The 243793-nt window shown below is 42.1% G+C and overlaps 3 protein-coding genes across 5 annotated transcripts; 1 reads left to right on the top strand and 2 right to left on the bottom strand.

Moving 5' to 3' along the window:
• Positions 1-12168: 12168 nt before the first annotated feature.
• NPFFR2 (neuropeptide FF receptor 2) lies at positions 12169-27761 on the bottom strand. Its single transcript, XM_072335865.1, has 4 exons — positions 27617-27761; positions 15927-16266; positions 15098-15197; positions 12169-14550 (listed from the first exon to the last, which is right to left on the bottom strand). The coding sequence occupies exons 2-4, from the start codon at positions 16252-16254 to the stop codon at positions 13734-13736; spliced, it is 1245 nt and encodes a 414-aa protein (XP_072191966.1). The 5' UTR covers positions 16255-16266; positions 27617-27761; the 3' UTR covers positions 12169-13733.
• Positions 27762-37303: 9542 nt separating this feature from the next.
• GC (GC vitamin D binding protein) lies at positions 37304-43251 on the top strand. The gene is made up of 12 exons (XM_072336195.1): positions 37304-37423; positions 39006-39075; positions 39497-39629; positions 39733-39944; positions 40598-40730; positions 41217-41311; positions 41610-41739; positions 41827-42029; positions 42242-42374; positions 42520-42617; positions 42860-42992; positions 43082-43251. The coding sequence occupies exons 1-12, from the start codon at positions 37363-37365 to the stop codon at positions 43133-43135; spliced, it is 1455 nt and encodes a 484-aa protein (XP_072192296.1). The 5' UTR covers positions 37304-37362; the 3' UTR covers positions 43136-43251.
• A 19230-nt stretch (positions 43252-62481) lies between these two features.
• Positions 62482-241681, bottom strand: SLC4A4 (solute carrier family 4 member 4). Of its 3 annotated transcripts, none has more exons than XM_072336289.1 (26): positions 241544-241681; positions 222892-222965; positions 205195-205374; positions 159488-159623; positions 153156-153316; positions 150372-150524; positions 139840-139916; positions 121870-122027; positions 113003-113090; positions 112004-112158; positions 111447-111560; positions 109793-109967; positions 104813-104946; positions 100539-100810; positions 96734-96804; positions 93068-93256; positions 90642-90755; positions 89894-90055; positions 85504-85682; positions 84021-84093; positions 79910-79978; positions 78071-78244; positions 75395-75556; positions 70604-70700; positions 67325-67404; positions 62482-66325 (listed from the first exon to the last, which is right to left on the bottom strand). In XM_072336289.1, the coding sequence occupies exons 2-25, from the start codon at positions 222962-222964 to the stop codon at positions 67361-67363; spliced, it is 3210 nt and encodes a 1069-aa protein (XP_072192390.1). In that variant the 5' UTR covers position 222965; positions 241544-241681; the 3' UTR covers positions 62482-66325; positions 67325-67360. The 3 variants fall into 3 exon arrangements, with proteins under 3 accessions (XP_072192390.1, XP_072192389.1, XP_072192391.1); XM_072336288.1 differs by having other exon boundaries at positions 150345-150524; XM_072336290.1 differs by lacking the exons at positions 159488-159623; positions 205195-205374; positions 222892-222965; positions 241544-241681 and adding an exon at positions 158652-158729 and having other exon boundaries at positions 150345-150524.
• Between the last annotated feature and the right edge of the window lie 2112 nt (positions 241682-243793).

Raw genomic sequence — 243793 nt, forward strand, 5'->3', positions numbered from 1 at the left:
CCCCACTCTCATGTGCTGGTAGCATGATACTCTGTTGCCTCCCACCAGTGCAATGCATACAGCACCCTTTCCTGCCTGCACAGCAGGTTTTCCAAGGCTCATCTTGAAGAGGAGTGCTGTGGTGCAAGGTGACTTGAAAGCTAGTTTTAGAGTTGGGTGGCATCTCCTCTTACCTGAGAAGAACACCACTATGCTTTGCCCACTTGTGTCTTTTTATGTCCTTGTCCTTCTTTTTTCCATGTTGTTTGGCAGTACAGGGTTGTGCAACCACTGGTGAAACTGTAAAGCATTTTGAAGATCAATTGGAAACCATATCCAGCTTATCCATCTGTAAGTATACCAGTACATGAGGGCAGAAGGGCAGCATGTTTTTCTCCAGGTCTTAAAAGATACTGCCTTGCCAGGCTTATTTCCTGTGTTGCTTGCTTAAAAAAAATAAAAGGAATTTTCATGTGCTGAGTCATGTAATCCTGTCTGTTAGGAACTTTGCCATGTAACAGTAGAAACATAGGAATTGTAGCTCTTAGCAGAAAAATTTATCCTGATTTGCTAGGGAAGGATGTGTCTAAAACATGATTAAAAGCCTTTCCTAAAGCTCCATGTGGGAAGGCTTAACTGTTGGTTAGAAGCTTAGCATCTGCTGTTACATCTGGAGAGTAGCAAAGTGTGTTGTATTTTGTGATTATTATTTATTTTTTACATAAGAATGAAGGTTTTTTTTTAATCGGTGATTATGTGAATCTTCCAAACAACAATAAGGCAAAACTCCTTTTGCCACCTCTATTTTTGTCCTTGTGGGATGAACTGGTATTTCAACTTATGTAGTGGATACAGTCAAATGTACAACTGTTGTTAATTGTGTATTTCTAAGCTGTTTATGAAAGTAGAAAGCTTACTGCCTCCCAAAGGGAACTGGCCTGCTCTGCAATTCTCTTTCCAGATTGCTGCTGTATCAGAAATAGATGGACTTAATGTTAGGCTTCTAGATAACCTTAGCAACAAGGTGTTCCAACTCTTCAGAAGTCTGTGTGGAATCTGTTTCGTATCTTGCATGACTTTTCGTGTAGATTTAAGGCAGGCATTAGTTGGTCTCCAAGTGTTTTGAGAAGAAGGGCAGCAGAATGATGATAAATTAGACATTGATAAAGCATGCTAAAATATATTAATAGCTACAGTACATTCTTTTTTTTTTCCTGAAAAATACTTTTGTCTTTTCCACTTTATTTCATAGTGTTTCTGTTCCCTGGGTGTCAATAGCGCAGTGTGATATGGGCAGTGAAGTCACAAGCATACAGTTTCTGTGGAAGGAACTCGGATGCTTTACAGCCAGCTGGTAAGCTGCATGTATCCGGTCACAAGTCCAGCTTCATGCATTCCTTCCTTTGTGCCTGTACCAGGAGAAAAGCATAGGTCACATACAATTCTTTGTAATTGCATAAGGGTGTACAACACTATTGCCAAAGTATCTTTGAACATGTTAGTATGCAATGTCTGGTTACCCTCACTGATGCCATCAGGTCTGACTAGCTTGACCTACCGTGGATGATCTTCTAGCACTCTGGAAAGTCAGAGACAGAACAGTTCAAGTATTTTGTGCTTCAACAGTAGTTCAGAACAGGGGCAATGCTTGAATTTTGTGATGATCACTGCTCAAAATAAAGCTGCTTTTATTTTTGCTGCAAGTATGCAGCAGAACATTTAAACTCCCCGTTTGTCCACTTTAAAAGTGTGTGTAACTGTTGAGGCTTTACTGTCTTGTAAAGAATGTTTATGCTTGAAAGTGCTTATTTAAACAGAGATGTTATCTTAAGACTTCCTAGATAAAAAATACGTACCTTGCTTAGTTTTTCATTGCCTTGTGAATCTGAAATACCCAGACTACTTCCAGAGCTGCTTTTAACCTCTGAGGCGAATCAAGGTGGAAGAAAGATTCCCTTTTCCCAGTTCTGGATTATGAATTTAAGAAGCTGACAAGTTAATTGTCAAGTTAAATTATCATGGATTAAGTGGGTGTACTTTGTTCACAGCCATCTAGTTTGTTGCTCATACATACTTCTAAAAAGTGACGGCAATGCTGTGTTATGCCTAGATTAAAACCTTTCTAGTTATGAACAATGATGCTGATTTGTTACTAAAATGAAGCTGGTCATGGTGTAGAAATACAGCATGACTTCATTTGTAATTGGGGTCTACCTAGTGTTGTGCTAACAAAACTTGGAAAATATAGCACTTTATTTCACAAGGAATATCAAGGCATCTGTCTAGTGGTACCCATTTACTCAGATGAGGTTTTCTGTTTGCAAGTCTGGCTGTGGTTATAAAGAAGAGTAGCAGAAGAGTCCTGAATTCATCTGGGATCCTCTCCTTTGAGGATATGGTTCAGCATGACATTTAAGACCACAGGAAGCTTAAATGCTCTCTGTACTCTGTTCATGCTGCTTAATACTTTCTCATTCAGAGATGAACTGAGCCGCTGTCACTGTGAAGGCTGTGTCACATTTGGGCAATTGTTTACTTCTTGCAGCTATTTACAGCCTAAATTACAAGCCCGTGTTTATTTGTTTCTGTACAGTCTCTGAATGTTTTCTAAAAACATAAACATAGAATGCACCATCTGTGTGGGGAAAACCTTGTTTTTCCAGACAGGACTGAAGACTGTTGGAAGTTTAGTCTTGTTAGTCTAGAAGTCTGAATTGATGATCACTGGGGGGTAGAGGGGGGAAGAATTAGTTTGTCAAAATCTGGTGCTTTTGTGTACCACTCCAGCCTTTGCTTTCTGTTTAGAGTTCTCATCTGTAATGCAGAGCTTATATTTCTAAAATCAGCCCAACAGATCACAAAAACGAGTTCATGAGTATTTGTTCTCTTTCAATCATACTAGCTTAGTCTTCAAGCTGCCATTAGCTGTATCTTCATTTCTCTTTGGGAAAACCAAATGATACAGGCAGTTTGAAAAGGAGACCTTAGTTCTGTTTTGTGAAGTTAGTGCTGACAGATCAGCCTGTTTGCACGCTCTAAGTACTGCAATATTTGGATAGGTAACAAGAAGATCAATCAAATATGATTAGAGGTTGCAGTATTAATTCACTGAAAGAAATTTTCTGACTTAGAGATCAGTCACTGAATATCAGAGTTGAGCTTCAGGGCTTTTCAGTTTTCTGATGGTTGTTTGGACTATTCTGAAAATATAAATAGATGGTTTTGTGTGTGAACTGGTATTTTAAATTTTTTTGCCAAGTGGGAAAAGAGGGAGAACTTGGTTGTCATTGCAGATATTTTTTTTAAGATAATCAGATTGATAATGCAATCACAGATGAAACTGATTTGAGGATATTTTCCACTTAGTAACAGCTTCTGAATTTTTGTAATCTGCTTTTGAATTGTGTTAGAAGAAAAAATAATTTCAGTTTCTTAAGGTAGCATGTATGGATATCTGCCTTCACAGAAACTGGCCAGGCCAAACCACTCAGAAAATCAGCTTGACTGTCCCTGGAGAGCATCATTGAAAGCAGTGTTTTTAGTGAGATATCTCTTTCTTAAATGAAAACAAGCAAACAAAAAACCATGCACAGTGAGTTAGATCAAATAATTGCCCAGCTCTAGGAACAAAAAAGAATCTACTGAAGAATAAATCTGTGGAATTTGAGTTTACTTAGAGTATGAATATAAGCAACAGTGTTTTTCATTTTTCCCCTTTGTTCCGCTAATATCTTGGCAGATAAAGAAGCTCTCTTCCAAATGTGGCTATGCTTTTTTACCTGAGATGTTTCCTATTCATGTTGACACAGAAAATCAATTACATTAAGTAAATGTGGCACATTAGCATTCTACTTATACATGGTAAGCACATTAAAATCCGGATTTAGTTCATAATAAAACATCTTATCCAAAACTTCCCACACTTCTTATTTTGTTAAATACAATAGTTGCAAATACTAATGAATTTTTATGGTCATGGAAATGCTTTGGACCGTCCAGTCTGTCTTACTGTGGAAGTACACAGTCTGCATAACTTAATTCATATTTTAGCCTCAGTGGTATCTGAGTGGGATTGGACATGGCCTGCCAACTCTACAGTTGAAGCAGCCCCTCTGGAGCAGCTGTAGTAAGGCAGAGCAAACTTCTAAGGCTGTGTGTGATGCTGGGGATCTGGAGGCAATCAGGTACTGGGTAACATTCCCCAGTAACTCTACTCCAGGTGTGCGGCCATGGCTGTGCAGGTAGGCCTTTTGTCAGCTCCTTGTAAGAATTTTAGTCATCATATTGGCTGGAAATGTTTGTTAATCAGAGCAAAATTCTGATACTGAAATTCAGTATGGCCTGTGTCCACTAATCATCACTATAACAAAAATCAAAAAGCTTTGCGTGAAATTACTTGAAAAATTCTCCTTTTTTACTTCATTTATATAATGAATTTGCCCTTTTGCTTTCTAGAAGTGCCCTGTGTTCTTGCTGCAATTGGTTTTCAGTCTGCTCAGCTGAGTACTTAAAACTACCCTAGGATGCTGTGTCATCTTGGGTGTGAGATGAGTTGCAGCTAAGAAAATTAATTGATGGCAGAGTACGAGTGGGCTGCTCTATTTCTGATAATACGTTTCTCTCAGACATCTATTTGGGAAAGGAAAGGAGAGGAATTGCTGACTGCTTTCTATAATAGCTAGTACTAGATTGTTTTCAAGGGAAGGTTGTCTGTATGCAGTACTGTACATGAGCTTATTGATTTTGTCACAAGTATCTGATTTGATGTGTAAGGTATTTCAATGTCAAGGTTTAAAACCAGCTTAACTAATAGCCAAAGGGTAATTGAGATCTGGGGCTAATAGCTCCAGCATCTTCTGAGCAGCTTCCTTGCCACATACAGCTGTTTCTTCTTGCTGTGTGACAGAATGATGCACAGGACAGGTGACACAATGAGCTGGAGCCAGCTTTACCACCTCCATGCTGCTGAAAAAGACAAAGCATTGCAAAGAGGTGAGGACTGAAGCAGTAATGAATTCTTCTTGACCACTCAGGTGTCTGAGTAGCTGTTGGGTCAGTGCTAGCCAAAGGTATGTGAAGGTGTCTCTTACTGCATAGACCAGTCTCTTTTCTTTCCTTGGTGGTGCAAACAGTTCTCAGACTTCCTAGAACCATTAGAGCCATAAAATAGTAAGAACATAAAAATTACTTGAAAAGCAAGAGGAAAATAAAGTAGAATCAGGACCAAGGTAAGACCTGAACAAAATTGGCAGCCCTGGGCTTCATTTAAGGAGTAGATTTGCTGGCTAAGAGTGTGCCACAGAGATGTAGCTGAGCTAATTTAGAGAACAGTTTCTTGTAATGAGTTCAGAGTCTGTGCTGGAGCCTGTTGCTCTATCAGTCCCTTTTTAGCTGTTGCCTTCCCAACTCCAGCTGCCCACAGCATCGCTCCTCCTTCAAAGAGCTTTCTCAGGTACACTGTCCAAGCTGCTCAATTTCTGTGATGTGTAATCAAGCAGTGCCATTCTCAATTCAGAAAGTTTCACCTCTAAGACTCATTAATTTGAAGATCTGATACTTTATAAGGAAAGGTTTGCTAACTACCAGTTATTAACTTTCATTTGAAGACTGGAAAGAGTTTTTTGCATCCTCAATTGGAATGCTTGTTGAATATTTTCCCTTCTCATGACAGATCTTCTGTTCCTTCCTGGTATGGGACCTGGATCCTAGCTTAACTCTTATCCCCACTGCTTTTGAATTTGAAGGTGTTTCCTTGTGTTGTCTGACTTCTGGCCTGGATTTCCACAGCTCCTACCTTGTGGTTTACATTAGTTGCCTTTGTCTTTCTCTTATTTGTTTAGTACATGTTACAGCAAGCCAATTATTTTAAGCCAGTCTGACTTTCCTTAAAATGGATTCACATTTTTGGACAGCAAGATCAGTATTTAGGTGACATAACATTCCTGTTTTATTTTTGAAACATGTATAGTAAGAATTGTAGCATTTCTAGGCTGTCTGGACTTAGCATATAAAGCTCATTGCTGTTTTGTCATATCTGCATTTGGCAAAAATTTCTTCAAGTCAAATATGGGTTAATTTCTCTGATAGTGTATTATGTACCATGTGTTTATTAGTAACCCCATATCACAGACGTAAGGCTTGCTGATTTTTTGTTCTTTCTTTTTGAATGGCTCTGACTTACTGCTGCTTGGTATCTATTTGTTCCTATGGAAAAAGTCAGATCTTAAGGCAGCAAGCAAAATGAGTCAGAGCAGGTCTTAACAAACAGCTCATTAGTGTTTGGTTTTAGACCTACTCATACAGTATCAGGATATAGCTGATTTTCTGTCCTGCTGAGCCTTTGCTTGTTGGCTGCTGAAATTAAGTGGCTGCGGAGATGACTAGTACTGGTTAATGGGTTTTACTTGCAGTCAGAGCTCAAATGAGAAGATCAGTTTTGCATCAATGCAATGCTGTTTGCATGCACACAAGTGAGATCCTTTTCTGGCAGGACATCTGGATGTGAATTTGCACATGTTATAAGGCTGGTAACTGACTACAGAGAGTAACTACTTGGTATTTAGTTTTTTTAATAGATTGCGTTCTCTTTCCAGATACTTCATCACCCTAAATGAGAACGTGCTAGGTCTTTAAAAACTTATAAATATCATGTATTGATTGTAAGGGGAAAAACTTAAATCTAACTTAAGGCCTAAGATTTTCCACTATGTTGAATTCAAACAAGTCTGTACTGCAAATAGCAGTTTCGTTGTCTTTTAAGTATTTTCTCACTGCATCTTTGACTCGAATATTGTTTTGGTAGCTCAACTGCTGTAGCTCTTTGTCTTCTCTGCAGGAATTGCATGACAATTGCACAGTTGTTGGCTTTGAGAACTTCTTAGGTGTCTTTTAATAAAGGGTTTTTAAAAATCAGTAGAGGCGATTCATGAAGCCAGGCTTCCATGGAATGTGTTTCTCTGTAGAAGTTAGAACCTTGTGGTCTTTCAGTACTTGAAGGTAGCTTACAGGCAAGAGAACTGACTTCTTATGTTATCTTATAGTGATAGGACAAAAGGGGATAGCTTCAAACTAAAAGATGGGAAACCTTGTTAATATTTACAGGTTATGATTTTTGAATTATTTCATTATAAATGCCTGTTGAGAGATTTGTTTGTTTTAAATGAGACAAAGTGAAATATTCAATTTTTGAAGATGACAAGGTGAGTCAGTTGGTAATATTAACAGTACACCTATGGCATAAAATAATGGAGAGGACCTCTTTTTACTAGGTATCATGCAGATTGCCTACTGAGGAACAGCCCTTGCACCCAAAAGATAGCAATGGAGGGGCAACAGAAATGGTGAAGGAAGGACCGGAGATACAAAGCTCAAAGCAGCACTTTGGCATTGTCAGTCTTGAGTGTGCAGAAGGAAGGAGATCTATTGAGAAATCCTCAGTTCTTCTTGGGGGGGGGGGGGGGGGGGGAAAAAGAAACTTTTAGTTCTTTTTCTCCTGCCTTTTGGATTTGGAGTTCTTAAACATACATCCTCAACTAAACAGAGCTCTGGGACAAATGTAAAGAAAAATTCAGAGTTCTAGACATGCTGCATCATTCCTCAATCCTTAATGTGCTGTATCATGGATGATGTGATATTTGAGCTCAGATGACTTTGTTGTCAGCCTCTCTGTCCCGATCAAATTACCACTTCAGTTGTGGGTTTTTCCACAAGTAATTTTTTTTTTGTTTTTTTGACTGAATGTCCCAATCATGCTTGCTTGATATATGGGAAGTCTGCAGTGTTACAGTGTAGCAACCTCTGCTACTTGTTACAGATCTCATTCAGTTTAGAGAGAAGAGAGCATCTGTCCTCATGGAATTGTTTCCACTGTGGATTCTGCTTCAACACCTCACTAAAACTTCAGTGACATCTAGTTTGCACTTGGAAACTGTTTCTGTGTTTAGAATCATAGAATCTCAAGGTTGGAAAGGACCTACAAGATCAGCTAGTCCAACCATCCTCCCATTACCATTGCTACCATGAGCCACTAAACCATACCTTGTAGCTCCTCATCCAGATGCCTCTTGAACACCACCAGGGATGGCGATTCCACCACTTCCTTGGGTAGCCATTCCAGTGCCTGACCACTCTCTGAGAGAAAATGTTGTTCCTTGTGTCTAATCTAAACATCCTCTGGTGCAACTTGCAGCCATTTCTGTGGGTCCTGTTTGTTGCCTGGGAGAAGAGGCCAAGCCCCTCCTCATCACAGCCTCCCATCAGGAAGTTGTAGAGTACAATGAGGTCTCCCCTGAGCCTCCTCTTTTCCAGGCTAAACAGCTTCAGTAAAGAGAATCCAAGCACATCTCAGGGTCTAGGCTAGGTTGTTGACGTGAGGTGTGGTGGGGCTGTTGGTTTGGTTTTTTTGTTTGTTTTTTTTGTTTTTTTTTTTTGGACTAAATGAGATGTTTCATCAGGTTTTTTTCCTCTGTCCATCTAGTGGAAGGCAGACATAGTGTGGATGTTCAGAACTTGCTGATGGTCTGCTGTCTAATGTCTGTGTATGGAATGAGCCTCTATCTAGGTTGTTGCTCAGCACTTTTCAGTTGTCAGGCTGAACAGATAGCTCCTCCCTCTCTGGAGTGCACCTTTCAAGCTGTGTTGGTTTTTTGGTGTTTTTCTTTTTTGACTGATTGCTGATTCAAGTAGAACAAAAAGGGAGACAGAATTCAGAGACACCTTCTAGGATCTTCAGTCCTAAGTTGCAGCTGTTAAAAACTGTGAGGAACAATCAAAGAATCCAGGATTTCTGAAAGAGTTTACCTTTTATGAGCAGTTAGCAAGTCAATTCCTTTTCACTTTACTAAGTTTAGCCTCAAGTCATAAATGGTGGAACAATGATAGTGAGATTAATGTGTCAGAGGTTTTGATAGGCTTGAAAGGGCAGTATTTGATCCACACTTAAAGAGTACAGACAAATGCTGAATATCACTTCTATAACAAGGATTTAGATAGAAGAGGATACAAAGTGAATATAAGTCCTCAAAAGAGAGCTGCTGGTGAGAATGTGGAGAGGGAGAAGAACAATTTCAGGCAGCTGACATCAGTGTTATAGAAACAGCTCTGACCTAGAGATCTGCAGTGAGAGAATGGGTAGTTGTCCTGATGGTCACAGTAGTTTCTGAGGCCTGGAAGTCACAACAGACAGCAAAATCCTGAAATACAGTGTGTGTGTGTGTGTGTGTGTGTGTGAAAAAAAATTGGAGGGAGAGAGAAGAAAGCATTTAAGTACCATTGGAAAAATGCCTGCTGCAAGATGTAGGACGTTCATTGTTGTAGTTTTACTTTCTATCCCTCTGTAGACATGTCAGCTGTATGCTTGTTGCAAACAGTGCTTCTGTTTCTACTACCAAGAAAAAGCTTTACAAAGGACTGGAAATAATTTATCCTCCTGCAGATGTCCTGGTAGTTCCTTAAGGTCTGTAATCTGCCTTTCACATCTCTTAATGTTTTTTCACTTTTACTGTGGAACACTGACAGTGCTGCTGAGCAAACAGATAAGCTGGCATACATAAAACAAGTGGCAAAGAGTATGTGGATTACCACCTGTGGTGTCTGCTGATGTCTGATGCTCTGGCAGTCCCCTGGGTGAAAGCGGCAGTCACTCTATCAGCAGGATTCTGCCATCAATCTGAGTACAACTGAACCTCCTAAGTTAAAGAAAGCCATCAGTACCAGCTTTGTGGGATTTTGTTCATTAGTCCTTCCTAGAAGACTAGAAGAGCATTTCTAATACAGCATGAAACATTTACAGGTAAAAACTGATGAAAATAACAGGGGGGTAGGAGGAGATGCAATCTGCACCTTTGGCTGAGCTGTGGAGTCAGGGTGCTGAGAGCTTTGGAAGCATGTGCCCAAGGAGATGAAATATTCATTGTTTCCTCTGTGGGGGGGAAAAAAAACTGTGTGATACCCCTGTGTGATACTAAAAGGAAGATTAGAGACTTATCTATGTTTGGCATCTTCTAATCTAGTGTATGTGGTTGAAGATATGATTTCTTATTCTAGTAGCCAGAAATGATTGGTAGCAGGTGCTGGGTTCTGAATACCTGTCTTACAAGATAAGTGTAAAATTACTTTTCTGGAGGCTTTCCTCAATCCTTGGAAAAGGCAGGTCTTTAATCTTTTATAGGTCTTGTCCATGGCAGTCCCTATCTGATAATCTTGGAAGAGCACTTGTTATAGAGCAGCAATTTGGGAATAAGCCATGGGGAGGAGTTGCAAGCTGCTTGCTTCTCCACTAGTGAGCTCCCTGCTCCATCTGGTGATTGCAGAGCAGCCTACTTAAGAGGTGCAAACAATTTGACTTGAACAATTTAGGTAGAGTTTGCTATGTGACAGAGAGTCCTTGATGTTCTTGATGAAACTGAGTACCTCAGATCTGATTTATTCTGCAACAACAAACTGTGCCCTCTGATCTGTGAAATTAGCAAGTAGTGTTATTTTGAGTTAATGGATTATGAAGAATCAATTAGGTTTGAACTAGCAAGTACGGTTTGGTCTTACTTAGTTTTTACTAATCAAAGCTAGCAATTAATCTACCAGTTTTTCCTGAGGATGCTGAGGAACTCTAACAGCAAAATAAACCATTCTCAAAGATGTGGGGGAGAAAAGAAACGCTACAGATGGACTGATTTGAATCCTGAGTTCTTGAGATTCATCAGCACTGCTGAGGCTTTCATACTTGAATGGGAAACTAAAAAGATTTAGGCAGGATCTATTTTCTTTAAAAACACTTTTACTTGCATAGAGCTTTGAAAAATCTACCTGTTGTCTAGCTACCTTCATCTCCCCATTTGCCTGTAGAATTTTAGAAGTCTTTTCTGGCTTTTCCACTTTGTTTTTGTATCCAAACCACTATTTCATTGCATTAATGAGGGAGGCTGCAATGAGAGGCCCTATTACATATTTTTCATTACTTCAGTTTTCTTGATGCTTTCAGCTTCACCTGTTGTGCCTCTTTTGTATTTTCAAGCTGTTTGTTTTGCCTTCTGTAAATATTAACATCTGCTGAATGTCTTCCCTCTCCAAGAACGTTTTTCCCAGAAACAGTTCCTTTATGCTTAATGCCAGTCTCTTGGTGCTTGGTTACCTGTGTTATTTTCTGCATTATTTCTTGCTATTCATTCTTCACTCTGTCTTCATTTTTGCAGCTAATATCCCAGTAGAAGTGAGTCACTGCCAATAGGAGAGCTGTAATCTATCAGCTTCTCTCATTTTGGCAAAGCAGATTTGCCACCCTGTTCCTGCTTTCACCCAGATGGGCTGGCCATTAGAATTGAATGTAGTATCTGCATTTATTTAGGTTTATCTATGTTTTCTGCCTATTATTTATCTTATCAAAAATCTGCAAGATTTTCACAGATCTTAAAAGCTAAGATCTTTTTTTGATTGAGAGCTTCTCCTCTGTGAAAGACATTTAACATTTTGTCTATTCTTGTGGAGCGAGAAAAGCATCTAATGTCACTCACTTTGAGGGATGGAAGAGATGCAGGAGCTGTGGGATATCTAAGGATCCAAAAACTCTTTGTGATGGAGTTTTCAGCAGAGCACGGCAGGATCAGTCATCCTTATTTGATTATATCTTTAAAAATCCAAGCCTAGGTGCAGTGCTTATTTTAAAAGAAAACAAACCCATAACAAGCAAGCCAGAAGCCTGCAGAATCAGGTGTTACTGCAGTTTCCCCCACCCTGTTATTCTGTGAATGTTTTACTATTATTTTTTTTCTGGTAGCTCAAAAAGGTACAAAGTTTGAGGCAATACAGCTTGAAAAGTTTTCAGTGTTCCTTGATTCTCTAAATCTGAAGGTACTCCAGTTTACCTGCTTGAAGACTGCAATTTGATGAGTAAGGATGCCTCCTAATTACCAGGGAATGACCCTACCTGGTAACTGGTTCCCAGAGACTCTCACGGGACACGTGGTGATGCTCTGATCTTGTAGCAGATCTGTGAAGGCTGATCTTTGTGATAAATTGTGTGCCTTGTTAAATCTGGGAGCCTCTCTGAGATGCTTCCAGAATTGCTCTTTATAAGTGCTGAACGGGTCCTAAAGGTGTTATCTCTTGCTGCTATTAAGGTAGAGTCATCTTAGATGATCTAGACACCAAAAAAGAAACTATCTAAGAAACAAAAAGAGCCACACCCAAATTGTTGCCATAAGCCATTTTTTCATCCTTTATTTCACAAATATTCACTTTATTTTTTTGAACTCCGAGTACAATTGATAGCACAGAATTAACAGGAAGGGAACGACCAGAAAAGGAAATGAAGAGAACATTATGAACAATGCTTACTTTTACCATTTGATAGGAAGTGACTGGCATTCAGGATTACCTGGCAGAAGTACAACTACATGAAGAGCTACAGACTGGTGAGTTAAGTTCAGATGTTCAGACTGTATTTCCCATGTTTAAGAGGGTAACAGACTGATACATTCCAGGAGCAAACTTAAGCTTCACTTGAAACACCCAAAATTGTAGTCCCAAGAGCCCATTGCTGAGCAGAGAAGTGCAGTATGTTAATCATTAAATGAGTTTATTGGATTAGTCAGGCTTTTAGTAGAGGAATTTTATATAAATATCATTTGCAGATGTGTTGGTCTATAGATACATTTAGCTCTTAATGCAACGGAAAACTAAAATATCCAGACCAGATGATTCCCTTAGAATGCTGCAAGGGCTGGCTGCTCCCTATGAAAATGAGTGGTGTTGCAGGGCAAGCTCCTTACCAGTCAGGGCCCACCCTGCAGCCCCCAGTGAGGGAATAGAGCTGGATGTGAAACCAGATTTAGCTGTGGGTCTGTGACTGTAAGACTGTCTGAGCTCAGGCAAGGAAGTTGACCTGCTGATCAGACTTAGTGCTTGAAACCACAGGGCCTATGACCAGCCGAGGGAAGGATTGTGAGGCTGTAGGGACCCATCATTGGAGTATCATTGTAAAAGCAGCTGCAGGTATGTGCTGTGACATCCTCATACTGCTTTCTGGAATCCCTCTGGAATAACCAGTGGGAAGGGATGCCTTCAGCATCATGGCTCAGAGCTGCCCCGAGTCCTGGCAGTCAAACCCCCTAGGATGGGGCATGTGCACAGAGGGCCCTGGTGAATTTCGTGGTTCCCTTCTCTACCTGGCATGGTAGTCCAGATTGCCACTACGAACAGCTGTGTGACTTTTGTTGCCTGATATCAGAAGACTGTAGATGTTAGTAACAACTAGCCTTAAATGCTGAATTGATGCCATAATTATTGTACACACAGTCCTGTTCCAGCCACTCTGAGAAATTTAGAGAAGCAAATGCATGTTGTCTCTATCAGTGTCAGGTATCACTGTATCAAGGTATATAATCTTAGTCCCCTTTTTCTCTTAATTCAAAATGTAGGGAAGATAATATCATTTTAGTCAGGACTTTGCTCTAGACCAGAGCAAGAGCAGTGAGTCATCACTGACTGCAGAGTTTGTCCCTGGTTTAAGCTGGTGATAGAGAAGGAAGAATTTTGCTTCTTCCTCATGTCAAACACTTAAATATTATGTAAGTTACATATCATTTCCTAAACAGAAACATCTCGACATTATTTCTATTTCTAAGAATAGAAATACCTTACCGAGCTTGCATTCCACAACCCAGTAAAGAAATTCTGTTGGACAGAAGTCTTTTAGAGAGTTCATAACATGTTATGAACATGTTATAACATTACAACAACATTCTGTTGTTGTTGTAAGGCTATTCAAGATCCTCCATCATCAAATCCTGCTGGTTATTCATCCAATTTCCTTTCCTAACTGGCTTTCTCTCTGCTTTGACATTTTGACAAGCTTGATCCTGGGGTGTTTGGTAGTTGGCAGCTGGCAAAATGGCATTACTTTGGCCTCGCTGTGAGTAGACCTCCCTGTGAATGATGTCCTTAGAGCAGAGCTGAAGTTTAAAGGCTGCCTGAAAGCCTCTGCGAAAGTTTTCATTAAAGAAACCATAGATAATTGGGTTGATACTGCTGTTGAAAAAGGCCAGCCAGTGGGCAAAGGGGTAGATATAAATGTTGATGATCTGCAGCTGGATATCTGACAGGTTGGCGTAGTCTGAAAGCATCATCAGAGTCCACAGTGGAAGCCAGGACAGGGTGAAAAGCAAAGCCACAATAATGAGCATTTTGATGACTTTTTGTTTCTTCTTGGACACAGTGTGTCGCTGCTCCTGGCTGTGCTTTCCCACTGTAGGCACTGCTGTATTGAAGAGAGCAATGCCTATCCTAGCATACATAATAACAATGAGTGACAAGGGGGCAAGATAGATATTGGCAAACAGAACCGTTGTATAGATCTTTCTCATTCCTGGGTTAGGCCAGTTCTCCCGGCACCAATATACGGGGCGGGTTTCATTGCCATAGCCAAGGATTACTCTTATATGCTTCTCTTCTTCTACCTGCAACATGACTGCTGAAGGACACATGATTGCAATGGCCAGAATCCAGATGACTGTTATAATGATGACAGCAGTTGAAGTGGTCAGCTTCTGCTTAAATGGATAAACGATGCATCGAAACCTGCAGCAGAGGCGTCCAAGAATGTATGTGGAGAAGCCATTTAGAGAATGCTTAGAGAGGCAAACATAAACACATACACAGGTATAAAATTGTGTACTATTAAAATCGTGCCTTTTTCAAAGGTACAGATGGAATTGTCTCATCTTGCATACACCAGTGGAGCTGCATGTAATCACTCCATTTAAGAACTGTGCTGAGGAAAATAATCTAGAAGAAAGTTGTTTAGTGTAAGAAATCTTTATCATCTGTCTGTATCGACCTGCTGCTGCTTCAGTTAACTATGGCAGGCACCACTGTTTCTATCTAGCTTAACTGGGAATCTAATCAACTCTAGGCAGTCAGGTAAAGACCAGCTGTGTGATTTTTAAGAGATACTGATAGAAGAGCAATTACTGTGGATGCACTTCAGAGCTGGCTGTGTTTTAAGGGGGCAGCCTTATGAACTGTATCCATCTAATATGTTGTGGTGTGAATTAATCTGCCTCAGTGTGGTCAGGTGGCATGAGGGAGATGAAAGTGACAGTTTATCATCCCTGCAGCATCTTACCTGTCTACAGCAATTGCAACCAGAGTGAAAATGGAGGCAGAGACAGAGATTCCTTGGACCATCCCACTCATCTTGCAAACCATGCTCCCAAATGGCCATCCTGGAAGGAAAGAGGCAATTGAAATTTCTCCTGTCTCATGGCAGTGCTATGGTCATATGCATAAGAGGAAACACATACTTTCTTTTTGCTCTGGCAGGCCACTGTTGGGGTCAGGAATGCACAGGTTATGTAAATAAATGCACTGCCAGTTGCCTGGGTGAGTTTCTGATGTTCCAGAAAGTGGCAAAGCCAGCATTTGTGGTTTTACATAACATTGAAGTGAGACCTTGCTCTCTGCATGTTGCTCTAAGCGTACCCACTTAGTCTTCCTGGACATACAAAGTAGTACTGGGGTAATCCCTTGTTTAAGATGCCAGATGTAGAAGTCAGCAAAGACAGCCCTGGCAAGAAGGTAGTTTGGAGGCTTGTCTTCCTCATCTGTGACTTGCACTGACTGGAAATGCCTGCAGAACTCCCTCAGAAACAGCAGTGTGTAAACAGGACTATTGACCCAGTGCTCTATTAGGTGACTTTTGTGCACTGTCACATATGCGCTGTTAAGTGAACACAAACCCTTTCTGTCCAACATGCAAGATGAGGGTTCTGAATTTGCCCTCATCTTTCTCCCTGGAATTTGTATTCTGTATGCCAGTGACAGAGATTAAGAGTAGTATATGTGGGTCACTGTCAAGTGCAACCAACTCTCAGGTTCCCCAGGGAGACCAGTACTCAGAAATACAGGTGAATGCCCATCAAGCTTTTTTTGCTGTGCCGTGCGAACCAGCATACCTGCAATGATGTTGTCCAGGAGGGTGGTGGGCATGCAGAAGATTCCCACCAGTAGATCGCTGACAGCCAGGTTTAAGATGAAAAGGTTTGTGACTGTTCGCATATGCTTGCTCCTCAGAACAGTGTAGCAGACTACTCCATTGCCAACCATACAGAGCAGGAAGATGAGGAGGTAAGAGATGATGAAGACAGCTGCCACTGAAGGCTGATGATGGTAGAAGTCCACATAGGAGACATTGCCTTCTAAGTAGAGGTACTTGTACGTCCCATTATAACTTAGAAGATGAGACCAATCGAATGAAGAATTTGAGTCAGTTTCTTTACTCATGTTGTAATGTGCCTTAAAAGATATTTTTTAAAGGTCATTATAATGCAATTGAAATTCATTTGAAGAAATGTGACTAGTTTGGTTATGCGTTGTGCTGAGGTACATATGAGCTTGTGTATACTCATCCCTCTATGGCTTATTCTAGTGGTCCATATTCTGCCCTCCCCCCCCATAGTGGAAAAGCAACAAATATGATTAGTTTGATTCTACAACATGAGTATATATGAGTGACCAGTAAGACTGTTGAAGATTTTCTTCCTTCGGCAGTCTTTGCAAATGTTCTTCCCTTCCCAAATAAGAGGAAATCCAGACAGGATGTAAACAAATCTATTGTGATGTGTTACGTGAAGAAAACAACAACTGAATTTATTTTATTTTTTTATTTTTTTTTTGGGGGGGAAGGGGTGGAAATCAGAATTATTGAGAAATCTATTTACTCAACAGCTTGAGTAAACTCTTAGGCCACAGTGAGGTTGTTGAGCCATTAAAGGCAGTGGTGAAAATAATGCGTTCAGAAGGCACGGATCTTCACCTGAATGCATCCAAATCTACTCACATTCAACTGAAAAGGAAATATTTTTGTACAAATGATATCAGACAATGATTTATTTTACTTTCCTATGTACAAACTACATAAATGGAAAAAAAAAGTCAGGAAATGATGACCTCTATATTTAAAATGTCTGGAAGTACAAAATAGCTGTATGTATTTTTTTTTTTTCTAGCTCTTCTACTGATTCCTATGTGATTTGGGGGAGTTTGTAGTCTTTGCTACAATTTTCTTGTTATTAAGTGTGGGAAATACTTTTCCCACGTGTATTCACACTGTAAAGTAATGGATGTTTTCTTAATTACAGTATTTTATTATAGCTGGGAGAAATTGATAGGTTTTCTGTCTTTTATGTTGCAGTAGCAATGCTTTCAGTTGCTGCAGGGTTTGGGAAAAGAATCTTAAATGCTTGAGCATGTTAACTTCCATACTTAACTCATTGGGCTTAACTTTGTAGGCTACAAGCTGTTTTCTTGCCCTATAAAACCAATAGTTATAAATGGCTATAGATGGAAGTTTGCTATGGCACGCTTTTATCATGTGCATTAGATAAGGCATAGAAATTCCATCAGCCACCGTAACAGGTTACACTGGCATCTTAATGTTTACAGTGGACACTAGGTAACTTGGCAGGGAGCATTCGAATATGTTTTTCCATATTTATTTTATCTGCAAGATAGACTTTGAAACTTAAATGAAAGGAATAGGAAAAATGATTATATCTGTCTGCTGATGGCTTTTGGGTGGCAATAAAGTAAAATGGATTGATGAGGTTGTGAATGAGGGAAGGAAAGTGCTTTCTCAGTTTCTTTACTTATGAAGAGGAACTGACTCTGTGTGTGTGTGTGTGTGTGTGTGTGTGTAACTGCAGTTTCAGCTACCTCTTCAGATTCCTGATGAAGGTGTTTCCTATCTGTGAAATAATAGTGGAAGGTGTGATATTCTGCTGTCACCCTGCATAGGGTGCCCCTCTACTGAAAAAAAAAGGAGCATGAGGACACAGTGCCAAAAGAGCAGGTGTTTTTCTTCATTCTTCTTGCTGTTTTACCTAAAGGCTTGCTAATTAGTGAGCTTCTGTCTCTGCCTTTTTTTCCCTGATCTATTTACTCACATCTAATTCTCAGGAAAGCACTGCAGTTTTTTATATTTTGTTTGTTAATGAAATTCAGTAATGTCAAAAGCTTTGCAAGTGTTTTACTTCCAGGTAGTGCAGTGAAAATATGTTCTGGTATGCCCCAGGTTTGGAGCAAGAATAGTGGTGAAAATTATATAGATGTCTTTTACTTTCTGCTATGTTGGATGTCAGCAGCTATAGAGTGCTTGCAGTGTGTTTGTATTTCTGTGTTTTCTTTATGTATTTTAACATAGCAATATACTAACTACCGGTAATGGGTGTGCATTCTGTTTTCCTTTATGCTGAAAAACTGTATTGGTTTATTTCATTTTATTCAAAATATTTTCCAAATTATTGAATTGTTTTCATTCAAATGCTTTATGTGCCAAATGTTTTAATTATGCAGAGATCAGATTCTGTTATTGCAGAAGGTGTTTTAGTAGCAGCTTTATTATTCACTGAACCATACAGGTACTGATGAAGCTGTGTACAAACATGATGAACAGTGAGAGCAGTAGTCAAAAAAAGACATTTGTCAGTAGTAGCTTATGCCATTCCTTTAATCACAGATCTGGAGCTGTGTTTTGTAAATCCCAGAGAGTGCTTCATCACTTAAATCCCATCTAATGCTTAAAATCTCTTCTGCTTCCTTTTGGCCACTGTCAAGAAATTATTGCTCACTTGCCTTCTCTTCCCTCTGGCCAGCTTCTTGGGGTAGTTAAGAGCGAGAGGCCAAGCTTTCCCTGCCTGGGGAGATGATCATCTAGATGAGAATCAGTGCTTATTGTGAGAGCTTCCCCACAAAGAAAGGGCAGTGTCATGACCTTCCCACTTGACATAGTTATTCTAGGTGAGGAATGTAAAATCCCAGCAGTTGACCTGTAGCTCTGAGTCATTTATAATGCTGCCAATCCATGGGGTTAATCAAGTTAGAAATTGGAGTGTTCTTGAGTTCACACATCTCTTTCTAATAGCTAGTGCTGAAACCAAGTAGAGGTGACACAGAAGAAGTGTAGTAGTGAGGAGCAGAGTAGATAGAGCCAGTGATCTTTGTACTTGCTGTATGTTTGGAGCAAACAGAGCAACAGATGAAGTTTCCCTAGACAAATTGTTGCATTTTTCTTGCACAGTAACTTTTACTATCTAAATGAGAGTTCTGGTCTGCGCAGAGTAAGCAGAAGGCTAATTTACCTGGCAGGTCATTTCACACCTAGCTTTGAAAATTTTGGCCAAGAATGGTAGTACATCCAGTCCCAAACAAGCTTTGGGAATAAGTCAGGCCCTCTGACCTTTCTCATCTAACAAAAATAAGTGCATACTTGTCTCTTTAGGTTGTTGTTGCTTCCTCTGAGGTTCAATCCAAGTTCACGTTCTCTGCATTTGTGTGCAAGTAGGAGAGCCACAAGTGTTTCATTTTACTGTAAATAAACAATTTTCCTTCATAATCCCTTGCTTCCCAGAGATGGAGCTCTTATGACAGGTGTTCCAGACTAGAGAAGATTGCATTTACCTCACACTGTTGTGTGAAGTCAATGCAGCCCTGCAGGTAAGAGAGGTAAGTTGCCTTGCCTTTGTTTTTTGCTTGTTGTGTTTTTTTTTGTTTGTTTTGTTTTGTATTTTTTAAAGAGTTCTCTGGTATATTGAGGGGAAGCTGTTTGGTAGATGAGCACTGTTCTTCTGTACAAGAGTATAGAAGGAATACTTATGGTTCAGATGTCATTGATACTTTGCACCTTGTATATACAGTAGTTCATAGACTGCACAGGCTTTGCTGGATGTTTTATAAGAAGTTTTTGCTGGTATGAAGCTTTGGTTCCAGGGAGTACAAACCCTTGTGGGTCACTCCTGTGTAGTGTCTGTATTCTAATAAATTAATTAGAATTCTATTCATTAAGGCAACTGAAATTCTCTTATCATTCTATTATTGTTCTCCCCCTTAACTACTAATTATTCTCTAGGTGCTTATCTTGGATTTGGCCTCTTTTTCTGATGGTTTATTGTAAAGCTACCACTTTCATTCTTCTCTGTAAATAACTTTGAAATAGTTTCCATTTGTAACTGATGAGCAAGAAATTACAAATGGGAGCTGTCTGTCTTACAGCATCTGATCACACTTGCACTCATGTCATTTAGTACCAAATATGGTGAACTTGCTACATACTGTTGCTTACAGGAAATGGGAAAGTACACAAGTTTTTACTGTTTTGAGGTTAAGGGGGGTGGGATTGGCTGGAAGAAGAAACAAAGTGTAGTCCCTTGTGTTTTGATAAGTACAACAGACTGATAACTAATAGGGAGACACAGAGGACTAAAACATAACTCCTCTAAGAAAGAGGAAAGTAATATAATGCATAAATATTACTGGATGATAAATAAGAGTAATTTGCTTCCACTTAGTAATTTGATGAGGGCATGGCTGCACTGTGAAAAACTGCCTGCATGTTGTTTTTAAACACGGTAGATTGATGCACTAGTGAAGTATCTGTGACAGCATCCCTACACAAACAAGCAGCATTAAGTCTTACAGTGCAAGCAGGGTAATCTTGTGCCATTGAATATGAAAGATTAATTTACCTCCATAACAGTAACAGATCAAGGTAATTATGAAGTGAGTGCAGTTACTTTTATGTTGGCCACATGGAAGAATTCTGGCATTCACAGGAGCCAGACAGTACTACTTCATTCCTGTGCACTGTGATTTTTATCCATATTGTGTGTGTAAAATCGCATTGTGGAATCCTCTGAGGGCTTAGAAACAGAAACAAAGACAACAAACTGTCAGAGACGAAGAACAGAAGTGTCACTGGGGAAAAAGGAAATGTACTGCAGTAAGTGCTAAAAGAATCCTCCTTAGCTATACACTCAGTAATGGGTTAACTGCAGAAACTTCCTGGAGACTGTGGAAAATGGTAGCACCTCTGTTCCGCTCGGAAGTTAGAAAATTGTGCTAGCAAAATACAGCCACTGAGGGATGGAAAAACAGACAAAACCCCAAGCTGCTCTGCTTATGTAGTAAGAGGAAGACACTTACAGAAGCAATACCAGGGAACAAGTGCCAATTACCTACAAGGATGGTCTGCAAGTTAACATTTCCTGTGGAAAGCAGCCTAAAATAAAAAAGCTATTCAGCAAGAGCAGCTGGATGGCAGTGTTTGGAGAAGCAAGGGGGTAGGGGGAATGTGTCTGTGGCAGTGCTGTGGATGAGGATCTGAAATTCATACCAAGTTTCCAGCTGAAAGTGAAGAGCAGCATTGCACAGCAAAACAAGTACATAAGTAGGACAATGGCTGACAAAATGAACAAGATTAACTTCAAAATTAACTTCAATGTTAATTACTTACAGTTCATCTGGTATGTTGCATGCAGATTTGGACCAGATCAAAGAAGTCTAAAGGAAAGCTGCAGGAAATATGAGAAGGCTCAAAAGAATGGCTTACAGAGAAACAGTGGAAGTTACAGGATCGTTTCATTAAAAGAAAAAGTATGTTTTAAAGTATATTGCAATGTGTGCCTTCATTATATTCTAAGTTTCAGAAATACTTTATTTTACTATCATACATTTCAAAAGGTTGGCCAAAAAGGTTGGCAGTGCACTGTAAGAAGGACTCATTTCTTACTTTCAGTGGAAAGAAGACTTCAGGAACAGCCAAATGGGCTCCAGAAGTATGCAATAGGCAGAAGAACAGAAGCCATTCCTGATAAAAACAGAGCATTGAGGCTTGTCATGTTAAATGCTGTAAGTAAAACAGTGTTTCTGTCAAGAAAAAAGATTTAATTACAGAATATTGTTAAAATCTTGGAAGCATTTGTTAGGTGTGTTTTAACTTAGTTTTGTACTTAATCTTATCTTCCTGTATTAGCGGAAATGCTTGGTCTGTAGAAAACTTGAATTACAAGGTACAAACTCCAAGGATATTTAGGAATATGAACAGAGTACTCTGGAATTGAACATTTATCTTCTAATATATCATAATTTCATGGAATACTTCATGAACCACCTAGGAATGTCTTGTCTCACAGTAAATACTGAGTGTGTCACAGGTAAAGGACAGGCTTTCAGTTAAGAGGAAGCTGTAATAGAGACAATTAAGCGTATCAAGTTAAAATTGAAAATAATTTATTCTTATTGTTGTATACTTCCATGAACTTGAACTATACACTGAGAAGCCACTCATACATTAATAAATGGATAATATCAGGAGGACATACCATGCAAAACTAATGAACGGGCTTTGTGCTTTGGATATTTGTCTTCCCCTAAGTCATCTGAGAAATCTGAGCAGAGTGGTGAAATGCAGTATTTTTGTCTAAGACTTCTTTAGTTTTGTGGGTTTTTTCTTGTTTGTAAGGATCTTCCACTTTTCCTGTCTTATTTATAAAGAGCAGTGCTATCAGTAGGAATGCTGTAAGAGATGAAACAAGACTTAATTGTGGATTACTCATCCTCTTCAGGAAGAAATAAGACACCCTTTGCCATAAAGCTGAAATACAAATATTATTCATAAGATGCTATGGGATGAGGCTTTCACGGCATGTTTCTTATTTTTTTAGAATGTATAAAATTTTCACACTGCTTTATGTTTTTGACATTCAAATAATATCACAGCTTAAATCAAATAGCTTTTCTAGCTTTTATTCCCACACGGAGTAGAGAACCTTAATGCTGATAATTTATTGTAGCAAGGCTTTGCTAAAGCTATTTTCTGCCATTTGCTATGATTTGACCTTAAGGTGCCAATATGTTAGCACACTGATGTTTTTAGTCGTATTTGTGACTTCTGTCAATTTGCTGAGGATGTTTTCACATTTGAAGCTTCTTGCTTGGCTGTAGATTGAGCACATGGTGGAAAGCTGCTTTTCTATCCGTAGTGAAGATGTGTGACATGCCAGAGAGGAGACAACAAAAGAGGACTGAATAATCAGGTAGTGGTAGGGTTATAATAGTTAGCAAAGAGGGTACTTGGTTACACAGTAAATGAAGATTCTTCGGCAGCAAAGCCAATTAGAAAAAATATTTTCTGTGTACGTTATGTTTAGATGGCTTTTAACTATTGATTCAACAATAAAACCTGTTATAATACTGAGATTAACACTTAGCCTTTAAGCTTCTGAGTATAGTTTCTCTGATGTGTCACAGGCTACTTTATGTTTTAAGTAAAACCTCAGCCAATTGTTCCCTGAAATAAAAGTAATATTACACCACAGGTGGCCAGCCATTTTATTTAGAAACCTAGCAAATCATAGGATATGCATTAGCTCCCTTATACTTGCAAATGCCTTTTGTCATATTTCTCAACAACTCCCCCAAGATTGCTTGCATCCCAAGCCTCACAGTTTTGAAATTTCCTTGTGGCATTTTTGCAAATGAAATCAAAGGAGTCTTTTTACTCTTATTCCTGCCTGTCAGTAGCAGAATGAAAAACCAGGATGTTACTACCACTAATGCCAGCAGCACAGGAGGAGAGAAATTATCGGATAAGCACTCATTAAGTAAACTGCAGGGAAGTTATAGAACCCATTTGGTACAGAATTTAGCTTGCTTATGGCAAGAGAGCCTTTTGTCCATTCTGTAAATTAGTAGCACCTGAATTAGAAAACCCAGCACCTATGGGAGAGAATCTATTTAGAAGATTCACAATGGCTAATTGAAAGGTATCCATTTTTTATTGAGGCAAAATTAAGGCACTCACTTGACCTGGTGCTTGGTACACTTTTTGAGACATCTGTCACTTTGGGAGGTTACCCCTTCAGAGGGGTTCCCCACCAATCAATTGCCCTACTGTTACCAATCTAACACTGTCAGGAGGAGTGTTGAGCTTGCTATGGGATGAATGATACACAAGGCATGACTGTACAGAAAGCAAAGTATGTTCATTGCATACAGTCTTAGACTTGCGTTCAGTAGAGAAGTAATGAGATTGTTATTAAATTCAGTGAATCTTCAGGACTATTACCAGAAAGTGCTGCAGAAAATGACTAATACAGTGTTCTTCCTGATCACTAGTGCATGTATGATCACGAATGCAGCAAGCTTAGAAGTGTTTTGAAAGCAGCCTGTCAAGCCTTTCAGATTGCTCTCTTTTCTTTAGTTCAAGTTGGCTGATCAGAAAAATCTGCTGTTCCTGTGAGCCAGACACCAAGCATCACATGTTTGGAGCCCTCTGGTATTCCCTTGTATCTTGCTTGTATTTGCCTGTTCTTGAACTGTTAATTGAACTCAGAAAGGGGGGAAACAAGTTCCTCTAATGACTGATAGAGAAGCTTTAAAAAGAATTAAACTATTTGAATTAAGTCCTCCTGAGATAAAATCTTCAAGTAGTGTCTTTCCAGCCATGATGGGAAATTGACCAGGGACCTCAGTAAATGCAGTTTGAGCCTAGACAGCTGGAATAGTAGTTCAGGTCCTATAGCAGAGCAATTTGTAAAGAATGAGTGAGTGTGCCTTGGGTCAAGCACAGATAGAGCTGAATCATTATTTTTGTTTTGACAGTATTACTAAGAAATTGTTCCAATTTATGTTGTTTTGCGGTTAAGGTACAATCATACCTAAAAGTAACTACAGAAGCTTCTGTCACAGGTACCAGTGTATGAATTTAAGGATGACAAGGCATGCCAGCGAAGTAGTAACTGGAAATGCAAGCAGGGAGCAGAGATTACTGTAGCCATCTCTCCAAGTGGAGTTAAACATTAATCTTAGTGCGTGTAGTGGGATAAACAGTTACTGACTGAAAGCTAATTGAAAAGTTCTTGATTGGGAGAGAGCTTCAATCTGCTCTAGATCTTCACGCTTACCTCTTAAGCCCAGCCAGCTCTTAGTTTCCTTGCTCATATCAGAAAGCTGCTGTTGCAATTGAAAGACAAGGGTCTTGATTATGGAAATATGAAGTGTTCGTTCATGTTATTTCTGGTAACATGGGGCTTAATGTGCCAGCATGGAGCATTCTTCCCTGTTACCAAATGTACAGCTTGCTCTACTTGCCAGTATAGCTTATTAGGCTATATACTGGAGGAAAGTTTATTTTGCAGCAGAGTTTCATTAGTTTGTATGATGATATAGTACTCAGATGGAAGCCCTTAAGTAGTACAGATTTTAACTACCTCGTGTAGGAAGATCAAAGACAGTGTTCTACAGATTACTCAGCTGGTAATGTCCTGCACTGTCTTTTCCTGATGCACTTTTCTACTGACACATTCCAGTAGGAAAAGGGAAAGCTTATGTTTCATTTGAGGACTAAGTTCCTCTTGCTTATGTCAGATGGTGTGTTTAAAAAACAAAATGACAGCATCAAGTCAAAAGCCTTTATTTTGTGCAAAGGAAGGGGGGTGGGGGGGAATCTCAAGGATGTTTGTGACAGCTTTCTGAAGTACTGTCTTGAGTCCAGTCATCAAGATACTAGTGTTTAAGGGATAGTATTTAATGAACTTTAGTTTGGACAACAGAAGTTCTGGAATGTATTCCTTTTTCTGTAGCTGAAAGACTCATCTAATTTTAATACTCATGCAGACAGTTTAATTCATCTGCATACAACAGAACACAATTTGTTTACAAATTAAGGTGGAAAGAATATAGAAAAAGCAGTGGGAGCTACCTTATAAGCATGCATTTCTGGCAGAGTTATGAGACAGATGCTGTCTTTCCTGGTACTTGCTGTCATTTCACAGAAATATAGGTGTTAGCATGAGCTACCTTGCATTATTTTCCCCTCATCACCTAAGCCCACTCAAGCCACAAGTAGAAGCAAGTCATAGAGCAACAGCTGCTAACCCCCTGTGTTTTCAGTTGAGGCTTGAGCAAATGCTACTTTTAGGGTGAATTGCCGTCCCATGCAAAAAATTACTTACATTTAGTAGCTCAAGACTATCCTCTCCCCATCCTCTATTGTTATATGCTAGTTCAAACTCAGCCAGCTGCATTTTCAGTGTGTGACTTACAAAAGGTTCATCTATCTTGCATTTTACATCAGGGATAACTACTTAGGACTTATTATTATCAGAGATAGAGATTTTATGTGTTCACATCTTCAGTGCCCCTCAGCAATCTCAGAGACTCAAACCATTGAGTTTCATTTTTTTGTTGTAACATAAGCTATTCCTCACATACTCAATGTCCCTTGTGTTGTTCTGCAGGTGCATTGTGTCCTTAGAGATGGGACTGGCATGCAGCGCTAGTGAGAACACACCCGGCAGTTTAAGTGGCAAGGTAAGGTGTCCTGCTTTGTCATCACTGCTTTCCTCATTAAGTCTTATCACTGATTAGGGTAGCTTCAGCAAGTTACAACAACTTACGCTTCAATGAAAATAGCTGTCAGAAACCACCAGCATATTCATCTTAGCCAAGTTAATCGTGCAGGTGCCTTTGAGCTCTAAAAGTGTTTGTTTTGTAACTGTACTCTAAGGACTGTCAGAATTAACTTGAGCTCACATACTGGTCGAAGTCCTCTCCACCACTTAAAGCAATTCTGTTCAATGTGTGATAGTTGAAAGTGAAGTATGAAATATTGCTTCTGATTACACTTATTTCTGTATTCAGAGCAACTCATTCTGAGTAGTATTAGATTTGATGGACCATTAAACTGTCTTTATCTGATAGGTTGATTATGTACTTTAACTACCATAAACCTGTGTATCATATCATAATACTGTTGCAGCAACCTGGGCTTATCTGCTGGAAGGTAGCACTGAAAGAAGCACTTTCTAACTCTGTTGGCTAGAGTCACATAATGGCTTTCATTTAAATGAAAACCTCAGCATTCTAATCCTCAGTTTTGGGAAGTGTAGGAACCAAACCATCAAGTAACTATGCCCTTGAAAAAGGGGAGTTAATGGTATTTTTCCCCCCTAAAGACCATTTTCTGTACACCTGTGCACACTTGATATTCTGTCAGTGCAAGTATGCTGCCAGCATTAACAGCAGTGCAGCATGAACTATTGCAGCTGGAACAACTGTAAAACTTGCTTAAAAATATTATACCAGGCATACAGTAACTTTGTTCACACCCAGCAATACGGACCTCTGATTTCTGATGTATATTGATTCACTAGACTCAGAGCAACTGTTAGCTAGAGGCATTTGACAACTGCCCTGTGAAACAGCCATTTAAAATTGACAGCTACTTATAGTTAGCCAGGGAAAAAAAATAAACAGATCAAGGTACACAAAGGACTCCAGATGCGCTCTTAGTGGGAACAGTCTTTTCTCTGTAAAAACCTAGAGCTTTGTATAAAGATTAAATAGCTGTCACATTGAGAAGTGCACTTCCAGCAGCAGCTGTGCAGATGCTCCCCCCTGGCCCAGCAATTTCTGCTGACAGTGATGTCACTTGCATCACTTTTGAATCACAAAGCCATTTATAACAGATGTACTGTCACACTGTATTGCCCAGTATCCCAAAAGTGACCAGTACAAACTAGTCAGTAGTGCTGCATTATACTCCCTTGGACCAACTTAAGCAGCATACAGAGAGTTGCTTACCAGATACTTGACAGCACCAGGAGCCCCATGCAGGCAGTATTATCTACCCACCTCAGAGCAGCAGGATTAGCGTTCCCCTCACATATACATGCACAGACACAAAGACCTGTTGTCAACAAAACACTTGCAGTTTTACCTCAGCTCCCAGCTATAGCAGAGTGGGGAATAGCCCAGCCCAACTTAAAGCCAGTCTTCCCTGCTGCTTGCATAGGTTATCCCCACTTACAGTTAAGAGTGCTCCGCAGCAACCACTGGTTCAGTGCAGGGAGGAGGAAGGCTGCAGTCCTGAGTGTAGCAGAGAGGGAATGGACCTCACCAGTGCCTGACAGATGCAGGGAGGAGGGAGGGAGGGAGAGAGAGAAGGAGGGACTGGAGGGAACAGACCAAAGACACGATGCTGAACCCTGGGCTAGTGGGCTGTCACCTGCAGCCCTCCCTACCCTGGGATAGAAGGGAATGAACATCACAGCTGTATTTCTTGCCTGTATTTCTTTATAGACCCTCCTCTTTTTTTTTTTTCTTTTTTTTTTTTTCTTTTTTTTTTAAGCATCCTTTTGTCTTGGGAGGCTTGTTAGCAGAGTTGGAGTTAACACAGCTACAGCTACCTCCCCAGGTATCAGCCCTCTAACAGACTCCCACCCATGTGCTCCCAGTCATTACAACTGAGAGGGCAGCAGTCCGGAGACATCTCCAGTGTGCTGAGCGGTCCTCAGCACAGCATGCAATGCTCAGGCTCTTGTTCTACATGCTGTGCTCCAGCAATTAGATCAGACCTCTCCAGGGGTAAGGCATGGTAAGCTTTTAAATCAGAATCAGGAACCTAGGGGAAAAAAATAGTCTATACAGTCTTTATCAGAGTACTTGACACTTAGATTAAGGATTATAGTGTTTGTCTTGTCTCTTTTTGCATCCTCCCACCCCCCAAATGCAGAGCTTCCTTGTTTCTCAGGAGTTCAAAGGAGGTTGGAAAGACCAAGAAGTACTCCAGTCCAACTTTCTCTCTTCCATACAGAGGGAGACAACTAGATCCAGGGGTCTGCCCTGGGGTGAGAGCCCCTGCTCTGGTTCTAACTTTCAGGGAATTACTGGAGTGTCACTCCATGGAGGCAGGTAACAAAAGACACCTGTATTGCAGGCTAGGCTGAAACAGATAATAGAAATGTTGCTAGAAATCAGGAAAATGAGGAGTACTGCCACAAGCTCATTATCCAAAAATAGAGAATTTCTAAGAATGAGATGATAAGAATGATCAGACGTGCCTTGAAAAGGACGTGTTCCAGCCTTATTCGTATCAGCTGTCATAAGGAAAGAAGTATTCAGTGATATACTACAGCTAAATCAGATGGAGATAGAATACACCAAAGCTGGTTTGTAAGGGAAGAAGAGAGAGGGGATATATACATATGCATACAGGAAAGCAAAGCTTAAGGCTAAAGACAGATAGAAAACCACTCACGGGGACAGTCCAAGGGCTGAAGTCAGTCCAACAACATTGCCCAGATCGAGACAAGAAACAAACACAGCAAGAAACCAGAGCACTCATTGCATACTCTACACTGAAGTAAGAAACCAGCTCCTTTGCTAAAGCTTTAATACAATACTGAGGAGAAAAGAAGAGGCTGTGGAGACCCCAGGTGAGGCTATTAAGATGGGTACCTTAATCAGCAGCTGAAACCCAGCAGCTCTCACATCTCTACTGCGATCCTCACTGCTGGTATTCTGCAGGGCACAAGTGACATAAGTTGGCAGCATACTTCAGACTGAGAGATGAGACAGAAACAACATCCCAATTTAGGATGAGTCAAGCTGTACTTTTGTGAGATAATTGCTATAAATGACCTGGAAATGAAGGTACAGTATTGTTCACTGGAAATTAAGTATTAAGGTACAGCACTATTTACAGGGGTTCAATAGAAGAGTGCAGTTTGTACGCAAGGAATCCAGTCCATGGCAGTTCCCTAGGCAACCTTAGGTGTTGGTAACATAAGGAGAACTTGATTTGCTGATGCTAAGAGGAAACGTCATTGAGGATGGAGAAGAGTGGAGACTGTGGCCAGGTTCTAGGATAACATCACTTTGATGGGAGCTTGAGGGTACTATGGTAGTGATAAACTGCATACTTACTACCCAACAGTTTGTTATCTCTTGACAAAATGCCATCCTCTGGGTGAACTTAGCTTATTATACGCTCATTAAATGCTCATTATAATACCAAAACACACCTCTATCCCAAAGGCTACTTGCCTCCAAGGTGTGGCTTCTTGCCTCCAAGGTGCAACTGTTCCCCACTGAGCCTGTGCTCTGAATTTTTTTAGCTTATAACTTTAGGAGTGAGGCAAGAGATTTTTGCACAAATCATAAACAAAGGTACGTAAGGTATATATGATTAGAGTCACTCAAACTCCACCTGAAAAATAAGAAACAGTATTAAAATGATTTAACAGAGGGGAAATATCAGGGAATACACCATCACATGTCAGACATGAACAATCTGACTTCTGAGCTTTTCTTTCCCTGTTTTGGGACACCTATTAGGTAAGATTCACAGAGTCAGTTATACCAAGTGTTTCCTTGGGAAACTTAGAAGTCTCTGTGGAGTTGCTTATAATGTAATGCTTTTGTGGTTGGTGTTGTATTATTTACATTTTTTGTTAAATTCATGCTTTGCAGGCAGTGTTTTTATCACTGATAATTCAAAGAACCCGTAATCTGTTACTTTAATAAAATGCATTATTCATTAATCTAGCTGTGAGAGTTCTTAATCTGAGCATGGTCTAAGATCTTAAAGAGAGATCATGCAAGCTCATTTGCATGCCATTAGGTTAGTTGGACAATGCACTCAAATAGTGAATGCCACTGGAGTTATAGTGCCAGATTGGACATCACTCAGAATCTAAGCTCAGCCACATCCAGTCCTTCTACTGTCTGATGGCGAGCTGGAGCATAAGGGGGTGTATTTTCTGCCAAATTATGTTGCCCTTTAGTGTTTCACCTCTCTCAGTGATATGCAGAGAGGGTGAGTAGTGAGAGAAGTGTAATATGTGTGCTGAAACACCCTTTGCACAGTGGTCTTTCTGACTTACATCGTAAGATATATATTGTAAGTTCAGTCTTCTTTTATGATAGTAGGAAAGGGATTGATGGGCACAGACAGAACTGATTTGCCTAACTTTCCCTCAAAGCATCCAACAGTTAAAATTAGAAGGGACAAATTAAAGTAATAAATGTGGGGTCAAATAGGCAAGGAAGATACTTTTTCATCTTTCCTAAGATCTCAGATCCTCCCCAAGCCTGTTAATTGCAGGCTCTAGGCTGTTCTGATTTGCAGCCAGTGACACAGTTGGCTTCTGTAGACACAAGAAGGTCTCCATGGAGTCTGTGTGGAAATAGGAGCATCGGTCTCACGCTCAATTGTTCATCTTTCATTATACACCTCAGAATACATCATGAGGCTTGTAACTGTTGAGTCACATCTGGCCTGATGAAATAAATAATTCCCTTAAAATTTGGAACACCTCATTCAAAAGAAGCCTGTTCAGCCAGGAAGAAATAGAAGTGTCCCTGATCAACTGTAAACTGTTTTTCTGTGTGTGTGCATACACTCAGGTGTGCTGCTGTCAGATTTATGACGCAAATGAGTTTCTCACTTGTGATGGTGTGAATATTTGCTTACTTTTCTTCCAAGTGGTTCATAAAGAGCTGATGCGCTGGGGGCTACCTTGTGGTCTTGTCTCTTCTTTTAACTAGAAAGTCTTTTAGTTCTAAGAGGAGTAGTTGCCACGCAGGACACAAAGTATGCCCAGATCTGCTGTTACAGACATGGCTTTGTTCTTGTAGCTCCTAAAGCAGACTGTGATGTTGCTGTTGCATGACATGTGGCTGTAGATTCACATGGTATCCGGTGAAGATAATTATTCTCTCTTCTCTATATACTAGAGCAAGTATTCCCAAAATGTATCCTGCCCAGGGTAAGTACTTCTCTTTCTTTTGTTCTTTCTTTTCTCAAGTAAAGGTCAATGAGTATATGGGCTGCAGCTAGACTTCTTTCTGTCTGCCACTAGACACATTAGAGGGAGTTACCTGTCCTCTCCAGCATAGTGTCTCAGGCACATTTACAATCATGTGCTGTGTGAGGAATGCCTGAGAGCCCAGGATGTCACTGACAGATGAAATAGCAAAAATGGTTACAAACTTCATAGTAAGTGTAAAGCCATGATTTAAGTTACAACAATGATTTCTCACTTAAGTCTGGGAGTTCATCAGTAAGAAATGTCAGGGATTAAGGAAACTCTGAAATTATTAACCCAAGGAACATACGAGTGATTTTAATAACTCAGCAGGATCAGCACAACGTGGAGTGTTTCTGATGGAGGTGGTGGCTTTGAAAGTTTCCTGGGATATTTAGAAGACTTTACCTGGAACAGCCTTTGTTAGTTAAAGCCCATCCAGAAAGGTTGACTTAAAATAAAACAAATTAACAGAGGTAGTGCTGAAAGACTGAATGTGGGCACTCTTTGAAGGAGAGAAACTACAAAGAGCTCCCTGTTGGCACATGCTGAGACAAGATTTTATTTTCCTCTGTTCTGGTATCTCAAATAAATACTAGGAAATAAACCCAAAATATTCAGTGATGAGAAGGTTTTGGAAAAGTATGTGTTGGGTATAAGCTCGCAAAGTGCAAATTTAGGAAATTAGAAATCTTTTCCATGGTTTCCTATGGAAGCAGAAGCAAGAAAGTATTCTTAAGATGGCATTTTCACCTGGGGAAAAAGAGATGCTTCCTCATGAATTCTGAACTTGTGGTGAAGCCAGATTCTTAAGAGGCTATACTAGCATGGGGCTATTTACTGGGTGTCAGTGGGTACACTTTGACCAGGGCAGGCAAGGAAGAGTGAATATTGAAAAAGGATTACTTGTTATTTCAAAAGTTCAAATAACCGTAAACTTCAGGCTCTCCTTTCTGTATATTTATCCTTTTTCTCCATTTTCTATTAGATGAGAATTTAAAAGGAAACTCTTTTTTAGCTAAAGTAACATTCTGCAGCTGGTGGTGATATTTGTTTTCAGTCAGATGGATTGCTCAGGGCTTGAGGAAAATAAGACTAGGATGCCTTTGTTGGTGTTGGGGGAGTAAGGACTGTTCTAGGGGAGTAAGAAATGAAAGACATATTACATAGAAAAATGAGTTCAGAAGTTAAGGGAAGCTCAGAAATGTGTTCAAGATATAAGGTGTGCTTTTATTTCAAAATAGAAGAGCGTGATCCCAGAAACTTGAGACGTTCAGTATCTTATTTCATTGCCTTGCTGTGACGCTACACTGGATAGACTTGAAAACTGGATTTTGGCTGCAGACTACATGAGATGTGTGGGTAAGTCCTGGATGCTTCTAAGTGTATGTCAAAACAAAAACGTAACATACCCCCCAAAAAAAACAAAAAACAAACAAACAAAAAAACCATTTTTTTTCAACTGTAAACAATAGCTTGATTGGTGCTCCTCACAGGACAGAGAGATGTGGCTGTTGTTTGAGATGTATGTGCTTTATTTTTCTGCCTTCCTTGTTATTGGAAGAGAACTTCTGGGAAGACACCTGCTGAGGTATCAAGAAGGTTATACAGGGGAGGTTGCACGTAGAAAGGCCTGGAGGTACTCAGGAAAGCTGCTAGTTTTGGCTGGGTGCTTGTAGGGTTGCTTTTGAAAAGGAAGGAAAAGGGCAAGGAGAAAGGAAAGGAAGGAGAAAGGGGAGGAAAGAGGAAAAGGAGAAAAGGGCCAGGCAAGGCAAGAAGAAAAGGGGAAGGCAAAGGGAAATGGAAAGGCAAGGCAGTAGGTGAAAGGGAGAGGACAAGGAAAAAGCAGAGAAAAGCAAGAAATATGTGGGAAGAGGAATGTAGGAAGGAAAGGCAGGAAAGGGCATGTCTGTTGTTTTTGGGGTTTTTTGTTTGTTTTTTTCTTTGTAGTTTTTATTTGTTTGTTTCAATGAGCAAATGGAAAAGAAGAGGCTGGGGTTAGTGTTGCTGCAAGGGGGCTGCCCTGGAGCTGTTGAGTAAGGGATGATGTCTTCCCCAACCTGTGGGTCACTGGGGAGCCGTGCTTCATCTCTGCAATATCTCTGCCCTTCATATGCTGGCATAAAGACAGGTGCAGCTCCAGGTGATTCAAGGATAACTGCAGAAATCCAAGTTCAGGGAAATAGTAGGGGTTTCCTTCAGTCTCCAAGTGCGTGTGGTGTAGCACTGGCTTAAATTAATTAAAGAGTAGATAAGAAATGGAACTCATTTCAGTGAGTCTGCTCACATTTATCTTATGATGAGTAAATAGAAACCTTAAAAAAAGCACTGTCTGATCCACTTTGAGGAAATAAAAAAGACAAAAAATCAACCATGCAGTTCAGGTAATGGCTGCTGTACAAATTAAGTGAAACAATGCAGTAGGGATGAAGGTACCCAAAACATCCCCTGGGAAAACATTGTGGGTAATGGTTGATTTTTTTAGAATTCTTTTAATAATATCAGGAGCTGACTTAATGAATACTGAAGTTATTTCTTAATATATGTGATTATTTTTCTTCTTGTACCTTTTATATCTATTGTTTATACAAATTTAACTTGTAATAATGCCATGCTTTCATGTCTGCATATTAGGGGAAAGGGGATTTAATCTAAAAAATGAGGATTTTTGCCCTCTGGACTCCATCTGTGATTGAGATGTGGCATAGAGTGAGTGGTTTGGCTGGGGAGCCTTTTTTGTGGCTGCACATTGCTACAGTTGCATCCAATATCCCACATCCCATATCTCATGTCCCAAATCACATCACATTCTGTCTGCATCTTAGGGAGTTTATTGGGAGGTGGTGTTTGTTGAGGCTGAGTGGACAGGTGAGGAGCTGCAGATGATGTTGATCTTGGTGTTGCGATGGGTTCTGTTCTTATGATGATGTGAGGACTGGCTTGGTTTTTCCCAGCGGAGCATGGTGGTAGAAAGGCAGTCAGCGGCGTTCATCTCTTTGTCCGGTAGTAGTAGCTGGCACAGACACGTTTAAACCCTGCTTAGTGGGGAGCATTAAGCATGAAGATAATTATAATTACAATTTCACAGGTCAATATAATAAGCTCATTTACTGTCACCTTTTTTCCTGCACAGTGGTGTGTTGGTAAACCTACGATTCCTCCCATTCCTGCGGCTCGGGGGCACTCTGTCCCGCCTCTTGCGCTGTCTGCTGTGCCCCCGCCGGGCCCTCACCATCCTTGCGTCCACTCAGCCCCCCAGCTCCCTAGATACTGATGGGTCTGATGGTCTGAAAAAATACCTGGGAGAAGTTCCTTTGTTGAGCACATAGTGGGGACTCTGTTGCCCTAGTGATGGGGGGAGTCCTCCCTATGAGCTCACAAGGGCAGAGATGCTGGCAGCATCTCCCTCAGCATCCCAAGTAGTAGATCAGCCACCCAAACCCTTCCTATTCCCCCATTGTCACTCAGACCATGATCATGCCTTTCTTTATGCTTGGTGATGGAGAAGTACCTTTGGGATGAGTTTTTGGGAGAGGGAGCACTGAGACATCACATCCTGTCCAGTGGTAGCCGATGAGCATAGAAGCTGCCAGTGTACTGACAGCCAAATTACTGGCCTGACTTCTTACTTGGGGTTTTCTGCAGCGCATATTTTTGGCCTGCAGGACACAGCATTTCGAGCTTCCCTCGTTACTATGACCTCACTGCCACTGTTTCTCTGTTAGTAAACATCATGGAATCATCAAAGTTGGAAAAGACTTCTAAGATCATCTAGTCCAACCATCCCCTTACCATAAGTACTTCCCACTAAACTTATGTCCCCAGGTGCTACATCTACCCTTTACGTAAACACCTCCCAGGATGGTGACTCCACCACCACCCTCGACAGTCTGTTTCAATGCATTTGGAGAAGAAATTATTTCTAATATCCAACCTGGACCTCCCGTGGCACAACTTAGAGCTTTTATCTCTTGTTCTATTGATGTTACCTGGGAGAAGAGGCCAACCTCCACCTCAGCACAACCTCCTTTCAGGCAGTTGTTGAGAGTAATAACATCTTGCCTGAACCTTCTCCAGACTGAAAAATCCCAGTTCCCTCAGCCACTCACCATAAGATTTGTGCCCCAAACCCTTCAAAGCTTTATTGCCCTTCTCTGAACCCATTCCAGGACCTCAATGTCTTTCTTGTAGTGAGGGGCCCAAAACAACACAGTACTCAAGCTGCAGTCTCTGCAGAACTGAATTTAGGGAGATGATCACCTCTCTGGTTCTGCTGGCTACACAGTTTCTGGTACAAACCAGGGTGCCATTAGCTTTCTTAGCTACCTGTGCATCCTGCTGGTTCATAGTCAGTTGAGTTCCTACCAACACCCTCAGATCTTTCTCCTCCATGCAGCTTATCAGCACTTTTGCTTGTGTACCATGCTTTTACCTGGCCACCTTATTTTTGAGTCTGTCTTCTGCTGTGTTCCTTGAAGCAATTGAATTTCCACCCCACCACTGGTGGCCACACTTGGGTGGAAATCCGCTACCTCCACTTCTGCACTTTCTGAAGTGCACCCTCACTGTGCGCTTGTGTGACTGGTTCTAATGTGGTAGCATCAGGTAGTGATGCAGTGGGGTAGCTGTTGGTTTCCACTACTCATATGTCCCCAAGGAAGCAAAATGAGAGGGTTTGCCTTAGTGTGCCACCAAATAGCTCATCTCAATGCTTCACCCAGAGTTTTATGCAGTATTTCCTATCAATTTCCTTTTCAAAGCACATTTCTAAGCAAATAAATTACAAAAAATAAAATAAAATAAAAATAATAAATAAATAAATAAATCCGTTCAATAGAAACTTAATAGCTAGAATGTAGACGAGTTAGGAAAGTCTCTGGGTAATTTCCTAACTTTCTTTGGTTCCAAAAACAGTCTCCAAATGAGTGAACTGGAGCTACAGAGCCACTGGAATGCCCCTGCACCAGGCAGTGTACACGACTGTTACTGCTTGTTGGATTCATTTATGGCTTTTTATGGGCAGATGAATGTTCATCTTGCAGGTGTGGGGCTGGTTTAGGGTAGAGCTCAGCTGTTGACCACTTCTTCCCTGCTTAGCACCAGAGAGTAAACTGTGAAGCACCCCTGGTCAGCAGGGGTTCATGAGTAATTATTCTAAAGCTATTTTTAGCAGATTTCCATGTTTTTCTTATTTTTTTCTTGACAATTGAGAGAATAGGTGGCAATTCAACAGTGTGCCATGGGGAAATTACAGCCTGAATCACATAGGATAGTCACAGAAGAGACAGACTATCGGTGTTTATACCAAAATAGCCTATTATCCAGGTGTCTTCCACAGATAAATGGTAATCACAACACTGCTCAGCTCTCTAAAGGTCATGAGTCCTTTTGAGTATCCAAGCTACATCACGTTTTGTTATGTTACTATTCTGCACATCTGAAAAGATTGTCACCATCCTACATAATATGTCAGCTGGCATATTTGCTTCCATTGAACATCTTACAGGGAAAAACGCTTTGCATTTTGTTTCATTTCCCAGCCATGGTGCAAGCCATCTGTCTTCCCAGCGCTGACACCCACCAATCATGAATTTCCAGAAGAGCCACTTCTGTCCTCACAAAGACACTTACAGTGTGATCCCTAGTGCTTGTTAGGGTTCGTGGGATGTTTTTCCTATGCATCTCCTTCTGCACTGATGTAGGGCAGGAAAATCCTACGTGGGGTCCTATAGCAACATGCTACCATTTTCCCTTAGTTAATTATTAGAATCAATCCCAAATTGGATGTGCTGGCGCACTGGGCCAAGGGTGCTCACCCCCTGTTCTTCAGCCGGGATTAATAATTCAACCGGTGACACACAGAAGCTCCATATAAATGCTGGGCTGGATTTCCAACTGCTGCTGTTTTTGCACTGAGAGGAAAAGCAGTGGGGGTGACCACGCACTGCTGTGGCTCCACCACACCATGAAGGTGGCTGTTACCTTCCTGCTGCTGCTCTTTGTAGCAACTCATGCCGAACACCGAGGTAAGGGTGCTTACTCTCAAAATCCTTGTACTGCTGTGACTGAAATGGATTTACTGCCCTGTGCTACGTAGGGTCTGTGATACTGTACATATTTATGTATTAATGATTTTTGAGCTTCTAAAGAAGTTCAAAAATGAGGTTTATCATCCCCATTTATTTTTCTGTATGGAGCCAAGTGAATTGAACGTCTAGAATTGTTCTCTCTGCTCAGAAATGTAGGGAAGCATAGATCTGCCCCAAAAATCCTGTCCAAATGTATGTTTTCACTGCTGGATTCTGGAAATAAAAAGGAATTCAAGGCGCTCACACCTACAGCAGGACAGACTGGTGTTCATGTTAGGATAGCCTGTGGGTTTCCTTTCAGAGACCACTTCCCCAGTAACAACAGCAACAAAATTCTAAACCATCACAGCGGAATGTTGACTGCTCCTCTTCATCCCTCCCTGCTTCAGAGATGTGGTCTTCTCTGCAGAATTGCCAGGATTTGTAGCTCTTATGTTTAGCTGCACAGCTTTCTCTTGCTTTTCTGTTCCTGGAGCTTTGCTTGGTTGCCAGTAGATAACTCCCCCCAAATGGCCTCTGATTTCATGCTGGTTTACCTTCTTAAAAAACTTACCCTTTTTTTTCTCTTTCCATTGCAACCTTGTAAAATTACTTTTTTTTCCTTCCCTCTTTCTGAAGCAGTTTGACCTTTGGCTGATACATCAGTATATAACCCCACGGCTTGGGTAAAATGACCTTGCACCACACTGGTGGAGGCAGGGGCTAACAGACTGCAAAAACACAGAGATTTGCAGCAGCACAAGAGATACGGACAGGAGAATGCAGCTGTGACTGAAAGCCCTGGGGGAACAAGGGAGATCGTTCTGGTCCAAAAGCCCCATGAGAATCATGTTGAAGTTGCAGCAGAGAGGCCAGCAGGGTATCAGTGTTTACCCTGCTGGTATCAAAGTCTAAACGATGCCTTTTGCAGCAAAAAGTCAATACTATTTCCAAGGAATGCAAGAGTGTCTGGGGATGTGTTTGCTGCCACCTGCCTCTGACCTCTTCAGCTCCAGTTTAAAACCAACACTGCCTGCTTCACCCATACAGAGTGGGCAAGGGGCAAGTGTGCTTTTCCCACAGCTCTGCCAACTTCAGGGAGGATTTTTCCATGTCCCCTTTCTCTGGATGCAAACTGCAGCAGCAACCAGGGTACATCAGCTGCTTCCCTAATACATGGTAGGTCTGACATGAGGGGAGAAGCTGCTGCAAAAGAGAAGACAACCCTTGAGTAAGGAATAGAGCAAGATTTACATTCTTGAATACAACTGTTGAGAAAAGAAATGAGAAGTGAGAATAAAATACAGACATAGAATAAACTTCTCTGGGTAAGTTTATGGGACGAAGAGTAACACCATCACAACTCCTCATCATAAAGTATTTAATAATAGCTTTGCCTTGCAAAAAGAGAAGGACATAAGTTATTTTCTGCAGTAGATTCAGTGGAGCTGAGCAGTAAAAAAAGGTCACTGGGGAGGAGGCATCCGCTTAAGCAGAATCAGCGAACTGACCCCCGCTCTTCCTTTTTCCGTGTTTACAGGTAGACCATATGTTCGTGACAAAGTCTGCCAAGAGTTCAGGACCATGGGGAAGGATGACTACCGAACCATGTAAGCACCTCCTACAGTATTTACCCTCCTAATAAACTTAGCACATAGATCTCCTCATAATTAAACCTCAGAAACCTTAGAAACAGGCAAATTTATTTGCTCATTTATTTATTCCCTGCAAATGAGGGCTCCTATTGCTTTAATGTGCCTGTGTACTGGAGAAAGGCTTCCTTTGTGGTTGAACTCCACAAAACAGCTATGTGGTCAAACAGTGAAGAGCTAAAGCACACCCAAGGCCTGCTCTAGGCAAAGACCAGCCACCTCCAGCCTGGCAGTGCTTTTTCAGAATGTGCCATTGGTTTTTGAAGGACTAGTGCTGATGCTGTCCAGGTGGTTTTGTTAGACTGTGTTTCCTCAGGCTGATGTTGATGCAGGATTTTAGGAAATGCAGTGTTCATCCCCTTGTCATTTCTGCTCCCAGGGCCCTCATCATGAACAGCAGGAAGTTCTCCAATGCTACCTTTGAGGAGATCAGCCACCTTGTGAATGAGATTGTCTCACTGGCAGAGACCTGCTGTGCTGATGGTGTTGACCCTTCCTGCTATGATGCTGGGGTATGTTGACCACAACCAGCCAGTGGTCCCTAAAACTGTGGGTGCATTTGATTCAGGGGAGTGTTCTCCAGCGCTGGGCAAGCAGCATCCTCTCTTCCCACAGTCTTCAGCCCTATCAGCCAAGTCCTGCAGCCCTGACTCGCCTTTCCCTGCCCATCCGGGGACAGCTGCCTGCTGCCTCCACCAAGGCTTGGAACAGAAGCTGTGCCTGGCTGCCCTAGAGCACCCACCACGCCAGCTGCCTCACTATGTTGAGCCTTCCAATGAGGAACTCTGCCAGGCATTCAAAAAGGACCCACGGGACTTTGCTGACAGGTAAGGGCCAACAGGCTGAGCTGGGCTGGAAAAAGTGTTCATTCTTGCTTTGATGACAAGCCAGGGTGCACACAAGCTGGCCAAAGTCTGGGAAACAGTAGCTGAAAATTGGAAAGTAATCTGGAAGGGTTCTTGATGTTTATCTTAAAGCCTATCCTTTTATTTCTGGGATGGAGTGAGAAAGTGTGCATCTCCATCATTTAGGGCCACCAAGCTCTCTGCCAGGAGTAACCATGTCGCTTTGCAAAAGTGCTTTGATAATAAAAGCACTGTATTAATTGCTGCAGCTATCTACAGGGGCAAGGAGGTGATAATCCCTGTAGCTCACACCACTACACATCTCTCTCCATCTTGCCCCTGTGCCACTGTCCAAAGCAGTAGCAGCTGCCTTTGCCAACCCCTTTCTGGGTCTACTGGTACATCCAAACAAAATGTTGGTGTATTTTGCATTTGTGCAGGCCCCAAGGATAGGATTATACAAAATGAATGAGAGATGGGGGTGGCCATGCAAGTGGTTAGAGAGGGGCTATCAGGTGGGTTGATGGATTGATACATTAAGCCAGCAGCACCAGAGGGTTCCTGCAGGGCTGACATCCACACTATGTTATAACAGCACCTGGTCCTGGGGTATCTGAGGGTTTCCTCTGACACAGGTACCTGCACGAGTACGTTAGTAGCTATGGCCAGGCACCCTTCCCCGTGCTTTTGGGCTCTACCAGGAACTTCCTCTCCATGGTCTCCACCTGCTGCATATCCCCATCACCCACTGTCTGCTTCCTGAAGGAGGTGAGTCTGTCCCCCACGGCCTGCTTTTCTCTTTTGCTCACTTACCCTATGGATTCCCACAGCCAAAGGTGGCTCAGCCCTGGCCCCACTCATCCTCAGCCAAGCAGCATGAAGCTGCTGTTTATTTCCAGGAGGTTTTCTTTTACTTTTGTTCTCAGTATTGGGGATTTTCAAGTTAAATTGCTGGTCACCACGTTGAATTCCCAGATACATGTGAATTTGTTGGGAAATCCACACAGGTGGTGGTGGGACAATTTTCATGAAACGCTAATTAGCTTCAAAACCCAGCATGAGAAGAACCGTTGTTGCCTTTTACAACCAGTAGTAAAAGGAGGCTAAATTACAGGCCTTCTCAGAGCATACCCAAGCAGCAACTCACCAAGTACAGTATTTTTTACCTTGCCTTTGGAGAGGTATCCATTTTTCCTGAAGGATATCTGCACCCTGCCATCCACTCTCTACTGCTATGTACTCTTCTTTTTGCAGAAACTGCAAAGAAAAACTCTTTCCCTACTCACTTTGATGTCGAACAGAGCTTGCTCTCGCTTAGCAGGATACGGGAAGGACAAAATGAAGTTCAGGTAAAAAGGGATAAAGTGTTTTCTGCTTTTTAGATCAGGTTAGATGGGGAGTGCTTTTCTATTTCAGATGGTAGTTCCTTTCTGGTTTTCATCAAGATATATTCAGGCAAAGATGGAGGTTACCTCCACAAAATAAGGCTGGTTGTTCTGTGCTGCACTCGTGGATGGTATGCTCAGTGTGTGGAAAAGGCAAAAGTACAGATACAGAAGTACTAGACGTGCTTATGGTTTCTACTTAAGCTTGTGGAACAGATAGGCTGAAATTCTTCAGTTCCCTCTATGCTTTGTGTCTGCACAGCTACCTGACCATGCTTGCCCAGAAGGTACCAAGTGCTTCATTTGAGGACCTTTCTCCTCTGGCAGAGGATGCAGCTGAGGTGTTCTCCCAGTGCTGTGACTCGTTGGCTGAAGACTGCATTCAGCAGAAGGTAGAACAGTCCTGAGCCACCTTAGGTCTGGGAGGCTCCGTGAACAGGACACCAAACTTTGTATTTCCTCTCCTCCTCCCTCTGCAGTTGTCGGAACACACCACAAAGATCTGCACCACGCTGTCCGCCAAAGACGAAAGGTTTGCTGACTGCTGTGCAGGAAAAAACATTATGCAAAACTACTTCTGCATTTCTGCCTTGCAACCAGCTGTGGCCCCCAAACTGCCTGAGCTGCAGAAGCCAACCAACAAGCAATTGTGTGACGATAATGGGCCCCTCCAAACCAGAAGGTCCGTACTCCAGTTTCCACTGCATCTTGTTTCCTTACTCCTTCTCTTCATTACATAATTTAATTATTATTGGAATTTTTATCACAGTAGCCTAAAGAGAGGAGAAGAGTATGGAAGTGCATTCTGTACACTGCTGCTGCATTCAAGAGCAGGCAGCTTTGATGGGAACAGCCAGTGCTAAATATTAACTTGTTTTTCCTGCCATGCTGCAGGTACATGTTTGAGCTGGCACGGAGGCACACCAATGTCCCTGATGTCTTCCTTGGCAAGCTGTATGATGCCTCTGAAAATGTCATCAAGGAGTGCTGCTCTGCCAAGGATGCGTCCACCTGTCTTGACAGCAAGGTAGCTGGGAGGGGCACCTTTTGTTTTACACAACATAAACTTCCTTGACATTGTCCACTGCCTCCCTCTCCAGCTCCCATATCCCCCCAGAACCTATGTATGTACGGTCCTGTTTATAGAAATTGCCCTCTCTTGTGCCACACAGCGTCAGCAGATGGGAACGGAGCTGCCTGCCTTCCTGGAAAAAGCCAACCAGCTCTGTGGGCAGTACACTGAGCTGAATTTCCTTGACTTCAAGAAGAGGTAAAGGTTCCTCACCCTCTGCTGGTGCTCCTGGAAATGCATGCTTGATTTAGCCAAAATCTGGCACCTGAAATCTGTCTGCATGAACTTAATTTCTCCCATGGCATCATAGAAACGTTCCCCACAAACCACATCACCCAATTTTGGCGGTGCACTGTGGTTTGGACATTAAATGCACCAGGATCCTTACAAAAGCCCTCACCCCACACTGACATGTTCTCTTGTCTGGCCCCAAATTTCAGGCTGAGGGACAGCATCAGGCAAATGAGGCCAGATGCTAGCCCCGAGCTGCTGACACAGCTGACAGATCAGAGAGCTGATTTCGCCTCCACGTGTTGCCCAGCGAACTCGCCACCACTTTACTGTGCTGCGCAGGTAGGGCATCTCTCACCACCCAACACTATGCATGAGACAGTCACTTGCCCTGGGCTTGCCAAACTTTGGTTCTTTCTCCCCTCTTGCAGGTGACTGCAGAGCTGGCAAGTACGTGCAAGCAGGGCTCCTGCATGCTGGTCTAGGTGTGGGACAGTGAAAAACAAGGTGAGAGGTCCAGCTGGAGGATACAAAATGCTGCTGTTGTCTGGACCAGCTTGCAGCCCCCTAACTGATACTGCAGCCACAATAAACGTATTTTAAAAAACACTCTTGCCCTGGGGCGCACACAAACTTTGCTTTCTGTGTGGTTGCACTCTATGCCGGGTTGCAAAGGTACTGCTCCCAGACAGGCCGTAAAAGTTGTGAACATGTTCATGTTCTGAGCAGTTAGGCAGGAAAATCAAAATCACATGTCAAGTGCCCACAGAGGTGGGGTTGCTTTCTGACTGTTTGGATATTGTCACTGTGGAAGACGGCAGTAACATCACAAGTTGGGCTGTCTGTCCGAAATAAGGCAGCTCAAGTTTCAGCAGTTGCCAAGAGATGGCGCCTGTAACCCAGGGAAGTGAGGAACGTGCCGTGTCTGTAACATCTCCAGGCCTTGCTGCTTCCCAAAGTGGGCATGGCGATGCTGCTGCCAGTGCTCCCAAAAAGGGATCTGCACAAGGCTACCTTCACCACACTCCAAATAAATCTCCATGTCAGAAGACTGGGAAAAGTAATGCCACATCCCTGTTGCCTGTGTGGACTCTTAGAAGGAAGGGATTCATTTTGATCCTGTTTTTGGCTGATGGTACCCTTTGCCACCTGTAAGGAACTTCTAAAATGAGAATTGAGCTCCAAGTGCAGACCTTGGCTATGCTGGATAAGATCAAGCCTCACAAGATATTGTAACAGCATCACAGAGCTGAGATTACTTGTGAAAATGAACATCTTTCTTGACAAGACTTAGTGCTAGCAGATTTCCTGTGAATTCAGAAAAACAAACCACATTAATGGCAATCTTGTGGCAGCCATACATCAGGGTCACCAAGCTCTCCATACATGAAGATTATTCTCTTCTGCTGCACGCAAATCCTTGCACAAACCTTTACTGAACTGGGTTAAAAATGCATTGTCCCATCCTTGTCAGCTCCAGCTTAGCATTCCCTGGCTGCTATGGAGACTCTGACAAGTAAATCTCACTTCACAGCCCCTCATTTTTGGTGCCAAAAAGGGATTTTGACAGTAGGTGATGGGTCTTTTTTCAAATACTAATTTTAAAGGTTTTAAACACAGCCCTAAGCATCCAACTTTGCCAGACATTACATGAGCTCTGCTTACCGCTTCTCAGTCCTGTGTCTTCTTCATGAGACCAGGCACCATCCCAGCTCACACCACAAGGAGCAGGGTGAGGGAGCTGCTGTGGGACAGCAAGGAGCACCAGTGCCTGCCCTTGTGATGGCAACACTTTGCGTTGGCCAGCAGATACTGTTTTGGGTCTCGGGCTATCCAAAAGTGGGGATGAATGGGATGGTGGTCGTAAGTCACATTTTGTCCTCTCGCCCACAATTGTCCTCTCGTCACATCAGCCATGTTTCCTCATAGACCAAAGCCACCTTTCTGTGCTCTGTATTTGTGGACAGTTTGCAGGGTTGGGAAATATTATTGCTTTATTTTTCGGTGCTGCACGGATGCCATTTAAGAAATAAAACCATCCTTTCACACTGACCTATAGTGTCATTCAGGACCAACACTAACCCAGTGTGAGGTCAGCATTTCTTTTATGGTGTTTGAAAATGGACATTTCTGTTTAGCATGATCATCCCATGCCATGGTGGTCCCAGTCTGCCTTGTCTCCAGTGCCATGGAGTGTGTTTCCCCATGCAGCAGGAGGGGGCGAGACAGAGCAAAGTCATGCCAGAAAGGCTTTACCCCATTGCTTTCCCAAGCAAAATCACTTTTCTCCTCTGATTTATTTGTAGAAAAGCCACAACATTTGGTGTCCTGGAACCACCACAGGGCTCAGAGCAGAGCAGTAGGAGTGGACTTCACAGTGTGACCCCAGAGCAGTCCCAGGCATTGCCAAGGTATGTTCACATTTGGGCTTCATAAATACCATCTAGTCGAGGTCCCTCCAGCCTCTTTGGCATCTCGTGAGAGTCCTACCAGCACAGCAGCTGAAACCAGTGTACTTTTAGGTGCCTTTACATGTGGGAAATTTAATCTCCTTATTACCTTATTGTTGCTGCAGCACGTGCCTGTCTCTTTATTCTGACTGGAAATGTAAATAGCCTGACAAGTAAATAGCATGGTTTTAATTGTAGTGACTAAGCTCTGTGCAGTATTTCATATCCAAAATATATCTCTATAGATTAAACTTGTTTCTAGTATTGTTGCTTAGGAAAAAAGGGAAAAAAACAACAACACCTGTTGTTAATTGTAAGGAGAGCTAACATTTATTTCTGAGCAAGTGAAAGCTTTCCAAATGCCTTTTATTTTTTCAGTTAAAATCTGGATTAGCTGCCTTTCTGTCCCGAGGCATTAGCTGAAAGGGTGATTGTGGTAGAGAATTTTCTTTGCTTTTTTATTCCTTGTGGATATGGCAGAGTCAGATCCTACAGTAATTCTTTACTATTGCAAAGTGACACAGTATTATGGCATGAGGAATTAAAGTGAAGAAAACCAATGTCAGCCCCTACTTTTGCACCAGGTATTGTAAGCGGTGACCTTCACAGGGTGTGAACTGACATAGTCATGCATCTTTTATTGATGAGCTTTGGTTGGAAGGGAGCGTTTACATCAGAATCCAAATGCATATCAAACAGTCCTTGCAAAGAGCAGGGGCACTGTCTGCCGTTCCAGGAAGATAAAACTTTGCCAGTAACAAAACTCGCGTTTCCAGGGAATCTTTGGTCTCTTAATGTGAACTCGCCTTAAAAAATACTGTATGTGGGTCCTAATAGCCTCAGATTACAGAGACAGAAAGCTCACAACACTTCATCAGTCCCCAATACAAAGTACCCATCTAGACATATAAGTCAGGCTGTTTATTCCCTCCCAGTGACCTTGAAGCAATTCTATGACGTCTGCTGGGTCCTCTTGTTTTGTAGACATTGGGTAATCTCCCTTTGGCCTTTTCTGTTTAAAAGTCAAAAGAAGGCTTCAAAATATGAAGTGGCACACTTCAGCAGCACCGGAGGTCCTTCTGAACTCTCCCTGCAGGTATCCCTACCTAATTGTCCCTGAGTAAAAACAAGTAGTTGAAATTCCTTCTCCTTAAGCTGCAGTGCAGGGACCCTTCTGCACTTCCATGGAAGTGAAAGCTGAGCCATTTCATTTCCTTTAATGTATCATCTAGCTAAATTGGCTGTACGATAAATGGGCTGTGGTAAAGCCAGAAACTCCCTAACCATGAGGCTTTTCTCCTTCATGCAGAAGGGCATCTTGTTATGGAAAACCGTGCTGCACCCTCAGGTCGTGCTTGTATGTTCTCCATTGCTAACGTCACCTCTAATCCAACATAGGGAATGTGAGGAATAAATAAGCTTCCTGTGCCATATTTTCTTGTTCATGCTTACCTGTCTCTCCCCATTATTTTTATATGCATACATATGTATGTGTGTATGTTTTAAGTACTAATATAAAAGTCTGGGGGAAGTGCCAGTGGCGAACAGAGTGGGAAGGCAAAGGTGTCAGTGCTGGATCAAAGACCATAGTAATGTGTTGTAATTACAAAATACTGCAACAAACAAAATCAAATGTTCTAGGTCAGCATGACATTAGCAAAAAAAACCAAAAAACCAACCAAACAAAAAAAAACCCAAACAAACAATAAACCCCCCCCACACACACACTCATTGTGGTAAAAGGGATGTTCCTAAATGTGACAAGATTAAGCTGTCATCACTTTATTCTGTGCTGAGCCTAGAAAGGTTATGCTGACCCACTGGATGCGGTGCAGAAGCCAAGTGTTTGGAGGTGACCCCTCCAGCTTCAGGGATGTATATCTCCACAGTGGGGAAATGAGACACAAGATGTTTCTAATCCCATCATAGAAAGAAATCATTATATTCTCTCAGATGGCTGTAGTGGTGGCTGCTGGGACACCAGTCAATAAGCAGGCTTTTGATTTACAAGGTATAAAATATTCCCCTTCAGTATGGTATGGTAATACATGCCTATTGTGAAGAATTTCTTTTGCTCATGCAGGAGTTGATGTCTTGCCTCAATCCTCAATGAATACTATAGTTCAATAAAATCAGGCCTTCGCCTATTTTTACCTATAGATTTGACAACATGATACAAAATTGCTCCTGCTCTAAGTAGAGGTTTTCATTCATATTTGAATCAGCTCCATTAAAATAATCTGTGGTGCTTTCAACTGCTACTAAAATCTCTCCAAGGAGGAAAACATACTGTTGTCATTACTGTTTCTGCACTTCATACGAGTAAATCTGCTTGAAAAGAAAACAGAGGGCAAAAACAATGCTGACTTAATAAGAATCATATCACCTTTTTTTTTTTTTTTTTTTAATTTTACACAAGTGTTTTCATTCAGAAGTTAATTTATTACAAGCAGCAATAAAATTCTATAACTAATATTCCCAGAAAAAAAAGTTGTTACAAGTATTTTAACAAGTATCAAGGGCCTCCTGGTTAAATAGAGAAGATATGAGACAAGAGTTTCATTGAAGGACAGACAAACAAGTATGCTAATCCCAACTGTACAGCATGAAGAAGGACCAGCATGCAACATGAATAAAGGAGAGATAATCAGAAAACAACAAAGTCAGAGAGGAGCTACATGATTTACAGCAAAATGCCTGTTTTGAAACATGGTGGTCTGAAGTTGTGAAGTGGCCTTATACTCTTGAACAACTGAAAATGAGATCCTTAACAGTGGACAAATCTGTAGCCTGAGTGAAAATGAAAATCCCGATCTACCTGGAGGAAACTAAGAACAGAGATACACCTCCTTTTTTTCCTGAGAAAAGGCTGCCCCATATACATCCATGTGGTCTTGTACACACTTGTTACTGGCTGAGCAATGGCAATGCAGAAACAAACAGTTGTCTCTCACATCCACGATGGCTGAGCAATGGCAATGCAGAGACAAACAGTTGTCTCTCACATCCACAATGGTCAAACCCATTAGATCATTAACACAAGCTTAGTTGTGGGATATTGTACTTCACCAGAGATTTCTTATCCTTCGGAAACATGGAAACAACTTCACTTCCCATCTCCAGCATCTGTCATTCACATCTGTATTTCCTGAAGCCGCACCGCCATGTTAAAAACAGAAAAACCCAAAACCTTGTAATGCCTTTTTCCTGTTTTAGCAACAAAACAATAGACCCTGCAGAGTCAGTGCAGTCCTGGTGGGTGTCTAATTGCCATAATACCACAGAGCAGCTCTTACTCACTGACTGTGGGCTGACTGCTCCCCAAAGAGGCTCCATAAGGAGGCCTGCACTGACAGCTCAGCACAGGTATTGAGACAAACAGAAGCTCCAGAGAAGAGAGAGAAGGCTTTGAGCAGGAAAGGTTTGTAGAATTGGTACCTGTCAGCTGTGTCCTTTGAGCCATCACTGAGATCTCCTGTGCTGTGCTGAGGCCTTCTGGGCATCTCACTCATGAAACCTAATTTTTTCTGTTCAGGCTTTGACAACTCCTCTTATTTCATGTGTCTGCACTTCTGCTGAGTCACAAGAAACCATTCAAGCAAATTTCAAAGCTGTCCTTTTCAGCTGGTCATCAGCTGATTGTTTATGAACGCAGCAGAAAATGGAACAGAGTTCAGATGGATCACATGCTACTTGTATTGGATGTCTCTGTCATTTGTAGGATGCTGGGTTTTCAGCTGTGGGGCGTACATCAAAAGCGTTAAAAAGTAACCCACCAGAAGTACTTAGATGACAGGAAAGTACCTGTGGGAAGAAACCCATCTTAAAACAGAAGACAGCGCAATTACTAGCATTATCCCATAAGACTTTAGAGCAGATTATTTTACCGACTATTTAATGTCAAGTGTTACGAATTCTTTGGCAATTAACCAGCCTAGAGCTGTAAGATGTTAAGATACTAGGTAAGTAAGTGCGGCAGGAAAATGTTCTGTTTTCTTTATTCACGAGTAAGGAGCACAGTGGATCATAATGATCCATTCAGTGACCTCAGGAGGAATCTTACCAGTGAGACAAAACGCCCGACACAGTGAAAGCAGCTCTTAAGATAGATAAGCCTTTCAGAAGATACCAGGCCCTGTTTAAATACTTCAGACTTTTCTGATGCCAAGCCATGCAAGCTGGTCATGGCTTACTGTTAGTGTTGGTGAGCTGTATCTTACTCTTTTCACTCATGCACTTTCCACGTGGCATTGAGCATTGTCCTGGTTGCAAGGCCACTGTCACACAGCCAGAATGGCGACAAAAATGAAAATAAAAGGGTCACAGCAAGTGGCTTCAGGATGGAAGCAGCTGCAGGCCTTCACATGGGTTACAGCAGCCTGTACCTGCAAGCACAGTGACTGCTGGCTAAAGTAGAGCTGTTGCCACACTAACCTCAATGTACATGCCTTTTTCTTCTAGCCAATGGGAATTCCTGAAACGTTTTCCAGCCATTTATTGCAATACAAGTTAATGTTTAACAGGCTCAAGTCTAGCCTTCAGTGGGGCATTGAACTGGCTTCACAAGGGAAAAATAGTGCAAGGGCCAGACTTCCTAGATGTGCTGAAGTGGAATAGGATGTTTAAAGGTGGTGAGAAATTTCTTGAGCCTTCAGTTTAACATGAGCACTTTTCACAGAGAGAAAATATTGTCACTGTGACCAACTGTGAGTAGCCAGAGTAGTGCAAGCATGAGGAATGTATGAAGAAAGAGGAGAGCAAATCCCTTGGTGCCAGATACTGGACTTCTTTGCATGTTTTTTTTCCACATGGTTATTTGCTTTGTTTCCTTCACATGAAAGTCCCCACACAGTGGTTCTTCCATTACATGCCATCACAAAATATTGAAGACCTACTTGCCCATCTTTCCAAGTGAGTTTTCAGCTTGTGTAAAATAAGCTTACCTCTTTCTCTTTGGGGCTGTGCATGCAAGAGGACTGAAATTTTGTTGAAAATCTGAAATGTTGAAATCAGAAATTAACATCGCCGCCGGAACCAGACAGACTGGCAGACACATAGCTGTTATGAGCAAAAGAGGAGGAGAGTGCAAAGGAGACCGTCATACAATTGGTGCTGAAGATCAATTGTAAATTGCATTAGTGCGTTAGAGGCATGCACCTCATGCATGTATCTGAGCTGAAAGGGCAACATTTCCTCTTGAAGCACGCTGAAAGCTCTGTTTTCATCAAAGTTGTGTAGGAAAGGGTGTATTTTTTTTGTTCATTTGGTTGTTTATTTAAGCCAAACACATTTCAAATCCTCTGAAGTCTTTATAAAACAGAAGAGCAGTTAACCTAAGTAAATCATGCCTGCATAAACAAGACTTCCAGTGGAATAACAAGACATTAAAAAACAAACAAAAAAAGCCATAAAATCTGAGAAACACGGAAAAGATCCCTTCATGCAGCATTTCAGCATTTCACTGGCCAGCTGCTGGCAGAAAGCCATCATAGTACTTCTGCTGTTAGGAGAAGCAGAGTCTTAGCTCCATCTAGAGACTCAGGCCAGCAGCTGCCTGCTTGAACAGGCACCAAATTCACACTATATTCAACCTACTATGGGAAGCAAGTTTGAACATTCAGGTGCTCTTGCAGATTACATCGAGTACATCTCTGCTAGCGCACACTCTAGCATGCCCATGTCCTTCATGAGAAGATGTGCTCAGGTCAAATTAAAGATTCCACAAATTAATTCTTTCAATCCAGCAAAACACTCATCTTTGAGGCATTATGAATAGCATGTTGTGGGGACCTGTTCAGATATGTCCTCATCTCTGGTAATTGGTTGCCTAAGAAATCTTACACATGAGCCTGTTGGTAGAAAATAATTCAAGGTGCTTATCTACCAGACCTTTATATTATTCACTCTTTCTCTCCTTTTTTTTTTTTCTGATAGAGCACTTGATTTCAGTCCTTCTTCCTGCTGTGATGCTTCATCCTCTGCTCTTGTTTTTTTCCTGCTTATTCTTCCACTCCCAGATGTACATAGAAGAGGAAAGAGACCACTTTTTCATTATTTGAGTTTCTATTGGCTGATGGAAGGGCTAAGTAACTTCTGTTGCTCCTTCACTTCAGTTTTCCTTGAAGCAAAGAGAATTTATTTGCTGCTCAGAAAGAAAGCAAGAACAACAGCATTAAGCTCATATCCCCTACCTTAAACAAGTGCATTTTCCTTGTAGTCCTGCCCAGACAAGAAGTTTCCCACTGAAGTGTGAAACAGATGGACAAGCAAAATTCTGATTCACCATTTTAGGTATCTCACAGTCAGTGTGAGAGGAGATACCAAACAGTTCAGTTAACCTGTGCATCACCTAAGACCCTTATCTGTAAGGTGAAAGGCATCATATTTCTTTAGTATGTGGCTTTTCCTTTTTAATCCTCAGTGGTTTTTCTACTCTTCTAAACTTGCACATGACGATGTCAGCAGAGAGAAGAGGGATACTGTTAACCATTTTTCTGCAATTGCCTTTGCCTCTCTCCTGAGAAAGCCAGGTTAATTGGCAAAGGCTAATTAAAAAATCATAAACGCTGTATTTGCTTGTTATTTCCAGGGCCAGGTTTCTTAATGTCAGTACCAAATACTTGTCTCATTGTGATGTTACATCTTGGGTTTGTGCAGAAGTATGAAGATTCAGAATCACTCTGAGACTATTACTGCACATATAGCGTCCTCATTTGGTATGTAAAGCTTTTGTAGAGTAAAAGCTGGACAGCTTTGAGTCGTGTGACTAAAGCTAATGCTGCCTGCTCTCACACCTGGAAAACTGTGAGGCCAAGTGCATTTTATTTGTACAAAGAGATCCATATCCATCATAATAACAACTTGTAGGCTTGCCTACAGTATAAATAAAAAGGGTGGTCAGGCACTGGAATGGACTATCCAGGGAGGTCCAGGTTCTTGACCCCCCTCTTCCCCAGGTCAGTATGATGGTCTACACATCCTAAAAACCTTGGTTAACCTGAAACTGTACCAAGCAATTATAGGTAATGCTACTAATGTGTGGGATGGCGTAAAGCACCTCCAACACACATCCAGTCCTTGACTGAAAGGAGATGGTGAGGTATAGGGAGAAGAAACCACTGCTGAGGTACAAACAGATGCAGTAAGTTGCTCATGCCAAACATGCAGTTACTTCATAGCAAGGTTTCTGGCTCACATCTAGTTGTTGTAATGTTTCTGATTATTCAGACTAAGGCTTCAAGAACTCATGCATTTATAGGTTTTGTTTATTTGGTTGTAACTATATGCCTCTGGTAATCAGATTAATGCAAAGTTTGTTTTAACTAAGAGAGAACGTCCTCATAGTTTTAATTTAATTTCACTGGCCTGTCCTACAGTGATGGCATCACTCCTGTATTCATGGTTTTGGCTGGATTTGAGAAAACATTTTGATGCCATCTTCCAGGTGGCAGAACTCGGAGGATTCTTTCACGTGTTTGACAAACTTTTCAGCTGGGTCAGGCTGTGGACTGTGGAAACTATGACCATGATGCTACCTTTGATCCTGATTCAGGAGCTGTGAAACCAGAGAGTAAACACTGCTCTGGCTGGCTTGCCCATGCTAAAGGGGGTGTTGAAATGCTTGATTTGGGGAGAGGTATTAAGTGGTGAGGAAAGAAATTAAATGACAACAAAGTCATTTGCTCAATATCCTCTGCTTGCTGAGTGCTTTTTATGGGTGAGGAAAGTTCTGTAAAATCAATTAAATGAAAAGCATTTGGTGACTGACCATGAGGAGTGATCTCTCTTCAAGGATCAGGTTTGCGGTGACAAAGTGCAGTTATTAGCATTGGTACAACTTGCATCCTTTTAATCTGTTTTCAAAGGAGACAGTATACTTACAAGGACAAGTAAGTACCACTTATTAGTTATAATAAGTGGTTTGGGGTCACTCTGGGCTGTGCATGAAGCTGCTTTCCCCAGAGACTTGATGGTTTGCTCTGGGGAGGGCGAGCATGCTATGTACTACTGCGCCTTCTCTGTGTCCTGCTTTCAGCCCAGACAGTGCAGATTGGACATTACTGTGTGGTTATTGTGAGTGATGGCTGGGGGCAGATGAGAGAGGCAGAGCTGCTGCCCTGGTGGTACAGAGCAGGGAGCAGCCACACAACAGGCTCTGCTGTGCTGTATGTGGCCTGTGCATGGCTGTAGTAGCATAACATTGGTACTAAGTGATGGAAGCTGAATTCTGAGACCATCAAAGCTCTAGGGAAGACTGTATAAAATATTTTCTGTGTTGACCTTGCATTCTGATAACATTAGGAGACAGGCATTCTGGTAGGATGGAATCACTTGTAATTTGAGGTCATTTTTTGTTTTTATTTTTTTAATATCAGAGCTAACGGGTATTTGTACCCATGGTGAATTTTAGGTCAGTCTTCCCTTGTTTGGTTCTGTAGATCACAGCAGTGTAGGCTCCTGAATGTAGTGCTCAACAGCTGTTACTTTAGGGGTGTGTGAGCCATGTGCCAAGAAACGCCAAAACAAGAGGTTATCTTGCTCCAGAAAACATGTTATTTGGTGAATGTCTTTTTAGCTAGGAAATGAACTGCATGTGATCCATTAAAAAAAATGAGCCAGCACTGTACCCTCGCAGTGCAGAAAGCCAACTGTATCCTGGGCTGGGTACAGTGTGGCCAGCAGAGCCAGGGAGGTGATCCTGCCCCTCTACTCTGCACTGGTGAGGCTTCACATGGCCTACTGCATCCAGATATGGAGCTCTGAGTACAGGAGGGACAGACCATCCAGAGGAGGGCCACAAAAATGAACCCAGGGATGGCACCCTTCCCCTGTGAGGACAGACTGAGAGTGCTGGGGCTGTTCAGCATGGAGAAGAAAAGGCTCTGGGAAGACCTGAGAGCAGCCTTATCAGTGGACTGTATAAAACAAGGGGAAGACTCTTTAGTAGGGTCTGTTGTGAAAGGACAGGGGGAAGTGGTTTCAAACTAAGGAAGGAGAGACTGAGTTTGGATACAAGGGAGAAGTTTTTTACAATCAGGGTGGTGAGGCACTGGCACAGAGGCAGTAGATGCCCCATCCCTGGAGACATTCAAGGTCAGGCTGGGCAGGGCTCTCAGCAACCTGATGTAGCCGTAGCTGTCCCCGTTCACTGTGGAAGTAGTGATATTAAGCAGGACTGTGTCTCTCCACAAGCAGTGGAGCTTCTCCCATAACTTTGATGAAAGAAAAAAATAGATGAAAGGGCACCTAAAACCTGGAGAAGCTGTGCTGCAAGCTTTAGATACAGCCAACAAACACTGCTTTCAAGGAACTCAGGACCAAAAGCTAACCTGCATCTCTGTGCAGCTAGCATTACAACTGTGTAAGCAAAAGATGCTTACTTTCTGATTACAGTTCTCAGTTCAGAATTATGTCCACGCTGCACTAGGCACTGATTAAACATATGGAAAAGCCTTTTGCAACATGCACCATTTCAGGAGGAATTTTTAGCACTCCTGCATTTCATAAATCTGCAATCTAAGCAGGCTTGTCCAGGCTGCTAAGTTGTTAGTTGCAATTTATTTTACAGTGCAGTGCTCAGCACAGTTCTGCTGTCTGTGCTAGAGGCTGTAGAGCATACGAAGATACTCAAGAGCTGATATCATTTCTTAAGGGATTCCCCCTTCCCCCCCAGGAAAAAAAAAGCTTGGCCTCTTATGTTTACCATGATATTACTGCATAGCACAGCAACTTTATCTAAGGATTTTGCAATGCCAGCTCTTGCACCTGGAGCTGAAAACCTGAACTCCTGCTGACCTGCTTGCAGGGCCTTGTGCAGACAAGAGGTGTTTAATTGTTGGTGGTGGTAGCATTAATGTACTTCACTTAGGATACTGAGGACCAAAACATGTTCCTCAATCCAGGCTTTATTTTCAGCCTGAGCATCAGTGGGTCTTCTACTGAAACAGAAGGGAGTGCAGCCACTCCTTTCCCCTTCTCTTTGTTATATCTTACAGAAACAAATGCTCAGCAGCACAAGGACTGTTTCGACTTTGTGTTTTTCTGGTGTCCATTGCAACAAAGCTCTGGCCTGTCATTTGGTGCCTGAGCATGCTTGTCCAAATAAAGTGGCCTGCTGAGCTGCTGCCTTAGTAACCAGTTTGAGCTGCCACACCTCTCTTCCCTGTGCTTTAAATGGGACTGAGGCCATCACAAGTAGAGGGCAATGAGAACTGACCCCCCCCTCACTGACCCTTTGAAAGAGCCACAGGGCCCCAGCTGCCTAAGCTGACAGCACACCCACAGCCCTGCAAGCAAAATGACCTTTTGCCACAGCTTTCAGTGATTTCAGCATCACAATTGTATATGCTAAATTCAGGAGGTGATGTGGTGACAACTAAAGATTAGAGCAGCCTTCTGTGTTTCCAAGAAAAAAAAAACAAAACTGGAGAAATAAGATATAATAAGCAAATTACATTTCTTCTGCCTGTTTCAAGGAAACGTGCTGATTGATAGATTAAAAAGAATTATGATTGATGCTTATTATCATTGCAACTCTGAGGGTGAGAAGCGCACACTAGAATATCCCGAGGGAATTATGAACTCCTCAGCAAACTGGCAGAGAACAAAAAGCCAACTTCATAGTCTCCCTGGGTGAGGTTGCATCAGTGATCTTTTGTACCACAAAACTATTGGCAAGGGATTTACTTTGTACATGAACGAAGTGTTTTTGGTGTTGGTATTACCTGTATCGTTTCCTGCTGCGATGTTACATCTTTTTGGCTCACGGGAACTTCTGAAGTCTGGTGAGTAATTAGGAGGTTAAACCAAAGAGCACGGTTACATTTAGATGCTTGCTGTTCTCTCCAGAAAACATACCCATTCTATCCACCTCCTGAGCCAGCAGATTATCCATGTGACCAGCAGTGGTTGTGAGGCTGATGAGTCCCACAAGGTTGTGCTGATGGTATCACAGGGACATCCTGATAAGCCCGGCAGGGAAGGCAAGGTTTAAAAATAACTCCTGGCTACCTTCTGGGACCACGAGAATCCTCATTTCTATATGCTCTTCAGCACAGTGGCCAGTGTGGTCTTTTGGCCCTTATTTTCTCAAACTTGAAGACTTTCTGTAGTGTTTACCTGCAGAAACTCACCTAAGTTTGGTGTGTTTTCATTCATACAGAAAGTGCACAATTTAGGGAAACTAGGGCTGCTTTGCAGGTGAATGATACTAATTTGGGAGACCAACGGTTGGCATGAGGGGTTGCATTTAGCCCTGGAAGTTCTGCTGTTTCCTCAAGAGTGGCTGGGGCATTGGACAGGAGCATTGCTAACAGGCACAGAGGAAACTTCACTGGTGAGGCTGGACTAGTAATCCTTAAATACATCGACGCACACCACGCCCCAATATCTGACATGACAATGGGAACAAGAACTTTGGAGGGAAGCTCCTGTTTTTTAATATATGTAAGACAGGGCTCCTGATTCTGCAGCAAGACTGCTTTGCTGATTGTGGCCCACCACGTCCCCTGCTGCACAGAGTCATGATCAGACTTGCTCTGCTCCTATGATTCTCCCTTAGATACCCCAAATAAGACACTATGTAAAGACAGTTCTTTGAGATGGAGAACATGATGTACTCCTTTGGAGAAATAAATAAAACAGTCTGAGCACTCAACAGGACAATGGAGTTAGAATTACCAGCCCCAGAACAGAATTCAGACTCAAATGGGAATTTCTATCTGGAAAAACAAACCCACAAAACCAGACTTCTCAGTGCATCCGTGCCTGTTCAGCAAACAAGCTGCCTTATTTTGCCACTAAAATATGTGTGAGAAAACACTGCCCACTCTGGCACAAGGCTTTGTTGAAGAACACTTGTGCTCTGCCCTCTATATTTATTTACAGAGCACATTTATTTGCATTGGTGTTTGGGCTTCCATTAGCTTTAATTATGTATGGAAAAGGCTAATTCTGCTACATATTCCTCCCTGTGGACTAATTAGGCAAGTGATTGTGGAAAGCCATTAGAGAGGTTGCATCCATTATTAAGAATTTCATTTTAGAAATGGACCAATTATCTGAAATACCTCTCAGGACCTTCCCTGAACATTCATCCATGTACTTTGCCAGAGCTGGTAACAGTTTTTCCAACAAGATGAATGGAGAAGGAAAAGCTTCCTTACCTGCACAAAGCCAGCAGCAAGCTGACTCATGACAACAGTGAACACAAAATATCATTTTGCATCTCACAGAATCTCTGTCCCATTACAAACTTCTGTTGACTTTCCCAACTTCAGGACAGAGCCACGATCCTTCTGTGCCCCCAGGAGACCTTTCCTGCTCATTTGTGACATCTTCCTTCCTCTTTTGAAATGTGATAAAGCACCGATTTCTCTTAAAATCATTTCTCCCATCAGGTTTGCAACAAATGGATCCAAATCCAAATTTCCTGATTTGCTGAGCACAGAGCAGCAGTCTCCAGCCCTACACCACTGTTTCAAAAAGTAAACTGGTCCTTAATGTGCTACAACTCTGTACACACAGCCTATGAAATCCTGAGGACCCTGTGGGGTCCTGAGGATCCCCACCACAGTCTCAGTTCTCTCTGTAGAGTTTTGCAAGAAAGCAGCTTTTTCAGCATTAGCCCGTCCAGCACAATTCTTGCTCCCCAGACAAAGACCTGGGCTAGGGCTTGGCCCTGCCTCAAAAGAAATTCCAGTAGCTATTTGTAAGCCATATAGGTGTGCCTCGTGCAGGCTGTAATTGAGATCCATGTGATAAGTGGAAACGTTTTAATTAAGTGGCATAATCTCTTCCACCAGATAAAGAAGAGCTCAGGTAACTTCTCCAGCAGGAGGGATGCACATGACCCTGACACATGATCTGGTCTCCTCAAGATACCCCAAGTGCTACACAGCTGCCAGCGTCAACACGTTGCCCAGGACAACAGGTACAGCAGGAGCTATTGCGTAGAACACCTCCACCTCTGACACAAGATACATTTGAGCTGCAGATTGTGGCCAAGTGGGAAATTACATCAGCTAATCCTAGCAACAGATCTTTATGCTCTGCCCACATTTGCCAGCCTAACAGGTGAGAAAGAGCCTCACCTACCCGAGGCTGCTTTAATGTCCCTATTACTGTGTTCATGCGCCCACAGTGACAGCACTGATGTTGGCAAAGATGCTGAACTGCAGTATTTAGATGCTGGGAAGTTTCTTGCACTGGTCAGCGTTCTTGCAGCAGAGTCTCCTGTCCAGCCCTGTGTTATTGCCAAGTTTTTCTGGGATAATTAGTTATGTACTGTTCTCCATTCTACACTGTTGTGAAGCTGCTCACAGTTACATGGGAAACTTCCATCTACCAGTTTGTTGCTTGTTTTGTCTTTTGATAGAGGAACAACAGGTTGCACCACATCAGCAACAAGGTCTGAGCCATCTCCCAAGGAACATGTCACAGCCCCCAGGAGACTGGCTGGCTGGTAAAAAAAAAATAATCAGGAGATAAATAAATATCAGGGAAGCCCCAAATCCCTGCACCACCTGGGGAAAAGAAAATCTTTGCATGCAGCGGCCCCCAGAGCAACAGGCTGTATCCTAGGCCTGCTGCAGGGTGCCTGAGAAGGGCTCCTGGGAGGCACTGGCCTTGCACAAGGTGACCTCACTCTCCACAGCAGACCTCACTCTCCACAGCAAAGCCACTGCAGCCATCACTGCTTACGCAGGGGCCATCAGAGCTCTCACAGGAACTCCACTGCCTCCAGGCAGCCTCCTCCCTTCAAGTGGAGCAAGGCAAGCAGCAAGTGCTCTGAAACCAGGGCCAAGCCTGGCTCAGGCTTTTAAGGGGAAAAGAAAAAGAAGAATTGATGCTATTAAAAGAAGCAGGAAAAAGGAAAAAAAAGAAAAAAAGAAAAAAAGCTTCCTTAGTAAAACCAGTTGACTTCTGAGAAACCATGGGATGGTCAGTACATCCAGTAACAGCACCGGGCCTGCTGGCAGCTTGCTCTTCCACAAAATGACTTATCAGGGTTTATGCAAGCAGAGAGGATTTGCGTGGCCTGCTAAACACCCCTGAGATATTAGTGCTCAACCTTTTGCCAAAGAGAGCAGAAAACACTTCCATTTTCTGCTTTGAGTTGGGATGTTTGGTTGTTTTTGGTTTGTTTTTTTTTTGCTGTACAAACATGGAGAGATTTCGTTGTACAGCTGCTACAAGAGCAGCTCTTGTGGATGGGCCATGTGGGGAGGTGAATGCGTAGTTGTATGGGAGATTGGTAATCACAGCCTGAACCTCTGATTAATCAGCTGAGGCAAGTATGGGCTCAGCTGTGGGAGCACAGGTGAGAGTGATGTAGCTGTGCTCCCGGAAGGGGTGGAGCTCGACTCCATCCCCTCTGAGACCTCATTTAAGGGCTGAATCTCACTGAGGCAGCATCTCTTGGAGATTGCTCTCCAGTGAGGACTGCCCCAGCTTCTTCAGCCAAGGCACCACCACTGGTGAGTTTTCCTTTACTTATTCCTTTTTACTTTTACTTTTTACTTTGGAATTTACTTATTCCAAAGACTGGAAAACAAAACCAACTACTTGTGCAAGGTAAACACCAACCTTTACTCTTGAACCAGCACCTTTGAAAGAAATTGCTGGTACTCATCATGCTGATACACATCTCAGTGCAAAGGAGGCATTTCTGAGTAACACCTAAAACTCACCAGGAAATGATGCTGTAAACCACACTGATCACGATGAATGTAGTTCTTAGCATGGAGCTTTCTCGCACACCCACTGACTCAAAAAGTAAAGCTGACCAGCAGATACAGGGCTATTTGCATCATTGTGACTGTAGGTACAGAACTTACCAGGTGCAGAGAAGCAGGCACCATCCGAATCTGAAATTGCTCATTAGCTTGATAAGCTAAACAATCTCTAACTATAGAAGGGCTATTCACACTAATTACACTGCTGTTACAGAAGTAATTAAGCAGCAACTCATTGCAGGTGCAGTATCATGGTAGGAATAGCACTGCTAACAGGGGAAGAGCAGAGATGCAGTAGGAAAAGTCTGCTGTTAAGTTTGAGGGTGCTGAAAAACCTTACCAGATGGGCTACAGAAAGCCACTGTGGCCAGATTTCCATGATAGGAGTGCTCAGGTCCACTGCTGGGCAGACTGTGGGATACTGGTCTGATGCTTTGCTTTTTGCTTTGCTAATGACTAATTTTTCTAGTATTTAAGGCTGGAATTTGCTGTTCAGGCCAACTGCATCCTTGCTGTAGTGCCACTGGCTTCAAGTGAAAAAATAGCGAATAACTGGGCTCACAATTCCTTCTAATTTTTATTCTTTTTCTGTATTGTGTGCAGCGTTTGCCTAAAAGGAGCGGCGAATATTTTGGTTTGTGCAGTTTGTCTACAAAACCCATGCAAGGAAGGACTCATTGACAACTTCTGGCAGGCTGGCAAGAGGTGGAGACATTTTATGGAGATCAGCTCAACGCCACCCAGCCCCCACACAGGGAGTTCAGCAGGAGCAAGTAAATCATTTCCCTAGGCAGTAATTCCCTGCATGGGAAGCAGCTGGCTGTGACAGAGTCCTGAAGTGCCTGAACTGAGGTATGTTCACAAAGCGCTTTCCATAGTGACAGAATTAGAAGAACTCTGGGCAGTGCACAGCTTTTGGTCCCAGTCTGTGAAAAGGAAAAAGCTTGGTTGCTGCCTGGTCCAAGACTGCCAGATAAGATATGTTACAGCAGCAGCAGAAAGAGACTTGCAGTTTGTTTAAGCATCATTGTTGCGTAAACGAGGTGTTCCTTACCTATGAGTGTAGCTTAAAGCACACGTATATTTGTGTTTGAAGGCCAACACCTCTTTTTGTGGCAGAAATTTACATAGAAGTCAATGCTGCTTTACGGTTCCAGACCAGTGGAATGGCTGCTTAATTCAGGTGTCTCCTTGTGCAGAGAGGGAACCAAATTTGTTGTTTTTTTACCATTTCCACTGTTCAGCGTGTGACATAAGACTTGCCAAACCAGTAATTGTAATTCTAACACCCCAGCTGCTTTCATAAAAATATGCAGAATAATTCTGTACTCTCCCAGCCGTGTCAACTGCCTGCAAAGGCAGTGGTGAGGCAGAAGCAGCCCCATTGAGGCACTACAGGAGAGTGGCCATACTGGTAAGACTGTGAGAAGAAAGCGGGACACAAAAGGGATTGGGGTAGGACTACCACTGACATGTTTATTTAACCAATGGGGTAATTTGTGCTCTCTACATCTATAGTTCTTTCCTGGCAGACCAGCAGCATCCCTGCAGTATACATGTCCCAGCAACATGTGAGCAGTGCACTGTAAGCTACTTTAGCCCAAAGCCATTACAGCTTGAACCTGTGCAAGCTGTTTTCTATAAAAGGAACAAGTGGTATTTTTAGCAGGCTTTATGTAGTTGCTTGGCAAGGGGAAGAAACAGGAGATGCCTCAGTACCTGGAAAGGAGCCTCTGACACCATCAGCGACTGCGATTGCTGGGTTTGGGATGTGAGAGGGCAAATCCCTGCTACTGGACCTGTTCACAATCATCTTTCCTAATGACAGTTTCTATTCAGTTTCATGTGCCATTGAGCAGCTCTACGGCTTTTTCTGCATCCCTAAATGGCCTTAAGCAGAGAGCTCTACCTCCATCAGCACCTTGCTGACCATGCTCTGCATGTACCTCCTAGTAAGGAAGGACACCTCCCCTCCCACACACAAAAGGGAAAAAGAAAAACAACACAACAACTTGTATTGGGCTGGCATTTGTAGCTGTCTTCCTTTTTGTTACTACCTAGAGTGCATGCAGTTCTTGCCATTTTCCTAACAGGATCACTAGGCTGACTCCTGCCTAGAATGCTCATCTGGGTAAGTGCAAATTTCAAAAAGCTAAGACTCTGTAAAGTATACATGAACCTCTGTGAAGGGTGTGTGAAATTGACTGATGGGCGCCCTGGTTTGCTGGTTCCCATCCACTGCCTCCAGTCTCTGCTGAGAAGTGAGGCTGCTCCCGAGAGAAGACAAAAATGTCCATTTCAGATGGAGATGGGACTCAGGTCCATTCAACTTCCATTTCTAAACAGTTACTTATATTTCATTCCCCAAGAAGCTTTAGTGAATTATTTCAGGGGAGTACATCTGTTGTTAAAGTGTGCTTACAGAGCCATGTATCCCAAATCTCTTTGGGTTTATAAAGGCTGGTCCTGTGCTTCTCTGCATGAATCGGGACCTTTCTGAATATCCTCTCCACTCAGAGACCTGCCAGACATTTGGCCTTAGCAATGGCATCAATGACAGCAGTGATCCTGGAATCTTCATTCGGTCAAACCAAATGGAATACCTAAAATTAAAAAAACCAAAACAAAACCACACAACACTCCAATAAATGCATAAAGTTACTTTATTTTCAGTATACATTTAATTTTGAAAAATATAAATGCTAAAATATCTCATCATCTTCATCTTTTGATTCCATAAAAGTCACAATAGAAAGCTTCATAAAACTGTAAAATACTATGTTATAAGGAATTTCATGTTTTATATTAGTGGAAAAAAATTTAACATATTGAAATGTTTTCTGCTTTTGTCGGTTTTGTTCCACCATCTTGATCCGCTTCATTTTACGTTATTTCTTTATTCTTTCCTCCAAAGCAAATACAGACTTACTTAAGAGAATTAAAAACAATAAAAGTATCTGAAAGTGCGTATTGATTCCAAGGAAAAAAAACAAAAAGTAATGCATACAAATATATGTCAACCTTGACGACAAATAAGTAGCGGCTACAGAGGCAGACGGTCACCATTTTCATGGGCCTGGGACAAAGTCATCTGCAGTTGGCTTCTTTTCACTGGGTGACGGCAGGATTTCTGCCCTCAGTCAGTGCCTGTTTTTGTAGGACTTCTAAGAGAAACTGTTTGGGGAGGTTCTTTTTTTGTGTGTGTGTTTGGTTTTTTTTATGGCCTTTTCTGATTTCAGTAGCCAGAAGTGCTTCCTCTGGCTTTTCTCACCAAATGTCCAATTCTGAACCAAAATTGGTTTTATTGTCACGAGGCCTACAAAAGTGCAGTGCAACTCACCTTGTGGTGACATCGGCCCACCAAATGCTATTAGGCAGCTGCTTTTCGCTGCCTTCCATCTCTTGGTGCCAGCAGAGCTCTTGCTGTCTTTGTTTAATTTTGTTAAAGGAAACAAAATAGAAAGGGCAGACAACCTCCCACATAGGGCTGTTGTCAGGAAGCAAGAAATAAGACATTTCCAGCTCCTGTCTCCATCCAGAATTGTTTTTTGACATGGAAAACTACAGAAATCTTTGTCCCAGCCTTTAAACGACGCTGCCCTCTGTACAACAGCTCGCCTGTTAACATAAGAAATAAAAAAGAGACAGATCTAGATCAGCAGTCAATACAGTTCAAGTACATTTAACGCAGTTCAAAAGTGGAAGACCTCATTTTTGTGAAGACAAATCACCAGGTAAGAGCAGATGAAAGGATGCATTATGTGTGTGTGCGTATATGCATGTGTGCAGTATGCTGCGTTCTGAGCATACTGTGGGCGGGGGAGGGTTCTTTTGTCAGTGCTCTCTTAAGGAAATCTTCTTCTCTATATTAATCTACGCTGATCTTTCCTTATTTGGATTTCTACAAATAAAGTGTCTGGGCAAAACATAAAAGCTCACATGTACTGCGTACATGATGACACTTGAGTCTGTTTCCCCTTTGGTAGTCTGTGACTTACTTTCACCAAGGAATTAAAACAGTTTTCTACATGTTAGCATTGCACTTCCCAGGTTCTCTGTTTCTCTGTTCTCCAGCTAATCCTAGCAGGCAGCAGAAGGGATCACGCAGTGGCTGCTTTTCTGGCTGCCTTCAGATGGCTCCTCACCCTTTTTGAAACAGGTTTGGGCTGCGTTTAGGGGATGCTGATATCTCAGGGGCAGCAAAGAGGAACAGCTGCTCTCCCTCGTGCACTGCTTTCTCACAGTAAACAAAAATGTTAGGTAAGCAGAAATTCAGATTCCTTGGTAACCATTGGGGAATGTACGTGTGTGTGCATGTGTGTGTGCTGTGCCAATTCCTCTGCAACTCAATCATCTTTGTGCAGCAATGAGCACTAACACAAGATCGTGCAAATAATAATAAAAAAAACATAAAAAACAATAATATTATTACAGTCCGTACAATTGCATCTTTTAACCAGAACCAGTATCTGGGGAAAAAAGAGTCCTGGTTTGCAGCTCTGATTGTTGATGTGGTTGTTACTAGTTTGTGGGTGCTAGAATTTGGCATAAGATCTCTCAGCACCGTGATGAAATCCTATTTCCTTAATCAACATGGACTTTGGTTTCTTCACAAATGTGGAAGCCACTAAGCTCTACCTTCCTATTCAGTATCTTTGCTGCTTTAGGGAAAGAAAAAGAATGAAACGCAGCCATGTATTAGGCATTACAAAGCAGTTTCTGCAAGTGTTTTTTAATGCCCGGCACTGGGGGCTTATTAAGGACCATCTCCCCTCTCTCCTGCTGCTGGGCAGCTGCTCTCACAGCTGCTTCAGCCCCTGGTATGCTTCACTGCAGGGAGCTTCATTTTAAAGTGAAACCTTTGCAGCGTGTCATATGTAATCCTCACACTTGGAATAAATGTGCTGGGGAAGGCCAGTTTCCCAAATGCTATTTTATATATGTGTATTAAAGTTCACTGTATACCCACCGCAGAGAAAATAATGTGTCACAAGGTGATGCTTGCTGGGTTTAAAACCAGAGACCTGTGTCACTGTGCCTAGTTGGTGTGCTACCGATACATCATCGTGTATGGAAAGTTTGGTTTATCTGGTGGAGTGCCAAGCAGTCAAGGTGTGAAGAGGAAATTCTGCACGTGACAGAAAGCAGTGCCTGGGCACTGTCACTTCTCAAGGAGGATCTGGATCTTGTGTCTCAACCGCACGCGGGGTGTTCCCACTTGCACACATAGACACACGTGCACACACGGATGTTTCACATGGAAGAATTCTAACAATACTGCATAGGAAATCAACAAAATGAATACAATCAGCATCTGTCCACTGACGCCGTTAACCGGTCAGTATTTCACTTACCAACAACACACTTAAGACCCTTCCTAGATCACGAGAGATTTAAGTCATATCCCATCTCCTTCATAGTGAAGTTAGATCATTCGTAACAAATACAATAACCCTAAGTAAAACAGAAGCTTTAGAGCAGAAGGTGTTAATAAAACTGATCCAGCCCTATGCCACGTCCTGGAGATTGTGTAGGTTTTTTGTTGTTTTTTTTTTTCTCTTTTTTTGTAAAAATCACACGATATATGGTACAAGACATCTTTACAGAAAGCCTGGCATCTAGAAATAAGAGGTAGAACTACTCAAAACTATACGTTTCCTGCTGCAGGAAAAAATTCATTTCTCTTTACAGTAATTAAAAAAAGGTTAAAAAAAAAAATTGTCAAAAAAAAAAAAAAAAAGTCATAGGTTAGGCCCCCATAATTTAAACAAAATAATGTAGGAAAATAACACTCTTCAATGTACCTGACGGATTAAGTCCATTAAAGTGTTTCTTTAAAAAAAATTGCATAGGAAAGGGACGTTTGAAAACACATGCTACAACGATGGCAATAGTTTGTCTGTGCTGGGAGTGAAGTACCTTTCAGCTTTCCTTCCTGTGTTACTACGAGTACAGGCTTTAAGAGCAAGTTAGTATTAGCAGCACTTTCCAGCATCTTAGAGCAGTGTAATAAAGACATTGAATTAGCCTGGAGGTCAGTTTTGTTCTGCCAGACAACAAACAAACAAACAAACACTGATTCACAACTAAAGTAATGCCAGTTCCTCTGACATTTCACAAAAGTATTATATTATATCCTTAATACTTCTGCCCTCTGCTTGAAAATGAGATGCGTGCATGTCTAAGCAACTTAGAAGGCAAAATGAGTCTTGGTCGAAGTGGAAAAATTGGCTGAGGATAAATAAGAGGAAGTCTGCAGGGGGGATAAGGGCAGAGCGGGAGCGCAGAATGTCTCATTTACCTATGCAGGTGGGGAGCAGAGAGCATTGTAATATTTGGCTAGTGACAAAATAAATTCCATATAAGACTTAACAGACAGACAAGTTACAAAGTAGTTTCTGTTCCCTTGCTCCTCCAGAAATAACCATTGTCTTCAGGCTCAAGTTCTATTCTAATTTGAGGCACAACTTTTACTGGAGTTCGTGGAGGGCTGCGAAGAAAAAGAAGGCAGGGTAGGTAAGCATATGGATTAACGTCATGCATTTTAGTAATGCTAATTGCACTCTGCAGCACTCAGCTGAATTCTGAAGAGTACATTTTCTGAGGGATCAGTTCCTTTAAAACTGTACAACTCCAAGAAAAAAAAAAAAAGGTATTTATGAACAAAACAGAGGGGCAGCTGGTTCACACCTCAAAAACTGCACATCCTGCTATTTACTGGGCACAGAACCGTGTCACATCTAGAAATGGGAAAAAGGCTCAACTCCCAGCACCAAGTGTACCAGCACACACCAGTACAACACAGCTTTCTGAAAATGGCAGCTTACTGATACCAAATAAGTAATGGAGATGGGCACTCACAATATAAAGCCCTCTTTGGTACCACAACTTACTGATAGGCCCATGCATCGTGTAATATTATTGTAATGAATTGGTCCGAACACTGCTCGTGTCAGGGAGTAAGCCTATTGATTTTCTTAACAGAGGAGCTCCACATACCCAGTACTTGTGCTTCACACAACCAACTGCCTGTAGAACTTTATATATTTGTAATATATTTTTAAGTCATTTAATTTTTAAATGACGTGGTTTAGTGGAAGCTATTGGTAATAGGTGAACGGTTGGACTGGATGATCTTTTAGGTCTTTTCCAACCTTGGTGATTCTATGATTCTAAGATTCTGTGATTTTTTTCTCCTATAGGCATGTTTTTCTACACTTTTCTCAGTTGTTCCACAACTTTTTGCTGGCTTGGACCCCCAAACAGGCGTCAGTACAGTTTAACTGAGGCCAGCTGAGTACTTCTGCAAGTTCCTCACTCTCTCCACACTTGTAAGGCCATGCTGGGAACAAAGTTAGGGTGCAACAACTGCATGTTAGGAATTCTTTCAAGGTGTTTTCTAAGAGTTTCCTTTAGGCAGATAGGAAATTTGCCTTGTAGAATTTCAGTACACTGTGACAAACACAAATTGCATTTTACAAGTGCTTACCTTGGCATAGTGTGTGACCGAAGGAAAGGAATTTTATCAGCACGACGTATGGCGTTCAAGGAATGTTGGTGATTTTTCTTCTGTCAGGGAAGAGAGGAAAGATCTCTGTCATTGCATGCAGCATTGATGTTTTCATAAGCCCAGCAAACTCTCATGTATTTAGCAGTGTTTTTAACTACTGACTTTCTGCTATATTAATTTCACAGCTTGTAAATGAAAATAATTAAGTTGTCTCCTCCAAGATGCCAAACCTGAACTGCCAAAACAACCATGATTCATTTGCAGGGACTGCCCTGTGAGCTGCATTCTGCTGCATGCCTTTGCACATGCAGACACACAACTGCCTGTGCAGTTGTGGAGCCACAAGCAGTCAGTCACCCAGCTGCCACACAAGAGGCAGATTAGCTGCTCCAAGAAAACAGCCTATGGGAAAACTCACTTTGTGTCCACCAGGCCTGCACCACAGCCTGGCAAAGGGTCTCCAGCTCAAATTTGCTTCCCAGAGGGAAGCCATGAGACACTGCAAAGCTGGTCTCAGCCCATGTGAGGTGGGAGCGTTTCTGTGTCTGATGCCCAAAAAAAGGGGTTGGGAATCCCTCAATCAGGATTTGGGCACACATTGCCTAGTTGGCAAATACCCAAATTCCACCTCAGAAAAATTACTCCATTTTGTGGCCTCCTTTCAGCACCTTTACATCTTGATACTTACCTTCCATCTACAACTTTAGTTACCCTGTGTTCCTCACTGTAGCATCCAAACTCCTTGCGCAAAAACAGGTGGCTTGTTGCCTGTAACCACATTCATTTCCTGACCAGCGTGGTGAAATGTACTCTTTTTTAATAATAATCCTATTCTTGCTATTGCTGAAGGGAAGCTAAAGAGTAAAAAATGAATTCTGTGTTTGGATCAAGAAACAGCTGGAATCCACTTCTCTGCTTTAGGGGTTGAAGGGTAAATTTTCAAGCGCTCTGAACATGCACAGTATGCTCAAGTACTGAATGCTATTATTAGTATTATTAGTAATACACTTTGAGTCTCAGAGCACTGTTATATTCTAGGGTGAGTAGGGTGAGACCATGGTGTTGGTGGATTCCAGATACTTTTTCTAGTACAAAAGCCTGTTTGTTCAGTTTTTTGTTGGTGTAGTTTTTTTTTGTTTTGTTTTGTTGTTGTGGTTTTTTTTTAATTGTTTCTAAATAAATGCTGACAAATCAGTTTCAGAATGATAATACTGGACACAAACTGCTGCTTGGCCCATGGACATCTTATCTTGTGTTGTCTGAAAGGACATTCCAACAAACAGGTTTGTGGCAGAAATATTACCATTTCCCTAATTATTTCCGCCCTGATGATGCTGAGAACACTGTACCCAATCATAAGACCCTGTGCAACAACATTTAGGATGAACTTGCTTTAAGCATATCAGGGCATTTTCATAGAAAAGAGGAACTGTTGGGTTCAATGTTGATGCACTGAGAGTATACAAACAGTAAAGTAATTGTCTTTCTCTTTGGCTTTGTTTTAGAATGTTAATCTCTTGAGTGTTCATTTATCTAAAAACACAACACAATGCTTAGGATTGCCAAATGCCACCAAAAGCCATGATAGTTAGGGACTAGCTCCTAAACAGAGATCCTACTTAAGGATCTGAAGATCAGCATTTCTGGTTTTATTCCTAGAAATCTTATCAACAGTAACACAGCAGTACTGATCTGCTGTTATCATTTGTGCTTCTTTGCTCCCATCTTGTGACAAATAAGCATATTTATCTCAAGACTGAAGCCATTGCTCATAGTATTGACAGAAGTCGCTACAAAGGCAAAAAAGCTCATGTCAGTTGTCCTCTCTTAAAAGTCTACAACATGAAAAGTGACTGAAAATGAAGGCATAGTCTAGTTGAAGACCTCTAGCTAGCAGTGTTCCCCAGGTGCCGGTACTGCATCTAGTATTGTTCAACATCTTCATCAGTGTCCATCCTAGAGTCCATCCTCAGCAAGTTTGCTGATGATGCAATGCTGGGAGGAGTGGCTGACAGACCAGAAGGCTGTGATATCATTAGAGAGACCTGGGTGGGCTGGAGAGTTGGGTAGAGATGAATGTGATGAACATTCAACAAGGGCAAGCGTACAGTCCTACACATGGAGAGGAATAACTATATGCGCCAGTACAGGTTAGGGGCTGAACTGATGGAAAGGAGCTCTACAGAGGAGGACCTTGGTGTCCTGGTGGATTACAGGTTGACCATGAACCAGCAGCGTGCCCTTGTCATCAGAGGTTCTCCTCCCCCTCTACTCTGCCCTGATGAAGCAACATCTGCAGTACTGTGTCCATTTCTGGGCTCCCCAGTTCAAGAAAGACAGGGAACTTCTGGAGAGAGTCCAACAGAGGGCCACAAAGATGACTGGGGGCCTGGAGCATCTCCCCTATGAGAAAAGGCTGAGATACCTGAGACTTTTCATTCTGGAGGATACTGACAGGGAGATCATGAGAAAGAAATTCTTTGAGTGTGACAGAGCACCGGAATAGGTGGCCCAGAGAGCTGTGGTTCCTTCTCCGGAACCACAATATTCAAAACCCTCCTGGATGTTTTTTTTGTGCAACCTACTGTAAGGGAACATGCTACTGTAGGGAGGTTAGACTAGATGATCTCTAGAGGTCCCTTCCAAAGCCTACAATTCCTTGATTCCATGATATTAACCTAAGAAATGAAAAACACACAATAGCACAAAAGCAAGTCACCTAAGAAGGGAAATGTGTTAATGGTCAAATGATGCTGCCTTGTCAGCTTAATGCATAATGTGGATCAATGACATGCTAAATTATTCTTTCAAAGTGCTGAGTTTTGCAACTGCTTGGAACCTAAGGAAATAAACAGGCCAGAGATGCAGTTTAGACATGCTGCAAATCCAGAGCAATGGACTCAGGGACAATAAATGCAAACCATCAGCAAATTTAACACAAAATGGCAAAGGTCAGGAATGGACTGAGTGGATGGGGAAGTTACACAGTGGAGGAGAAAGGAAGATATCAAGAAACATAGCTGGACAAAAGCAGTTAAGCTGGAGGCACCAAAAGAAATAACATAGATTTTGGGAAGAAAAAAAGAACACATAAAAACAAAGCCAAATACTGTTGTAAGTCAGAGACCTGGAAATTAAAAACAAGCAAAAACCCCACACTTCTGAAATAACAGAAAAGCTCTAAAAAAAAATCAATTTATATATATATTGTACTGCACGTCAGAGTCACGCAGGCATGCAAGAGTTAGTTCTACTCACTGTCGGCAGGTTTGCTATCACTTAGGAAAGGTTCCTGCTCCATGATGTCCATTGGTATTTTAATACTTGGGACTTTTTCTGAGTAGGGGCAGTCAGACTGTGAAAGAAACGTGTAAAAGGTCTTAGAAAATTTTCACTGCTCTCTTATTGTCACCCATAAACTAATATCATCCTTCACATCATTTCTGTAGGAATGAGGAGGGAAAAAAATAAATAAATTAAAAAGGAATCCTGTAGCCCAGCTGGCAGCCTCCTGATTTTAAACTGGATCCCTCTTGCACCTCTTTTTCCCTCTTTCTTCACACTATGGAAATAAAGCAGACTGAAAGAATAATCTTTTCTAAGTAAGCGCTGTCTTTTCCTCTCTCCACTCCACCAGTTCCTATGCTACCAGTTCGTGAGACGCCATCTGAGTCAGCGCGGGGTTGGCTGCAGGAAATGAAAATGGATTAAGCACGCATTTGTTGGCAGAAATGACAGGGCACTGCCTTCTGAGAAATGTCACCAAAAAGGTTTATCCCATTGTGATTTCTGTTAATTATAGCAGGACAATCTCTGTGGTTTTTTTCCCCTTCCAAACTGCTCTACAAGGAAGCGTGTCAGACACAATACGGAAGATAATCTTTCACTTCCATTGTTTCAACTCCTCTTTTTATTTATTACTTAAATAAAGCCAGACCCAGTCCCAATTACTCCTCTGTTTACAATAAGATATTTCATCAAATCCAGGGTCCTTTAAGAATTTATGTAATCCCACCACACGAGAGATACGGCAGACTGTTCAAGAAGAGTTACAAGTGCAGAGAAAAACTGTACGTTAGCAAGCCTTTCTCCATGTTAGCTCTCTGCTGAAGTCAGCAAGCTTTTGCTCAGATTATCAGCACACTGTAACCACTGAGTCCCCTGGAGTTTGATGATTATGCCCCACTAGTTCCAGTAATAACCCACTTGCTTGTGCTTAGAAGGTACTGAATTACTTGGCTTTTAATTTTTCTATTTTTTATAAAACAGTTTAACGTAACCAAAGAAAGGCTGACACTGCTTGAGTTGGCAAAGAAATTAATGTGATAGATGCCAGGTGATACATGCCAGAAATGTTAATATATCTTTGTTCCTGGAGAGAACTAGACGCTGCATGAAGTATAACACTGCACTGGGGGGAGTCAGACCTAAAAGCCAGAGTAGGAAAACACTACAGAAGCCAGAAAATCTCTCTCCCTGGGTTTTCTTTTTCGTTTTCTGTTTTGAATGTACAGACACCCAGTGCAATACCGTGTGTACTCCACTAGCAAAACGTTCCCTCAGACATGTGCATATACATGTGCAGTATTTATTTTTTACAAAGCTATATAGAAGAATAGCTCAAATAAATTTTAAAAAGACATGGAGGCAATAAAGTCATACCAGAATTCCCAGCCATTTGGAGCTATGTTGTAAACGAGCTAAGAGTTGAGTAATCCATCCAACATAGCACTGCTCTGGTGCTAATAAATAAAAGATCTGTGGAATGGGAGCGCCGATGCTCCGTCTGCTTTAAACTTGACCATGTGAAATGAGCAAAGAGATAGAGAAGATGCCTGTGGTTGGCTAAAGTGCCCCAAAGGAGAGAAGAGGCCATCACACATGGCTTTTGGCCCTTAAACGGCATTATAATATCCCGGTGTATTTTTTAAACACTGGCTGGCCCTTCTTGGGTTGTGCATTTTGGACATCAAATCTGAGACGAAATTCAGCTTTCCACTATGCACAAGCTTAGGCAAATCCAGCAATTAGTGCTTGTAATTTTTACTTGCTAAAACCAAGTTGGTGAAGTTGCTGAAAAACTTTCTTTGTGGTTCCTTTCTTGTTGTCCCTGACTGCTAGCAAATCCCCAGCGAGAACTAACAGTAAGTCTTAATTCCTGCTAGAGAGTTGTCTCTGTTAATGCCAGGTTTTGATGTGCTTGTTTACAGAACACCACTTGAATTCACCATGTCCAGCAATTCTCTTCACCCAGCTTGTATCAGTAGAATGCCTGCAAAACCCCACAGTTCTAACTTTATGGAGGCATATTTCTGGAATGGAAAGGGTGAAAACAATCAAACCAATAACACCAAGTGCTTTACGTTCCGGAAGCTGGCAAAAGCAAGCACTGGAAAAGAAAATAAGAACGGTTAAGTAAGAACATTCTGCATAAATTCTGTTACCCACTTGATTGTGTACTCTATCTGAAAGCCTAGGAGGCTTAAAACACACCAGAGATACAGGAGACATGGCTCAGGATACTATGCTGCTGGATTCAGATCAGTCTTAATGAAGGAGTTGAGTCAAACCTTTGTTGACTGTTCAGTGCATACAGCAGAACATCTTCTTTCACTTGGAATCATACAAATCTATTTACTAAAGGAAACCCTTGACCTTGGTTTTCCACATGCTGGAGGAGTGACAGCCATTGAAATGAAAAGGGAGCCTGTGCAAGGAACTGCTTTCTACATACAGTAGTACGTAAATGCACATATCCTGGGGCGAGGTAGCTTGCAGATGAAGGCACACTATTGAAACATAAGGGTCAGAATTTTTACATCCTGCTTCACTGGTGAAGAAGAGAAAAAACATTTCGTATGTTGTCTCCCACAGCTGAGAGGAACAACGTGGGAATGCGCACATGTGGTTTCCTGTTGATGTGACACTGATAACATACAAGTCTTGGGTCTCATCAGCATGTTCTTAGGTGAGAGTTTTCCTGATGCTTGAAGCTTTTGTCTTCCCTATTAGCCATACAGACATGTGCTGAAAGTCTCAGCAAAACCTGTACTGCTAACAAATGTGTTCTCGGGACTTCTTGATAGAAGTGTGCAGGAACAGAGTAGTCTAGAGGTCAGTGCCTGCTAGGAAGGAAGGGAAAGGAGAGCTTGCTGTCTGAAATAAGGACCAATCTTCCCAGTTGGAATTCAGCCTGATGTAATGAGGAGTGGATCCAGGCTATCTCCTACATCGCTGCACCCTCACTACAAAATTCCTAGTTTTGACTGTTGTTGTGTGTATTTCCTGCATTATAGAGCATATATTCTCTGAAGAAAGGCCGTTGTATATTTTCTCATTGGAATAGCTGGTCTTTGTTACCTCTAACACAGCTGTCATGAAAGGGACTTGAGCTCTGGCATGTTCTCCACCTGGATCATGGTTGTGTTTTCTGTCCTGTCAACCTTGAGTAAGGCCAGGCATCAGAATGATCTGGAGGAACTCTTGGAGCTTCCATATTACAGTTGAAGACACTAAACTTATTATCTAACCCATATGATTGCATAAATAGGGCTAGTGTGGTGATTCTGCTCAGTACTGGAAGAATACAGATGACACACAGTAGAAACACAGTAGAAGTGCTGCACTACTGTGCTCTGCTGTACTGTCACCTTACAGCCTGGTGGCAGCAGTACTTCCCACAGCTGACCATGGCTTTCTTGCACTCTCCTTAAGGCTTCACTGCAAAAACACTTCCGGGAAATAACACTGACCCAGTAGCTACTTCTTCAGGAATTCCCTTTTCCTGAGGTTGCTGTTGCCCACTTTGCATCAACAAAAAAGGCCAGGGAGCAAGAAGGCAAACAACTGATGCTGCTGTTTCTCTGTCATACCTCACCAGACTTCAAAACTTGGGTATTCCTGGCTGCAGGTCAGTGAGCTAGGTGTGAATGTACAAGAGTGGGTCAGCTGATTTTCCTCCCAAAGCATGGTGCCTTCTCATTTAGTTCTCCTGCTCTGTATGGATGTGTTACTTTCCAGCTTCAGGTTATCTTAATTTTGTCTGAATCACATGAAAAGCCTTTCTCCATTAACTCTGGAAATCACACAAGCAGAACTATTGATGCTATGACAGTGTCCTCTGTGTAGCTCACAATTAATGAAGTTCAGCTCCCTCAGTACAGTCATCCAGCAAAAAATGATGCAGACTGAGGCAGCCAGCTCTGCAAAGGAAGATCACACTTTCGATATGAAGTGCTCTGTAATCAGTGTGTTTATCACTTCTGTTTACATTTATAGAATTTGAGTTTGTACGAAGTCTGGGTAGGAAAATGTTTGAAGGCACAAGTACTACATTTCATCCTACTACATCTACAATAAGAAACATCATTTTCTAAGGCACGTTTTTCTCGTCTAATCAGGTCACCACGCTTAGTATTGACGTTAGCAAGATAAGTTAAACTATTACAGTTTCTATAGATATATATATGCTGCAACCTGAGATAGAAGCAAAGAGTAGAATACAGTGCATAAAGGGTACATATGGTATTTGAATGTGTTAACAACAGACAACAAAGCCTTTTCTGAAACACGACAAGTCTTAACTTTTTGTGCTTTTAAAAAGAATTACTAGGAAATAGAACAAAGCATCAGAGTTGCTTGCAAAAACCGTTCTCCTCCTAAAACATAAGAGACAATCAGGGGATAAAGGCAAGGGAGGGAGGGGAAGATGAACATGACAGGATGATACAAGGTATTCTAGTAAAGGACATGACATGGAAACAGATACCTTGGGCTCTGGTGGAAAGTGCAATTGCATTTTTGGCAATGCAAGTTCCACCTACCACAGGCTGCTGATGCCTGGAAAAGGGAAGGCAGTGTTGAAAAGGTTTTGTTTGGAGCTCATTTGCTGCAACAGGCAAGGACTGTGCTGGTTTGCTTCAAGAGAGGATGGGGAAACCACCACCCCCAGAGCTGGGAAAGGCCACAGAGCCATCACCCAGGATTAGCCAGAAATAAGTAGTTTAAATAAATAAATAAATAAATAAAAAAGGCAGAGAATTTCCTTACATCCTCATTGTCACTGTCCAGACTGCCCTTCTTCTTTTTCTTCTTCTTCTCATCCTCTTTCTTTTTCTTGTCTTTTTCTGGAATGACGTCATCAAGAAAACTTAAGTCATGCTGGGAGAAGAGGTAGTCCATGGCTTTTCTGACTGCTACAAGTGCCAAGATCTGAAAAGGCAGAGAGAGAATTCTCACTCACACACATTTTAGTTTTGATTGGAAACACTCTGTGCATTACCTGTTCATGCTACTTCTTAATCCCAAACACTTGAATTCTGGTTGTAGAAGAACATATAGAGAGCAAGGTCATTAAGATATTCCAGTTGTTCAGCTTGAAAACCTAACAGCTGGAACTGAGTCAGGCCTCAAGCAGCAACATTTCACATCAGATTAAACAGAAGCAACATACAGAAACAGTAATGTAATCACTTACTGCTCTTGTAAAGACAAAAGTCATCTTTAACCTCTTGCAGACAAAGATATCAGGTCAAATAATGAACTAGAGAGGCCCCAGATGAGTATTTTAATCTATTTTGGGGATTCTATTACACATGCATGTTCACAAGGGCAACCTGAGTATTTTTCTTTGCTTTTTTTCTCTCACCATTTCTCCAGGTATAACAATACTTCAAAAATCAGGCAATGACCTAGGTGTGCCCTCAGATTTTACAGTATAACATTTGTTAAGATTATGTCTGCAAGAAACTGAAGGAAGGGCTTTTTTCTGAGTAAAACAGCACTGGGGGGGAAATAAGAGACATGTCTGAAATGGGTGTCTACATCCATCTGAAATTTAGCATCAGCAACAGATGCATACCAAGATTAAAGGCTGCACTGATTTTTAAGACAGTTTGCTCCAAGCGATGAAGAGCAATGGCAGAAATTATTCCTCAAAATGGATCTCAAACTTTGACTTCCATAATTTAAGTAGGATTACAGAAGTGAAAAATTACTCGGGGATTGGAAAGATGTCATGCAAACAGCCATGATTATTTCACTGTAAATTGCTTCTTTATTATAAGTACTTTCCCTACAAATAAGCAGGGGGCTGGCTGTTGGTGTTGGCTTCACAGTCAGACTGGAAGCTAGTTGTCTTGCTGTTCACAAGTGTAAAAACAGAGGTTCTATCATTAGATCCAGTGACATCTGTCAGTGCACCTTCACTGAGTTTGTGTCATTACAACAAAATTCAGCAAACTTAAAGGTTCTCTTATGGACAAAGAGTTAAGTCTTCAGATCTTGAGTTCAGCATTCAGTGGTACAACACAGCCATGAGAATGCAGTGGAACAGCATGCCATTAGGAACTCCTTTAATATCTTTATCTATTAGCATGTGTCCTAGCAAAAGTATTTGTAGGTTTTGCTTTTTTTCACTTGAATCAGCTTTTCTCATTTCACTAAGATCAGAGAATAAATGCCCTTGTTTTGTTTTCTGCTTTCCTTCATTTTGCTTTCTTTAATAAGCACTGCAGTTTCGTAACTGCACCCACAACTGAGATTTTACACATTAGTAAACCTGAAACCAGGGGAGATTGGGCCCACATGTAGCAAGGGAATGTCATACAGCGTTGACTTTACAGCATTCTGACCCATTTCCAAGAAAGACAGTCTCTGGGCATGCAGCTATGGTCACATTGGATCCATTTGTCTGTAAGATTACATTGCTCCCAGTTGCATTAGCTGAGCCACAGGAGGGGCATGGAGGCAGAGAAGGGTCTGTTCTGTGCTCCCATATTAGCGACATAAACCACTCCAGTGATCACTGGATCAGTGTAAATGGCTGCAAGTTTTGGAACTTGGTCTAGTTTGGAAGCCTCATGCCAAGTGTATGTGCAAATTCCCCTTACCACTTGTTTATTTCTTATTTGGCATGTGCACCTAACTGTGTCTCTAGGAATAGTAATAATCTAATTGCACAGACAGCTGTTTCACTGTTCCCTTCCTTGATGTAGAAACACCGTATCAGACTGACTGCACAGTGTGTATTTATGACATAATTGTGTGATGAATTATTTATAATTCAGCATCCCAAAAATGTTTTTAACATGACTCTGACATGCATCATTAGAAAGACAACATGCATCCTACGGATATTCTTAGCAATCTCAGATGTGAAACGTGAATCAACATCCTTGCCTTTTTACTCAAGTTCCAAGTATAAGAGAATCCCTTTCTCACTCTTGATTGTGCAAATCCTTCCCTCCACTTGGCATTTCTCTGAGCAGTGAAATCAGCCCTACCACTTCATTTCTGTTTGTCAATTTGTGTTACTGAAAAGTAAGGGAGACATTTTCTGTACATCAATTAGTGCTGACTGAAAAAGGAAAACTATGAACTCATTCATTCATGCAGTTCAAGGAGAAAACACAGCAAATCTAACCTTGGCAGCCAGGAGCGATCAAAACTAACTACACCTTTCTGGCAAAAAATTAACTTTCAAGGCTTGCTTTCCCCTCCAGAGGATTTATGTAAAGGCAGCCACAGCACTTGAGAGAATGTGGGGAACATTCACCCTGGGTAATCTTACATCAGCACAATGAATGGAGACTGGAGTTCTAAAATAGGGCTTTTACAGTGAGAGGATTTGATTTGCCTGTTTGTGGGAGCGTATGCCCATGCGTGGAAGGCCCAGGCTACAGAACAGAGAAGTGGCTGGAAAAGGCAAAGGAGAAGGTCACCTACCATGACAGGGAATATGATAGCGGCCACAGTTGACTTGAGAATCCAGAGAAGGGCTAAGCAAACCACCTGCAGAAATGTGAACAGATGGACCCTACGCAGTGGGACATGACGCAGATAGATAAAATCAGGCTGGTGCTTTAGAGGCATCAAGAGCAGCTTCAAACGATCCATGAACTGTATGGAAAATGGAAAAGCAACATACATATAAATGAAATGCAGGGTAAACAACCAAGGGAGACAATTGCATAATTAAACTATGAAGTGAGACCTTGAATCAACTTGCTTTCCTCTCATAAAGGAAGCACAGCAGAGAATGCAGCATGGTTCCCCTATCTTGACTAACTACTGCTTAATGCAGTGGGCAAAATATTTTAACTCAGTTATCTGAAATTAAGCTCCCACACCTACATTTGGCACCTACACAGATACAGGAATCAAGCATTTCTCAAAGCAAGGCCTTGAGGTGCCATTATTTTACTCCATGCAATCTGAAGATTAATATTTAAACCAAACAACGTAGGTGTCTGTGGAAACAACTCTGCTGGATTCAGAACAACTAGGCTGAACTGCTGCTGGAGACACAGGAAATTTTCTGTTGAAGAAAGCAGTTTATTACCCATGAGACAGAAAAAAGATGAATGTCCTGACTATGGTCAGCATCAGTGCTTGGGCTACTTCTGCTAGCTTCCCTGTTCTTGCCAGGGAGTGCTATAAAGACATCTGGCATTTAAAAGTAGTGCCTTTGTCAAATTAACTGCAAGCAGAGGTCAGCAGAGGTGAGGGCAGACATGATGTTAACAGAGAATAGAATGCACCTAACTGAAGAGCAAGGAAGATGGGCAGCTTTTCAGACAGTCTCTTGCCCATGCTGGACTGGGTGGACTTGGAGTTAAACCAAAATGGAGAGTTCTCACTGAGTGAAAAACATCCTTGATGGGAGAAAATAAATAAGTGCACAGTTCTGTGACCACCTGTGCCAGAAAGCAGGGGAAATCCCCTCCAGGAGAACCAGCCCAAGGGTGAATATTACAATCCCCCCGCTGTCTCTTGCCAGAACTTGGGCTTCTTGCCCACTTCTGAGACCACATTTATCTCAAACCAGTAAATAAAAGCCTGGGCCATTTTAAAGAATACCCAAATAAACTCTCATGGTGCTCACAGAACACAGAGTCTTTCCCCATTAGAGCACAACTAAGCACTAAAAAGAAAGGCTACAATTAATAGGGTGCCAGGAAGCAACAAAAACACTTACAGCTTCCTAGCACCAATTAAAGATAGTGCACTGTGAGAAAGGCTCCTTACGTAATATTTCCTCAGTGGCAAAGAAAGGGGGCTTGGCTTCCCTTCCACAGCAAACAGCAATGTTCCCACTTGTTAACACTGCAGAATAATGCCACCATCATAAATCATGTTCTCTTGTTTTTCTTCAGTCTGTAACAGATGTCCCAGCAGAGGACCCAAACTATCCCAGAAGTGAGCCTAGAGCCTTTGTAAGCACATGTCCTCTGTGTCAGTATGCTGGGGATGAAGAAGGATCCTGGGTCTTCACATAGGCCCCCCTTATTGCTTGTGGTGCCAAGACTTGGCTGCTCTCCTGCTGAACAAATTTCTTTCCTTTAGTGTCATTCTCAAGAACAGCCAGTGTGTGGCAATATTTGTAAACAGTTGCTGCCCTGCCTGGGTTTCTTTGGAAACAGAAATAAGGTGGTGGAGAAGAGGAAGGCCAGAAAGTCCTAAGAGAAGCCTTGTAGTAATTAATGATTACCATCTTCTGGGCAGGGTCCTGCAGGGAGTCTGCTCACAGCTGCCAGAGCAGCCCTGGGCACTGTGGAAACTTACCTGCACACCATTGAGGGATGCAACACCCATGTACAGGAAGACACCATAGAGTACAGGCATAGGAATGAACTGTGGGGAAAAAGAGCAGGAGAAACCAAGTTAATCGCCTCCATATGTGACACAACGTTAGTGCTCAGGGAGGCATAATCCCTGACTCATGACAGATCTGAATTGTACTTTTGAATGGGTAATGTACAGTAATAGACATGTTATCTTTCTGCTGTATTTTGAGAGTTGAATGAACATCTGGATAGCAGGGCAGAGGCTGAGTGAGCCCCATTCTCTCCCATTTCAGTGCAAGTTGGAAGTCTCCCCAAGAAACAAAGGAAACAAAGACAGACAGTGCCAGTTAGCAATCAGATTTACGAAGAGGTTGGATAAAATGTATTCCAGTAAACTCCAAACCACTTTTCACCTCACAGTTTCTAATGAGACTGGAAGCAGAAGGTAGAGAGGAAGAAAAGGCATCGCGGATCCTAATACACATCCAACTTAATGCACAATGGAAATATTTCCAGAAGGGCTGATCCCTTGAGTCCCAGATGAGCAATTATAGACATGCAAAGTAAATCTCTAACTGCTCAGTCTTTAACTCACGCTAATCTGCTACAATTACTAAATAACGGGTAACTAGTTACATTCGTCACTTCTAGAAAGTGGTTTTTCAAACAATTTCTGCTCTCTCAAGTGAGCTTTGTTGACCTCTCTCACTGCTCACATGCAGGTGGAGACAGCTTCCTTTGGAAATAAAGAAGGCTCAAAGGATGTGCAGGGGTGCAGCCCCATCCTCAGGTGCCTTTCAAGGTTTAATGCAAGAGCAGCCATCGCTAAATCCACCTTCCTGACTTTAAACTTCCCCTCCTGTGCCACAGGACCAGCCTAGCTACATCAGCCGATGTCTGCACTAATCCAGGCGGCTGCAGAGGAGAAACACTTTGCCTACAGCAGAATCTCGCACATGGTAACAACATACATGCCTCCCCCCAAAATACATCTGATCCTCCAACCCAAAGCACAGAGCCTTCCGCAAAGACAAAACCAAACGCACAGTGGCTAAAAAAGAGAGAGTGCTCTTTTTGCTGAACAACAAAATTGTGTGCAATGAGTGTGGCATGTGAATGGAAATAATTGGGCACAAATCAAACACAAGATCTGAATAAAGGCTATTGTGCCATTTATTTCAACCCAAAAAGAGCAGAAAGGGCTCTGCGGCTGTATGCTTAGGGCAAGGGAAGCCTTCTTGCAGTGACCGGCAGCTGCCACAGAACGGCAGACGCAGCACAACCAAAGTCTTCCTGCTCAGAGTGTCACCTGGACTAACATAACAGGAATGTTTGTTTTCCAACCTGTGTGTGTAACTCATTAAAGTGGCAAATAACCTCTGTTTATTGAATTCTCCACTACATCATTAATCGTTTACTAGGTAATAAACACAGCACCATGCAAATTTCTGTGGAGGCCTTGATCCTGAATGCATGCATTTCACTTAACCAAAGTCACCAGGGCTATGTGTACAATGTCCACAGAGATCAAAGCATCACTGTCTGTGTTCCTTCCTTGCTACCCATCTCCTGCAAACTCCTTGACTTCTTTATCTTACTTATTGCTGTTCTATTTGTCTCTCCTGGGGAGGGACGAGGAGTCAGTGTGGGGTTCACAGCGCTATAAGTACCCAAGGGATTCAACGTCCTCACTGGATCTGACAGATTACATAAGATGGCATCTCCTCCAGCAAGTCAAGCAGGTGGCTTTATGGGTTTGGCTTTCTAGTTCACTTACCTTGCTTTCTCTTCTCCCACTCTTTCTCCTTCTCTTTTTCAAAAAGAAAGAGAAAAATGTCTAAATATTATTTCACCATTCCATTATAATTAATCCTGTAAATCATTCAATCATGAAGTGAAACTTCAGCACATTATCCTGCAGAGTAGCAAGCAGTGCTTTCATTTTGGAAGATTATGTTTTGGCAAAGCATTCACTGGCTATGGGGTTGCTGGCATGAGCACTCGGAACAAACCTGCTGCTAGCCAACAGAATTAAGAATGTATTTGTAGGAAAGTGCCTGTCATTCTCCTAGCAGGGTAGAGGATGTTTTGGATGAGACCTGCCATAACTGAGCTGAAAGATGAGTGACATTCAAAAACAGCACAAACACAACACCCACAAAAAACAAGGATGGGATTATTCTGCGAATTCTCTGTTTTATTGAATTTGGGAGCAATAGCGTTCAATGTGCTGCTGGCGTGAGAAGACTCAAATGTTCTGCAATACGCTCTGCAAAGCGGTTCTTTGTAGCAGGAGACCCTACTGCTGGAGTTCATTGAAGGTCCTGAAACACTGCCAGCTAATTGTTACTGGCACGTGGGCAAGGAGCATGCCAGTCTATCCTCAGAGATCCTCCTGTGAGGATCTTACCCACATGCATTCTTTGGAGAAGCTCAGAAGAACAATGAGGGAAGCAAGAGCAGGGGAAATAATGGAGCCTGCACAATAGAGGAAGAGAGATCTTGCAAGGAAAGGTCACATGAACTAACAGTGTGCCTGCACTCGGCACCACTTAAACCATCCCAGGAACAGACAGTTATCCTGCACAAAGAAGAGATAGCACGTTTTCTAGTTTCATCCTATGACTTGATGCACCATAGATGCACTTCTTTGTGGTTCTGTGCCAATAAATCTCAGCTCTTGGAAAATAACTGCCTATCTGGATTAAATGGTACGTGAGCAGCACAAGTGTCCAAAGACTTTGATAAAATCACATGAAGAAAAGATCAGGAAATTAAGAAACCACATCTTATTGCACTGCTTCCTACAGAAACATGTTTTCTGTACTGCTGAGCTGGGCATTGCTTCTGAGCAAGAAGAAGAGTGCTATTTTAGGAGGATACAGCCTAAAAGAATGGAAATTTGTTGTGCTGGCTCTTCTTGAAAGCAAGGCAAGCTGCAGGAGCCTCACGCTGCTGAGGTGCATGCCTTGGCAGCCCTAACAGGTAGGGCAAAGTTCCTGCTCCACAAAGGCAGTGGCAACAGTCCCAAAGATTTCTGGCCAGAACTTTACCTGTGGAGTAATACTATCTGCTGTGGGCTATGCTCATTGCCATTTGTTCTGCATATTCCCTCTCATCAAAGTTACTTCCTTTCAATGGGCACACACGTGCCCCCCATAAGTAAGTACAAGACAAGGATTTTCATCATCCACATGTAGAAGATGCTGAAAATCTGGTTCTGACAACTCATACTACAGGACTTATTTTCTCCTCTAGGAACAGCTAGACTTCAGGGTGAATGAGAAAGTGAGAGGTATCTGCAGGCTGCTCCAAAAGTAGGAACTTCAGCCCAGTCCTTCCCTCTGACACACAGTGTAGAAGCAGACTTAATTCTGTACTTGACAGCTTCTTCTGGAGCTATAAAGCAAAACTGTTTTAGGCTGCTGGAGGCCTCCCGGGAGTAAATGTGTCCTGAAAGAACGTGCTGCATAGTTGTACTCCTGCACCTCACAGCAGCTCAGCACACAGAGCTCTATGCAAAGGGACAAAGCCAGTACATAAACGCCTTGGTTTGCACGCGTGTGTATGTTTTACCATGTGCACAAACATGCACATGCAAATGTACTTTTCTGGATTACATATTCATCTGTTAATCTGTCTTTCACACAGCAATTCTCCTTCACTGCCAACCATCCTTCCACGATGTCATCAGTAGGGTCTCAAAGTTCACCTGCAATATGCTTTCCATACAACACAACCACAGCAGGAGAATAACATCATTAAAGAAAGCTTTACCATGCACATACATACAGAAAAGAAATCCTAAATTAAAAATAAAATCACAGCCCTCAAAAGCAACAGCCCTGAACCTTGGTACTACCTATTTATCTATAGCACACCACAAAGACATCATTTTTTTCCTTCCAAAAATGCTCATCGTTGCATTTCATTTGCATTTCATTTTGTATTTTCATCAATGCAAAATTGCATCAGTGATTCTCTCTGCTTTTCCATACTTCAGCAATGAGCTTTTTCAGAAGCACAGCAATGGTGTGACAGTTGTGGTCCTGTTCTCTTGCTTGCACACTTGTGTTAGCAGAAAGAAGCAGAAAAGGTTATATGCTTACCTTCAAGATAGGAGCCATGAAGACAGACACGCCAGTCAGAATGAAAACAATGACTCCAGTGACTCTCTGCTCCCTGAAAGAAAAGTACCAGGTTAGCAGTATGGTTTCAGCTTTAATTCCACTTTTAGTCCCATCTAAGAGCATTCAAAACCTATGTAAAGTCTGGCAACTCATTTTTCGCAGCCACATTTTCCAAGCTGACTGACAATAACAAGCCAACACCTTCAGACAGGCATCTTTATCATGACCAAGGCTCATACAGATCTTTTTTCAAACACCAGATCAGTTTTTGTATGTTTGCTTGTTTCCCTAGCTCCACTGTTTGTGGATCAGCAGAGTACTGCTACCAAGTAATGAGGAATGCGTTTAAATGTTAAACATTAGAAACTGTTAACCAGCAAACCAGATTCTCTGCATGGCAGCTTTCACAACATGCAAATAGGTAATAAATCATTAGCTCTCCACTCTTAAATTAGCAGCGTATTTCAAAGCTTGGTCACAGTATTCCAACAGTTAGATAAATGCTGTTTCTCACCGTACTGTACACTGCACTGCACACCAGGTACAAAGGGAGTTCACAATCCCCTGGTCCAGGACTTCATGGGGTGCTGGACATTTGACTTAAGAGGCACCCACAACTGCTCCCTGCATCTGAAAATGCTTTTGCAAATAGTATTTCTGAGTACTTAAAGTTAGGCCATTAAGTTTCTATTATTTGCCTAACTAAGTGATTTCCAGGAGTGCTGCTGCTCCTGTTGAAAGCACTTCAGGCTACTTAATTAAGGCAACCAAATACAGAACAAATGGTTTGATTTAATAGAATAGATTGCTTTAGCCACAACAAGTTTAGGTCTTTTACCACTATGTTTGCTAGGAAACGCCTGCCTAGTTTCCATGGATAAAGAAATGTGAAGTAAATACATCTTCTTTCTCAAACACTGGAAAACTTTATCTGATCTGGCTAAATAAACTTTAGAAAATGAAGAGCTGCACTGCTGAATCTCATAGTCTGGTTGGGAAATACAAAGAAGGATGTAAGAGATTCTTCATGAAAACTCTGCAGTGCCCCGATGGCAGCAGACCGTGCATGTAAAGCCTTGTGTAGTTAGAGGTGACTTCAAGGTGCATGCCCAAAGTAGACAAAAATTCTCTCAACTCTGAAATTAAGTTCCCCTTTCTTCCTCCCTCCACTTGCCCTCACCCTGTACACAAACACACACATGGTAGAATGGTTTTCTTCCTTTTCAAGAAAGAGTATCTGCAGAAGGACTATGCCAGATAAGCTTCAAACTGGACATATCTTCTGAGGACAGGAAAAAGAAAAGCTGTAAGGAAGCACAGCTGATCTGAAGATTTACTGCAAAGCTAAGAGCTATTCCCCCTTGAACCTCTATACATGTTTTGTTCAAAGCACGACCATTTATAGTACAAACTGATCTCTGCAGGCAAACAAGGTAATAAAGGCCTATTTGGTTTGACATACCTCACCCCCAAAAACTTGGGTTGTTCTCCGGGGGCTGAAGTTTCAGTCTCCATCTTCAAGCTGTCAATATGAGCAATGGAGATCACAGTAGCAGCAACATACCAGGGCAGACCCATAAAGGAGCATATAATCATCAGAATGGCCACCCAGAACAAATCCAGATGATATCCAGCACCTTTCTGTGAAGGGAGACAGACAACCTTAGCTCTAATTATTCTAAATGCAGAAGGAATAGTCAAGGTTCTGACACGGGGCAGAGGCACACCAACCAAACAGCATTTCCTTCAACTGTATCTTTCATGAACTGCTTGGCTGTTCTAATTGACAGAAGTTTTCACAAGCAATTAGCAGAGTGGGTCACACTGCTACATAAAGGATGAACTACTGCCTCAGCAAGGGAGGCACGTATATGATACTTTTCTGGCAAAATATAACAGGGTTAAGCAGTAAGTATAAGAGAGCAGCAGACTCGCAAAAGACCAAACACTGTGCAGGTTGGGTTGGTGCAAGACAAGCCCTGCAGCCAGACAAGTAGCTCAGTACAGTGGTACTCCTTACACAGCAGACTATGAGTTAAACATGACTGTAGAGAGGTTGTGTTCGCTGAGAAGTATTAGGTGAGCTACATGTCTTATCTTGTAAACAGTATAAGCAAACTCTCAAAATATACATATATCTTGATTACAAAGTGCTTACAGTATCCTGAAGGAATTCTGTATTGCCTCTAAAATAAAAACACACACACACAAAAATGGAACTGCACTATATATGCTATGTTTACAATTTAAATTTTCCCAGATTTTTTTTTTACATGAAGTGACAAAGTGATGAGAAACCAAACACCCGACACTGCTCCAACTCCCTGCTGACTCCACAGTGTGTGTAAAACCAGCACAGCTCTTCAGAGCAGGAGACAGCTACAGCAACAAGACAGTTTGGACAGGGCAAGAATGCAGGAAGGTGGTCTGTAAACAAGTGAGCAGTTTGCATGGTGTGAGCTGTTACCCTGCGGATCCGCTCCAGGCACAGGACTTCTTTTGACATGGTGGAAAGCCAGAATTTTCACCAACTGTGCATTCATATGAGTCTAAATTTCCACACGAACATCACTGTGAGAGTGGAGCCTGAACAACTAGTGATGATGGACAGGGAGCAATGCTGACCCAGGTACTGGTGCTAGGAGAGGGACAAATCATTCCTGACTGTGCAAGGTGTGAAATCTCCATCCAGCTGCTTTTGCTTTGCTCACTTCATTTGGTTTCTCTCTTCTTTTGTATCCTGATTTGCAAAGACACGGCACACAGTGTTTGCTATCTTCAGTTGGACTTGAGGTCCGCTTCTGAAAGTCAGAGTACTCTTCTATATAACGGAGAACGAAGTTGTTCACAATCCCTTTCTCCAGGTCCCCTGTTTTCTTCCAAGTACAACAGCTCCTTCCATTTCAAGAGCTATTTCATTTGGCATCAGGAACTACAACAGCACTTTTGTGTGCCAAGTCATCTCACATTTGTGTGAGTGACAGCGTGGATATGTACAGAGCTTTAAACACCCAAACCAGCCCTTTCATAAAAGTAGACAGAAGCCTTATTTTATGAGTCAGCTGTTGTAAAATAACTCGATGCAATGACTTAATGAAGCCTACCTGGATGTAATTTTAGAGATACATGGTGTCTGCCAGAAAGATAGCGTTTACCATCTCCTATCGGAGCAAGATCTCAACTCCTATATTTAGGATACAAAGCAACTGCAGAAACTCAATCAGGACTTCACAGTCAGTCTGAGCACTGTTGATTTTGCTGGGTACTGGAGGTACCTTCCTGAAAGCCCAACTAAGCTTTCTGGGAGACAGTGACAAGAGTGACACGGGACACGTAACCCATCAGAAAGAGAAAGCTGACCTCATTCTTTGCTTCTTTTTAGAAACCTTTGCTCTTCAGACTGATCTGAAGAGGAACCCCAGTGGAAACTGATGTTGTAAACAGAAGTTTCTGTCAGAGGCAGACAGCAGCACTTGCTAGCAAAACACTGGGTGAACTCACCCCTAAAAGCTTTCTCCAAATCCAGTACACTCTTCCTATTATTAATCTGCGGGGTTTCTTTTTAATACTTTAGTGGACTAACACAGGAAATTCACCAGTCACAAATGCCAAGAGAAGAAGCAAAAAAAAAACAAACAAGACATCAATGAATAGGATCTTTAGAAAAACACCAAAGAATTCTGTACAGTTTTATGTTTTAAAGATTAACCTTTTTTTAAACTTGTTCAATTTGATTTTATTGGAAAGAACAAATGAGGCAGACCTACATGGTGACCTAAGAGGGAAAGCAACCCAGCTCCTCTTGAATAATAGTCATTGTTTTCCTAATACACTCACTGCTTACTTTGGCTGGCCAGCAGCACCCAGACGGTTACTCGGTGCCACCTTGCCAATACTTTAACAGGGCAGAAGCAGGAAAAAAAAGTCCTCCTTTGGTCCTGCAGTAGATGTGTACTGATGTATATTTTGATGCAGAGCAGCAGGAGAGGACTGGAGAACCCCCATTTAAACAAAAGCATGTTCTCACAACTGTAACAAAGGAAGCAGGAAACTAATTTTTATATTAAACAGTACCTTGTGGGAATGTTTATACTTTGTTACTAAAAAAGTACACCCAGTGCTGATGATAGCATAACCATGTTCAGCTAGTCAGAAGCTCACAGCAAGAAGGCTGGGTGCCTCTGCCCTAGAAAGTATTACCTGGGGGCTTTGGTCTTTTGTGGCCTTTTTCAGCTTTGTCGGGACTGGACTGGATATGCTTACATCTGTGTAAGAGCAAGAAGGCCAAATCATGACAGCTAAAGCATCCCAAAAACAGAGGCCACGTCAATAAGAATAAAGCCACCATCACACGAGGAAATCAGACACCAGCAGAAAGCAAGTCTGTGCCAACTGCCCTGTCTGACAGGCTGGCAGACAGCTGTGCTGTACCTTGCCTCCATAAGCACCTTCACCTGATGGTGTGCTTCAAGGACAGGGTAAAGATTAGCCATCCCATGAGGAAGATGTGGGCGCAGCATTACCTTTATCTGTCCAGCTCCAGATGGCAAGTAGCAATGTTCTGAGGTTTATTTCAAACCAGCCCTGTGAGACAGAAGCCAGCCACCATTCCTCACACTGCACAACAAACCTTTCCTGTGCCCTTCTGGTCTTCCAAGTCAGTGTTAAATCACACTGGTTGCCTAATGCCTATGAAGTGACCATATGGAACAGCCTCCTCTTTTTCAAGTAGGAGCTCAATGTACAGGAGAGCTACATTTCCAGCAGCTCTCAGTATAAACATTGAAGTGGCTATCAAAACTATAACCCAGAACTACCTGCATTTAGAGTGAGTCTTTGCTGTCATGGGTTAGAACACTTGAAATGTGTGCTGTTTGCAAAAAGGGAGAGATTTCTTTTACAGGAGTTTAATGTGTTTCAACAGAACCGACCATGCAGGGAAGGGAAAAACCCTACAGGCATGAAAACGTGCACAGCGCTGGTCTGGAAAGTTTATTTGAAAAACTACATCTTAGGCTGCTACATGTCAGCAGATATAAAGCTTTAAATAACATTCAATTGGGGTTATGCCTTTGACATACCTAAGACCTCTTCAGCTTATTTCTCATATTTTACTGTACCATAACACCAGTACAGCTGCCAAACGTAGACCATCCTTTGCCATATCCATTAAAGGTGGGTTCCTGCAGTTACCTTAGCACTAGAAGTTCTTCTCTGGAGTGGCTGACAGCCACACTGCTGTGCTGTGCCTGCCCAGGGAAAGCCATGACAGAGACTTTGTTCTGCTGACTGCTGGGAAAACTGACCTGCAATTGCCTTACAATAAGCACAGTAACAGGAGCTTATCACATCTAGGGAAACTTTGCCTATTTTGATTAGATCAGAGAAGTTCTGGCCTGGAGACAGTAACGCAGTGCTGTCCAAAGAAAAATCAGGTCATTGCTCAGGTTGAGAAGAGGACTTGTCAAGCACACGGGCTCTCCCAGTAGCAAACCTGAGCTGCCTACGACAAATGCACGCCAATTTATTTATCCTACAGTTAACTTTCGATCTCTTCCCACGTAATGTGGTGACATAAGCGGATACTCAAGGGTAAAAGAAGGGCAGGAAAATCCACCTGTCCAGCTTTTTCTACTTCTTCCAGTTATGGCTCATGCTGCACCGTCAATTAGGCTGTTCTATGAGTGAGATCTTTACCTGGTGCTGTGGTCGATCTGTTGTGGCCACCTTCTTTTCCTTGCATGCTAAACCACACTGTGTACTTAACACTGCCACAGGCCCTCCTCCATCTCTAGCACAGAAAAATCATGGGATAGCTCTTTGCACACATGCAGATCACAGAGCACACCCACCTTGAGCTTGTGTTCCTTCCTGTTGACAATGACGGCTGTGATTTGCTGGTCCATGAAGATGAGGATAGTCACCAGCAATGCAGGGATGGCTGCTGCCAGGTACACCCACCATGGGTTCCCTCCAAAAGGTGGGATAAACCAGCCCCTCTCGGGACTGGTTGGCTTTAAAGGGCAAGGAAAGGAAAGCATGTATTAGAGCAACAATATAGCACAGACGTCATCATGCCATAAATGCACAGGGCTTTTCCTTTCAACAAACAGCTAGAGACACTTAAGGTTTGTGCTAATTTAATTGTCCCTGTCAAAAGCAACAAAAAGTTGTTGAAAATTAAGCACTGCTTACTGGGGGCCAGCTTTTGCAAGCTGATTAGCAGCAAGGTTACAAGAGGAGCTATGAGGAATGTGCCAGTAATGTGCCAGCTGCTCTGAGCAGCTTCTCTGAAATGCCTCCAGGAACCCGAGTAAGGGGAATGTCTCTGAGGTGGCTGTGCACATAACACAAGCTTGTGAGTCCTGGATATGAGAAACTACACCCAAAGGAGGTAAGAGAAGCTAGGCTTGTGTTCCAAGTATGGAGGTAGGATTTAGGAGATCAGCCAACGAAAACAATGCTCATTAAAAGGATAACAGTGAAGTTAAATGGTGCTGATTGCTTTCCTGTTTTGAGGGCAAGTAATTTTACACAGGGCAGTTGGGTGTAAAAGAGAACCTATTCCAAAAGCCACAAAATGAGTTGACAATTACATACCTTGAATTCACTTGGCACAATTAGTTTTGGTGTGTCCACACCTACCAGGGCATCTATTCCACAGAAAATCAAAATGGATAAGATAATGGCAAAGTCACTGATGAGCTTCCTGGCCTGAAACAGAAGTTGACACAGTATGGTTAGTTACCACTATGAAACACCAATTTATCCATGTCTTAGATACCACACGATACTCTTAGGTAGGAACATAAAATAATCATTCCCTCTTCTGTAGAAACCAGGGTGTAGATTGTAATGTCTGACGCCATTTCCACCAAATGTGCCTTGCTGCTTTGCTTTTTTTTTGTCTGAGAGCAGAAGAATTAAGCCCAAATGGAAATATGAAAACAAGCCTGAGGAAGAAGATTGCCTGTTCATTGCTTTGACAAGTCAAACTGCCAAAGTAACGCTGAGAACTATTTAACATCTTGAGAAGAATTCTGAGACAATTCAGCTTTGTTTCTTTTTCAAATAATCTTATAAGTTTTCATTATGATCACCCTGATTACTGAGACTTTAAGGTCAGCTTCCAACATTAACAGATATTGAATATCTATAAATGAAACAAACAAACAAAAAAAATTAGTGACATTTTTACACATTACTTAATATTGCCTCCTATTTGCCTTCTGATTCTCATAATCATGTTTTTCTCTTCAGGGACAGAGGCTGTTTCTTTTATACAAGTTGAACTTCCCACATCATCTCAGGATTCCTAAGGTATGAAGGTTAGTATAAAATACTGTGCTATGCCCAGATACTATTCTTTTAATAGGACTGATTTTTTCAATACACATTTAGGGAAAAACAAAAAAGAGAAAGGGAAGAAAAAGATTAAATGGAAATGACAATGGAAATAGTCACGGATTTCCCTTTAGTAGATGAGAAAACAAATTTCCGTGACAGATGTGATGTTCTGTGTGAACTGCAGTTTGAAATGGCATTATCTTTTGTTCAAGTAGTAAATTTACCTAAAATTTACCCAAACAGACAAGAGAAATGGAGCATCTTGGTTAAGCCTCTGTATATTTTAAAGAATGCAAGTCTAATGAAAACAATGGAATACAGCAACATGAAGCTGCCGTGGCTGGGCCCTGAAACTAAACTAGACTGGCCCCACTGTCCTTGTCTGTAACTCTGTGTGATTTTTTTGTACATGTTCCTTCTAGGCCTCCCGGGTTCACATGGCTACAGATAAATTGAGCTGAATTCCAGGTTGGATGGAATTCATTTCTTTTTTATTAAAAATAATAGAGGTTCAATTGTAACACAGCAGAACAGTAAAATCCTTGCAAGATAAATCTCATTGTGTCAGAATGCCAAAAAGAGGGGACCAGTCTTACACAAACATATCATTTGGCCACAAGAGGAAACCCGCTGTCTTCTTTTAGAAGAAAACAGGTGAAACTGGAAAAGGCAGAATATCTTGGAGAGGGCAGAGCTGCTTGTCCACTATGTTTCAAGTGAACTCCTCACAGCTGAAAGGCCTGCTGTTTGTTTTTTATCCCCTCCGTGTTTAACAGCTGTCATGGTAAGTTCAGTTGCAGAGACAGAATAAGCAGATGTACCTGAGAGATGCACATAAGTTGGCTGGAATCACAGAATCACAAGGTTGGAAGGGACCTGCAAGATCGTCTAGTCCAAGGAAGTCTGAGCAAAACCACGTTTAAATCATTTCAAAGGTTATCCCTATTTTGCATCTGATCCTAAGAGAAGAAATGGAATTCCTGTTTCAAGTCCCTACCATATCAGGTACACTAGATGTGGGCTGTCACAGAGTTAAACATTTTTGCACTGATTTCTGACTATTTCAAAAGCTACTGGTAATGCAAAAGATGTGTCTGTTCTCCTGTTCAATGCAGACAACTAGCTTACCCATTTTTATTCAGTAACAAAGCAAACACTCCCTCCTCTAGCTGTAAGCAGGGAAACCTTTTGACGTTGATTAATTGTCCCATTTGGTTCTACGATTTCTGTAAAGCATCCATACATTCTATAACAAAATCATTATATACATTAAACTTTGTGTCTGGCACTGAAAATGGCCACTTGAAACCATGTAGGTCTAAATTACTATTGTGCGAGACTGATGAATCACATTATTGCACATCTTTTATTGGGCATCTTTGCTTGGAAGCGTTGTCTTCTATACTGTTAAAATCATTGTTACATTCCAGTGACAGACTGTAGTTCTAGATCTTCTCTTAACTTGCCTGTGTCCTCCAGAAACACTGAGAAAAAAAAAAGGCTAAGCAATTCCATGATATGCCTTGGTTAACCAATATAATGTTTTTATTGCAGCAAAAACAACCTGGTTTTCCTGGAAAGCATCTGCCCCCATGTGACAGCTATACCAAAAGGATGGCTCATCTTTGCACTCTGAAAGAGTAAAGAAGCCAACTGCTAGTGTGAAAGGAGAGACTTACAGTGGTTGGAAAATAGCGACTAGTCTTGAATTTCTTCAGGGCCATGGAGCAGGTATAAGTGCCAAAAAAGAGGATGAAAGACATAAGGGTGATATCAGGGACATATCCACAGTTGTTGCCCACGAGGTGTCCTCCATATTTCAAGCACTCCTTCTTTGTCAGAGATGACCAGTCAATGGTGGTGTTGTACTGCAGAAAAAAGAACATTTCCATGAAACCATGATCACTGAAACACTGCCTGTGTTAGAGCAGGCACAGAGATGGACCATCAGGAAGAAGGGAGGAAGAAAAAGGAAGCATGGAGCAGAACCTAAAAATCCCTGTGCTTATGGGCAAACAGGATGGATTTTAACCCAGAAAGAGGATGGTGCAACCTTTGAACTTCTTTCTACTACTTTCTACTGCTCTGTTTCTGCATGAAAACTCAGAGGAAGGAAATAACTGTCCCAGGAACCATAAGATAGAGAATTAATATTTAAATTAAAACAACAACAACAAAATACTTCCCTGTTTATTCACTGTGAGAAGACGGTCTTTCATTCCAAATTTTCAGCTAGGGAGTTGAGCAAAGTTACATTCTACCTCTTCAAATTAGCTAAGGTTCTTGCTGAAGACTAAAGCTTCATGGCCTCATGTCTAACCTATTCGCATCTTGTTCATATGGGTGTACTGAAAAAATACATCGTGTATACCTCCAAACATGGATGGTAATCAACCGTTCTGAAGCTACATGTAATCAACTACAAGTTCCTCAGCAGATTCTGTGAACTCAAGGGGCTTTAGCTAAACTGAGGCATAATTGTGCTGATGGTGATAGCAGCAGGAGGTGGAAGGGAGAAGAAAATAACAACAGAAAAAACAGCTATGCATTCTTATATTTAACAAAGTGATGATACATTTGCTCTCTCAGCATTGTGTCTCTCTGTGGCACAAAGCAGCAGCAACTTGTCCTACATCAGTGGGGTTTCCATAGGTCTGCCCTGACTGTTAGTTTCTGGACTGCAGCAAAGGGTAGAGATGAGAAAACCCAAAGTTTGGGGGGCAAATTTTGTACACCATGCATCTGCATACATACCTCCCACCGAGTTTGTATGGTAACTGTTGAGTCATGGCCTGAACCACTGATTGAGCACGTGGGAAAAGGACCCGATCAGCCCTAAGAGCACAGGTGGAAGCAATTTAGCTGCTCAACAAGAAGGGGAGGAGCCTGGCTGCACCTCTTTGAGACCCCGTTTAAGAGCTGACTGCCATTGCGGTAGGATCTCTTTCTGGAGATCCCTCCTTGGTGAAGCAAAGTTTTCCTTACAAACCTAGAATCTTATAATACAGGTGAGCAACGTTCTTCCCTTCCTTTATAGCACCTTTCTATTGTACCAGTCCTTCTGTCATCACACCTCTGCTATAATGTCTTTCCCATTACATTGATCTGTCCTATTGCTACAGAGTTAAAGCACTGTGACTTCTGCTTTTCATGATACAGAAATAAACCCCAAGGAGCATTCAATAGTCAAAATTACTGTTTGGAATACCAAAATGCAAAAAGAATAGGGTATCCCTTTTCCATCAAAGCTACTACATATATGCATCAGTGGTCCCTCGTGGAAGGGTTCATAGCCATTCAACCATTTGACTGGCAGCAGATTTGAGACTGCTGGCTGTACCAAAGGTAGAATGGAACAAAGGGCCAACTGGCAGATGTAAAATAGCTGGAAACTCCAGTACTACTTGGGGCTCACTTCCCCGACAGGGACTGGGGCTAAAGCAGGAGAGTTCAGCTGCTGTGGGTATAGCATGCCCCCAAAGCACTCTGCAACATCAGCCAAAGAGATACAATTGAGTCTGATGGGAGCTGCCCCTGGCCCTGCTGGGTGGCAGGAATGGTGTCACAAAACAGGGCTCTGGGGGAGAAGGGCTAAGATGCCAAGATCACTGTTTCAGAAGAGGACACTCTGAAAATGCAACTTGTTGAGTTCTTTTTTTGTCTCCAGGCCTGAGTTCAGTGCTTTGCCATCCTCTAATGCATGCCCCTCACCTCCTGAGACTGACAATCAAATGCTAAATGCATAAATAACGTGAACAGTTTTTCTTGCTAATGAAACACAAGTGGCAACCGGCACTCTCCTCTTGACAGGGCGATTTAGGCATCCTGACGGCTGGCATTGTGTCAGAGCTTGGGGCTGTTCATCACTTCCCCAAGTGTTATTTTGTGTGACGGGCAGCTGAACAATTAGGCCCTCACTTGCATCCCTTCTAGGAGCAGTGAACTCAGATGCTCAGGAAGCACAGCAAATTGACAGAGGTAGGGCAGTGAGGAAGGCAAGGAGCAGGAAAGGGCACATGAGGTGTAGCATGGCCATCAGAATGCTTCTGTTTCCTCACTCTGCTGCCAGCCTGTTAGAGACCTTGGGGGATGCCCTTCCCTTCATGTTTGTGCCTCACTTCTATTGTCTGGAGAGCCCTGTACAGCATGTCCAGATCAGAAAGCTGCCACCTCCTGCTGGGCCACCTGGTGCCACACAGAAAGAGCAATGTCCTACAAGAAATGCAGAAAGGAGAACCTGTGTTCTTCAGCACAAAGTTATTACTCTGCCTCTCAGCCTCCTATGCATAAAACACAGAGATATCTGAACCCATCAAGATCTGTTTCTTTCTCATCATCATCCAGAGTTTGCTACTTGAGGGAGATCTGGAAAAGCCAGAAAAATTACATTTTTAAAAAAAAAGGGGGGGGGGGGGGGGGGGGTTGGAAAACAGGGTCATCCTGGCTACAATTCTCCTGACACAGTCTGCACACAAGGATACTATGGAATCCCTAGGAGAGCCATTCACTTCCTGACAGCACACACAGCTCCATCAGCAAGGAAGAGGCTGCCATTTGCAAGGAACTGCTGATATCCAGTTATGCACATGGCATTCTGTATGCAATACTACAAGAAATCCCTGGAGGATGAAGTGCAGTGAACTTTATTTTACAGTGTTTGAGGCAAAGTGGGAGTTTTGGTGTGAGGATGCAATCAATCATTGCTCCATTTGTATGGCACAGCAGAAACACATGGCCCTTACAGCCTTTAAAAACTGCACTGTCCCTGTTCTTGCAAAGCTGTATTTTGAGGCAGAGAAGTACAATACAAAGTGGGGAAATGGAGTACATCAGGGAAACAGGCAACAAACTTTCAGCCAAACTACAGAGAAGCCCACAAACTGCACTTGCAAGCAATATCACTGGAAGGAATAACTGAAATAAAACCAAGGTGTAAACCGTTGGCTCTGTTGTACCACAGGGAGGAGAGCAGAGCTAGGAGCTGTCTGCAGTTTCAACTATGCAAGCTTTTATTTTTACGTCAGCACACTGGAAGGTCATGGTCACAAAGCAGCCAGGTTACAGGAGGACATGTTCCCATCTGAAGGTTGGAACAGCGCTGCTAGAATAAATACCTATTTTAATTTCCACCATTTTGGGATTAGTGGTTGATTCTGTTTAATTAAAAAAACAATAAATAGCAAAAGTTGCTTCTTTTGCTCTTGTGGCTGGCCTGCTGCTTAAATACTGTCGCTTTGTGGAGTGAAAGTATGAGCCGTGGAGGGATGCCAGCCCCCATTTCTTTCACATCCACCAAACCTCACACTGATGTTTTCAAAGCCTGCCTTCCTGGAAGCCTCACTTACCATCTCAGCAGAGGAATAGAATGGCCCCTCAACTGACGGCACAGTCGTTCTGTTAAAAAATGAGCTATTATCTGCAAAAGAGAACAGAAAGAATACTGAGAGCATGGTGCCAAAACAGCAATGAATAAAAACAAACTGGTTTGTCAGTTATGTCCCTCCTGTATTACTTAGGTTTCATAAGTATTTTTATGTCTGGTAACACTATAGAAGTTTCACTAAAATACCATACAGGGCACATTGATTTAACTGGAGAAAGAGTAAGTGCATGTGCCTTTTATACTTGAAATTGTAACCAGGCCTAGATAACTAGTAGAACACCACTAACTACAGGCAGCCTTTCTGGACCTCTGTAACATCTCATGATTCTTACCAGACCATCAGCATTGTCATGCCTGGAAGCATTACCAGAGATTTGCTGCTGGCATCTTCCTTGCAATGGCACCAACAAATTTCTGTACAGAAATGCCTGCACAGCCCAAGTGTTTTAACAGTGAGGTCAACACCTGAGAGTAGAAGCTGAACCGAACTGTAAGCCATGCTGCAAGAATGGAACTGAGCACAGAGATTGATGCACCCCTGTTCTGGAGACAGGAAGTCTGAGTAGAGGTAGTTGAGTCTTTTTTACAGTGTTTTGTTCTCTTTTTCTGACATCTCCAACTAAATCAAAACCCTCTCCATACAGTTCATAGATCAGGTAGAAAGCCTTTAGTATTGAGAAGCTCGTCTACTCTGAGCATATTCAAGAAGAGGAATTCAGTAAGAATCATTGTACTGAAGGAGCTATTGAGCCCCTTTTATGTTCAAGCACCCGGCCTTTACACTTTGCCAGATGCTCCAGCCTCAGAGGGCCTCCCTGCCTCATTTTCTGCTGTATTCCTGCCTGGTACCACAAGAACACTCCTCTTTTGTCCTCTCCACTACCTTTTCATCACCTTCTCCTTTTCCTCTCCCTCCACAGAATACATAAGAGTGCAGAGGATTTCTTTTGCTGTTTCTGACTTATCTGCTGGCACACAGAGAAAATTTCTATGCAGCTGTGAATCTTTCAACTCCAGTCTAAATAGCTGCTATGTGGATTATAATGAGAAAGTGAATGAAGTGTAGTTCTGCATTTGGGTTTTTCCACTTGCATTGTAAAACAGTGCATGTTACTCAAAGACACAGACTGGAGGTACAAGGATCACAGAGAAGTCTCTGTATGACACACTGTGTAATTATTTACATAAAAATCCCATCCGTGATTTCAAAGGCATTATAGTAAGGTCTTAATTGATTTCACACCCTAATTAAAGGCTATTCAGTCCTAAATGAATAAAGTTTTCTTCCCACCTTTATGGTGGAGCAACGCTGACTGCTGGTATGGCATCTTTGGTGCTGGTACATCCTGTGCTTACCCAAGCCTGGTCCCTGCTTGCAGCTTATTGCAGGCGTAAGGCTGGCAGCCTTCTCACCCCCTTAGCAGAACACATCTGTGTGAACACCTATGAGAGCTTCCATGTGAGCGGGCTGCCCAACCCAGAGCATGTGATGGGGCTGGGGTGATACTGCTCTGTGGGCTGAGGCCCCTGTGTGTGGGTGTGTGTAAAGTACAGTGCAGAAACTGAGCAACACAGACTGGGTACCAACGCAGACTATACAGCCAAATCTCAATAACAGAAATGAAAAACAACTTTAAAAGCCTAAATCAGTGCATGGGGGACTTTGCTGCTACCTGCTGCATGGCAGAAGAAAGAAATTCCTCTGCAGTTGTGACAAGCAGCTGATGTGGAAACCTGTTTTTTTAAAAGGAGTAAGAATCAAACCTATGCAAGATGCTCTCTGGGTTTGTGCAAAGACACAGCTACACAGACACGTGCATAATTGCAGGGGTGCCAAACTGTCACCAGCCAACAGATGAGAATACCAAAAGGGTCTGCCTACTGCCACAAACCCTGTATATAAATACCTTAAAAAAACACCTTAACCCTGGCAGTTGCACATGCATAGAACTCTTGTTTTCCAGCATGTTTCAGACTGAGTTTAAATACAGAATCATCTTGCTGTTCTCTTCCCAGGTAGTCTGCTGTTTCCAATCATCCTCAACTTCTGAGGATGATTCTGAAATGCAGACGTTACTCATACTGTGAAAGTCTCTGTGCCTGTTGTACCACACACCCACACAGGTCTATGCGTCTGAAATGAAGTTCCAGATGGTTGTCTGGACAGACTATTGACATTATATCCAGTATTCTGTGCTCACTCTGCCTATTCAAAGTTTATTCAGTGTTAGTTGAAAAACTAAGGAAGAAGTATATGAAGATGGTGACAACTTCCACCCTCCTGATAAAACCCCAAATGATGCAGCCAGTGGGATCCATCTACTGTCTCAAGACCATCAAAGCATTTACCGATCCCTCTCTACCTTCCATTTCAGGACACCTCTGCCTCAGTTCAACTACTGGCCCAGCCCTGCCTAAAGTAAGTAGGGCACACAGACATAAAGGTATGTGTTTACACGGGCACAGGTGCTCACAGAGTTGGACTTCCACAGTATGAAAACTCTGCTGGGACTGGAGTAGAAACATCAAGCAAGGCTTTGGGAATCATTTGATTTCAAATCATCTTTACCCTCTGAAGCTACCATTTGGCTAGGAGACAAAGAAGATGAAAAGAGAATCATGGCAGCAATGGTTTGTGAACCTTATCAAACAATGCATGCTAATCCTTCCCCCACTTGCTTATGAAGGTAGAGATTGGCATTGTATTTCTGGGCACAAATCTCTTACAAAATGAAACTACACACTCCAGCTCTACCACCACATTTGCCCTGTGCAGTGGGTCTGTGCCCTAAGCATTTATCTGGAAATTTGAGACTTATCCAGCATTGCATGGTTAGACAGAGACATAATTAGACTAACTGCTCAGCCACCAGGAGAGAAATCACTCTGCCATTCAAACAGAAGCAGAGTCAGACCAACACTGAAGTGCTTGCAGTGATCCTGCATTTAGTAGCTAATGCAAGTGTCCAGTTTCCAACATCTTTTGCAAAGAGGCAGCTAGCAGCAGCCAGATTATTTTCCTGTTTGACTGGTATGTTGAGATGATATTATGTTTACTTTGAGTACAAATCAAGTTGCTTACTCAGTTCTCATTGGTGGAAGAACAGTCAACATTACTTCTGTTTGGCATCTGTTTTGTAACCTTTTGTTCCTGGTTGTATTACCAGACCTATACATATTTTGGCTACACTTGCCTTGCAGCCCACACTCTAGTAATAGGCTGAACTGATAGATACACTTCCCTTCCACTCTGTTGAGGACTTCTTCATGCTTTTCCACTCATATGCACAGCCAGGAAGTGCAAAACCACCCATGTTTGGGCAGCACCCTGAATACATCCAGCTCCTGTCCTTTGTCAAGACCACACAGCAGATACCAGGATTGACTTCAGCACCACAGCAGTGCCCTTAACACCACTTCTGACTTTTCCCAGCCTTCTCAGAGAAAAGCCATTCAGAACTAATGGCCATATGTTTGTGAGGAGACAGGTATGCAGACAGCTTCTCCACTCGTAACAGCACTCACATGAGCGGAGCCAGAAAGGTTGGCTAGAAGGAAATTCCAGTTGGCACACAGGTAAAATATGTCCTTCTGCTTGAAAATTTTCAAGGCTAAGATAAGATATCAGAAGAAAACTGATAAAGAAGGATTAATCTACTGCTCTATTATCTGGGACACAGTGCAACTGATAAATAAATGAATGAATAAATAAAAGCAAATGAGATCTTGTGTTTGCAAATCAAAGGTTCAATAAAGTATTCTCTTACCTGGACCCAGTGGTTCACAGGCACAAGAGTAACGTGTGATATAGTCCACCTTGAACTCGGAGTTGATAGGGTAATAATCTGCCAGCTTGATCATCTTCTTGAAAGCATCATAAATGAAGATGAAGCTAATAAGTGAGGAGAAACCTTCTTCAGTGAAACGTGTGAAGTACTTGACCAGGAAGCTGGCATCAGTAGCAACAAGAATGAGACACTGGAAGGCTGACCAAAGGCCGATCCAGAGACGAAACTCCAGGTAGTCAAAATCATTGTCTCTGCAACAAGACAGAGGAGGCAGGGAGGGAAAATACCAGGGATTAGAAAAATCCATACAGAATTAGCACTTTCTAGTGAGAAGTGGTGAATGTAAACCCTCTGGGACCAGGGCTTATTTTAGATTAAGTGAAAGTGTGCCCAAGTGCTAAACTGTTTTCAGCCAGCCAACTCCATAAAAGTACACGATGCAGTTTAACAGCTGAGGTAGCAGAAAAGCTTGCAAAAGTGATCATTCTTGCTTCTGCTTCCATTAATAAATGCTACCAATGAATTTGAACTCTTTCTAGTCTTCAGAGTATAAATCCTCCCTTGGCAAACACAGAGTTGTAAAGGGCCAAGCATCCAGCCACCCAGACCAATAGCAGTTGGACAGCTTTCCACCAGCTGCAGATTTAACTACAGTTTACAAATCTCCTTTAGAAAAGCAATTTCCTGCCAAGCTTCTCACTCAGAAGCCCGCATTTCCATGTCTCATACCCTTCCGTTATCTGCAGAAAAGTAACAGCAGCAGATAAAGAAATGCAAAGCTGAAGATGACAAACTTAGGTGCCAGGATGTGGCAGCTGTGGAGGAATGATGCGGTGAATCATATCACTCCTCCCTGGGAAGTTTGTTTGCTGCGGGAGTCTGCTATGCCCTAACTGCACTGAGTTCAAAGGGAGGCTTTTAGGACCAAAGAAAAATCAAAGAAAGTCAAAAAGCAGAGAATGTAAGACTGCCAAGGAAAACTGTTGTCCATTCTGGGAAAGGGAGTAGGGGGCAGCAGGGTCCCAGCCCCAGCTATTTCTCCATGGAAGCAGGTAGCCCTGCCCTGCTGGGCTGTGATGATCAAGGAGGAGGAGCATTTTCTCTATAAAGACTCAGAGCAAGGTCTCTGACAGCATTCAAAAGCTATAAGGAGACCACAGAGTTCAGGAATCCCTTCATTGTTTCCCCCAACTAAATGAATGCTGCTCCCTGTGAATCTCCTTTAGAAAATTTTTTAGAAGCAAAAGTCCTCTTCAAGACACCTTAGGAATGCAGGCTGCACCAGATAACCACCCACAGCTCTGAAACATAACAGCACAAAAGGAACAAGACACTCTCAAAGGCATGAGGGAGCAGAAAATTGCTTAACTGCCCCGAAGACAGATCTGTTTGCATTGGGAAGTGCTGGTCAGCTCCAGGGAGCAGAACGTGCCTCAGGGATGGCTTAGCTCCTAGTATGAGGGGATGGTTTTAGATCAAACACCTGGCAGAGTAACCTGGCGAAACAGGATGTCCTCGGAGCTGGCAACAAGCTGGTCCCACCCTGTATTCAGGTCCCCACTGCGGGCAGACTCCCTCCAACTTGGTGTGACAGAGAATCCTGTTCACACGCCTCTGCTCTTGCTCGGCATTTGCCCAGAGGCAGCAAACCGCTGCAGCTCAGTGCCATGCTCCATGACTCCCCAAAGTACCTACCCTGCCACCAGGGGAATGCTGGCAGACAGAGGGGCTTGAAGACAGTCTTCTAGTGCACAGCACAAAACTGCAGAGATCCTGAACAGGAAGAATTACACTTAACCAGGGGAACTACAACCTCGCAGTTGTAAAATGGGAGAAAATGCTGAAAACTTGGCAAGGTCCCAGTTAAAGGCTTGCTACTGGGCAGTGCCATGCATTCCTGTGAGCCTCCTGGGCCAGTGTCTTGTAGACTCAGGCACTGTCACCCATCTGCATTCAAAACAAGCCTCTGCAATGCTTTTTCCACCTTAGCCCTCTGTAAAATGGGAGCAGCAGTCCCAGGCAACCCACCAGCTCAATACGGTGATTGCTGAAGGTTCATGAGTCCTCATAATTCTTTAATTTAATTAGTACCAAGTTTAGGATAAATTTACATTCAAGTGTTTTATTATATGCTGTCAACAAAATTCTTCAGAGCAGAGTTGTAATGTCTGATTTGCTACATCAGATGGAGGAAGGATGAAGAGAAAAAGGACCAGCACTGCAAAAGAGGCTGATACAGAACTGCACTGTGCTGCTAATGAAGACCCCAACCATGACGTATTTTGAATTTCTTTCGGGAAAGAAGCTGTCATTCAGTAGAAACTTTCTTAGGCATCTGCACAGATACAGACACACTCACTTTAAATGAATCAGTAGATGGCAAGGCTTTCTAATTTTGCTCCCAGCAGGGAACAGGGTGTTCTGAATATGAACAGCCACAAATGCATTATTGAAAATCACAGCACTTGATTCCAATTTCCTTGTGAGAAAGACTCCCACAAAAAATCCTGCCCTTCTGCCCAAGCAGGTTGTTAGGACAATTGCTTTTATAACCAAAATTTCCTCCTCTGGTTAAAAATAACCCCCTTCTTCCCAAAACCATAGAAAATGTTTTCCCATATTGTTATTTTTAACTTCAACATACAGCATCCAGGCTTAGACCTGTAAGCTAGATTCAAACAGCTCCTGATTTTATTCATTCTCTTCCTGATTTTATTCACTTATAGCCATCAAAGAAAGAAAAGAAAGGTGCTCTCCCTTCCTGACCCACTACAGATCTCACCAGCAGGCAGATTACAGTTTTCCTCTCCAGGCTTGTCTGATTATCCTTCCATTTTCTCATCCCTGCTCATCTCTGTACCAGCAAAGAGAAAAGAGAGGCTGCAAAGTCCATCTCCTCTGCTGCTGACTGGGAGAATCGTGCAAGCAGTGCCATGGAGAGCAGCAGCCCTAGGGAAGGCAGGAAGAAACTGTACACCACTTTAAGGTGCAGCAAGTCTCTCCATGGCATCTGCAACTTCAAGATGAACCTCTGCCTGTGTTGGCAGGCTCTGTTGAACAGGGATTGGAGAGCAGCGCAATGCCAACCTGGCTTTAAATCCTATAATACAGAAATAGTGCTACCTTTAACAATATGGGATGAGAATCAGACCTGATCTCATCCTGAGTTGCAGGACCTTAGCAGACAAGGACCACATTGATACAGGTATTATCAATTAAATTTGCTGAGCAAATGTTACCAAAGCAGTCCTGTGTGCATGTGGTGACATACAAATATACTTGTCTGCCTAGCAGAGGCTCTGTGCCTCAGAAGACTCCTCCTACACCTAGAGTACTCACAGGAAAGGCACGGTCATACTGCATCCGCTCAATTATTTCTGAGTAAGTACCTACACAGATTAAATGTAATGAAGGAGATACAATTAAAGAGACAAACATATACCATGTCTCCTGCCTTATTACAACCTGCAGCCATGTTTACCTTAATAATTCAATAGGGCTCTTCTAAAAATAACTGCAAATGGTAGAAAAGCTGTTCCATATCACAGGCAAGTGCTCTTGAAATAAAGCACAGCAATGCCTTAAAACCAAAAGCTCTCAATTTTTTTGTCCTGCCATAGAAATCTTGGCAATGCCGTCAACTCTCCTTATCTTCTTGATGTGGGGAATGAAGGCCACAAGAGATCTGGCAAGTTTTCTGTACAACTTAAAGTTATCAATTTCTTAAATGTCATTCAAAATATCAACAGTGCTGCATGTAAAACTGTCAATGAATGATATGCAGATTTCTTTGTGCACTCATTATATTTTGCCAGCTTTACTGACACTTCAAATGAATACTGACTTAGGAACAAAGGTTTGGTAATCTTGAGACCTGCAGCATTTTGTTATGTGATTTTGTTGCTTTCTTTGCTCCTTTGGGAAACACAGCAATCAGGAAAATATGCACAGCAGTCAGCAGGGAACAGTATGCTGAAAGCACTGCAGACTTCCCATTGAGCACAGCCTTGGCAAAGTATTTCCAAAAGGCTCAACCAAGACAGGCCCCCATACACCGGGCAGTGCTCTGGGAATGCGTGCCTATGAAAATCCCAGACATGATTGCACTGCAGTCTCAACAAGGAACAAATGGATGCTTCATTTCATACACTAAATCCCCTCCTTCCCCTCCACAAGCCATCTCATTCCCTAGCTAGCATTTTACTCGTGCAAGACATTCCTCCCCTCCTCCCTCTATCCACCCTTTCACTTACTTGCTGAAATTAAAGAGAAGCCGTTCAAAGACAAGGACAGGTCCCGTGCTGCTTAAAATAGTGAGTGGCTGGCCAGCAAAAAGGCAAAATATCGCTCCGGTGACTGCTGTGCCCAGAAAACTCTCCAACACACCCTGCGGTAGAGACAGAAGAGATGTTAGTTCTGCTAATAACCCTTTCTGGTAGCACTGTTGTGAGAAAATCAGTCACTTCAGTGGTGACTTGCAGGTTGCTGTATGCTGACACATCCAAGGTGGAGGGAAGAATATCCTCTGCCCTCTCCTGCAGCCACAAAGGAAGATTTATTCACCTGTCACGATTTACAGTTATTTGGGATAACCAGCAAACCCTACAGTTTGCTAAACTCTTAGGCAGAGTTTAGTCACACTATATTGTATTTTGTCATTGACAAAGTGAGGAAACTGTTTTCAGATACCACCTAAAGGATATAGTCTCTTAGATCATCTGTATCACACATCTGCAGAGCTCCCCAAACAGACAGGGCAGAGCATGGCTACACAATAGTCCTGACATCCTCTAGAACATCACAGATTTTATGGTTTGTTTTTCTTCACTCCTTCCTCCAACAGAGCAGATTCTCCTAGATAAACAAGATGCCAAGCTTTTACATTACTCTTAGTAAGTGAGACACAAACCAAACAAGGCTACTTCATCCAGCAGTCTTTTGCTGAAACCAAAGTTCAGCAGATGTCACCAGCAAGTCATAAATTTTGTATGTAATGGACTCTACAATTACCTTTGGCATGTGTGGCAAAACAGCTTCACTAGGGAATGATAAATGTATGTGCTTGATGTGTTCTTGGATTTTCATCAACACTATAGCTGGGCAAATCCTATTTTTAAAACTCAAGCTGTTTATGCAATATAAATAGCATTTTTTCTTGCTATTAATATGATTATTGACAGAGCATCCATCATTAGACAAAAATGGCAGAAATAGGTGGACCTTACCTCATTTGCTCTTATCCAGACTAATCTGTTTGTACACAGACCTGGACTCTTTATTTAAGATGTGTTTGTCACCCTTACCTGAACTGACAACCCTTGCTCAGCAATGAGGTGAAGATTTAAGCACAGACTTATGTGCCTTGTTGTGGCTGTGTCTGAATCAGCAGCCTGAGCACTGCTGAGCAGTCACAATTAAAGGCACACACAGATTCTTCTTCCATCCATGACAAGCTGCAGGGTCGGGCTGCCATTTTTCTGACTTATCTGTGGTAACAGAGAATTTGAGTTTTGTGCCTCCATTTCTTGGAGAGACCCAAGTTTCTGTTGACACTGTATGATGCTGTTACAAGTCAAACCAGTATGTCACAAAGTACAGAAGAAAAAAAATCATCTACTGAATTACTCACAAGCTTTCAAAGAAGCAAGGAGGAACTATTTTTCTAGTCACAAACATGATCTCAACATACCAGCATCAAGCTGGTGAAGTAAAGCTGCAGCAGGACAGCTGTGCAGAGAAGCAAAAGGCAAGGAAGATTTAAAAGTTGTCTAGTTCCTGCCACATGTTAATCACTTGTCAATCTAAGAAAACTATTGATGTGAAAGGATTGAACACAACCAACCTTGCCTCTGCACAAGATGCCATCTTTCCATCTTTAAATCCTACCTGGAATGCCTATCACTAACAGTCACAGCCCTTGCATAGATCGATGTAAGGGAAAACTCTCTGAGAAGCCCTACTCAGTGCGAAGCCCTGTAGTCTTCATACAAAGATTACGTAGTTTGTCTTACAGGGGATGCAGACAGGAGCCTATGAGCCTTCACTCGCTGCCTTTGGGGGGCTTGTGAGGATGAGACAGTTGCTCTTAACAAAAGGAATGGCATCTGCACAGCTGATCCCTCTTCATTCCTCCTGCACTATTCACAGAGAAGGCCCTTGTGGCCGGTGTGCGGGCTGCAGCGCATCTGGAATCTCTTTTCCCCAACATTCTTCCACGTGTCTGCAGCTAAGAATAGTGTCTTTTCTCAGAAACAGAAAACTGTGAAGTGAGCTGTAGTCTCTAGAACCCTGCTTTATATGAGGATAATACATCTGGGAGGAAAACCTTTGGTGGCTGCTCCTCAGTCATAGGAGCTGATGTAAACTAGGAGTTAATGTCAGTACAAAAACATCCTGGGAAGATGGCTTGTGATAAAGAGCTCTCTCACTCTCATTTCACAACACTGGAGCCTGTGGTGAGGGTCAGGTCTGGCCCTGTGCTAGTTTCCCTCCTCTATGTTTTTGAGAATGAAGATCTCATGCAGCTCACACTGTTGGTCGTCTTGCAAACCACACTTCTGAACTCTTTTCCACTACAGAAATACAGAGTGGTTTGGACAACACTTGACCTGAACCTGGAGTCTCATTCCTCTGAGCAGCTCCCTGCAGGAATAACTTGAATTGGTTGTCTTGGGAAGTTTCACTTAGATTGATGGGACAGGTACACTTGAGCACAAGGATCACACCATTTTCTCTTCTGTTGAAAAGCAGCAGTCAAAACCACTTCCAGGCTCCCACAGCAGTCTTTTATACCTAATGCCTTTTCAAAGAATGACAGTGAATGAAGGTTTGTTGAATGAAGATGATGAAAGAAAAGCTAGTTTGTGCCCGGGCTTGCTGAGCTTCTGATCCACCAGTGAACTGTTCAGAGAAACGAAGAGTGCTTCCATTTTAAATTATTACATAATTAAAAAACACCACATTTAATTGGTTGTTACGTGCACTTGTAAGCTGTACCACCTCCACCTGTTTTACTTTCCAAAGCCAGCAGCAACCTCAGCAGATATTTTCTTTCTCTGGTGAATCTCCCTGCTGTTCATACAGACACTACACCCCAAGAGGAACAATGCAGCCTGATTCTTAGGATTGCTACGAGTCTGTGGGAGTTCTCAACATTTCTGCACCTATAAGAACTGGGTTCAGGAGAGAAATCTTAACTGGGCCCCAAAAACACGTGAACAGGCCAATTTTAGCTCTGCAAATTGCTGTGTCAGAAGAGAAATATCTGAGAATCTATTTCCCTCCTCAGTCAAATATCTGAGAATCAATGAGCAAAGCGTTCAGCAGGAGTTGAGTGCTTGCTTCTTGCTTCCCCTTGAATTTGTGTCATAAATGGCTGTACTGCATTAAAATTTGCTCCAGGACTTCCCTGCTACCAAAGTAATATTTTTAACTACAGAGTATCAATGGCTTCCCTTTTCAACATGTAGAATAAAACACTGGGCTCAAAACAGGCTGTTCCTGCCTTTTTCTGAAGAGTGGGAAAATGTGTGCTGGGTTCTATCAGCTTCAAAGCAAGCTATGGGCCTAGCTGCAGAAATTCTCCCAAGGAAAGTGAAGCAGCTGCACTACCAAGGAAATCTGGCAGCACCACCAAGAGGATCCCTATGGAGAACATCTTTGCTTTTTACTTTGCTGCTGGAAAAACATGTGCCAAAGGTAGTGATTTCCTGCAGCTGCGGAACAAAAAGGAGTACATTTCTCTCTTCCATTGGTTCAGCAGCCAAAACAAAGGAGCAAAATGCACACGTACTATTTGAGCAGTATAACCAAGTGCAAGCTATAGGATTGTCTCTGCTTAATTCAGCAGTCATTTTACCATTTCTCAGATGAATGACATCTCCAGGTTCTTGAAATACAAGCTGTCTTGTTTTAATAATTAAATTGCTTGAGCTTTTTCTACGTGAGCATTAAGAAACTATACGTTTGTTTCAGTGCAAAAACAATTTTTGCCAACTTGATAAATATTCCTACTGAATACAAAGGTATCAAGAAGGATTTTTCTCACAAATGATGGAATTATATGCACTGAATTTGGAATCAGGTAACATTTTCTTTTCCTCCCCCTACTTTGAATATCGTTCCTTTTACAGGTTCAGAGCAGGCAGGCTTTTCTCTGCTGCTCAGTGATAGAAGAGTGATAATCCCTAGTGGATCCAGCATTCATTTGCTGTTATTACTTTTTAAGATTGGGTGTCGTGCATCTGTTTCTTGCAAAACTGCTGTAGATTTGAGTTTTGGAAGTAGAAAACCATATTTACCCAAGGGGAGGGATGTCTGGCATTCCATCAGCCTTTGAATCTTACTCTAGCCTGTAATTAACGATAGGGAAGTCAATAGCTCCGGATAGGTGTCCCCCTTTTCTGTTTGCTTAAATTAAATTTACATAATTGAATAATTCAGTCACTGTCAATATGAGCTTAACTATTATTAGGACATTCAACTTGCCTGTACTGAACCTATTTAAATAAAAATTCCTACATTTACTTCCTTGTTAAATGAACAAAAGAAATCCTAAGACACGTAACTCTGCCTCAATCAAACACAATCTAGAACAGTGCTGTAACAGAGTCCCTTTCTTCTACTCTTCATATGTAGCTAAGCCATGCCTTGAAGCCCCTACTTTTGTCTACTGCTGATCCAGTCGGTCTCTGGGAATACAGTACCCTCCCCGGAATCTGAAATTCCATTATCGTGGAATTCATCTTTCTAAAGAATTTTCAGTTTTTTCCTCTGCCACGTCACCTGATTCACTGCTTTCCTCTTAATCTCAGTGTTTTCTTCTTAGCAGAGAGGCAGAAGTCCAGAGATTGCTAAGAGCTGTACGAGTCATGCAGAGAATACAGCGCTATGCTCTGATGACATGGAAAGTTTGAATCAGACTTCGTAAACTTAATTTGACTGAAACAGTACAACCAAGACAAAACACAGAGAGTAATCCAAGGAACTTCTCTATATAGGAGCAAGGATCCTCACTAAGTTTTTCTCTGTTGCCTGGCCATCTTTCAAACTCCATTTAAGGTAATGGTACAATTTTTCAACGGACAGCCATCCAACAGCAGAGAAAGAAAGCCAGCTTCCAGTGAAAGCATACCATACCTCCATTAATTGTACTTAGAGTTCAGTTCTGACTGTAGATAGCAAAAGGCAAGTCAGCTCTGATTTATTCATTCTCCCTGAAAGCTATTGCTAACCTGCATGTTTTCCGTAGCATCACCAAGCAGTCCTCCAAAAGTGATAGCATTGGTCACTGTGGCCAGGTAGATGAAAAGAATGGCTGAAAGGGCTTGAATATTTAAAGCATCATAGAAGTCACTGGCGAAGAAGGGTGCTTTCCTCTTAATATCTTTGATTAAGCCACCACAGAATCTGAAAAGACAAGCAAGAGGAGACTTGTGTAAAATGTTTTACAGCAAAAGTCACTAAGATAAGTAATTGGAAACACTGCCAGAAATGAAGGATGATCTGAAAGGAATGAGGTCATCACATTACATAATAGTCTTATCACAGCTGCAATGGTCCAGGGATATCACTGACAGTGTCGTAAGAAAGATAATATCTTTCATGATGCGATGCTGCTGAAAAGAGATCGATTTCAGAAACACAAGCTCTACTTCTGCTGAAACAGACCACAAAAGCTTGCAGTTCAGGAAGCTCACGTGGCTTTTTCTTCCCCCTAGTTGTATTGGTTGAGCTAATAAAATCTATTAATTCCACTCTAAATCCTTGCCTAAATTTCTCCATGTGGCAAACACAATGAGTGGGTGAGCCAAACAATATACTAAATGGAAAAAATGCTTCAAACTATTAACCACAAAAAGAACTGGAAATAAAAATGCAAGCAAGTGAAATCATCTTGGAGAGCTCTGCTTGCAGACATATTCTTTTTGCACAGTCCAAACAAAACAATGTTTAACTCACAGGAGTTCCACATAGCTCTGATTCTATCAACACGAAAAAAATTTTGTTTTGCTCCTCATTCTCTTGCACGCAGTTTTCCACCAACAACTAACATCTATTTAATACATCACACTTCAGCTGCCTTCTGAGCTAAACAGCAACTGGGAAGCCCCTCATCAGTGTCTCTGCAAGACTGTTCAGACCTTACACAGAGATATGGGGCAGGCAGGCACACATTACATTTGGATTCAGAACCACAATTTATTAATTGTCCTGTACACACTAATGTGTAACTTCAGACTTGACTTTTCCCTCATAATTTAAATATTCTTAAAAAAAATATACAGGAGGGGGGTTACAACAGCAACACAAAAATCTACGTATTGTATTGATCCTGCAGTGCTGAACATGTTGTTTGACAGCCTCCTGAACTGCATTACCGCTCTAGTGGACTTTTATGCAGCATATAGAGCAATAAAAGAGAGAGAAAGCCCTCAGGCTCTGTTACCTTCTGTGTTTATACCCTATAAAAGCCTTTATCTGTTCAACTGTACTGTAACAGGAACGTCTTGAAAACAGAGCTTCTCCGCTTATGGCTAAAGCACTTCCAGCAATCTGAATGGAAAATGCACCTGTCACGTTTATACTCCTTACCAATTTGTCTATGTTCACAAGCATGCAGTGTGCCAGCAAGTACTTTTCACTTTTGAGTGCCTTGTTTAAGACACTTCATAATTTGTCAAGACTAGGTTCAGAACCTTTCAGATAGTCTCAAGATGGGTGCTCAAAACCACAGTGTACAATTCAGGGTTACAACTCAACCTGCATAAATTGAAACAGAATTCCAAGGTGGAAAGTTGAAAGGATGAGAATTTTTCTGAAAGGAAAACACTGTCATGCTGGATGGAACACACCAGCTAACAACACACTGAGCAGTGTATTACTGACCTGCCAGTTCTCTGCAGCTCTTCACAGTCCCCATGGCCCCCACCTCCATGTCCTCCATCATGAGGTGTGTCTCCATTCATCTGCACATTTTCTCCACCAGAGTACATGTTTTTCCTAGGCAAGAACACAAGCCAAACAGGCTCACTGCATTACCTAATGGCTCCACAAAACTGAATCCACATAGTGTTCCACTACAGAGGTATTAGCCTTTCCCGAAGCCACGCTGTATAAAGGAGGCTAGAAAGCTGACTACTGGAGCCAGTGTGAAACGCATCAAGTTAGAAAGTGGAAGAACATCAGAAGTGTCTGGATATCCACTATATATCATCATATCCATGCACCACCGCCCCAAAGGGCACAAAATTGCATGAACATCCATTTCCACAATCTATTAAGGTAGATGTGAAAATATCTCCCGTGTTTTCTAGAGAAAGAGATGCAGACACAGGTCCCCCTGCAGTTACTTGATAAACTTGGTGCACCCAAGCAACAGCAATTCCTCTCACTTTTTCAGAACCGACACACAGGGGTAACCCTGCCCTGTCACCTGATGTTACCTTTTATCTGAAGATGGAAGAGACTTGGGGGGCTCTATCCTAATAGCTGGATCCCATTCCCCAGGGGGGAGCACAATAACTTCATCCAGAAACTCATCAATGCCAGCAATCAGGTCCTGCCAGTCCTTGGCTTTATAGGCAATGTCGTGGAATACCTGCAAGGAAAGGAGAGACTCCATACAGCAAAACTTTGTATCTTCTATAACTCAAGTGCCAGAGGCAACTTCAAAGTTTTATTCTACCAAAATCAACTCATTCATTCTCAAAAACCTTTCAAATTTTTTTCAGGACACTCGGCTCAAGGGTGTGGGAACCTCAGGAAAGCCCTTTCCTTTGGTTATTTAATGACAAAGATACTTTCTTAAAGGCATTTGTGATTTTTTGCAAGCTGTGTTTTTATTTTTCAAAAATATTACCAATGCAATTGTCCATTTCTTTCATTTAAAAGAAGAATTATATATATCCAAGGAATATAGAGTTTCAATTATACTTTGAAAAGATACTTTAATAAAACAACAAAAGAGCATATCTTCTCATCAGCTTGACTCTATTAGAAAGGGGTTGTTTTCAATTCTGTGAAATAGAAATGAGGATAATATTTACTTAATAGTAAAGAGTAATACAAACCATTTTTACTGAAAGGCCTTGTGTTAGTACTAGGAGAGAGATGAGAGAAGAGAGAAAAAAAAAAACAGCAGCGATGTGGAATGTTACATAAATACTTTGGACTCCTTGGAGGGTAGGTAAGCCAGCACATCCGATAAGACTTGTGCAGCAATTACCTGGAGTGCATCTGTGGGTTACTACGATTGTGGAATGTGACACAAGATGTACATCACTGCACAAATTCATGAGTTAAGTCCAAATCTATTTGAATAAAATAACTGCTAAGGAAGTGAATCCCAGAAGAACCTATTTCACGGAGGATATTAATAGAATACAATAGATAAGTGTTCTGTTGGAAGGGACCAACAAAAATCTAGTCATAAGGGCACGTACCTCATCAGACATGAGGGTAGCAATGGCTCGGCCAATCTCATGATATGACTTTGCTTTGCCTTTAGGTCCGAGTAGTATGAAGAGAAACCTGTCCAAACACACCAATTGTTCCAATTTAGAATAGAAAAATTAACTGCTTATTCCTTACACCAGATCTACATAGAAAGTCAACGGACAAACAAAACAGACAAACAAAGCTTTTGCCCCTTGTTAGAGAGGTCTGGAAGCTGCCAGTGGCAGCTCAGCCAGTGGTCAGTCTCACTGACATGAAAGGTACAATTTCTATGACTCTAGACAATTTCTATCTGAGCCCATAAGACCATGTTTAGCTACACCACATGACACTTCAATATTTAATTTCCCAGCAAATCCCAGGGAAGAAGTACATGAAGCACCAGCAGTTGCAGGAGTGTCATTCATCACAGTAGTTTTCAGAGTTGTCACCTCCCTTAGGTAAGTAGGAGTTATGCAACTCCAATAATCAGGCCCTGCATGCATAGGAGGCACTGTGGACAGGACTTGTAAGGATTTCCCACTTTCACTCTAACAATGTAAGTACTTTAGGTAACTTGGATTACAGGTTGAACTCTACATCCTAATCATACCTGCTCTGGCAAGCAAGATACTACTCAGATTTTTCCTCCCAGAAAACATTAAAATCAGTCTTGAGAGCACTACAGCAGTCCTACACAGAAGTAGATATCATCCAACAGTGAATGTGCAGGAGGAAGAAAAGACATTCTTCTAATGCCCAGTATCCAGAAATTAACTGTGTGCAAGAGATGAAGTTCCAGTGCAGCATGGTTCAGACTGCATGCTCTACGCACCACAGAAAATCTATCCACTTCCTTAAGATTTATTCAATCATATGTTACAGCTCTTTAAAACTCGTATAAGGCATCTGCACTAAATATTTTCCTATTGCTATTCCAGAGTCACCTAATTGACGGTATCAGTGATGTAACTGCTGAAGAACAGGTAGGAGGGGACAGAAGATCTAAGGACTGCTTACTCTGCACAGCTCCACCCTGACCTGAGCATCCTCTCTGCACAAGAGATGGAACAAGCAGGGCAACACAGTTCCAGATAGAGAGGTAAGCGCTCAGGCCAGCAAAAAGAACAAAGCTGTGGCAACATGCTTTTAACTGTCCACATTGCTTACCATAAATTACATCTCTCCAAACACTTATTTCCCAGAGCTATCAGACAGCAACCTGTCTGCTTACTGGTGCTCTGCTGGGGCTGAGATCTCTGTATGGTTCAGCACTTAAAGTAGCTACTCGCATGTGAAGGAGAACCATCAGTCTAAATAGAGTATCAGCTATAAATAATGAAAGCTCAACTCGTATGCCTTGAATTTCCACTCAGAGCATACAACACATACCAAAGATCCATAAACCCATCTGGTGGGTTTGCAGTCACAGCTCAGTTCTTAAGGAGACAGCTTGATTTTTGAGGTGTAAGTCTACTCTTGGTGTAGGTAAAATATGAGTTGACCAGAAGTACAAAATACCAGGAGTTAATTTCTTACATGACAGCTATTAACTGATCCAACAGTTAGGCTGCATACCTCATGTTGGCTGTAGAAACACAGATTTCCTGAAATTTCCTTACTAGATTTGTTTCAGAAAAAGATTTGGATCATGGCTACGAGATGAAAAACCACGCATCTCTATTCTCACAGTTGTGCCAACTGGCTTATTCGGAAGGCCTTGCTACTTCTACTGGAAATTTCAGGCAATGGCCACCAATCAGTGGCCTACGGGACCCGAATGGAAACCAATCTGATTGTGTCATTTTCAGTGTACATCCTAAGCTGATCTGTTACTAGTAACCTTTAAAATAAAGTCACATCGACTCATCCTCGCAATTAGCAACAAAAGAAAGCACAGGGAGAAGACCAACCTTTCTGTTTCACCTAATTTAGCAAAAGCTGGAAATCACTGGGGCATTTTTTCAGAAAGCTCCGTGTTAGCCTTTTTCAAACAGAAACAACTAACAGCTGCTCAAGACACTTTTAAAGCTTCCTGAATTAAGAGCTTTTCCAAATACACCCATACCTTACCATCAGTAATGGAAAATGAATACACACATCATAACTTTTGCTAAGTTATCTCATATAAGCCCCTTTACATTACTTTCTGTTTGAATAGGGTTAGCTTCAACTTCTGGTCATGCATTTCCATTAGCACAGCTAGATTGAAGAACCTTTGATAATTAAATTCCTTTAAATATCCTCTCCAATTGATCCCTTCACCCGCAGCCATTTGGCATTTAGGTGAAGCAGTTTGAGGGTTTTCTCCTCTCTTTAGTCACATAAGTTTTTCTCTGAACCTCCTCTGAGGTACCAATGACTTCAACAGAGAAATAACCCAAGAGCTGGCAGTTCTGTCAATACGAACACGCAGATGAAATAACCTGTTGCTATTTGGAAACACCACGTTGGTGCTTTCCTGAGAAAATGAAACTGTGTGTTCACACCATCTACCCACCTTTCTGACCCAGGGATCAAGTTCAAACATCACACAGACCCAGAGATACCAAATACAGAGTTTCTACGAGCTTTTGAAGAGCCAGTGGCTGCAAAGGTAAGGAGACCCAAACGGTAAGAGAAATTCAGAACCAGGTTTCAGTGGTTCCAGCAGTGATGGAATTATCAGCTGTTCCCTGTAGTGGCCCCAGTCATTCCACCCACAGCATCATCTAGAAAAGCCTGGCACCGAGAGCACAGCTTTTCCACCTGCACTCTGTCTGCTGAAGTTGATATGGGGCCAAGTTACAGCCAAAGAGACCACTTTACTTTGGGCCACAGAGGTATCCTCTTCCTTATGAGTCAGCCTTTATTGACAATGTATATCCTTTCTCACAAAAATGCTAACAAATCATGAAACAGCAAGGCTGAGAGACACTTCACAAGAAATACTGTTGCCCTTAAAAGCATTGTAGTATCAGTTTTCTAAATCACTGTGAGGTGCTAAGTCAAATGTCTAATCAAGTGTATTATATCCTAACAGTCCTACAATAGGACATTAAGTTAGTATGAACGGATCCATAAATATATATAAATTGGCATTACTAACTGTAACACTTCCCATCAAGTCCTGCATGAGGCATTCAAGTGCTTAACTTAAGGGTCACCCAGAGATGAGTAACCCATACTCGCCTAGGTCACGTTCTTTGCTCTCCTCCCACCTCCTGGAACTTGCCCTGCATTTCAAGAGTTGTTATAAAACAATATTAAAGAGAAATTATTCCTCAGCCAACTCTTTAAAAAGTAAAAATCCTGAGATGCAGGTTATCCAAATATATTTATTTTTCTTAAAAAGTTCACAACTTCAGAAGTTGCTGCTCAGCATTCTACAGACTTTCCAAGGAACTAAGTATTTTCATAACCATCTCCTGAATTAATCACATCAGGCTCTCTGCCAATGCAGAAACGTACCACCTTGAAGTTCCTGCACTTTTGAAAATGTTCTTAAAAAGCCAGGTTGTGAGACTTCCTAATATTCTTCATCCTGACTGATTCAGCTCAGAATTGCCTTCAGCTCATAGAACAAGATCTTTTAAGCACATGTATACACATAAATACAAAAAACATTCATGTACTTTAGTGGCATGGACTAGCCTGTGTTTACATGCATTTATCACCATTTAGTTAAGAATACATCTAGCTAAAAAAGCCCTCACTTCTAATTGTGACATACTCCTTTATCAGTTGGGTTGAAAGTCAACACAGGAGTCTGCTGCACACAACAAATGCTGAGTTTTCAAATATTCACTTCAGATACCTTGTAACTCTAAGGATATTTCAGGGCTAGAAACATGAGATTTCACTGTGCATCACTTAGCTCAGTCCCTCTGAAGCTGTAAGAAAACTCAATTCCTTTCACAAGCTCTGAACAACAGCTCACAGAAATGGCAGATGGTCCTCACTCAGGAAACCTGTATTGAACTCTGTATGACAGCACACTCACAGCACTCTTTTGCTTCCAAGCAGATAATGAGTCAGAAACTCACTAATTTATTATTCCTTTCTTCCTCAGCCCCTGTTCCTCCTGCCACTTTGGACACGTCACCCTTAGCAGATAATGACCATTCATTGTATATGATTTACCTTTTAAGCATAGGATCCATGCCACCAAGCCCAATAAGAATAAATTTATTTTACAGATGAGCAAATTCTCTTCCAAGCAGACAAATGTGCACTGGCCACTGTATTGTACTCCTCACCTACACGCTGAATACATCTTAACAAAACTCTGCAGCGATACTGCAAACCCACTAACATGAGACTGTGGGCCATACAGCCTGGTACAAACGATAAGAACCATCCTGGATCCAGGTAGGAGATGACTCTGGAGACCACAAAGTGGAATCTCAATCCAGTTAGCTGAAGGAGGCAACAAAGTCTTATGTGCTGCGCTTGTGAGCAGTTTGGCTGGAAATCTCCAATAAATCACATGAAGGTAAGGAGAAATCAGTTAGGAGGGAAGGAGTAAATACTACACAGGCTCTAAAGTCAGCATAGCACTAACATTTTCTATTTGATACATAATTAGAAATCTGAGCTGCCCATGACTTCATCAAATTCCAGTATAGGATAAAAGGGTTGTGGTGAAAACTGGCCCAAGGCCAAGAAAGCTTCACCATGGCCTCTTAGCAAGCTGACCACCAGTGCAGGAGACAAAGTCCTTCAGCCACGTACAAAAAAGGAACAAGTAAAACAAGATCCAACTTTAGCCTGCTCACCTACATCCATTTCTCACATCTGGACAAAGAAAGAAATAACTGTAATTCCAGAAGTGCTAAAAGCACCTACACAAAGGAAACTCAGTAAGGTCCCACAGATTTTATCAATGATTTTATCAATGTTCTTCTGCTGTTGGACACCTTGTGAGATGCCTGCAAGTCACTAAGCATTCCCAATAGAGATGTGTGTTGATGGACACAAGGGCACTGGACTCACGATCATCTTCTCCACCAAAATCTGAGGCTTAGACCTCTGCATAATGAAGGGGGCACACCTTAAGATTACAGGAGGGAAAGGAGCTCAAATGTCCTTACGTTTTCATACAGGTGCTCCTTCAAGTTGCAGGCATCTCACATGGTATACAACACGTTAATGCAGACTAAAGTTTTATTTGTTTGCCAGAGCTCAGATGTCTCAAAGCAAGATCTTCTGTTGGAAGAGCTGCTGAAAGACACAGCCCTGAAGACTATTCCAGTGCTGCAATTAAGGAACAAGACAGATGCTTCATTCTTGCCTACCAAAAGAAAAGATGCCCTGGTAGTTAAAAGCTTAAGCTAGGAGACAAGGAGGATAATCTGACTCCTGGTTCTGCCACATGCTTTTTAAGCGACCTTGGGCAAGTTACTTCATTTCATTTCAGACTTGTAGACACAGGCAATTTCCCAGCACTACATATTAGACTGTGCAAGTCTGTGCAGCTTATCTCCAAAAAAATCTTTCCCTTGCTCATTCTTTATCTTTTGCCCTCATCATCATTACATTAATGGAACAGACCTGAACACATAATTGTACATCCCTTTTATGAAAATAAAAAGCTACATCTGGTGCACCATCAGAAGGTGAGGCAGCCACACCAAAGCAATGGGGAAAGTACAGTAACTAAGAGCTCACCAAAAAAAGAAGTTCACAGCACTGTAGAATTAAAATTGACAGGAGAAGATCAAAATCCATAAATGATTTTTGATCTGATCGGTAACGAGAAAATATTACAGAGAAAAAGGCAGGAAGTTCTCTACACCAAATTAAATTCCATGATTTTTATTACTAGGATTGACGAAAATGCCCTGCAGAGAAACCTTTCCTAGATAATTCATCAGGTCTTGGCAATTACTTTTAAGTAAGAATTTATTTTTAAGTAAAGGAAATAGTTAAAATACTTAGCAAGGAAGTGTGAAGGGAATCATACACAGAAAAATTATCCAGAGAAGAGCCATTTCTACATGGGAAATCTTATTTCTAGAAAACATACAGAACTTGGAAACTTTGAAGAAAAATCCAAGTTGAGGAATGTGTGGAGGAAAAATAAATACTGGAAATAAGTAATCTAATTAACTGGAAGTTTACATGGAAACAATACCTACACCTTAAGCATACAAAGAAATGTTTTCCTGTTCTATAGTATTAAGTTAATATGAATATACCATATCAGAGCAGGGACAGCCTTTCAGCTCCACAGGGCTTGGTGTCTCATTTGCTTCTACATCAGGAGATTTTCTCAGTTTCTTACATACCCAGCTAATAGTTGCAGCTTTATTATCAACTACTGCTGCCCCCTCCCTGCACACACTGCCGGCTAGTGCTACGAAAAGCAAAGCATTAAGATGACTTCATGCTTTTCTGAAAGCTGGATGACATGATGTTTCTACTTGGAATGCTGTCACCCTTCTTCCTGATCCTTCTGCCATTAAACCAATAAGCCCTGCAACTGTCATGGCTTTAGGATAGGGCACTTTGCAGGCTCCTGTGAAATATTCTTCTGCACATCTGTAGCTAAAAAGCATGACATTTCTTAACACAGTACACCAGAAACATGAACTGAGTATCAGTGCATTGTATGGCCCACTGTGGCAAGAAGAGACAGCCACAATAACATCGCGTCTACTGCACAATGCAGACTGGTGTGCCTAAAGCTGTGCACTGAAACCTGGGTGCTGAACTCCTGCCTGCGCCCTAGGGCCCCATATAAAAACAACCTGCATTCTAGAGACAGACAGATGCAGGTCACGCTGAGGTTATTCCTTGTATCTGCATCACAGCGCTCCTGTGAAGCAACCCACAGCACTGAAACGTTAACTCACATTTATTTAGAACAGCCCCTCCAACTCCACACGGTTGTACATGGGCTAATTTTGATGGCATGGTTTTGATAATTTTACCAGGAACTTCATCTTTTAGCAAAATATAAATAGAAGCCTTTTAGGGAAAGGAAGGAGGAATACCGAAGGCTCCAGCTGCAGCATCTTGCAGACACTGTGGGTTAAGTGCACATCTTCAACAGAAATGCCCGCTGTGTAGGATGGCTGTGTAAGGGCTGAGCAAGGAGACACTCGATCATAACTAGTCTGGGCCCTTATGGGATTTCCTTGATTGAATTTCACAGGATGCAGCCACTGCAAATGCCTCTTCATTACTCACAAAAACAATCTAATGAGCTTCCCTGCTTTGATTAGGGCTAACATTTGGTTTGGAGGACAGCTAATGGATAATACTATTTCCTGCAAAAAAAAAAAAATGTTGGCATGGAAGGACATCTTGTCTTGGTTAATGCTACTGAATAATGAGGTCATTCAGCAATCCTAGATCTAGCTTCCTGGCTCCCACTACCAAAACAAACAATTCCTGATTTTACTTCTGCTGAACAGCATTTTGAAAAGTACTTAAAAAGGAGCAAGTGGGTTAGACTTAGAAGTTGAAATACTGATGTATACGGGGCTCCATAATGCTGAGAAATAAGCAATTACCTTTTATAAAATTAAGCCATTTTCATTTCCCTATGCTCCCAAAAGAACATCCACTGTGAGCAAACAGATGTTGATGTGGTTATTCCACAGAGCTGCTGAAACAGACTCCGAGAGATACTCTGGAGTAATGCCTTGCATTAATACAAGGCAACTAAACAAAGGCCAAAACTACACCAATTCTCTCCTGTGTAGATGAAAAGAAGGTTCAGATTATAACCAACCACGTAACTTTCATTCCATTACAGTGGCTGTGATTCAAGTCAGTATTAGTAAGGCACCAGTGATGTGCTTCTGTAGTATTAAAATGTCCCTTCTCATGAAGCATTACTCAGTACAGCCCTCTAGACACTATTCAAAATAGAACTTGCACTCTGTATTAAAAGCCCCTGAAAACATTCACATAAAATATACATTTGCACATTAGTGATATGAAAGGTGCAACGTGAGCTTTGTAATTACAAGTAAAATGCAGGGCAAATCCTTTGTAAGTTGATACCGAAAGTGCACCAGAGCCCAGGTGCACAGCAGCAACAGGGTCCACACAATGCTGCCAAGTAACGAGGCACTGCAGGGACCTGCACAGGATTGAAATTGGACACTGCAAAACACCTGCAGTCTGTCCAGTTCAGCCTGTTGTCCTTCTCCCTGAAATACCCCTTTGGTTCATTCTTAGTTCATTTAATTATCTTTTAATGTCACTCAGTTTTATAGTTCTTACCTGCCTATATAACAAGCATATGCATTTAATTCAAACACCTAAGAAGATAAGTTATATTCATATCTGAGACCGCAGGTTAATTTGCAAAGTGAGTCACAATAAATAAAATATTTGTATGACATTTTTCTAAGCCACTGTGAAATACAAAGGAACATCTGTTGTGACGATCACGAGAGAGAATTTTATCCCCTAGTTTACCTGACATTTTTTCTTCCCCCCTCCAGCAGGGACAGAATGGAATCCTTTGTCTAATGTGGATTTTTACAATGAAAAACAAGCACTGCAAAAGCAGGCAAAAGGAATTTTAGGTATGCACAACGTGTGCATGTGGTAGGTATCAGGAGGGGTAAAAAGTATCCAATTGTCATATGTCACATGGATAGCGACCTTCACGATCAAGTTGTTAAGGTGACTGTTTACTGTTTGTGCACGACACACGATTTATATTATGCAATTGAATTTAGAACTCAGAAATGATTAGCAGCCATAGCAAGTTTTTGGTTCTTTTAAAAACAACAATCCTGAAAAAATACAATACCATATGCAAGTCCCGTGATGGAAACCAAAGGAGAACTTCATTTTGTCTGGTGCTATTATTTTAGAAGGTGCAAATGCAGTTTTCAATTCATGCCTACTGCTAAGGGCAGGATTCTCTTACCGGGTAGGGACGGGAACTTCTGTCAGAGCACCCAACATAACTGCCTGCTGCAGCCGGACGAAGGCAATGAAAGGACTGTCCAGGAAGTCTACCTCCCCAACCAGCACATTGGAGGCCTCAGCATCACGGGGTAATTTCTTCATAAATTTATTCTTCAGCTGCATTAGTAGAAGAGAAAGGAAAATAAAATGAAGGCTTGTTAGGCATGCAGACAGAAACGTGCAATGAAATTTATCCAACTTTCAGCCACATTTCCTCAGTGGCCAAAAATAGATTCAGGTCCTATGACCAATGTGTCATCCTCATTTGGTCTACTAAGATACAGGCTTTGCTGCTTATGATAGCCCTCTCCCTGTCATAAATATAAAATAGAAGTCAGGCCAGAGAAGCAGATGGCCATACTTGCATTCATACCACTCTTTAAAAGCTGAATATCTCAGCTATGAAAATCATCACCTGAAGAACAATCCCGCTACAAGTGCCTGTAGCCAAGCCAGCACTGAGAATATCAGGCTTCCTGAAGGTTGTTTATGGGTAGTATTAGTTTGGGCAGAAAAAGCTGTGCAGCACTGAGAAAGATGAGCAGATGCGGGTAGAGTTTCTGGAAAAAGCACTGCATCAACTTGTTGCCTGATCATCTGGGCAGAGGGCATGCACTTTCCACAAGTGAAAGTGCAGTATCAGGCTCTGCAGCTGCTGCTACAGAAATGACTGGCCTGACAAGAACGAAGCCTGAAGGGTGGACATCATTCCAGCTGACCATACCAGGAGCTGGGCACATGCATTTTGCTGCATACAAGTCTTTTCAAGTTCCAAGTGAAAGACTTAGTGCACACTTTTAGAAGCAAGTTTCCTATGTCTGTGGCTTCTGCCCCATAGGTTTCCCAAAGCTGCTGCTCCCATTGCTGGTGCAGGCCAGCACAAGAGTAGCCACTGAGCAAATGGAGCAAGTATGCTGGTTTTGAAACAACATTAACAACCTCAGTCAATGTCTAGGTGAGAAACTGGCTTGTTACTATTTCCCACATCATCACCTGAGCCCACAGCCTTCACCACAGGTTTCTGTGGTCAGAAGGGGTACAGAGGAGAATGCACTGCTGTTAGAGAACCCTGACCAGGAGAAACTCCTTTTTCCATCCTTGTAAGGTGAGATGCAGGACAGTTGCTACATCCCACATCTCCAGAAGGTCTGAAAGGAAACAAAAGCCTCGGGAAGAAACAAAGTGAGAAAGGGTATCCACAGAGAAAAGGAAAATCAGAATGAGTTTCAGAAAAAAAGAAAAGCACCGGGCCTGGAAGAAGGAGCCAGGGTAGATGGGAGAGAAATGAGAAGGAGGATTATTGCACACACAAAACTCAAATGTATATAGGCCCCAAACACTGAAAGGATTATGAAAAATTGAGAGTCACCGTGCAACTAAAAGACCTCTCACACTTCCACCATAAACCGAACACTCATTGCTTCACGATCAAGTTACTGCAGCTGTTATTTTATCCTGCTACAGCAACTCCTAACTTGATCTCACTCTTTTCTCTGTCTCATAATACCTTTCTATCAGTGAGAGTTTTTGAAAGTCTTACCCAGAAATAAAAGCAGAGTTAATATCTGGAGTACACACATACCACCTCATGAGCTGCTGGAAAATCAGTGTGACCCGCTGGTGAAGTACAAAAATCCACTTCAGCAGAGCCACCTGTAATTCACAGCAGCTCTCACAACACAGTTTGGCTTCACAACTGTTGTAAGCCCCAAAGTACATGCTGAGTGATGGTTTCAATATTTATAAAGTAGAAAACTTTAAATACGCAAGAAAAAAAATAAGGCATGCGGTAATTCACCCACAGAATCTTTGTAATTTTAAATTGATGCTGTCAATTATTCACCACTGGATAATGTATCCCATGGAAGAATGAGCAAATGACAAAACACTCAGACAACTTTCAGGGATGCACTCAGTAAAATCTGACAAGGAATCCTGGTAGTCACCAACTGAGAGCTTCTTTGTACAATTTGACAAGACCTTGCTGAGCCAGGAATTGTCCATGGGGTGAAAAAGCAAGTGTCCTCTCTAAATGACCACAGTATCCACCACCTTGGACATACACTTAAATAAAGGCTTCTAGGAGAAAGCTCCAAGGCCCAACAGCTGGGATGGAAGCTGTTCCTCAGCCCCCCTTCTCTAGACAGCATATTGAGGAGCAGCAGAGATTCACCCCCTCTCCCAAGCCATCAAAGCAAGATGCTTCTGAATAGCTTTCACCAACCTCAGCAGAAGCCTTTCCTGATGACTAGCATGTCTTCTCATTTTCCTGAGAGAGTTATGTTTAAAAGTACAGACAGAACTACTTGCTGATTCTTTGAAATTTCCCTTTCATTTCTGGACTAGGACAAAATATGAGAGCAACGTGGTGCTTTCCTGAGAGCAAGGCCCTGTGTGATGCATGCAGCACAAAAATAAAAGACTTAAGATCTCTACCTGCTTTGTTCAAGGCATAGAAAGGAACAAAACCAGCTAGCAGGCTTACTCTGATTTGTGGTTTATCCCCAGAGGCTCAGATTACCCTTTGTAAGGGATGGTGAAGGAATAAGCAGAATAAAAGATAAAAATCATCACAGGAAAAACACAGATTCTTCAGAAATACAAGCTGGTAATTAGAGAAGATAGCATATGATGAACTCACACATTTCAATAACTTTTGTTGAAAAATAAATTCAATTATAAGATCAAAATTACTTTCCAGTCACCCTATTGATTGTTTTACTCAGATTATTTCAACTTGTGCTTCCCATGATGCCTTTCTAGCATTATTCTTTTATTTTTCAATAATCTTTGACTGTTCCTTTGTCCTCAGTAACACAAGCCCAAGTTATCTTGACCTCTTCTCATCTTTTCTCTTCTTTCCTTTTCCCTTCTCTTCCTGCCTAGCCCAGCTTTTGGGAAGGAGTTACTTTGCCTAGCTTTCTTTCACAGACTGATCTGTGGATGTGAGCACAGTAAGGCAGACAATGCATTTCAGCAGTGGTGACAACAACAGTGGGTCATCTCCACTGATTCAGATTTACACAAGCACAACTTACAGGCTCCTGTTCATCACTGGCAATAAAATGCATAGCTAATGGTGGCGACTACATTGAACAGCAGCGTTTTGTAGCTGAGAATTTGCTCTGTCAAATAGTCTTATTGTGCCCTTTGTTTTTGCTGTCGTTTCCATGGAAATAAAACAGGTGGCATTACTTTCAGAGTGACCTATATACTTACTACAGTATATTAGATTAAAAAAGTATTTAAAAGAACTTCCTATCTAATTTTGCTGCCTGAGTAATAAGAAAAGCACATGGGCATACATTTTTCATCATATTTAGAGTCAAACTCTTTATTCCTATAAGCCCAATGTTAACTATGACCCCCACCTCTTCCAACATCATTACCCTTGATGACAAAGTCATCATCAACACTGGGCCACCTAAAGCATCTTGTCAATGCATAGTGGAAATAAGTTCAGCCTATTTGATTCAGAGACAACTATTCTAGTCTCTCCACTAGGGTACATGCACAGCCATAATTGGAAAAAAAAGCTCTCTGACACTACAGATCTTCCTCTCCTTTCTTTATCAAAATAAAGCTGAACATAAAACAGCTGTCATTTCCAGTCCCTATATTAGGGAGTTATTGTGTGTGGATATTCCAACTAGCAAATGAGATCGAAGAAAATACAATGAAGACGTGTTTTCTGACTTGACAAGGGAGACCAAAAAGAATTTCTGCTCCCTTATGTGAGAGTATTAAAGCAGACTTCTAAGGTCTGTCTGCTTCCTGCACAAGCAACAGGAAAGCCTCAAGCCTGGGAGCAGCCCCAGAGGAGCTGACATGTGGTCAATCCATCAGTAAGGAAAGCAGCACTGGGACTTCAGTCACAACAGAAGCAGCACTTACAGAAATGCATCAAAGCACCTGCTTTGTTATTTAACAGTGAGGCTCAAAACTGTAGAAAAGTAAAAGTTTAGAAGGCGACCTAAAAAGCTTTATTCATGTCCAGCAATCCTTCTCAAAACATCCAAATTATATGAGGTCTAATTCTGCAGGATTAGGTCCAAGCACCAGAAGAAATCTACTGTCTGGCATTGCTCTCATCAGCCAGAGTTGCTCTCATTTGTGTCTCTTCTCAAAATGTAGCTATAACTTCACACTAAAAATAGTTATTCATAGCCTGAAGGTTATGCTCATCTCTGCACTTACATACTATAGCTGTGCCACAGTGGGCACAAGCAAGCTCACAGTGTGCTGCAACGTGCATCCCCTAGCTGACAGAACATTAACTAGGTCTAGCTGTGGAAAACTGTCATCAGCTGCTTATTTGATAATGGGCAAACACTGCACCAGCAGTATTTTAAACATCAGCCTCTCCTGGCTCTTTTCTGCTATCACCCTGGCACTTGAAACCTGGCCAGAGGCCACAGCCTGGCCTGAGCTTACCAGGAAAAGGGGATTTCTGAATGTGCTCAGCCCTAAGATGGCTTTGTTTGTAACTGTCTGCTTCAGCAACAGCAGAATTAATGTGAATTTGAAGGCCTCTGGAAATCCTGCCCTTTGCTGGTTCCCCCAAAAGCTCCTCACCCAGGGTGATCTCCGGACATGCTGCTTGCCTGGCTAGCAATGAATGGTACAGGTGGATGCACTGCCAGGAACACAGGCAGGGGGTAACATTAGGCTAGGCAATGAATCCCTAAGAAGCCTTGTGTTGGGCTTTGCCAAGAGACACAAGGAAGTAGGAAAATGCAAAAAGTCTCATGAAAAGGCATGAATTACTGATTCAGCAGGAAGAAGACTGCTGGAACAATCTTAACTCCTACATGCTTCAGTCAGGATTCCCACCAGAGAAAATACTAAATAAAGAAAGCGCTACCAGCTTCCCTATGAAAAATGGTTTGGGGTTAACCATTGGGGGATGAAAGACACTGGGAAGGTGGCGATTGTACAATAAAGCACACATTCAACTTTTCTAACAGACCAGTTGCACTTTTGCATGTTTTCCTAAACAAAGATTTCTCAAACCTAGGTACCTTTCTGGACCTGAACTGATGAGAAGGATCCCAAGTTCTGTGGCTGCTCAGCTCTCAAGGTATCAGCACCATCAGCCTCTCTTGTCCAGCACATTACAACAGGATGACTAATTTGAGGAGAGATCATCACGGAGGTTTTTGTTCTAGAAGAGTTCTGCAGTACCACTCAACACTTGCTTAAATGATTTATCAGGTAGGTAATGGGAATGGTGCAGTCAGCACTTAATAACCATTTTGAACCATTCCCTGAAGAAGCTTCAGAGAAGATCTGAGTCTCAGTATCACCAAGGAGGAGCAGGAACAAGGCCTGGCAGCTTGGAGCACTGTTCACTTTCCCAGCACTCTGCTAAATTGAACACTGTTCTAAGAACACCACTAATGCTGTGTTAAAGGCAAGAAAAAAAAAAACCTCCAGTGCTGTAGCTGCAAAAGGGCAGAACAACCTGAAAAATCACTACTTCCCTAAATATGTTTTAACAATATGTTATTATCAGCATCACTTAAGATTTATCGGAAATTAAAGCAATTAGTAAGTACACTGCTTTTATTGCATCTGTTCATTTACTCCCAGTCATTTTATTGTACTGTATATCTATCTGCCTTATCTTCTCACAAACATCGCTTTCCCTGCAGAACAGCTCATGAAGTAGCTCCAAACTGCTGTTGTTTCCAGTCCGAAATGCAGGTGTGAAGGACATGCAAGACAGACAGCTCACATGCAGGGGAGGCATTCAGGAGCAACTGCAGTTAACAGGGGCAAGAGGGAGCCAGGCGAATTATGTACCCCTGGTCTTCTTTGCAAGATTTTCAGAAACAAATCAAGAAGCTAAATAGACTTGTTTTTCTAGATCACTCAATGGGGTCATGTACTTTGTCAAGTGTGGAAAGGAACAACCTTGCTTTGTTTGGGAGCTCCTAGCACAACCAAGCTGCCTAACAACCAGGTGAAAAAGAAAATGTGAAAAGCAGTGCTTGGCCAAACAAACACATGGCTCCTGTCCATGACCCCTGACACACTCAGCAAAGTTGTTTGTAGGCATGTCCATGGCAAAGAGAATACCCAAGGCAAGTGGAAACTCCATTAAGTGAGTCATTAGCTTAAGCATCACAAAAACAAAATGAACAACAACAACAAAAAGCAACCATGAAGCAGCATTAAAATTGTAACTAGAGAAGTCTTTTAGCTAGTTACATTACTGTAATGATGTTCCAGCCTTTGCAAAACAACCTGAAACGTGTAGGCACTAATTTTTGCAGAATCTGTCTGCATACATGCTTCATACTTGATCACCCCTAGCCTAAAGAAGAGTTACTGAAAAGAAATCTCTGTCTCAGTAAGTCAGAGTAAAGCACGCCACCTGCTCAGGAACAGTTCCTTTTCAAGCTGAGGTTACCAGAGTATGAAAGCTCAAAATAAATTGCTCTTTGGGGACTGTGTTCTGCAGCATGCCATATGGTGCCTATAACTAACTCTGTATTTGCATAGGACACCTCGGTGCACAGGGCATGGTGATCAATGCCTGTTGTTGACTTTAGCAACTTAGCTGTTAGTATTGCTTGGATTTAAATGCCAGTTGCATGGGGAGAGTATTGCTGATTAATTGATGTGGGACACAGTACACTCACAAAAATATATTCGTGTGTCACCTAATAGCTATTTTACTACCACATACAGCTTTTGTATATAGGCCCTGTTTGAAAAATCGGCTCTAAATGAATGGAGGGTTGGAGCAAAAGAGAATTTGTCAGTAAAGCAGAGGCCATGATTTGCTTGAACTTTTGTTTTGTGGGAGAGCAGCTGCCTTTATGGGACACCACACTGTGCCCACTTGACAGAAGCTGCTGAGTTTGCAGCAGGGCAGCCTCAAACATCCTAACAGTGAAAAGGAAAAATAAAATATTATTCATATATAATTTAATTGCACAGGTACAGCAGAAATCTAATAAACTTCATCTCATCTCATCCTTACAATAACAATAAAACTAACTCAGAACTAAAGGGCCATGCATTGACTTCACTCAACGAAGTTATACGCAGATACTAACTTCATAATATAAAGGACCTGAAGCTCAAGCTTAAACTCTCCTTCTCAATTAGCATACTTTAGTTGCTGTCATCAATGAAACTGAATGACCAAAACAAACTCCACCGGCATGAAAATTTGGGAATGCTGTCTCTGGCAAAAGTGAAAGTCACAGTATCTGAGCTTCTGCTTGAAAGCCCAAGGTGGCACATTTTAGAAGTGCCAATCTGGAAAAAGCAGAGCTACCAGGGCTTTCCCATGCAGGGAAGGAAATGCTCAAACCTCCTTGTTTATGTCCTTCATCATTTTACAAATCTCCCTCTTCTTGTCTGAGTTGCACTTTATCAGGCAGAAGACACCCAGGTCATATTTAGCACCTTGACCAGAGAATCCATTCCAAGCTGATCTTTTTCACCCAGCCACATAGCATTTCTACATTCGCTATACCCTCCAGCGCCACAGTATTAAAAATAGCCACAGTTCAATTTGGGGGCAAAAAGAAGGGGAGGAACCAATGTGAAGGTTAGGGTATGATTTTGCCACAGGCTCCCACTGCTGCACGGCACATGGTGCAGCAGGGAGCTCAGCCAGGTGCCGCATCTGGTGTCAGAGACAAGGAACAGTCTTGGTACAGGCAGAGGTTGGGGTTCCCCAGTGTGCTGTTCCCCATAACTTCAGGAGAGAGTTAACTTGCCTCCTCTGTGCAAGGTAGGAGCTCTCTCACTCAGCTCCACTAAGAGGAGCTCTTTCCTGCACCCAAAGCACAGCAAAATCTGAGCATTCGAAATCTGTACTGATGATACAGATTACCACAGAAAGCCTAATTGCATGCATAGTGCTTTGTAGAACTAAATGAAGGCTTAACGGTCCCTGATCACAGGGAAAAAGGATCCAGTTCCTCTAACTCCTTTTACATCAAAGCTGAGCGCAACATGAGGGATCTTCTAGTCTGCCAGGCAGCAACAGACTGCCTGAGAGCACGCAGAGATGAGGTCAAGTGAACAAAGGCTCACTGGAACAAACCACTCCATAGTTACAGGGGAAAGAAATGGAAAAGAGAGAAAGGGTACATCATTTAACAGAGCCTGTGTAAAGATTTACTCTACTTTCTGTTTACTTTGCGCAGGAGTATGTATGCTCACCTACATAGTCATAGCATATTTCACTCATAAGGTGCCCATATCTGAGCATAGACACAGTGCTTTTGTACTTAAAAAAAAAACAAAAAGTAAATCCCCCAGGAATTTGTATCTGCCTCTTTTTTTTCCCGAATCCATCTACATATGCGTCTTTCTATGAATGCTTACCTAAAAGGTAATGCTCTGTGTTTTGTCTACGTACAGAACTCCATCACCAAGGAATGCACAAAACGTGCTCTGCTGATACACTGTAGGGAAAAACTACGTAAGCAAAACTGTTCTATGCATGAAGACAAAAGGCCAAAGTAAATGAAATTCCAGTTAACTAAACTTCCTAGAAACATTTCCTGTCCTTTAAAAAAGGTGGCAGCAAACTATACCGGAAGATAGTTATTTTCATTTGAGCTCCATGGAGTGAAAGTAGGTCATCCAGGCTGACAGACGTAGAAATTAGCAATCTTTGCTTGTGACTGCGGAGATTAGGAGATGTTGTTCAAACAGGAAAAGCAATGAATTGCTCTCACCATTAATCAATGGACTTCATTCCAAACAGTAGGATCCCATCAGTCCCCCTAGGAAAGGCATGAAGATTTCTCTCAACAAGGCCAATTCCTTTTTTAACTTTAGAGCTGGCTTTGGCACAGATTTCCTGTTGATATGGAAACACCCGTTTGAATAAGCACTGCACACACCACAACAAATAAGAAGGGTTTTGCGTCTCTCTCTGACTAAATATTCCAACTGACCATATTCATTCAGACTTGGTTTTTGTCCCCACATACAAACACTTTGAAACTGGAGATAGCACCAGGTCAGTAAACACCTCCTATATTAATATATTATTCATTTTGTTTATGCTATTGCATCAGCTCAGCAATAAAAGGTTCTGAATAAAAAAAAAATAATAAAAAAAAAAATTCTTTAAATGTTCCCCTTTATTTTGCATCTTGAGCATTAAAAATATCCTCATGCTTCAACCATTCAGAGCTGCCAAGGACATTTTAACAAAGCATGACCAGAGAACTTTTCACAGGACAAGGAACAAAAGTGGTACCAGTACTGGGAACAGCACACCATCCCCCGCTTTCTATGGCAATGAAAGGGCTCAGAACGGCTCTGCCCTGACTTTTCTAAATAGCTTTAATTCACAGGTAACTGTCCTCTCAGTTGAAATACAAATAAGTATTTTCAAATTATTAAGACTACAGGAATCAAATGATCATTGACAAAGCTATATCTTAGTGCCAAGAAAATGAATTGCATCCTGGGTGTTACAAAAAACAAGAAAACCTTGTCCTCCTCAACAGCCTGCTTGAACGGAGATGCTCCTAGAGTGAGTAAGTGGGGACTAAGGAGATATGAAAACCGTGCTCTGCTTCCCACATGAGCAACAAGCTAAGCACCTTGCCTCTTCCTCCTCGCATCAAGACTGTGAGCCCCTGACTCAGATGGAGGTACCATGTGGTTTGAGAAGTCTCAAAAGGGAAACTGAGGGAAAACTGAAGGTATGCTGCCAAGTGAGAGCTCATCCCAAGCACAGTTTAAGAAATACTGAACGTAAGCGAAGCCTCTATTTCCATGGATTAATCATGTGGGGACACTTTTATAAATATTCTCCTGAAGCACTTGTGACTTGAACACTGCAACTACAGGACCACATGTGGCAATGTGGTTGGAATCTAGCTAGAAAGCTGAAAACTGCACTGAAAATTCTATCTGTAGGTGTGCTGGAAATTGGAGAGAGGGAAAAGGAGTGCCAGTAAAATCCTACAGGGCAAGCAGACGTTGTTAGCTGTGCCAGGAGAGAAACAGGGCAACTGAACATATGGACACTAAAACCAGGGCCAGAACAGAACAGACTTAACATTCTTATAGTGGCTGCCAAAGGTGCCACTAGGCTGATATGGATACCTGCTGTCACTGCTGTACAAGGTAACTGACGCAACAAGGGATAACAGATCTGAGCAAGGAGTTTCCCCAGAGCTGTATGGATCTCTTCATGTGCACAGCACACAGTAGCAGCAGCTGGACTGCTTCTCACCAGAATGGCTCATCCAGTCAGGTAGCTGCAGCCAGGGTAGGCTCTGGTCTGCAAGGCAGGACTGCCAATATGGCATAATTACACTGGCAACCCTTGTAAGTGCAGGCAGAGCTCTAATAAGCTCAGAGAGGAATGTGGGATGCCACCAGCTACAAAGAGGAGGCAGGCAGTTTGGGATGCCCCTGTGTAGGCCCTCACCTGATGCTGATGGCAGGATTCAGCTGTCACAGCTACACAAGCTCTTTGCTTGGAACCCCATCTTTGACAAAAGGCTGTTTTTCAGGCTAGCAAGACTTCAGAAAACATCAATTAAAACTAGGAAATGGCTGAGAGGCATAAACATATTGGAAAGGCTTATTTGCATTTAGTTCATAATATATGTAACTTGGCTAGCATGCATATAAGACAGTAGAAGCATTAATATAAGCATGATGCTTTCTAACCACAGTTTCTTTAAAAATCCAAGGCAAAAGGCAATCATTTTAAATTTATCTAAGCCTAATTTTCAAGGTGTACTTTCAGCACTCCTGTCCCATTTCTGCACTAGGTAGTACAAACTTCCCCACCACCTGGATCCGGAACAGTCAAGCTCACAGCTGCAGGCAAGATGCCAGTATCCAATCAGGCTAGCACAAGCAGTTAAAATATACATGTGTATGTTCCCCCCTTACCTTCCCCCAGTTGGATAACCCACCAGAAGCATATGCTTTAACTAGATCCAGCTCTGCTGTGGACCAGATCAAGGTAATTAGAATACAGAAAAGAAATTGTCCGTAAGTCCTGCTGCCTCTGTTCGCCTATCTAGCTGAAAATGACCAGTACATTAACTGCAGCCAACACCTCATAAAATAAGACAAATGAAGGCAAATCACTTCTCCACACTGCTACCTCAAGAAGTGTTTTGCCAATACAAACACAATGAAAAGGAATACAACTCCTCTTTCCTAGTTACCCTTATAAATTGCCAAAACATCAAGCAATCCTAAAAAAAGCACCATGATAAAATAGCAAAATCAAAATTCAGTGTCCTTTATTGAAGCTATTTACACATCAGAGCAGTCTGAGTCACGGCAACTTCTGAAAGACACTCAGGATGCTGAACCAGTCCCTTCTGCAATCTAAATGTAACACAGAGCAATGAATGAAGCCATCGCTCCTATAGCAGGTAGGAGACAGTTCATGCAAATTACCTAACTTCAATTTTCATTAACAAGACATTGCTAACTACACATAGCTGTCTGGGTGCTTAGCACTGCCAACAGATTTTGTTTAGCCTTTTGTTTAGCTACAGGACAAGCTTCCCACACATGCTGGAGGAGGAAAGGGAAGACCTTCCTTTGGAGTTCCCCTCTTTTTTCCAGTTGTTCCATCTCCTGCAACACAGCACGTTTACCAAGTGGCATTAAAAATGGAATAAAAGCCTTCCTCTCCTCTTTGCATCCGCCCCCATAAGCCTCCTAGTAGTGATCATTAAATATTCTGTTGTCATGGCTTTTATCCTGCAAGTTCAGCTGGAGACCTGACAGGCCTGGCAAAAGGTCTGATGTACTTTGGTGATCACCAGTAGATCTCAATGCCTTGAAATAAGGCAAATGCCTTGAAGTAAGGCAAATTCAAGACTTGAATGTGTGCATGGTAACTGTTGAGTCACGGCCTGAACATGATTGAGCACCTGCAGAAAGGACCCAGTCAGCTCTGGAAGCACAGGTGAAGGCAATTCAGCTGTGTGACCAGAAGGGGTGAAGCCTGGCTGCACCTCTCTTAGACCTCATTTAAGGACTGACAGCCACAGTGGAAGGATCTCTGGTTGGAGATCCCTCTCTTGTGGAGTTTCCCTTGCAAGCCTAGATCTTCAGAGACAGGTGAGCATTTTTCCTCAGTAACACATTTCCATCATGCTAGTCTTCGTCATTACACCTTCTCCATCACCATCCCATAGTGTTGATCTTTCTGATTGTTACAATGTGCCTCAGAGAAAATGTCCATACTTCTGCCCCTACCAGAAGGAATGACTGCCCATGGATGCCACCCTACCAGGTGTTCAGTGCAGGTGGCCATAAAAAGGGAGCTGAGTGGTCTGCTTAAGTTTAAAATGAATAAAGTGGACAACACTGTGCTTTATCAGAAGAGTTACTTTCCCATTATGTTGCATCTCACCCTTTTCCCATAGTTCTTCTGTGAAAAAACAAAGAATCCAAGATAGAGAAACAGAAAAATCCAAAGAAGCCAGGACACAGTGAGCAAAAGCCTGATGGTTTTCAGGCATGGCGCAAAGAAGCTTCATTTGACATTAGCCCACATATGAACAACACAGCAAGGACAGCAAAGTTCTGATGTCCACACACAACACTGCAAGTCCATTCCTGACTCTGTACTACCAGAAACACTGGCACTGTTAATACTCCTTTCCCTAGGCCACAAGCTGTGACTGCCAGTATTACCAAAGCAGACCCCCTAGGTGCACTGGAGTTCACTGGACACCGTGTTCTGTCAGTCACAGAATCAATACCATCAATGGAACTTCTGTGACAATAGTTAAAGATTTTCTGACACTCTGCATTTTGCTAACTAGTCCTTTATTTTCTTGTTTCAGCTTTAAAATCATTTGCATTTTGCAAATCAAAGGGGAAAAAAGGGTGTTGGGGTATTTAAAATGTTGTCTTTCAGCCCACACCATGTACTAAGCTCTCCTTTCAGGCCAAGAGGCATGCAAACAGCTGCATCTGACTGAGAACAGTTAGGATAGCAGCCTTAAGAAAAGTTCAGCAATAGCACGACTGAGCTGATGCTGCTGATTTCAAAGCTAACAGCAAGGCTAGTGGTGAATCCTTTGGGGAAAAAAAACAGCTGTAAGTAAAGCTTGTGTCTGCTCCTTCAGTGCCTTTCAGTCAAGGAGCTTCTTTCCTCTCCTCTCTAGCTAATGGCTCCTTGCCCTGGCACTTAGGGAATGGGTAGCACTTGCTCAGCTGATCCTCTGAGAAGAGCCAGAGCATCCTTTCCTGACCGCATCCTTTTCCAAGGCAGATTCTAAGTTCATTTTCTTTGCCTCAGACAACAGCTTAATGGTTACCCCCAGTAAGATTAACTCTGGAAAGTGTATTAAGATGGCAAAGGCTATGAGAAAAGCAAAACAAAAGCAAGATCAAAGTAAATCCAAAGTAAGCACACAACCATCCCTTCCCTAAGGGAAGAGGAACCAACCTCACAAAACTAACTGCAGGTAAATCTGAGTGCTATGTAGGATTTTAATTAAATCTTATCTCTTGTTACTTTTAGTTGCTGTACTCATGTCAGTGTGTGCTGGGACCACTGTAAATATTTTCTTGCTATTCTCTTATCCTCAGTGCTATCAGTCTTCAAATCCACCTTTGCAATCTGTGAGAAAGCCAGAGGGCTGAGCAGAACATCTAGCTGGATTCAGGATCAGTGCAGTAGAGCCTGACTCCTTGTCATAATAGAGGTTACAGTGACAAGAAAGCAGTGGATTACTGTCTTCACTCACTTGCCTCAGACACTTAACTGTTCTCTGTTCCTGGAGGAGAGCAGTCTAGCTGCTACAACCTCTGCCATGTATTTGCCTTTGAACATTGGTATCTTTCCTCAGGTCTCTGAAACAACTGTGCAGGGCAGGACGAACCTCAAGGAAGGCATCCTGATGGAGAATCCTCCAACAGATCTTCAAGGAAAACCTAAAAACTGTCCAGTGCTTCCTAACACATCTCACTGCTGTTCCCTCAGCTGTTCCCTAGCAGCTGTAATACCTCTCTGTCTTGCTGTGACAGCACCTCACCTGGGTGCTGTCATGGCACAGATCCATGAGGACATGAATGCATCTGTCCTAGCTCACGCTGCTTAGCTGTTAGACGTCTGTGTTAGCAGAGCTGCTTCTGCAGGTAGGAAGGCAATTACACAAGAGGTAACCAGCCCACCTCAAACCTCAATTGACTCTGCAATCCCAGCTCTCCATAGAGACTGAAAAATAAGCTCAGGAGACCAGGATTAACAGCAGACACAGCCTTTGTTTGGAGGGGTCAATCTGGGCTTTTGCTTTTATAGGTGAGGTCTCACCTTTACTCAGTTATCTTAAACAAAAACAACATTACTCAATTATCTTATAAACAACGAGAAAGCACCTGAAAGCAGCATTGCCCTGGTGACCACATCGAAGTACCACTATCAATAATAGGCCAGCTCCACAAGAAAAGATGTGATCAAGTACATTAGATAACATGCCAATGCATTCCACTCATCTGCAGAAAGTCCCCCCCCTGCCCCTCCCAGTGTCCTCTTCTGACCTTTTGTTCACTTGTTCACTTCAACCTCAAAGGATTCCACTGGAAATCCCCCAGTATTAGGAAAAAGGAGTTGAAATTGACAATTCAGTATTGAAAGCAGTCACATCCCCACTTCATAATCTCAACGTTTATGGCAAAACTCACCCAACCACTCCCCTCGGCATTCACAGAGACTGCAGACTCACCCTCCACCTTCTCTCAACCTGGAAGGTCTCCACTGAAGACAAATGACCCACTGGTGGTGTGGCAACTGCAGACTGTCAAGAGAAATCTGCACCAGGATTGGCTCCATTGAGAAGGATCCCAAACAAATCACAAAGAAATATCGGGATCATACAACAGAAGACACTAAGTCTAAGTTTTCCACTTAGACCTTACAACACCTTGGGGAATGCAGCAGGTGGATACCCAGGACCAGTCTGCTTTTCCAACAGCATGTGAGGGAACTGCTGCTTGAGTGGAAACAAAGCAACTCAAGATGCACAAAGTTAAAGATGGCTGGAGTTGAAGACTGGAACTGAGTAAAAAGATACTCTTAAGTAAGCTGAAGGTACTGAAAAATATGGCCGCTTTAAGGTGCTAAGTGCTTTTAGCTAAGGGAGTACCAACTGGCAAGAGTAAGCAGGGCTCTACAGGGCAAGAACTGCTCCAAGGGATGATCCACATCCTTTTCCATGAAGTACTGTGTGACAATCACAAAACCCGATCTGTCAAACCTCATCAAGAGAGAGTTTTTGACCATACTGTAATTCCAAAGCACTCGTCACCAGCACTTCAAGTGGCAAAGGGCTGGGGGAGAAGAGAGAAAGATGGGAAACATCATCTGAGGTGTACACTCTGCAGTTTGAAGAGACAGCATCCAGAACCCTCTACTTCTATTGTACCGAGGTGTCTTTCTGCTCAGTAAGAACCTATAGAAACAGATAAAAAGGGGATTCTGATTTTAATATTGCTACTGTAAATTGCATCATTCCAATTAGTATTAAAGACTGCAAAATAAAAAGTAAGGATGTAGGTAGGCAGGAGAATTACTGATGCTATATAAAAATTTGTTCAAAGCTTTTCTCTTCCTTTAAAACACACACACACACAAACACACAATACTCTCCTTTATATGTGCAAAAATAATGTTTGATGAAAGACCTCTAGTCCCAATCTAACTCCAAGCTATTGTTATCGAGAAACTTCAGCCTGTCACAGTTTAAAGACAAACTGATCTCTGATACACACATGCAAATGAATAGAGCACAGCACAGCTTCTTTCTTTAGTAGACTCATATCTCACTGTATGGCCTTATTAACTGTCAGGCTTCCAGATGGAATACCAGGATAATGAAAGCCAGTCACTCTGATGTCAAGGCAAAAATCTGTTCTCTTTCCAGCTCCTGTTGTCATAACACCATGAATTATTCCCTCGTGCCTGTACAGCATGCTAAGTTCCGCTCAAGAAATTTGCCAGGCATCATCACATCATCACAGTTTCAAAGATATTATCAGGACAGGAGTTTCAGTCAATCAGTAATGAAAACTGAGAGCGAAGGTGATTTCTCAGGCCAGCTTCAACAAGCATACAGTACAAGGGTTCCATTGTGCAAAGTTCATCAGAAGGACATGAGCTAATTAACTAAGCGGCTTTTTGGAACTCGTTAGTTTAACAATTTTCACTATAAGCAGTCAAGTATTATCTATACTGAAAGCTAAAAACTTTGGAGCACATTTCCAAATTGGATTTGTTAACAGAACAAATCAGCCCCACCAAAACACCTATTTTAGTATACAATACTAGACAAAAACTCTATTATCTGTACGTGTCCACAGACATTTCAGCAGGAGGAACAATTGAGACCATTTGGACTAACGAAATCTAAGAAGCCCACTGCAACATTCACACCCAGTTTTCTGCCACTGTAAGACCCCGTATGTAGTCTAACTAAAAACGTAAAACAGCAGTCTTACCAGTGAAAAAGCTATTTTACAATTATTCTCTCCTTGTGTGTGGCTACATACATTAAAGGGAAAGTATTTTGGAGAAAAAAATAAAGGCAGCTGTATGTTACAACACTGAAAAACACTGCAAAACACACTGCACTTTTTTTTTTGTTGTTCCACTGAAGTACTTTCTGTATGTTAAAGCAGGTACTAGAGGGGAATTTTTTCATTGCTCTATTGCATAAACTCCGTGCATTCAATATCATGGGGCTTTTTGTCTTAACACTCATTTCTTCCCTTTGTGTGGATTTCTCAAATACTGAAGTGGAAGCTAACATACTTATTTAGTATCTGGAAATAACAGTAGCATAAATTGCATGCCAGGTGAGGAAGAAAGGAAAGAAGGACTGGAGAAAAATAGTTATGCCACATTCAATTAACCTGAACTCATTTTTTTCTACAATTATGTTGCTTTGTCACTTTATGGAAGAGCTCCACTTTCAGAAGACTACAACCAGGTATTACTTGAAGGACTAGAGTTTTTCCTCAGCTGGTCAGCATATACTATCTAACCCAAATAATTTCCTAGAGTAACTCTCATCCATATTCAGAATAATCACAAAACTAGAGAGTGTTTAGAGATGGGGGGGGAGAAGGGGGAAGGACAGCAGGGAGCAGGGAGGAAAGATTTTCCAAAATAAATGGTTGTGCTTTGAAAATAACCCACTTTATAAAGCAGGACCATTTTCTGAAATTTGTGGAGACCTCTTTCAGACCAGGTTTCAGAGAGCTCACAAAGAATCACTATACCCCTCCATGCTTAAGCTTTAAGTAAGGATGAGAACACACAAAGTCCATATGATAATACCATAAACATTACTCTAAGAAATTAGTCAAATTTTTTGGAGAGTGGTAAGAAAGAGTTCAGTATACACAGCAAGGCCAGTTTTAACCTTATTATGCATCTATGCTTTGAAGCTGCTCTTCCGCACTTACCTTTTAGCATGGCTGTATTTCAGAAGCACCACAAAAGGTGAGGCAACATGTTCTATTACAGCAGCTGCTGTAGCGGGCACACATCCCCTTCAATGCCCTTGCTCTACCCCATCCCGTCTGTGGATATAAGCCCTGCTGTGCTGCACGGCCTGAGCTACTGTGCCATAAAACCTCTACTGAAACCCCTGAAGAGCCTCTTTTCAGAAGGAAGCATATCAGACACATCAAGATCAGGATGTCATCTGTTCCCTTCTCACAGACATCAGCAGGATGCCAGGCAACTTCCATACACGGTGATACTTGCTTCACACCTTGTGAGAATTTAGCAATGGCTGATGATGTGAAAGATCTGTCACAGGACTCTTATTTCTAAGCGACTCACCTTGCTCACTTCTTCTTCGCATCTCTGGTACAACTATTTTTTCCTCAAGACCCAACTCCTAACCAAACACATCACCAAGTGAAATCCAAATCTGAAGCTTACCTGATCTTTCTCAGGCTTGTCAGAGATGTCATTCAGACTGGTAGAAGTCAGATTTCTGTGAGTCATGGCTGGACTGCCTGTAAGAACAATGCCAATACCAATTAAAGCATCTATTTAAATCCAGTCAGAAGAACACAGAGGCTCAGGCTACAGCAACACCCTTCCTTGCACGCGGGACGTTGATGTGGGCAATTTAAGACCCTGATAGGCTGCTTTCTGTAACTTCACGTGGCACATGGGATAGAAAGATTCTAAACCTTGTTCATCTCTGACCCAAAGCATTCCCACAGCTCACAGGACTGCAAAAAATATCTAAGGACTTCTCCTAGTTCCTCTCCGGGTTGGCAAGGAAGCAAAGTAGCAACTGGCTGCTGAAAGAGGCAACTGGGTCACCCGTCCCTTACAGAGAAGCGGGACACCCCTGGAGCCTTCTTGCTGCCAACCTCTTGCCATAGCTATCCTACAGAGATGTTATCTGCCTGCATTCCTCTGCACCCAATACTTCAGGTAACAGGGAAGAAGGTTGGCTGGTCTTGGTCTTTTGAAACAGCAGATAACAAAATTCTACTTTTCTACAACTAGCCACATTAACTAAATTCATGAACTTTAAGGGTTTTACTGTTTGAAACAGTATGTGTGTCAAGTCAGTAGGCAAAAAAGTCTCCAGTTCCAGACACCAGATGCTCCAGAGAGAAAGAGAAGTACCAGAGACCAAGAGCTAAGGCCTTTAAGATCTATTTCTCTCTCAAACACCAACTGCTCCTCTAAGCCTGACATGATGGCATTCAAGCACTGCTTACTCTCTTTCGGACTACTTTTCCTACTTAATCTTATGTTCTCAAAGAGTAGCAGAATATACAAAAACTGTTCTAAAGGACTTGAAAAAAAGCCTAGAAATAGCCATAATCACAAAAGAAGAAAAATCATAAAATAGCAAAGAAACTTCTGCGATGGATACAACATCCAACACTCAGCAATCAGCAAGCTCTATAATAATTGTCCTGAAATTTTTCCCAGAAACCAGAAGCGTAGCACATCACACTATTTCTGATCATGAGCATAACCAGAAAGACAGAAAACACTCAGAAAGAAATGGCACTGAGACACTTCCCAAATTCTGAGATATCTCTAGGCTAGTGTATATTTTGAGACAGTGTTGATTAAACTTACGGTTTGATATTTATAACAAAATGAAAGTTTTGTTCAAATTTTCAGCATTCAACTCCCACAGAAAGATGAGCTTGGTAACATATATGAATATCAAGAAATAGCTAATAAATAATAATAACTAATAAATAAAAGGAGTAGTACGAAAAGGATCCCTTTCCCCTACTCACCTTCCCGCCCCCTAAGCTAGGTTTTCCTTACAATGTATTCCATGTATACAGAGACAGATTTATGATACTTCTCATGAGCCACTCTGAATCACAGTATACCCGCTGTGCATTATTGCCACATCCAAGAATGACAACACAGTAAGAACAAATAACAGGTGTATCCTATAAAAGGAAGATAATTTTTCATTTTCAAGTTGTTACTGCCTGCCAGGTTTAAGACCCCACCTATATCTACAAAGTTCTTACAGATATGTTTATTCATAGTGTGAGAAATGCCACTTGAAGGATTGGTTTAAGCTACATACATTAGTACCAATTCTCCTAATTAATAGCAGGCCAAACTTAGAAATATTTACAGCACCCAACTGACTGTTTGATATGAATCTGTACATAGGAGATAAGCACGTATGTAAAACAGGAAAGAAGTGATCAAACTTATTTACTTATACTGTATCTCTTACATGAAATAGATGTTACTTTGTGTTTCTAAAAAGGTCTACATAACACTTTCTGAGATGTGGATATTTAATAAATAATAAAAGATGGATTCATTTTTGTATATTTTTTAAAAGCAGGTTCCTGGAAACCTGAATCCCATTACTAAAATCCAAGGCTCCTTTTTCTTACATGGTGTGACTAATTGTCTTTGAAATGTTGCACAGATACTGCCAACTCTGGGAAATCTTTGACAAATCTATAAATACAGTGTTAAATTAAAATGAAAGTCTGAAGCTCTATATAGAAATGCACATGGCTGTTTGGCAAATCTGAGCCAATACAATCAATTAAAAAGACAGGGAAGTACTTTCTTTAAAATGTGAAGATGGTTCATACTGGTAATTGGTTTCATGCACATCAGTGACTCAAAGCCAAGTCCCCATGGTTCACTTTAGTGCTGGCAAGTGATAGAAAATAAATAAAAAAGTATTCAGCAGAGTTAAACAGATCTGGAGAAGTTCAGAGACCCACGGAGATGGGCAGATCCCACACTGCCCACCTGCACAAACCAGTTCATGAGAGCTGTTCCTCTGCTGTAGCCAAAGAGAGAGCAGTGCAGAGACTCATTTCCTCTTCTTCCAATCCTACCATGACACCTTTGAGTCTTGGCTAATGCCTCCAGCTGAGAAGGAACTAAGTATGGCTTCCAAAATGCTCTGAAGAAGTGCAGAAAATGCAGATGATTTTATTTCTATAGGGTTGTTTAATATGATTTAAATACAATTTATTCAGAAGAGCTGCACTACGTTATTGTAGAGAAAGACGTGCTGAAGCACTCTTCATTTCCTTGGGGACCAAAGACACTTAGGCAGTTCTACAGATTTCAGGGCCCACGCCTGAAGTGGATTAAAATAAGAGTCCCCAGCTTTCATAGCTGTAGTCCAGAAAATTACCAGCATGTAACCTCAGTTTTACTTGACATCTGGGACTGAACATTTGTTATAAGATCATTACCTTTCTTGCTAATGACTATCACCTCTCTCTGCTTCTCAAGGGCCGATTACTTTTTCTCTCAGTTTCCCAATGTGACCAACATAACCACATCAACCTACAGCAGCTCTTCTCGGAGAATCCTTTTCCTGAGGTTTCCCATTTTTTATTCCGGATCCAGACAAGCCAACATGCCAAAAAACTTGCATTTTTTCCACTTGTGACTACTGACTGAATAAAGATGCTACATTTCCGTATAAGTATGGCCTTGTAAATACTCTTAAACCATCACTGCTACAGCAGCATTAACCTCTGCAAGGCCAAACAAGGACAAGGGAATGGAACCCAGAAGTGAGGGCACCAGATAAAGTTCTGTACAAAAAGCATGGACCACTGGGGCTGAAGGGTCTCATGACACTTATTTTGCCACATCCTCAGGCTGAAAAGCATCCCCCTCCCACCCAAAAATCCTTAGCTGACAATTCAACACTGCTCTGCAGTTTCCTCTAAAGAAACTTCTTGTTTTACTTCTTACTTCAGTCAGTGACAGATTGGAAACTTCAACCATCTTTGCTGACCTAAGAAACTTGACTATGCCACAGCACGCATTTAGAAGTTTGCCTCCAAATCCCTGCATTTAACCTGACTGCCAAGTAAAGCCACTGTACGAAACAAATGGTGCTACAAATGCAAGATGTGTCACGTGCAAACTTGTACCAAAAGCCATTTGGCTTTGCGGACATCATTGTTCAAATCAGTACAGCCTAGATCTCCTAACTCATGTTTCTAATGACTGCACAACTGAAACTTGAAGTCAGAAAGTATGTATAATTTTTATTTTTTTATTATTATTTTTTTAATGTTGTGTAATGAGCTGCTCATAAGAGCAAACTCAAATATTTGGAGATGACCATAACAGGGAAACATGTGGAAGGCCTAGCAATGTCACTTGTGAGAAAGGCAGGAAAGAGGGGTTACTAAGTACTTGGGTGGACAGCTTCTTTGAGTGGGAAAAAATAAGGGAGCAGAAAAAAACAACAAGCCTATCATAAGTCAACAGATTCTCAGTGCCATGAACAAAACAGTAACGTAAAAGGTTTCTGTTGCTGAGACTTCAGCACATGATGTTCACCCTAACACTGTTTGCAAACTAAGGGTGATTCAGGCCTCAATTATATTGCCATCTCTTTGGCAAAGGCAACATGCATCTCTCCTTGGCTATGCTCAGTAAAGTATTGGTGCAAAAAGTAAGGCAATTAATCCAAACCCCTCTGTTTTACTGCCTCATTCTACTGACAGGCTTGGTAGCCATCTTTCACAGTCAATATCCAGAAATTCAGAAAATATTTAAGTTTCTTGCATTTATTTTATTGCATTGATGGAAAAAATCATGAAATCCTCTTAAAAGCCAAAGGATGTTTCAACACATGAATGAAATTTTGCTAGATGGGTTACAAGAGAGACTACTGCCTGAAAGGGAATGCAGACTGACTGTAGATGGAGGAAAAAACAAACAAAGCAAAAGAGTGGAAAAAAGAGCAGGGTGTGGTGGGGGTAAATGGACAGCCAGTGCAGCAGCCATTCCATTCTCTCAAGAATGGAATTCCATTTTCTCCCCCGTTCATGCAGCAGTGCACATTCAGGCACCAGCTGGTGCCAGTCACCCATCCTTCCTTTCTTCTGGAAGCCCCCCAGCCCGCTCCCCAAATCCCAGTCTCTGACTTACTGAGCCATCCCACGCTGGGGCTGCGCTGCACTTGGATTTCATCATCCAGCGTGCGTGTCGCTAGGCAGGGCACAGAGCTCTCGAGTGGACTGCGTGCTTTTGTGGTGCAAGCAGGAGACAGAGGCAGCAGCAGAGGGGAGGAAGAGAGCAAAGTTGAAAAGTCAAAGGAAAAAAAAAAAAGAAAAGAAACGCTCAAGCAATTGCACAAAAAAGCGAGTTAGGAGACAGTGTTTGAACATTTGCAGTTACATAAAAGTGCACCTTTCTGTATAGTTTGGTGACAAAGGAAGCAAGCCTACTTAGTTGGAGCACAAAACGTCCCACGCTGGCCAGGTCTGCAGCCAATCTTTCATTCTTTGTATCTAAAATTAAGGCATCTCAGAAGCAGATTTCAAACAAATGATGAAGGCAGCTGAGATTTGAGCTGTGCTGAGCAGTCCCAGGAAGCAAAGCAGTTAGAAAAATGGCAAACACACAATGCTTTTTTTTGGGGGGGACGGAGGGGGAGAAAGTTGTTTCCCTGTAGGAGCCAACTTTGAGCACCCTGACTGCATCCATTCCCTGATATACATCACTTAGGGCTTGGAAACGCATACTATATTCCATACTGCTTCAAATAATGCAAATGGATAAACACATCACGGGTGGTTTTTTTCCAAGCATCCCAGGAGAATATCTCATTTCTGGCTTAATCGCTCTTGTCTTGTGCTCCTTATTCAGTTAACACTGTATCTTTCAGCTCACTGGATGTGGATGCGGTTTCTATGAAAAACACTCAACTGAATAAGGCTGAACTCTAATACAGAATTTAAAAAATCATAGGGGAAGCTTTTAGTTGTTGCTAGCTGTCATTCTCTCAGTACAGCAGCCAATGCACTATAGAAGGTAGAAGTGCTATTTCAGCTGTTACCAAAATTCTCTGTCAGCACAGCAAAAACAAAAAACATCTGTTAGGACATTCACATGGTGACGGGGAGCATGCCATTATTTAAGAGGGTTACATATTCACACGTAAACACGTTACAGCTTTCTACAGCCTCTACCAGCTTGCCTTCAGTACAATTTGCTGCTCTTCAGTACTTTTGCTGAAGGCTCACACAGGTGTTAAGTTATACAAAATGCTGGCAGGCAGGAAACTTTTATGCAAAACCATGGAAATTATGCACTGCATAGCAAATATTCTCAACATGGCACTGGCAAATGATTAAGAGACAGTCCTCAGGCACCTGCATAAGGAACGGTGAGCATCGTTCTCATTTTATACAGTGGCAAACCAATGGCAGATCTGCATTACAACTCAAAGGAGTGCCAGTTGGGCAAAGGCTGCTGGATAGCCTCTAGCATATGCACTATTTACTGCAGTGGCTCACTTCAAATGCTGCATCCTGTGCCAGGAAAGGACACAACTGGATTAACACAGAAACTCTCAGAAAGACTGGTTAACAAAACACAACATACAAAAACTCTGCAAGAGTTCGATTGGAACGTATCTAAAGGCCCTCAACAAACATATCAGACATCTCAGCTCTCTGCCAATAGAAAGAAATGAAAAGGGCGCTGTCTTTGTATGGTAGCTTTTAGTAATTGCTTAGTACAGCTTTGTCTGCTCGGCTTTTTGATAATCATCTTTTTCCTGTTGAGTGGACAGCAAAGAAGTGCTTTGATTTATCCTCTTCCACCAAGCGTCAAACAAGAAATTATCATCTTTTGCACAATTTCTTTCTCAAGAGCAAAAGGCTTGCTGAGAAAACATCCTCCCACAAACACAAGCACCAGTAAAAGGTAAGAAGCCATCTTTATGACACAGTTATGAATAAAAAACACTCACTGCACACCTTTGCAACCCTAAAGCTCAATGTTTCTGCCAATCTGATTGCTCTGTGGGCTGCCATCAAAAAGAGCAGTGAAGCAAAAGCAGCAGGAGCAGGACGACTGCTTGCTGCAGGGCCACGGTCAGCCTGGCTGCAGCTCTCCAATGCACAGGAGCAGCTGAACCAGTCAGCACCAGGCACCACAATGAGAGGAGGAAAGCGTCTGCACTGTGGGCTGTTCAGGTTCCACAAGTAGCTCGCAGAGCTGCCGCAGGCTCCTAAGTGTGCTGTCAGAGCCCAGCACCTAGGCCTGAGACCCAGAGACAGAAGCGAGAGCACCACAATGCTTTTTATAAAGAAATCCACAATGCTCACTACAATATCATAAGACCATAGAATGTCTTGGGTTGGAAGGGACCTTAAAGATCAGCCATAGGCAAGGTTGCCTACAAATACGGCCTATATATATGTGTGTGTATGTGTGTATAAAGCAAATTCAAAAGTTTTAACTGTGAATTATCTATATAAATACCAAAATAGATTCTAAGAAGTTTACCATGAAGAAAATTTTCAAGCCTTTAAGATTTTGTCACTTTATCATTCTGACAAAAATGAGATACGTGCACCAAAGTGTTTTTGAAGACCAGCGACCCAGGGTGTATGTTCAGATACAAAAGCCCTTAAAAAAGTCTGTCACTGTTTAATTCGGGCTTTAAGTTTAACTTGAAAAAATATTAGGGAAAATCATTGTCAGAATCCCTGCTAATGACATCATGTCAAAGTGCTTCCTAAATGCATGTTTTTCAAAGTAACTCGGTGTAATTAGATACCTGTCATAAGTTCCAAAAGAATCGTGATTGTCCACTAAAAGCAGTAAGCTGCATAACATTTTTATATATAACGTACCACAGGCTCTAGTTAAGCTTCAGTGGCTGTTTCATTAACAACCTTTAACATACACAAACTAAATTAGCAGGACACCTTGTAATTTACATCATGGTGTTTTATGGTAGGTCTAAAGATGAGAAGTTAGCCTTTTTATCAACATAAGTAAATGTCAGTTGAGCAGAACACCAAGCTGCTTTTTAAATATACCAGCCCATAAACCTACTGTATGGAGTCTGGAATTAAGCACTGCACAAGTTCTGTGTCCTGAAAGACCATCATTCTCATTAACCTGGATGCAGCATGAATATTGTATGTATGTTTTACTGACACTGGAACAATAAGGTAGAAACTGAAAGGAAATATCTACCTGGAATGAAACTCCAGTGAAATTTATGAGTGCTTGGGGCTGATAGTCCTTTTATTATTGTTATTAGCTACGCTGAAAGGCAGCTGCGCTCCTGTCAGACTCATTAAATTTTCATATGTGCAAAGGACGAATTCTGCCTTCAGAATTACACGGGAGATGCTCATTGAACGTCAGGGAGCATGGTATAACTCCAGCATGTGCTTCACTGAGTTATTTTTTCATTAAAGCGTAAATAATAAATAACAGCAGCAACTATTCATTAAGTAATTCCTTTCATATTCAAGTCTCTCCCTCCTTAAAAGTACTTAATTGTCATGAAACATAATGCCTTATTATATTCTAACTACATGTAAATACTCCAGGTAGGAAAGAAAGGCAAAACAAAAGGAAAGAAGTAGCCAAAGGTCAGCCAGTAGGCCAAGCAAGGAAAGCATTTCTTAAGGATCGATCTCTTCAAATACAAACGAGAAATTAATGGAACCTAAGACACCTACTATCTGAGTAAAGGATGCGCATGGCCATGAAGAATAAGCAGGGGCTAGAGTGAGAACTTAGATGAGTGCTCTTTACCAATGTCCATCTCCCAGGAGAAGTAGGATATTATTTACTTTTAAATCAGCACTGAATGTCTAACTCTGTATGGTAAAGAGTCAGGATTTATCATCCAAGACACTGTGTATGTGTAAGGGAAACTGTTGATCACAGCCTGAACCTCTGATTAACCACTTGAGGCAAGCAATGAGTCAGCTGCGGGAGCACAGGTGAAGGTAATTCAGCTGTGCTACCAGAATGGGTAGCAGATCTCATTTAAGGGCTGACTACCACTAAGGCAGGATCTTTTTCCCTGGAGGTTGCTCCTGCGTGGAGTTTATAACGAGCCTTTGACATTGGTGAGCGTTTTCCATTTATCATATTATCTTTCTATCACAATTTAACCTCTGTTTACCTGTCAACTGTACAGTATGATTTACCCTCAAACATTGTAAATAAGTTTTAATTTCTCTTTACACCCTGAGGTTTTGATGGCTCCTCAGTGAGTGACTTTAGCTGCAGAAAGGAAAAGTCCAACATTCACCAGCTGCTGAAAAACAAGGAGGCTGTTAGAAGCATATAGCTCAGCAAAGATAGAAACAAGACGGAGGTGGAAGGTGGATGCACACTGTAAACAGAGCAAGTCTTAATCCCTTCAGTTAAATTCCTGGCATGCCTGAAAGAGACACTAATCACAGCAATACCATGTAGTCAATCCTAAAGGTTTCTTTATATGTCTACACCCTAGGAATTCCTTAAGTACTCAGAATAAAACAGTAAATGTGTTTACTTGTTTAACCACAAGATAGAGTCTATCATTGCCCAAACACAGGCACTCCTGATATCCAAGAGTTTGTCTTTCAGCTTTCCTTGCAATTTGAAAGCCATCAGGCCTGACTGTGGCATTGTAAACATACCACAAGCAGGCACAAAAACAGGTCTCCATGCCACCATGACCATGAGTGCCAAAATGCCTATGCTTAAGCAGGTGATTTGCAGTTGGAGCTGAGAACTGAGTGCATTTCAGAGTGTAGTTTTTAAACAGAAGTCAGAAGCCTCCCACGCAAACAGTGGGGAAATTATTGGAAGGACAGAAGGGAGACAGCAGAAAGCCCCAGAATGCATGATGGAAGAATACAGTTTCTTGAGGCAAACTGAAAACAAACGTGAGTCAGACACTGAGTGCACAGACGACTGAGGCATTCTCCAAGGATCTGAAATGCCTGGTCTGAAAAATAAGCAGAAGGAGCAACAGTCTGACGCACAGTCCTGATCTTTGCTCCACTGGACTCCTGAAAGGTTATTCACCAAAAAGCTGCACACTTTGGACATTCCCTCAATTCATGTTACTGTGCTTTTTTTTTTTTTTTTTTTTTCATTCATTCAATCATCAAGACACTGGCATGTGATAAGATGCATTATCAAGAGCAATAAATATTCTTTACGTGAACATACACACCTGTAGCAAAAGCAAAGGACAAGGAAAAGTAGGAAATATTAATAAAGTAAGGTAATTAGTTAGGGAGAAATATTAGAGCAAGCTTTAGAATCAGAACACAGAAAACTTAGAGGCCTTGAAGACAGCAAGATGAGTATCAGCTTGCTCTTTTTTCTGAGTGTTTTAAAATAGCAATTTTCAGACAAGTTTTCATACTGCAAAATGAGACAGTTTGCAGAACTCCAAGACATGAAAATTTTTTGACATTACCACTAATGTGACTGCAAATCTCAGTGTCTGAGTAAGTACAGAGCCACTGCCAAGGCCTCCATAGCTGTCTGTATCCACACACACACACTTACACAGACAACAATACATACACAGCACTACACATGAAGTAATTTTTAAAGGAGAAACAGAGACCCATACATGACATACACCACAAAACAATTTTGGGTTGAACAAAGCAAAATGGAAATGAGCTTTACCCACACTGGACAATGATTGTATGGCAATAAAATGCAAGCTAGATTTTATTCTCGCATAATTTTTGATTAAGAGTGTCATTGACACAATCTATTAAAAAAACAAACAAACAACAGAACACACGCAGAAGCTTCATCTCTGCACAAGCATTTCAGATGATTAGCCTTTTGGGTTCAGGCACATGTAGAGTTTGTTGTAAATCTCTCTTTCCTAACGCTGATCCTACACCACCTCCTACATACCTGTTGCATCCTGCTGCCTGCCTGCCACCTCTCTTCCTCTCCCTTTTCGTCCAGTGAAGATAGGGTTAGAGCAATGTGCCACGGCAAAAGCAGCCTTCAGAGCCCAACACTGATGTGTCATCAGTGTGGGTCTTGCTACGCTAATTGTGCGTTAGAAAAGCATTGTCATGGCAACAAGGTTAGTTTCTGGCAGGCAGGGTTGGTGGGTTGCTTTAAAACGGAAGGCTATAGCCAGTTAGCCTCTGCATTACCATTATCGGGGTTGGTAAACATCCTACTTGCACTGGAGACGGTCTTTCCAATGTCTGCCAGAGAGCGCAGGTTGGACTTCTTGGTCTGGTGCCGGTGCTTCCTGAGCAGCGTGTAGGTGACTTTGTCCTTCATGTCTGGCTTCAAGAGCCCTGTCTCAATCTGATTGTCGACAATCATTTCTGTTGCACAGAATAGGATGAGAGAGGAGAAAGAAAAATGAATCCCAAAGCCCAGAACTTGGCTACATGAAATGAGAGGAGAGGGAGAGAATGTTCACCATCCTGTTTTTAATTCTTTCTTCCCCGTCTCAAAGCTACCACCAGATATCACCACTTTATTTCTAATGGGAATATGAACATTTTTTGAAACATAAGCAGAATCTCCATGGAGGAAAACCCATCAGCCACCAACACATACCTTTTCCACCAAAATCCCTTTCTTTTATTTTTCAAGCCACTAAGCAGGTTGCCAAACAACCCTTCACAAGACAAGATTGCCCTCAGCTCAGAGAGAGGACTGCCCCTACCCCAAAAATAGCATGGCAAAAATTCTACCAGCTTCAGCAAGGCCTGAGTTACCTCATAGGCCCCTGCTAAAACCTAATCTATCTACGGGAAAAAGTCCCGGAGATGAGTCACTAATTAAATCTTTCACTCTTAGAATTGAAGTGAAATGACAGCAACTACAGATGGCACAACCTGCTCCTGTTTTCAGAGGACATGTTATAGACCTTCGTCTTTAGCCTTTAACCATCATCAATCTGCAACTCACTGCTTGCTTTCCATCAGTTCTTTCCTCTCTTTTCCTTTCTCCCATATTTGAGGGGTAAAGTTAGCCTAACTTATTTAAAAAAACAAACAAACAAACAAAAAAAAAACTATTTTGCAATAAATTTCACATTAAGTTGTTCCCTTTATTACTTCAGTTAACATGTTATCCCCCAGGGGAAAGTGGCAGCTCTTATTTGTCTACTAGTAACTTTTATTTGTGCTAATAATAAAAGTTATGGGAAAGTGGAGGCAGAACACTCACCACACTTGCTAACTCAGTGAGGCAGAAAGTCATCTTCTATACGCTGCCCAAGAATTAATGCCTCTTCAAATCACTAGAGAAAAAAGCCTCAGACTTCCATTCCAACTCAGAAAAGAACGATTATATACACGTACACAAAAACTTTATTTCTGTTAAGCGCTGTTTTCTGCAAGCTTTTGTTCATATTTTTTGTTAGTGATCTTTGGAATGCTTCCTTCAGAACAACATGCCTTTCTTCATCAAGTTTATCCTTCTCCATCTGGTAAGTATTTATTCTTTTTTGTGCTTCTGATATAACACAAGTTATAACAACAGAGCTCTGTGCGTTTTACTTTCCTGCCTGTCACTAGTAGGAATCAACAAAGTTATCATGATTAAATAATTCTGGAAACCAAGTCGGCAGGCTCCCTAGAGATCCCTCTGCACCTGAGTAAGGATTTGGATCCATAGCAGCATAAGTATAGCAGCATACACAGAACAGTAGTACAGCAACAGCAGCCACTAATTTGTGATTTAGTCTCCCAGAAATTACATTTAATCTGGGAGATGAAAAAGGTTATTCAAGGTGACATCTCAAAGTCACTTCAACCAGAATAATTTATTTTTTAAAACTTTGCAGTGTCACACACTGGGGTACACAGACAAAAATACAAGAAGACAATGCCATCTCAAGCAGCTACAAAAATAAGAAGCTCTAAATTCTGTAGGTAACATCTAATTCCAACTCCTACAAACTAATCCAACACTTGTCACTTGATAATTCTATCTTACACCAGGAAAATACTGAGCCTGAGTCCTGACGTTAAGATTCAAAGCATTAAGTTCTGCAGCATTTTTATTTCATTTTGCACTTCTACACCTCTTCACATAATGCCTTCCAAATTCAGGATACTGTTTAAATGTACCTCCACTGGATGACTCGCTTCTCAGATTTATTTTCATATGACTTTCCACACGTCACTGGGAACATGGTATAGCTCTCAGCAATGTCACTAAGCATCATCCTGGGCCACAGCTATTTTGACTGCAAAAAAACCTGCTACCCCATTCAGCAGAGGGAAGCATAAACTGTGACCCTGTGACAGAAGATCACTTTTATTTTAAACCTGCTTCTAGCAGCCCAGCCTGCAAGTTCATCTGAAAACAGTCCATGATCTGACCACAAGCCCTAAATTGCAGCTGTTCTGCCCAAATTACAACACTTGATGGGCATCCCTATTTTGAGCAAGGTAGCCTTTTAAATGCTACATTTTCAGTAGTAAACATAAATTAAGTCAGTGTACGCCTTTCCTTTCAAAGGCACGTGGTAAATTTAGGATATCTACCTCAGTATCCAAATGATTCTATTTAAAAACAAAAGATAATTCAAAGCAAGCATAATTATTGCTGAAGCAGATCCTTTCACTCTTCTACCTGAAATAAGAATGCTTTTCCTATATTGCCTATCCTTCTCCGAGTACTTTCTAGGTTTCTCCTAGGAGGATTATTTCTTTGTTTTCCTCCTTTAATTGAAAAGTAGTCATGCAGTGAAAATGGATGGGCTGCCTCAAACTCCTACCCCTAATAAGTGGGGAAAAAGTCTGGGGTTCTTCTAACACTGTTATTTCACACTTTATTCCAGGAAGTCTTCGGCAATAATAAATTCCTGAGTATTGCAGTGAAAACAAAGAAGCAAAAACAGCGATGCTCAGTTTCTTTCTTTCAAAGGAAACCACTACAAAGACTGATTGTAAGCTGAAGGAAATTGTTTAGGGCAAGAGCCAAGGAAGCTTACTTACCCACCACCTGAGGAAGAGAAGTGGCCTCCATATCCAGCATTATCGAGCCTTTCTCTATACACGTCCTTAACTCAAACAAGCTGTGTAGGGATAATGTGGCCACGTGAGGTTTACTCCATCGTTCCCCACCTTGTTCTACCTTCTCCTCAAACTTTATCCACCTACAGAGAAATGAGACTGCGTTAAAGTTGTTGCACCCTGTGCGCCTATCTAAAAGAAGCAAGACAGACAAAACATCACAATATACCAATGAGTTCAAGCATACACATTTTCCCACGCATCTCTAAGACCTCAAGTCCACAATCAATTTGCAAAGGCTTAATGAATTGGTATGTGTTAGTTGAGTAGTGATAATGCTTGTAAACTACTGCAAAGGAGAAGTAAAACACGTTATCTTTAATAGCTTTCACCAAGACTTAAGCTAACACCGTTTACCTCACGTTTGCTCCAGGTCAAGAATACAGAGGTAGTTTCAACAACTCTGCTGGCACCTCCTTCCCTCCCCAGGCCACACGCCCAGCACCTAACCCAATCATGTTCAACTCACAGACAACCATGATCTAACCCAATACATTGCATCATGTCAAGTAAAGCTCTAACCCTGCTTAGCAGCTCCAGGTAATTAAATGGACGCTTAGTAACTGCTCTGAAGTAGCCAGGAGTGCTGGAGAAGATGGGTGAAAAAAAAAATAATAATAAAAAAATAAAAATCAGCATTTCTAGAAATAGGGTGACTTGCATTTCAGTATTCAAATCTACACAATACAATCTGAAAAAATCCTCTCCTGTTTAAGGAACTGAGTAAGGTCAGAGCAGGAAAAGTGTGAGGAAACCACAGAGAACGCTAAGGCAGAAAAATCAGGAAACAGATCTCAGATTTTACATTTCTCTACTTTCAACTGCCCTTAATCCCTACCATAGCTCCCCTGGATAAGACTCAAGTCATCTTTAAGCATACGAGCAGAGGAAAAGCATCAAGGCTTTGCCAAAGACCCAGTAGACCAGCCACCAGTCTGGAGCACTGAACAGTACCAACAGCAGTAGGCTGGGACAAGGTAAAGAGCAGGGGAGAAAAGCACATCCCAAGGGATCTGAAGATGCTCTGGAAAGGACAAGTGAACCACCAATGGTAAAGACAGAAATTAAGTGTTTAGTTGCTTCCCTCTATTTGATCTCCGCTGTTTAATCATTTAACAAAGTGGGTCTGAAAAAAAACAAACCAGAAAGTTCATCTCTCTAGCTGAAGATTCACACAAAGGTTAAATAGGTTAAATGCTGCTCTGTACAAAACACTCTTTACACCCCTAAGCCCATGTCATGACTGTGGGCAAGCAGGAGCTCTAGGCCAGGGATTGTGCCCCAAGCTCCGTGGCAGGGGCAGTCAGGCAGAGCGCGTCCCGCTGCTGCCAGCAAGGTGCTGGCACAGAAGGTCATCTGGGGACTGCACACACACAGATCTGTGGGACAAAGAGAGGGACATTACAACTCTAGCCTATCTAAAAAAGGCAAGAGAGATGCCAGTGGCCTCTTCCCTTATTGAAGCACCTGGCTACAGCTTCACTGTGAGCACAGAGCGCAGGAGAAAGGAAAGTGCTTCAGTGCAACTCAATTGCAAAGCAGAAGGTGCTCTAATCCTGTCCTGAGATACTATTTTAATATATTTGGCTAAATGAAAATTCCACAGACTAATACAAGGGGATAATTAAGGAAAAAAAAACATACACTTAAGGGTATGGCAGTTTGCAAAGTGGTTCAAAAGAATATTATTAACACCAAGTGAAATTATACTTAATCCTGAAAAATGTATTATTTGAGGATTAATCAATCATGCTTTTCAACTGCAATAATCTCTTTTGAGACTTTGTTTTTAAAAAGACGCATTTTAACCTAAGCAATGAGATAGAATTTAATCTCTTAGAAATAAGGTTCTATTCTGTCCACAGCACTTGAGTGTTTGCTAGGAGAGCAAAGGGATTTGGGCATCTGCTGATCTGTGGAGTTCGGAGGTTTTGTGCTGTATGTGTTTGCATAGTTGTCTGGGTAGATCGAGTCAAGTGCAGTGAGATGTTCTTTACCCTGCAACAACTAAGGCTGCAAATTACAAAGGGTTTGTACCTTTGGTGAAAGTGTGTAATTCACAATTATCAACACTTGCTTTCTGTGTACTTTTCTCATTATAACACAAAACTTCAAACCTGTTGGACCTGTCACCTGCTAGATTTAGCAGAGTCTCAGTTTCACTGACAGTTGCTCAGCTCTTCTAACATGTTACGGAGCATGGAATAACTGTTTCCCTCATTCTCAAGTCTCCTCTGAAGTCCTGATACACACACATGCAAGTACTCAGGCAATGCTTTACACATGTCCCCCCCCGCACACAACAAATTTTATCTTTGGTTTGTTTTTATTATTATTCCGCACAACACACTTCACCTAACTAAATACTCCAGTTTACCAAAGAGCATGAGTTTACAAGCAAGTGGGCACCTTCAGTTTGAACTGAACCAACCAGGTGTGCTATTTCATTCACAGATAAATATGTGCCAAACCTGAAATAAAGACAGCCCAAGCCACTTCCCAGGATCCAAAGGTGCCACTCTGAAGGCAAATGTGGCTTTGAGGACACTGAACAATGTGGTTACTCCTCATTACACCACCAAGAGAAATGAAAGATTCATTCCCGCTGCAATATTTTCCTAACTAACCTACCAGAAGATACATTGCTACTGCACAATGATCATCAACTATCCACCTCCCTTCTCTTTGACTGAGATTTGAGGATACACCAAGAATACCTGTTAACATTTAGAAAATAAGCCTAAACATGCTGAGACATACATTCAGTATTTTGCATAGCGTACATCTATGTTATGGCAAGAATCGTTCTCTTGCACCGGGTCACAGAAGCATCATTAAAAAACTAGGACAAAGCAGGTCACTATGTGCTAGCTATCAGAAATAAACAACCAAAAGACCATACATGAGACAAATATTATTATTTTTTAAACATGTCCTTCTGCAGAAAAGCTCACACATACCCAGAAAGTTGCATGGGAAGTGGGTGAACACTGGAAGAAAGTGCTGGACTTTTAGGGTGGAGGAGAGCAGAAAGGACAAAAGAGACAGCCGTAGAGTTAAGGTTTCCAATTGTATGCATTTAGGATTATACAGCTCAGAACAGAGCTTCCTGAGTGCTGAAGGCAAAGCTGTCTGCACCCCAATGGTAACATGCTGTTTCAGGGCAAAAGCAAGAAAAAATTCTAGTGACCACATTAGAGAAAAACTACAATGTAACAAATAACATCCATGTTGAATTATGACTCTTGGACCTTAGAAATGAAACTGCTGACTCCAGCAAAGTTGGTACCGTGGACTTCTGAAATCTGGAACATATTGGCCATCACCAGCTCCAAAGGGCAAAGATTTGAGAGAAAAATCTGCCATCGGTGCACTTGGCTGCCTCCAGAGTAACCTCTTACTTATATCTGCTAACCAGTATTCGGGACCCATCTTTCCTATTTTTAAGGCTCTAAAAAGGATTGCATAAAAGGTCTAATAATATTAGAATAGGAGAAGAGGTGAAGGATGTAAACGTACTGCTTGAGAGAGCTTATGTAAAGAAACAGACCATAATTAAAGATTTAAAATGCCTATCCACCAGCTCACCTATCTTTCATTCCTTTTCACTGTCATCTCACAATCTTCCTCCCATCTCCCTGCCTTGTAGAACGACAGTCCCCACCATGGTGCACTCATCTTGATTCCCACACGTACTGAATTGGGCCTCAAAACAGATGGTGGCATCCAGATATTTCAATACTTTCCCTTTTAATAGTTTGCACTGCATCTTTTAGCTATTGGTAAAATCCAACATACACACATTGGTGCAAGAACTTGTAATCAGTTCACTTGATGTGGATGGATAAGCACCAAAAAAAGCCCAACAGAGAATACCTAGTGACCCAAACCTTCAGGTTACCTTTAACAGCAATAAACTTTCCTTTTTACTGATCTATTTTTAATGCATTTAACACAGGGCTATCTACACCAAGGATGTTCTTTCAAAATGTTTCTTTATTGTGAACCATGGCTAGATACCATAGCTAACAGGCAAGAGGACCATGAAAAGGAATAGCACATCCTTAAGCCCTGGCCATGGGCTGACCTTACCAGAAATGCGTGCAGGGATGAACTGTAGCCTCTTTACACCAAGGCTGGAGCACAGATGGCTAAACTCATGTGAATAAAGAATGAAAACAACAAAAGACCTTTCCTGGAAGCACCTTTTAACCAGTACTTTGAAGGTCCCTCAAAGAAATTTTCCAAGACATATACTGGTTGTTTTTCTGCTGACCAAAATGCCTCTAGAAGGGATAGCACCACTTGCTAAACTCTGCTGATGCAAACACTTCTCTCCTGACAGTTTCCACCATAGTTCAAGTCAGACCCAACAGCTCCAGTGAGCTGCAGAGCAGGCAGCTCCTGTACCTGCTGAAGCAGAGATAGCCAGCTCCAGCTGGTATGTCCTGCAGCAGAGCCACAAATTAGCTTTCAGCAGGTTTGGTTTTGCAAGATTAAGTCATTTCAGGAAGATACAGAAAAATCCTGAACAATCATGCACCATGCAAGATCACCATCAAGAAACTAACACATCAGGGAAGATAGACAAGGTTAGGAAGTACACTGTGCTTGAACATGGCATCTCCTCTTCAAGTATGTAATATACACACATACTGTTAGAAAGAATTGTATATACAGCTTCAATCAGCACTTCTACTGAAGATGTATGAAAACACAAAATCTGAAAGCATTTCCAGAGAAGGAAAAAAAACCCTCTCTCCAGACACCTGATGGTAAAAGAGCATCAACACATCCCTCTCTAAGTTCCTTGGAATCTAGAAGCGGATGTCTTTCAAGACATGTATTTTGTAGTCCGTCATGCAGGACATAGCATATCTTTCTCCTGAAGGCTAATATTTGTGAATTCCAGGAAAACAGAGCTCCCAGTATTAACATGGAAAAGAAGAAACCAAATACAGCATTCAGTACGAAGAAGAACATTGAAGTCTGAAGAGCAGAACAGCCTTAAAACGAACTGTCACCAAAAACCCTTCTTAAAGATCTGCACGGGGGTGGGTTGTACACATGACAGAATGTAAGCACTGAACAAACAATAAGAGGCAAGAAAAGCAATAAAGGGAGAAAAGGATGACCAATAAGAATGGAGTTGAAGGGTAAAAGGTGAAAAGTCTTTAAATAGGCTCTGCAAGTGACAGAGAAGTAAAAATAAAGATAAGGGGGTAAAGGAGTAGGTGGTGGAGCAGTTCATCAGGTAAAGATTAAGGTAGCCAAACAAGATGGACCTCTGAAGGCAGCAGGGGCCCTAAAGACTGGAAGGTGGTAAAAGGGCTTAGGAGAGCCACAAAAAGGGAAATGAAAAGCCCAGAACTAAGAGGGGGATTGAGAATAGGAAAGGTAAAGCCCTGGGCTTCTCACCAGCTAGTTAAGAACCCTCTTCTAGGGAAAGGTTTCAGGCCTTGACAGCATCTGAAGTTAAAAGCTTACCTTTCAAGGCAAGACCAAGAAAAATATTTTCACTGTAGAAAAAAAGAAATCAACATCACAAGGCTAGAAGAGATAAACAGCAGCCTTTAGATCCTGAATCCTATCCAATGGCTCCTTCTGCATTACTCAGAAATAAGCTATAGATAACTTGTGTCAAATACAGCATAAAAAACCATACCAGCCCTAAACCAGCAGTGCTGAAGAAACAAGAAGAGAACTTGGTCAAAAACCTTGAAGAGGGCAATTCAAACCAGCACTTAATACACATCCTGAATGATTTCCTCAGTAAAAAAAAAATAAAATAATAATAATAATAATAAATCTTCAGGATCTTTCACCTATTTTAAATAAGTTTTCATCACTATGGGAGTACAAATGTTCCAACTTGTGCTGTGTGGTGGAGCCAGTCTCAAATCTACTTTTGAGTAACTGAATTAAAAGTGTCTAATACATCTACAGATGTTTCATCCTTGCCCTAATATTGCCACTGTTTGCAAAGCACTAGGTAAGTCCATATGGATTTTAACTCTCCATATACAACCCACTCAAATAAGTCTGGCACTCCAATTTTTCTAGACTTGGTTTTAAATTCACATATAATCAAATCCTTGAATTTGCTCGTTTATCCAAGAAAGGTAATTTCACCCATAAAGGCTCATTCCTGTGGATTTCCCAAGCCATCCTGCAGCATGGACATTGCCACCAGTGAGGAATTCCTAAAGAGGAATTTTCCATGACGTTTTTGAGGTAAAGGAAAACCAACCCACCTTGCAGTCTCCTTCCATTCCATTTCTTGTCCATCAACGGCCAGAAGCTCATCCAGCTCTGTGAAAAGCTGCGGGGGTGCTGGGCTGTCATCTTCTTCTCCCAGAATGAAGCGAACACGTTCAGCAGCAGGGGAGACTGCAGAGGTGAAAATACTGCGGTTAACAGCCTGAGAGATGACCAGGGACGTGCGGCTCCTCTCCTTCCCCTTCTCCCCAAAGCCATTCAGTTGTTTCTCCAAGCCGTCTTTTCCGTTTGACATCCTACTCGTGGACAGAGGGGTGTGAACGAGGGTCTGTGTATCACCCTCTCTTCCCTTCCTTGCCTCTCACTTACTTAAAACTTCACGCTGGGAGTAAAGTTCAGGAAAACTTGCCTCTTTCTACAGTCCTTAACTATGTTACAGCAATTTGCAGCCCTTGTAAAAAAAGAGCTATCAAGCTCAAAACCAATATGCTCTATGGTGCATGCCCAAGGACCTTTAGTACTCTGATCAGCTGAGATCCTTAGCCCCCTTTTTTATATGACGTAAAACCAGTTTCAGCCAAACTGTTTTGGGGCTTATTGTGGCAGCATCCCATAGCTGGCTTTCCCCTCCCTGCCAGCCCAGCTCATTCTCTCATTGGCCTGCAAGGCAAGCCATAACCTTCCCAGACCTATTGCTAGAAAACACAGGAATATTTAACAGAAAGTTTGTCTCATATATACATGAAGAATGTGACTAAATGCATTTAGTCAGGCACCAATGAACTGAAAAAAAACAACTGTACCACTGGGAACAGAGTTGCCCATTTAGGCAAAAGGAATTATAGCCAAACACATGCTCTTCTGGTAGTGCAAGTGAAATTCATCTGTGCTTATAGTAAAGAAAAATTAGCAGAAGCTCTTTCCTGGTTAAGAAACAGATGCAACTCAAACAAGTGAAAATATGGCTGTATGCATGCCAAGACAAAAGCACATATCCCAGAGGCAACTGAAGCCCATGTACCAAGGGCAGCATCGCTGGAGGACTTCTTGGGGGTCTACAGCTTTTTTCTTATCATATCACTTTAAAATGAAGGTGTGATACTGTGAAATTTTAAGACAGACATTTTCCTGCTGAAATGTTTATTAGCAGTAGAGTTAAACAGCAGACCATGAACTTTGAACAGTTCAGCTAGAAACTCCTTTCTTTTCAAAAGATCAGCTGTCTCTCTGTTGCAATATAATTAATTACACCAGTTGTCCAATCAACACTGATTCTTCGAGGGTAAACAAAGTCTCAGTGTGTAATGTGAAAAATGAACCAGGAAGAAACATACCCTTTCCTGTTTTGTCACATACCTATATAAATATATTATATACACATATGTATAATAACAACAACAACAGTAACTTCCACAGCTTTCATCTTAAATTATTATGCAAGAGTTGATGCAAAAGCATTCCTTCACCAGTTAGGATGATGATGCTTCAACAATAAAAGAGTCTTTTTTTCAATTGAAAGTGTACTGACAGTCAATATAACAAACTGGTATTATTTTTGTACTTGGTGATGCTTCAGGTTTTTTTTTTCCCATTACACTGGTTTCAATGCTGCCAATCACAGCAATATAGCAGTAAGAATAAACCTCTCCAAAGGGAATACTTTTCCCCCAAAGCTTGGGAGCCAACTGTAGGTTTTGCTCAAGCAATTCAGAATGCTCTTGCAATGAGACAGAAGACCAGGCTTACTTCTGAAAGCAATACACTTCTAAAAACAAGAAGTTTAGCAATCTAAGGTTTACCCTAAAACACCTACAGGCATTAGAGACCTGATTGTAAGCTAGGTCCATTTACCAGCCTCCATCTCCATCCAGCCTCTGGCTTCATGGGACAGGTGCAGAAGAGATGGCACAGCCTCAGGATGGGTTCTTGGGTTAATGTGGATGGGTTAATTGCTTTGGTATTTAGCACTCTTTTACAAGCACTAGTTCCTACAAACTTTTTTTTCAGATATGTTTCTCAGGATCTATGCTGTGCATAATGAGTACTTAATTACTCAGTTTGGGTGTAACAGATGCTCTTTGCAAAACAGTTCCAAAATATCTGCCAACACATAACCTTATGCATGAAAAATGTACTTGCAATTATAAAAGCAATTTGAACTAAAAAACTGCATCTAAAACACATTTAAAAATCAACATTAGTATAAATAATTAAGATGTTCCTATTCTAAAAACCCAATTAAGCATCACACTTGAGCTTGTCTTTCATGCAGTCAGCTCAAATCAACCAGTGGCACCAGGATTTTGTGCTGAAACCAATGTATCTGAGCACCAGAAGGCAGGTCTCAAGTGCCACATCATTTTGGCTTGTACGAAACCACTCCATCACTCAGTGCCTTGGTTTCCCATGACCAAGCCCCATCCTCCCTCCTCCTGCTCTGTTCAAACCACACGTGCTTCAGGGCAGAGATCTCTCACCATGTGTACATATGGAAAACATCTACTAAAACAGAGTCCAAAGTTTCAGCTAAGTTATTTGAATACCACTGTATTAGTGGATTGCTTATAATCTAACAACCTTCTCCCCCCCCCATTTCTGAAATGTTTCAGACATGAGCATGTACTGAGGTATGCGCCTCCACAACAAACTACACAGATAATAAAGATGACACCTGTCCAAAAGCATGCCAAACAGCTGATAGCATGAACTTGCATGCTTCTGTGATATGCTTTCAATTTATCTACAGAACAACCCTAGGAAGCAGCTGCTATTCTGCTAATCAATGGTTTCACAGTGACAGAAGGGGTCTAGGCAAATGAAGCCTCAGCTCTTGCTGATGGTGTCTGAACTCTGTTGTCATCCTCCAGATGAAGAGCAAGACCTTCTGGCACAGTTACCCAGAAGTCCCATCAGCTTTCCTCTCAAGACACTTTTTAAAATTCTTCACAGAGTTTAAATATCACAGCCAGAAAAGCCATAAATGGATTTATATCTAACAGCTTCAAAAAGCAACTCTGAGCATTCAGCAGGCAGTAAGAGGGAGCTTCTAGAACTGCTAAAGGTACTGGGTGAGGGCAACAAGAAAACTACGTTGTTTCCCTCATCTCAAAGTGGTTGTTATTACTTGGAAATGTTACTCTGATGTCTGATCCTGTAGCATGGAAATTCCACAATGAGCCTCAAAATTTTGCTCACTGGGCCGTATCCTAAGATGAATTAGAGTGAGAGCATCTCTGTATCTGGACATGCATCTCAAGTCATCTCAAGTCACTCCTTTCTTTCCTTATTTCCCCTTTCCCTCCCTCCCCCCAGTAATTTCAGATTAGCTGCTTTTAGCACAGAAGATAAGGTTCAAAATCCAATTAAGGAACTTGCTGGGTCACAGGTCTCCTATGGCTTTGCTTTACCACATGGTCTTTATAGCAATTTTGTAGGTTAATGGGCCGTTTATGGGTTGTTTATGTGCTCTTTAGCAAGGAGAACATATTTTCATCCTAATCTCCCCAGTGAACACTGTGTGCTAAGCACCATGTGGACAGCTGAGTATCAGGCTTAAAGCTGGAGACCAATTACCCTGGGGAGTGAACCCTGCAGACCTCCCCCTGCCCGACCTTTGAGCACTGGCCTCGCCAGGCCTTGACCATCACCTTCACTTCCATCCATGCAACCCAGCCAGCCTGAGAGCTGCTGAAATCAGCTCCGGTAGCTGCCCAGACATCTCTTCAGCATTGTTTTCATTGCAGTCTCATTCAAGAAACAACCTGATTATAACAGACATAAGTATTGAAGAAAATGATAATCCACAGATTTAGATGGTTAGGATTATATTTTCCCTGAATGGGAGAGGAATTGAGGTATTGACTGCAGATGGCAGAATGCTCCAATGCAACACTTAAATATGGGTAGGGATGTCCAATAATGGCACCTCTTAGCCTCCCTTTTCCCTTTTCTCATGCTAACTAAAAAGCAGTCCATGAAGTAGCTTATACAACAAATCGCTCACTGAAGAGAACGAACACATCAGCAGTTTCTCCTAGTTCAGCTCAGGCCAATTACGAGTACAATTTATACCCTCAGGTTCCCAAAGGCAAAATCAATTTCCATCAACACAGAGAAATCTCAGGGAGAGATATAGAGAGACATCCTAGCATGACAGCCTCAGACAAGGCTACAGCTGAACTCTCCAGCCCCACTTGTGCAACTGCTGGCTGTTGTGGGAGCCCTCTCTCACTGCCCAGCCAGGGAATAACGCAAGTGGGCTGCCCACAGGGCTCCCTGTTGCTCCTTAAAGTACTGGGGGCCCCATGGCAGAAGTACATGTCCTGAAGTCCTCCCATGCTCCAGTGCCAGGGCCTCGCTCACAGTAAGCAAGGCAACGTGACAAGGAAGTTGGTTGCAATCCTGCCTCCAAGTGTGACAGGCCTCCTTTGAACTGGAGAGGACTCATTTGTGAGGATGTACAACTGAAACAGGGCTCCTCAACCCAACATCTACTGCTTTCTCTGAGTGTTTTTCCCCTTTGTTTTAACCAGCAGTGCCTCTGAATACCATTCCAACTCACACCTCAGCCAACAGCTTCCTCCACTAAGGCCAAAGAGCCTATCTGATACAAAGAACTCTCTCTTTCAAGCACAGCAATGGCTATAAATACCCCCAAGAGACCTGCCATAAATCCCTCCTCAAAGCCTGAGGTAACATTATCAAACAGGGCTATTTGTAAAACATGCTTTCCAAACACAGTTATTAAAACAGGACATGATTACCCTCCCATTAACTCCTGGGGCTGCCCTCAGTCCAACAGAAGTCAGTTCAAATCAGTTTGAAGTCAGAGTGAGTAGTGGAATTAAACACCTGTGGCAGAAGCTGTTATCAGATTTGAAGTGGTTTTCTTGCTCATTTACCTGATCTTCCTTCCAAAACCAATCAATTAACATTAAACAACTTTAATTCTGCATGCTAATGCCTATACAAGACCTCATGCCACTCAATCTTTTCCCTGAGGATTTATACCTTTGATAAGCTCCCATTCACATTCCTGAGTGCTCTCGCATGGACCTGCCCTGGAGTTTAAACACTTACACACACTACAAGAAACCGTCCAAGAGTCAATTGCTACTAAGAAAGATGACAACCCCCCCCCCATGCTTTTGTCAACATTACTAAAGAGAATGAGATACCAGGCAGTTTTCACAAACCACTGACCACCACAGCCACCTGATCTTCTGCCCAAGTGCATTAGCAGCTTCCCAGCCCCAGCAGCTGGCACAGCCCACTCTATCCAGAAGTTGTTCTCCTTTCTGCTGTACTGCCACGGCACAACGCTTTCCCTAAGTTTCATGCCTAGGAGGTAACAACAAACGAGACACAAGCACAGAGCTCTGCACAAAAGCAGTGGTAAAGCTGCTCCTAAAGAGTGGAGAATGGACACTGTGGCTCCCTTAATTGTGGTTCTCCCTTCACACACTTGCAGCTGTAATGCAGACTGCAAATGCTTACTACTACCTTCCCTTGACCCCCTTTCACAACAGGGATGTAAAGAGAAGCAGCAGTAACCTGGACCAATGTGATTAAAACCTGACTGATAAGACAAGAATTCAGGTTATCTTGATTTCACAGCAAGATTTTTGCTCTGCATCTACCCAGCCTAATTCATATATGGAAGGTAGCTCAGCTGCACAAGGTCAGTGTTGAATTCCCAATTACCCAGGTGCTCTCACAGGCAACAGAATACTCAGACACCACTGCAGTAGTCAACTCCATACAGACTGACTCGTGGGATCAGCTTCACAGAAATGCCTTCACCTTGCAACACTGCTCAGGGATGACACGTTTGGCTTCTATTGTCTATACAAGACCTCATGTCTTGTATAGACAATAGGTACAGAATGAACCCTAGGTAATCAAATCTCCAAACAATCTCTATAAGCCAGTGTTAGCAAGTTCTTTTCTTACAGAGAAAAATACTCCTTTTTGACCTTGCACAGTGCTACCTGGATATAAGGCAGATCAGACTTGCCTGTAGCAAGAGCTTGGCAGCTGCACAGGGTACTCATCTTGCTCACTACTACAGGTTGCAAAAGTAGAGAATGATATTCAAGTTTCTTGATCCAAGAATAGCACTGACTACCTCTTGAGTAATGCACTTTTGTTGAACTGTTACATTGCATGACTGTATGTGTTCTAATGTAAGCTTCTCTGCAGCATATGAAACACTTTAGGTCTTTGACCTACCAAAAATCTTCAGTATTTGACAAATGCTTACTAACAACATATTCACTCATCTCTCAGAAGAATGGCAGCCTTTACACTATGATTTGCTGAGTAGCATGATGATGATGAGCTGTCTTCATCTTCAGCACTGCTGGGTTAACATACCAAACTTAAGCCTCAGATATTTTATAGAGTTTTTACAAGGAGATAGAAGAGCACAGAAAAAAAACCCATCCTTCTAAAAACCTCCACACTCAACTCATTCATTACAAATAAAGACAAGAGACAAGGTGAGCAATAGGGACAAACAGCCTGGCAGGTTCAATGTAGAAAGCGCTGCCTAAAAAAGAAACCCCACTAATTCTGTGCACAGTTACAATGGAGAGATCGTGGTATGCTATGCCACTAATCTAGGAACCTTTCCCAATATTATTCCATTTAATTATTCCACGGGCAACTATTTTCAGTGACTGGTGTTTGCTTTTTTCAGCTGCTGACAGTGAAAATAACAGCAACATGTCAGGAGAAGAGGCAGTTGCATGTTCATAACAGAATGCAATGTTAGCAGTATGTCACAGGTACACGATCAGCAATTTGAGCCAGTCCAAATATTTAATAAATTTAATCAATTTAATAAATTGATTTCAAGGTGCAGAATCAGGTGCACGTGTACTGTACTGTTCTCTGTGTGCAGGCTGCACTGGACTAGAAACACACATACAGTTGCTTAACTGCTCAAGGGGAAAAAAAAAAAAAAAGTATTTTTATTATTATTTTCTTATTATTATTCTTTAGATTCACCTAGTGACATTTTTCATTATATGAAAGGCAACAACACTTCCTTTTATTTAACAGCCAGCCCATGCGCCTGTACAGGTCACAGGCTATGGTAACAAACCATACTGTTTGTAACTCCAGCACTACATAAACTACATAACAAGCAATTCCTTACAAAGCACGGATCACAAAGGTCTCTTGGCTCGTCCTGGAGGTCAAGCATCTTACTTAAAGCTGGGTAAAACTGCTACAGCAGCACATTTTTAAGAAGCTATTACTGAGCAATTGCCAAAAAGAATTTAATAAAGAAAAAGCCACATATAGAGAAAGCCTGGCTTTTCTTTTGAGCTTTATAATGATTCCCACAGTCATACAGATATGGGATGCTGTCTGGAATCACACCTCCCCTCAATTCAAATAACAGTGAAGTTGCCAGCTAAACAATTTAGCAGCACAGTGGCTGCCATATATAGCAAAGTTCAAAAATTGCTTCCTAATTCTCACTGTTTTTCTTCGGCTTTTCTTTGTTTTCCTTTTTAAAACAGTATGGCTTTTACAGTCTGTTTGCAGAGATGTGTGCTGCTTTAACTCCCTGTAGTCCTGCCAGAGTCCTATTCTAGTACCTTAAATGTGTCATTAATCATATTAACAATCACATGTAGTGCCCCCAGTACTTCCAATGACATTAATAATAACACAGCTTGTGCACAGATCAACTAATCAATGTAAGCTAGCACAAGAAAATTCCTGTTCACTTGTTTAATAATAATAATAATAATAATAATAATAATAATAGCATTTCCCTTTTCAGCAAGGTGCATCTCTTCAAAACTATTTTTAAAGCTGAGATGCAGTCCCTTAGTACTGCCATTCCCTTCCAACAGCCACAAAAGTCCTGCAGAACTATTCACTCATTTTTAGATTTACCACTGGTCATTCACCTGCACCCCCTTTGTTAGCTACATGATGATGAGGATGCAATAACCTTTTTAAGGATACAGACATAACAACTCCAGACTCACTTTCTGAATTTAGGCTTCTATGCATTGACAAGAAGAAACAGTCCTCCTTTTCCTCTGTGCTGTAAAACCAACCCTCCGGCTGCAATAGACAAATTTTATGCCTATTAAGCTCTTCTCACAACAGGATCTCATCATTGTCTGTTTGTCCAGTTCAATCAATCTCGACATCAGCTCTGACCATTTCAGCACTTCTAGAAGTCTACTTCATTGAGGGCAGAACTGCAGAGGAAGAAAGCTAAGAGCAAGCACATGAAAATGTTCATTTTTTATTCCTTCAACTTTTGTGTGCACCGAGCCCTTCATCCCACGTGTTCTTCAGCAGTGTCTCCGGTTGAAATTGAGTTGATCTCTGCTGCCAGCCAGTATTTCAAAGAGTACTGAATGTCTCTGGCACTTTTTGTTTTCAACTCTTTCTGTTCCTCCCCTCCTCGTTTAAGATGTTGCCAAATACCTCATCCACTTCAAGAATAGAGGGGAGAAAGGTGTTAACATTCCTTACAGACACTGCAGGAGACCAACCAGCATATGACAGCAATTTGCATGCACCAAGAGGGTTCTGCAGACTGTTACTAATCATAACCTGCCTTGGTTCCAGCATGGTGGTGCAAAGACATGCCATTCTGAGACCACAGGTTCTTGTTAGCTATGGGGCTTAAAAGCACAATTACTGCTCAGGGAAAGAGAAGACATAAATAAACTAGACTTAATTTTTCCAACGTTCTGTACACCAGGCCATTATTTACACAATAGGTACCAACAGCTTGGTCCCATCTGACTGATTCCAATCCTCACAGGTGTAAATGACATGAGTCAGTATTCATCAGTAGGCACAGTTTTGAGCAGTAATGAATAGAGTTCTCCTGCTTGGCTTGAATAGAATCACAGAATCATTAAGGTTGGAAAATCCTTCCACCCAGAAGGCTGACAGTATTCTGGGCTGTATCAAGAGGGGTGACAGCAGAGCAAGGAAGATTATAGTCCCTCCCCACTCTACCATTATAAGGCCCCCTGTGGAGTACTGTGTCCAGATCTGGGCCCCCAGCACGTGATGCAGCCTTACCAGTGCAAAGTATAGATAATCACATCTCTGGTCCTGCTGGCTACACTATTTCTGATACAAGCCTGGATGCCATTGGCCTTCTTAGACACACTGCTAGATCAGGTTCAGCCATCTGTTGACTAATACACTCAGATCCTTTTCCTCTGCACAGCTTGCCAGTTACTCTGCCCCAAGCCTGTATCGTTGCACAGAGCTGTTGTGACCAAAGTGCAGGAACTGGAACTTGAAGACCAAAGAAGTGACCTCAGCCCATCAATCCAATCTATTTGGATCCCTCTGAAGGGCCTTTCTAACCTCAAGAATGACACTACCTCCAAACTTGGTGTCATATGCTAACATCCTGAGTGTGCTTTCAATCTAGATCATCAGTAAAGCTATTAAACACAGTCAGCTCCAGTACTGATCCCTGGAGAACACCACGCATGACTGACTGACAACTGGATTTAACTCCATTCACCACCATTCCCTGAGCCCAGCTGTCCAGCTAGTTTTCAACCCAGCAAAGAGTACATCTGTCCAAGCCATATACACATATGTGGGACACAAGCATTGCAGCACATAAAAGAGAAAGTGAAGTTACACCAATTTATGTTAATCATTTCTTAATTAGAGCCGGTCATCATGAGAGCTGGTGATTTATGTGGAAGACTGTATCTTTCTGCATACAACACAAATTATTGGTATTTCTTAGCTGCTCTGACAAATGCACATCTCTACAGAATAAACACTAAGATGTGTGTTCTGTAGCCCACATCACTTTGGCACTTACGAGCGTACCTCATCTTGAAAATCAGCAGGAATAAAGTGCCAGCCTCCTTGGAGATGCTTTGAAAAAGCTCAGCTTTTCTTCCTTTCCATCACCTTCTGAAAAGCTTCATTCAGTGAGAAACTGCCCTCCTGGCTCTTTAAGGTTAACAGTCACTTACCTAGAAAGCTACAAAGCCAGCATGAGAATTTGGACAATGCTTTCATTGACACCCAGAGAAGCAGGATTTGGCCTGACAGAATGGTTACAAAACCAGTTATTTTCTTGCTTCAGAATTGGCTTTCCACATACTTCCTTGCTGCAGCAATGCACATTAGACAAGGAAGATCCATCTTTCAGACCTGCACTCTAGGCAGCTTCCTTTATTCCACCCTTTAAAGTCCAAAAGACGCCCACCCTCAGTACATCCTTCACCCACCACCCTTGGAGATGTTACAAATAACCTGACAGAACTGTCACTGTACTGTAACTTGCACATCACAGTAAAGCTTTTGGTGGGTAAATTGCTTCTCTAAGGGAATTTTCTTTTTCCTCTCTGAGTCCAAACAACTCAGAAGTCCTTTGCAATGGTATTTCAGTAGTAGAAAGACTCCATTGAGATACACAATCACCACTTTTGCTCCTGTCTTTATAAATTAACAACCGTTAACTTCAGGCTCTGAGAGTTTCTGGGCTGCCAGTAATACACTTCTTCCAACTGGCTTCCCAGAAAGAAACTCTGGATTTAGCTTGTTCTTGAAAGCCTGGTAACATTTCTGCAGTTCTTGCTCTTTGCTGGTTTCCCCTTCCAACAGCAAGTATGATTCAAGTTTTTGCCTCCTTTTCAGTCTTTACTTCACAGTCTCGGCCCCTATTCTTACATCAGCACTAACCCTCCATAGAACATGATTTTGCTGGAAGAAAACAGGCTTGCTGCTTCACAACAAGGGCTACACAAAAGTCTGTACCCTCAAGGGCTACCACAGCTGTACCCCATTGCTCAGCAGAACCCAATCCTCCTTACAAAGCTCCATTACTCAGTAGTTCAGGAACTGGTGAATTTAAAGTTTGCCTAGTTAGATCAACTGCTGCCAAAGACTGCATATAGGAATATTTTGATCTATTATATATAAGCCTACAAATGGTGGATGATCTCTCATTAGGGAGAGGAAGGGAGGTAAACTGGCAGGGTATCACACAGCAGGCATTTTAACAAATGTCAACAGCATAAAACAAACATCAGAGAAAGGAAGAAAAGTTGAGATAAACTGGTGGAAAAAAGAAAAAAAAAGAAAAAGAAAAAAAAAAAAAGAAAAAAAAAAAGGCAGTGAAATGTTAATGAAAAACAATTATAGGCTAGCAATGTATACCCTTCCTTGGCTGAAAGTCAGCTGGCCAGATCTTGTCATTAACCTTGGCATCTACAGCACATAAGAGGAAAAAGCTATTCTCATCTAACTCCAGAGTACAAGGAGAAAAACTGACTTGGGCAAGTCAATAACTTCAGTGAGTTTGCTAAGGACTCACCTACACTGAAAGGTAGTTAGTTAGTAGGTGGTTAAAAATATGCTTTAAGCATATTTCCGTAATTAAACCAATCAAATGAAGGTATAAAAATATTCCATTTTGGGGGATGGAATACAACTAGGATCTACACCAGTAGAACTGTGTCAAAGAAAAATAATAGCTCATTACCAACGTATTTATACAGCAAAACTAAGCACAGGTCAGCTTTTGTGAAATAACTGTACTGTAATTAAGATCAATATACTTGGGAAAAGGACACTGCCAAAACCGAGGAAAGGAGAAAGCTACTTCAAACAAACCTAACACTTTTCACTGAAAGAGGAGAAACTTGATATCTGGAGAATTTAAAGACAACTAATAGAATTCTAAGCAAGCAATATGGAGATATACTTTAACTAAAAGAGGCCAGAAAAGCCATAAGGCTATACAAATATACAGAGTAAGGTGGCAAAGCTTACCATTTAGAAATATCTCAGTTCTATGTAAGCTTAGGTCAAAGTAAAACTAGCAAACCTGAGATATATCAAAGATTCAAACAAAGTGAAGAACTAGTACATAAGACAAACAAGGAAAGTAAATTATTTAAGAACATTAGCAGCAGGAGCTTGAGAAGTGATGGATCAAGAGGACCACCTTGGAGTGATACAGCCAATTAAGAGGATTAAAGATTTTGCAGAAAAGCAAAACAACTGCTTCATGTGAAACTTCACCCCATAACGTGAACAGAAATACACTTTTTCAAAGGCCAAAATGTGAGACAGTTCGGACGTGAAAAATGTCTGTTGAAACAGGAAGACACAGCTGAACTGGCCAGCAATAAATGATCAAACCCATGGTGCTCACACCTAACAGGATCCTGCCTAATGCTCAGGTTTTATTAAGCTGTGGGACATTTTGCACAGCATGAAACTGAAAATAAGAATGAATCCATGAAATCACCACAAGCTGGTACCCAACTAATTTAGCATACTTTACCACTGGGTACCACCTCTGCACCAGAAACAAGTAAATTATTTTATCTGATTTCCATCTCTTCCTAGATACTGGGTACTGCCTTTTGGAGGTTTTCTACCACCACATCATGATCTCAAGAAGTGCACAAGGTTAGCCTGCCTTTATTTTTCTTCCACCACTAAAGCGCAGCAAATCTGAGCTGCCACAGCCTGTTTGGACTGATACAGTCCGGGGCCACTGTATTAAAAACAAAAATACCACTAGCAGAGTTCTCAGAACTCAAGCACTTTTCCCCCCTACCCCCCTCTTCCAGGCTCCTAAACGCAACTGTATCAATTACTGCTTTATGTAATTGCCTAACATTTAATGGTTACAGCAACGTTTTACAACTAATCTACATGTAGTTCACTAAACGCTTTAGGGTTAATTGGTCTTTTGTTGTGCATTAAGTAGTTTGTTAATTATTAGACAGTTGGGAGGAAAAAACAAGTAGGAGGTCAGTTTAAGGATGGCTTAGACTGAACAGAACAGCTGCCTGTAATTAACAAAACGCACAGAGAGTGATTTTTGCATAAGCATTGACCTTCCTAATGGTCAACCCCATGGTTAGCTCAAAGCAGGCAAGTCAGAAGTGAACGTTTGGGTTTTTTGTTGGGTTTTTGGGGGGGGGTTTGTTTGGTTGGTTGTTTTTGGCAGGGGGTTTGTTGGTTTTTTGTTGTTGTTGTTCTTTTTTTGTTGTTGCTGTTGTTTATTTTTTAAACAGGATCATGTTTGCTTTGTTTCACTGGTAAAAACAATCCAGCAGGACTCATTTACTGATTTCACTGCCTATAGCACGTGTACATGAGGTATGGAGCAAACTAGAAGAGAAGGGAGAGAAGATGCAACTCCTTGTACTTAACATGAAGAACCTAACAGGGGAGCTGAGACCAAGCAGATGGAGCAAACAACACCAAGAGGATCCAGATAAACACTTCCCAGAGTGGTACAGCCTGGCTAATGCATCTTGTCCACACATTATTTCTGTACAAGACTGTGGTGAGTCATTTTCTCCACATTTTATTTAGTTTTGTTTGGCAGTTCAGGATGGCGAGGAAGATAATGACAGGAGTCCTATGGTTTGTAGTACAGTTTCAATAAGGACTTAAGTACAGCAGCTCTGTTTGACAGGTATGGAGGTAGACATCTTTTAGAGTAAGGTAGTGCACACTCTGTTTCACAGGAAAAATGACTCACAACCCTCATATCTGCTCTTTTCAGTAACAATCCTGACTGTCAGTCCATCTAAACAGACATATCTTTTATTTATATTCACCTGTACCACTTCCAAGAAACTGAAAATTACCTGAGAAAAGTCAAACTTCCATGAGTACAGAAAAGTAAACACAGTGCTTCTCTGGAAGCCATGCTCCTGAGGCCTGGCACAGATCAGAGCACCAAAGCCTATCCACAGCAGTGTGAGCTTTGGTCCTTGGGCAGTTTTGAGAGGGCATGGCTCTCTCCCTCTCTAATTGACTTGGCTGACCTGATCTTGGTACGAGGCCCAGCTGAAACCAAAGCCATTTTCCACATCAGGCACATAGCAAGTCACTTTACCAAACAGTGAAAGGGCATGGAGAGCCAAGACAAACAGCATCAAGCACCCAGACTTCCAAATGTCTTGATATGAGCACACTCAAGCCACACATCAAAACTCTAGTGGGTCAAAAATCACTTTGGAACACGTGTCAGAAGGAGCCCAAGGACAGCTACCTATTTTCTGCTCTGAGCATGGTCAGCACAGTCGCACCTAAGCAGACCAGAAAAACTCAGGAGAAATACGTCAGTGTGTTTCTTTGGGGCTCTATTTCACCTCCACTTTTATCTAATGAAACAGCACTTGGGACATTATATCATAACTTAGAAACCAACATTAATAATGTAATTACCAAGCTGGCCCTGCTAGGAGCCTGGGATTTGGACCAGATGACCTCCATAGGTGCCTTCCAACCTCATTTATTCTATTCCATTAGTGAACACCGCATATAGCTAATCTCCACTCCAGTTATCACATCTGCTGCCCAAACAGGAACAGTCTGTCAGGCTTTCAGAAGATCTTTTAGTAATGAAAAGTGACTGGAAAGCTCATGCTGTTTTTAATGATCTACTTGAAATTATGGTCTGGAAGTCAAGCTCAGAAATCATAGCAAAAAAAAAAAGCCAACTTTGTATATTAGAAGCATTTGCACAAAAATGCACCCAACTTGGTAAATGTACATGCTGACTTTTCCATAGACAGGGTTTCCACAGCTTCTTCTCATTCAGCGTCTTATCTCCAGCTTCCTTGGCTCTTAGTAAAATGGAGCTATTATTACAGGGCTGTATCAGCAGCCCCCAAATGTTTCATTATTCAAGGCCCACACCCAAATTATTCTGGTTACTGCACAGACACAGAGAACAGAGACATCAGGAGCAATTAAACTGAACTGATAGGAGGCTCGGATTTAAAATGGATTAGAGAAATCATGTAAATTTCTTGCACAGACATTATCATTAAAAATTGAAGTGAATTTTCCCAGATACATCAGCACAGGAGATATGACATTCAATGAAAGATGGTTTTCAGGACCCTTTAGGCTCTTAAGAAAAACTAAGAGGTGCTCCAGTACTACTGACCTGACTCCACCTGCTGTCCCTCAAAAGTAACCAGGACAATAAAATAAATTAAAAAAAAGCAAAACAATTGCAGAAAAAACACACTTTGTGTCCAGGGAACCTGAATAAGAGTTTGGCACAAAATAATTGACTGTGTACACATTTTCAGAAAGACAAATTTCTCTCTCCTCAGCATGATGTGAGTCTTCAGCACTAGCACAACTCTGAAGACATCTCAGACTGAATGCATTTGGCACATATGCTACATTAGGTGAACACTCAACATTTCAAGACAACGTAGTCCATAAAAATATTCACCTTCTGAAGACAAGGCACCCTTCATCAGGCAGTGCATAGAGCAGGGCTTACAGGAAGGGGTCTTGGAAAACTCTCACTTGATCTGCACCAGCTGATCTTTCTGTGTGCACACACAGATAGCAAAGGCCGCTTTACACACTATCTCCTGAAAATTTCTAGCCCCGGTTGGCCACAGCTACACTCACCATCTGACTCTGCATTCAGGAAACAGACCTCAATCAACGAAGCACAGAGTCAAACTCTGCCTGCACCTTCTAAATCCATCTTCAAGTACAAAGAAGTGGCCTCCTCTGCGCCCAGCAATACAGCTACAGCTGGAATTCAGAAGAGTTCAGAAGAAAAAAAGAACAAAGCCAGGTGCTGGTAACAAGACAAATCAGCATAAGCACTGATTTCAGAAACGTACGTAAATTACTTTACAACTACTGATCTTTTTAGTCACATTAAGTGCTATCTTCTTTTTCATTTGCCTCCCTGTGTTTTAAATTGTTTTTTGAAATTAGAAGTACGTAAGCACAGTGTGTTGAAACAAACTACCCAAGTAGAGGAGTTGAAGTAAAAACTGTCTTGTTTTCCAGTAGCTTGAATGTCATTATGCAGAAATCAGAAACGTATTTTGTTCCTTGTTTGTTTGTTTTTTTACAAGACTGGATTACCAAGCAACACTTTGTGTGTGGCAACTTTTTGCAAATCATTAATTAAAATAAATCAGCAAGGGGTGCTGCTGCTGCTTTCCTTCTAAGCCTAGGAACGGGCATACACACTGGGTGGGTTTAAGAATAATAGCACGGAAACATTACTCTTCCATGAGATTTAACATTTCCTCGCTCCCAGCTCTGCAGCCATTCAGTGCCTCCCCTCTGCTGGGCTTTGCGGTCTGCACATTTTAGCACTCAGATGTAAAAACCACTGACATGGTTATGATGGAAAGGGTGGGCTCTGCTGTCACGAAGGGAGAATGGGAAGGAGCTGTTCTAACGTGAGATGGAAACACGCAGTGGGAACTGAGTTAACATCCCCCTATAAACTCCCAGTGTGTGCTAAGCGACCTCAGACCACACTGCCGAAAGTTCACAGCCCAGCAGCTGGGCAGGGCTCACTCCAGCACAGATATTCAAAGGCTCCTGACCCACTGCCAAGTGCTCAGTTTGTGTGACAAGGGTCGCTTTGTCTCGCAAGCCCCTTTACCTCCCAGCACATGGGAAACTTCAGAAATTCCCTTACCAAGGAGAACTAAGCTGAGTAACATTGGAATTACAGACTCTTAAAGTTAGTTTGTTGCTGGAGCCAAGACATTTTTCCAGGACTTCTCAGGACTGAAAACAACCTTCTACTTTTAATGACTTGCCTTTTATCTTTAATAAGGGATTAGGAGTTATTTTTCCAGCTAATACTTTAAAATCCAGATAATCATAAAAGCAATCAGTAATACCCAATATATGTTAATTACTCATTTTCTTCTTGTCTCTCTCTGGCATGCTGTCACTCATGTACATTAATTTGTCTATAATAGGGCTGCAAATCAAAATCAACAAAAGGCTTTGGGCCCTCTGGGAAGTCACAGGTTCAGACTTGAGGGATTAACGGCAGATTATAACTGTGATGGAGGTGAAGAAAACAACATTATGGCCTTAGAAATGCCAAACTACCCAACTATCCATTTGCCTGTGCCTGAATCTACGATTCACCTTAATGTTAACTTCCTACTGAAGCCAGCAAAGTCCAACACCACTGTAAGGTAAGCTAACTAAAGAGACTCCTGACACACCTTGCAGCTGAATGGCAATAGGGATAGTTGAAGCCATGCTTGCAAAGTTATTCCCAGTGAAATGTGACCTAAAATAGTTTCCTATTACACGCTACACTGGCCTTTCCAAGGGGACTTTTCCAAGGGAAATACAACAGGTTGAGCAGCTTTACATTTGACACGCTGATGGCAGAAGGAAAAGTGGAAGAGTAACAGTGATAAACAGCACATCGCTCAGACTGACAATATTTAGGGCTGCAAAAGATTTGAATGAGTGGAGTGTGATTAAAGGAAAAATATCTAGTTACCTATAACCCCTTGAGCACACAAGTAACTTTCTTCAACTCAGGTTTACAAAAGTGCTGTACCAAATCTGCAACTGCCTCTTCTGGCAGTGTTGTCACACAGCTCAGTTTGGGCAAGTCTGTCAGACAAGCACTGCTAGCAAGCACTAAGTGAATGAGACACTTCTGCAAAAGCAGGGATAATGTCCTACAGAAGGCTGGTTCCCAGATTAAACCTACAGGTCACAGCCTGGTCAGGAAGAAATTATCCCCATCAACAGCAAAATACCATACAGTTGAGCTTCAAAGATAAAGACTTTTGAAGGCTTCCCAAGGCCTTTTTCTCAAGAAGCATGCCACAGATGAGCTTATTTAAGCTATGGATGTGATTTACATATACTATTTATTTCTACCAGAACAGTACCACTCATAAGTGAAACATTCTCCAAAACGCATTTTACAGGTTTGAGTAGGTACATGAATGTATATGCACTGCTTGCCCAACCACTTAGCTCCCACAACAAGGGAAATACTTCAGCAGTAGGCACTCTGGTTCTGAAGCAACAAAGCTACTATCCAGGCTGGGCAAAGCCAAGCCACTTGGCAGCAGGCAGCGTGAGGGGAAGGGAAGTGGATCAGACCACACATTGCCCTTGTTCAGAACAACAGCTGCTCAGTTAGCAAATTTACACTGCATGATGAACTGAGAGATCTGCAAGACTACTTGAAAGCCCAAAAGCTTTGCCATTTTCTTCCAGTAACAAATTACATATCCACACCTTTCTTTGCACAAAAAAAAAAAACCAAACAACAACAACAACAACAACAAAAAGCTTCTAAATGATAACTATGTACACTTTTTGACAAAGCAGACATCCAGAAACAAGAAGTTTACACCTCTGAGCCCAACTACAGGAATGCAAAGTGAGACTGTGGGGAAAAATACACATCTCATGAAAACCTGCAGCACAAAATTCAGACAATAAATTTTGGAAGGAAAAAAAAAAGAAAAATCACACAGTACAGACATTACATAACAAGGAAACACCTTTCATTACTCAGAACAACAGCATTTCAGTCACGAACACGTACAATACAAACCCCTCCACTCCCAGATTTTCCCCTTCAAAGTCTCAGCCTGCCCTTCCCTGCTCAACCAAAACCTACTTCCACTTCGCTGCTGTGTTCCATGCTCTCTTCATATCCCAGCCACGTGGATGAAGACCATAATGACAGAGTTGTCTTGACACCCAGCACAACTTCTGTTGAATCCCTGCTCTTTACATTCAGGCTGGGATCAGGGAACACAAAGATGAGTCCATAACGTGGACCAAGACTTAAGACAAACACCTCAGAGGTCAAAGCTACTGAATTTTTAAAGCCTTGTGCTTGTGGGTAATTTGGACAAAATTTCACCTGTGATGTTGCCTGGCAGACACAAACACCTGGTACTCATTTCAAACATGATGTAGAACAGGTGGCATTTAGCTTCCAGAGACACAGCTAGAACAGTTTTTGTTAGATCCTCTAAAACCTTTCATTGAATTCTGAACAGACATTTGTCCCCACTGCCCTTTCTCCCCCTTCTCCCCAGAAGCAACGTAAGCCTATTTTTTTTTATATTACCTTGAAATTCATATGAAGCAAATTGAAGCACTCATTGAATTTATAATAGCATTTTCTGAGACGTCATTGTTAATGGCTTTAAAACTCAACATAACCGACAGCATCCACTTCTGCCCTACGGCTGCAACAAAACCTAATCAGAAAGAAATGCTTAAACACAGACCTCTCAAAACCTTTCCATCAGACTTCTTTTTTCTAGCCATTACAGCATCTCTAAAAGTGGGAGGGGGAAAAAAAGGAGAAAAAAAAGAGAAAAATAAAAGAAGAAATCTTTACACCGCAGTTACCATCCACTAAAACTATCAGCACTGACAGTGTGGCTACCAACCTCCATGGGAAACAAGTTCTGATGTGCTGCTTTATATCTCTTGTACCTGATGAATAGCAGCTAATCCCCAGGCCCCCATACCAGGAGTTTAACAAAATACTGAGAAGTTGCAACTACACTCTAAGTGGCCGCACAAGCTCTGTGCTACTCAGAAACAACTTTCATCAGCTTGCACAGAAAACCAACCTCTCTCCTACACAGCTGTGGATGTTTACACATTAACACTTCTTTTCAGCTTAAAGACAATTTCAAGATTGCAGTATTTGAGCTTCCAACTCACTTGCCAGCACACGCGTGACCCAGGATTGATTTCCTGGTACCAGAGCACCTACCTATAATCTCCAGAGCTAGCAGCACTCACGTAACCCCAGGAATCATCTGGTTCTTAGCTCTATTAATAAAGCCCCTGGTGTCCCAGTGCTAGCGGCAGGGCAGCACCCTGATCACGTAACACCACGCGGGCTGCCCCCGCCTGCAGCGTGCTGGGCAGGCACCTGGGGTGCCATGGGTCCTGCTTTTGCTCAGGTCAGGATGAGCCAAAACCCAAGGCATCCATGGAACCTGCATAAGATGCCAGCACCTGCTGCTTTAAGGTGAGAGTAACTAATCCACTGACAGTCTCTCATAGGAAAAGTAAAAAGATTTGGTCCTTTTCTGCAGTAACTACACTGTTCATCTATACACCAAGATTAAAGGAAGCAAAGCCAGCTCCTGTTTTCAAATGCAGGTGACCATCCCTCACACAAAATGCAATTAAGCTGTCAGCCCATGCAGATCCCAGGCATGGCATTCATCAGCTGTGGTTTTGTACAGGTGACAGCTCCACACATTAATCTGAACTTGCCTAAACTGCATATGCTTTAAAAAACGATCTAATTTGCATACAGGCTCATTTTTGAGCTCCAAATGATCTCGACCATATACATTTCAATAGTTACCTTACAGCTGCTCTCATTAGCAGCTGTTAGCAATCAGATACCTGCATGATGAATACACAGCTCATCTTTTCTCCAGACCCCTACTCCTGACTATAACTGATTTTCTCCTTCACACAGTGCTGACAGAGAATTTGCCAGCTCCAGCAGTGCAAATTCTACTGCTCAAGGCTCTGCATACACATACAGGACCTGCATTTAAAAAAGAACAAATAAACAAACAAACAAACAAAGCAAACAGAAAAATAACACATACAAGTAATTTGGGTAGGTCATCCCATTCCTACATGGGAAGATCCATTTCAGTACAAGCACAAGGGTGGTATGGTGGGACTGTGGTTCCTTTTCCCTTTCTGATGGATGATCCGAAAGGCTGTCTCCTGCCTTGTATGTGCATATACCCTGGTACCTGGAGGGCCAGGAGCAACATCAGAGGTATCAGCCAGTAAACTACCAGCTGCCACTTATTCTCTTACGTGGAAGGCTACAAAGCTCTTGTGGCATTGGTACTTTGCCTTTAAACTGAACTCTTCCCAAAGCCAAAGCACACAAAGCACAAGTGACTGAGCAACGGAAACCATGTTTCTCCACTGACTTCCCAACTACCACCTGCTCCTCAGTTAACTTGGAAAGTCACAGCACCAAATACTTCTTCAAGACAGAGTGACAGAAAACTTGTTTGTATTTTTGTCAAAACATTTGCCTTTAAATATCTTACTGATAAACTGATTTACAAATGAACAACCCATACTAAAACACACACTTTCCTGCAATCTACTAAGAAGACAGCACTGTATCAAGAACAAAAGGTACGACTGATTCCAAAACCTAGTCCAGGTACACTTGCTGAATCTACATGAGAATCACTAGCTAAGCGTCTCAGCCAAGGCTATGCACATGTGCTCAACTGCCTGCTGACAGGGGTACCTCATCTATAGTAAAGAAATATTATTAGTGGCAGTTGAATTACCTATCTCATTAAAGAAATTATATGGGTGTAAATATATTCACAAGTGTGACCTGGTTGCCAGAATGGAATGATAAACTCAATGCAAAAGTATTATTAACAGCATATCAGTTGTTGAGAACCAACTTTGAGAAATCATGAAAAGTACACAGCCAGATTAAAGTCCATTATTACTTGCCGATTTGAGTCCCCGACTAGAAAAGGCAGCAAAAAGCACTTGTTCATGACTCCAGGATGAACAAGACCTTACTCCTATCAAAGAGGGAAGGAGCAGCTCAAAAGCAAGAGGTGGTGGTGAAGCTCCAGAGTTGAAAGGAATTCACTGAGAACGCAGGATGAGCATGCCAAGATCCACATGGATTCATCTCAGGCATTTCAGATTGTAGAATTCTACATTTTATTTGCATATGCAAATACATTAACTGAGAAGGGACTTTTTTTCTTTTTTTCTTTTTTTCTTTTTTTCTTTTTATCTTTCTTTAATAAAAGCTTTGGCTTAGAACCTACTGAACTTTTAAATAAGAGACACGGAAATTATGTTAAGGAATACACACCTGATTTTCAGAAGCCATGAATTACAATTCCCTTCCTTTTCCTGCCCCTCGGTTCAAAGTATTTGCTTAAAAGTTCTATGTAAATACAAGCCCCTGCAAATACAGAGCAATCTCCTCCTTTCCCCAGCCCCCTACACCAAAGTGCTATGCAAACTTCAGCAGAGATGGAACTGCAAACAACATGAGTATTTGCCATTTGAATCACCTTTTCAGGGGTCACTGTCATCATATCTTGCTATGTCACTTACACGGAAGATGTTTGGAAGAAGGAACATGAACTTGTTTGGGGAATTCATTGATTTTAGTGAGTACAGGACATTCAAGGCAAAAGAGCTGTTTGGTGTCGCAAACAAACTGACAGATCCCTGCTACAACAGCTACTGATGAGGAAACATAGCCTATCAACTTGAAAGTAGTCCTCTGTGAAGGATCTGCAGGGAGAAAATGTCACAAAAAGTTCTCAGTTGTCTTTTACAATGTGTTTTTAATCAAAGAGTTCAACAGTTTTAAAACCTTGACTGATGCAATAGCATATGTGAAGTCAAACTGAGGACAGCACATGCTCATTTATCAACATCAACCTGTTTTCTTCCTCCGTGTTTTTAGCAAATGGATAATCATGTAGCAGCAAATGTGGAAGAAAAAAAGATTATGAAACAAATCTGCCGGCAATCTGCTGTGCATTAACTGCTGTACTTAGACTACACCAACACCTCTTCCATCCCCACTTCTCAGTATCCTAATGATGCTGAACACCCTAAGGCAACTCTAGCACACAGAAAAGTACCTTTGGAAGAAAAAGGATTTTTTCACTATAGTATGTATTTATTTATTAATAATTTCATTCCTATCCAATCCCCTGAAGAGACAAGGAACTGTAAGCAATAAACCCCAAGGATTTCTGGTCTAAGATTACTACATTCAAAAGCTGTCCTCAACTGGAGATTCCCATTCAAAGCACATGCTTTGCATAATTGAAAATACATAACCTGGGTAGGAAGCAAAAGATTTCTCACAAAACATTTACTCTTCCTCTGGCTACATAAAATCCATCTGCTGTTCCTAAATGAAGGACACAAAGACCACATTAACCAAAGAAATGACACACTGGATTCAATCGGAGAAGGATGTTTGGGCAAGTTAAGCACTGACATTATGTTTCAGAAGTCTTGGGCTTTCAAGAACAAGCAAATTCTCTTTGGCACCATCAAGTGCTCTCAGGACTTCAAGTGCTTCCCAGTGCCTGTATGGAGAGAGGCACCATTGCGTTTTGATTTGTCTGACTCTCATCAAGCTCTCCAGGTGCTGGAATTACCATCTAGATGCACAAGGGAGACCCTGGCTTTGGCACTGGCCCTGGGTCCGTGGGGAGGTCCCAAGGAGCCCTGGCACTGTCCAAGTTCAGCCCAGCAAGCTTAAGAATGAGGCTGTGAGTGCAACAAACCTACCACCAACTCCAAGTTCCTTACAAAATGAACAACAACAAAAGCCACAACAACGACACAGGGAAAAAAAGTTGAAGGGGAAGGGAGAATAAAATAAAGCCCGGAACTGCACTCTGCAAATTACTACCTAACATCAGAAACCAGGACCAGGACTACCCAAAAAACACACACAGTCACAGAAGCAGCATGAAAATTGACTGCAAGTCAACTGCTTAAAAAGTGTATATGGAAAGCTGCTGAATTTTGGGGTGCCTACAGCTAAATACAAATGCACGTCTTTGAAAATCTAGGACCACTCTGACTGTATGTGCCTGGTGGAAGAGAACCACTCCCCACACAAGTCAGTGTCAATAAGGTCTGCTCCTCAGACAATTTACTCTACAGGATCTGCCATTTCCATTTCCTTCCTTTCCAGGGCACAGACGCGTCTTGGATGTTTAAGAAATTCCGCACTTTTCAGGGCACAACTGAAGAGGCAGATAACCACATTACATAATCACACAAACAAGCATGTGTGGGATATTTCCGAAGTTCAAAAAACATGGAGCTAGGAATTTTTTTCTCCAAGATACCATTTGTCAAAGTGCTGCTCACACTATCCTCAAGCACCAGATGCCCCCCTGCCAAGAGGTAGGGCTGTGGATGTTTCCTTATCCTTCCTCCCACAGACTGACTTGAAGGAGACCAGACTTCCCTCCTGATACCTTCATGAGATGAACTGCTTTGCTGCTGTTTCCCCAGAGGCACGCAGTGATGGCTACAGTGCATGGATGACACCTGCAGGATCCAAATTTGTGACAGAGAAGAAGGTAACAAACAAGAACACCCTTCTTGTACAAATCACTCAGAACCATTCTGATGTCAAGGGCATTCAGCAAAGCACAAATACCACCTGACGTTTTCCTTCATCCATGCAAAGGTCTCATGCTCTCTCAAAACCTGCATAAAGTTGTGTAAGATCAAATAATCATAGAACACCCTGAGTTGGAAAGAACCCATAAGGATCAAGTCTGACTCCTGGCTCCACACAGAATCACACAAAAATCCAGAGTTTGCTTTATCCTTTGCCTTGCCATTATGTTAACAAATCCTGTGGGGCTTTGGCTGTTCCAGTGCACAGTAACAGAGCCTCACTCAGTTTTCATCACACACCAAAGGTGCACCAAGATAATCATAGATGAGGCCTGTGACTACATACACTGTTATTCTAAACTTGATTGGTCATCATTTTTAAATGCACAGTTAAGTTCATAAATGTTATTCTCATCTAACAGGAGTTGGAAAAAACATAATTGCTTCCCTTGAAAGGCAGAAGAAATCTAAAACAGTTCTAAAAAGCTGCATTTACTAATAAATATTTCACAAGTAGACAGCCTTAGGTCATTAAAATGCATCATCTATTAATGTTAGTGAAAGTAAAGCTGTCCTATGATTCAACCAAAGGAGAAAGTGACTCTGGTACAGCGCATAACTCCTGGGTGAAGTCACCAGGCAGGTGGCCTGCCTGCTGCACTCGCTCACATGGCCACTGCTGACCTGACTGAGGACAGAACTAACCCCAAATGCAGGGTGTCCAAATCTCTCCCTCTGAGCTACCACAGCCAGATGGACCCTTGGAGCAAATCAACGCATTGAACTGTTTCCAAAGTGCGCTGAAGACCAGCAGGCTTCAGCCAAATGTAATTAAACTTCTCAAGTCTGAAAATTCCAAGGTGACCCATGTATACATCTTATGCTTCTCTGCCTAAAGAAAATAAGTGAAAAGAAATACAAACACCTTTTCTGGTTGTTCTCAGACACATGATCCATAACATGTTGTAAAAATAATCATTGCCAAGGGTTCAAAAATAATGAACCAATACAAGCATTTATTAATAGCGTGTGTGCACATTTGTTAGATGAAGTACTACATGGCATTCCTGTAATCCAAAAACACAAAATCCCTCTTCTCCCTCCAGAAAGCAATCTTGTCTGCAACTCATTAAGTGCAAATACTAATATCACTTCATCTTCTGATAGTTCTTTCTATCTTCAAAGCCCTTCAATTTGATTAAAGCATCCACGTTCCCTTTTGACAACAGGAATTAACAGGTTCTTCCCCAAAACACTGCAACTTCCATTTCTCTGCCCTGTTCACTTATGTGCCAGTTCACCTGGCAAAAATGGCAATAGGAACTCTGAAGAATAAGCTTTTTAGCTCTGAAAGGTATGCAATAATTGCAGCAGAATGATGAATGAAATAACTCGTATCCCTTTTCTTTTTCTTATTACAGTCCTGCTAAAAAATTGCAGAACTATGAGATTAGTCACAAGACAGTTTTAAAAAGAGTTTAGTCATAAACCTGTAGCTGTAGGTATAAAAGAGTCAAACTTCAACTATTCTGCCAGCCTCCAAATGGCATTCAGCTGCCCTTGAGGGGTATGCACAGCCTTCTAACCATTCACATTTAGTCACAGAGGGAGAAGAAAGTCACCTGCTTCTGGTGTAAAATGTCAATTTTGAAAATACAAGTAGAAATGGATCCACCAGACTATTTTCCACTTTGGACAGTCTACACCTTCTCCAGCAGGGCAAAACAAAGCCAGAGTCCTTGGTTTGTTAATAACTGTTACATCGACATTCAGAAAATTAAGGGAAAGAAAATACAGGCAGAGCTTCTCAGATGCTACCAAGCTGCAGTTCCAGCTGTTGTAAGATACAGAACATCCCATGAAAGCATTGCTTTCCTTGGGCTGCACCAGATGCAGGCTGTTGGCAGCATTCAGGTCCTCCCAAGATGTGGCTTCTCTGTAATGGAACAATGAGAATAGTTTGCTGAAATGTATTTTACTCAGGTGACTGAGGAAGGACACTGCACAAAAGCTGGGAAATATAACTTCCTTCATTAGCAAACCTCACCCTGTTGCTTCTTTTAAACAGGTAACAACTAAATATCTCATCACCCTGTAAAAAGAAGCAATGCTTTATATTCCAAAGGCACAGTCAAGTTTAGGACAAAAACCACGTGTTACTACTTCTACACTGAAAAAGGGTTTATTTGGGGACTGGAAATGAAATGAAGCCTGAGTGCAAAGGAAACATTCACCACAGCAGGATGAACACAGCTCCTGGGGCAGCTCCAACCAAAAGAGCAGTGACCACCTGCACCTCTTGCTGTACATTTTTGCATAAATCAGAATTAGCACACAGCCTGCAATTGAACCAACACTTCCCAGGGGCACGAGGTGCTGCTCAGTGCCCTCACACTGACCTGCTCCAGAAAAATCCCAGCTCATAAAGATCACCCGGCCACAAGATTTCCCATTTTTGCAACCCAGATTCAACAGTGAGAAGCTATGGAGTCACCTAGCACTAGCTTTAGTGGCTGGGCACTAAGACAAACAAACAGGGAAAATGAGAATGTTCCTCTACAGTAATGCTGAGAGAAAAAAAGCCCTTTTCCATTTCTTCTTACAAAGGCAGATTGGGGTGAGCCACAAATTGCATGCTGGCAGCTTCCCAGCAAAGAGATAGCCCTGCTCAACTTTCAAGCATTAGTTTACAATAAGCTTTAGAGGGGGGGATGGTAGAACTGCAAACCTGCATAAGTTTGGGGTCATCCCAGGGATGGGCAGGAGGCAGGGAGCTGACACTCAAGCTTCAGTCCTATTTATGCTCTGTTCTCACACTTGCAACAAAATAAATGCTTATTTGGTTCTCAAGTCCCATCCTCTCTAGCAAGCGAGCTAAGGAAAAGGTCAAAGGACAGCAACAACCTATACCAGAAATAGGCAACTGGCAAAGGAGTCCTGCTTGCATCATCCCAGCATGTAGGGCAGCCGAAAGCACTCCCTGAAATCTGGCTACTTCAGTGTTTCCCCACCTAGACAGAGCAGCTTTGGTTCAGCAAACTATTTATATCAGCAATCTGCACAGCACTTCAACAGATGCTGAGCTTTAAATATGGACTTAAATCTTCTAGAAAACAGACAGGCTTAACTATCTAAGTTACATTTGTTCCTTGGTGCTGACCCAAATCACAATGCTCCTTCTGCCTGTGCTGCTCCCACAGGTGTTGACAGATGATGTGCTGATAAACCTCAGCCAGTATCACTGAAGTCACGTAGAACATTATGGCAAAGCAAGACCAAACCCTAAGGTTTGGTTTTAAAGATGATATCTTCAGCCCTCTTTCCATAATGAAAGGTCCAACAATCAAAAAACACCAAACATGGTTTTCTCTGCAGCTGGAAGCTTCTTATTTATTGCCAAAGCATTAAAGGAACACACAAGAGAGAAAGCAATCTAAATTCAGAGGCAAGCAATTAATTACAAAAATAATGACTGCTTTACAGGTACATGCATTTACATATTACATCTGTATTTTAAATAGATCAGGTACAATAATTTCAAATTCTCTCCTTTCATCACTGAATAAAAGCCACACAGGCACAGCTGGAATGAAAACCAGACTCAGAATTATGAAACCAGCGCTATATATCTGTATGGATTCCAAGACACGTTCATCCGTGAGATTTTTAGCACGTCACCTCATTCCCTGATCCATGCTTTATGGCTATCCACACAGCTCGCCCCTGGGAGCTCCAAAAAGCTGCCCAACCCTTGTCAGCAGGCCAAAGGAAAGGTTTTTCCAAGCAGAAGTTTAGAGCATGAGCTTGATACCTGAACCATACAGCTGACAGCATTTAACTCTTGAAGTCCATATGAATAATTTAAGTCAGTGCATTCTGTGGTTACATTAGCTGTTTCTTTTGCCTTTAATCAGCAGATGTGATCCTGTAAGCCACCAGAGTAGTTGAAACAGCCCCATTCCCAACCAATCCCCATTTCTTAAAGGAGACACGAAACAACTGTTCTGGATGGCACTACTTTTCCTCCTCAAGGAATGTGGGGTATGTTTCAGTTCAGCTTTAATACAAAGCCTAGACTAATCCCCCCAGAGAGCTTTAGCTAGGCTTTGCCAAGGAAACAATTGTTGCCATTAAATAGGTTTGTGCTGTTTGGTGGTGAGCAGTTTCTTTCTGCAGAGTGAGCTCCCATTCCCACGATGAAATGCATTCTGGAATGAAGTCACTTGACTACATTCTTGACTATACTCTTTTTTCTATAGACTCATCCTTCAGAAGTTTCCCATCCTATGCAATTTACATAGGAACAGGCTGGAACAAGAAAACCACGATATACAAAGAAGACAGAACAAGTCCCAGACAGATAAAGGGAAACCCAAATAAGAACAAGCAGTGTCAGACATGTTCTCTAGGAATACCCAAAGCACAAGGAAGAGTTGTTGCCCAGATGAATACTCAAGTCAGCACCCTGCCTCAAAGCAAGGAATTTGAAGACTTCCTCTTCTCTTCAGCATCTGGAGCAGAGACAGCAGAGCCAGGCAGGTTTGCAAGATTCCCCCGAAGGCTTTTAAAGGCCCAAGAACTGAAAGGTCCAAGCTGCACATGCAACTTTCTCCATTGCCTTCAGACTGGAAGCCATGCAGTTTTGTGCAACTTCTGCCAGCTCCTCTTTGGGACCAGAACTTCTCCAAAACAGCTCATAGAATGCTGTGGACTTATGTCCCAAGTCTATTCTTGGGACAACAATCTCAGTGACAAGCCACCCTCAGCCACAAACCACAGCAACCACCAAGTGTTGGACTGTGAATTACCGTGGCTACCTTACAATTCTGTTACCACCTCCTACTGAGACACCAGCATTCACTTTGCACAGCGCGTTCAGCATTTCTGTAAGAAGTGAGGTGCAATGTCACTGCAAAGGAAGAAGGTGCAACATCACTGCAAACGAAGCATGCCACAGGGCTGTCCATTGTGAACTCTTCAAGTTCATCTTTATTTTAGGCAGTCTCAGCAGGGAATTCAGCAGGCTCATTGCTCTCTACTCCCATACAGCTCATGGGGACAGGCTCACTCATCCGGACTGCAGGTCACAGCAAAACCTTAATTTAGCTTCCCTGAGACTGTGACAACTCTCTGCCCAGATTTGGTTAATGTCCTCATCTTTGAATTCTGGGTTTTCAGCAGACCTTTTCTGACTGCTCTGCACAAGAAGCCAAGTACACACAGTTTCTTCATTTGCTGTAAACTCTTGCTGATTGATATTTAGTGTATGTTTTCTAATGCAGTATTATTTAGTGTGTATCCCCTTTCTCTCCTGACCGATGATTCACCTCCCAAGAGCTACTTATTCATTTCAAAAGTGAAAATAAAAATACCCCATGTATAAGGCTATCAGGCCTTTTCAACAAAGGACCAAAAAGTCATCTTAGCACAGCACACTCATGTAATTATCACATATCGACATACAGTCAATCTATTATTGGTATCATCTAGCACCCCTGTCAGACCATATTTGCCCAGTGCCCCTACAGGGACAGGCAATTTGAACCATGCTTAAGTCATGATGAGAAGCTCTTTTATGCTGAATGTAGAGCTGACTCACTGCAGAGTTCAGTTCTCTCTTTTCGGGTGCAAACACATTCTGATTCGTGTTTTCTGCTCCATTTTGTATTTCCACCACCACTTAAAAACCACGAAATTTGTTTGGTTCCAAGCAAGCTAAAGTGTAGATTTAACAGAACTCCAAGCAGAAAATAAGGACACACACTTCACCCAGCAAAAGAAAACCTCTCAGCTTCAGTACACAGGAGCCAAGCTATTAATCAGAGCCTGAAATCCAAGCCCAACAAGTCATATCGTTATCGAAGCGCTCTTGGAGCACAAAGACAACAGAGAGTAACTGCTGGAGGTCTCCATGGATCAGGCTGCTCAAAATACCTCTCCTTTCATGCACACCATATAACTCACAGGATATTATATACCAGCAGCTCAGCGCTAAATCAAACACCCCTCCTTGGCTGGATGAACTCAGTTCCCATTACTGTATTTAAATATCAAGGCCTGTAGTTGGATGTAAGAGTTGAACATGAGCCCAATACCATGTTGGGACCAGTCCATTCATATGTTTCCTTGTAAACAGAAGGAAGGACTCTGCTGATTTATGCATATTTTTATTTCCATCTAACTGCTGATGTCTACACCGCTCTTTCAGTGATTACACAAACCATAAGGCAAAATATTCCAAAAGGGATCTGCATTTTTATAGATGTAAATCTAGCATTACAAGTACAAACACATTTGTAAACAATTGCTCTGATTTCAGTTAACATCTGCTTTCCTCCTCAGCTTTTGGATGGCCATGCTCTTCCCCACACATAATTTTGACATAATATCACTGTTTTAAAGTTCACTCGGCAGATAAGAAATCAGCAAATAAATCCTAGCAGAAAGACAAGCTGCCCTGCCTAAACAGCTCTTGGGCCAGGATACATAGCACAGCTCTCACAGCTTTTGTATCAGATATTATATGGAATTATTTTACTGAACATACCATTTTTCTGGAAAACATCACTTGCAATGACTGATGTACTATGGCTGAGATCTTTTTTTCAATCTATCTCATTTATACTTCAGGTTTAAGATTTCTTGCTGAAATTTGAGTGTCCTTCAGCTTCCATTACCTTTGGCAGTGGCTCTTTGGCTTTCAGTTCTGCACACCACCAGTGAAACAGTTCAATTTTGGCTTATTGGAAAGTCAAAGAGGTAAGATTCAGAACGGATAAAAGAAAAGGCAGCTCTTGCTTCTCTCTAAGTTGTTTCTTCAAGGTATGAGCACACTTACAGCACAGCATCTGGTCCAACACAACAGAAACTCCACAGCAAGTTCGACAGCCCTAAATAATCCTAACAGAAAGACAAGAGGAAGTCCTTGGACAAGATTCACAGCTGTTGAAAACAGCTGGAATAAAAACCTTTCCTCAAAAGCATTTCTGAGGGTAAAATTAAGCCTATTTTAGTGAATGGTGACAGAAACATTTATTTTAGAGTTTGCACTTATGCAAGCTAAAGCTCCAACAAAGCTCAAAGTACAGCGATACCCTGTAAAGAGGCAGAAAGACTGTAGCTTTGCTCTCAGCAGGGAATTCTGTAAGCAATTGATTTTCTTTTACTTAACACTCCCATTTTGCCATAACAACCTACTGGTATCCAAGTCAAACAAATTTTTGGCTTTGCAATCTCTGGTTCTCCCTCCACACGTTTCTTTATCATCTAATTCCATAGCAGCTTCCTTGTGCAATCAAAATTATCTGCATCATCTTTGTGCCAGCCTGATGTGAAGGAGGAGACAAATGGGGGGCTGCCAAGAGAAGAAGGGAAAGGACCCAGAAACAACTGGCATTAGGAAGACACACTGCAGTTTTGTAGACATCCCTACACCACAATTGCTAAAATATCTATTAATCCTAGTTGTTAGATCAGCAGCTTCTGCTGCCATCCAGAATGTAACGATCTGTGCACTCATTTCCAAACCCCAGAATGTTGACTCCAGGAGGTTAGACAGTCATTGGCAGAATTCTGCTCAGCTCCTGGCATAAGTAGAGACACCTCCACATCACGGACACAATCAGAGCCCCTCTTTCACCCCTCCCTACTTTCTCCTCCCATTTCCCCAACCAGTTGAGCTCAGCTGTGTCCTGAAGATCAGTCCCTTCAGAAGTGGCTAACCAGCCTTCTTCCTCACAGAGAAGCATGAATTGATAGGAAAAGTATATCTTCAATAGCTCTAATGGATAAAAAGACAGGGGAGGATGGAATGAAAAGAAGAAGGAAAAGACAGCAGTTTCTACAGTTACTACACTCTGGATCAACATCTGGAAAGGTTCTAATAGGCACAGTTCAGTGAGGTTCTGGAAAGGCAACAGACAACATAAACCAGGGCTCGTAAAATAAAATCTCAGTTGTGGTTATATTTGCATTAGAGGATTTTGCATTGAGTATACACAAGGATTTTGCAAGAATCAAGCAATAATTTTCCCTCTTTTCACAGTACAAGACCTGACAAGCTCACAGATCTATCTCCCTGCAGTGAGAGACCCTTGTGCCTCCCTCCATCACAGCATCAGTACTGACAATAGTCAGCGATCTTTCTTTCTTTGAGGCTCTCTGGAAATTAATCTGTTTCAGGGTTGCCTTTGGGAATATCCACGTTTCTCCAAACACATGACTATTCCATTAGTTGCCAGCACAATCGCATTTGTATCAGCTACAACTGGTTCAGTGTGCAGCACATTTGGTCCAGCTCTATTCAACACATGCAATGAACAACACATGCCATCTTAGCCCGTATCCTCTCATCCAGCTCTACTTTGGGGATGATGCTTTTTATGAGCTGGTGTCACTAAGGGCATCCCCATGTCCTGATTTGCCCAGAGTACACCTGCAGTTCAGCTGGCTGCTGCTTTCCCCTTAGCTCCAATCAATGGAGCTAAAATGCCACAATATTATCATCCTGGGGTACCTGGTTTTTGCTTACAGTCCAAGTGCAGATAGTTTGGATTCCTGCAGCCAGAGCTGTACCACTTCAGAGAGCATCTCTCCTAGATAATAGTAAACATCTCATCATCCTACTAGAACTGTTTGGCCTACTAATTCCAAGTGAGTGTCTTGCCTTACTGGTTTTAGGAAGAGGGCATTATTTTGAGGACGATGGGCTAAAGCCATCTGCTTAACAGCATGTTTCACATTTACTTTGAAGGAAGAGAGTCTCTGGGGAGAAGGGAGGAATTAGACCATCAGCCAACCTGTATAATCAAAAAGCAATATACATAGTGGAGCAGCAATCATCTCAGCCTCATTTTGAAGCCTTGCTGAAATTCTAGTGCTTGCACAACTCTTTCCTCACCAGGGACACCTGCTCGTGTACTCAGGCAAGGGAAGGAAACATAAAATCCATCCTTTAGAGGACCCTGAAACTTTGCATGCCACTTGTGTGACCAGCTCACACTCTGTCATTTTTTCTATCCGGGGCAACAATGTCTGACTACAGACAGCAGAAAACAGCACTCAACTTCACCTCTAAGGTATTAAGAATGATAAGGACAGCTACTTTTTCCCTTGTTATGAGCACATCACTTGTAAACCAGCATACACAGTCTATACATCTACAAAATACAAATCCTGAAACAATGTGCAACCACCACTGATCAGTTTACCTCTTTATCAGGAAGACAGAGCCCCATTTGAACAAAGTCATTCTTTCTAGTAAAATATGAGTCAGAGAACTCGCAATCTTAAATATATTACATAAAACACAAGGGGAAACTGGTACCAGGTTCAATGGGCAGGTCCAGTGTGCATGCTTTGAAGCACTTCAACCTCTTGTTTACACACACACACACACACACAGAGAGAGAGAGAGAGAGAGAGAAACTCGGAACTCTGAGATTTTTTGTTCCCACACTGTCCTCTGGATCTGCACAGTGTTTAATCCCAAAAGGGCGGCTTTAGAGTACCAACCATCACCTACACAGTTCAGCCCTTCTCAACTATGGAAATATCTTGGGCTTAAAATCAAAATGCTTCTAAATGAGATTTTTTTTTTCACATGGTAAATTCCTCAGACTTTTCTGTCCCTTAGCAGTTTCACGTGAAGGCACAGAACAGAATTAGGCAAAGAATTAAGGTGGCTTAGGTAATTACTGTGGCACATGCTATCAGTTCAAGACAGAAGATTAGTACAGCGAGCTTTTAGTTAAAGGAGGTCTTCCCCTGTACTGGGAAGGGAATTATCTGCTTTTTTTCAACTTTGTCCATTTAAAACAACAGTTATCTAAATAATGTACCATATCAAAATGACTGCATACGGCTCATAAAAACTTCCCAGAGGCACCTTTTCTTCTTACTTAAAAACTGAAGAAGTTTTAAGATGAAGCTGAAGAATCACTCACAGTCCAGAATATTGACAGCTACCCACCCTGTGGCTTTAATGGCAGTGCAAGTTTTATATTGAATTACTTCCCTCTATATCTGGCACGATAAATCATGTCACCTTTGGTCAAGACAGATTTCTAACAAAAACTGCCTGGTAAAGAAAAAGACTATTCTTAATCCAGAATGGCTCACTCAAGAAGCTGCAAGCAAACCACTCAGTTAATCAAGACAGAAGTGATCAGTCAATGGAAATGTTTCATATCTCTCATACCTAATCCAAAATGACAAGAACGATTCATCATTTTATTTTACAGATAATTTTCCCTGCTATGCCCACACCCCATTTATCAAACACAAAATGTTCCATTTTATTATCTTATCTCAAACTTTGCACTGATTAATTTAGTACTAGCCAACTGTGTTCTGTGATTTTGACTTTCCTCTCAAGGGGAGGTTGCTTTAGGAGAATTTTTAAGTTTCATTTAACTAAAAATGTTTGTATCGGTTCTTCAATTTGCAAAGAAAACTTAAAAGTACAGCAGAACTGCAACAGTGTCAGGGTATGAAAACCAGAAGGCAAGCTGAAGCAACACTGCTTTTGCATTTATGTTTCATATAAATCATATTCAAATTAATCTTGTGATTCCAAGGTCATGGATTTTGATCACATGAAGTTGATAATAACCTAAGCTGAACTGCTCAGCAGCTCCACTATCTTATATTGCCATGGCGATTTTGTGGTTTGTTTTCTAACAAAGATATCAGAGGAGGCAGGATGACACTGTGCCTTTAAATGTACCGCCCCCATAGATAATCCTCATCAAAAGCACATTAACATTTCTCTTGAGAAGAAAACAATCACACTCCTTGCCTCCTCTTTCACTGCAGTGGCTGCTCATCTCAGACACAGACCTGCGCAGTTCTTCCTGGCCTTTGTATGGATGGAAAATGCTCTCCTCTGTACATGCGTTGCTCCAGGCCCAGGCATTTCTGACTGCTTCGCAAGGGCACCTTACAATGCAGACTTGTTAAAACTTTTTTCAAACTCAAGTCACTTTTAAGCACCAGTCTGATCACAGCCAAAGAAACAACGATACTCTAGAAATAAAAGACATTTTCTAAATCCTACACCACACATCCTTAAGTCACTTTTGTAACCCAACAAGCTCTACTGAAGTACCTCCTGGCTGAGAACACCATCAAAGGTGACCAACAGAAACACAAAAAAGTGAAGTTTGAGTAGGCCATTTCAGTCTGTACAGTGGATTTCTTCTAAGGAACTATGTGAGATTGCAAAGATGGGGCTGGTTTTGTTTGTTTTTGGCTAAGAAGTCCTTCATTTCCTAGGCAAAGGAAGAGCACACGAGTGGCTGGGGGAACACAATCAAAAAAACCTTAAATGTTGCTGGAAACTTAAAAAATTTACTGACTCTGTGTCAATGGGAAAGATGTTGGATGCAAGCTGAAGAGTTCAACCAGGGAAAAATTCAGTGCAGACACACCTATGCACACAGCAAAGTGCCCTTTGCACAGCACTGACCACGGAGTTCAGGGGAAAAGGAGGCCCATGAGATGAAGCTTCTACATCCTTTTGATGTTCAGTCTTTTGTCCTCACTTGTGATACAAAGCAGAAGCCTGGTGGGGAGAGCTGAAGTTGCCCCAGTGAAGAAAGAGAGAAGGTAGAACACAGCCAGCAGTTCAGATCTTCACACTGGCAGGAGGTTTTCTCCAAGTCAAGGACTTGCCAGATTGAGATGCAAAACTGTGCCTACAGAGTGACAACCATAAGTGACAACACGAGAAAAGCTGTCAGACTAGGATGAGATTTATTTTCATTCACACAAGACTGTCCCTTTGAAGACTTTCAACACTGGGCTTTTAAGGCTTGCCAAAGGCACGTAGGGTAGCTGTGGAAGGGCAAAGCTCAGGAGCCATGTGTTACATACAAGCAGGTATGCCCAACTCCTTCCTGTGGGTACTGGGCTGATATCTAAGTTTAACTAAGACTAACATGTATGTAGCCTAATTCAGGAACACCGCTCCTTTTCCCCAGCTCAAAAACAACCCAGGAATGGACTCTAGAAGGGAGGCACAAGAGACAGTCGATATCTTCCTTAACAACCAGCACTGCCAAGAAATATTGTTTTCTGTTAATATGCATGGGAGTCTCAGCACACACTGAGGGAGGAACTATTTAGACCTACCTTTTATCACACATATCCAAAACCTGAACTTTGCAAGGAAAAAAAATCTCATTAGTTTATTCCCCAGCTGTCACAAATAAGGAATGAAATCTTGGCAAAGACACAGAAGTTTCACTCTGTGTCAGAATGAGATATTAACACGCTTCAGTAACTACTTCAGAAAATACACTGAAAGTGGAAATGTGAAGAACATCGTATATTGGGGGTGCAAGAAAGAGATGTGAATATATCAAATAGTGGTAAAAAAACACCTGCACTGGTTGCTTACCCAGAAACATCAACCAAAAAGCACTAGCTTGCTCTTCCCAGGTCCTCCAGAGCATCTCTCTCTGCCTGGCACCTGCTGTCTGGCTCACATAGCTCTGCTCTGGCAACTGCACAGTAAGGGCAAAACCTGACCATAGTGCATCCTTCTGTACTGAAAGGCCAATTCCAGCCACGTTGAAAGGTGCGTGTTAGGTGTAAGGGAAGCATAAGGTGTTTAAAGCAAATCTAATATTTGTAAGAAGGCCTTATGTGATTAGCTCATGAAGAAGCCTAGTTGAAATAGGGTAAAATAATGTTCAATGAAGCGGTATTGCAAAGTAAGCCATTATTCAAATTAAACGTCTGAAAAACCCTGTATTCTTACCAAGAAAAAAAGAAAGCTTTTGCCTAGGGTGACAGTTGGAAGGTAGACCCAGCCTCACATCACAGTGAACCTTCATCCTATAAAAGTGCTTCAGTGAGAGCTGTAAGAATTTGCAGTTAACAGAATAGGGCCACAGAAACCAGAAAAAAACCATCCAGAAAATAACTGCAATCCTTGCCAGTGGGAAATCGATGGAGGTGAGGGAGTGTTCTGCTGTTCAGAACACCCTTCTCCTTTTTAAATGTCACTTCTCTGTCACTCCCACACCCACAAGACATCTTTCCACCTGCCAAACAATTGAGTGTTAAAGTAACTCCCTGCCTCCACATCTTTCCCTGGGATTTTTGAGGTCACAGTGTCTTCCCTGAACCCAGCCATAAACCCAAAAATATCCTTCTCGAAACCTAATGCTTTGTAACCCTTGCAGCGAAATGCAAGAGGGCTTCCTGACCTTACCACTTACAGCTATTAACTGCAAAATGAGTCAATCTGCCAGGGATCAAAGGGGTTTGACCTGCTGAAAGAAGGTCCCTAACAAAATACTCAGCCCCAGAAAGCAGCCATCTTCATGCTACATGGTCAGATATGCAGCAAAGTCATGGAGAGGTCTCTCCCTGCATTATGCAATTTCTCCTTTGCACTGTCAGAGCAGACACGAGGGCTGTGTCAGCATGCAGTGCAGTGCCCAGCTGCTGGCTCTGCACTTACAGGCACTGCTGACCTCCTCACCTGCTCCTTTCCCACAGCCTACCTTCCCCTGAGCATCTTCCCATACCCTTCACCATTTATTCAGCCAGCTGCACCCTAACAGTCACTTCGATGGGCCCCCAGCTATGCAGAGGGCATGTTTGCAATTGAAGCAGTAATTATTGCTGTGTTTATGCTACGTGTGACCTAAATACATTACCTGCAGTGTTAGAGAGCTGAGGAGCAAAGAAAATACATGCTTCAACTAACTTCACCACCTGGGATAAATCCACTAGCTTGCTGTATATCTCCCAAGGACTAGAATACTAAAGGCACTCAGATTCCCTACATTTATGGGGAAGTCCCCTGATCACCCCTTATGTAAAATATTGATATAAAAAATCAAGATATTTTGCCATCCTTCCCAGTATTCTTCAAAGATCTCAACACTGCGCTGGCTTTGCTCGTACTGTAGTCATCTGAAACTAAAAGCTTTTGAAAAATCCCACCTCATGTACTAAAGAGACAGAAAAGAAATTGGATTGATGAAAAATCCAACACCAGTAATGGAAAGAGGCACACACTTGGATTGTGCTGCATATGCTCTGCCAAGTAGGGCCATTTATTTCAATCCTGTAGCTGTCTCCTGCTATTTATAACTGCTGATTTAATGAACTTGCAGGGTAGACACCAAGCCTGAACCTTCCCAAATTGATGTTTAAGTATTCCTGTTGAATTAATTCTATCTTATTGTGGATGGACTGCTCCACAGTTAGACTGGCAACTTCCACTCCTCACTGGAAATCAACTGGGACATCCTCTGCTATACAGGATCTTTGCCTGAAAAGCAAGCGCTACAAGCTGGGAGGTGTTACCAGAAATCTAGAATATTATAAATCTTACTGCATGTGAAGAGGCAGGAAGTCCATTTAAGAAAAGCCATAGAGATAACAAATGCATTTTTTTAAAGACATATAGGCCACCTCACACTCAAGCATAATACAAACAGGAATAACTCTGTAAGTGTCCAAGATACACATTTTGATGTGTAGTCTTTGGCTCAGGCTGCAAGCAGGTGCACCTACAAATTGGGCCAGCTGTGTTGTAGTGAAATCACCAATCACTTCTCTAACACTGTGGTGTTATTACTTCTCCATTTTGTGTTCAAGCACTCCTGACAGGAGGTAACTTCGTGCTGAAGAGTTGCAAAGTTTGTACCTTGGAAGGAGAGGCCTCCAACAGAAAGCTTGGAAAAAACATCCAGAAAGTATTACTGATGTCTCCAATCCCATTTTCCATAGATGGTTTCCAATAAACCCTCATTCCTGTCTTCGAGGCAGCACCGGAGACAGTCTGCTGCCTGTGCCTTAGCACAGGGTAGGTGCTCTGTGGACATGAAGGTTCACTGTGTCCCCAGAGAGACTCCTGGTCCTGCAGGTTTAGCACGGAGGGTTCCCTAACTTACTGAGTTAATGAGACATATTTGCATACTTCAGGCAATGTGAAATGTTTCAGGCCTTGCATAGGCAAACTGTTTAGAAGAACAGGCATTGAACAAAAGGGCACAAATACCTCAGAAGATCTGTGAAGCATAAGGTGAACAGATTGTATCTGACCCACTGGTGGGAGTTCTCCAGAAACAGCAGGATGCATGCTCAGCAGGAATTATGGATGTGATGAAGCACTTAAAAGAATCAAGGGCACTATGGATTCAAACAGGATTTCAGCCCCTGAGGTGGGCCTCCATAAGATAAAGATTGTGTTGTCAAGTGAGAGAATGCATCAGAAAAACAGAGCAGCTTGGCCTCAAAGAGATCCCTGGCTGGTATTCCGTCGGGGTACTGCACTGAATAGACAAAAATAGATCCAAAACCATCTCTATGCACACAGAGTACCACTTTTATGCAGGTCATAAACATCCACCAGACGATGTGAAGAACCTGAAAGGGCCAAGAAAAGAATTCATAATGCAAGAAGCAAAACAAAATGTAAAGGAAATTAAGGATTCTAATGACGTCAATTTTGATGCATCCCACAACAGCCAGAACCAACAGATGAGCTGCTGTACTTGGGTTAAAAATGAAAAAAGCCTCCTCTTAAACAAATCACCACGGTGAATTCATGCTGGAAGATTGCCTACCACAAAATCTTTTACATGCCTGAGGCATCCCGATAAACTGAGCACAGATTAACCACCTTTCAGAAAATGGTGCCAACTGATGTTAAAGAATCTGTCAGGCTCAGACAATGCATCATAATTACAGTTCTTTCTCCATGTAAGACATTCTACCAAGCACTATTTAAATGCAAGTATTCATCAGTATGGACTTCACACATGTACCAAAAACTTACAGCAAGCTTCAAGAAGGCCAGATTCTCTAGAGCATCACCTTTCCTACCACCAGGTTATACAGACCTCAGTTTTGAGAGAAATATGCCTTTTAGATAAGAATTGTTAAAAGCTGCATGTTAACCCATAGCCCAGGAAGAAGCCATCTGTATAGGGCTGATGGGCTGCCTGCACAGCAAATTTCATCTATCCAAGCCAAACCTCACCTTCACTGTGAGAGGTGCACATCATCCAGAAATAGAGCACAAGTCTCAATTAGTACCTTAATAAAATGGCTCTGCTGCAATGGTTTTCTCTTTCAACACAGAACTCCTAACTCACATCTGAGCCCTCAAGAGTGATTTTTGTACTGAAACCTTCAAGAACTACTAATGGAAGAAGGAAGAGAAATTTCTCTCAGCAAACTGCAAACCCTTACACACCTTTGATGGGATGACATATCATCCCTTCCCGCTCTCTCTTGCTGTATGAGTCCTCTAGAAACCAGGCTGACAGACAGATCCTTTCAACCTTGTTCCCCTGTTGCTGTTTTTGTATCCTGTAAACAGAATCATAGTTACACCCCCCCCCCCATTGGTTTAGAAAACCTTCAATAAGCCTAGCTCTCACGCGACCATATGCAGAGCAGCTGCCATTAATGGTGTAAATTGAAAGATGGCCTTGACTCACAGCTACTTAACTCGCTTAAGATTTTCCAAAATGTATGTTCTGCAGTTCTATTTATCTATTCTGCATATCCTATTTATCTATTCTGCCAAAATCAGACTGTACTGAGGATACAGGTCCTAAGAAAATACTATTACAAACTGCTGTTTATCAGTTTCTCAGGTGCCTCTTTAGTACTTGTTGCTTTTGGCCCACATGCCTTGCTGAATCCCCTGCCAATGCTAAGTATCACAGGCACTTCTGATGACTGACACTAAACAAGGATCAATAACACACCAGGAAAATCTAATCTTATTGCCCATCAGCAAAAGGAACTGCTTAAGACTTCCTCCTGCTCTTTAGAGGGGTAGAGGATGATAAAGACACATGTGAATGTGTGTGTGTTCATAAGCATGTAAATTCCTATAATTATGATAAGGATGAAGTTGCCTTATGCTTACAACTGAAGAACAACAGCAGGCAACTTACTGTTTCATCAAAGCAAACTGCTTCTTTATCCTGTTTCACTGACTCTGTTCCACTGTCCTGTTTTCATGTACTTGTGATGAACTTAAGTCAGGCATCCAACAAGACTTTGTGGTTCAGAGGAAAGAGAACGCAAGGACCTAAAATGTTGCGATCCACTTGCCTATTACCTTCTCTCCATAAACCATGAATGAAGGCTCTTTTCAGATTCGCAAACTGTATCAACAGCTCTGCAAAATGTTACAAAGCAGAGGAATGAATAACAGACCACCACAGAAGAGCCATACTAACACCGTCTTGCACTTGTTTTTTAAACTGAAAAATGAGAAATGTAAAAAGCAAGTCATGCCTCCAGTTAATTTCATGAAAGCGTTGAGAATATTTATTGCTATTTTGGCTTTAAAATCACTCTGAAGAATGGAGAACTTTCAATCTTTTGCAGCCTATGTTACTGGTATCATTTTGGTGATTACATAAAACACTTTGAGGCTTGAACTGAGGTGTAGTATTACAAGTTATTTATAAAACCAATCCTAGGCTACAATTTTGGAAAGGGCCAGGCGTTTTTATAGTTTAAGGCTTTTTTTGCTTTCCACTGCTTTGGAATCGCCTTTGCCTGTAAAAAGGTTTTTACCCTCGCCACTGAATTCAGAGTTCTGAATATACACTGACAGTTTTTAAACTTCCCAGAAGTCGTTTGCTTTGCAGATAAGCAATGACAATTTTCCATTCTGCCAAAGAACCACACATTTTCTACTTCTGTTTCTCCTAATGCTTAAATCTGTACCGTACTTGTTAAGTACTGTTATTCCAAACACAACATTAGTTTCAAAATGGAGAGAGATCTCTATCTTTGTTATCATGCTGAGCATCTAAGGAGCACAAGGCTGGTCCAGGTAACCAAAGCAAGCTCTCTACAAGCACTGGTGTTTCCATAAAGAGTCTCCTGCTGCTGTGTACACCAGTACAGTGTCTACAAGCTGCCTGCTGCTGCAGTGCTTACCAAGAGGCATGCTTCCATTGGGTTTGAGCCACCCCAAACAAGTACGAGGGATGTGAGCCAAATAAACTTGGAGAGCAACCACATAGTGAGAAGAAACCCCTCCCCAGACCAAGCAGAGATGCACTTCCTCAAAAAAAAAGAAGCATCTATCTGCTTTCCTTTTTCCTCGCTCCTTGCAAGTAAAGCAAGCTATATCATCAGCCTTGTATCAAGATGAGCAGTCAGCTGACTGAGGAGGCAGAACCAGGCTTGAAACCTATACACATGCCAGCTGACAAGTTTCTGAGACTTTCCACACATTTCCAGCTCAGTCTTCCCTTCAACCCACTGCGAGGATTAACCAGGACTAAGAGAGGATGTGCCTAAAACTACAGCAGATCAATATCACAGACTTTAGCACTGCAAAACTACTAATATTCTCTCTGAAAACTCAATTTTACTCTATCTCTTTCAATATGCCATACTTCTCCTTCCGCAGGTCAGGTATTCTAGAAACAATTCCATGTTCCAACAGCATAAGTATATATTTTCTCACTCTCATATGTGTTTTAAGCAGGTAAGAAGAGGATATTTAAAGCCTGCTTAAAGTAATGAAACATACATACATGTGTTTTCCTCAAGAATACTTCCATGTCACCTTCCTGGATGGTACAGAATAACCACTGCTAAAAGTTATTTCATTCTTACTGGTCATAATTGAAAGGCAAGGCCAGGCCAGTTAGTGCGGCTACTTTTAGAACTGAGGTGCTGGTATACCTCACCTGGAGCAGGGATCTCTTAACAGTCTGCAGTTAAAGGCAGCCGCATTTCAGCTAGCACCAGTGTCAGCAGTCCTGCCTGAAAACAAAGGTGTGAACCAATTTTCTCCCTGAGCACAGAGACAGCCCCGCAGGCCTGGAATACACTGAAAGGGCTCTGGAGTGGGAACATCGCCTGAATATCTCCTCCTCCTCAGCACATCACACGATATTCCTGTCCGGGTTTTTAAAGCAGGCATCTTTCCTAAGCAGTAAGTTACATTAGGTAAAGTACATCTGTACATGTTCCGTTTGCCTAACTCTCTCCAGATGGGAGAGTTGAAGGTTGTTGTTTATAAACTCTCAGAGCATGGCTTGTTTGGCTGAACAAGACATAGATTTATGTTATTTATTTTTTTTTAAAGAAGTATTGACACTTCCAAATTGCACCAGACCTCAAATACCAAAATGTAACTAGACTGGCTTTGAGCCAGAACAAAATGTTTATAGGCAAGTTTGCATTTAGGGACTGAGTGATTGCTTGACTCCATCCACAGACATGTTTCATCGGGTTTATTTCTGCTGTACAAGCAGTTCGACTTCCTGATCCAAATTCAAATTTGGGCAAAATCTGGTCATAGGGTTTTCACCAAAGAATGTGAGGAATCAACTTCAGGTACAATATCTAAGCTTAGATTTCACAGATCAAGAAATAAGTGAAGTATCAAATCAAAACACGACTTAAGCTTTCTGCTCAAAAAACAAACTGTTTAGACAACTTAATTATTACAGATTTTACAAGTCAATCTTTACATGACTGTCCTTATATCTGAAGACAAAGTAAGAATTATATACCATCTGGACTGACAACTACTTGGCCAAGCTAATAATTGCAAAAAAAAAAAAAAAAAACAAAAAAAAAAAAAAAAAAAAAACAGAGAAGTAGATATGCAAATTACTGTTTTTGCAGACTCAGACACAATGCATATTTCCCTGCAATGTTCAGCCTTCTTCTAGCTCCAGATATTATCCCTCATTCTTTGTTGCTCGTGTTCTTAGCCCTTCTTTGAAAATGAACTTTATTGCCAATAATGAAAGGCAGACTAGGCTGGTGAGTCATGCTTCTTTTTGTCTGCAGAAAACTCATTCTCTCTTGGACATACTTTTCATGTCAGCAAAGAGAGCTGCATACATCACACACATAAGCCAACCAGGCACTCAAAAACCTTCAACAAAGTTCCAGTAAGAAACACTGAAGCTGGCACAGCCTCAATATCCAACTATCTCAGATCATCAGCCACCTAAGGAACAGAAATCTGAATGGAAATAAAGAACCATTTCTAAAGAACAGAAAGGGAGACATTTCTGAAGGCTGTCTGGAGTCACTACACATGCAGAAACAGAGGGGAAAAAAACTGAGGAGATGAGACAGCAAATAATTCAATGTTTGGAAATCCAAGATAGTCACCTGAACTACTCCTATCCTTTACAGTGCTCTAAATTAACAACGCCTGCTTGTAAAAAGATCTGGCCACCAGTGCGCAACAGCAAGTCATGGCCAGAGCCTGGTAAAATATCTGGATACATGAGATGGTCAGCTACACAGAAAAAGTTACAATTACGCAAATATTAACACCATTGCACGGGACACCTGCAATAGTGCGTGGGATTTAAGTGATCTCATTCCCAAAGTACATAGTGCAAATAGGTCAGGCTGGAAAAGACTGGGGAAATGCTCAGACAGAGAGATGAAAGGACTGCATATGTTCACATGCTGAGAAAGAGCAGACAAGAACATACTGAAATGTGAAAACAACAGGAAAAAAAAAAAAAAAAACAACAGCTAACTCTTTCTCAAATAAACATCAGAAACAAAGATCAGCAAAACAAAAGTCAGCAAATCAAGATCTGGTGAAAGAAATGGGTTTTTAACCATCATAACCATCAGTTAATGGTTTGATTTATATATATATATATATATATATATATATATATATATATATATATATATATATATATATATATATATATATATATATATATATATATTTCCTTTTCCCTAGGAAATCAATATATCCGGAATCCAAAAACAAATTTCTACATATTTGGTCACTGGCATGCAAAAAAAGAACAGAGACTTATGTGTAAGAATATAACATTAAAGTTCTTGAGCTCCTGAAGACAACAATTTATTTCCCTGTAAAGCCAATTATTGGTTTCTGAGTGTTGAGAAGAAAACTTCCTTGGGAACAACTAGAGAAAGACATTTATGAAAAACAAATGGTCTTTGGGACTTGTTTTTCTTCTCAGTATTCATTCTCTGAAGTATCTGCACTATTGAGAGTAAGAGGTCCTGGCCTACAGACATGACTGATGTGATCTCATGTTAAAGTCTTTAAATACCATAACTATGCAGCAACACAATTCCAAAATGAGTAACTCGCCTCTTTCTTCAATGTCCAGGTCTTAAGACCCCTGCATGCTTCTCTCCCTAGCTCAGGAAACATTTTCTCACTTATAAGCTAGCTGTGTACTGGAACTCCAGCCACCTGGAATTATTCTCAAGAATCTGAGGTATACCATGCTGAGGTGTTTCCCATAGCTTATTAATACAATGAAGCTAAGACAACCCAAGAGGATTTGCTTCTCACAGCCTATAGCTGTGGTCTTGGTGCTTATCCACCTGCTCCTAGGAAACCGTTTCTAGCAGAAAGCATGGAGTGATTGAGCCATGGTATATTCATCCTGAGAGCCAGGGCAGAAGCTGAAACTGATCTGTCCAAGCACGTCCTCAGTCTTTGTGTTTCCTTGCTATCTCCTTACACACAGTGTCAACTTGCTTCTAAGAATGCTGGCCTGCTGCTGACTGGCACTAGCTCAGGAGCAAACTGAGGTAACACAGAGGGATGAAATGTCTGCTCTGGCCTTTTCCATGTCACAACCACCATCCGATAGCAACTAATTCAGACTATTCTGATCCCGCAACACAATATGACTGTTTTCCTTGATCCACTTTTCTCCGTCATGATCAGATCAGGAGCAAATCACTAGACAACGGACCATTGTAGTGAGGGACCAGTACTTACTGAGCGGTTTGAGGATGCTGCTGCTTGTCTCATCGGCATTTTCTACGTCTGATTTGTCAGAGTAATTCTCAGAAATTTTCTCTTTTTCTTTCTTTTCTTTGTGCCCAGCTCGTCTCCTGTGACGCCGCCTTCTCCTGTAGCTCTTCGGCACATGGACCCCAATGTAAACAGTGTGATGACCTAAGGAATAGAAATACAGCAAATATTGACTTTGACAGCATGCCGTTTGTGCATGAATAATTAGGAGAGCTCACGCCACATTTCATTCAAATAGGTAAGCAAAGTATCCATCATTACTAACATTGCGTGTTTCTTGGCTCCAAAAGTGAGCTATGGACTCTTGAACAACCATTTTGAGCAGCATTTTTAATGAAGTCATTCCTTAGAGAGCATTCCATTGATGAAACACTGATAACTATTCAGTGCTCGTGACTCATATAAAAATAAAAAACACCACCACAGAAGGCCATCACACTAATTCTGCAATACAATGTACAACCTTATTCAAAAACATTCCACATTATTTTTTCCCATTTGTCTTGGAAAATACACTGGTCAGACTACACACTTTCTGCAAACTGATCCAGTTTAACTGAAGAAGCAACAAAATTTACATCACTTGAGCATGTAGTCCATTGTGCATCCAACTACCACTAGGATATTACAATACAGCAGTGAGGAAGGACTACCGATAGAAGTTACTGCAAACTTCTAAGTACTCCATGCTTTCCAAAGTAAGAATTAAGCGCCAAATTTTGTATGCTCACTGGAAATACAAATTATGCCTTCTCCCTTTCGTACAGTCTTTTATCTCAAAATAGAGCACTTAAACTACATTTGCCAATTGTTATTGCCTTTTGATAGGTTTGATCAAAAATGTTCTATTTTCAGGGCTTTCCATACTTTTACCAGCCTGGGATAAAAATCTTTCCTTCTGATTATAGAAAACACGTCTTTTTCTCTGCCTAGATAATTCTGCTTTCTTTCTTTAAGCTTTAAAAACAGCTGCTTCAGATTAATAATGATATCTTATGCTTTTGTCAAAATTTGTTTTCCCCATTCATTTCTCTATGTACCCAACCACTGAAGCTAAATACACATACCCTACTACTAACTAAGGTATATTTATCTGAATGAATGAGCCCTAAATGCATGTGAGAACAAGTGTCTTTATCTGCATACAGTCAGCTGCTTCTGCTCACACCCAGAAATGAGTTTCTGCAGAGCTACCACTCTGCAGAGTCACGGGCTCAGTCACCTCACATACATCAATTCCTAGCAAAAACACCTCACATATAGCTATTCTTAGCATATACTTACACCTCACATGCAGCTATTCTTAGCATACACTTACACCTCATATACAGCTATTTTTAACATATACTTACACCTCATATGAATGGATGGCTGCTAAAACCATGCGCAACTGTATCAGATCACATACTCAGGAAAACGGCCAAGGCTCCAGCTTCAGGAGAGCTGAAATCTTTCCTGCTGAACCAACTCATTTGGCAGGTAGCTCCTCCAAGATGGGAGAGGCCATCCCACACTGCAGCCTTCAGACACCAGCCTCCGCAACTGCTGTGGCTTTGATGCGAAGCACAGATAAAATACCCTCAGCACTGACTCCAGCACCTACAGCTATCTTCCAAAGAGGATATTTATCAGCTCTCCTGAAACACACTGCAGAAGGTGAAGGGGACAGGGGAGGTTTAGGTTGGATATTAAGAGGAACTTTTTTCTCTCAGAGGGTGGTGACGCATTGGAACAAGTTGCCCAGGGAGGTTGTGGATGCCCCATCCCGGGAAGCATTCAAGGCCAGGCTGGATGTGGCTCTGGGCCTGTGGCAGCAGAATTGAAACTAGGTGATCATTGTCATCTGGGGTTGAAAAAACCCAGGCCATTCTGTGATTCTGTAATAATCCAAAAGCCACAGAAGGTTCTGTCATGAGAAGACAATAGTGATGGCATCTCAAAGCAGATGTGCTTCTCTGTCACCAGTTACAGAGTCCTGCAGATTGTATCCACACTGCTCTCCCTTCTACTACAGATTAAGAATTGAGTTAAGCAAGCAACAAGTCAGGTTTCACTTGGGAAAGTTAGGTGGAAAACTAGTTATCTACCCACCTCCACAGATCTTCCTTTCCTCACTGCAGTTTGCACTGTTCTCTGAGATCATCTGTGAGCTGCACCTATTACTGTTTTTTCCTTTTCAGCAGCGCTACATGGCTCCAGATTAAGCACCCATTTGTGCAATTGCAGGAATTTGCTTTAGAAATGCTAGTACAACAGTAAAGTCATAGAGGGCAGCTATGGGTTAACTGCATTGTGTATGCAACTGCTCTAAGTCTAGTCTTCAAGATTAAAAGACTGAAAAATTGTCACAAAACCCTCAATTTCTATAACAATTTATTATTTCTCTTGAAAAACAGCCTTCGAAAACATTGATCTCTAGTGAGACACCTTGTCTGAGGATATCGAAACAGACAGCAGCGGATCAGCAATAGCAGTGTGTGATGATGGACAATCAGGAAGCCCACAGGCAGAGCTGTATGTGGAACATGAGACTGAGAATATCCTATTCAAAAATGCACTCCTAACCTTTCTCTCACTTCATTTGTCTGTGAGGTGTGTCAGGTCTGGTACTTTCCTTGCTGAGTCTCTGCTTTTGTCATTTCAAATTCCACATGTTCCTGAGGCCAGCTGTAAAGTCTGGTGAGTTGTTCACCTACAGAGCAAGTGAAATGCTATACCGAAAGCATCTGAGGCTGCTTGACCAGCATAGCCCTTCCTGACAACAGCTTTAATGGAGCTAATGCTATTGCCCAAGGACTATGCAAAGAATGGAATAGTGAGCTCTATTTGGGGCTAGGGCCAGAGGCTTATGAAAATAGCTCATGCCCTATGCATATAACGCTGCCTCTCACACCCATCCACGTGCGTTCCTTATAGCCCAGTGAAATTATTTACGTACACAGACCTCTAAGAGTAACTCCTTCAAAAAGCAAACACAGAGGACAAATGAAAAATTTTAAGTGCAGACTGTTATTGAGTTACTGAAGCAGAGAAAAGCATCTGGGGGAAAAAAAGGCTCCTTAACAACTGCATTTTTTATTCATAAAGACTAAGAAAATTAGAAGAGAAAACAATTCTCCAGTAAGACACACATTCATCCTGAGACTGGCACTAAATATGATGCCTTTTGGCTCCAAAGTAATTTGTTAGGTGGAAGCTGGTGGAGACCTGAGGCTTATAAAGAACTCCCTGCTCGACCACAGACATAGTAGTGCTGGTGATGGCCCTTAAAACAAATCACAGCATTTCTAGTGATCAGAGTGCTACAGCAAGCTGTAGTTTCTGTACAAGCTGCAACTATACAGAAGGTTACACTGAGTTAATAAAACAGACATAAAGATACAAAGATGTAAAATGCTAATAATATAAAGATGCCAAATAACAGGGTGTTACTGAAAATCTCTGAGTGAAGCTACCCTTTAGCCAGTTCTGTCTAGCATAAAGGCACCAAAAGGCTCACTGCGGAAACTCCACAGTGCTCAGTCTAGGAGCCAGCAAATTCACTGCTACGTGCACATCCCTGATGCACTGGGCTGCCAACACTGTATAACCATCCAGCATAGGACCAATAACGCGTCATCTCAGGGAGAAGGACAAAAAAAGAAACAGAAATCCAGGATCAAATAAGGTCCAAAGTGAGGCAGCACAACAATGGCAGGAGGAAAGGAATAGGCATCTGCTGCCTCCAGCCCAGAGCACCAACAGTGATCTTTCCAAAATGGGCTCAAACCACAGAGGCCCTTGGAAACAGGCAGAGCAGTCATGCCAAAGCTGGTGAGACCTACAGCAAGACTTGCAGATCAGCATCTGAAGACAAGACTCAGCTGTGGCACACAAAACCAGGATTCCAGTATTCCAGAAACTGGAAATATCAGCTGTAACACAGCAGATGGCATAAATGCTACACTGGGATAGGGAAACCTTATCTGAGCACAATCAGCAGGTGTCAGGGTAGGGACGGCCCCTGGGAAGCATGGGCAGCACTATCTGTCCAAGGAATTCTTACAAGATCAAATGCAAAAGCCAGATGAAAAAGGATGGGGTGATTCTGGCTTTTTCTACTTAGACAACGTCCTCCTTTGAATCACTTTAATTCTGTGGTCAGCTTGGTATACAAACACATCATAGTAAGCCTGTAGTCTTAATGCTTTAATATGCTGCCAACAGAACCGGACAATCTCTTTAATCTTTTGATCACGTGTGCACAGTACAGATTTTGGTGATATGAAACTAAGTTGTATATACGCAGACCAACATCTGCGTTACTTAGCTGCTTTTCCCTATTCTGCATGAGAGAGCCTTACTTAACGTCACTTTTTGTCCTTTTCCCTTCCACCCCACCCCCCATTTTTCTTTCCCCCCTTTTCTTTTTTATTTTTCTCTCACAGTCTGTTCAGAGTGGCCAATCAAGATGGTTTCCTTTTCTGCATACTTGAAGTACTTGGCATCTGTTTACGCTGTTGCAAATGCTGAGATAAACTTCTAGGCTCCCTTCCCAAAATGCCTGGAAGGAAACAATTGACACATACTCTCAATGCACAACTTTGAGACATTTCCTACTCACTGGGCTAACGGAGCTTTCCCATGAGAACGATTCACTACAAATGGCAATGCCTGATAAATATAACAGTACACACCACACAGTACGCACATGTACCACACTGCTATCTGCAGCTTGGTGGAGAATGGGGAGAATAAAGCCCAGTGCTAAACTTCTGATCATCCAGGGCCCACTGAGCCACAAACATCTCTTGTGCACTCAACACAAGCCACTTGCACATTTCCTCCTGTGGTGCCCACTGTGTTCACAGCCTCTTCCTCCCTCTCTATCCACTCTCCCCCAGGAAAACAACTATTCCCTGTGTGCATCTCATTCATTCTAGAACTGTTCTGGTTGACCAGAAGCATGAGTTTCACAGTGCTGTGGAATCTCCTAAGATGCACAGCAAGACCTGCAAGAGAAAGCAACCTTCCCCTTTCTGAAGGACAGCAGAGGGTCACAGCTTTCCCGCTTATTTCAGCGGTAACTTCTGAAGCTGAACTTTTCTTTGCACAAAGATGAACTTTACTGTGTACCAAATTTGGAACAGAACTGGCTCATTTCATTAGTAAAGCAAGAAGCAGTCCTCATCAGAGAGGTATTTTTCCTTTGAAAAAATTTTGGTTGGGATGGCATCTTTTCCTTCTTTAAGAGTTACTAAAGAACAGCAGCACATGATCCAGAGTCCAAACTTAGATCATGGGCACAAGGGTCCCCCTGAATCAGTTTTATCACTGAAAACCCACTCACATATTACTAAATATAGGTTTTGTAAAATACAGCATTCCACACCCCCCACAGGAATATCTGTTCATCTCTTGTCTCTGTCCTGGCCAAGCATGGTCTTGTTAAAGCACTGGGAACGAAGCTGCCTGAGTCTCAAGTCATGCACACTCATACGCTGATCCCAGCAGCATGCTGACAGCATGAGGGAAGAAAGCAGTTCTAGACACCCTGCCTCAACTAGCTAGGGGCCCCAAGCATGCTGCTTCCATGTAAAACTATGTTCTCAAGTCCTTTTCAGAGTTATTCCTTTTAAGGGAACCTGGGGATTAAAGAAATTCAAAAAATGTGTACTGAAAAATAAGAACACAGAAATTTGTAGGCTTGAAGAAGTTTTCAGACTTAGCAAATTGTCCATCACCCATTAGTTGCTTGCGTGCAGTTCCACTGCCAGACTCATGTGTTAGCACAGCCTGACCACCTGTGCTACCTGTACATCCCAGCCTCCTTTCAGGTACCCATTTCCCCATTGCCCACTGAGGCATGCAGAAAGATGCAAGATAAGACAGGCTCTGCACATGTATATGACACACCAGGTTCCTGTGTGTCTGTACCAGTAATACTGCTGGTGGTTTTTGCAGTTGCTACAGCACAAACCTCTAGCTGAGCCTGAAGAGTCTGTCTGTCCAAGGAAGAAAAGGAAGAAAAGACAATGTTTTTTGGAAAGGCAGGGCGTACGTGCTGCACTAGCACACTGAATGGCTGCTCAGTGCTCACCAAGGGGCAATGCAGCCCTGTGAAGGAACAAGGACAAATCTGGCACAATCAGCTCCGGATCTGGCTGAGTGTAAGTGATGAAGAGATCTTGGGATATGCCCACGTGGGAAGTGTGCCTGGGGCAGGGAATTACTCACTCTCAGTATAATTATGTCAGTCCCAAACTTGACATCCCAAAGCCTCTGAAGCGCAAGCTGCATATACTGTTTGAAACACGTGGATCTATTCATGCTTTAACACAAGTGCCAAATGGCAAAAACATATCTAGAGAGAATGAAATCCAGAGTTAAGACGTTTTTTCCCAACCAGTTCTGGAACAACATTTGCTTCAAAAAGTAATATAATTTCCTACCATCTCATCCATTAAAAAAAAAAAAAAAAAAGGAAAAAATTTCCCAAAAGAATCATATAGAAGAATCAACCTGATGTCTTACACACTTATAAATAGCTGCGCAGTTCAGGCTTCTCACAAAGTCTGAATTTAGGCAGTTCTGGGGAGCTTCCTCCTGCAACAATTGTCTTTTCACAAGACCTTTTATACGACATATTTAAACATGTTTATGTAACACGATATCAGTTACAGTGGCAATAATCCAAGTGTAGGTTACTACCAGAAAACCTATGAAATTCATTTGCCATTCCAGTTATCTCCAGCCAAACAAACAAGCAGAAAGTGATTACACTTCATTTATAACACTGTCTCTTATTTAAAACATGTACTCTCTTCTTTTAAGAAAATGGTGAAATACCTTTGCTTAGCAAAATCAAAACTTGGTCAGTTGGAGGACGGAGCTGAAAGTTATGAGATCAAAGGATAAAGTCTGCCTGGTACATAATATCTAGGAAGGAATCCTTTCTACACGATGAGGACTGTTGAGACATAGAGCATGGCCAGACTAGCCCATAAAGCAACTCAGATTGGTTCCTTAAAACAACACAAGTTCAAAAACTAGTATTACAAATTTATAAAGCAATGAAAATGAGTTAAGTATCAACACTTTTCAGCCGTGCCTTATTTTCACTTTCAAGGCTTTTTTCCAAAGAACAGGGAGAGCCACATTAAGTCTCGTCAAGCTTGGACAAGCTCATGTGGTTACAACTAATATGTCTATGAAGCCAACTTCTCCTCCTAAAGCCAACTGCTATGGCCACTTGTGTCTCCTGCTCCAGGCAGCTGTGTGTGTGCAGGCACTCAGAATGGAGGCTGGGGCAGAAATTTCAGGCTACCTGCCAGAAGGGCTTTGCTCAGCACATGGCAGCTATTTAACGTTGAGGTATAGCTAACATAACACAGGAAGGCAAAGGCGTGCCGTTCTCTGCCCATTTTCATAGCCTAAAAAACCAGTCTCATACATGAGTAGAATTGAAACACAGCATATCCCCAGGGTGAGGAAGCTTTGGTTATACATGTGGCTTCCTGACATACTCCTAAAGCATATGGCTTTTATTCTTACTACTTACGAGTTGCTGCCTTTATTGAAAGATTGTTCCATAGAGTCACCCAACATTTTGGGACCTGCATCTGCAGCAGCTCTGAAGTCACGTGAGGCTGGCAGGTGAGGCTGCCAAGGGATGCAGCCTGTTGCACGCTTTGTCAGAAGACCACGTGATATCTTTGTGTCTTTATGGCCAGCAAGGTGCTGCTGCTGCCAAGCACACAGCTTAACGTGGCAACACGTCTCTGGGATCAGAGCAAGTCTCTGCAGTTTTTCATGGCTTTTCAAAACTGGAAGTGGCAACGGAAGGATATTTCTAATTTTGTGCAAGAATCCAAGGAAATAAATGACATAAAAAGCTGATGGGCCAGAAGGACAAATAAACCGCAGGGATGATCCATTTTAAAAGGGAGATACTAAAAGTAGCACTAAGAAACTCCTGAAGTAAGCCCTGCTTAGTTTCAAATCAGCTCAAGAAATAAGAACAAAAGGCCACGTTGCCTTGAGCTAAGTGCACTTAACTCTACCTGAATCAAATGGGCTATAGGTAGTAACCATTTCCGAAGGCTGGCACCTCCATCCTAACCAGCTCCCACTTCAGGATGCAGCTATCACACCATGTGCCCAAATAGGATAGGGATGCACAGCCTGGGCAGCACTCCACTCAGGGGGCACAGCTAGTACTAGTAGAACAGAAACAATCCTCCCCTCCTATATCATACAGTACCTAATAATTTCCCATGAGCAATCTAAAGAACATTAACTTTCCCACAGCTGAAAATGCAAGCCTTCAAGAAACAACAGGCAAACAATATTTTCAATGATACATCAGGGAGATGTAAACTCTAGGTAGTAGGGACACAGAAATTCAGAAGGCATGACAGTGGATACAGCTGGTTCATGCATCAGAAACAAGGGACGTCATTATTTCCTCTAAATCAGTGTAAACATCAAGTACTATTCCCACTAATGCATCTGAACACAGATGCCAAAACTAAAAGCCATAAGCAATCCTTCAGACAGGCTGACCCTGCACACTCCCGGGCTCAGCACTTAGTTCCTACAGGATGTTCAGAACACATTAATACTCAAGACACTGCTTTTCCAGATAAGTAGGACTTTATCCAAGAGGTAAAGCTCACAAGGCTTCATTGAGTAGTTTGTTGAAATTTGAGTGAAATCTAAACAAAGAGATGTTCCAACTGGAGATACATAGACTCAAATCACTACTGCTTCCAAGAGCAAAGTAGCGGCACAACAACACAAAAGACGTGTTTTCCTCTAAAGTGAGGGCAGCCTGCGTAACTGGAACAGGCTTGGCTCTTTGTGTTGCAGTAACAATTTCAGCAGTGCAGAAACATGCATGTCCCACAGAGGTGATTCTTGGGCACAAAATCACCTCTGCAAGAGGTTCCCATGATGGGAAAAAAAGGCCTGTTAAGAGTCTGAGCACAAACCAGAGGACCAGAAGCACCAAGTGGATGCCTGGATTTGGACAAAGGATGCTGGGCAAGAGACTGACCAGCAGAAACAGAATAATTCACATCTACAGTGACTGCAAAAATATGCAACCAGCTATTCTGAACAAAGTGAGATCAGGATGGCCTGCAATCTATGCGGCATTTAAAATGACAATATTATGCAAAAAGCTAATAACTCCATGCTGTGTGGCTGCTGGCCAAAGAAAACGGTTCATGTGACCTGATCAGATGATGGGTTTTTAAGGGATGGGGCCAAACATTTTATAAACAGAGCAACTATAACATTCAGTACGGGGTTCACAACCAAATGAAGGCCATGAGGAGAACAGAAAAGTAGCAAGAAATATGTAGTACAGGACAAAAGAGAAAACAGAGGCTCAAAATGCAAGCTAGATTTCAACTGAAAGATAAAACAAGAAGGGACAAGATCAGAAACAACACAGCTCTCTTCAGTTCTGCCAGCTCTCATAATGGATCCCATCTTCACTGCTAGGATGGAAAAGTTCAAGAGAGGACCAAACGCTGGCAATGAACATACACTGAATTACTTGATTAAGTGGCAAACTTGTGCAAAGAGCATGTTAGATATTTGTATTACTTCTCAGCATTTAATCCTGCTCTAAAACAACTACAGGGGGAAGGGAACTGAACTGGGTAATGGAAGACAGCGTGTAAGTATGAGAATCTTTTGCTATCAGCAGGCTCCCAGATCTTCAGTATCTTCAAAAGGCTGGTTTAATCTTTGTGTGAGATGACCTCTGCAATCTTTAAAAGCTTCCCATATGACAACACTATAGTTAGCCAGACAGAAATTGTTCTTAGTCATCTATCTGATGTTTGCACTTCTCAGTTTCAAACGTACGCTCACTTGCTGCCTATCAATGACCCAGACAAAATGCCAGATTCCTAGCAAGACTCGGGAGCTGTTCCAGTGAAGCATGTTTAAAATGTGCATTAGCCTCAGAGAACAAGATAGTTCTAAAAGATAGAGCTCACATAATCGAGTCAGGAAGGTCTAAAATAGGAAGAGAAAATTTAAAAGTAAGGTCTTCATCTGGCTTGTAGAAGATCCTACAAATTCTGTTCAAAGATGAGAAATTAAGTCAGTCATTGCTAGGAAAGGATCAGAACATGTGCCGTGAAGCCAAGAAGGCACATGCCAACAGCAGCTAAAAGATACCTCAATAAATTAATGGATCAACATTGTTTACACATAATAATAAATGTGTTTGGGGCATTACCACTGAGCTTTATATAAGCCATTGCTAGACTCTTACCCACAACCCCATAAGCTGCTTTTCTTTCTCTCCTCTTTGGAGCTATGAGAGGTTACAGAAGCCACCAAACCTGCCCTACTGTTATCTGATCTAATCTGGCCAGTGTTGCTTGGATTCTACTCACAGAAAACTTCTCAAAAGCACAGCTTTGGGGAGCGGAGCAGAGGAAGAGAGTTGTGCTGGGCTCAGCTGCTTGCTCTAAGTTTTAGATCAAGCTGTTCAGACACACAGTACCTTCAGATTTTCTAGCATCCACATGAAGAACAGATCACAGTTCCTTTAAAAATCATGTCTCCTTTAGAAATGCCCTGAATTACCACCCAAAATGGATATATCCAGAACAGCCCTTCTTGCCTGAAAATCTTAGCCTTGTTTTCCCTATTTCTATCTCATTGATCATCAAGTTAATACCAAGTTGCCAATGGCAACTGTATTGTATTAAATGTATTAAATGAATACAGGCAGGTTTTAGATCTCCAATATAAATAAAAGCCTTGATTTTCATAGCTAGTGAGCCTATGTACTTGAGTCTTCAGTTGGAGGCCACTGCTATTTTTCCAGGCCACTGACTCTGGAATAAAAACTTCTAATATTCTTCCCCTGATTTTGCAAGCACAGCAAATTACTATAAATTATTACTGTATCATCATTACTATAAATGCTGATGGATACAAAGGTGTCTGAAGCAAACCCTGTGTCTTCTTAGGAGCCTGAACTACTAGCCATCTTTTGCTGCAACAGGAGTCAGACTGAAGCCTGAAGAACAAACAACAAAGACAGGGGGCAAGTCAGCAACCAAAACATGATACACAACCACAACATGCCAGGCAGACCTACCTAACCAACATCCCATTTCTTTGGCAAGTGCCAAGCAGCTCAGGGGAAGTCCTTGTAAGAGCCCAAAACTGAAATAGCACATCATAAGGGAGAACAGCCCCACTGCAAGCCAACCTGTATTCCAAGCCTGCAGCTGGAACTCAACCTAGAAAGGCAACAGCATATTTTCTGGAAAGCATACTGCAGCTGAGGTTGGGTGTATCAGAGTGCCAAGCTCCTGCCAGCAGAGCACCAGATAGTAAGGAAGGCAGTGGGAGCTCCATTTACAAAAGGCTTGTCCATGCCTCTCCTGCAGCACAATTCCTTTCAGGAAACACTACAAGTTTCTGTCTCTCTTTTCATTCTTGTTTCATTTTGAAGGAAGTTCCCCAGGCAGCTGGAGTAGGAATAGGACCCAAGTGAAAGGAAAGCCTAAATTGCTAATATACAATGTTGCAATGTAAAGATCAACAGACTGGGTGGGTGTGCATTGGCTTATGTGAGAGCCACCACGTGCTGGAGGAGTCTGAAAGTAAATCAAAAGAGTAACTGCATTTCAGGCGTGAATCACCTCAGCAGCCGGAAAGCAGCCTTCAGTGCTGTCTCTTGGGCAACTCCTACTACATGGCAGTTCCTCTTCTGGAATATTAACAACCTTTAGCAGCCAGAGGAAGTACAGTTGGTCCATTTGCAGATGAGAAGCTGGAGCAGGGAATGATCAACTGATTTGCTTGCTATGGATTCAGAAGGTCACTGTAGAAGCAGAAGGTGAACCCTAGAGTTGAGTAAATACTACACCTGATCCCCTGTTCAGTATCTAAAGGGGAGCTGTCCCTTTAGGAACTAAAGGGACAAGAAAAAAAGAGACAGACACTTAAGCAAGGTCTGTTGTGACGGGAAAACTGTTTCAAACTAAAATGTGAAATTTAGTTTGGTTATGAGGAAAGCCATTGTCAGAATGGTATAAAATGTATGGCTCTTCTCTGCCAAGCGCCAGAACTTATCCCTGCTCAAAAAGAAAAAAAAGCAAACAAAGCAAACAAACTTTTCTTTGCAATGGGTGAAGAACATCATATATTGACTCAGCTGTACTGAAATCATTTTCTCCATTTCTTCTATACATGCAGCCAACGCTGTCTTATGTAAGATCAGTTTATAAGTGTATGAACTTTGCAGACTTTCCTCATAGAGCTTTCAGGAGCTCTCAGCACCTTCTCACACAACCCCAGCATCTTCAAAGCTAACCCTGATCTCTACTAACGTATGATAAGCATTTGCAACAACCAGAAAGATACTTCATGCAACAGTGGGTGAAACAGACACAAGTTGGAAAGTACCAACAATAAACATGCTCAGAGATTTACCAGCATCAAGCTAACTAATGACTCAAGTGATATTATCTGAAGGACAGAGTTCTGAACTTACAAGTGATTTACATTTAACAGAGGTTGCAGCATTTACACAATTGACTTAATTAATCCACACACAGAAAAACACCTCCCAACTTTTCTGTAGGGATTTAGTATATTACCAAAAGACCGTACTGAAGCCATAGCACTAGGACCTTGTTATTTTTTACATAACAGATAAGGGCATGTCTCAGTATCCTGTCAAGTGTCCCGAGAACCAAAGTTGGACAGAACTTCAAGTGGAATCTTTCATCCAAACACTTCACAGCTGGGAAAATCCAAACCATTCATTCCGTTTTTACTGTGTGGGGTAACATTCAGGTTTCCATCTGTGCCTGCTGGTCCCGAGACACAGAAAGAGAAGAAAAAAAAAAGGCAGTTCCTAAGTCCTCAGCATCTTCCCTTTACAAAACCAAATGAAATACAGCCTACACTGACTAGTTCTGCAGTTCAAGGTATCAAAGAAAAGTAATATAGTACATTCTGCGCTGCACTTCACGTGATTATTTTTTTTTTTTAATTGTACTTATTTCAGAAGCAATTAAAAGCTTGAACTGATATGAAACAGGTCTTCTGGTTGTTTCTGAAAACAGAGGAGGTCTGTCTACACTGATCAAAAACTGATGGCTGCAGTGGGAGAAGAAGAAAACAAAGTAAATGGCTAAATGCAACTGCTTTCTCATGTCTTCTACCTGCTGTTAATGAAGGTAACAATTTTCACAACAACCTTTGTTTCTCTTCACTGATCCAACCATCAAGTTAATAATCACAGTCTCACAGCACAACACAGCTTTCTACCAGTAAAGCATAGTGACACAACATGGTCAAGAATAGGAAGGATGGAAGATGGCAGTGGGGAGAGCAATCAGCTAAAATGGCAAAGGATGTCCCCAGACATTCCTACAAAGTCCCTGTTTTAGGCTCTGTATGTAGTAAATCCTATAATGTTAATACAATCTACAGAAAAGTTTTCATGGTAACAGAACTTTCTCTGTAATTCAGTGCTAAGGTATATTTCCCATGCCATTACTTTGAGAATCCACTGAAAAACAGGACAAGACACTTTACACAAGAGCTCGTCACTTCTCCTATGGGCCACAGCCAGGGTGCTACCCTTCTTTCCAATAAGAGAGCTGCCACGCTGGAAATCCCACATCCTCCACCCTACTGCAAAGGCCGGACAGCAAGCCTGGGGGAAGTTACTTAAGGAGCCAAGAATACCTTATCTCAAAGGATAAGGTGGAGCTTTATTTTTCCCCTGTTGCAAAATTGGTTATTAAGTAATCTCTTTGTGTCACACATACCAGCACTCCTAACAGTGGCATTACAGCAATATGTCATTACCTTCAAGGAAAGGAACGTGCAGTGCTCAAAATGAATGGGAATGACTTTCTTACACAGTAGGTTCAGCTTAGGGCAATGCCTGCCCTTATTTTTCCCAGGAAAATCTACAATTTCTCATTTTCTTTCATATGCTAAACAGGACTCTAGGAGACCCCCCTATCTTGCCAAGTAACATTTCTGGATGCTTCCGTGAAACATCAGTTATGGACAGCAAAACAGCTCTGCAAACTAAAACATTATCATTTTATTAATTAGGCCTTCTCTCATGAAAAACGGTAGGAAGGGTACATGCAATTGAGTCATTTTTGAACGTCCACAGCTGATATCACTAATTAAATAGCAGTGACGTGCAGCGTGGGATCGGACTGCAGTGCCACCTTAGAGAAGCATTAAATAATCTCTGGATCTAGGCCAAAAGGACATGCTTTTGCAATGTATACATGGTTTCTATTGTTAATATTACATTTACTCAGCAAGGGCATGACCGACAACTACCTCAAGCTGCAAATGTCTAAACATACTGCTGATCAGAAATGCCCATTTTACCCCCACTCCCTAACAAACCAAGTCCTTCCCCTTCTCCCACACCACTACATAATCAAATCAGTGAGCAATGTGCTAATCCAGAGCTGTTATCTCCATCTGACAGACGTAACACAAGGCAATTAGCTACCAAAATAATAATAACAGAATGAATTCAGGAGTTGCTTGCTATCCCAGAGTGACAGCATGCTGCTTTTCTCTTCCATTCTGGAGAGTTAATATGCTCAGGATGATGACTTTCAAAAACTGCCTTCACCTGTTTTAATACAAGCAGATTCAACAGCAAGAAAACCAGCCAGCTTCCTAAGGGCATTATAATGTCTCATCCCCCTCCTCAGCTGCTTTCTAACAAGTTCAAAGAAATAACTTTAAGGAGCCTTCCTAAGAAATCTGATCAAAATTGACTGCTGGATGTAAAAGAAATTACTAGCAGGTAAACGAATAGGAAAAAGGCAAACAACTGTATGATATATACATTTTTCTCCCATGAAAGCAGAAAAATAAATTTAAAAAAAAAAATCAGTATAAATAAATAAAAACATTTGGAGGTAACAACTCCACCAGAAGTTACCTTCTACAGAGGATAAAACCTGTGCAATCCCTTCAGAAAAACCAAGTTCTAACAATATCAATTGGCTAAAGCAACAGAGAGAACTTCAGAACAAACACATTCAGGTCTCTGTACTTAATGATCTTCTTGAAACTATGCCACTGCACCTCTAATGCAGAAACCACAGAATGAAAGAAGGACTATGACTAGAAAAGACCTCTAAGATGTATCAAGTTTAACTGTCAATGCACCCCCACCACACCCACTGACCACATCTCTCAGTGCCTCATCTCCACTCTTCTTCAACACCTCCAGGGACAGTGATTCCACCATCCCTCTGAGCAGCCTGTTCCAGCATATCACCACTCTTTCTGAGAGGAGATTTTTCCTAGTATCCAAAACAAACGTCCCCTGGTGCAACTTACAGCCGTTATCTCTCATCCTAATGCTAGTTACCTGGGAGAAGAGGTTGACCTTCATCTAGCCACAACCTCCCTTCTGGCAACTGTAGAGCCACAGGATATCCCCTGAGCCTGCTGTTCTCCTGACTGAACAACCTCAGTTCCCTCAGCTGCTCCTCATAAGACCTGTGCTTCAGACCCTTGCTCTAAATCTAGCAAAGAGACCTAAAACTATCTGCATGAAGTGTCAGCCAAGGGCTTTCAACCTAACATTTAAATCATTCTATTAGATAAATGCACACTATGATTGCACATGGGGTGCATTTGTACATATCAGGTGCGCATGTGTTTCTTGTAGTTATACACAGTTATAGTTACGCACACATCTGTGTGCATAAAGGGTAAGATATAATTATCAACATGCATTTTCTGAGTTAAGGCAAGTAAGTCCTCTTCAAATCGCCAGAGCCTGAAAAATCATTTGCACTTGGTAACACCTCAAATTTGCAAGGCAAGCTCTGGATTTAAGGCTGTCCCAGTAAAGAAGCAATGAGCATCTGAGCAGCAACTCACCAGCCAGATCATACGCACACCCCTCTGCATCGTGACACTGACAGATGCTACAGCATCAGCACCAACCCCACCACAGACAGCAGCTTCTTTTGTCATTTAGCTAGGTCATTCACCGAAGCCGGAGAGAATCAAGGCAATGCTTTTAGCATGAACAAGAGAATTAGCTGGCTACCCAGCCCAAGTCTCTACGGATTCAGACAAGCAGCTAAAGCTCTCAGAGGCCCACTGTGTGCAATCAAAAATACTTCATATTTTTTCCACCTCTTCTTTCCCTTACCCCAGTGAGATGAAGAGCAACTGGTCTGTTAGCCCAAGAAAATCAAATGATCTCTGCTCTGAAACACAGAGATAAGCATGCCACATTATACTTAAGACATTAGCCATGACTTTTCACAGGCAGTCTTTGTCACAGATTGTTACAATGGACACTCATGTACTGCTCTTCTCAAATAAAAATCTGTAATTATATTCCTTGAGCATCACAAATGGGTGATACACACCATCAGAGCACGTGGCAACACTTCAGATGTTATATTACAAGAAACATTTCCCTTCCTTCTCCTCCCAAATGTTTCTGCTGTGCCAAAGTACCAATTATTCTACAAGCACAAGGCTAATAGAAAAACCCTGTCATTCCAACCCCACAGGACTAATTAAACACAACATGGTGATTTATAGCTACTGAGCACATACGAATTCATACTAGAAGGGAATAAAAAGCACAGGTGTTTTTGTGGCAACAACTGGTCTTGCTGCAAACGTTCTACAATCAATCAGTTTTGCAGACTGCTTTCCTTCATACAGCTCAATCCACTGGTGTCCACTGCTGGTGATAATGATATGAAACTGTGCACCTTTCAAAACATTTTAAAGGAAAGCCACCAGTCACAGTTTACAAATAAACTAGAATCAAACTATAGATCCAGGTCAGAAGGGGAAGGGCAACATTGTGAGGCAGAACGCTGGCCTCATTTCCTTTCTAGCTAGAGTACATAGCTCATGGTTTGTTCCTCTTCATCTCCTATTAGCTTATCAAACACCCTGTCAATTGACCATCATAAAACAAGGAACAGAGAATTTGCTGCAAATAACTCATTATTATCAGCTTCAAAATTTTTCCATGGCCAATCTTAAAAGTTAAATTTTAAACTCCTTTCTCCTTTCACATTTCACAGTGTTTTTAGCCACAGAGAAAATTAAAACACTTTCAAAGTTTACCCTTTTCCTGAAAGCTGAGGAAACATTTTGCTCTCTTGGAAATTCCTCTTCCAAGGAAAACTCTTAGAAGACAAAAGTATAACCTGGGAAAACATCATCTTGCTGCCTTATGCCCACCCCCAACACTTGGTACAAATCCTGCCACTCTTTCTAGGTCGCAAAACCTGTTACTGCATTCAAGCCCTCTGATGTGCAGTGGGGATATGCAAGTATTGCTAAAACACATGTAAAAGAAACAAACGGCCTGTGTTGCGCAGTCACTGTGCAAGAGACAGTGAATGGGACTTTGTGAAAAGTACAAATGTACACAAGGAGCATACAATACCTTTCTCTCTCAAACTGAAAAAGACAATGTATTTTGAATTTTAAAAGTCAGTTTCACCCTGAGTAAGCCTAATGGTGTTCTGGCCGATTTTAGGATTAATACTCAGTCAAAACAAAAATGTCTTTTTTCTCTACAACCTATCTGGTAATTTTATATACAAATAAGAATCGTAAAGAACTGTGAATCCCCAGCAGTCCAAGGTCTCTTACCTTCCACTTCTTCTTCATCACATACATGTTTAAGGAAGGAAGCCCCTCTATCCAGTACTGCCTCGTCCTCCATCCTATAGTAATAAAAAAGAAAAAAGGAATGCTCAGACTTCTCCTGGAGCGAGCTATTTGAACCAGCCCAAGTCCTGGGCAGGTTAACTTGTAAGTTGTTGTTCATGTTATTGTGGGCACTCCCGTCCTCCTTCCAGTGCCTGCTGTTCCTTCATAGAGCTTCTTTCGAATGCCGTTTGGTATAAGCTGGCCTCACGTTGCTCAAATTCTAACCTTGAGAGGACATCAGTGGTGACAGGTGTGAGAAAGGTAATCCCGGCTAGAAGTCTTTGTGGGTTTTTTTTTTCTGTTTCTTTTTTCTTTCCCTTTTTTCCTTTTTTTTTTTTTTTTTTCCTTTTCTTTTTTTTTTCCTCTAACAAGGACATACACACATTCAGGCAAGTTTGAGACTGTCTATGCAAGAGCCAAGAGCTTGTGGAATTCCAGTTTCCCTTTCAAGTTCTTCTAAAGGATGTTGGCTGCAGCACACATACTATACAGACATACGCACGCGTTTGAATGCACAGAGGGAGACTCAGCTTCAGCCAGCCTCTTAATACCAGCAAAGCACACTTGTCTGTCGAGAGGCAAGCTTTGTGTCACATGTTGGCCTTACAGAAATCTGACATACGAGGATTATCCAGAGACCAAGCTCCAGTAAGTCAGGCCATCACAGCAGTCATTTATGTGTGTCACCCATTCATTCATCTATTTGGAGACTGATTTCAGCAGTTGCTCTCCTTCCCTTTCCATCTCTCTCCACCTCTTATCAGCTCCTCTTTACAGAACAGGCTCCTAACTCTATACCTTTGTCGTGAACTTCCTGGGGCACTGCCCAGACACACTTACTGCTATATTTCATGCACAAAATGAAGAGCTCTTCAATAAGGGGTAGAATATGCTTACCAACACAACATGCAGCCATGACACAGAAGCCTACCCTGAAAGCTCAAGTTCTTCATTAAATCCTTCAGCGTCATTAATGCTGCACTTGCCTGCATGCAAGTGTTGTGTAGGCACACCCCAATTACTTTTTTTTCTTCTCTCCAAGAGCAGCACAGTAGCTATTTGCTATAAACACAAGTGAAAACATCTGGAACAGATAGGATTGAGTTTCCAAACCAAACATAAGCCACACACATTTTATCGCTCTGCAAAGTTCTTGTATTTTCACTTGCAGCATGCTCCAGCACTTACTCCATTCCCTGAGCACCAACGCGTGCACGCATGCAACCACACCTGCACAGCCTGCAGCCTCTGCCCAATGCCTGTTTCCAGCAAAGCTTCTCCATACAAACTTTGGCAGCATCAACCCAAGTACATGACAGCTGAAAGCAAAGTCACACTTTGGAGGAGAGGAAGGGAACAGGGGACAAGGAGGTTGGGATTAGTTTCTGGTGCACACAATTACTGTGCTGATCCCACATTTCTCCCCATCTAAACAAGTGGTTCCCTCGTCCCCCAGCTTAGTTCATCACAGTGACACCCCTTCTAGCTTGCAAAGGGTTCAAAAACTGCTGACGACATATCACAAGCCGAGTGCTTTCTCTGAAACGTGCACAGTGCAGATCCAAAGCAGCTAGGGGTTTAGAGGGCCAGGAATAGAGCTTGGGTTGCCCTGGCACGGCGCCCCGACTCTAATCCACGGGAGTTTAGGGATTAGGCTCCCAAGCGCCACCTCCCCTGACTTGGTCTTTTCTGCCCTTCTCAGATTACTGAGAGATTTCTTCTGGCCAAAATCTTGCAAGAAACATCCATGAATTCATAAAGGCAAGGGGGGAGGGAGGGGAATATTTAAAATAACATAAAACAAGAGTTGCAGAAATTTTAAAAGGCAGATGAAAAAGCAAAGCACCTCTGCTTAGGTCTTGAGGGGCAGAGTTCTGTCAATGATGTGCTGCCATAAGAAATCACATTTTCCATCCTATGGCGAAAGACACAAGGGCAGAAACGTTTTTAGGACCTCTGGTCACAAATGTGTCTTAGTTGGATGCTTGGCTCCTTTGAGTAAAGTAGAAGGATGGCACTTTTAGACGCTTTTTATCTAGATCAACATCCTCATTACTGCTGTTGCAAGGCTCTGGAAACAAATCCAAAAAAGTAATTGAAAATAATGGATTTCTATTTTCAGAGTCTAGATCTGAGCAAGTCATGTACTCCAACATTATATATTCCAGTGAAAAAAAGTAAGAGCTGCCTGAGTAATTGGCCTCTCTGGGCGCCTAATTAGATCAATAGCAAGCATTTTTAGAAATGACTCTACACATCAATAGGACTTAGACATAAGTCTCACATAGCCTATCCAACGCAGCACGCAATCGAAAACCAAATTTGCAGGCTCACAGAAATAGTCTGCCAGACAAAGAAAATAACAAGAGCAATTCAATACTAACAGGTGTCCCAAAATTGGGATCTAGAGGGAAGTCTGGATAGGGCGGGCAAAAGTGGAGGAAATTAAGCAACACCAAAGTAGAAAAGATGCAAAGTTTCAACTCCAGCTATTCCACGAGGAGCTGAGAACTCCTAAGAAATGAAAAAGTGCGTAGGTCTCTCAGCCGTGCTTATGATCCAGGGTTGCTTTTGTGGCGAATGCTTTGCAGACACACAATGTTAGTAGAGTGAACCTGATTTGGGTTCAGAATGAAATGGTTGTGGTTCAAGACCAAATTATGTAAGTCTGGTACTTGCTTTTCACCTACCACACAATTCCTCGATTCCTTCCCTTTGGCTATGCTTATCTTATTGTCTCTGTTTTTGTCATCACAGTATAAAACCTGTCTTGCAAGTCCCCTTGTTATAGCAGCAAACACTTGCAACACACCTTCAAAGTAACTTGCAAAGTGTAACGTAGCAAGTAACCTTAGCTTTATTGTCCCCCAGCCTTTACTGAGAGATAACTCTGCCTTATTTGCATAGACGTAGCAAGGCTCAGGGCTTGTTTTGAGATCATTATGTGAAAGTTATCACACACTTGCAAGGGGAAAAAAAAACAACCAAATCCCGTGACTCTACTTTGTGTTTTTCCAACACTTCTCACATTTCAGGTGTACCCAAGAGAATTCACTGGCCAGTTTACAATAGTAAAAGGTCTTTAAAACAAACAAACATAAAGGACAAGAATCAAACCAAGATCATCTGATTAAGTTTGTTTCTGCACGAACAGTTATGTTTGAAGGCCTACAGAAAGGATCCCTACAGTGCATGGAAGCTTTCAGGATGCAGAAGAGCTCACTTCACTCTCGCTCACACCTGAGGCTACAATGGGAAAGCGGAGCCTCCTCCAGCGGGTACCTGCAGAAAACCCTCATTTCTTCCCAAAGCCGAGAGGTAAGCAGATGGGGTGCTGCCACCTATTGGCCACGCAGCCTTAGCACAGCGGCGGCGACTGCGGAGTGGGAGAACAGAGACAAGACGGGCGCTCCCACTGGCAGCGAGCAACTCTCCTTAGAGCTTTCCGATCTGCGCCACGGGAAGAGCAGAAGTCAGGTTTGGCTTGAAGAAAGCGCTAGCTGTTGTGGGGGTGTGCAACTCACCCAAGTGAATAAATACGTAACAAAGCTCAAGCGAAACATGAGTGTTCTTTCTTGCTGATAAGCTTTTATGATCTGACCTATTTCAAACACATTTGCGACCAGGAAGGAACTCCAGCAAACTCTGGACTGAACAAAGGAAAAAATGATCCAGCTCCCTAACTTCAACAGAGAGCAAAGCCCACGTGAAAGTCCCATTTCAAGAGCAATCCTTTTGCAACAAGCAAGGGTGCAGAGCTTGTAAAGGGTTTGATGGAGGACATAACACCGGGTCACACGGCAATGTTGCTCAGAACCGTGCCTTGCCAGCACTACAGTTCCTGCTTGCATCCATCCGTGGGAAAGGCGAGGAAAACAGGAGCTTCATGAGCATGCACAGATGCCTCCACCTGCTTCTCAGGGCCCACTGTCATTTAACTGACAGGACTTTTTCCCCAGAAAACTGTCACCCACAAAGTGGAGTGGGAACCCTATGGTTGGGACAGCCCTGGGGAGAAGACAAAAAAAGGCAAAACCAAGTATACAACGCACCACATGTTGTTGGCTGAGTTGTTTAGCAGGTCATACAATTCAGCATGTATTACATCTGAATCTGCACACACACAATCATCACCCCCACTCCTTTTACTTAACAAGCACAGCAGAGAGACTGTCCGTCACACAACTCATTCTGCTGCTTAAAAGCTAATAAAAGACAGCCTGCAGCTGATGAGCCTCTATAGCTCCCGAGCAGAACAGACACCTGGCTTTGACAGCTTGATCTATTTGCACACTCTGGCAGCCACTACATAAAGCACTCCTGTACCTCTCAGCTCCTTAGTGTTGCTAGGAGCAAACACAACGGCCCATGTGCACATACCCATAGGCTGCCTTTTTGCTACTAGTGATCACCACCAGAGCTCTGAAAAGCAATATGATGCAGCTTGTAAGCAACAGCACCAGGTACCTAAGGAGAGAGAAAAGTCCCTTGTGGCTTCCCTCTCAGTGCCAAGCAGAGCCTTCCCAAGCCACTGTAGTTAGGTGCCAAGTGAGCATGCGGACATGTTATCTTGGAGATCATGAGACAATAAGCTAAATGGGTTTCTTCCATCAACGGCTGAGGAGAGACAGAGATATCATTTTTACCTTCTCTGTAATCTGTGAAGCATGCAGCTATTGCGGTGACTGATCAAGAAAATAGGAAACCAAGAAGGACACTTGGTCCCAAGTGATTCTCCCACAGTCCATAAGGAAATGGCTGAGTAAACATCTAATATGAGAAAATACTCTTTAGATGCTAGATGCATTTTGTTTTCCTCAAATACTTGCATATGCGCTCTAGCACTCAGAGAAATGAGCCTCTGGCTGTCCTCAGGATGGTCTGGTTGATGCACTTAGAGAACAGATTGCCGTATTTACCTTGGATGTATTTCCCTTTGTCAGTTCTAGAACAGTATTTGTTCCCATGCACTCTCAGCAAAAGGTTGCACCCACCAGGACAGAAGCTCCCTTATTCTGCAGAAAGAACTTGTGCTACATTATTTTAAATCCAGAACCAAACCCAGCTTCTTTTAAAATAACTCTTGAGAGCCAACAGGGAACTGATGCCCCAGATGACTGCTCTGCACAGTGCCATTAGGTAGAGCAAATGCAGAAGACCCATCTCACCTCTTCCCTCTCCAGCAGGCTTGTCTGAATGGAGAATGTCATTTCCTCTCTCCACGGCACTGCCAATCATGTCCTGTGCAGAACCACAAGATAAAACACATCATCTGCAAGACTAACATCTAGGAATTCATGCAAGGTATCCTCTTCTATTTTTTCCCAGCGATGGACACACGGGAAAAGGCTGGAACATACAACCTCAAAGAGGCACAGTTTTCATCTGTGCTTTCCTGCTTGCAGCACTGAACTGCTTCCTCACTCCAACAAACTGTCAGCACGCATTGGACCACAACATGTGACATGCTTGTCAGTTATTTTTGCATGCTGTAAGACAAGGAGGAATCACACAGTAAGTTTTGTGAGTTTATCATCTTACTACTAGCTTGCAAACAAATGCGCAACCTGAATTACTTGTCTTTTCAAAGGGTGAATGAAAATTCAGAGTTCTGCTGCTGCTCTTCAACACAACAGTGACACACACCTCTCATTTCTAGACATCGAGGAGCACTTGATAAAAGGGTTTTGGAAAAAGGAAGAGCAAAGTACAAGGTAAGCATCCTCCTCAACAGCCAACATAAATCAGTGCAGCTAGGCTCCTTGCCTCCCTTTCATTCAGTGTCCTCTCATGGAAGTCCACCCAAGCCAGACTATATTTATGTATATATGACTATATATATATATGCCTAGGTGGTGTGTTCTGGGAATAGTCTACTGGACCAAACCAGCAGGATTTTGCACAGCACACAAAAACCTGACCAGGTGGGCATACCTTCTCCTCTGTCACTGGTGTAGCAGTAGCACACATCCTGCACCCATCAGTACACTAACACATTTTTGCATCAAGAGCACTTATCATATTTCATGCTGCTATTTCACACTTTTCTTCTGCATTTTAAACCACTTCCATGCTCAGTCTGTTCCTAAAAATGTCATTTAAATGGACACTTTGCCTTAATGCTTCTTTGTCCGTATAAAAACTCACTGTCCAGGAATCACCTCCCCATCAGGGTCCCAGTTGACACATGCACAGGTAGCCATTTGCCTTTACACCGCTGCCCATTTGTTCGGTTCAAATATTCTCCCTGTCAACTTACACTATATTCTTGTCAGTTGGTTGGTAGGACATAGCAAAAAACACCCTGGCAGGATTGGTATAGAATGCAATATGTGATATGAAATGGAAGCTTTTTCTTTCCAGTTCTCTCATCACCTCAATGCGAAAAGAACTTTCTTCTGCACAAAGTAACTTTGTCAAAACACAAGGAAATACAAAGTTGGGGGGAGGGGGAGGGGTGGAGGAATTGGCACTGGATCCTAAGTAGGTGTAGCAGCTGAAACCATTGTTTAATTATGTTTAGATTGCTTACCATAAAATGACACAACTCTAAAAACTAAGCAAGTCAGCTCCCTGTTCATTTCCATTTCCCTTTCTTAAAGAAACTCACAGGTTGGTAACTTGAGACAAAGGCAACAAGAAGTCCACATTTCATCCCACCATGTCTTTTCAGTGGTAGCACCTCAGCTACAGACCTCCTTACAGCTAGACCAGGTGAACCTCTAATAACTGGTGTACCTGGAAGATCTTAAGAACCAGCACATTAGCTACATTTAATGCAGCAGAAACCAGGAAAAAGTAACGACACCATTTGAAAGGAATTCAATATTGCTTTTACATTGGAGCTTTACTTCTCTAAGACAGCCTGCAGGACCTGATTGGGTTTTTCTGCCATTTTTTTACCATGATATTATGCCCTGCTTTAGTCCTGTTACAGGGTTGTGGGTTTTTTTTGCCTTATAGACAACTGCCTGACTATGCTTTACCTAATTGATTAACCCTAATTTTTGCTGGCTGTTGCCCACATTAATGAAAAATGTTCAGTTTTGGCCAGTGAAAGTTCCTAACTCTCTCACCATCTTAGATTTCAGAAGTGGGAGAGCCCTTAAAGGAAGGACTAAGCAAGAAGGCTAACATGCCAAGATGACCTCAAGCCACACTGCAAACTTTTGCCACGCTTAAAGAAAACTAAGCAGTGTGAACACAACATTTATAACTCAGTGCATGACCTAAGGCTCCGTAAACCTTAGACGAAACTGCTACAGTGGGGTGATTTATGACAATGTGTTCATGTACTCCTCAACTGAAAGAGCCTATTGAAAACCAATCCTTTTTCATAGAGCAGTTGTTCTTTGTTCAAGCCTGGTATAAGAGCTTCTTGAAAGAAGTGTATCATGACATAAGACTAGGTATGATGGACTAAGAGCTGCCTGCAACATCATTAGCATGTATTTTACATCAGCTCAGCCCTCAAGTCTAAAATAGGTGCAGACTTTAAAAGCACATACTAGACAGGACATTTGTATACATCTATATATAAATAGACACAGATATATAAACCTAGACAAGGAAACGGCAACTGTGGGAATTTTTCCAGCATTGCTGAATACAGCAAAATATGGACAGCACAGATCTGACATAAGGTTTTCTACCTATAGACAAGGATATTAAAAGCAAGTCTCTCAGTCTTGCCAGGCTGCCTCTGAAATAAATTGTTATCTGAAATGGGAGTTCCTAGGTTTATGTCCATTTCCCATTCGGCAAAAGAACAGGCAGTGTGTACAATGTGGGGTGGAGCAGCACACCAAGTGGCACCATTAACCCAGATGAGGTTTTCTCCAGGGAAAACAATCAAGTGCTTTCAGTTGCAGCCTTGCAGTTACTGCACTGGTCTCCTCCCATGTGCCTATTTTGGAGGAAAGCCTCTTCTCCACAGCAAAAAAGAAAAAGAAAAAAGAAAACCACCAATACAAAATGCCATCTTCTATCTTAATTTCACTTCTGTAATTACAGTTTAGAGCTTTTCAAGTCTTGTATTTTCAAATACACAACTCCTAGAGCTGCACATTTCCTTCCCCATCACCTCCCCCAAGCACCACTGAGGTGCTTAAGCTACTCTCCAAGCATCACAAAACTTTAGGTCCCAACACTAACATCAGGCTTGAGACACACCAGCTTTCTGCTGCTAGAAGGATGGATAACATCTGATCCAGCAGAAATACTTGAGTGGCAGAGGCAGTCCCTAACAGGCAGAAAGCCTGGTTGTATAAAATGTTTTGGACACATCTGAAGCAGCCAAGAGAGTTAATGTGCATTCAGCACTTCACGTAGTGCAGGCACAGCACTTCTCATCCAATACTCAGCATGCTGAAGTGATAAAAGCTTTCATGATATGCTGGTCTCAAAAACATAATGCAGCATAAAGGTTACTTTGAACATGGATGATTTCAGCAATCTCCTTCAACAGCCAGCCTTACACACATGTGGCACAACTGAACAGTGTAGAACCATATTCATCAGCAGGAACTTCTTGAACTTTGCTTGTGACTGGCATCCTCATGTAACCTTTAACCAGTTACCAAATGAAAGTCTTTGAAAGAACAAGTGACTTCTACAAGTCAGACAACAGTTGCTCCAAAGTGAAGGATGTGGTCACATTTGAGATCATATTGAAAAGAGGGTGGTGACAGCACACACACAAAACTAAGATGAGGCAAAGTCACCAAATCTGAATGTCAATGTACGTACAACAGACAGAGGAAAGAAAAACTCTCCAAAAATATTACACAAGCAAAGAAAAATAGGGTGGTGTTCAGTGGCCAAAGTACTGCAAGCCAATCTCACCTTCACTTGAGTGACAACTGTCTGTCCAGAGGAGTTCAAAGAGATTCTTCCCCAGGGAAGATGAGAAAATCTCTCCTGAAAGCCGACACTCACCTCATTCTCAGTACATGCGTAAGATGCTGACTTCATAAAAGTCAATCAAAACTAACGCAGATCTAATAGGTAGAAATGCAAACAGCCAAATCTCAAGCTAAATGCCTTTTCTTCCTCTACCACTTGAAGGTAAAACACTGTACAAATTTGCTGAAGAAACGTTTCTAGAGATAAGAAGAGAGCTAAGCAAAACCAAGTTATTTTATAGCTGTTTGGGAAGAAACTGAAATAAAGAATTTCCTCACTTCCATCAATTTAAGATTCAACCAGAATGACCAAAACAAACAAACAAACAAACAAACATACATAAAAACCTCACAGCCCAAAGCGTCAGGAACCAGGGAGCCACTCTGTATTTCAACAGCATCAAGAATTTACCAAATACTCACTTAGCTAGCATAAGCCCCAGAACCCAAAGGCTGCTGGACCCTGATGAATGACACCCATGGGAATCACCCAGCAGAAACAGGACTGCCACTGACGGTTCCTCTCTGCATCATCGCTTCAGATGTGCACTCTTGTTCAAGAAAAGCAGGCTACCATGCCTTTGGGAGTTAGGCTCAGACAGAGTTAAATGCTAACCCATCTTACACATGCAGCAAAATCTTTGGGATACTCTATGTTTCACGTCATTATATCAGTAGGACATGCATGTGCACTATTTTGCCAGTACGCCAAGAAAAAATAACTTTCATGTAGCACTAAGGGCTGCTGGGATACAATAGACCAGGGATTACAGTCCAGGGGAACCTCACTGCCAAGAGCTCATCTACACATTCGCTCCTCTGACTGTTTCTGCAAAGAAAGCAAGAAGAGAGTTCATTCACTTCTCAAAGATCACTGCAGTGGACAAGAGTGAGCAAGCCACTGACGTTAAGGAATGTTCCTTGTCCTCCAACATGCTTAGCTGATACAGTGCTGAAAAGAGATACCCTGTGTAGCAATCTACTACCTTGACTTCCAAGAGAAGTACCGGTCAGGAACATTCCCCACCCAATCTTTAATCTTGGACCTGAGGACTATTAATCAGCCAGCAAGAGTTTGCCCCAGACCACGCAGGGGCATGACTGCATTTTTGCTGCATTAGTCAGCAAAGCAATACAGGTCTTTTGCCACTGGGATAGGAGGAACATGATGCAGCATAAAAGCAGCACAGTGTAAGCAGACAATACATGATCCAGCATAAAGGCAATGCACTTAAAAAAGGTAAACTCACTTTACTAGCAATGTGAGTTTGCTTCACGGGAGAGTAATATTCTTAATTTGGTTCTAAGTGCCCTAAAGCTGGATTTATTGTATCCTCCAACCACAGTCAAGAGAGCGTAACTGAACTGCTGAGCAGGCAACAACCAAGTTTTAACAAGACTGTCCTCTAGATGACACCCATTTAAGGGCAGCCCAAAATAGACTTACTCATGTCAGCTTAAAACAATAACCCAGAGCAGAAAAGTTGCTTCTTGCCAGAAAGTGTTCATGCTTACTTCGTATGAACTTCTTTCCAGTGAACACTGCCACAGAAGAGCCTCCTGCAGAAAAAGACTGCTCAAAGCAGTGATGCTGACAAGCAGCACCGGCGCAGAAGATCCTGCATCCTCTCATATAAACAGAATAGTGATCAACAAACTTGTCCAGAACAGGATTTCTGGAAGGGAAGAGAAAATGCCACTCTAGCATAGGTATTTTTTTCAGGAAAGTCTGAAAATCCTCATCCATTCTAGAAATGGACATTGAAAAAAATATATATATTTTTCCCTGGAAAGACATCACCTAAAAAAATAAGACCATTTGTATGTTCCTTTATCAAAGGAAGGCTGTTCAGATTATGCAGGCTGTTGTAGAATTCTTACAGCCACTCAAGCAGGTTTGCCTCTGGAGTGACAATGAGCTCCTCTCACCATGTAACAGAGGCCAAATCCTTCTGACTCCACTAATATGACAGGGTTACTACTGGTCCATACACATAAACTTCCCAGTCAAGCCTAAAACATCCTCTTCAGAAATGAAAGATTTCCGCAGTTCCCAAGCAGCTGCAGTCCTTTCAATTAGGCCTTAAAGCCATGACAGTTTACCATGCACAAGCCATTTAAAGAAACATCATACAACTCCCTTATTCTGCCTCTTCTTCCTAACCTCTGTAAAATAAGAGTTCCTACTTCCACTTCATAAACTTAAAGCATCTTAAAGAGCCACAATTGATGCTAATACACTATGTGTTATATATAGCCTACAATGAAACATGCAAGTTGATTTTACATACAGCATTAGAATTAGCAAGTGGTTCATGGCGACTCAAGTTACAAAGCTAACAGGCCAGGAATTCATGGCAAGATTCATCTGTGAGCAAACTAGACCAAGCTTATGTGCTCGTGTTGGTCAGCCAGTCCTCTTCCATCCTCTTTCTACATGCATCTACCTACAAAAACTAAAGGCAAACGTTCTTTGTGAAAAAATCCTGTGTTTTTTTTTAAAAAAAAGCTTTCTTAAAAAGGCCTGAAATGGTCATTTTGCTTTGGTAACTTAAATAAAAGCACAGTGAGATAAAGCAATTTTCATATCCTTTTTTAAGAGGGCAGGGCCATCTTACTGGTCACAGACATTTAAAAAATAATAATAATAAATAAGATAAAAAGCAGTTCTGCAGCTCAGAGTATCAGGTATAGCCACAAAGAGAGACAGGGACTGAGAGGGCAACAAAGCACTTGCATGGTCAGCAGCCATGCAGCACAAGCTGCCCAACCCAATCAGCTTTCCCGAGCAGTTTGGGTTTGTCCCTGCACTTACACAAGTTCATGCCTACAAACCTTGCTGGTTATCTTTAGCTAGAAACCTTCATTTCAGAAGAATGTACAAGTGTGCCTAATTCCAGCTCATTTTCAGAACTGAGATGCAAAGCCACCTTTTAGTCTTCCAGTATCTTGGAGACACCTGTTAACAAAGAGCTGCTTTATGCTCAGCACCTAATTGGGATATGGCTGTTTAAAGGTAAAAGGAAAATAGACTATAATACTAATTCCCAGTTATCTGCACCATTATCTTGCATTTTTTATTGCTCTCTTATGTGAAACGACTGGTCCGGGAACAGAGCCAGAGAAGTTGGGCTGATACCACAGTTCACGACTTCATGCACAATTCTGAGAACTTCAAACTACGGGTCATAGCCAGAACAGCAGCGATCTCTTCCTCAAAAACACCAGCTACCTTCTGTGAGTTACTAGGCAAAAATACAAAGCTATTTTAAGTCAAGGCATCTCTGTACCCGGACTACTTACCACAAAGATGTCTTGTTCAGAATTGAGGATTAGAGAGACAGAAACATGTTTAAGAAAGACAGCTTCATTTGTAGAAAAGTAATTACATAAGCTTATGGAGTTCAGAGAAGCTTCGACACACTCTCTGCACTACAGGGCTCAGAAGACACTCAGGTTACTCACCAGGAGGCATACTTTGAGTATAATGAGTATAAGATGGTTTTGTAATGGTGTTTTTTTTCACATAAATTGTGTACCTAATCTTCAATGAATTGCGCCATCCCTAAACTCCTCTAGGTTGATCTTTATGTAGAGTAATTATTTTAAAAGCTGGAGATGGTTTTAGCGTCTGGAAAAGATTCTGACATTAAGACATAGCTGGGATTTTCACAGAACTGCTTTGTAGCATATTCCCTTTCAATAAAAATTATACTTTGCATTTTTGGCAGAGGTGGGTGATCCAAACAAAACTTAAACAAATACGAAGGCTTCTCTTTCGCAGCAATTCCTGCTGTTCCGCTACTTTGTCCACGGGTACAGAGTAAGAGAACTATCCAAGTATTACGCTGAATGGTTACATGCCTTTAACCTGTACTGCCAAGAGGAACAGCATAGGGAAGGGAGCAGCTGGAGCATCAGGGCTGCAGCTCAGTGCCCACAGAGGTGAAGGAAGGGTGCCTGGGCTCGCCTACATCTTTAGTGAAGCACAGGCCCGAGCCAGCATTCAAGCCCCGACTCGCTTGCATTCTTTCCATGCACTGAGGCTCTCAGGCTTCATTCACTTCCAGGCACTTCTCTGAAGGAAAAATCAAGATGTAGCACACAGACCAGCAGACCTGTCTCTTCCTTTTCACTGGTCACCAGCGAAGCCACGAGCATCTTAGCCAAAATTCTTCTTTTGTCTGACATGAGAGCATACTCAGGACTTGGATTCATCCTACTCAGATGTCAAAATCCATTTCTCTAGGTACAGTTAAGTATAAAAGATACTACCCAAGAAGGCCACAAAAAGCATCCTCCAAGACTTTGTGCCAGGGAAGGCAGAAGCTGTGGGAGCTACGCTGCCTCTCCTACAGCCCCAGCTGTAGCCACCCAATATACAAACTACTGCATACTGTATATAAAGAGCCAAATTCTGCTTTAGCCTGAATAAGAACTATTTATGCAGTTATGGGAAAATCTTCACACCTCTCACATTCCTTGAGAAGATGTACTGGATCTTAAGCAAGAAAAGACTTTTCTTTCCAAGCACATTTTGATGATGTACGTGTCAGTAACATACTGGAGACAAACTCACACTGCAACAGAAAGCATTTAAACTTTATACTCTGCTAACACCATCTGTTTAGTCACTGTGTTTTCTCAGCAAAATCAGTGATGCTATCTGACAGTCCTATGGGTGAACTCTGTAACTTGAAACGCAAACTTGAGCACCACCCTTCAAGTCTCAATCCAAAAGCACTGAATACTTTGTGCTGACCATCAACCCATTTCCAACCTTGTTCTGCAAGCAACCAATGGCTGCACTTTGTCTATGTAATGAATAAAGGTGATGTTAGCAAACACCTTCCATCCTGGCTCCGTATGGCCTTCAAGTTCCATGAGTCCAACAGCTCCAAGGGCAGACATCACCAGTGTTAAAGTGCTTTGTGGAACTAAGGGAACAGCCCCACCAAACTCAGCATTCCACACAAGGTAAGAAGGGTACAAAAACAAGCACCACTGTACTGGGGCTATATTGATTCCAAGGCATCATATCAGCAGCATTACAAAGGCATCTGCTGCTGCAGCCCATCACGCTGACCCTGCACCCAGGACGCTACTCCTGCTTGGCTGTTATTCACAGGCCTGGCCTAATAGGTCATGAGATGTTGAACGATTTAGAGCACTGCACACTGTATTGTTGTGCCATTAAGGCTTTGGAACGAAGCTTCATTGGGGACAGAGGAGAACAAAGGACCCATCTATTTCTTCATCGCTATTATTGTTTCTGCCTTGAAAGACACAAAGCCTGGGCTACCTAACAGAGCTACTGTTCTTTAGCTGTTCGGTTTCTCTGTTGAAAGCAGGAACTGTCAGACATGGAAATGATATCAGAATATTCAAGTTTAACAATTTGCTTAAAATTCACTTCATTTGCACAAAATTTGCCAGCTATGAGACCTAAGAAAAAATTCCACGCGCAGCCTCCATGCATGACAAATACACTTTCGTTCAATTCTGATGCAGCGAAGCAGGTTTAATGCGTTCAAACACTACTTTTCCTTGAGCTGTTGAGCAACTATTTCCCAACCTCAAATCTAAACAAAGTCTTATTATATTTAGCAACCTAGATAAAAAAAAATCTTTACGCTTGCGTATAAGGGTTGACGATGCATCTGAAGTGTTATATAGCCACAGGTACAATAAAAGCAGTTAAACGCAACCTTTTGTTCAAGGCTAAGAGGTGAAATTAGAGACAGAGGTGATTAAAATAAAGCAAAAGCATTAAAAAGCTGAAGGTGAAAATATTCTAACCTTGAAGTTGCACACAGCACTAAGAAAGATACCCCACAAATAAGAGGGGAACAAAGTTCTTTCTGTAATCTTCAGCCTTAAAAGAAGCAATTTGAACAATTCCTATCAAGTTCGAATTTTCAAGACTCACTTCAAGATGTGAGAAAAATGAATGAGTGCCTATTTAAAGAAAATGTAAGACTTGCTTCAAATCAAATCAGGTTGAATAAATAGCATTTAGCAAGCATATACTGCAGAAGTATGAACCTGGCTCCTTAAGAATGCAGTTGTAAAATAAAGTTAGGATTTGAAATGCTGTTCCTTGGAAGACTCCCTCACCTTAACTGATTCTTTCTCTTGTACATGTTATATGTATTAGATATAAATATTTCCCCTCTTTACGCTTCCCCTTGTTTCTCAAGGAGCATTAGCTCTACTAACAGTTTACGCTTCTGGAATTCAGATGTTCAAAGTTTGAGATGAAATCAGAAGGATTCCAATTCTGGCAATGTCAAATTGACTATTCTAATTTTTCTGGTGAGGAAAGTTGTTGAAAATAAGGCTGTGTTTTCCTCTGATGTCCTCACAAAGACCAGCCGATCTCACACGGTACAGCTCACGACTGACTGTCATATACCATAAGTCCTGCTCTCCACTTACATGGCTGCAATTTGGGCAGAAATCTGCAACTCCAAACCAAACACAGCTGAAAGCCAAAAACAGAGATCGGTATTTCTGATGTTTCTGTTAGTTCCATAAAACTCGGGCAAATGGCCATTCACTCCTCTGATCTCACCTTCAAAAGTTACCTATATGAAAAACTAATAAGCACAAGAAGGCAACTAAAAGCTATTTTTCTTTCCTTCTCTCTTAATGTAATCACACAATTGAAAAATGATAGGATAGACAGTACCACGTGTCTTTTTGGCTCAGAGGTCACCGAAGAGCAGCCTGACACAATGGACAGCTTGCATTCAGAGTGACTTTCACCACAACCCTGATGACTACATTATTGCTCTATTTTCATTTCAAGCCATACAGTTAAAGGTATGTAAGAGAAATACTTCTACCTCCCATCTCACTTAGTTCACCTTTCCTTCCCCCAGACTCAGCACAGTGAAATCAAGCTACCCACAGAGATGTACTCCTTTACCAGCATTAACTGAACTGCTATTACTGAGTTTTCAAAGAGCAACGCTTTTGAGCCTTCTAAATGGATCTGAAGCCAGAAGCAGCTAATTGACTTGGAACAAGAAAACCTGATAGTGTTATCAAAAAGTTTTTAATTTCCTCAAAGCAGAAGTCCAAATTCAAAACCCAAAGCAAAGAGAAAACAAGTGAAAAATAGGTTGCTGAAAAGTGACAAGGTTGCTTGTCACTTCTAACAGTGTAACAGAGGTTGCTGATACCACAGCACTGGTGCCAAAAGGCTGCAAACATGGTCTGAAGTCTGCTGGTGCTCATGACCTGGAAGAAGGAACCCAGGCTTTCACTGATTTGTAGACAGGGACATACGCTTCTCAATAAACCAGCATAAGAACAGTCAAAAGATGAGCAAATCCACACTAACAGACTGGCACAGACTGACACACGGGATCACCCCTTTCTGTACCCACAGGTATAAGCGCTTTCACAATCACCTTCCCTTCATCCAGGAAATCCTTGATCAATCTTGCCTCTGCTGTTGGCTCTCTTGCAGGACAAACTCCCCGATTCTAAGAAGCGCAAACAGAGGCTTGCAGACTTTATCGGCAGAAAAATACATAGGAAACTTCCCTTTATGCATCTACACAGTACTTTTCATTCACAACCTTGCCCAGAGCACCTTCCAGCTTGTTATTTATCGCAGGTCTTCAAGGTGGCAGTATAGCTAAAAATCCTTGGGACAGAAACACAAGCTGCTTCTCCACCACTGCTGAAAGAACACGTCTGTACGTGAGCGAGGCGCCCTCTCCGATAAGTGGTGGAGCAGAAAACAGGAGCTACAGATTTTCCCTTCTCGCAGGGATGTTTTCCTTTGAACTGCACTCTGCGCACAACCTTATCAGCATCGGGCATCAGTAACCGAAGCGTTTGCCCTACACAGACAGTAGGATTGCAAAACACACATTTTAAAAGTTCCCCTACTGAATTCTTTCTGAAGCCTTACTATGGGTAATATTGCAGTGCAACATTTTAGTATAGCCGGGTGGGCTTTTTTCTGAGCGCGCAGCAGCTTCGGGATTTAAAACACAGAAGTATGAAGGAAAAAAATCTTCAGTTATCAGCTGCAGAAAACACTGCTGGACCTTGCAAAGTGCTGAATGGGAACGTGTACAAGGTGTTACCTCGCTAGGAATGCCCTGTGCACACAAATGAAAAGTTCCTCCCCTCCAACTGACAGGGAAAAAAAAAAAGAAAGAAAGAAAAAAAAAGCCAAACAAATGCATTTCCTTCTCACCCCACTTTCAACTCTGGACAGCAGCAACACACCAAGCCAGCAATTCCTAACCCACGATCTCTAACTCTCCTGCAGCTGTCAGCCCCCCACAGCCCTGGAAATGCAGCTTAGAGTTCTCCCTGAGTCCACTGCTCTGACACACATGAAACTCACATTGTACAGGAGGGAAGGAAAAGGAACAGGCAAACCTCTCCCTTCACATTTCTTAGGAGAGGTAAATGTATCTGAATGGGGGAACACATAAGCATCACTGCAGACCACGCTAATGTTTGCCAGTCAGAGGACGCTGACATTTGCAAACAGGTGAAGTGACATCCTGTTTAGTTTACTGTGAACTGAAGCCACCACCTGAAACAAAGTCTTGCAAAACTGGACTCTACAAGCTTCTGGAACGAGGGAAGTCCCCATAAAAGCTCCTTCAGCACTTCCTTCAGCACTGGCTTCCAGGTAGGAGAAGTGAAGACAGAGACAAATGGGTTAGCAAGCACGCCAACCAACGCATAGATGCAAACAACCTCATTTAAACATCCTGCATATGACTGGAAATTATTACAACCAAACTCAGTTGGGAGCCTTAGGGGGCTTTTTGCTGTTGTTGGAGGTGGGGAGGTAACTATACCTCACTCTTAACGTGCAAATAGTTTTCTTTCGAATAGCAACCAAAAATTCTTACATTCTGCAGACTATCACACCAGCAATTAAAGAGGAGAATTAATTCTATTCCCCCATACAACAAGCAACTCCTCGCATTTTGTCAAAGTAAACTGCGTTTCGCTGAAACAACACAGCGACTATCAGTACTGCGCGGTGCAGCTCTCCGTGTCTGCACGGAGCCGCTGCCGTGTCTCTGCTTCTGCTCCACCTCCGCACGGCTGCCCTGCCCGGGTAGTTCTCGGGGGGCTCCCGGGGCCGCTCGGCTCTGGCGCTCAGGGCTGCGTGGCACCGCTGGCCCCCTCCCGAACGGCCGCGCCGTACGGCTCCGGAGCCGGGACGGGCGCTGAGGATGCGCTCCTGCCCAAGGGGAAAGATACCAGTAATTAACGCTGGCGTAAAAAAGCAACCTAGGGGTGTGAACAAAAGGACGGTCGAGTTCTCGCTGCCGCGTTCTCTCCGGAGAACAGCACCCCTTGCCTGCAGCTCGCAACAGGAAGCTCGCAAAGGGTAAGACGAGAAGCAAGGAGCTCCCCTCTGCCGGTCTGAGGAAAGGAAATAGCCGCGTGCGTCTGAACACCAGATGGAGCATGGAAAAACTGAGAGGAAACGGGATTTCCTTCCAACGGGTGCCGCTGACAACGTACCGGCGCGAAGATCGGTCGAAACACAAGCAAAGAGCGCTCTCAAAGTTAGCCGGGTACCGAGCACCGGTTGAGCGCAGCCCGCCGGCGGCCCCGCGCCGCTCAGAAGCGCGGAGCAGCGGCAGCCGCGTTGTGCAGGTGCTCCCGCGCCTTCCGCTCCCCGCGGCCGCGCTCACCTGCGGGGCTCGGGCTTGCGGCGCTCCTCCAGCTTGGCGGCGGGCGGGGGCTGCGGGGCAGCGGGCAGGCGGAGCGGCAGAGCGGGGCGGCTTCAGCGGGCGCTGCGGGGCATGGCCGCTCCGCTGGCCCACGCGTGTCTGGAGTCGCGCACGGTCGCCCGCTTCGCTACCGCTTGGCGGCTGCGGGCCGGGCCGAGGGCAGGGACGGGGCGAGGCGAAGCGGCTGTGCTGGCGGCGGCCGGCCCGGCCCGAATTTAAAGGCGCCCGCGGGCTCAGCCGTCCCCTCGCCCGCTCCCATCCCGTCCCATCCCAGCCCCCGCTCCCTCCCCGGGCGCTCGGCGGCCGCTCGGCGTCACGGGGCCCCGGGGCGGGGAGGCCGGAGGAGGAGTCTGCGAGGCCGCCGGCTCGCCCTGCCCGCCCCGCCGCCCGCCCGCTGCCTGCACGCCGGGCCGGGAGGAACGGCGCGCCTCGGGCCCCGCAGGTGCTGGGCGCCCCGGACGCCGGAGCTGGACGTCTCGGGACACCGCGTCTCCGCTTACAAGAACTGCCTTCCGAAAGCCCTCCGAAAACCGGGGACTGAAGCCGACGCTAATCGCCGCGACTCCGCTTTCGGGCAACAGGCTGCCGCTCCTGGGTTAAGCCCTGCCGTCCAGGCCCCAGTGACGAGATCCGTGAGGTATTCTGAAAGAACGGAGCTCTGCGAACAGCGCAAGTGACACGGCGGAGCAGCAGTCCGCCAGCAGAAAGGACAGGGACGCTCGGGGGAACAAAGGGGACTATTGTAGCTCCGTAGGGAAAAAGTCCACTTCTCTAGGAAGGCTTAGGGTTAACCACACAGCGACTGCTTCTTCAGCTCCTCCTGAGCCACCAACCCCTACTTCTGCAACCTGTCCAAAGCCTGTATTAGGGAATAATACACAATCTATACACGATCCGCTGTACAGGCAAACAAACAAAGTAAGTAGCAGTGATAGAAACGGCAGCTTCTGGTTTGCAATCAGGAACGAGAACATGGCAGAAATTCCACTCTGTGCTACAGTCAGAGCTGCGCTTTCCCCAGCCTCTGAGGACAGGCAGCTGTCCGTAACGTACCAGCCCCTCACCCCCTTCAACATGTTCTCCCACCTGGGCTCTGCACATGAATTCATCAGAACTTGGCCTCCTCTGCTCCTTTCAATAAATCACCTTCCCTGATTACCTGCTTTTAAGCAACTGAGTCACTGGCAGCATAGGGAAAACCTTCTGCCTGGCTGTGAAAGTGTTTCTGAACTGTTTCATTTGAACTAACAGCAGACCCCAAACTAAAAGCACTACCTTCACTTAGAAGCTTCATATAGTCCAGCTCTAAACCAAGGAACTATGTATCTTCCCCTCTTCCAAAGGCATATACAACAGCTCACAATCAAGGACTACTTTATCCATGGTTCAGCTTTCTAATGTCATCCTTAATTTGCACACCATCCACTTTGCTTCTATTTACAAATGAACTAAGAAGGTCCCCTCTGCCCCCTCCCTAAAGAAAGATATTAGCTACTACAGAAGATCGCTGTTGCTTCTTGCTGCTAGACAACTCATTCTTCCATACCAAGCATCTCAAAATGTGGAAAAGTCAAAAAGGGAAAGCACCTCAGGGCCATATTCAGCAGGTGATTCTTAGCTCACTAAATAACTCTCACAGCAATCTTACTTCCTCACAACTTGCTATACCTTAAAATATGATGCACAACAGTTAGTCTTTAAGTATAACACTACTACATAGTATGATCTAAAACCCTACCAAGAACCTTTCCAGAGTCCTTAAATCAAGAGCCAAGGCAGTTATCTCAGCCAAGCCTGAAAGTCAGTGCACTTTATGTGCACAAACACCCAAGTGAAGTGACCCATTTATCCCCTCCGTCACTGTGACTGACAAAATCCAAAGCCATCAGCTGGATCCAATTAGTACAAACTGTATAAGTGAATTTTGACATGACTTGCACACTTTATACCACATATTTCTTATTATAAAATTATCAGTATTTACTAGTGGGTTTTTTGTTTGATTTAATAAACTTAGAGATAAAATGGTCACTCAGGACTACAGCCCACTAACTTCCTATTCGCAGAGCAGACAGTACAAAAGCAGTAACATGTAACAGCTTTGGCTGCCTGATTAAACGTGCCTTTTTAGTCCACTGGCTTCAGCCCTACACATGAAGCCATGGGGAAGAAAAGTTGCCCAATGGCCTTCTTGAACCAGTCTATCACTAA

Source organism: Excalfactoria chinensis, chromosome 4 (assembly GCF_039878825.1).
Source record: "Excalfactoria chinensis isolate bCotChi1 chromosome 4, bCotChi1.hap2, whole genome shotgun sequence".
Taxonomy (NCBI): Eukaryota; Metazoa; Chordata; class Aves; order Galliformes; family Phasianidae; genus Excalfactoria; species Excalfactoria chinensis.

Excerpts from the sequence above, each read along its gene's own strand:
- NPFFR2 (XM_072335865.1), bottom strand. The coding sequence starts at position 16,254 with ATGAGTAAAGAAACTGACTCAAATTCTTCATTCGATTGGTCTCATCTT. Across the intron at positions 15,198-15,926 it reads CCTGGACAACATCATTGCAG|GATGGCCATTTGGGAGCATG; the intron begins GTATGCTGGTTC and ends CTTTCCTTCCAG. Across the intron at positions 14,551-15,097 it reads GTTGCAATTGCTGTAGACAG|GTTTCGATGCATCGTTTATC; the intron begins GTAAGATGCTGC and ends CCTCTGCTGCAG.
- GC (XM_072336195.1), top strand. The coding sequence starts at position 37,363 with ATGAAGGTGGCTGTTACCTTCCTGCTGCTGCTCTTTGTAGCAACTCAT. Across the intron at positions 39,945-40,597 it reads CCACGGGACTTTGCTGACAG|GTACCTGCACGAGTACGTTA; the intron begins GTAAGGGCCAAC and ends CCTCTGACACAG. Across the intron at positions 40,731-41,216 it reads CTGTCTGCTTCCTGAAGGAG|AAACTGCAAAGAAAAACTCT; the intron begins GTGAGTCTGTCC and ends TTCTTTTTGCAG.
- SLC4A4 (XM_072336288.1), bottom strand. The coding sequence starts at position 222,964 with ATGGAGGACGAGGCAGTACTGGATAGAGGGGCTTCCTTCCTTAAACAT. Across the intron at positions 153,317-159,487 it reads GAATGGAAGGAGACTGCAAG|GTGGATAAAGTTTGAGGAGA; the intron begins GTGGGTTGGTTT and ends ATTTCTCTGTAG. Across the intron at positions 139,917-150,344 it reads GTTTACCAACCCCGATAATG|GCAGTCCAGCCATGACTCAC; the intron begins GTAATGCAGAGG and ends TTGTTCTTACAG.